Source organism: Canis aureus, chromosome 4, assembly GCF_053574225.1.
Source record: "Canis aureus isolate CA01 chromosome 4, VMU_Caureus_v.1.0, whole genome shotgun sequence".
NCBI lineage: Eukaryota > Metazoa > Chordata > Mammalia > Carnivora > Canidae > Canis > Canis aureus.
The window spans coordinates 69,345,139-69,556,050 of NC_135614.1; the positions used below are offsets into that span (position 1 = coordinate 69,345,139).

General features: G+C 36.2%; 2 protein-coding genes, 3 long non-coding RNA genes and 1 pseudogene across 7 annotated transcripts; 3 read left to right on the top strand and 3 right to left on the bottom strand.

Annotated features, from left to right (window-relative positions):
- The first annotated feature begins 9,142 nt into the window (after positions 1–9,142).
- On the top strand, positions 9,143–101,878 carry LOC144312931 (uncharacterized). Its single transcript, XR_013378587.1, has 2 exons — positions 9,143–9,217; positions 101,677–101,878. It is a non-coding gene; the product is annotated as an uncharacterized LOC144312931 (long non-coding RNA).
- LOC144312930 (uncharacterized) lies at positions 20,771–121,602 on the bottom strand. Its single transcript, XR_013378586.1, has 3 exons — positions 119,956–121,602; positions 116,618–116,666; positions 20,771–21,806 (listed from the first exon to the last, which is right to left on the bottom strand). It is a non-coding gene; the product is annotated as an uncharacterized LOC144312930 (long non-coding RNA).
- Positions 121,603–124,335: 2,733 nt separating this feature from the next.
- On the bottom strand, positions 124,336–168,423 carry FBXO4 (F-box protein 4). 3 transcript variants are annotated; one of them, XM_077896092.1, is made up of 7 exons: positions 168,189–168,419; positions 166,619–166,854; positions 163,823–164,043; positions 160,080–160,155; positions 159,793–159,968; positions 155,798–155,990; positions 154,435–154,805 (listed from the first exon to the last, which is right to left on the bottom strand). In XM_077896092.1, exons 1-7 carry the CDS (start codon positions 168,375–168,377, stop codon positions 154,778–154,780), a joined length of 1,119 nt encoding a protein of 372 aa, XP_077752218.1. In that variant the 5' UTR covers positions 168,378–168,419; the 3' UTR covers positions 154,435–154,777. The 3 variants fall into 3 exon arrangements, with proteins under 3 accessions (XP_077752219.1, XP_077752218.1, XP_077752217.1); XM_077896091.1 differs by having other exon boundaries at positions 155,815–155,990; positions 168,189–168,416; XM_077896093.1 differs by lacking the exons at positions 154,435–154,805; positions 155,798–155,990 and adding an exon at positions 124,336–124,486 and having other exon boundaries at positions 168,189–168,423.
- LOC144311932 (thymosin beta-4, Y-chromosomal-like) lies at positions 125,282–125,416 on the top strand (annotated as a pseudogene).
- Positions 168,424–172,731: 4,308 nt separating the features above from the next.
- Positions 172,732–192,561, bottom strand: RIMOC1 (RAB7A interacting MON1-CCZ1 complex subunit 1). Its single transcript, XM_077896095.1, has 6 exons — positions 192,287–192,561; positions 188,524–188,630; positions 186,091–186,234; positions 183,183–183,314; positions 182,206–182,320; positions 172,732–177,383 (listed from the first exon to the last, which is right to left on the bottom strand). Exons 1-6 carry the CDS (start codon positions 192,384–192,386, stop codon positions 177,097–177,099), a joined length of 885 nt encoding a protein of 294 aa, XP_077752221.1. The 5' UTR covers positions 192,387–192,561; the 3' UTR covers positions 172,732–177,096.
- Positions 192,562–194,815: 2,254 nt separating this feature from the next.
- LOC144312933 (uncharacterized) lies at positions 194,816–205,448 on the top strand. Its single transcript, XR_013378588.1, has 3 exons — positions 194,816–196,328; positions 204,584–204,650; positions 205,398–205,448. It is a non-coding gene; the product is annotated as an uncharacterized LOC144312933 (long non-coding RNA).
- The last annotated feature ends 5,464 nt before the right edge of the window (positions 205,449–210,912 follow it).

The window sequence follows — 210,912 nt, forward strand, 5'->3', positions numbered from 1 at the left end:
ATCTATGAAGTATTACTGAGAGATTTAATAAAGATCTAAATAGATATACCTGGTTCATGGATTGCAACACTTAATATCATTAGGATATATACATTTTCCCCAAACTGGTTTATAGATTCAAAACAATTCAAATAAAAGTTTCAGAGACTTTTAAAATAGAAATTGACATGCTGATCCCAAAATGTATATGAAAATGCAAAGGGCCTTGAGATGCTAAAACAATTTTGAAAAAAAAAAAAGAAAAATAAGTTGAAAGGTTTATACAACTTGATTTTAACACTTAACATAAAGCTATAAAACCAAGTAGCTTAGTATTGAAGATAAGATCAAAGGAACAGGACAGAAATTCCAGTCTGAATTGTAATTGTTGAATTGTGAAGTCTCAGTATGGACAACTCTGAGAGTTAAAAAATCCAGGAAGACTCAGTCGTAAGTAGGCAGCCGCAATTTTGTGAGATTTACCTCCAGGAGTTTGACCAGGTTCTCCTAGTAAATATCAAAGAAAAATCCCCTCAAGCTTTCAGCAGAGGAAAGAGAAAAAGAACCATTTGGAAATATGCCAGAGCACACTGTTCCTAACAAGATCTGCCCTCAGGAGAAAAGTAGTTAATCGGAGCCTAAGTGACCTAGAGGATGGGAAATGACCCAACTCCAGCCCATTTTAGCCACCCCATCTAAGGGGGTGGGGAGAAAAAAACAGGAACAACTTGTGAAGCTCATAGTTTTGAGCAATTTCACTTCTAGGAATTTTTTCCTGAGGATACGTTTCTACATATAAGAGGAAAGCGGATGTTATTCAATATTAAATTGTTAGCGTTAGCAAAATGAAAAATAATCAAAATGCCCATTTGTGGAAAAGAATAGAAAAAGCTGTGATATATCTATACAATGGATTTCTATGGAGCCATAAATAAGAATGAGGAATCTGTCCACAAACTAACACGGAATGATTTCCAGGATGTATTTTTAAGTGAAAAATTGTCGTGTGTGTATAGTTGACTTGTGAACAACATGGGGGTTAGGGATGCTAACCCCTGCACATCCAAAAATCCAAGTATAACTTTTGACTCCCCAAAACTTAATTATTAACAACCTGCAGTTAACCAGAAGCCTTACCAATGACGCAAAATAGTCAATTAACACATATTTTGCATGATATATATATATATATGCCATGTTATTACAATGAAATAGGCTAGGAAATGTTAAGAATGTTAAGAAAATCATAAGAAAAGAGAATACAGTTATACTACTATAGTGTATTTATTGAAAAAAATGCATATGTAAGTGGACCTGTGCAGGAATAATTCAAGAGTCCACTGTGATATTCCAGAGAGATAGGAATGGGGGAGGAGTGGTTAGTCTTTTGAGAAATATTCCAGTTAATAGATAAGATTAACCATTTTTTGCCATCTCCGGTATAATTGCTTATCTAAATACTTATCATCAAAGAATGCTAAAATTGGGATGTGGGATTGTGAGAATAAGATACTCACACAGTTGCAAAGTATCACTCAGAGATCACTTACTAGATATAATTTTTAAATTCAAGTATATTTAATACATAGTATTATGTTAGCTTCAGGTGTACGATAGAACGATTCAACAATTCTATACATTACTCAGTGCTTATTAGATATGATTTTAAATAAAAAGAGCTAATGCTTATCACCTTAGCCAAGTAATTAATTCAGCATTAATAGTAGTAAATTCAATCTGGCATCATATGTCCTCTGATGCTATGCATTAAGTACACAATATCTCCTATAAATTAATCTTGTCAAGATGTTCAGTCTGAATCTAAATATGAGAAAGCAAGTAGGCAATTCCAAAATACTGAACATTCTACAACTGACCTGCACTTTTGTTTTAAGTCAATATCATAAAAAACAGAACCAAAAAGGAGGGGGATTATTCTAAATTAAAGTTAAAAAGGCAAAAACAGCTAATCTGTAATCTTTGCACCTGGGTTGAATTTTTTAGAAAAAAATTAGATGTGATAATGGAATTATGGTTCTTTTTAAAAATGCTCTTAACCTTAATGAGACCATGTTAATATTTTAGGGATGAAAATTTATTCTGTGTGCAATTTATTATTCAGTACTTTGGGAGAGAATGAAAGGAAAAGAGAAAGAGAGAGGAAAGGTGTTAGAAAGAGAGTGCAAATGTAGCAAATTGGTGAATGGAGGCAGAGTGTATTTGAATGTTCATTGTACTAGTCCTCCAACATTTCTGTAAGCTTGAGCATTTTCCAAATAAAAAGTTGGAGAAAAGTAAGGTAAGCAACTTGCCTTGAAACTGTAGCCCTTATTGTTTGATTAAATTGCTGTTGTCTGTGGAATAATGAAAACCAAAAGTGCTGATAGTTATAAATTTAACTTTGTTTTATGCATTATTTGGGATATGTATAGCATCCTTGCTGATTTACTGACATGCACTGCCCTCAGAAACAACCAACTCACATTTGGGGGCCAGTTCAGGCTGTGTATAGCATTCCTATAGCCATGCTGTCATGTCTTTGTGGAATATATGGATGCCTCTGTCTCAGCAATCTGTTCTTTTCTAGTGCTGATTTTGGCTTTTACTCCAAAAAAAAATCAAGAAGACTATCAATTATTCAACATATGAAGGTGGTAGGAAGAGCAGATGCAGTGAAGAGTTTGCTTCCAACACCAGAATTCCAGAGCCTTAGGCTGTTGAGAGTGCTTTGAGGCATTTTAGGGAAATGGCCCTAATACAGGAGGGACAATCCAATTCATGATTTTCCAGAAGTTTTTGAATATTGGTAGATTCAAAACCATACTCTTTCTTAGTGCTTTAATAAGCTATTAAATGTTTCCCTTTCATCTCAAAAAATGGACTAAATCAAAATTGTAGGTTTGCATTTTGCATGTGTGTTGGGGAGAATTTGTGAGTTCCCTAATAATGACAGGTATTTCTAAATGGTGAGGCTAAGATTAATGTTGTGAGACAGAAGGGCCTAGAATTGATGCCAGGAAGGCAGAGAAAGTCTTCCTTTTGTTGGTGATGTATATTTGTTCTCATAAAGACCCCTCACTAGGTTCTTTCTGTGTACAGAGTCCTTATTATCTAAGAATTGCTTCTTGAAAAAGTCACGTAAAGTGGAATTCATTTTGAGAGAGGTGGATGCAGGTTGGGCTAAATGGGTGTTGGGAATTAAGGAGGGTATTTGTGATGAGCAAATATATATATAATATATATATTATATATTATATATATAATATATAATAATATATATAAGTGATGAATCACTAAATTCTACTTCTGAAACCAATATTACTGTGTATGCTAACTAAATAGAATTTAAGTAAAAGCTTGAAACAAAAAAATAAATGAATCAATAAAGAAGGTGTGTGTGTGTGTGTGAGTGTGAGAGAGAAAGAGAGAGAGGAGAGAGAGAGAGAGAGAGAGACATAATGGAATATTTTTCAACCATAAAAAAATAATGAAATCTTGCCATGTCCAATAATGTGAATGGAGCTGGAGAGCATTATGCTAAGGGAAATAAGTAATCAGAGAAAGACAAATACCATATGATTTCCCTTGTATGTGGAATTTAAGAAATAAAACAAATGAGCAAAGGGAAAAAAGAGAACAAGGAAGAGAGACAAACCAAGAAACACTCTTATTTTATTTCTTATTTTTAGAGGGGGGAGGGGCAGAAGGAGAGGGAGAGAATCTCAAGCAGACTCCCCACTGAGCAGGGCTTGATCCCACAACCCTGAGGTCATGACCTGAGTCAAAACCAAGAGTCAGACACTCAACTGACTGAGCTATCCAGGCACCTTCCCTTTTTTTTTCAGACTCTTAATTACAGAGAATAGACTGATGGTCATTGGAGGGGAGGTGGGTCGTGGGATGGATTAAATAGGTAATGGGGATTAAGGACTGCATTTGTGATGAGCACCAGGTGATGTTTGGAATTGTTGAATCACTATATTGTATACCCAAAACTAATATAACAATGTAAAAATAAATAAGTAAATAATCAAATAAATAAGTGAATTCACTTTCAAAAGGGGGACCAGGGTTATTTGTTAAATTATGGGAAAAAAAATTGATAGAACTTTATCTTGAAATAAGGCTATTTAACAAAATTTAAGAATAAATTGTTGATTTCAGAGGTTTTTTCCTAAAACCAGCACAATGGAATACCTTTCTACTGTATATTTGATTTTTAGATATAACATCAAGCACACACACAAAAAATGGTCATGAAGTGTACTTCACTGAAACTAATAACTTTGGCTCTTTAAAAACAATATTAAGAAAATAAAAATAAAAACAGCCATCAACTGGGAGGAAATATTTGCAAAACACATATGTGATAAAGAATTTGTGGAAAAAAAAAGAATCTGTGTCTTGGAGACATATATATACATATGTATATACATACATATATATAACATGTATCCAAGAATTGGTTATACATACATATATGTATATGTGTATGTGTGTGTATATAGGTATATGTATATATACACACACATATACATATATACACATACATATACATACGTATACCTATATACACACACATACACATATACATATATGTATGTATAACCAATTCTTGGATACATGTTATATCATGTATCAACAAGGAAACAATGTCTTTGAATGACACGCTGGACCAGATGGACACAACAGATATATATGGAACATTTCATTCCAAAACAAGAGAAAACACATTCTTTTCAAGTGCACATGGAACATTCTCCAGAATAAATCACATACTAGGCCACAAAACAAACCTCAGTAAATTTAATAGGTTGAATCATATCATATATCTTTTCTGATCAAAACAGTTTTTTCACAAGAAAAAAAAACAGGAAAAAATGCAAACACATGGGGACTAAATGACATGATACTAAACAAGTAAGGGGCCAATGCAGGCAATCAAATAAAAACTTTTAAAAATCTATGAAGACAAATTAAAATGAAAACATAGCAGTCCATAATCCTTGGGACACAGCAAAAGCAGTTCTAAGAGAAAAATACAAAGCAATACAAGCCTACCATAACAAGAAACAAGAAAAAGCTCAAATAAACAATCTAGCCTTATACCTAAAGAAAGTAGAAAAAGAAGAACAAAGCCCAAGATGGATAGAAGAAAGGAGAGAATAAAGAACAGAGCAGAAATAAATGACAGAAACAAAAAAAAAGAAGAAAGAAAGAAAGAAAGAAAGAAAGAAAGAAAGAAAGAAAGAAAGAAATCAGTGTAACCAAGAACTTGTTCTTAAAAAAGATAAACAAACTTAAATGCTTAGCCAGATTCATCAAGGAAAAAAGAGAAAAGACCCAAATAGGGCAGCCTCGCGGGGGGCTCAGCGGTTTAGCACCACCCTCAGCCCAGGGTGTGGTCCTGGAGATGAGGATGAGGATGGAGTCCCACATCGGGCTTCCTGCATGGAGCCTGCTTCTCCCTCTGCCTGTGCCTGTGCCTCTGTGTGGTGTGTGTGTGTGTCTCTCATGAATAAATAAATTAAATCTTTAAAAAAAAAAAAGATCCAAATAAATAAAATCAGAAATGAGAGAGAAGTAACAACTGACACCACAGGAATACAAAGAATTATAAGAGAATACTATGGAAAATTATATACCAACAAATTGGACAAACTAGAAGAAATGGATAAATTTCTAGAAACATACAATCTTCCAAAACAGAACCAGAAAGAAATACAAAATCTAAACAAACCAATTATAAGTAACAAAATTGAATCAGTAATCAGACAACTATCAAAAAATGAAAGTCCAGGACCACAGGATTCATAAATGAATTCTACCAAACATTTAAAGAAGAGTTAATACCTATTCTTCTCAAACTATTCCAAAAAATAGAAGAGAACAGAAAGTTTCCAAATACATTCTATAAGGTCAGTATTACTCTGATAGCAAAACTGGATAGACACCACAAAAAAAAAAAAAAAAAAGAAAAGAAAAGAAAAGAAAAACAAAGACACCACATAAACAAAAAACAAAGAGAAAATTACAGGCCAAGATGCCTGATGAACATAAATGCAAAAATCCTCAACAAAATATTAGCAAATCACATTCAACTATGTATTTAAAAGGTCATTCATTACAATCAAATAGAATTTATTCCAGGGATGTAAGGATGGTTCAGTATTTGCAAATCAGTGTGATATACCACACAAACAAAATATGAAAATCATATGATCATTTCAACAGATGCAAAAGATTATTTGACAAAGTACAACACCCATTCATAATAAAAATTTTTAACAAAGTGGGGTTAGGGGGAACATACCTCAACATAATGAAGGCTATATGTGAAAAACCCACAGTTAACACCATAGTCAATAATGAAAAACTGAGAGCTTTTCCTTTAAGATCGGGAACAAGAAAAGGATTCCGCTATGGACAATTTTATTCGGCATAGTACTGGAAGTTCTAGCTACACCAATCAGACCAGAAAAAAAAGTAAGAAGTATCCATATTGGTAAAGAATAAGTTAAATTGTCACAGACATGATCTGATGCTATATATAGAAAATCCTAATGACTCCATTAAAAAAATAATAGAAGTAATAAATGAATTCAGTAAAGTTGCATGATACAAAGTTAATACCCCCAAATTGGTAGTGTTTCTATATACTAATGATTAAATGGCTGAAAGAGAAATTGAGAAAACAACACCATTTACAATTGCACCAAAATAATAAAATACCTAGGAATAAACTTAATCAAAGATGTGAAAAGACCTGCACTCTGAAAAATATAAAACACTGATGAAAGAAATTGAAGATGACATAAATGGTAAGATATTCCATGCTCATGGATAGGGAGAATATTGTTAAAATGTCCACATTACCCAAGGCAATTTACATATTTGATCCATATCAAAATACCAACAGCATTTTTCAGAAAACCAGAACAAATAATACTAAAATTTGTATGGAATCACAAAAGATCCCAAATAGCCAAAGCAATCCTGAGAAAGAAGAATGAAGCTCAACATATCACAATTCCAGATTTTAAGATGAACTACAAAACTGTAGTAATCAAAAGAGAATGGTACTGGCACAAAATAGACACATAGATCAATAGAACAGAATAGACAGCCTAGAAATAAACTCATGCTTATGTGGTCAATAAATCTATGACAAAGGAGGCTAGAATATACATTAGAGAAAAGGCTTTTCAATAAATGGTGCTGGGAAAACTGGACAGCTACGTGGAAAAGACTAAAACCGTACCATTTTTTAAATACCGTACAGAAAAATAAACTCAGAATGGATTAAAGACCTAAATGTGAAACTTGAAACCATAAAAATCCTAGAAGAGAACACAGGTAGTAATGTCTCTGACACTAGCTATAGCAACATTTTTCTAGATATGTCTTCAAGGCAGGGGAACCAAAAGCAAAATATTGGGACTACACCAAAATAAAAAGCTTTTGCACAGCAAAGAAAACCATCAAGAGAACAAAGAGATAATCTACTTATTGGGCAAAGATATTTGCAAATAATATATTTGATAAGGGGTTAGTATCCAAAATCTTAAAAAAGAAAACTCCTATAATTCAACAACAAAAAAATTAAAAATGGGCAGAGGACCTAAATTTACATTTTTCCAAATATATATATACATGGCCAATAGATGTATGAAAAGATGCTCAACATTACTAATTATTAGGGAAATGCAAATCTGAACCATGATGAGATATAACCTTAAACCTGTTAGAATAGCTAAAATCGAAAAGACAAGAAATAACAAGCATTGGTGTGGATGTGGAGCAAAAGGAATCTTCATACACTTTTGGGGGCGGGGGGGAGTGTAGATTGGTACAGCCACTAGGAAAACAGGATCAGGATGGAGGTTCCTCAAAAATTAAAAATTGAAATACCATATGATACAATAATTCCCCTATTGGGCACTTACCAAGGGAAACAAAACAGTAATTCAAAAAGATACACGCACTCCTATATTTATTGCAACATTATTTACAATAGTCAACATATGGAGGCAACCTAAACATCCATCAATAGATGAATAGATAAAGAAGATGTGGTACACATACACTCCTCTAAACACAATGGAATATTATTCAGACATAAATGGATGCTATTGTGCCTTTTGAGACCTAGAGGATACTACGCTAAGTCAGTAAGTCAGACTGAGGAAGACAAATACCATATAATTCCACTCATAAGTGGAATCTAAAAAAAAAGAAAAAAGAAGAAAAACCGAAAAGCATAATCAAACCTATAAAAACAGGGAACAAACTGATGGTTGCTAGAGGGGAGGTGTGCAGGGGTTGAGCAAAACAAGTAAAGGGGAGTGGGAGATATAAATTTCCAGTTATGGAATGAATAAGTCATGGGAAGAAAAGGTACCACATAAGGAATATAGTCAATAGCAATGTATCAGGACAGATGGGAGCTACAGTTGTGAACATAGCACAATGTATAAATCTGTCAAGTCACTAAGTTGTACACCTGAAACTAATGTAACATTGTGCATCAACTATATTCATATAAAAAAGAACTAAATAATAAAAAAAACTCCATTTTTTAAATGGGCCAAATATAGCACATACTCATTGTCAAATATCTGGATATCAAAGATACATGAAGTAAAAAGCAGAATTTACCTATAATCTTATGACTTAGAGATAATTACTGCTACATATCTTAAAATGGCATGTCCTTCCAAGTGTTTTGAATAAATATGTCACGTATATTCTACTTTTATACTATTTTATGATCTGCTTTTTTAAACTCTACATTATATATATAATATTGAGCATGTTTCTGTATCCTCTAATATCTGCAAACATGATTTTCAACAACTACAATGGAGAGGTTATAATTTATTCATCCAATTTTGTATAGCTGGACATGTATATCATGTTCAATATTACAGGATTATTGCACAATTTACACTATTGTGATATACATTGCTGTACAAAAGTCTTTGGCCATATTTGAGCTTAATTTTTTTTCTACATTGTTATGATTCCACAAATATGATGTTGGATTCTACCAAAAACTATCTACATTTTGTTCTTATATATAGGAAACATATCTTAAGTCACTAAACTCATTGCTCTCTTTTTTTTTTTTTCTCGTTTTGTATTTCTACAACTGAAACCCAACAGATGGAGTTGTTGGTGCAGATTTCCAAGGATGAAGTTGTCTGAGTGCAGCCAAAGCTTTCAGTCAAGAAACAAGGTGGGATGTGAATTTGTAAAAATGACAGCTTAACCAAGATTTAGGTGCTAAGTTTGTGGAAAGAATTCTGGAAAAGCAAGAAAAACATTTCTATTCAAATTCCCATGTCTATTGGGGGAATGGAGGCATTGAGCATTGTATTTTCCATCTCTATCAGCACAGCTCAGAACACCTACACTTTACTGTTGTTTTTTTGTTCTCTGAAACATCTTAATGAGAGGCCAGCAGTGAGTTCAAGTATTTCAATGCCAAGTTGAGAGCGCCACACCTTCTCACATACCACTTCCCCTGGAAATTCATAACAATCCAAGTTTTTCAAAACCCTAAACTATCTTTTTTATTCTTTGAAAATCCATGCTTTATCATAGTGCACGTCTCGTTAGGTTTTTAATAAAATATTTGTTTTTTAATCAAGAAGGTCCTATTCTTTTCACATCAAAGAATCACTTAGGAGACAACAACATACAATAATTAGATTGAATATAATTGATTTGAATGTTAAAGAAACAGTGCCTCCAATATGTTTTATTTCACTTAAATTTTGATGACACTTAAGCAGTTGTCTTGCTTTCCCCAACCTGCCACTCCTTTTCTCCCCACCATCACGTTTGACACTATTCCTGTGCTATCAACATTATTTGTCTGAACACCATTTAATCAGCTGTGGGTAAAGTTGGAGAGGAGCTCTCCGCTCTTCCAGCTCTATCACCTCCCATGTTAGTTGCCAAGGGAACCATCTCACTGAGTCAACAATAAAAGACTCATCAAATTTGGATGCTTTTTTCTTTTGCCTTGATGAGAGCCACTGAAATGCTCTCTTGCATCAGACCACATGTGCCAATCTTTTCTTCCATTTCTTCTCATATGATCTGAAAGCAATCTTTATTTGTAGTAAGGGATGAAAGAGGGAAGTTTGACAAGCTAATGTTGTGAAAGTTAGCTGGGGTCAATGCCATGGAAACAATATGCCTTTGTTCTCTGAAAGGAAAATTTTACATTTTACATTTATATATTTGGACAGAATTTTCAGCTGTATGTCCTATTTGATTGAAGTGGGGTGGATAAGTTTATATTTTATTCTGACTAGTGTTTTGAAACATCAGTAAGGCAAATGATGAGCCTACCCTTTAAGGCAGGGTAGGATCTAAACTTCCTTTGTTTGCTTCTATATAGTACTCTTGTCCACTGGCACAAATATAACTCTCAACAGATGTAGAAAATTTCACATCAATGGCTGCTGTCAACCTACAGAAGTTCTTTTGCACTGTTTTAAAATATTGAGTCAAGTTACTGTCTAGAAAAATCTAGAGGCTCATGAGCAAGTGTCTCTGTAGTCTTTCTACTCAATACACACTGCCCTTACTCCTTTTGTGTTATAAGCAATAAAGCTCCATGAACACCAGAGAAAGAAGTCCCTTTGAAGAGAAAGAATGGTTCCACAGTCCCTTGTAAGAATTTGAGGTGAGAGAAAAATTGCCCTGCCTATCTACCCCCATAATCAATCTTTTACACAGAAAATATGAAGTTAAGGGATCCCTGGGTGGCGCAGCGGTTTGGCGCCTGCCTTTGGCCCAGGGCGCGATCCTGGAGACCCGGGATCGAATCCCACATCGGGCTCCCGGTGCATGGAACCTGCTTCTCCTTCTGCCTATGTCTCTGCCCCTCTCTCTCTCTCTCTGTGACTATCATAAATAAATAAAAATTAAAAAAAAAAAAAAGAAAATATGAAGTTAAAATGGGCACCATGGGGAATTTTCCTTAGGGGAAAATGAAAACAATGCCTTAGAATGGCCAAGCTGAACAGAAGAAGAGACAGAGTAGGGTCTAGAATGGGAAGAGCCAGCCCCTCTCTTTTTACCTAGGTTTCTATGTGGTAGAGAGAAGTGATCTGCTTATTTTACTATATTTTTGTACCAGTTTAGCCACCTTTTTCTGAGTCACTGCCCAGCTTCTCAATTGTGACTGTCTCTCAAATTGTGATCATTTAGTACCTGCATCAGCATCACCAGAAGCTCATAAAATAATTGCAGTGTCCTAGGCTGGACCCCAGACCTGCTAAATCTATATCTGAGGATGGAAGCCAGACATCAGTATGCTTAACAATTACCCCCAGTGATTCTTATTTACATAATACATAAAGACTAATGCAAAGGGAAGTCTGTGATAGTGGTAAAGACTCCCCTAAAGGGAGGGAGCACAGGGCAATCTCCTCAAAGAAGCCTAAATATTGACGAGCCCATAACATACCTAAAGTTGTTTGAGGATTTTTGTGTGTAGGCATGCCTACAAACACCTTTCAGGTGAAAGGCTTTAGATCCTTAATCAGATCCCCTAAGGAGTCCATGACTCTCCCCAAAATGTTAAGGGCCACTTGTTTGTGTAATGTTTGAGTTGATGTTAGGAATAGCGGCAAGTATTTCCAAAATAAAATATCTGAATAATCTCATCCACTCTCACTCCTTCCCTTTCCTTCCCTGCAACACTTGGCTCCAGCTTGGATATTGAAATTGTCCAGAATCTCAATTACCAAGTCTATTGGTTGGTGAGCAAAGAAAATGGTACAGTGAATATTTTAATGGATTTCATTTTTAGATTAAATGATAGCCTCAAACCAGAAAACAAAAGGTTAACTTTGTCCTCTGCCCACATTACAAAAACAAAATCAGTGTTGATGCAGTCACTCCACTTCTCCAAAAACCAAAGTGGTTTCTGAGAAATCCCTCACCACTTTGAAGAGTGAACGATTAGAACACTCATGATTAGAGAAATCAGATTAATTGGACCAGAGTGTAATGTGAGAGTGTGTTCTTTAATGACAATGGCTGTGCAAAGTGGATGCACACAGCGCTCATCCAGAATGGTTCAGAGAACTAAGGCCATGTTTCTCAAAGTGTGTTTAGAAAATTGCATGACCACAGTTATCTTGGGAAGCTTGTTAAAGATGTCAATCCCCTGTACCCATCTAGACCTTAAGAATCAGAATCATTTGTGATGGGTCCAGAAAATGGTCAGTTAGAATAAGTATTGAGGAGATTGGTAACTATGAAATACTCAAAAATTTGAGAGTTTGCTGGGTAACATCTCTCCTGAGTCATCTTTATATAAGGATAAAAGTTATGGAACAGAGAAGCCAGTGCTGTTGAGCCCAGAACCTGAAGCACATCATCAATAAATAACAAAATGGCACTCAGTCACTCCCCACAGGGAATTATAATCCTTTCCAGATGTTTATTTTGGAAAGCTGAGAATTGGAAAATGATTGCATAATCATAAAAGTTCTGCCCTGAACACAATTAAGAAGTTTATTACACCATTGTGTTTAGTAGATATCTTTAAACCTTATTATTGTACTTTTGAAAAATCCCAATGAGTATCTCCTCCACTCAACCAAAAGTGCTCACTCTATGTATGAAATGATAAATTTCAAAATTATGGGACAATTCATATCCCATCTCTAAAACTCTCTGACTGCTAAAGGATGTTCAGAACTGAGCCTGTCCATCCTATGGTTTAGTCAGGCTTGGGGAAGGATGAGGACTTCACATATTGTGGTTTACTGTTTTCAGAAAGGTGTGTCTGTGAGACCAAGGAATCCATTCCCAATTTTGTCAGTCCCAAGAGAAACAAACATTTTTGTTTATTCTTTTCCTTTTATTAGTCTCTGAAATTGTCACTGCTTTAGAGCTCAGGCTGACATGATTCTTCGATGTTCGTTGTTTCTACACCATAGCATTTCTAAGAAGCTGGGAATAGATCTATAGACATAAATAACAACTCATTTGTCATCAGATAATTAGTAACAATGTTTGCTAGGTTTTCTTCTCTACTTTCGCTCTCTGCCTCCTGGAAATAAAGTTAGTTGTATTTTAATATTTCCTTCTTTTTTAAAAAAGAAGGACAAAGCTAAAGCGAGGCCCTAAATTTACTAGGAGGAATAAGGGGATCAGTAGATACAAAGTGATCTCAGAGAGCTATGTCTACCCCTGCTGGCTCCCATAAACTTCTGTGGAAAGAATTTCACAGTAGGGTTTGCTGAAAGACCTTTTCACTAGTCTTTCCAACTAAGTTAATGAGGTCATTTAAACAGCTCCCATGAAATTCTGAGCTATTAGAGCTGATATGGGGAGCAACTCCTGGCTTGTTATTTATTGTGGACAGAATAGTGCCCATCCCCCCAGATGCCCGCATCCTAATCCACAGAGTCTATGAATATGTTACTTTATATAGCAGGGAAATTAATGTTGCAGGCAGAATTAAGGTTGCTAATCAGCTGATGTTAAAAAGGGAGATAATCCTAGATTGTTCAGATGAGCCCAGTGGAATCAGAAGGGTCCTTAAGAGTGGAAGAGGGAGGTAGAAGAGTGTGAGAACACTCAGTGTGAGGACTTGCACGCTATTCATTGCTGGCTTTGGAGATGGAGAGGGGCTATAAGCCAAAGGATGTGGGCAGTCCCTAGAAGATAGAAAAGATAAGGAAACTAATTCTTTCCTAGAGGTTCCACAATGTCACACAGCCCTCCCTGCACCTTGACTTTAGTTAGTGAGACCCACTTCAGACTTCTGACCCTTATAACTATGAGACAGGAAATTTGTGTTGTGGTAAGCCACCAAGATTGTGGGAATGTGTTACAGCAGCATCAATAAAACTAATAATTCATCTAAATATTTATGTCTTTTAACTTTTCCCTTTCAGAACAAAGTGGATTTTGACAAATGCAAAACATGTCATGTACCCACTATCTATATTACAGTATCATACAGAAGAGTTTCACTGCCCTAAAAATGCCACCTATTCATCCCTCTCTCCCTCCCCCTGAACCTCCGGCAACCGCTGATCTTCTCTCTTTTTCTATTGTTCTGCCTTTTGCATCATGTCCTATAGTTGGAAACATACAGTTTGTATCTTTTTCAGACTGACTTCTTTCACTTAGCAATATGCACCTAAGGTTCCTGCACGTCTTTTCATAGCTTAAGAGCTCATTTCTTTTTATCACTTAATAATTCTCCATTGTTTGGGTATCCTAGTTTGTTTATTCATTCATTTATTGAAGAATTTCTTGGTTGCTTCCAATTATTGGCAATTATAAATGAGGCTACTATAAACATTCATGTGCAGGTTTTTGTGTCAGTATAAATTTTTAATTCATTTGGGTAAATGCCAAGAATCATGACTGATGGATCATGTGATAAGCTTATGTTCAACTTTGGAAGAAACTGACACACCACTGTTTACCAAAGTAACTGTACCATTTCTGCATTCCCACCAAAAATGAATGTTACTGTTGCTCCACATCCTTACCAGCATTTGGTGTTGTGAGTGGTTGAGTTTTTTGCCATTCTTTTTTTTTTTTAAGATTTTATTTATTTATTCATGAGGGACACAGAGAGAGAGAGAGAGAGAGAGAGGCAGAAACACAGGCAGAGGGAGAAGCAGGCTCCATGCAGGGAGCCTGATGTGGGACTCAATCCTGTGTCTCCAGGATCATGCCCTGGGCTGAAGGCAGGCACCAAACTACTGAGCCACCCAGGCGTCCCAGCCATTCTAATAGGTGTGTAGTTGTATCTCATTGTTGTTTTCATTTGCAATTCCCTACTGACATATGATTTTGAGCACTTTCAAATTCCTGTTTGCCATCTGTATATCTTCTTTGATTAGGGATCTGTTCAGATTTCTTCCCTATTTTATAATTGGATTGTTTTCTTATTGTTGAGTTTAAGAGTTCTTTGTATATTCTGGTTGCCAGTCCTTTAACAAATACGTAGTTTGCAAATATTATCTCCCGGTCTGTAGCTTATCTTTACCTTATCTTCACAGTGTCTTTCACAGAGCACAAGTTTTTATTTTAGTGAAGTCCAACTTGTCAGTCTTTTTTCTCATGGGTCAAGCTCTTAGTGTTATATCTAAAAAGCCATTACCAAAATCAAGATCACCTAGATTTCCCCCCTATTTTTCTTCTAAGACTTTTATTGTTTTGTATTTTAAATTTAGGACTATGATACATTCTGAGTTAACTTTGTGAGAGGTGTAAAGCCTATGTCTAGATTCATTTTTCACACATGGGTGACCATTTGTTGAAAAGACTATCTTTGCTACATTGTATTGCCTTTGCTCCTTTAGTCAAAGAACAGTTAACTGTATTTGTGTGGGTTTTTTTCTGGGTTCTCTATTCAACTCCTTTAACCTATTTTTCTATTCTTTCAGCAATAATACATTGCCTTAACTAGAATCTTAGAATAATATGAAAGAATGCCATAATAATGTCCTTTGTAGCTGATATTTTATTTCTTTGCAAATTTATTATTCTTCCCCTATGACATTTGAAGTATGGCAGAAGGCAACTGGTTCTGCTTAGTGTTGGTCCCTAGTAGGACTTCTGGGTATTTCTTCCATCTTTTTCCTTCTATATCCAGATGAAATCCACGGCAATTAGTTTGGATTAAAGACAAGTAGCCACAGATGAAGAGAGTTACAGATGAAGTTAAAAATAGAGAATTAAAAAGCGTGAGGTCTCATTTGAACTCCCTTTTCCACTAATCCTGAGATACTTTCTTATCTCACACTCCTCTGAGACAGTCAAGGTCATTCTCATTTTGGATGCATATCTCCATACCACCCATACATTCGGATAAATTCTCTTAATCTTTTGGACTCATCGTAGTTCTTTAAGACCTCCCAAGAGTGGTAACATCAGTGACTTTGTTTAGAGGTTAAATAGGTTAAGCAGGATTCTTTGTCACTTCATTTAAATAAATTGAGGCCAGCCAACATTAGATAAAACATTTCTCCACAAAAAATAGGAGAGTTCTCCAGAGCTCTCTGTTGGCATTTGGAACCAAGGTCTCTGCTAGCAACAAAGTGTAACATTTTTCTTGCTTTGTTTTCTGGGTGATGACCTTGACATAAGGTTGAAAGCATAATTCAGCAATTTCTGGGATTCCTGGGCCAATTTCATAATATCTTCAAAATTGCATACCAAGTCTAATTGCTAATGTGATCATAGCTTTGTACTTTGATGCAATTTAAGCATAAAATGTAAACTCTGTCAGTTTGGTCCATATTAGATTCTCCATAAACTAAAATGAAGTTCAGATTAGTTTTGCTAGTTTGGATAAATAGCCAAATTGATAAATTATATTTACAGTGGCTTTTCACCATTTAAAAGGATAAGGTGTAATTTTGGCTTTAAAACACATGGTAATCAAGGTTCTTCATGTGGGCCTGCTGATTTTAGTATACCCCTACTACATCAGCTGCTATGTGAACAATTTCTCTGACCTTACAGGGCCATCTAATAAGTGTTTGGCTCCCTTTTCTTGTGAAAAAAGAAAAAAGGAAATATTTCAGGTTATATATTGATTCTCTTTTGCTTCATTCATTCATCAAACATTTCCTGAATATTTATTTTACATCAAGAATTTTACTAAATGATGAGAGAACACAAATACGTGAGAGGCAGTCCCTTTCCCAAAATAATTTATAGCCTATAGAAAAGATTACCTTCTAGTATGATGTCAAGGAAGGTCACTTTCTGTGTCTTCAATACATTAAACATGTGGATCTTAATCATCAAACATAATCCATTTTATTTTCAACTGAGAAGTTTAATCAAACATACCTAACATGGTTTGTAGTCTCCTCTTGTTTTAAAAAATAAACCTTCAAAATGAATCTTTCAAAAACAGAAACTAGTTCTTTATTCACATATCTATTTACATGGCCAAGTATGAAGTCTCAGGGTTTTTCTGAGATTGGTGGTTGGTTATTGAAGGGCCATGGCTCCTAAGTCAAATGGATTTGGGGTTTGGTAGAAGAGTTTGGGGAAAGTTGTAACTTCCCTGGGTATAGAAAGAGTCATAAGTTCTGAAGAAAGAAGGAAGAAATCATGAATATGATGGGATTAACAAGGTCAGTAAGTGTATGCCTCACTTGATTACCTTCTAAACTCTTGCAAACTTAGTGATGGCTTTTCTCCAATTAACACCAGCTGAGAGGACTATCCTTTAATCTACAATTTAAATAGCTAAAAATAAAAAAGGTCTCTATATCTTCAATGCATTGATAATTCACAAAATGCAAGACCATACTGAAACCAAAGCAAAGGAAGTATTCCCTGCAGACATGTATTATCTAATGAAAAAAGTTGGAGGGAAAAAATTAAAACAAATCCCTTCAAGAGTACTGTGTTGTTGCTAAGAAGAAGACAAATTAAAAAGAATACTCAGTATAATATCCAAGAGCTTCATATTATACATTGAAACCAAAAAGTAAAATTAGGATCTACATCTGCTGCATGCTTTAAAGAACTCTTTATTCACCTTTGTCCAAAAATGTGCGAATGAGTTCAACTAAACCTAAATCCAAGAGAAAGAGGACATAAAATCATTTGTGTAGAAGAGCCAAAAAACAAGTGTAGACAGTGAGAAGAGCCAAGGAAAAAGTACTGACAATGATTTAAAAATAGGAACAAACAGCAATAAGTGGAAGAAACATCCCTCAAGGGATGAACTATGAGGACACCCAACACTCCTGTGCAGCTGCTCTGGTCTCTTTTCAAAACGTGAGCCAAAATAACTCAGGGAGCTATTCTTGACTTTAAATGAGGGAATACAACCCTGGCAAATTATGAGGATGCTCAGTGCTAATACTGCTGGGGAATTTCAAATAGGCTAGAGCCTGCCTGAAAATTCCAGATGGTAAAATTTGCAAACATGTTTTCATACCAGAAGTACGCTCTACATAAAATACAAACATTATGATTTGTTTTTATGTTCATCTTTAAAATTCATAATTTTACATTTTAAGACCCTTGCACAACTACTGAATTATTTTGTCTTGAGAGGTATATGGGCAATTTATCATTCTCCATTTTTTATTTTCATTTTTTGTTTAAAATATGAGTCTAGTTTATAAGAGATTGCATTTATTGAACACTTAGTATTGGCAGACCCTGTAATACACAGAGAAGCCAAAGAGGAATATAGGCTTTCTGGGCCCTTAACGGGTTTTAGAAAGTGATAATATTGTAATATAATGGGCTCAGAGCTGATGCTTTAGTCTTGTTTGCTCCTTTTTCTCATTAAGAATAATCTCCCTTCTCCCTAAGGTATAAAAATAACAAGAAAAAGAGCTCCATGAGTGAAATGAATAAAACAGGGAGTATATGTTTGCTTTGTGAAGGTTACCAAGTTGAAATAAACATCATAAATATCACATAGGTTCTATTGCCCCAAATGTGGATATTGCAAAACGTCTCAAAAGTCAGCAGGACAACACTAAAGTTATAACTTCATTCAGAAAACCTTCCTTCAAAATAGCAGTTTTTCTCTAACAGATAAGTATTCTTAATTTCCTTTTTTGCTTACTAAAAAGAACAAGGGCTTTGGTGAAGTTTTCTTGGGTTCAAATTCTGGTTTCACTATTTACTAGCTATTTAAATTGCTTAATGTTGACTTATTTTCATCTGTCAAATAAGGATAATAATACTGCCTGGCTGTGCTGTTGTAAATCTTAAACACGATATATGCATTTAGCACAATGTTTAGCACATAGCTGGCACTCAATAAATCTGGTTTTCCTTCCTACTGTTACAACTATTGGTCTCATCAACAGTTTATCATTTCCCCAAATCTTTCAAATAATTTTTAAAATTTCAACCATCATCCTTTTTATAAAACCAAAGAATTTTTGAACTAAAAATAATCTTAGAGATCTACTCTAACCTTCAATGGTTTCATAATCCTCAATGGGGTCTAAGTAGAGGTAAGGAAACAGACCCAGAGGGGTGAAGTAACCTGTTCAAGGTCACAGAGGTGGTAAGAGGTAGAATTTCAGGGCCAGATCATAAATCTCAAGATGATGTTTATTCCTATATTCCTCAGGGCTTCCCTACAGATGGTTTTCTAATTCAGAAAAGCTCAAAAACAATTGAGTCTTATAATGCTCTTATTGAGATCTTCCTCTTTGCCTTAAAGAAATGGAAAATTGGACCTTGAGAACTTGGGTTTGAGATGTTTGCAATATATTTTTGTTCGTTTATTTGTATTGGAGATTATGTGACGCTGGTTCAGGAACCATTTTCAGACTCCCAAGGTAGCACTGCTGACTCAGAATAAAAATGTTTGTTTCTCGCAGCAGTAGAATTCTGGTATGCCAAATATTCCCTCTTCCCTTTGATACCTGCTTGTTTGGTTTGGTTTTGATCTCAAAGAAGTCATTTCATGAGGAGAATTCTGACTCAAAAGCTAACAACGACGTCAAACTTCTTAAACTGTGACAGAGTAGAAGACACCCTAGAATCAACTGGTTATTTGAATCCTTTAAACAGGCAATTCTTTAAACAAATATGGGTGGGTAAGACAACTCCTTAGTAACCAGAAATTGTGTATTCAGACAGCCACTGCATTCACATAACAGGAATAAAGGAACATATTCTCAAACAATGTTCTTTTTTTTTAATTTATTTTTTATTGGTGTTCAATTTACTAACATACAGAATAACCCCCAGTGCCTGTCACCCATTCACTCCCACCCCCAGCCCTTCTCCCCTTCCACCACCCCTAGTTCGTTTCCCAGAGTTAGCAGTCTTTACGTTCTGTCTCCCTTTCTGATATTTCCCACACATTTCTTCTCCCTTCCCTTATATTCCCTTTCACTATTATTTATATTCCCCAAATGAATGAGAACATACAATGTTTGTCCTTCACCGACTGACTTACTTCACTCAGCATAATACCCTCCAGTTCCATCCACGTTGAAGCAAATGGTGGGTATTTGTCATTTCTAATAGCTGAGTAATATTCCATTGTATACATAAACCACATCTTCTTTATCCATTCATCTTTCGTTGGACACCGAGGCTCCTTCCACAGTTTGGCTATCGTGGCCATTGCTGCTATAAACATCGGGGTGCAGGTGTCCCGGCGTTTCATTGCATTTGTATCTTTGGGGTAAATCCCCAACAGTGCAATTGCTGGGTCGTAGGGCAGGTCTATTTTTAACTGTTTGAGGAACCTCCACACAGTTTTCCAGAGTGGCTGCACCAGTTCACATTCCCACCAACAGTGCAAGAGGGTTCCCTTTTCTCCGCATCCTCTCCAACATTTGTGGTTTCCTGCCTTGTTAATTTTCCCCATTCTCACTGGTGTGAGGTGGTATCTCATTGTGGTTTTGATTTGTATTTCCCTGATGGCAAGTGATGCAGAGCATTTTCTCATATGCATGTTGGCCATGTCTATGTCTTCCTCTGTGAGATTTCTGTTCATGTCTTTTGCCCATTTCATGATTGGATTGTTTGTTTCTTTGGTGTTGAGTTTAATAAGTTCTTTATAGATCTTGGAAACTAGCCCTTTATCTGATATGTCATTTGCAAATATCTTCTCCCATTCTGTAGGTTGTCTTTGAGTTTTGTTGACTGTATCCTTTGCTGTGCAAAAGCTTCTTATCTTGATGAAGTCCCAATAGTTCATTTTTGCTTTTGTTTCTTTTGCCTTCGTGGATGTATCTTGCAAGAAGTTACTATGGCCGAGTTCAAAAAGGGTGTTGCCTGTGTTCTTCTCTAGGATTTTGATGGAATCTTGTCTCACATTTAGATCTTTCATCCATTTTGAGTTTATCTTTGTGTATGGTGAAAGAGAGTGGTCTAGTTTCATTCTTCTGCATGTGGATGTCCAATTTTCCCAGCACCATTTATTGAAGAGACTGTCTTTCTTCCAATGGATAGTCTTTCCTCCTTTATCGAATATTAGTTGACCATAAAGTTCAGGGTCCACTGCTGGATTCTCTATTCTGTTCCACTGATCTATGCGTCTGTTTTTGTGCCAGTACCACACTGTCTTGATGACCACAGCTTTGTAGTACAACCTGAAATCTGGCATTGTGATGCCCCCAGTATGGTTTTCTTTTTTAAAATTCCCCTGGCTATTCGGGGTCTTTTCTGATTCCACACAAATCTTAAAATAATTTGTTCTAACTCTCTGAAGAAAGTCCATGGTATTTTGATAGGGATTGCATTAAACGTGTATATTGCCCTGGGTAACATTGACATTTTCACAATATTAATTCTGCCAATCCATGAGCATGGAATACTTTTCCATCTCTTTGTGTCTTCCTCAATTTCTTTCAGAAGTGTTCTATAGTTTTGAGGGTATAGATCCTTTACATCTTTGGTGAGGTTTATTCCTAGGTATCTTAGGCTTTTGGGTGCAATTGTAAATGGGATTGACTCCTTAATTTCTCTTTCTTCAGTCTCATTGTTAGTGTATAGAAATGCCATTGATTTCTGGGCATTGATTTTGTATCCTGCCATGCTACCAAATTGCTGTATGAGTTCTAGCAATCTTGGGGTGGAGACTTTTGGGTTTTCTATGTAGAGTATCATGTCATCGGCGAAGAGGGAGAGTTTGACTTCTTCTTTGCCAATTTGAATGCCTTTAATGTCTTTTTGTTGTCTGATCAAACAATGTTCTAATGTTGTGGACAACAGAAGATTCCAGTTTGGCTTGGATTCAAGAGAGTTTATTTGTTGACATGCCAGAAGTATCTTATCAGTAGCTAGATTGAGCTAGTAAGCTTTTTCATAGTGTGAATCCCCTAAGGAGAAAAAAAGCAAGAACAACAACAACAACAAAAAAGTATGATGAAGTTCTACAGTAAAACTTTGAGTGAAAGTAAGACAATGAAATCCTTTAGGATTTCTCTGCCCCTAAAACTTAGCTGTGCTTGTTACCATTACCAGACATTCTATCTAGATGGGTGAACACTAAAGGATAACCTGGGTTTTAGGACATCCCAGACTTCCTTATCAGTCATACATTAAATAAAACTTTATTGAGGATCTACTATATTCCAAAAGCTGCCTGGGTGGCTCAGTGGTTTAGCGCCTACCTTCGGCCCAGGGTGTGATCCTGGAGACCCAGGATGGAGTCCCACGTCAGGCTCCCTGCATGGAGCCCGCTTCTCCCTCTGCCTGTGTCTCTGCCTCTCTCTCTCTCTCTCTGTGTCTCTCATGAACAAATAAATAAAATCTTTAAAAAAAAATCTGGGTATGAAGCATCCAGGTGGCTCAGTTGAGCATTTAACTCTTGATTTAGGCTCCAGTCATGATCTGGGGCATCGAGCCCCATGCTGTGCTCTGTGCTCAGTAAGGAGTCTTCTTGAGATTCTCTCTCCCTTACCCTCCATCCCTCTCTGCTGCTTACACTCTCTCTAAATTTTAATTAATTAATTAATTAATTAATTAATTAAGATCTTTTTAGAAAAAGTCTGAGTAGGACATAGTCTTACACATGCCCCTCTCTTCCCAATGCACATGTGCACCCACATACTCCAGGGGTCTCTGCTCATTTAGTCACTTAAAGACTTAGGATTATAAAGGTTCCATCATCTCATAGACTCACCAACTGGAACATGTAGTGTTCCAAATTACTGTAGCAGGAAAAGATGGATTAGAAATTGTGCTTCTCATTTGGCTAGAGATAGTCATATAGCCCAGCTTAACTGAAAGGAGAAAAAAATGTGAAAGCTGTGATTGGTGTCTCAGGCCCATTACTGGGTTGGTGAACTCATCTCCCAGCTACTGTGTTTGTTGCTAAGACCTTAGAGTTGCACCTTTTCTCCTTAGAATTATCCCCAGCTAAGCGGGAGCCATCTTGCCTGGGAAGTTTTCCCATTTCCCAAGGGATAGCACACAAAGACTGGTACATTGATATACAAAGTCAGGCCCTGTGCCTCAAAGTGACCACCTCTATGATAGAGGAAAATCAGGCTCCAGAGCTTCCTCAGATCAGGCTGAAGACAGATTCCTATTGAGACCTATACCTTGATTAGCCTTTTTCCCCTAACTCTTTCTAATTTCCCTCATTCCAACTTCTCAGAGTACTACCCCAATAATTCACTTGCAGACAACTCTTCACCTCAGACTGCTTCTAAAGAATGCAACCTAGCAGACTTTGTACTGATAGATCCTAGGAAGCTTGCTTGAACGATAGGATTCTGAGGTAAGACCATTCAAAGCTGTATAGCAATTAACAGACAGCATTAGTGGCAAGTGGAGTATTACTAGGTCCTGGCATGTTGTAGCTGTCCAATCACTAAGAGTTTCATCTGTAGTGATCTAGAGTGGAACAGAGGTGGAGTGGGATACACGGACAGATGTGTGCCTTTGGTTTTGAGAGGTACAAAGGAAATAGTAGCTATAAGGACTTCGGAATTGCTTGAATTATGCTAAGTGCCACTAATGCATTGAAGAGAGAAAATGGAAGGCTCAGATCTATTAGTTATCAATATAAAGCAAAATGTGAGAATTAGAGGCCTCTTTGGTAGTATTTAAAGGTACTTTCATCTTTTTTGACTGAGAGTAGACGGAGCTAAATAGTAAAACACAATACTTATTGTAAGAGAGGCAGAACATAAAAAAAAAAAAAGAATTATCTGCCTGGCAGGCCTATTTATTTGCAAAAGCATTATTTTCCATATCCACCAGAATGGGGGATCCAAAGCAGATTCTATTTATAGCTAGTGGTGGAGAGAAAAACCTGAGCTTGGTTCACAGGTGGATTGGCTTGGTATATAGATTCAAGCTGAAAATGTGCTTCTACTGAACCATACTCCACTCAAGGATGGCCCTGAAAGACAATGATGAGTGTCCTACTTCAAGCAGTGCATCTGTTCATCCACTTTGAGAATCACAAAGAAGTGGTCTATGATAAGGACAAAAATTGACTGCATGATAAATGGCTTATCTGGTGAATTAGAAGCCTGGAAGTAAGATTAGATTAGAGGCATGGAAGAAGCATTTGGATGGAGCTGGGGAATGAGTACAACATATAACAATATTTGCATCATAAATCAAGGCTCACAAGACAGTGTCCATCATGGAAGGAGAACTAGATAACAAAGTTGACAGGGTGAATTCACCAATAGATGGCAACTAGCATCTGTTGTTGGTTGACTCAGTGCTCATGCAATGAGCTCTAGAACAGAGAAGAAATGGTGACAGAGATGAAGCCATGTGAGGGCCCGAACAGCATGGGTTCCCTCTCACAAAGGATGATCAGTTGCTACCATGAATGAGTGTACAATATGCCAGCAACACAAAACACTGACAATACAGTATCATCCTTTAAAGAGACAAATCAGCAATTTGGCGGCAAGTTGATTATATCAAACCTCTTGTGCATTACAGAGGCAATATTTCATCTGGATAGTCAAACAACTTTCAGTCTCTGCCCATAGCACTCAGCTGGCAGCACTCCAAAGTGTCTGATCTAAGCCTCCAAATCCCACTTAGCATTTCCAGGGACCAAGAGACAAGCTTTATGGCAAAAGATGTGCAGTGGTGGAACATAGCCATGGTATCTATTTATTGATCCCACCATATTCTGGATCATTCAGAAGCTGCTGACTTAATAGTGGTGGAAAGTCCTCCTAAGGGCTGTTGAAGTTCCCTCTTGTCGAAGACATTTTATAAGGATGGAGAGTTCTTCAGGATGCAGTATATACCTTAAAACAATGGACATTAATAGTGCTGTGTCACCAGTAATTAGAATGCAAGGTCTGGGGGCAGCCTGGGTGGCTCAGCGGTTTAGCACCATCTTTGGCCCAGGGCGTGAGCCTGGAGACCCGGGATCGAGTCCCATGTCGGGCTTCCTGCATGGGGCCTGCTTCTTCCTCTGCCTGTGTCTCTGCCTCTCTCTCTCTCTCTGTGTGTCTCTCATTAATAAATACATAAAAATCTTAAAAAAAAAAAAAAAAGAATGCAAGGTCTGGGAATGAAGGAATAAAAGCAAGAATGGGCCCATTCATCATCACTCCCGGTCACCACTCCCAGTCACCCACTCAGGGAATTTGTGTTTCCCCACTTCTGTTATTTTAGGCTCTGTGGTTCTGGTTCCTGGAGGGGGGATGCTTCCACCAGCAGACACAGGAAGAGTCCCAATAAACTTAAAGCTATAACTAATTCCTGGCTACTTTCAGCTCCTCAAGCCAGTAGACCATCAAACAAACAAACAAAACAAACAAACAAACAAACAAAACAAAAAGCAAACAAACAAACAAAACCCAAAAAACAAAACAAAACAAAAAACCAGTTACCATATCAGCAGGGGTAACTGATCCTATTCATCATGAGGATGAGAGCCTCATGCTAGCCAATGCAAGAGGGGTGATTTGTTGGGTTATCTCTTTGTATTTCCATGATCACTTTTACTATAACAAACAATTCTAATAACCACAGGCTGATAAAAGCATGGTAACTGCATCAGATGCCATAAGGCAAGCCAACTAGTTCAGCAGAGTTATTAGCCAAGGAAGAGGCATTACTGAATAGCTGGTAGTGGAGAAAAGATAAAAAGTATCTCCCGGTCAATTGCACCATAAGAGCTATAGTTTATCTAAACAAACTTCTTGTCAGTCTTCCCAGAACACTGACCATTCAGGACCCTGGAAGAGCTGTGACTAGATGGAGTCAACTTAATTCGAGAAGCAAGTGTATCTGAGCACTGCTAGGCAGGCACTATAGCAGGCTTCATGGTTGCTTTGTCCAGATCCACTTTACTGGGCTGGAATGCCCATCCCCCAGTTCTCATGCCTCAGCAATCTTTAGTGGCTCACAGCTATTTCCCTCCTCCTAATGGAAGCCATTATAATAACTGCAGGGGGCAGCAACCCCTGGTGACACTGGATAAGCTGGTGAAATTTATGCTCCATAGCTTTCAGTGGAACCAACCTGGTTCCAGCTGGTCTCCAGCTGAGACCACATCCTTGCTTAGCTCCTTCCTCAGTTCTATCTTGCTTTCACTATCCCCCCAGCCCCCATCCTCTTCTGAAATCACTTCCTCAATAAATCATTATAGAAGAATCCCAGTCCCTGGCTCTGCTTCTAGGAAACCCCATCTAAAACAGGGAACAAATGGATCATTTGGCAGACAGTCATTTCTCAGCCACAGATGCCTTTAAAAGGAAAATATTCTTCCAGATTCTTATTGTTGACCAAAATCACTTTTGTTTTAATATTAATACGATCAGAGGTAAAGGTACTGTGGTTAGCTCTAACAAAACTATAAAAGCAGAGTAAACTTGCCAATTAGATTAACCAAAGCAAAAATAAAATGTAAATTTACAACATTAATGTAATGTGACAATGTTTTTTCTGAGGCTAAATTGTCAAAGTTTTTAAAAGCAGAAAGATGTAACTCCAGACTTGGTTCTGCATTTAGTCTGTTCCTGTATTTTAACTTCAACAATACAAATTCAGAGCATGGCATTGTTTTATTGTGTATGTTCTACAAAATATCATTAATAACTTCCAGGGTTCTTTGCTAATTCAGATCAGCTCTCATTCTAAACTAAATGCCAGCCAGCAACAATCCTTTAGCGGCAATTGTAATGAATTCTCACTTAATAACTTGTTAAAGTGTTCATTCTTCCTCTAGGTAATAGTTTATAATAAAATGGTTCAGGCTCTTTTCTGTGTGCCTCATGAAGATTCAATGCATCTACTACTTTTATCAGTTTGATCTACTATGCTACATTCATTCATGGGGTGTTCCCTAACACTGATTGAGATTTCTTTGATGGGAGTAACACCAGAAAATAAAGGCAAAAATGATCACTGAACTTAGGAAGCTATATAGAAGGCCCTCTCTTAATTCCTAATGTGCATATGTTACATTAGAGATCATCAACAAATTGAAAATAAAGAGTTGAAAATTTCTTTTAAAGAATTCATGTCCCCCTGCTAATACACTACACACACCACTCCCTCTGCTTGTATGCTTTATTTTGGGAAGCAGTGCTCTCAAAGAACTGTGAAATCCTTTCTATACTAAAATTATATATAATTGGCAATCACAAAGGCTGCCATAACCTGTAATGGTTCATCTCAAAATAAAAACAAAAACAAAACAAAACAAAAAATGGTAGCCATGAGAATATGCTGCCTTTGCATTCCCACTGATTAAATGAAAGACTTAGTTTAGGCTCAGGTCATGATCTCAGGGTCCTGGGATGGCTCAGCAAAGAGTCTGCTTGGGATTCTCTCTCCCTCTCCATCTGTCCCTGCTCCACTCATGCACACGCACACTCTCTTTCTCTAACACATAAGTAAATAAATCTTTTAAACAAATAAATAAAATGGTAAAACAACATTTCTTTGTTTAAGGGGAAAATGCCAACTCTGAACTAATTAAATTTCAGTCGCACTAATTAATATTAATTAGCAAGAAAATAAAAGAATAAAAATATCCTCTCCATCTCAAGTGGCTCTGGGAATGGTTGACTCAGATATAACTGCATTAACTATATCTAACCTCTCATTTTTCATCTCAGAGACAGAACATTTATTTTAAAAAAAAAAAAGCAAAACTGTTTTTAGCTGTCTATTAAAAGTTTGTGACATTTTGAAATTACATTAGGCATTTAAAGTCAATTTTCTTCTCAGAGCTGATTTAAAATTAGCATTACAAGAAGTGATTTAAAGAAAGAAAAAGATCAGTCACTAGTATATTAGGTGCCACCCTTTAGGTCTGGCTAAATTGGATTATTGTGATGTGACCCAAGAGATCCTTACAAAATTATTTCAGTTATCTGGTATCTTAGAAAAATAGAGGTTCTGAATTAGAGAATTTTTAAGACAGAGAAACTCAACTTATCTGTTGTGGATAAAAACATAGAAAATGTGCAGTCCTGCAGATCTAGGTTTATATGTTATCTTCTTTGCCTTGGGATATCCGTGTAATTTTGTTACCATTATGTACAAAGCAAAAGTAAAATACTGAGCTTTCCTAGGATGACAAAGAGTATAAACAGCTTGGAATTGCTGCTTGGCACACAAAGAGTCAAAAAATTTATATCCACTATGCACTTTTCACTTCCACATTTCGAGGTAATTTTTAAATTCACTGCATCTGGTTTTCCTCAAGCCCCTTTTTATGTACTTTTCCACCCTTACCCCATTCTTATCCTGACTCCTCCCTGGAATCATTATTTTCAAAAGTTAGTACTAAATACAATTCATTCTTTTTTTTTTTTTTTTAATACAATTCATTCTTTTCAGGCCTTTCCTTACTTGACTTTTTTGCAGCACTGATGCTAGTGACCATTTATTTCCTTAGAAAATTCTGTCTTGGTTTCCACCACATAATGATCTCTTGGATTTCTTCTAACTCTTAAGGCTTCTCCACAGCCCTCTCTGCTCATCACTTAACTAGGGTGTTGCCAGCACCAACAACCGATTCTCCAATTCTCCAAATACCAACGGAGTGTCCAACAATCGAATAAATTCTGACATTTACTACCTGAGGAAGCATCAGACTCCACAGGTTTGAGGGCTCAGTCGGACCAAAAATCAATCAAATCAAATCAAATCAAATCAAAACATATACATATAGCTGCCCAATTGTAAGTCCCTGGGCAACCTGTACTTCTGACTTATTTTTTCCCTTGAAAAAAGAGGTAAGCAGAAATTGAATAGATAGCCAAAGAGCTAAAAACTGCCAGCAGTTAAAGCAAAAAAAGACATAATATACTCCTCTGAGGAGAGCACCTGTAGCAGAAAAAAAGAAATGACCCTAAAGGTCCAAATACAGAGCAATACAGGCACAGAGGATTTTGACACAAGTAAGCAAAAGGACTTGAGCTTATCCATTTGAAGGCAAATTGAGAAGAAAATTTGTATTCACAGTGATAAGAATAGTGAGGAAAGGTAAAAATTATACATTTGTATTTATTTAAATATTTCTCTATATGATATATCCAATTTAAATGTATTGGTTAATCAGTATGCATGATTAGCTCATAAAAAATACTTTGGAGTGACTACTACAGGGAAAATTGTGAAAAAGACCAAGAGGATTATTGACTTTCCTGTCTAGCATTTACTTCATTGTGATCTCAACCTAATGCTCAGTCTTTGAGCTATTTTACAACTAAGTTGTAGAAATCTGAGAGTAATGCGAAGGATTCTGGTTCATAGGAATGCAGATTGTGCCTCATTAAATGTAATCCATTATCTTCCTGTGGATATTAGCTAGTGTCTTCAGTTTTGCATCTATTTGTAAATTCTTCTCAGGTCCTTCCTGATACTTACATATTTGCCTCCTCTTTGGAGTCCACTTCAGATCACCTATTGATTCTCTTGTTATTTAAAAATAAAATTATTTTTTATAACATGTGTCAGGGAGTGTTATAGTTTTGGGGATCAAGCCCTAAAGAAGATAGAGTTCTTTCCATCATGAAGCTTACTCTTTTATCATAGTTGTTGTTTAAATAAAGACTTCTATGATTTTGGAAAGTCTAAGTGAAAAAAAAAGTTATCTCTCTAATTAGGTGGTTTAATTTATGGTGGCCTGTCATGTGATGAGACATCTAATAAGGAAATCAATGCAACTTCCAGTTCATTTAATAACTGAACTTTAAGATACGTTTGTTAGATTACTCCTTTCTGCCCCTGGATGCCGCTGGGTAAGCATCGGTAAAGTCTCCCCTCCCACAGCCATCAGGTTTAAGTCAGAGTCTCCCAAAAGAGCCTGAGCAGCTGCAGAAGCTCTTCATCAAAGGTTTGAGCTTTGAAACAACTGATGAGAGTCTGAGGAGCCATTTTGAGCAAGGGGGAATGCTTACAGACTGTGTGGTAATGAGAGATCCAAACACCAAGCGCTCCAGAGGCTTTGGGTTGGTCAGTATGCCACCGTGGAGGAGGTGGATGCAGCCATGAATGCAAGGACACACAAGGCGGATAAAGAGTTGTGGAACCAAAGAGGGCTGTCTCATGAGAAGATTCTCAAAGACCTGGTGCCCATTTAACAGTGAAAAAGATCTTTGTTGGTGGCATTAAAGAAGACACTGAAGAACATCATCTAAGTGATTATTTTGAACAGTATGGGAAAATTGAAGTGATTGAGATCATGACTGACCCAGGCAGTGGCAAAAAGAGAGGTTTTGCTTTTGTGACATTTGGTGGCCATGACTCTGTAGACAAGATTGTCATTCAAAAATACCACACTGTGAATGGCCACAACCATGTGGTAAGGAAAACCCTATTGAAGCAAGAGATGGCTAGTGCTTTGTCCAGCCAAAGAGACCAAAGTGGTTCTGGAAACTTTGGTGGTGGTTGTGGAGGTGGTGTTGGTGGGAATGACAACTTTGGGCGTGGAGGGAACTTCAGTGGTCAAGGTGGCTTCGGTGGCAGTAGAGGTGGTGGTGGATACGGTGGCAGTGGGGATGGCTATAATAGATTTGGTAATGATGGAAGCAACTTTGGAGGTGGTGAAAGCTATAATGATTTTGGCAATTACAACAATCAATCCTCAAATTTTGGACCCATGAAAGGAGGAAATTTTGGAGGCAGAAGCTCTGGCCCCTATGGTGGTGGAGGCCAATACTTTGCCAAACGACAAAACCAAGGTGGCTGTGGCAGTTCCAGCAGCAGCAGCTATGGCAGTGGCAGAAGGTTTTAATTACTGCCAGGAAACAAAGCTTAGCAGGAGAGGAGAACCAGAGAAATGACAGGGAAGCTACAGGTTACAACAGACTTGTGAACTCAGCCAAGCACAGTGGTGGCAGGGTCTAGTCGCTGCAAAGAAGACATATTTTACACAATACTCTTATGAATGGGCCAAACACTTGAGGACTGTATTTGTGACTAATTGTACAACAGGTTATTTTAGTTTCTGTTCTGTGGAAAGTGTAAAGCATTCCAACAAAGGGTTTTAACGTAGATTTTTTTTTTGTAACCATGCTGTTGATTGCTAAATGTAATAGTCTGATCATGACGCTGAATAAATGTGTATTTTTTTAAATGTGCTGTGTAAAGTTAGTCTACTCTGAAGCCATCTTGGTAAGCTACCCCAACAGTGTGAAGTTAAAATTCCTCCAGGGTGATGCCAGGTTCCATTCGAAATTTATTTGCAACCTGCTTGGACATAGAAGCCATTGTCTCCACAAACTTTGGTGTGGTTGAACTGACAGTTAATGTGTTGTGACCGGGAGTTCACCGTTAAAAGGGTCACCTGAGCAAAGTCCTGGAGTTTATTTGGTTATTATGATTGTTGGAACATCCTGTGCAATATATCTAAATTGAATTATTGTATCAGATAAAATTATAGATGTGATTAAACCTTGTGTATCGTCCATTATCATGTGTAATCAATAAACGACTTAATATTCTCTTGAAAAAAATAATAATTGAAGTTTATGAATCTTTCATAATTGGACCCAAAAAAATCAAATTCCCAGATAGTTCTCAGAAAGTGTAACTTTAATTTTGTTCTGGGCAATATAATCTCAAAAAGTTGGTTTTAATAAATATTATCTGTAAAAGATTTGCAGAGTTGAGTTCATTTATATCTCTTGGTACCCTAAATTTGGGGCTGAGACTGGAGTTACATCAAGCCATCATATTTTCCTTCTTACACATGAAATTGCTTCACTGAATTATACTTTGGTTTTAGGGCTTTGCCTACATCAACATATAAGAAATTCAAAGTTTACTTTTGTATTTATTGGGAAGATGTTGAAGACATTGTTTACAATGTCACAATGCCCACAAAATGAAGAAAGCCACTGAATTGGTCAAAAGAAGCGTAGTCTTGCCCTGAAGCATTGTTTTATTTTTATTTAAGGGCATGACAAAATTTAATTTAACTTTGTTTTCCTCTGTGTATTAATTGCTAGGAAGCTTGAAGCAGTATTTCTGGCTTACACAAAGAAATGCACAGGACATTTTGTCGCAAATATTATGCACTAATCTTATTATCAACATCATCTTATTTTTTATCCTCTAATTCCCTGTCCCCTCAATTTCTTCACATACTTATTAGTCTGTGTGAATAACTACTATTTAATGAATATTTATAGTTGCCTCAAATCTATTTTTGGAACCATATATCACATATGTGCTGTCATTGCTAATATTTTATTTATTTATTTATTTATTTATTTATTTATTTATTTATTATTTATGATAGTCACAGAGAGAGAGAGAGAGAGAGGCAGAGACATAGGTAGAGGAAGAAGCAGGCTCCATGCACCGGGAGCCCGACGTGGGATTCGATCCTGGATCTCCAGGATCGCGCCCTGGGCCAAAGGCAGGCGCTAAACCCGCTGCGCCACCCAGGGTTCCCTGTCATTGCTAATATTTATTGAAACTACTATGTGCTAAAAAATATGCTAAGCACTTTATAAACATCTCATTTAATTCTTACTACAGTCTTTCAAGTATTCTATTTACTCCTATTTTGTAGATTAAAAAACAGAGACTCAAGAGATTTTCCAAGGTCATACAGCTGGGTAGACCCAACAACTAGTAAACAGCTGAGCTGGGGGATATAAATCTCATCTACCTGACTCAGAACCTGTGTTAACAACTATGTCATTACGTACCTTTATATATATGTACATATATATATATGTATATATACATACACACACACCCCTTTATATATATGAGTGTGTGTATGTGTGTGTAAAAGCAAGTAATTTTCTACTTAATTCAAACCTCTATAGAAACAAGTTGTTCAGTTCATGGCTCTTTAAGCCAAGAACTATCGTTGAAATCATATCAGTTTGCTTTAATCACAGGGAAGGTTCATTGTGGAAATGAATGCAATAACATGCAAAATACCTAGGAGAATATCAGTTATATAATGGGCTCCCTATTTAAATACAAAAATTCATGCCCCCTTTATTTTTTTCTTTTTTTTTCTTTTTTCTTTTTATTTTTTTTAATTTATTTTTTATTGGTGTTCAATTTACTAACATACAGAATAACCCCCAGTGCCCGTCACCCATTCACTCCCACCCCCCGCCCTTCTCCCCTTCCACCACCCCTAGTTCGTTTCCCAGAGTTAGCAGTCTTTACGTTCTGTCTCCCTTTCTGATATTTCCCACACATTTCTTCTCCCTTCCCTTATATTCCCTTTCACTATTATTTATATTCCCCAAATGAATGAGAACATACAATGTTTGTCCTTCTCCGACTGACTTACTTCACTCAGCATAATACCCTCCAGTTCCATTCACGTTGAAGCAAATGGTGGGTATTTGTCATTTCTAATGTCTGAGGAATATTCCATTGTATACATAAACCACATCTTCTTTATCCATTCATCTTTCGTTGGACACCGAGGCTCCTTCCACAGTTTGGCTATCGTGGCCATTGCTGCTATAAACATCGGGGTGCAGGTGTCCCGGCGTTTCATTGCATTTGTATCTTTGGGGTAAATCCCCAACAGTGCAATTGCTGGGTCGTAGGGCAGGTCTATTTTTAACTGTTTGAGGAACCTCCACACAGTTTTCCAGAGGGGCTGCACCAGTTCACATTCCCACCAACAGTGTAAGAGGGTTCCCTTTTCTCCGCATCCTCTCCAACATTTGTTGTTTCCTGCCTTGTTAATTTTCCCCATTCTCACTGGTGTGAGGTGGTATCTCATTGTGGTTTTGATTTGTATTTCCCTGATGGCAAGTGATGCAGAGCATTTTCTCATATGCATGTTGGCCATGTCTATGTCTTCCTCTGTGAGATTTCTGTTCATGTCTTTTGCCCATTTCATGATTGGATTGTTTGTTTCTTTGGTGTTGAGTTTAATAAGTTCTTTATAGATCTTGGAAACTAGCCCTTTATCTGATATGTCATTTGCAAATATCTTCTCCCATTCTGTAGGTTGTCTTTGAGTTTTGTTGACTGTATCCTTTGCTGTGCAAAAGCTTCTTATCTTGATGAAGTCCCAATAGTTCATTTTTGCTTTTGTTTCTTTTGCCTTTGTGGATGTATCTTGCAAGAAGTTACTGTGGCCGAGTTCAAAAAGGGTGTTGCCTGTGTTCTTCTCTAGGATTTTGATGGAATCTTGTCTCACATTTAGATCTTTCATCCATTTTGAGTTTATCTTTGTGTATGGTGAAAGAGAGTGGTCTAGTTTCGTTCTTCTGCATGTGGATGTCCAATTTTCCCAGCACCATTTATTGAAGAGACTGCCTTTCTTCCAATGGATAGTCTTTCCTCCTTTATCGAATATTAGTTGACCATAAAGTTCAGGGTCCACTGCTGGATTCTCTATTCTGTTCCACTGATCTATGCGTCTGTTTTCGTGCCAGTACCACACTGTCTTGATGACCACAGCTTTGTAGTACAACCTGAAATCTGGCATTGTGATACCCCCAGTATGGTTTTCTTTTTTAAAATTCCCCTGGCTATTCGGGGTCTTTTCTGATTCCACACAAATCTTAAAATAATTTGTTCTAACTCTCTGAAGAAAGTCCATGGTATTTTGATAGGGATTGCATTAAACGTGTATATTGCCCTGGGTAACATTGACATTTTCACAATATTAATTCTGCCAATCCATGAGCATGGAATACTTTTCCATCTCTTTGTGTCTTCCTCAATTTCTTTCAGAAGTGTTCTATAGTTTTGAGGGTATAGATCCTTTACATCTTTGGTTAGGTTTATTCCTAGGTATCTTAGGCTTTTGGGTGCAATTGTAAATGGGATTGACTCCTTAATTTCTCTTTCTTCAGTCTCATTGTTAGTGTATAGAAATGCCACTGATTTCTGGGCATTGATTTTGTATCCTGCCACGCTACCGAATTGCTGTATGAGTTCTAGCAATCTTGGGGTGGAGACTTTTGGGTTTTCTATGTAGAATATCATGTCATCGGCGAAGAGGGAGAGTTTGACTTCTTCTTTGCCAATTCGAATGCCTTTAATGTCTTTTTGTTGTCTGATTGCTGAGGCTAGGACTTCCAGTACTATGTTGAACAGCAGTGGTGAGAGTGGACATCCCTGTCTTGTTCCTGATCTTAGGGGAAAGGCTCCCAGTGCTTCCCCATTGAGAATGATATTTGCTGTGGGCTTTTCATAGATGGCTTTTAAGATGTCGAGGAATGTTCCCTCTATCCCTACACTCTGAAGAGTTTTGATCAGGAATGGATGCTGTATTTTGTCAAATGCTTTCTCTGCATCTAATGAGAGGATCATATGGTTCTTGGTTTTTCTCTTGCTGATATGATGAATCACATTGATTGTTTTACGGGTGTTGAACCAGCCTTGTGTCCCAGGGATAAATCCTACTTGGTCATGGTGAATAATTTTCTTAATGTACTGTTGGATCCTATTGGCCAGTATCTTGTTGAGAATTTTTGCATCCATGTTCATCAGGGATATTGGTCTGTAATTCTCCTTTTTGGTGGGGTCTTTGTCTGGTTTTGGAATTAAGGTGATGCTGGCCTCATAGAACGAATTTGGAAGTACTCCATCTCTTTCTATCTTTCCAAACAGCTTTAGGAGAATAGGTATGGTTTCTTCTTTAAACGTTTGATAAAATTCCCCAGGGAAGCCATCTGGCCCTGGACTCTTGTGTCTTGGGAGGTTTTTGATGACTGCTTCAATTTCCTCCCTGGTTATTGTTCATGCCCCCTTTAAAAAAAAATTATTCGTAGAAGACTTAGTAGCCAATGTTGCCAAATATCAGTCCTTATCTGGAATTGAAGGCTCCCTGTTCTTTCCCATGGGGAAGCACTAGTTAAGCCACCTCTCCTTGTCTCCGTGGCTAATGACATCAGCCCTCATCAAGTGTAAAGCAAGTCATTTAATCTATCAGCCTTACAATTCCACATGTAAAATGAAGGAATAATGTTCTGGCTTTTATGGGGATCAAAAAGAACAATTACATGAAAGAACATTTCATAAACCATTATTCATTAATATTATTTTGCTTCGGTGTAGAAATTATACGATTATCTTTAAGAAGAAATGGCTTTAGATACATGGTGAGTATATGGAGGATTTCCTGATTGAGAGGGGTTATGATATTTGCGTCAGTTGTGGAAATATAACAAGAGTGTCATTCTCTAATAGTGTTTTCAGTATCACTCATCCCAAAGGTAGGGGTTAAATGATGACTTAGCGATCCTTGGAACTTACAAACTGGTGATCTGGATATTTTTCCCATTTTCCAGCTCACTATCTTTATCTACTTTTCAAGAGATTGAATACACATTGAACATGCAATTTCCATGTATGCATGTGCCAAAATATTTTAATTGGTAAGTAAGGACATTTTGATGATTGCCACCATAGGTAAGGAGATATTTCCCCTACAAAAGAAAAGTATAGTGCTAATAACTAACATTGATTTATTTTCAATTGTGTAATGTATCTTATTATGTTTTATATTATTTTTTTTACATATCTGATGCCCTTGATTACCACAGAATACCAGTTTTTCAGATTTTGGTCCAGTTACTTCACTATCCTTAATATGCTTCCTCATTTGTGAAATGACGAAGTTGAATAAAAAAAATACTAAAATTTCCTTCAAGCCTTGATATTCTATTTGTTCAATAAACTTAATTGGAACAATGTATTAGTTTTTCTGAGTTTAAAAAAAAAAGTCTTCCTATTCTTCTTCAGTATACTTAAAGCATGGTTTCATCTTTTCACCAGGCTCCATTAGGGGAAATTCTATTATGTAATGGGAGATGCTCTTTTCCAGCAAAACCTGACAAAATGCCAGAGAAAGAAAACTAAGAAGGCCTGCTCTGCCATGTGTTTTATATTTAGACAAAATTCAAGTTTCAAGTTCCTGAGAACATTAGATATAGCAGTGGAACAGATCATTTATTTTTTTCTGTTCTCAGAGGCTCTTTTTCATACCTTTGGCCTCCCTATTTAGAACATCTTTTCCAGATTGTGAAATAGATGTCTTTTTTTGCAAGGACTGTGTCCCAAGGGCCACATTTTTGAGCCACATCTACCTGAAGAGCATGTCATTCTCTCCACCACACCAAGCCCCCCAGTTCTAAAATCTATTATCAGCTTCAGAACCTGAAAGGAAAATGATTAGTTTTTAAATGGCTGTCCTATTCACACTTCATAAGCTTCTGACATCTATTTCTCTTAAATGGTTCCAAGTCAACAGCAGGAGAAAATGAATTTCAAGCTAATGTATTCAATCCTTAGACGTATAAATCTCTTTTTTATATTTCAGAGTTACAAGTCCTATTAATGTGTGAAATTTGGAGAGTGCTTTAACTCTTTCGTCACATAAGTAAAATTCTTCTTAAAAAGGTAGATTGGCTACCACTCACTGTCACCCTCACTGTCATTCATCCTAACCCAAGGGATAGTCATTACATTTCCCCAAATGCACCATCTCAGTTTCACTCTTACTTCAGGAATACTTATTAAGCATTATACAGCAAACTCCATCGTCTTAATATTGTCTTTTTAGGGTTAACTACATATATATGCTTTGCTCTGGCTAGAGACCTTGGTTGTGCTTCATCAGTTGTTCATTCAGAAACCTGCTGTAATTATTTCGTCTGCAAGGGTCAGGGGCTAATGCTCCCCCTAATTCTTTGCTCATCCAACAATATCTTTCTTTTATCATGACAGGGAATTGAAATTTTGGGTGACTTCAGGATTGCACATCCCAATCACTTCCTCTTTGTTATGCATATATGGTATTTCACCATTTATTTATTTTTTTAAGATTTATTTATTTATTTATTTATTTATGATAGACATAGAGAGAGAAAGAGAGAGAGAGGCAGAGACACAGGAGGAGGGAGAAACAGGCTCCATGCCGGGAGCCTGACATAGGACTCAATCCCGGGACTCCAGGATCGTGCCCTGGGCCAACGGCAGGCGCTAAACCGCTAAGCCACCCAGGGATCCCCTATTTCACTATTTAAACTAGCTTTCAGCTATTTTGACTTTTCATGTTTATAATATTTTTAAATAAAAGCTTGTGATATTTTCTTTTTAAATTGAGAAATATAATAATTTGCTAGATATATGTGTAGGTGTATGTCCTTTTTCTTGATCTTATTTGGGATTGTGGGAGCTTCATTGATCTGCCAAATAAAGTCTATATATCAAAGATATTTTTTTCTCTTGCCCAGAACTTCAGATATTCATAATAAATTCAAAATTAATCAAGAATATGTTACACTTTAAATATCCCTCCATTCATTTTATGTAAAACAATGAAGAGACTCTGTAGAAATGCTAACAGATATAAAAATTCAAAATGGATTAGGCCTTATTATCTACTGATTTCATAAAGAACACATCAAATAAAATTTCCCTAGTATAAACAAGTTACAAAATATTCTAAAGCTACATGATGATTCTAAAATTAATAATTTGACCTGCATAGCAATGGTAATAAATAATAAATATACTAAATTCCATGCAAAGGCTATCATGAGCCATAATAAAACTTTTGAATCATAAATAATTGTTTTAAAAGGAAAATAAATGATAAAAAGAAAGGCCTAGTATAATACAGATGAAAAGGAAAACTGATTAACATGATAATATTCTTCAGAAAGAGTGTTTGTGAATAACTTAATTAGATATGCGCTGCTTTGGAAACTGACCTTCATTAAGAACCAAATGACTTAAATGAGAGAAGTTTACTGGACCCTATGGTTTCATTCCTCTGTCAGCCCATGCCTTATATCCGCATCTCCTAACCTTACATTAAAAGTTCTTGGCATTTGTCATTCTGTCAAAGATTCCCCAAAATGTTGCAAGGACAGAAGGGAAAATTTTGTCTATCCCAATCAATGGCAGAATTGAGAAATAAGCAAAATCTACTTTGATTTCTCCTATCTATTCATCTATGCATTAGTTACCTTACCCTTTCTCCGCAGGCACCTTGGCCTCTTATGTTTTGTCTTCCACAGCAGAGAAATATCTGCTCCCAGGAAATAATGTGATATCATGGATTTACAGGCGGCTCTGATTTTAAGGTCAAGAACTTTTCAGATATCAACAGGTATAAGAGAGGGAACATATTTAAAAAGAAAAATTTTGCCTGCATAACACATAGAAATAACACCAAAGTGGGCCACTTCTGATTGCATGGGACTGTGATCCATTGCCCTCCATGTAAGATGAATAAATAGGCTTATTATTAGATAGGAATTCTGCATTCATTCATTTACTCTTCAAAAATTTTTAAATTAGTATGAGTCAAGCTCTGTGCTAGTCACTTAGGCTATAACTGAACTGGTATTTGTTCCACACACAATCTATCCATAGAATTGACACATTTCATTTACTTGGATATTTTTGCCTTATCTCATCACTGAAAGAACTAAATGCTCTCAGAATGGATATAAGCCCTAAGAGTATAGAATAAACAGAAGGCACAGGGCATAAAAACCCAGGGAGAGAGTTGTTAGATTATTGGGGCACCAGGTCAGTGGTGTAGGAATGGCAGTACAAATCTCAGATGATCCAAAAGAGATGGCAGTCCCAGTCAGAGCTAGATGTTAAAGGCTAATCAAGTGGTGTGAGAGAGTCTATAGGAGTAGCATTTTGTCTGAAGCTGTGGGTGACAGTGGGAAGTCACAGAGTTGTTGACATCACATAGGCAGAGCCTAAGATATAGAGAGAGGATTGTAAATTTGCAAGGATCCAACTGGACAGTAGACCTGTCTGATGTAGAGAAATAAAACTCACACTGAACAAGCCTAGAGTAATCCTCCGATACACTGATGCTGGAGGAAACAACCAACACATTTTGAAGAGATAGAATTTGTTAGGTACGTGGTATGTAGTGGAATATGGGTACTGCATGCCCTAGTATCTAATTCCAGGTAACAAAGAGATGCATTGCATCAATTCTACCATAGGTACAGTAGGTCACAGTACTTACAATCTAAAGACCAGAGCATATTTTAAGGTAGTGATTAGAATGAGAGACTGTAGTTTCAACGATTATTGCAAGGATGAGCCACCCACAGTAATTAGAAGGCTTTATAAGCTCATCTAATTGCACCACAATTAATTTTCACCCATTTGGTAACTTCCTGAGCTGGTCGTCATGCTAGATACTGACTGCAGATTCATACATGAACAAGATGATATTTTCATCCTTGTTATCTTCTTTCAAAGCAGTATGGCATTAAGGTATGTGGACTTAAGATTAGCCAGATTCCAAATTTGAGTTTCATCCCTTCTGAGTTACCATGGGGAGGTTGCTTAACTGATTCCTAGTTTCCTCATGTGTCAAATAAAGATAATAATGTCCAGATCACAGGGCTGTTAAAGGTCAAATACAGCAAAGCAGGGAGTGCCCTAATACTTAGCAAATTCTCAAGTGTTAGCTGCTATTATCCTTTAACATGTTGTAAACAAGAACACACAGTTGTTGAGAACTCTAGTATGAGACTCACATATGAGACTTGCTGGACATTAATTTATACATGATGGCAAATGAGACTTTCTTCTGTCACTTTTCTAAGAAATACTACCATAGGGGCATTAGTGAATTATGAATATGACTCAGGAACCTGAGTTCCTAACTGGTGAATCTGGCATCTTAGTTAAAGATGATAAATGTAAAAACTAATGAAACAAATATGTGAAGGATAGAATTGTTCACATGGTGAATGCCTTTTAAAGATCCAGAAATAAGGCACAAGACCCAGAAGTGTGAAACTACAAGGTATAGAGCCACAGTAGGGAACCAGAAAGAAGCAGAGGAAAGTCCAGATGGAAGATATATCCGGTAAACTCCGTCACATGACAAGAGTCCTGGAGTGAGGGACAAGGCTGCCAGTGAGGGCACCACTGGGCTCAAGTAAGACCAAGAAGGAAATGACGGTGGTGGCAAATCTGGGCTAGACATACAAAGTGTGATATTGACTGGTGAGCAAAACTGGTAGTTTTGATGAATTATCAGATAGAGTGGCTCACCAGTCAGACTGAGGTAAATTGGCTGTGGTTGTCAAATACATAGGTTCTTTCTTAAGGTCTAAGTCTTCAAGTAGGATTTCCCCACAAAGGAGAATGTCAAGTTCAAAACAGTACTGTTTAAGAAATTCCCTGAGCACAATCTAGAAGTCACTGATATTTAAAAAAAAGAAAGAAGGAAGGAAGGAAGGAAGGAAGGAAGGAAGGAAGGAAGGAAGGAAGGAAGGAAGGAAGGAATTAGATCAGTTTAGCCTCAGCTAAAACAGTGAGGGCTTAAGGTGAGAGGATGCTAATCAGTTCTATATTTAGGTTGATGAGAAAAAAGTGTCTTAGTCATACTTAATTAAAATCTCATCATTTTTTAAATCTCATAATTTAGAAAGTAATCCCTAATTATGCTCTATACATTTTCTTGGAGTTTGAAAAGTTGATAATAGGGGATAGTAGTAGATTTCATCCGTCATGACAACTCTGAAATCAAAATGCCTTGCCCTTATATATTTATTTTATTCACGAGAGACACAGAGGGAGAAGCAGGCTCCAGGCAGGGAGTCTGACATGAGACTCGATCCTGGGTCTCCAGAATCACGCCCTGGGCTGAAGGCTGCACTAAACCGCTGAGCCACCTGGGCTGCCCTTGCCCTTATATATTATACATTGTTACAAATCTAAAAGATTTGTCCAAAAAAAGTTGCCTTTTGATGTCTGAAGTTAATCTGTGTAGCAATGCAAAGGAACAAAATTTAGTAATAAATACCCAGGACAAATGCATAGCATTTCATCTCATGGAAATGAAAGATTTAAATATGTGCATGGTACATACAAGCAAAATCTTATGTATATAGCTGATTATTACTTTAAAATGAAACATATTCATATGAGTTCATATCATTCCAATAACATAGGAAAGCAATTAGAATTGGAAATAATCCCAGTAAAGTTAATCCTACCATATCAAAAGAAACCTCTCAAAGCACTCAACAAATGAAATTTTGGGCTTTGAGAGGCTCTTGAAGAGAGGAAAAACAGAATTAACTGACATAGGAAAAGTGGTCAGGTAAATATGGACAGCATGAGGTATTTCTAAATCTTGCTTCTTTAGGAACTTTGTAAAAAGTTCCATTAGTCAGCTGAAAGGGTTTAGCACAGTTTTAGAACCCTGCTTGTGGGTCAACTTTTGCCCAACAAAACAAGAATGACTTTGACATGAAAGCTCAGATACCATAAAAGAAAAGGTCTTCAAAATTTGCACCATGTTCCAATAAATTTGCTTTATATCAGAGAAAACAACCCTTAATCTCTGAGTAAAAATGTTTCACACTGTTGACTCAGTTTGCTTAAACAAATATAATCTATTATAAAGTACCAGCAGTTGTGAGGATCTGGGGGAAAAGGGGAAGGACCTGGACACTTTTTATGTTATTACTGTTGATGGAGTCACAAAGAGGGCTTGCTTTCCATCCTTTCTTATGTCTGATAATGACCAAATGGATGTGCAAATATCTAGAGTCCAGGATAACAGAGGTCAAACAAGTGGAGACCCTGTGAAAGAAGGACAATTACGGAAATGAGTTTATTCAGATTACTGCAATAGGAATAATGGTCGTTAGTAAGAAACATCTAAGGAAAGGTGGAGGGAGGGCCTGTAGTTTTATAGAGGCAGGTATGAAGGAGGATGGAAATGGGTCCTACCTGAGTCACCGAGAAATGGTGGAAATAAGTCTTATGTGAGAGCAGAGTGGTCTTTGAAGGTAGCCACATCTTAGAACACAAAAAGGTAGGAGCACAGAGCTTAGATAAAATGCAATGATGTCACCCCTTTCTATTTTTTTAAAATTCAATTGTTAGTTTAAATAAAAGAGCTACTATTTTTTACATAATACCACATTATTCTTATTCACAAACTAAATTGAAATAGTAAATATTAGTACAAGTAGTACAAATAATAAATTTAGAAACAACTGTGATGGAAATGCTTTCAAATTTATAGTTAAAAATAACTCAAATAATAAGAAAAAGAAGCAAAGTTTAAAAAAAAACATATTTGAATTCTACAGTGGTTGTGTTTTTCAGATCTCTAAAACCAAAGAAATGGAGAAACAAAACTAATATATATATATTTTTTTCTGTGAATGAAGACTATATAATCTTTGCATCCATTTCTTGCACAGAGGTACTTTGATTATTATTTATTTTGGCAGCTTTTAGCCATACACCAAGTCAACACAATAGCATAATGAGTACCCATGTACCACAACCTGGCTTCAGAGATTGTCACTATTCTACTTTTCTTGTTTCTTTATTCCCTTGGAGGTTTTTACTCAAGGATTTTAAATAAAAAACTAAACATCATATTATTTAAACAAAAATACTTTAATAAGAATATTTAACTGGAAATCTTTTTAAACAAAGTGAAAATATAATTATCAGAACCTTGAAAAGATTAACAATAAGTCCTTAATATTTTGTAGTGTTCAGTCTCTGCAATTTTCCTCTATTGTCTCAGAGGTTTATTGGTTTACTCAAATCAGGATCCAAATGAGGAGTCTATGTTCATTTGGATAAAATATGTCTTTAAGTCTTTTTAAATCTCTAATATCTCACCTTTCCCTTTTTTATGCCATATATTTGTTTAATAATTGGAATCTTCTTTTGTCACAGAATTACTACATTCTAAATTCGACTAATAGTATCGTTAAAGTTTCTTTTAATATGATTTAGAATCTTTTTTTAAGATTTTACTTATTTATTCATGAGAGACACAGAGACAGAGAGGCAGAGACATAGGCAGAGGGAGAAGCAGGCTCCAAGCAGGAAGCCTGATGTGGAACTCGATCCCCGGACTCCGGGATCATGCCCTGAGCCAAAGGCAGATGCTCAACCGCTGAGCCACCCAGGCGTCCCTGATTTAGAATCTTGATTAAATTTAGATTCAAGTTTTATGGCAGGAACATCTATCAACTTTTTGTTCACATTAAATCCTATTAGGGTTGTGGATATATTAAATACATTCTTAAGATGGATCCAAGTTCCTGAACACAAAGTGGACTTCTTGGAGCTCCACCTTTTTGGTCTCTCTATTTCTCAGCATCCAAAATGATCGCGAATTAACAAACTCAAATTCTAGATCTGTCCATGGAAAAAAGTCTGAAAACCCAAAGGACTATATTTCTAAAACATAGTCCTTATTTTGACATAAAGGGGCTAAACGGAAAGAGAAGCTCAAAGCCTAACTTCAAGGAGTTCACATCTCTTCTAGAGTGCTGTCTTGGGGTAAAAGCAGACCTTTTTCCTCCAAGACCAATTTTTAGCCCTCACTCTCATTTCAATTACTGATGTGTAAATCATTAGATATTCACTATTTCCCATGCACAAATTTACTCTTTTCAAATGTAGGATCTTTTAGGTTTATTCTTGCACCTTGGACCCCAAAATCACTTCCAACTTCCAGACATTATCAGGTTCTAAATTTTTTTTCTTTTATTTATGATAGTCACACAGAGAGAGAGAGAGGCAGAGACACAGGCTGTGGGAGAAGCAGGCTCCATGCACCAGGAGCCCAACGTGGGACTCAATCCCAGGTCTCCGGGATCGCGCCCTGGGCCAAAGGCAGGTGCTAAACCACTGCGCCACCCAGGGATCCCCACGTTATCAGGTTCTAAAGGAATAAATATACATCTTGATGAAGGTGAAGCTATACTGCTGTTGTGGTAAGAGCATATCAGGGGATCTTCAGGACAGGCCTCCTCTTGAAATAAGGGGAGGGTTGCAACAGAGGCAAAAATGAGAAGGAAAGAGGAAAGCAAACAAAAATTAAAAGTCCTTCGTAGTTTAATCAAGGAATGGCCATGTCTATGTATTGAATTAATTTGTCCAAACCCTTACAGAAAAATCACTCTGTTTCTGTCAGAGATATTTTAAGGTCTGTGAGACAAGAACATCAAATAAGTACACTGTCCTTTTTCTGAGATTCACAAATTATATTTGAGAAAGATAGGAACATAGATCCCTTTTAATTTATCATCTACTCGCATCTCTTCTCTCAGCATCAGCACTTTATTTTCTGAATAATTTTTATTCCTTTTCTATGCTTGTATATATCCATTTAGATAATAGCAGCATGACTTTACATACTAGCAAGCTCATTACTAGTTCCTGGTCATTTTTGTTTGTTTTTTGTATTTTATCCATATCCCACAGAAAGACTAAAACATTTAAATCATTCATTAGTTTTGGTAGCAAACTAAATCTTTTCTTGATATGTAATTTTTCTGGGTTGTTTAGATTCTGACTGACTTTATTAATTAAGATGAATTGAGCCATGGTAGGGAAGGCTTCTTGCTAATAGTTAACAAAGCTAAATTTTATATGTGCAAAAAGATCTCAGGGACAGGGTAGATCTTATGGTTGAAAACATTATTTGTTCTGGGTTTTAAAGAGGGAACATTGCTGGTTAACTTAGTAGTAAACAGGACAAATATCTGGTCAACATCACCCTGATTTTGGACACTTAATGGTTTGTACATCTTGTTTGTTGAACTGAACTGGTTCACTTAACTCTAATGGCTGTTTTCAAGGTTAAATTCATTTTTAAGCCTTCAGCCATGGAAATACAGGAAGTAAATGCTCACAGAATGGTAGGCTTCTAATATGAACATGGTGAAAAATAAGGTGCCCATTTGTCTAAATACACAAAGGAATCATAATACTAAAGCCAGTCTGAAGATGTGACTTACTGGACAACAAGTATGGAGATTTTTTGGCCACTATTTGACCAAACATACATTAGCAGTAGATTGCAATATAAATAGGTTCCAATAATCTTATTATATTGGACTAGCTTGTTTAACAATCAATTCAATAATAATCAGCATTCTGGTTATGGTGTTAAAAAAACACTTGACTTTCAGAATTATTTTTACTCATTGAGAGAGTGAAAATGGCAGCATTCAAACATAAGAAACACATTTATTGTGCTAGACGGAACATTTTAGTATAATGTTTGAAATAAAGCTAAGGTATTCTTATCTTTAAAAGGAAGGCAAAATGCATAAGGAAGTTTTTTCTTTGCTTGTTTGCTTGTTTGTTTGTTTGTATAAGGAAGTTTTAAAGGGAGTCAAAGTCTTGAGATGCACTCTAATATAGAAACATTGTGCTATTTGATAATTCATGTTTTTAACAATAGCATTGAGATATAATTCATTTAAATGTATGATTCAATATATTTTAGTATATACACAGCATTGTACAAATATCAACATAATTCAAATTTAGCACATTTTGTTCCTCCCAAAACAAACTCTATGCTCATTAGCAGTAACCACATTCCCTCCTCCTCTCAGCCTCCAGTAATCAGTAATCTTTCTGCCTCTATAGATTTGACTATTCTGGATAATTCATATAAATTATATTACATAATATGTGGTCTTTTATGACTAGCTTTTTTCATTTAGCATGGTGTTTTCAAAATCAATTCACATTTTAGCATGAATCAATACTTCATTACTTTTTATTGCCAAATAATATTCCACTGTAAAGATCTAACATATTCTGTTCATCTCTTCATTAGTTGGTAAGAATTTGTGTTATTATCACTTTTGGGCCAGTAAAGGTAAAACTGTTATGAATAGCTATGAAAAACTGTGTGTACAGGTTTTTTGTTTTGTTTTGTTTTCCAGCTTTATCAGGTATAATTGATAAACAAAAATCATATATATTTAAGATATACACTGTGATTTGCTATATAAATATATTGTGAAATAATTGCCACAATCAAGCTAATTGATGCCTCCATCACCTCTCATAGTTACCATTGTGTGTATAAATAGGGTGAGAACACTTAAAGATCTACTCTCTTAGTAAATCCCAAGTACACAAGACAGTATTATTAACTACACTCACCACACTATTCATCAATCTCCAGAATTCGTTCATCTTGCAGCTGAAAATTCATTTCATGACTTGGCTTAAATCATTCTGTGAAGTCTATTTTCTCCACTGTGCCCAGCCTCTGTTGTCCCTATTCATATATCTTCCCATTGTTTTATCTCTTATCTTGGGTCCCAGAAATCTTCCTTAGGTTGTGGATTGTGTTCAAGCTCCTTTAGCTAGTTAGATTTTTACTCTAGGCCACTGAATGTGTTGCTGCTTGGAGGCAGTCGTCATAGCTCAGGGAGTTTACCTGGTTTGCCAGTTTTCATCAGGGACCAAGATCTCTGATGATTCCTCTCTGTTATTTTCTGAGAAAGAACTGCACACAGTTTTCCAGACTGCCAGAGATAAGTGTGATTTTAATTTTAAGCTTGGCTTCTTAGGAGTTGTCCTTGCATCAGAACTTATTGTTTCATAAGCAAGCTCTGCTTGCCCCTGAGCTGATGAAGCCTGGGCATGCACATTATCTTTCTAAACCTTAAGGTTGGCAGTTGTCATGGACTGAGTGTTTGGGAGACTATGCTCCCCCCATCCAATTCATATGTTGAAGGCTTCCCCAAGTACCTTAGAATGTGACTGTATTTAGAGACAGAACCTTTAAAGAGCTACGATTAAATGAGGGTGTCAGGGTGGACCCTAATCCACTATGACTGATGTCCTCTTGGAAAAGAAATTTATACACAGACATTGGTATGACCATGTGAGAATCCAGTGAGAAAGTGGCCCTCTGTAAGCTAAGAAAAAAGACCTTAGAAGAAACCAAACCTACCAACACCTTGATCTTGGACTTCCAGCCTCCAGAACGGTGAGAAAATAAATTTCTGTTATTTAAGCCAAACAATTTGTAGTCTTTTGTAGCCCTAGCAAACTAATACAGCAGTGATCCCAGGGGGCTCTTTCTCTGATTCTATTAAATTGTTGTGCCACTTTGCTCATATCTTGGAACTATCATCCTCCTCTTTCTGTTTTAAGATTTTACTTATTTGAGAGAGAGAGAGAGAGAGAGAGAGAGGAGGGGAGGAGCAGAGGGAGAGAGACAGACTCCACTCTGAGCATGGAACTGGATACAGGACTTGATTCCATGACCCTGAGATCATGACCTGAACTGAAATGAAGAGTCAGGTGCTTAACCGACTGAGTCACTCTGGCACCCCAATCCTCCTCTTACTTACTTTTCACTAGTATCTTCTTTTCTTTTCTCATTCCCCTAGGATTTTGATTCTACCTGCTAACATGCTCATACTTGTTTCTCTAAAAATACTGGCTCTAAACTCACCGATTACTTTTTTGGTTTAATTTCCCATATTTATCTCATCAACCTGTGTGCAGCATTTGATTCTGTTAACCTTTCCTCTCCTCTTTCCTTGTATTCCCTGAAACTACACTCTTCTAGTTTTCTTCCTATTTGTAGCTATCCTCAATATTGTTCAAAAATTCATGTTCCTTGTCATGTTCCTTGTCCAGGATTAACTCTTCGTGTGTCTCAGTCTTTTGCTAGGTTCTCTTCTCTTGGTCTATACTTCTCCCTGGGGAAGTTCACCCATACCCAAACTTCATTTGCCAACTAAATGTTGATGACACAATTTATACCTCCAACTGAGACTCCTTTTCTAAATTCCAGATGCATACACATAACTTTATCCCAGCATCACCATATGGATGTCTGCAGCTAATTCAAGCTCAACATGTTCACAACTGGTCTAACAGCCTGCCCTCATGTCTAGTTCTCCTCCTGTGTTTTTCTTAACCTTCTCTTCTCATGCTTCATCCAAACTGATCAATCCAATCTCTTTACCAACTCTCCATCCCATCCACTTCTCTCTATTTTTATCTACTTACTATCTTAGTTCAGGTCACCAACATTTCTAATAGAAATGTCTGCTATCATCTCTGAGTAGCTGTTTTTGTGGCCTCTGGTCTAAAAGTTTTCCATTCCAAACTTATTTTCTCTACTATAGTTAGAGAAATATTTCTAAGGTACAAACTTAATTATACTATGCTCCTCTTAAAAACTTATATGGCTCCCCAATGCTCTCAGAATAAAATCCACACAAAGCATTAGCGATACAGAATCATTGCCTGTTATATAATCTCCAATATCCATCTCTCTTCTCTTCCCATCGTGTTCCACTTACACTAAAATTACAATTTTCTGAGTGTGAAATACTTATTTTTACCTAGATAATTTTGAATCATCAAAATCATATGGCTTTTGGCTCCCCAAATTTTCATCAATGGGCTACTTCTTACTTATATTTTAGGTTATAACTTAACTGTCACTTTCTTTAGGAAGCTTACTGTGACATATGCCCTATGTATAACTAGCTTAGATATCCTCATTGCCTTGTATTTTCTCTATCAAATTCTAATGCTGTTTTGTAATGCTGTTTTTACCAGTTTACTTGTCCTCCTTCCTCTTTTTTTTCAAAATTTTATTTAAATTCTAGTTATTTAACATACAGTGCAATATTGGTTTCAAGAATAGAATTCAGTGGTTCATCAGTTACATATAATACCCAGCAAGTGCCCTCCTTAATTCCCATCACCCATCTAGCCCATTCCCACCCACCTCCCTCCATCAACCCTCAGTTTGTTCTCTATCATTAAGAGTCTCTTATGATTTGTTTCTCCCTCTCTCTTTCCCCCCTCCCATATGTTCATCTGTTTTGTTGCTTAAATTTCACATATGGTATTTGTCTTTCTCTGACTTATTTTGCTTAGCATAATAAACTAGTTCCATCCATATCATTGCAAACAGCAAGATTTCATGCCTTCTTCATTAATTGATGTTTTTTTAGAGAATGTGACCTGTTCGCATACAGTATTGCCTTATAGAACAATGACTTATACAAAGTTTTTTCTTAATTCATATTTGAGAATGAATGAATGACTCTACCATCCTAATATATAGAAATACTAAATAAATAGTTATTACACTTCAAATAAAGTATAATCTGTGTGTACATTTTTGGCTGTATTACTTAACCATCAGTGAATATGTAAGATTTAGAATAAAGAATTTAATAAAAACCAGCAGTGTATGTCCTCTATCTTCTTTCCACTGTTGAGATAAGGAAACTGAAACTTATAATGGAATTATCAATGATGTTCTTTTCTGAAACCAGGATATTAACAGAGTGACTTTTGTTGTCATCCCATGGCACTGGTAACGAATTTACTTTTTAGCAATACATGATAAAATAAAACAAAACAATAGACTCCTGGTCTCCATCTGCCCTGAAATCAATTTTTAAAAATTTGAATTAAGTCACAAACCTGTTATTTTTGCCTTTATAATGTTAAATGATTTATTTAGTTGCTTTCCACTTTTAACTGACTATACAAATACCACAATGTCAGAGTCTTTCATGAACTATCCCTTGGGAATTTTACCATTTATAAGAGATAAAGTGGAGAAGTCAGAATAACTAGAGATTCTTTATTTGCTTTAGAAGGATTAATTAGCATTTGTATTTGAACAGTATTCTCCCTTTCTTATTCTGAATGTTACTTAACTTTGATTCATATGAAACATTTATGGTATATATCTATTATGCAAAACAAGACACAAATATTTTTTAAAAGATTGGTTAGTTGATTGATCGATTGGCTGATTTGAGAGAGGAGAGAGAGTATGAGCAGGAGGCGCAGAGGGAGAGGGAACCTGAACCAGATTCTGCATTGAGTGTGGAGCCCAATACAGGGTTTGATCTCATGACCCTGACTGAGATCACAACCTGAGCCCAAACCAAGAGTCTGACGCTTAACCAATTATACCACCAGGTGTCCCCAAACAAGACACAATTATTAAAATTTTTCTTGGTAACTGTCTACCAAGTTTTACATTTTCAAATTTATATGGACACTGACCTCTAAGTTACTGAATGCAATAAGGCTGGCAATATGATTCTCTTAAAATACCACTTGGTGAACAGAATCTGATTCTACTGGTTAGAGTTCTGTCAACCTCTGAAGCAAGGGGAACTTTGTTACTAATTTAAGATGGAATTACTTATCATGGCTTGGTATCCTGCTCTCATGACCTAATATTGCCAAGGAAATCAATGAATAAAGTGTTAAAATTAAAATGGGGGGAAAAGTTTGAATGAGGAAAGTTTGTTTAAAAGTGCCATTCAAGTTCTTAGCTGAGCTTGGAAAATAGCTTCTTTATGAAACTCTGAAGCTTTTCAGTTTTACTTACAGATTGATTTATATCCTCTATTTCTTTGCCAGGGTCTGGTATACACCCAGTGCTGTGTGGTTTTCAATGTGAAAATGCACATTAAATTAAAGACGAGAAATGCAATCCTAAAGAAATGTTGTTTCATTTAAAGTTATGAAATATAGGAATACTACTACTACCATTTTCTTTAGATGTAGGAGTTCACATTCTGTTTTAATCAGAAAATAATTAGCTTTAGTATCTTCATTAAACAAAGTTTTTCCCTACATTTGACTTAAAGAAAAAAGATTTACCAGAAGAAACTGATAAATCAATAACCCTTGCTTTGTTAAAAATGTTTTAGTTTTTATACTGTTTAAATGTTTAATTTTGTACTGTTTAAGTAAAAATAATGTTTATTAGTTTAGTTGCTATATATCTAGTATCTCATATCTCTGCCCCTACATGATTATCCAATTAAAATAATCCTGAAGCCATAAACATTCAGGTCAGCAAAAGAAAAAACTATTTTTATTATTTTTAAAAATTGTGTTTATGTATTCATGAGAGACACAGAGACAGAGGCAGAGACAGAGGCAGAGGAAGAAGCAGACTCCCTGTGGGGAGCCTGATGCGGGACTCAATCCCAGGATCCCCAGATCATGACCTGAGCCAAAGGCAGATGCTCAACCACTGAGCCACCCAGGTGCCCCAGGAAAACTACTTTTAAAAATTATTTTCTTTACTGAGACTATAAAGTGAAGCAATATATTTTGGAAGAACTTATAACAAATGTTAAGCATGAAGTCTTATCACATTTACTTTTTATAAGGCATAGGTCCTACTTACAACATTCATCAGCAAGTCTATTTATAGTTTCTATCCTCAAAATAAATCCTGAGTGTGACCACTTCTTACCACCTCCATAACCTCCACACAAACCAGGGCTGAGACAGGTCGGATGCACATCTACAATTGTACTAGTCATTAAAATGATTGAAGCAATTCTAGCCAGCTGGTGTACATCCTCTTAGCCATTGCACTGAGCCTGCCAGGTGCCCCGTCAGCCACTCTGAGCTTTCCCCTGAGATACTCTATGACTGCCCTTGATACAGAAACTAAAGGGTTAACATCTGACACAGCAGGAATCCCACCACATTCATATCCTTGTGTCTGATCAGTATCTAAGACTGTGGAACCTAGATCTGCCCTAGACACTGCAGCCCTCTCTCTCGCAGTGGCCTCCCTGCTATCATTCTTACCCCCATGCTGTCTGTGCTACAGGAAGGCAACGTGATTTTTTACTATTAACCAGTGCAAATCAGATCATATTGCTTTCCTTGACTTCTTTCTTTAGGATAAACCTCAGTTTTAGGTCATGGGACAAAGGGAGTCTTCATAAATTTGCACTTCATGGTGAGTTAACTTTGGCTTATGGGAAGGGAGCTGTGACAATTCCCCTCAGGACACATTGCTGCTTGCTTAGGAAAACTTAAATATAGTTTATAAACTTGAAGGAAAATAAGGTAGAACAACTCCCTCAAGAGATTCTTTCCAGATGTTTTTCGAGTAAAGCTAAATCTTTATAATCATTCAATGTTCACTAGTCTCCTTGCTCAAGAGTTCATCCAACTATACAAGTCATATTTCTTCTCTAATAAAAACACTTTTAAGCCAATGAAAGTATTTACTGGCATTGGTTCACCACTATGAGAAGTGAATATTTTAATATTTTTTAAACAGATGATCTAACAGCGAAGCTAAATTATTTGTAATTCTCATAAATCCTTTTATCATCAAACAATTATTTTTGGAATTACAATATTTTAGTGCTAGAGTTCCTTAGAGTGCAGATAACAATAACTAACACCTAACAGAATATGCCAGGTATTGTTTTAAGTGCTTTCTATGCAATAATTTATTTAATCTTGACAATAATTCTCTGAAACAGGTGTTATTAATATTATCATCTTTATTTTAAAGAAGGAAAAACTGAAACACAGAGAAGTTAAGTAACTTATCCAATGTCACAAAGCTAGGAAACAGCCAAGCTGGAATTTGATCCCAGCCACGTCTTGTTTGGATTTGTATGGCAAACATATCCCTGTTCTAACTCTATTCTCCCTTATCTTCTATTAGTATGCAGTTTTGAGGTAAAATATTTGACTTTTTAGTTTCCCTTACATGTAGAGGTAGACATGTGACCCTTCTCTGGCCAGTAAGAGTAGACATGAGTTCTTGGGAAAGATTTCCCTTCCGCAATAAAAATGAAAACTTCATAAAGGAAAATATTTGGCCATCTGCCTTATTTACATTGTTGCTTTCATATCCTAGTTTTGGGATACTTATTATTTATTTTTTAACGGGAGTTATTCTTTCTTGGTTAGTCAATACGTGAAAAATAGTGTTAGGAAGGAAGGGAGCATGAGATAGGGTACAAGCAGCTTAAATTCAGGTATATTGCCTCAGGACACTCTCCTCAGCAATGTCGGATGCTTTGCCCTGGAACATGTCACCACTCCATGGCCACACCAATGAGGACATCAGTTGTGCCCTCAGCAATCAATGTGGTATAAACGTATGCACACTCTCTACTTCAGGGTGAGCAGAGTGTTTTACTGTGGAGAACTATATGTCACAGAATTTTGTTTTTACTTCTTTGAAGGAGGGTAGTTATGGGATTTAAGTTATTTACTTCAACTATCTGTGGTCAATTTGATTGCTACCACTATCTTTCCTCTTTGTTAACCCATTGGCATCCTGCTTCTTTTAAAGTTGAGTTGTTTGATGAGTTTCTCTCGTTCTGTCATTTGTGTTATTCTACAATATGGAAATTGGCCCAAGGTTTCTCATGCAGCCTATGCACAGCCTCAGACTCTGCCATTCTAAGTAGGGAATTCATGATCAGGCTCTTCAGAGCCAAATAACCCATTTCCCCTTGTATGTGCTGAAAAATCTGAAAAATAAATTATCTGCGATCACTGTCCTCTCTCCTGGGTTTTGGCACACTTTCTTCAAACATTTAAACCAAGCAGTTATCTTAGTTACTGGTTTAATTGACAATGAAGAATTCTTCCTCCTCATTTGTCCTCTATTTTACTACATTTAAGGGAGATAGAGGTGTTTACAACACTCTCCTTCCCCATAATCTTTAGAAGACTTTTTTTCTTTTAGGGAAAAGAGTCACATAAGTAACATACTCAGGGCCTCGATGTGTATCATTACTTTTTGACTGAGTCTTTTCCTGGTTTATTTTGATTAGCTTCTAGAAAGTCCCAGTTTGTACTTCAATAGTAAACCTCTTCCTTACCAGCCAGATCTGTTCAGAGCCCAGGATGCCAGTGATATCATAACCACAAATACCACCTAGGGCACTGCAATTGCTTCACAGTTCCCAGATACCTTACACCTGATGCTAAGATTCTGAGACCGAGAATTGACAGCAAGAGGTTTATCAGAGAAGGCTAATAGGAACCAGACCTGTGGACTTTAGCAGGGTTTTCTCAACTTCACCACTATTGATATTTGGACAAAATTATTTGATGTGGGGAATGTCCTGTGGATTGAAAGAGTTTAACCATATGCCTGGCCTTTACCTACAAGACGCTAGTAGCAAACCTTTCCCACATCTGTAAACATTCAAAAATATCTCTAGACTTTGTCAAATGTCCACTGGGGGCAGTGGGGTGGTGGTGATGGTGGTGGTGGTGTGTGTGTGTGTATGTGCAAAATCACTGTCAGCTGAGAAGCACTGGTTTAAGAAAGAAGTGGAACTGTGATGCAGTTAGAATAAAGGTCTCATTGGATTGTGTGGAAAGCTGTGAAGCTGGGATGGCTTTTCAGAATTGCCCCAGATCTGCTTCAATGGATACTGGATTCATGCTGTTCCCAGGAAAGGCCTGTAAATTGGGCAAGACAGCTCACTTTATCAAGCCTGGGAGGGACTCAGCAAGTGCTAAATCTGCAGCCCCTGGCCCCAGCAGCTGGGGAAATGACTGCCTCAGTCCTGAAAGGTGACCTGGTGGAATGATAGTATCCTCTACATTGGTCAAGCAGGATTCCCTCATCAAATACTTTTGAACATAAAATATCAAGTAAAATGTTAACCTGAGACTTGACCCCCATAAGTGAAGTAAGGGTTAAATAAAACAGTGCATGGAAAGTTTCTGGCATAGGTGATGTGCTAATTAAGTTCTAGTCATAATTGTTTTGTTCACATATGTAATTTTCAAGCCATAATTAAAATAAAACAAAGTCAAGCAGATTTACACCACACTCTTAAGGTTACCTAACCACTCTCTTGGTTGCTTAGCAATGAAGGACAAAAGGACAAAGCTACCAGTGTGACCAAATACCGAATTTACATGATTGGAATTTTAGCCCCAAGAAGTCTCTCAATAGCAGACATTGTCTTAATGTGAAAATGACAATAAACACTCCATAGCTGACCTTGTACTCATACTGAAATATGTTCCCAGATATAAAAGCTATACTTCTCCTTTGCAATGATAATTTACAACTGGGGACATTATTCATTGAGTAAGAGTTTTTGCTTACTATTTAATAAATTTAGACTCTGATTTACCATGATGAATCAACAAATGCAACAGAATATGTTATCTTAAATATCTTAGGTTAGTGGGGGGAAAAAACAGAGGCAACCTTCATGTGTTAATGATATTTAACAAATGAAATGACAAATGTGAACATGATGTTTTCAGACTATTTCATATAGAGATAAGTAGACTTCAGTGAAGGAGAATTGAGTGATGAGAAGACACATGGTAACATAAGAAAGCTCTACTCAGAAGAAGTAGAGCATTTTGATTTTGATAATCAATTCATATTTATATAGAGAGAGTGTTTAGATATACTTCACTCATTCTGTCTCCCAACTTGTGAACCATCATCAGCAAGAAGTATAGTATACTGTAAGAATATGAAGAATATTTTGTTAACAGATTGTTAAATCTTTTTCAATATTATAATTTTGAGCACAACCACTGAAATGATTGATTTCATTTGAAAAAAAAACAGCTTACTGTTTAAAAGAAAAAATATCAATAGCATTAATGACAATGACTTAGAAGATGGTCTATCATAAGCAAAATTTAAGGAATCAAGTTAACCGTAAATATAAATAGAGACTATCCAAGAACATTTTCATATCATTAAGCTCAACATTAGCAGTTAATTAAAACAGTCTTTGTCATACATATCTAATTAATTTGAATGTTATTTGTTTTAGAGTTTTTGAAAATTTGTGTATTTTGGTAAACACTTTTGGTAAAAATAATTTTAAACTTAACCAGAATATGAAACATAATTATTTCCTAAATCTTAATGAACTCACAACCCCCTGAATTTGTCTAGAATTTTTTTAAACTTTTAAAAAGCATGATATACGATAAATTTATTTTGATTTTAAAGTAGTAAAAGCCTATAAGTAGCTTATTCTAAATTGTTAATATAAAAGTAATGCAAGTCAAAACTAGAGGTTCTTAATATTTTTCTTGAGAAGTAGTCTGTATATCTTACTCAATTTTGAGAATTTGAGAATTTTGAGAAGATGAATTGTGTTGTATTGTCACTGTTGATGCATGTATCAAACTTAATCCTCGTTTATGCTTGTTTTCTTAAGACTGCTTACAACTTCAAGATTTAGTTAAAAAAAAACATCAATTCTGTGAAGTTTTTCCTTAATTCCACACCATTACAGTTACCAATAGAGTTAATCACTTCCTCTGCAAGTAGCCTTTAGAGTTTTATCACATTTGCTGTCCTTTTATCATATTCTGATTTTCCTTCCAGAAAGTGAGGTCTTTTAGCACACAGTCTGTAATTTATTCATCAGTGATATCACAGTTCCTGGTTTAGCCCCTGGCATATGCAAAACATTCAATAAATGTCTAGTGAACAAATAAACAAAATAATTATTTAATTAATTGGTAGAAAGCCAGAAGCAATTACTCCCATCAGTAACAAGACTAAAAAATTTGCAGCGTGTGATCCTTTGAAACACATCAATGATACAGCTAGAGAATAATGTTTGTAAACCAGTCTGGCTATGTCAAACTGGAGAAAAGTAAGGACGCTCATTGAGGGAATTTAGAGAATGTGAATCAGTCTACCAGCAGGTATTTCCCAAACTGTCATCTCAGTCTCTCATCGTGGGGGAAGATTTCTTAGGGCAAGTAAGAGGAGGGTATCAGAGAGCTGGCTGAAGAAAGAACCAGTTCAAGAAAGTCATTGAGCTTTGTATAAAGTTGGTTGCTGGTGACACATCTGTTTAGGAATCAGAAGAAAAGTAACAAAAGAAACATGGATTCCTTCATGAGTTGTCTGTTAGTTAACCATGTTTGAAACTTTTATCAGCTGGAAATATAAGCCAAGTTCCTACCTAATTTTCCTTCTCACTCTTCGCATTACTCAGCAGAGATGGTTATGCTTTGGTACCAAAGAACCACCAAAGTCCCAGGAGCCTAGAACAACAAACGTTTCTTTCTTTCTCACATGAACATACACCAGATAGTGGTTTTGCTTTGCACCATCCTTGCTGAAGACCTAGGCTAATGAAGCATCCCGTCTGGAACATCCTGATCACCTTTGCAGACAGTGAGGAGCTCTTGAGGGTCAGGCAGCAGCAACTAAATGTTCCAGCTCAAAAGCAACATGGGTCATTTCTGCACATGATACATATTTTCCAAAAATAGTCAGTGGCCCCACCCAACCACAAGGTGGCAAGCAGGGCCATCCTACTTTGTGATTAGAAGCTGAGGAGCCAGCACAAACTACCACCCCCAAGACTAGCTCCTTTGGAATGTATACCTTGACAGATCACCAGGATCTTGTCAAGGGGATTATCTTCTTTTCAGTGAGGAAAAAACAAAAGCTAAACCAAGCTAAGCCAAAAAAAAATCTCTTGTGTTAATTTATTAGCCTCAAGTCTGCCTTTAAAGACATGAACTATGCTCTGAGTACAGCCATTATGTGGGACAAAAAAAAAAAGACACAAAGATGACATACTACATGATAACATAAAGTTCAGGAATGGGGCACGTGGGGAGCTCAGTGGTTGAGCATCTGCCTTTGGCTCAGGTTGTGATCCTGGGGTCATGGGATGGAGTCCCACATCCTCTGCCTATGTCTCTGCCTCTTTCTCTGTGTCTCTCATGAATACCTTCAAGGGACTAGAAAGGTTCTTTCTCTGCACATACATACATAAAATTTGTTTGAACTGTACCCTTAAGATTGGGTTGTTAAATGTGTGTTATACCTAAAAAAACAAAACAAAACAAAAAACTCATATGTAGAATATAGGCATTAATGGAAGCTGGGGAGAAATGAAAGATTTGTGTAAGTCCATCTCTTATCTAGCACATTTTTTTAACTGTATCTCTAATCCAAATAAGAAAATCGAGAATTTATGAGAAAGTAAAAACTGAAACACTTGGGACGTTTCCATAAATTCCATAAGCTAGCCTTTTCTTAAGTGATTTCAAATCATCCTCAGCTTCAATAATAGGTATATGCAGCTGATACATTTAGTCAACTCTAAAGATACTCTAATGTAGTAGAAAAGGAGATGCTTCCTGGAACAGGCTAATGCAAAAAGCCAGCTTGTCAGGAACCCCTGTCAATAGACATGAAGTTTTAAACAAAAATATTGATCCATAGGCAGAACTAAAAAAACAAACAAACAAAACAAAACAAAAACACATGCCCAGGGGGACATAAAGTATGGTTCTGGTTTTTACTAGTGAGTGAAAATAATGTGTAATAATTCTCCAGCATTATAAGACTATTCTACATACTATTTAATGAGGTCTTTGAAAATCCAGAATTTCATCTTGAGTGGCCTTTGTAATTCTATAAGAAAATAAGGGTTACATTTGGAAATTAAGTAATTTTATAAGGAAATGTGTATCATTTTATACTAAATGTATTATGCATATAGACAAAACTCTAATCATTTTGATATCCTGAGCTGATTTCTTCACATTGTTTAATAATTTACAAACAATGATCCTTCTTAATGGTTCTCAAATTTTTTCAGATGGCTAGAGACATCATGGAGACCTTTTCAGAATACCATAATCTTTATACTACACTTTGAAATTTGATACTTAATTCCTTTATACAAACAAGAAATTACTTTCTTAGCCCAAAACAAGGCAAAAAAAAAAAAACCCAAAAAACAAAAACCTCCATATACACGTACATACATAAAAGTCACAATCATAAGCACACAATTTTTGAAAAGAAAAATAAATTATTATTTTTTGTCACCCTCTCTAACAAAGCATGAGAGACTCCTAACTCTGGGAAACAAACAAGGGGTAGTGGAAGGGGAGGCAGGCGGGGGAAGGGGTGACTTGATCACGGGCACTGAGGGGACACTTGACAGGATGAGCACTGGGTGTCATACCATATGTTGGCAAATCAAACTTCAATTAAAAAAAATATAAAAAAATAAACGATTAAATCAAGTACAATAAACTGTTTTCAAGTTTTTCTATATTCATTCGCTACTTTTAATTCAATAATAAATAATATATAAGTAATAAATAATATAATTAGTATGTGCTATAATACATAATAAAAAGTATTTATATATCATCGTATACTATAATAAATAATACTGAGTTCAATAACACAATAGCTAAAGATCACTAATACATCAAAGCCTTTAGTAAAATTTTAAGAAGGAAAAAATTAAAAATAGAAAAAGTCTATTTTTTAAAAAAACAGGAAAATAAATATTACTCAATATTAGCCTCAGAACATTTTGTTTCAACTTAAAGAATGCCGGAGTTTCAAGAGCACATAGCTTATTTGACTTCGTTGTCAAATAAGAAATGGAAATCCTTTCTGGTTTTATTATTACTGCTAGAGCTTCCTTGGGATCTGATTTTATTTCACTTCCTTTACTGCAGTGTAAGCAGGGGAGAATTGGAAAGTGTCTACAAATAAGGTCTGTACCAATAAATATCTTAGGACAATGACCTCCAATTTTTTTTTACTCCTATACTACTAGAAAGAATTTTGGCAAACTGTGTGCCTATTCGCACATTTTTAACTTAACTATAATTTTTTTATCATAAGGTATACTGCAAACAATATAACTTCTGGTCTACTTAAACAATGGTGTGTAAATAAAACTGTTATATCTTAAATCCAAAAGGAACAAAAACTACTGTCCATTTTAATTAAATATTGAATTAGCTCTTCTTTACAAATCGGAAATTTCATATTGCTTCCTATTCTGCTCAAAACTCTACTTCCTGTACAGAATTTTACTTTGATACAACCTATTTTTTAAATCAGCCTATCTTAACTTTTCTGGCACAAAAAAATATATATATAAATGAAAATGTTTTTAAAATTTATGAGACCATAAAATAGTCTCTAAAATATTTCTTTTAGACTTAATCATTTTAATTATTAGCAAACAATCAGTATGATATAAATAGTATAAATATTGATAATTACCTGATATAGAAAAGTAAAATTTTATTAGAAATATAACTCAGTGGGTATTGTTTTTTGCAATTGGTTCGCTATGGCTAAATATTACATATTTCTGGGATGAGACAGGTTTAATAAACATTTCATTACCACTATTCATTTTTATAGACACAATTGCTGAGAAATTATGTAGATGAAAATGGAAGAAATTTTGTATACCAATGTCACTCAATTGTTTGAACCCCTTCCCAGTTATATGGTAAAAATCACATGCTAATTGTATTAGTAAACTGTCACACTGATCCATTATGAAAAATTATTTTCAGTGATCTATCATCTGACACTCAATATGTACTGCTTCAGTATTTTTATAAGAGGAGAACTAGCCTGAACTGCAAAGGAATTTGTTATAGTCATAAGAGCAATGTACTTCTTCAAATTCTACAAAGTATACCCAAATGGACTTATCAAGACTATAAAATGACTATTCATTATATCTTTTATTTCTACCTCTAGGTAATTTATTCAAACTGATACACTAAAAAAGAATTGGAAAAAATTCAAAATATTGCTAACTTCAAAACCTTACCACAAATAATTTTTTAGTTATTTGTTTTTATTTTATCATGTGTTTTACATATATTTTTGTTAAAACTTTGGCACTATAGATTTAACCCTTTCAAGTTATGGAAAATTTCTGTCATATAACCCAATTATTAGCACAGTCACCCTATTGCCTCTTTTCTTGACTGTTCAAAGTTCTTATAATTTGGGTTTTCTATCAAGATATGTTCTCTTTGTTGAACAAGTATAGGTATAGCATATGGGGAGAAAAAAGGTTTATTGAATTAGATGCAAGCCATTCTGCTAAGAGATCCAAGCTGTTCCTTAGATACCATCTCATTCTCTTCCTAGTTCACTAATGTCCCCAGCCTGAAAGACCTCCTCACATGCTTTGAATATGCCAAGTGGAAGCCCCCTACTTCTTGGAATGATTGATTCCTCACTTCATGAAGATACCTGCTCAAATATACCTTATCAAACATAGTACCCCACCACTGGCAGTCTCCTTACTCTGCTTCACTTATTTCTATAACTATATCCACTCAATATGTTATATATAAATTGGCTTATAATTTGACTCCTTGTCAGCATTTAAGATCCATGAGAACAAACATTTTTGTTATTCCCTGCTATGTTACTAGCACCTAGACCAGTGCTTGATACATAGTAATATCTCAAAAGTTTTTCAGTGTATAAGCAGATGAATAAATGGGCATCTCTCTGAACTCAATTAATAGTAAAATATTAAAAGAAAAAGTGTTGAACAGCATAGGTTTAATAGTAGTCTATATTGCCAAGTATGGACACTTTAAAAATTGTTATCCAATAAAGACTCGTTTCCTAAAACAAAAGAAGTTCAACACCAAAACACAGTAAGAATCCACTACTTCAGAAACAAATGAGTATGTTAAACTGTTCTAGAAATTCACTGTAGTTTTCTTATTTTCTTACTTCATACTAGTGAAAACTTCAGCAGGGAAATCACTGCTATAAATACTTTGGCTGTCAACACTTACCTGGGCCATGCCAGGATGCTATCTTATTTTCACTTAATCTTAAGAAACAATTTGATAATCTGCCTCAGCTAAGGTATTGGTAGTTGACAACCGGATAAAAACACTAAAATACATTTGAAAGTAAAAGAAAAAGAACAACAACAAGAAGAAAGGAGGAGGAGGAGGATTAACTTTAGACGAAAATGAAAAATGTCTAATGTCTTTCTAGTTAGAATGTCTAACCTTAAGTAAAGAGGGAGTATATGCTCTTGTGGAATTTTGGGTTTTGGAAACTAATGAAAGAAACTAATTTTTTTCTCACTAATCATGAGAAAGAAATTTTCTCAGAGCATCCTTCAAATTACTTTCATAAAGAGTGAGAGCCCACAGATAAATTTAAAGGAATTTGTAACATTACACCTGACCCTTTCTGAGATTTGAGGCAAGCCTGAAGTGGAATTTGCTAATTACTAACTCTTCTACATCCTACCTCATTTTACCTCCCGGCCACTTTTCATTTGTGTTTTAGTCTTGTGTTCTATGGCTCATTTATTCTTTGATATCTTTTAGGTCTAGTAACTTGGAAGAGGTACAAGCTGTTTTACCTGTAAGTCTTACAGTGCTTGCTTCGGCAGCACATATACTTGTAAGTCTTACGATCCATCCATTAGTCTCTAATTATCAGTGTCAAGAATAAAACATCCGTTATTTGCTTTTTCAATGACAGAACAAGATAATTTATATATCTGTATCTCCTTAATACTCCTCTCTTTAGTGTTGTTTTGCTTTCTGTTTATAATCTGTAATGTTTTAATTATAATCTGGGATGATTTTTAAGTATATCATCAATTTCAAAAATTATATTTGTTTCATTTTGTAAGCACACAACAGTTGTTTACACTTTGTTTATTTAAATGGCTTCAGTGCTCAACATCAATCCTTTCCTATCATGACATGAATAACAAGTTTTTATTTAATGTAATCTCTTGTTAGAGTTCATCTCCAAGTGATGCTTCTTATAGGGGCTCCTCGCTCATCACTGTCATTAACTCTAACCTCTGCAAATAAGGAGGTCTTAAAGGAGTAGGCCAGCATTTCCTCATTCCTCATAGAATGCAACAGCTCACTATCTTCTTAAGAAGTTTAGGAATCTTTGGTGGTTCCTTTAATCGGTCTCATCTGTGTTCTATCTATTAGAAATCCACAGCATTACATTCCTATCATATCATTACTGCTGTTCTCTACTATTATTATTCATTTATCATTTCAATGGGTTTTGGGGAAAGAGCAGATCTGAAAGGAAGATTTGATTACATCACTACTTTGCTTCAGATATCCTAGCTAAATCCTCACCTATAGAGTAGCATTCACACTCCATAGAAGAAAGATTCTTTATTCTCTGGCCCAACCAACCTAAATCTTATACCAGAGCAAGTGTCTCAGTCACCTCCTCCAGATCTGGCCCTGCTTCAATGTGTAGATAGGAAGATTTTTTCGTCCTTCAGGTGGTTTAGACAGAATCCAAAATTAAATCCATCCCTATTTTACTTATTTTATTTTGCTTTTGATATTTTATTAAGTACTAAAAATATGAAAGAAAAATCAAAGCAAAGTAAGTAAACACATCAATAGCAGCTGAACACAGAAACATGAAATATAAATAAATATAGGACAATTATCTATGAAATAGCTGTCTTTGTATTTTGACAAATATCAAGGGAACTAGCGTTCTAAGTAAAGCCATCTATAGTGCAAGCCAACAAACACCTTGGAAAAAATTTACCAGGACTTTCGGCTATGAATTTTACTTCTCAAATATTAATAATAACATGAAGAACTATCCTAGTCAACCAAGACTATCATTCACCAGCATCATCAGGGATCTCTCAGCAACTCTTCAGTCATTCACAACTGTTCAACTATGTTGACTGCCAGGTCAAATATTTTTCTAGTTTGAAAATCAAATGAAGAACATCTTTCTTATAGTTCATTCTTAATTCTCCTCTAGATATTGCTTATTACAAACAATCTTATGAGTTCCCATGACATTTATACATAGAATAACTGTTAAACCTAAGTTAAATTTCTCAAAACAGATTACTGTATCTAAGGAAGTCAGCTTCTCTGATCTGTTAAGCTTTCTTCCAAACCAACTTTAAATTATACTCAACCTCCTAGGCACATTAGATCATGAATTGTTTCATAGCAAACGGTAGATATGTTTATTTGGTCTAATTAACTAGGATTAAAGGATCAGCTTGAAGTACCTTTAAATATTTTCTGTAGATTTCTAAAAATATGCATAGAAATTGTTTTATACAAAAAGGTTTAATGAGGCAGCCCCGGTGGTTCAACGGTTTAGCGCCGCCTACAGCCCAGGGCGTGATCCTGGAGACCCGGGATCGAGTCCCACGTCAGGCTCCCTGCGTGGAGCCTGCCTCTGCCTCTGTCTCTGTCTCTGTCTCTCTCTCTCTTGATTAAACAAATGAAACCAAAAAAATAAATAAATAAATAAATTAAAAATAAATAAATAAATAAATAAATAAATAAATAAATAAATAAATGAAACCTTAAAAAAAATGGTTTAGTGGAAGCTATCTGTGGGCTTTCTAAAGTTTGGGCAAACAAATCAGGAAAAACAGATATTTTCTCTTTTGGACAATGATAAATCAAAATAATTTCCATTATCTAGTTCACGCTAATCATTTGAAATAGCTCTTATTAGCAGTGAATCAAATGCTTCTATCTGTAATTAATCTAATAAGCTTTTGATATTTAGCACAATAAAATGACTGGTTGGCATTTATACACACCTCAGTTTTTTTCCACTTAAAAGGTATATAAATACAAATTATTAGCCACTTTTACCAACAGATGAAATTAAGTCACTACTAATTTTATGTGCACATTTCTATCAAGCATCAAAGAAGTGGTCAGCCTCCATTTCTAGCTAATTTAATGTACTCATTGGATGGCAAATGCCTTTTTTCATGGGAATCTGGGAATTAAAAAAAATTAGTTGCCAGATATAAATCTCTGATGATCATATCCCTAGCATTATAATTTTAAAAGTTTCAAAATTTCTAAGTGTGTTTAAAACATGTCTTCTTTTTATTTTTTTTTAAGATTTTATTTATTTATTCATGATAGTCACAGAGAAAGAGAGAGAGGCAGAGACACAGGCAGAGGGAGAAGCAGGCTCCATGCACCGGGAGCCCGATGTGGGATTCGATCCCAGGTCTCCAGGATCGCGCCCTGGGCCAAAGGCAGGCGCCAAACCGCTGCACCACCCAGGGATCCCTGTCTTCTTTTTAAAACATGTTTATTTTTTATAGTAAGGTTTTGTTTTTGTTTAAAACATGTTTATTTTTTATAGTAAGGTTTTTGTTTTTGTTTTTGTTTTTGGCAGAGGGGATGAAGACCCATAGTTTCTACTGCCTCTTATAGGGAAATAGATGGCTTTTATTAGAGCAAATATTGTTTGAGACATCAACATTAGCCAATATTGGCTATGGGGAAAAAGAAAGTAATTGTGTCTTTCTTCCTTCTTCAGTGGAGCTCTCCTCAATCTCCTTTGTGTTCCAAGGTCTCTCCAACCTCTTAATTTTGAAGTATCTAAAGACATTCTCAGTCTCCTTCTGTAGCTACATTCATTTGGCAATTTCATTCAGGCTTGAGGTTTAATCCATCTTCTCTTAATTCTAATGTTCCCAACTTCTTACCTCAAGTCCAGACCTTGTTCCCAAACTATAGACTCGTATATACAACAGTTGCCTCAACATTTCTACTTGGATGTTAAACAGCATGTCCAAAACTCAACTATTCTTTCTCTACAGAGACTTTTGATCTAGCTGTTCCCTTTGCTGGAAGACTCCCCACCTCCTCACACACACACACACACACACACACACACACACACACGTGCGTATGCATGCACACACACAGATATACAAAGCAGATTGCTGCTTGGCTAAACTCCTAATCTCCTTACCTCCTACATCTTTGCTCAGATACTGCTATCTTAATGAGTCCTGTCCTGGCTGTCTTATTTAATACTGCAACTTGACCCTCTCTCTAACCCTAGACACCTGATCCTCCTTACCCTGTTCAACCTGTTTTGCTCATAACACTTAACCTACTACTTGATTTTCTTATTTATTTTGTATCCTCCTGATGAGATACAAGGCCACTGAGGGTACTATCTTATTGTTTAGTTCATGGTATATCTCAAACACATAGAACACTACCGAGCACAGAGTAGATTGCTCAGTAATTATTTATTAAACAAATAGATGGCAATAAACAGACACCTCCCTGAATTGAATTTATATTAAAAATCTGTCCCATTGCCCCTCCACACTGCGCATCTTTTCCTATCTGCATACCTCATTCATTTATTCAGCTACTTCTCTTCCCTTCTTCCTTTCCTTTCCTTGTCAAGTGCCCAGTGCTCTCTTGCTGCCCTTTGGCTTTCTACTTAGAAAACTGTTATGGGGATCCCTGGGTGGCGCAGCGGTTTGGTGCCTGCCTTTGGCCCGGGGCGCGATCCTGGAGACCCGGGATCGAATCCCACGTCGGGCTCCCGGTGCATGGAGCCTGCTTCTCCCTCTGCCTGTGTCTCTGCCTCTCTCTCTCTCTCTCTGTGACTATCATAAATAAATAAAAATTAAAAAAAAAATTTAAGAAAACTGTTATGAAAAGCAGAATAAGAGATGAGGAGCCTTACTTGAATCTTTGTTCCTCAAATTACTATATCTGTTTTTTTTCTTATTACTATTGTGCAGGAAATTCAGACAACATCATCTAGATGTTAACTAAGATCAATAAAAATACGCCCCCCCCAGCTTGCCCAGACTTAATTATATTTTTGAGCAAACACATAAAAAAGCTTGAAAATGAGGGTCACAGTGTGTGTGTGTGTGTGTGTGCACGTGTGTATATGTATTATAACACATACTATTATCATATAAGAATAGTGGATTATTCACTGGAAAGTCGGGTTTTTTAAGATTTTATTTATTTATTCATGAGAGACACAGAGAGAGGCAGAGACACAGGCAGAGGGAGAAGCAGGCTCCATGCAGAGAGCCCGATGTGAGACTCGATCCTGGGACTCCAGGATCACACCCTGAGCTAAAGGCAGATAGATGCTCAACCGCTGAGCCACGCAGGCATCCCTGGAAAGCGTATCTTAACAAGTTCTTAGAGTTAGAGAAAATTCAGTCATTTAGATTTTATAATCAAGGATGCTAAGATTTTTCAATTCAGAATTTGACAGGTATACACCCTGTGAGTTAAAGCATAGCAGAATTGACCAATTTGTCAGATAAGAACATCAAATAATACGCTAGATCTAAGGCACCTTTTAACATAAATGAAACTTCAGCTTGGGTCCCCTTTCTTGCTAGCATGTTTATGATCATTTCTGGGTTGCTATCTCAAACTCTCCTCAGCCAGGACTAGGAAGATCACAAGTGCAAACATTCTTGATCTACATTGACCTAAGTGTTTATTAGATAAAATTATTTCTGAGTAGACAAAGCTTTCCTTTTTTGTGTATTTTTTATTGGAGTCCAATTTGACAACATATAGTATAATATCCAGTGTTCATCCCGTCAAGTGGCCCCTCAGTGCCCCATCTCCCTATACTTCCTACCATGTTAGATCCACACATCACATATCTTAAATACCTCTGATTAGTTACTGATATCCTCACACACGAAATCCATTCTCATCTTGTTTTTCAGACATGCCTCTTAGGATATCTAAGGGGAAATTTTATTTCTTCATGTATTAAAATTGCTACAAGCAGTGGATTCCTGGGTGGCTCAGTGGTTTAGCACCTGCCTTTGGCCCAGGGTGTGATACTAGAGTCCCTGGATCGAGTCCCACGTCAGGTTCCCTGCATGGAGCCTGCTTCTCCTTCTGCCTGTGTCTCTGCCTCTCTCTCTCTCTCTGTGTCTCTCATAAATAAATAAATAAAATCTTTAAAAAAATTCTACAAGCATAAGCAATTAATTTTATGCATGAAATTATTCAACTGATATTGGATGACATAGAAGTTAGTGGTTGTTTACAGTTTAAAGTCTTTGTAAAGCAATATATATTGGATGGCATTTCTCAATATTCATCAGAAAATAACTATAAAATTTCTATCATTACCCTCCAGGTCCACCAACACACATACACACACACATACACACACACACACAAACATATACACAATACATACCACACAGGCCTGTCACAGGCCTTTCTTTTCCAAATCATTGGTTTCCTGAAACAAATGGAATATCTTTCCTGTTCTCATTAGATTTAGCATTTGCAAACTAAAAGTTTGATGGTAATAAAAGCTGGTTTCAATATGCTTTGTGTCAAGCATATACTGAGCTCTGTGTATTTGTTCATGTAAACCTGACAACAATCCTGTGATGTAGGTGCTATTGTTATCCCCCTTCACAGGTTAGGAAATTAAAGTACCTTTACCATGGTAAGTAAAGCTAAGTAAAAACTTGTACTCTTTACCCCATCCTCTGATGTCCTTAACTCATTGTATAAGAACTTGTCCATTGGATCCCTGGGTGGCGCAGCGGTTTGGCGCCTACCTTTGGCCCAGGGCGCGATCCTGGAGACCTGGGATCGAATCCCACATCGGGCTCCCGGTGCATGGAGCCTGCTTCTCCCTCTGCCTGTGTCTCTGCCTCTCTCTCTCTCTGTGACTATCATAAATAAATAAAAATTAAAAAAAAAGAACTTGTCCACTGATTGCAACAATTATATTACCACTATCAACATTTAACCTTATATAATGTAACAACTTACAGATTTAAGAAATACATTTCACACACACACAGTTAAAATAAAGCTTTCACAAATTAGTAATCAACCTTACTATTTTACTACATGCAAGGCACTCCAATAGCTTCAATATTTATTCTAGTCTAGTCTAGTATATTTTTTAAGGTATTATCAACTCACTAAATTGATTTTATACCTGACTGAGTTATAAATATTATTTAAAAACTAAATAATATTTAGCTTTTAATTTTCTGTTACTTCATAAAAACTTTCTAATCATTTATCAAATTTGATGCAAAAATAATTTTTAAAATTTCCTGATAATTCTGTTTTAAAAAAACAATAAAACATTCAGATTGCATCTACACAAGAGAAACAAAATACTTCAACAGATCTGACAAGGTTTTTTTTTTTTTTTAAGATTTTATTTATTTAATCATGAGAGACACAGAGAGAGAGAGGCAGAGACACAGGCAGAGGGAGAAACAGACTCCATGCAGGGAGTCCGATGTGGGACTCGATCCCAGGACTCGATCCCGGGACTCCAGGATCACGCCCTGGGCTGAAGGTGGCGCTAACCCGCTGAGTCACCCCGACTGCCCTCTGACAAGGTTTTTAAGTACTTTCTTAAGTAGCAAAAGTTACATGAAAATTATATTTGTGGGACACCTGGGTGGCTCAGCAGTGGAGCATCTGCCTGAGGCTCAGGGTGTGATCCTGGAGTCCCAGGATCCAGTCCCACATCAGGCTCCATGCATGGAGCTTGCTTCTGCCTCTGCCTATGTCTCTGCCTCTCTCTCTCTCTCTCTCTCTCTCTCTCTGTCTCTCATGAATAAATAAAAAAAAAAATCTTTAAAATAAAAGAAAACTATATTTGTGATCATGATAAAACCAAGCACACAATAGTCTCTCCATACACATTAAAATAGAAATAATTATGTAGTAATAAGTAATAAAATGGAAGTAAACCTTTTAAAATGTGTTTATCGGTATATGTGTTTATCAACAAATGTATTTTTATAGTTACTTGAAAGAAGTAATTAGTTTCTTTTACATTTTTTCTTAGGAAATCTAAGACTGCCCTCTATACACAAAAGTTTTTAATTATAATTTTTTAAATGATATTATCTTGGTAATTAAATCCCTTAAGCATAACTTATCTATTTACAATGTACAGTGGAGTTATTCTTCTCATAAGTGAGTATGTCACCATTTTCATATTTGGAATGACTTGAAAGGATGTCATTTGTCTTTATATAAGAGAATAAGGAAAAAATAAATACTAATTGGAGAAACTACATTTTTCCAAACTAAGTTTAGCATTGGACATAAGATGAAATGTAAACTTTTGAAGATAAGTCAGGCCAATGCTCACTCCAACTTGTAGTCAGCCAGTCTTTGTTTATTTGGGAAGAACAAGGGTTAGGCTCATATTCAGAGACTGTGTCAAAAGCTAGTCACGTAAAATTCCAAGCCATGAGTCCATGTCCAGAAATAAATAGCTGGTCCACCTTTGGTGCAAGTTGACAATAAATGCCTAAAAAGAAAGGCAAGGGTGGATGGAAGGCTTACAAGTAATCAATTTATTTCCAGGAAAGTTAGAGGTGGAGTTTCATATTTGTGAAATGCTTTTGTGCAGCTATAATGAATTACACATAGCCCATTTCTAATGTATATTTTGTGTGAACTAACAGATATCAGAAGTGCAATAGTAGCCTAAAGGAGAAATAAAGAGAGGTAGACTTCACCATGTAATGACACTTATGTTATCTATAAATGTCATAGTTCACTTCCATTAATGGCTTCTTCCAATTTTGAACTTTCTCAAAACTGAGAAAACATACTTCACTCAAATGCTATTTTATTCAAGTGCTAACCTAACTGCATTTTTTTGTCGTTGGACTTGACTGGTTAGTTTAAAAAAACTTAAACTTGTCCAATTTAGACACTGCCCACAAGATGCTCAGGTCCCTAACCCTCCCATCTGGTTCCTCCACTGGAAGGACTTGAGAACATAAGGAAATAGCATGATGAAATGTTACAATATTATTTTTCAAACTTATGCTTTCACATAGAAACAAAATCCTCTTGGTCCTGGCAACTTGATTCCTAAAAACCTGCCTGACATCTCCAACTTGCTTGCAATTTTTTCAATATTGCAGATCACAAAAAATGTAAAATACCACAGAGATTTAGCAAGTCTCTCTGACCCCACCTCTGAGAAGGGAAGGAGAGGACTGCTTACCAGTTTGCTTCTTTGCCTTCCTCAAATTCAAAGGCAGGTCCCAGTTAGATCTAGTGGTTCAACCTAACAGTTTGTGTTCATAGCTTTGTGTCTCAGTACAAGCCTTGTTCTAGGTTGAGGAACCAAATGAGAATACTCTTTACTGAAGTGGCCTTAGTCAGATTGGCAACTACAGTGTTCACTCATGATTAGGAGCAAACAAAGCTCCAGGTAAGAGGGTTCAGATTCATTCTGCAGGCCTCAGAAGTCATATCTCAATCTATAAACTCTAGATATTTCTAGGTCAATGATCATTTGTGTGTGTATGTATTGTGTGTGGATGTGTATGAGTGTATAGTAAAGATATGTTTTGTTCATTCTGGGAAAAGCATTAAAAATTGAAACTTTAGAGTTTATTCACTCTGGTTCTTTTTCTTCTTAATTATTATTATATAATAATTATTCTATGCCATAGATGGTAATAATATGACAATCTCATCCTTATTCCCTGTCTTTTGGGAAGCAAGATTGTTTATGAACCTTTTTTCTTCTTTGTGAAGCTGCCATATTTTTCTCCTTTGATGAGAGATAGGTTCCCCTTTAAAATAGATATTGAAGAGATAACAGTTCTCAAAAAGAATTATGGAAAGAAAAAATGCAACTTACAATAGAAGAGAAGTAGCTGACCAGCCTGTATCTTATGCTTTCTTGCTCACACCTATCCTCTCATTAAGCCTTCTAATCCCTTTTTTGTGTTCTCTAGTCTAGTATCTCACTTGTGTCCTATAGACACTCCAACTTTCCCTACCAGAAAAGGTCTTTTGATTCCCACCCCCAGATTCCTTTTGCTGTATGATAACTTGAGTGCCTTATGTCAGGGCTACATGCAAACAGAGGCTCCTCAAAAGCTGTTGGTGAATATTTAAATTTTAATTCATTTCCCCACAATTAGTTGTGGCTGGTTTTCTCCATATTTTATTTTATTATATTTATTTATTTTTAAGGATTCTTTATTTATTCATGAGAGAGGGAGAAAGAGAGAGAGAGAGAGAGGCAGAGACACAGGCAGTGAGAGAAGCAGGCTCCATGCAGGGAGCCCGACGTGGGACCTGATCCCGGGTCTCCAGGATCACACCCTGGGCTGAAGGCAGGTGCTAAACCACTGAGCCACCCAGGGATTCCCAGGTTTTCTCCATATTTTAGTTATGAAGTAAGCATATTTATCTAAAACATGAGGCAGCAAATCACTTTTCTTTAAAGGTTTACATAGGGGATCCCTGGGTGGCGCAGTGGTTTGGCGCCTGCCTTTGGCCCAGGGCGCGATCCTGGAGACCCGGGATCAAATCCCACATCGGGCTCCCGGTGCATGGAGCCTGCTTCTCCCTCTGCCTGTGTCTCTGCCTCTCTCTCTCTCTGTAACTATCATAAATAAATAAAAATTAAAAAAAAATTTAAAGGTTTACATAGTAAACATTTTGTCTTTGTAGGCTATGTTGTCTTTGTACTGTGTTCTAATAAAAATTGTATCTATTAGAACAGGTGACAGGCAAGCATAGTTTACTGACCCTTCATCAGACCATTACTTTTTTTAGTAACATCGACTAATCTCATATTCTAATATGCAATCTCTCCTGTAGACATAACTTTGCTCTTATCTTCTGTGTTGGATGGAACAGGTCCATAAGAGAATGTGGGGGTAAGGCACACAATGCTAACAAGGTCTGAACCAGTCTACTGCTGATAGTACATCACTTTAATTTTGCTTATATTTTGAGAGGGTATGATGATGTATTATCAGTTGAGACTGGTTCAGACCATAGCATTGTGTGACTTACCCCCACATTCTCTTGTGGACCTGTTCCATCCAACACACTTATAACAGAAGTCCACCCAAAGGGGCATCACAAAAGTAGCATCAGAGGATGCAAACAGCTTTAACAGGGGGGCAGCACCACCTCAAAGTGACTCCTGCCTTAGGGAAACAGGAAGAAACCACACAATCCAATTTGACTGACCCCAGCAGTAGACTGTGGGCAGCCATCTGATCTGACCATATGCATTGCACACCAATGAAAGCTTCTCAGGGAAACAACACAGGGAGAGCACCCTGCAGTTCAGTGCTACTGCAACACTGGCAAACATCTGGTCCGACTCAACTCAAGGCATCCTCTAACTAGCCCAGTAACAACACAAGGACCAAACTGCACCCAAAACAGGCAAAAAGAAATACTGCAGATATTATACTGAAGGCAAATGCTGCTCAGCCACAACAATAAAGTATACACAACACACATAGGAGACATCCCTGCAGCACCAAGTTCTGGTGAAGGGGACAGTGTGCTGCAGGCCACTACAGAACCTCTTCTTCACATAACTACTACCTTTAAGAGCAGGAGATGCAGCTGACTCTCCTAACACAGAGAGATAGACCAAGAGAGACAAAATGAAAAGACCGAGAAATATGTCACAAATGAAAGAATGGGGCAAAATCACAGCAAGAAAGCTAAATGAAATGGAAGTAAGTAATAAGTCTGATAGAGAATTTAAAGCAATGGTCTTAAAGATGCTTGTTGAACTTAAGAAAATATTGAAGGACCTCAGGAGATCCTCAACAAAGAGATAAAAACATTAAAAAGAACCAATTAGAAATGAAGAAAACAACACATGAAATAAAAAATACACTAGAGGGAATAAATTGTAGACTAGAAGAACAAGAATAAATGGTCAACCTAGAGGATAGAGTAATGGAAAGCAATCAAGCTGAACAGGAGAAAGAAAAAAGAAAAAAATGAAAATAGATTAAGAGAACTCAGGAATAGTACCATCAAGCATAATAACATTTGCATTATAAAGACCCCAGAAGGAGAAGAGAGAGAAGAAGGAGCAGAAAATTTATTGGAAAAAAAGTATCTGTAAACTTTCCAAATCTGGAGAAGGAAACAAATCCAGATCCAGAGACACAGACAGCTCCCAACAAAATCAACCCAAAGCGGTCTACACCAAGAGATACAGTAATTAAAATGGCAAAAAGAGTGATAAAGAGAGGATTTTAAAAGTAGCAAGAGAAAAAAAAAAGTGTTATATACAAAGGAAACCCCATATGGCTCAAAACTGATTTCTCAGCAGAAACTTTGCAGGCCAGAAGAATGGCATGATATATTTAAAGTGCTGAGTGGAAAAAACTGTGGCCAAGAATACTCTCTCCAGCAAGGCTATCATTCAGAATGGAAAAAGAGCTAAAGAGTTCCCCAGACAAACAAAAGTTAAAGGATTTCATCACTGCCAAACCAGCCTTACAAGAAATGTTAAGGAGGATTCTTTGAGTTGAAAGGAAAGACCATTAAAAAAAATGTGCCAAAAGGTAGGAAGCACAAAAGCAATAAAGTGAAGTGAATCTATAAAAACTAGTCAAGGGATTCACAAAATAAAATTATGTCAAGTATGATACCATACACCTAAAATGTGGGCAGAAAAGGAGCAAAAACTTAGTTCTTTTTAGAATAGGTTCGAATTTAAGTGGCCATCAACTTAATATAGACTGTGCATAAGATGTTATGTATAAATCTAATGGTAACCACAAATCAAAAATTAGTAATAGATATGCAAAATATAAAAAGAAAGGAATTACTAACAAATGCCAGCAAACCATGAGAGAAGAGAGTAAGAGAAGAAAACAGAAAAGGACCACAAAACACCCACAAAACAAGTAACAAAATGTTAATAAGTATATACCTATCAATAATTACTTGGAATATTAGAAAATTAGTCACTTTGAATTTAAATGGACTAATTATGCTAATCAAATGACACAGCATAATGCAATAGATTAAAAAAACAAACAAACAAGATCTATCAATATGCTACCAGCAAAAGACTCATTTCAGACCTAAAAACACTGTAGATTGAAAGTGAAGGAATGGAAAAGCATTTCTCATGCAAAAGAAGTGAAAAGAAAGCCGGGGTAGCAATACTGATATCAGACAAAATAAACTTTAATACAAAGACTGTAATAAGAGATAAAGAAAGAACACAACATAATCATAAAGGGAACAATTCAACAAGATGCAACAATTGTAAATATTTATGCATCCAACATGGGAGCACCCAAATTCATAAAGCATCTAATAACAAATATAAAGGAAGTAATCAGTAGTAATACAATAATAGTAGAGGACTTTAACACCCCACATACAATTAGACAGATCACCCAAACAAAATCAATGAGGAAACAGAGGCTTTGAGTGACACATTGGACCAGATGGATCTGGATATATTCAGAACATTCCATCCCAAAAGAGCATAATACACATTCTTTTCAAGTGCCCATGGAACATTCTCCAGAATAGATCACATATTAGGCCATAAAACAAGTCTCAACACATTCAAAGAGATTAAAGTAATATCTTGCATATTCTTTGCCCATAACACTATGAAAACAGAAATCAACCACAAGTAAAAATCTGGAAAGAACACGAATACATGGAGGATAAATACCATGCTACTAAATAATGAACGAGTCAGCCAAGAAACCAAAGAGGAAATAAAAAAATATATGGAGATGAATGAAAATGAAAACACAATGGTCCAAAATCTTTGGGATACAGCAAAAGCTGTTCTAAGAGGGAAGTTTATAGCAATACAGGCCTACCTCAAGAAGCAAGAAAATCTCAAACAACCTAGTCCTACACCTAAAAGAGTACAAAAAGAAGAACAAACAAAACATAATGCAAGTAGAAGGAAGGAAATAATGAAGATAAGCACAGAAATAAATGAAATAAAAATTAATAATAATAATAATAATACCAATAATAATAATTACAGAACAAATCAACAAAACCAGGAGATTGTTCTTTAAAAATTTCAACAGAATTTATAAATTGTAGCCAGACTCATCGAAAGAGAGAGGGAAGTCAAACAAAATCACAAATGAAAGAGGACAAATAACAACCAACACAACAGAAATACAAAGGATTTTAAGAGACTATTAGGAAAAAACATATGCCAATAAATTGGGAAAAGGGGAAAAAGTGGACAAATTCCTAGAAACATATAACCTCCCAAAACTGAAGCAGGAAGAAATATACAACGTGAACAGACTGATTACCTGCAATGAAATGAAATCGATGATCAAAAAAATGCCAACAGAAGTCTGGGACCTAATGGCTTCACAGGTGAATCCTACCAAGCATTTAGAGTTAAAACCTATTCTTCTCAAACTATATCAAAAAAATAGAAAGAGAAATAAAGAAAATGAAAGAAATTCATTCTATGAGGCTAGCATTACCCCGATACTAAAACCAGATAAAGACACCACCAAAAAAGAGAACCACAGGCCAAAATGCCTGATGAACACAGATGCAAAAATCCTCAACAAAATATGAGCAAATCATATCCAACAGTACACTAAAAAATCATTCACTATGATCAAGTGGGATTTATTCTTTGGATGTAAGAGTGATTCAATATTTGCAAATCAATCAGTGTGATATATCACATCAAAATATGATCATTTCAATAGATGAAGAAAATGTATTTAACAAAATATAACATCCATTCATGATAAAAACTATCAACAAATTAGGTTTAGAGAAAACATACATTAATAAAATAAAGCATTGTTATTAATGCTTTATTAATACATAACATAATAAACCCATAGCTAACATCATATTCAATGGAGAAAAACAGAGCTTATTGCTCAAGATCAGGAACAATACAAGGATGTCCACTCTCATCACTTTTATTCAACATAGTATTGGAAGTCAGTAAAGGAAAAGAAATAAAAGCCACCCAAATTGGAAAGGAAGTAGAATGGAAAGGAAGTAAAACTCACTATTTGCAGATAACATGATATTATATATAGAAAACCCTATAGACTCGACCAAAAAACTACTAGAACTGTTAATTCAGTGAGGTTGCAGGATACAAAATCAATATACAGAAATCTATTGTATTTGTATACACTAATAATGAAGTAGCAGAAAGAAAAATGAAGAAAACAGTCCCATTTACAAATACACCAAAAATAATAAAATATCTAGGAATAAACTTAACCAACAAGGCGAAAGGTCTGTACTCTGAAAACTACAAACACTGATGAAAGGAAATGAAGATAATGCAAATAAATGGAAAGATATTCTATGCTCAAGGATTGGGAGAAAAAAATATCATGAAAATGTCTATACTACCCAAATCAATCCACAAACTCACTGTAATCCCTATCAAAATTCCAATAGCATTTTTCATAGACCTAGAATAAACAATCCTAAAATTTGTAAGGAACCACAAAATACCCTGAATAGCTAAAGCAATCTTGAGAAAGAACAAAGCTGGAGGCCTCACAATTCCAGATTTCAAAGCTGTAGTAATCAAAACAGTATGGTACTGGCACAAAAATAGACACATTGATCAATGGACTAGAATAGAGAGTCCAGAAATAAACACACAATTGTATGGTCAATTAATCTTTGATGAAGGAGGCAATAATGTGCAAGGGAAAGACAGTCTCTTCAACAAATCATCTTGTGAACTGGACAGCCACATGAAAAGAATGAAACCAGACCACTTTCTCACACCATACACAACAAAAAACTCAAAATGGATTAAAGACCTAAATATGAGACCTATAGCCATAAACATTCTAGAAGAGAGGGTTTGGCCCTAGCAACATTTTTCTAGATATGTCTCCTAAGACAAGGAAAACAAAAGCAAAAATAAACTTTTGAGACTAAATCAAAATTAAAAGTTTCTGCACAGCACAAAAAACCATCAATAAAACTAAAAGACAACCTACTGAATGGGAGAATATATTTGCAAATGACGTATCTGATAAAGAGTTAGTATCCAAAATATATAAGAACCTATACAACTCAACACACAGACACACACACACACACACACATCCAATTAAAATGGGCAGAAGACAGGAATAGATATTTCTCCAAAGACGACATCCAGAGGACCAAAAGACACATGAAAGATGCTCAACATCATTAATCAGGGAAATGCAAAACAAAACCACAATGAGATATCACAGCTGTCTGATGGCTAAAACAAAAAACACAAGGAACAGCATGTGTTGGTGAGGCTGTGGAGAAAAAGGGACCCTGGTTCATTGTTGGTGGAACCAACTGGTGCAGCCACTGTGGAAAACAGTATGGAAGTTCCCCAAAAACTTAAAAGTAGAATTACCATATTATCTAGCAATTCCACTACTAGATATTTAACCAAAGAATATGAAAACACTAATTCAAAAAGATATATGCACCCCTATGTTTATTACAGCATTTTTACAATAGCTAAATTATAGAAGCAACCCAAATGTCCACCAAAAGATGAATGGACAAAAGTGTAAGAGAATGGAATATTACTCAGCCATAAGAATGAAGTCTTGCCATTTGCAACAACGTGGATGGATATAGAGGGTAAAATTCTAAGAAAAAATAATTTAGAGAAAGACAAATACAATATGATTTCACTCATATGTAGAACTTGAGAAACAAAACAAACCAAAAAAGGAAAAAGAGAAAATTAAAGGATAGATAGACTCTTAACTATAGAAAACAAACTGATGGCTACCAACGGTAAAGAGGGGAGGTGGTGGGGGATGGGTGAAATAGGTAAGGGGTTTAAGAGCACACTTATCAAGATGAGCACTGAGCTATATATAGAATTGTTGAATCACTATATTGCACACCTGTCAACTCTGCTGGAATGAAAATTTTTACAAATTCCTCTAAAAAATTAAGCACTATCATTATATCAAAAAGGACTTGATTATTTCATAGATCTGCCTCTCATCCCAAAGCCTCCATTTATATTGTTTTGTGGTATTGTTTCCAGTTCATTCTGCCACATAGACAACAAATATTTATCAAGTTTTTATGATGTGACTATCATTATACTGACCTTTGAGAAAGATAGAGAAGTATAGTATATATCTTCTTTCCTCAGTCAGTTAGTAAATGAATTGAGACACACACACACATAAATTAAATTACAATACAAAACTGTAATTAAGACGTATGATAAAACAATATTGGATTAGATGTCCACTTAGTGGCACAAAAAAACAGATGCAGAGTTCAGAGGAAGACTATTTACACTGTCAGGGAAGACTGAGGGAGAAAGGACTTTAACTGGGACACAAACAATTAATACAATTTGATAAATAGATTATGCAGTTTTCCAATAAATTTAAGGAATCTGTAAGGTCACAACCTAAGCCAAAATTCAGAGAAAAAAATTCATGTACATGTTCAGAAAATCCAGTTGAAAGCAGAAGTTGTATGTGTAGCACAGCAGCATTTTTTAAAAATAATTCCTTTTATTGCAAGGGACACATGCCTAACTACAATGGGGGAATGAGGAATTCTTTTAACTTACTCAGTGGTGGAACTTGCTTCAGACAGATTTAGGACTATTCTTATTTTAATCATTATTATTTTAGGGCTGTCTATCGTTCTCCATCTCTCTCTTTGTTCCTCTTTGTGGTCTGATTTCAATCTGTAAATTGGCCGTCTGTGTAGGGTGGGAAAAATGGCCACATATTACCATATTCATACAGATTTCCCTTAGAAAGTTTTTTTTGGGGAAAAAGAACTTTTTCACAGCACCTGAATGTCAATTCAGGGAAGAAGAATGATTGGCTTGGTGGAGATCATGTATCAAATGGGCTAACTGCAGGAACCAGAGAAAACAGGAAGGTATTATAATTTTTTCAGCCTTCGTCATGTGTCCACCACCCTGTTGATCATTGTAGGGAAGAGGTGCACTGAAATTGAAAGAAGGATCTCTGTTACCTCCCCAAAGGTAACAGAGATCCTAATCAGGCAAAAAAACAACAGATTCCCCTATAATAATTGATATCAACCTTTTCCTTGGTTTTTTAGTTCAAAACATTTGAGGGGTATACTATAGCAATACACTACAAACAGTACCTATGAACAATTTCTAGGGTGATACATGAAGTCTGAAAAATTCCTTTAGTGATCCCCCTCCATGGTCCTAGAAGGTAGGTACACTCCCTCCTCTCACCATAATCACTATTATAGGAGGATAAAGCTGGGGAGATGATTCAAATCCAGACAATGGAGTACATTAAATGTACAGATAAGAAGACTGAATTTTATTGTATTTGTACTTAATACTGGCAGCTACTTGGATATCATCCTAGAAATTAATGTTTATACTCCCTTTTTAAAAATCCAGTATTTGTTAATTACTACTTGCAAAATTATGAGTCTTTCTCTCTTGCTTATGGTCGTCTCATGGAGAAACCTAAAACTAGAATATCCAATTAATGTGAGCTTCTCTCTCCTCCCTCATCCACACATTCCCATACCTCTCACATTTTCGCTATCCTATAGCTATGACCCAAAACATTCTGGAGAGTGTCAGAAGACTGTGTGGTTTTATTCTCCAAAGTTCCCCCATGTTCTTCCTTGTGTAGGTAAACAGCAATCTAACTTCACTGAGAAATGCTGAAGCATGTGACTAATCACATGTAAGACACACTGTCAGGGACAACAGGATGTAAGAATAAGTCCGATAAAACATTATGGTAAAAACAATGTCAGAGTAAACTTGATTAAGAGTTATGAAATACAGGATATCAAAGTAAGTTCAATATAGCTATTGATGGAAATTGAATATTTATTATTACTGAAAGTAGGATGATGTAGAACAATGACAGCTTTACTTCCATATAATAGAGCTGAAAATACTCTCCAGTTTTGTAATCACGTGCTTGCTACCTGCATGCATTTGGGGTATTTGCTTTGTTCAATAATAAAATCAGCTAATTCCATATTTATGAATTGCCATGTTCTCTCAGATCTCCATTTTCTTTCCCACTGACCCCCACCCAAAGCCTGCATCTACTTACTTAGAAGTTTCAGTGGGTTCAGGGCAGCCCCGGAGGCGCAGCGGTTTAGCGCCGCCTGCAGCCCAGGTAGTGATCCTGGAGACCCTGGATCGAGTCCCACGTCAGGCTCTTTGTATGGTGCCTGCTTCTTCCTCTGCCTGTGTCTCTGACTCTCCCTCTCTCTGTCTCTATGAATAAATAAATAAATAATCTTTAAAAAATTTAAAAAAAAAAGAAGTTTCAGTGGGTTCAGGAGTCACTTTAAGAAAGTAAAGGAAGGGCATGTCAGAACAGTGAGTTGAGATAGTCTGAAGAACAGAGTAGACTCTGAGCCCCAAGGAAATCATTAATCACTTTGTGTCTGAGATAATCTAAAAACTAAACCAAAATTATTTGCTCAAAAAGATGTAGGCAAAGTGTTTCCAAAATTAATCCAGACCCCAAAAGAAACCAAATTGTTAATTGCAGAGTACTGAAACGCTAAAATACCCATGAATTTTTTTTTAGCTTTTGTTAAACCAAATATTCTAGTCTGTCCTTATGAAATAACTCTCATCATGAATAATTAGATCAATATTTTAAAAGTGTAAAATGGATATACCAAAGTTACATTTTAATCTCTTGTCTCCTGTTTTATTCTTTTACTACTTATTTACATTGTTTCTTTTGTTTTATATATATATATATATATATATATATATATATATATAAAACACATGATATTAAAATACACACATATAACACATGATATTAAAATACACACTCTCTGGAGAAAAATAACTTTTAACTAATTCTGCTTTTAATTTTCTGGTGGCTATCACCACAATTCTAAATGATATGCTTAATTCATGGTTTGGAAAACTGTCTTTATATGGATGAATCCAAATTTTTTAACTCTAATCATTACTTCTTGACTGAGCTCTGGTCTCACAGAACCAGCTGCCCCCTTGCATGCATAGTAAGCCCTACCAACTCTTTACCCTTCTAAAACAGAATTCTAGATTCCACTCTATTTCCTGCCCCAAACTAAGTTACATCATAGTCTTTCCCATTTCTGTAAATGGCACCATGATCAACTTGAGTGCTCATATTAAAAACCTAGGAGTTAGCCCTGATTTTTCTTTTTCTTCCTTCCTCTCTATTTAATTAATCAGCAAGTCATAAAATGCTGATTAAAATACATCTAGAATCTTTCCACTTGTATACCAAATTTCTGCTCCTTTTACTCCAAGCCACCATTGCTTCCTAACTGAACTAGTTAACTAGTTAACTAGTTTCCTTGTTTCAACCCTTGCCCCACTTCAATCCAATTCCTAAACAGTTCACCCTTGAACAATGCAGGCATTAGAGGTGCCACCCCCCACCTCCCCGGTTCAAAATCCACATGTAACTTTTTTTTTCTGCATATAGCTTTGGACTCCCCCAAAACTTACTAATAGACCACTGTTGACTGGAAGCCTTACCAATAACAAATAATAATAACACATATTTTGTATGTTATATATTTTTACGTACTATATTCTTAAAATGAAGTAATCTAGAGAAAAAAATGTTAAGAAAAATCACAAGGAAGAGAAAATTCATTTACCATACTTTACCTATTAAAAAAATCTACATGTAAATGGACTCACAGTTCAAACCCATGTTATTCAAGGATAAATTGTATAGCAGCAAAATAAGTCTTTAAATTGTGAAGTCAGATCCTATTACTCTTCCTTTTAAAACCCTTCTACTATACTTAGAATAAAAAAAAATGCCTAATTGTGATCTACAGGTTCCTGCATGATCTGATTATTGCTAACTTCATATCTTACCATTCCTGTTTGCATCCCATGCTTCATTTGCATTGGTCTCTGTTCTTTCAGGCACCAAGAGGGACTTTATTGGAATGCTATCCTCCTGGTTTTTGTGTGACTTCCTTCTCATCCTTAAGCTCTTAGTTAGCAATCCTAAGGGCACCTGGTGGCTCAGTGGTTGAGTGTCTGCCTTTGGCTCAGGTAGTGATCGTACGGTCCTGGGATCAAGTCCTGAATCAGGCACCCTTCTCCCTCTGCCTGATTCTCTGTCTCTCTGTCTCTCTCTCTCTGTGTGTGTGTGTGTGTGTGTGTGTGTGTGTGTCTCATGAATAAATAAACAAAATCTTAAAAAAAAAAACAAAAATTAAAAAATAAAGAAGCAGGGATCCCTGGGTGGCGCAGAGGTTTGGCACCTGCCTTTGGCCCAGGGCGCGATCCTGGAGACACAGGATCGAATCCCACATCGGGCTCCCGGTGCATGGAGCCTGCTTCTCCCTCTGCCTGTGTCTCTGCCTCTCTCTCTCTCTCTCTGTGACTATCATAAATAAATAAAAATTTAAAAAAAATTTTTTTAAATAAAGAAGCAATCCTTGCTTAATCCATCTGACTGCCTTTCCTCTTGCTTTCTCCTATAGGTGTTAGAAAGATAAAGACTTCATTTCTCAGCTGCCTTGTAGCTAGGAAAGGCCATACCACACAGTTTTGGCTGAGACATAAGCTTAAACCAGACTGTGGTCTCTTCTATTTCATCCTCCTTCTCTGGAATGCAGACAAAAAGCTAGCTGTGCAGCAAATTCCTGCTAAGAATGGCAGAACAGGGAGAAAGAAAGAAACTTTTTCCTTAATGGCATCAGATCCTGGCACCATATCAGTCATGAACTGAAAGCCCACACTTCATATTCCATGAGAAAAATAGCTTCTTTATTGTTTAAGCCACTGTTAATTAAGTTTTCTGGTCATCACAGATAAACATAATCCTTAATGATACAACAGCCACACTGGTTGATTTCTAACATGTCACCCTCTTTATTTACTTTCTAACACTTATACTTTATAACACTCATCTGGATCAGAATTACTTTGTTTACTAATTTTATTAGTTTATTATATATTTATCCCAGCCAAAAAAAAAATGCTGAGTGAATGTTAAATAAATCTCAGTAATTGTTACTTTATTGACATAATAATATCCTTGCTATGAAGGGTGAAAATTTAGCTTACCAACCCTCAAATAATTTTATTGTGTAATTACAGTTAGTTCCTTGAGGTAAACTTTTGGACTTAAACAGTTTTTAAGTCGCAACTTTTTCGGTACTATCTATTGACTTTCCATTATCTGACATGAAGAAATCAGCAATGCTGCATTCTCCCATTATCTCCAAATTCCATGACCTTTATTTACATTGGCAGGACTTAACATATTATAATCTTTTCTATACCTAAAATTAAGTCATCTGTACTTTGCCTATGGGTTGGTTCTACAAATCAGCAGTTTTGAAAGTTATTTTTATAGCTAATTTTATTCTAGAACAGAATTACATGGATCGACATGTAGAAATACTGTCCTTTGTTACTATTTTTAAATTAGAATACATGCCTTTTTGAAAAATGCAAAGAATATAGAAGACTGTAGAAAATAGTGAAAATGTACATACTCTTTTATAGGGTTTTCATTATTTATTAGAAGTGAGATTTCAGGGATCCCTGGGTGGCGCAGTGGTTTAGCGCCTGCCTTTGGCCCAGGGCGCGATCCTTGAGACCCGGGATCGAATCCCATGTCAGGCTCCCGGTGCATGGAGCCTGCTTCTCCCTCTGCCTATGTCTCTGCCTCTCTCTCTCTCTCACTGTGTGCCTATCATAAATAAATTTAGAAAAAAAAAAAAAGAAGAAGTGAGATTTCATTATATATATATTGTTCCATTATCTTTTTTTTTTTTTTTTGCAGTATTATGGCCATCTTTTCATCTCTCTGGGTATCTATGTGTTGTATTTTCTTTAATCGATGATTAGCATTCCATATGTATGTTTGAAACAAGTTTTTTACCCGTATTGGAAAACTATTGAAATTGTTTCCTATCATTTACTGGCATATTAGTAAAATGAACACCCTTTATGTTATATTTGTAAAGGCATATGAGTAAGTTTCTGTAGGATACGTTTATTTAGTCAAAAGATAGGTGCATTATACACTTTTAAAAATATAGTAGAAACCTTCCCAGAGAAACTTTTGAATCAGTGCTATACAATAAAATATAATGCAATACAAATATAGAACTTTAAATTTTCTAGTAGCCACAAAAAGAAAAAGATAAAATTAATTTTCAGCATATAATTTATTTAATCCATTATGCCCAAAATATAATTTCAGCATGTAACCAAGATAAAAAATTATTAATGAGATATTTTAGATTCGTTTTACCATACTAAGCCTTCAAAATCTAATACATATTTTACTCTTGCAGTACATCTCAGTTAGATGCTAATTTTTTGTTAGAAATATTCAATTTATATTTAAATTTCACAAATATATAGTTATAAAGGTAGACTTACATATCCAAATTGTTCTAAATATACTTAAAAGTTTTTCAATGATTGAATTATTAGTTTTTAAATTTAACTTTAAATTATATTAAGTTAAGTAAGAAATTAAGTTCTGTTATACTCTTCTCAAGTTTGTTATACCCATCTCATTTTGAGCATTTAATAGCCAAGTTAGCTAATGGCTATGGTATTAGATAGCACAGAGAGAAATTAACCAGATTAACCAAAGTTTTCTATTCTCTCTGATATGACTAACAAAAAGCTGAATACTTGTAGCTAGGAAGCTACCCTTTGATAGCACTAACAACAGCATTATTTCCTACCAGCTAAGATTTATATTTACAAAACTGAAGTTGCATTGTTATGAAATACGGTTGATTTCTTTGTTTTCATTATTATAATTGTGCAATTTGGTCAACATTATAAAACACTAATGAAAAATAAATTCGTTGCTTTGAAAAAACTTAATAAAGGAACATTCACTTAATTAAAAAACCTATTGATTTAGAAGTTGGAAAGATGGCTGTAAATGTTGGGAAAACACTGTAAAAATATAGAAGAATTCTGTACTCCTTTTGCTTGGTAAATTTGTTTAGGACAAAAACTGGAAATAACAGACAATTTGGAAGCTATCCATTGAAATAATCACAGAATTCTCCTCCTTTTAAACTGTTTAAGTAAGTAATTGCATCTAGAGTTTTACTAATATTTTATTTTTATGGTTTCATGTTATTCTCATAATACACTGAATTTAACTTGTTAATATTTTATCACTACTTTTGTACTTATTTTTATTTTTCTATGCCTGATTTCTAGTATCCAATGCATGCCGTGATGCCATTTGCATAGTTCTAAGAATTGCATAATGGGAGGCTCCATGTCAGATAGAAGATACGATGACAAACTGTGTTCTTCTCAGGCAATTGTTTCAATTTCCCTCAGACATACATGGCATAGCTATTCTTAGTCTCTAGTGGACATAAATAAATCAGAATAAACTGGTTCTTTTGTAAAAAAAAAATATATATATATATATTTTATTTTATTCATTCATGAGAGACACACAAAGAGAGGCAGAGAATCAGGCAGAGGGACAAGTAGGCTCCCTGCAGGGAGCCTGACGCAGGACTCCATCCCAGGACCCAAGATCAAGACCTGAGCCAAAGGCAGACCCTCAACCACTGAGTCACCCAGGTGCCCCTAAACTGGTTCTTTATTTGGTGAATGGGAAGATCCTAAATCACTTTCTTCCTTTCTCCCAGTGTGAACTGGAAAAAAAGGCACATTTTCTTTTGTTCTTTCTATTGCCTAAAGTGTAGAGAAAATGAGTAGTATCATTTGAAATACTGTCTTAATAATGTTGATTAATCAATTTTCTGCTTTAATTTTATATCACTCTTTTTAGCAGCTTCATGTTTTTGGCTATAAATAACATATTTCCAGGCTACCACTAAAAAAAAATGTAAAGAACTTTATTTCAATAAAGAGGATTAAGTAAAAAAAAGAAAAAGCTTGCACTATTGGCAGATAGAATTGAAAAATGAGTGTCATGATTTAGTAACCAGAGTAAAGCATACATTTCTTCCCGTTATCTTTTTTCAAATGGCTTTTTTCAAATAGCTTTTTTCAAACAGCCATTACAACAAAAATATTAAAATAATCTGACTTAACAATCAGACCATTAATATTTTGTATCATAAAATGTTTTAAAAAGAATTTTTTTAGAAGTTGCATGTTCAAGTGTTATTTCTTAAAATATGATGCATTAATAACATCTTAATATATTGGTAAGAACACAATGTTTCTGTATCACTAATAAAAGAAAATAAAAATATTATTTATCTAAGATTATAAAAAAAAGAAGTCCCTATACAGGTGATGGCAAGGCTGGTTTATGGTTTGATTATGCCAAAAAGGATCCAGGCTTTTTTTTTTTTATGAGTCATAGAGAGAGAGAGAGAGAGAGGCAGAGACATAGGCAGAGGGAGAAGCAGGCTCCATGCACCGGGAGCCTGACGTGGGATTCAATCCCGGGTCTCCAGGATCGCGCCCTGGGCCAAAGGCAGGCGCTAAACCGCCGCGCCACCCAGGGATCCCTGGATCCAGGCTTTTTTAGTGTTCTACTCTGTTGCCCTTGTGCTGCAGCTCTGGCTCTTCTCACTGTACAGCATGGCTGTTAAAGTTCCAAGCATCATGCCGTTTTGTAACAGCATCCTTGGAAGAAAAGATAAAGATGAAAGGAGATAGAGCCTTCTTCCTAGATCTCTCTCTCTCTCTTTTATCAGAAGGGATTATGTTCTGCAAAATTCCCAATAGATTTCTCTTTGTATTTCATTGCTCAGAATGGCATTATATGCTACCTCTGGTGGCAAGAGACTTTAAGAAAATGATTACCTCCGTAAAAAAAAAAAAAAAAAAGAAAATGATTACCTCTTTTTCAGGCTCTAACTGCAGGTGGGCATAAAAAAGGGGTGTGGGGGCAAGGAATCAATTGGGAATGGCTAATAGTTAAACACTATGCCTTGCTCACTGCTCCATTTTTCTTTTAATTAATTAATATGCTTATGGGTTTTTTTCCTGTTTTTCCTTTGTGCTTATCCAATTTCATATCAATTCTCATTCACAGGACTTAGTATAACCATCCAAACACACTTTTAATGTTTTTCCTGATTTACTGAGTGTATCCCTGCCGGTCCCTTTTAACTTGCTTGGCTTTCTTTTGTGCCATCACTTTGAGGGCAAGTCTCAGCCTTTGTTTCTTTCTTTCTTTTTAAATCTTTATTTATTAGCCTCTATTTCTAATATAAACACCAGGTGGTCACCACATTCCAAATAGTTTATCACACTTGAGATGTTTTCAGTCACTTGCTTCAAAACACAATCTCATGAGATCAGACTCTCCATTCCCCCTGTTATTTCCAAAAACACACTTTATTACTCATGTTTCCATGGCATACTACTTCCCCTGGCAATATCAGATTAATCAAATTCCCTCTAACCATTACCCTGCCAGAGAGAAAGGTTCCAGGTCTGAATATTCTTTTCAGCCTCTGACTGTAGTAGAATTGACATTAGGAAACTACCATTTTAGCACAATTCATGTTTAGATGAAAGAGATTCATATGGAACCTAAGTTTGGATATAGATAAATATGGGTGTATCTTTAAATTGTATCACCACTCTGAAAGCATGGGTACAGAGAAAGTACAGAGAAAAAGGCAAAGGCTACTCCATTACAAAATCACTCAAAATGAACAACTGTAACATCACCTGTATGTGCCAAGAGCCAACTGTTCTCAGGATTAACTTCTGTATAGAATACAATTTTTTAAAGGAAAAGTGATAAAAAAAAATGCCAGTTTGAACTCCCCCCCCCCCCCCGCCCATTAATCTCAAAAATATTTTCAACAATTACTTAGAATTTAGGCCAACAAAAGACTTTTTCAGAGGGACACCTGGGTGGCTCAGTGGTTGGGAGTCTGCCTTTGGCTCAGGTCATGATCCCGGGGTCCTGGGATGGAGCTCTGCATCAGGCTCCCTGCAGGGAGCCTGCTTCTCCCTCTGCCTGTGTCTCTGCCTTTCTCTGTGTATCTCTTGAATGAATAAATAAAATCTTTAAAATTTTTTTAAATAGTTTTCCAGAAAGGAATATTTCTTACTGACTTTATGACCTTGTTTAGTGTTGCTGAGCATGGTGACAATAAAAATAAGCAACTTTTAGTTAGTCATTCCTATTTCTAAATTCTCTACAGATAATTCTCCCTTCCATTGCCTGTACTTGGAGCTGATCATGACTTCTACCCCATCCTTGGTATGCTACTAGGGGAAATGAAGACATTTTGTATGTTCACATTGTGCCAAGAATTGTCTCAGTGTTTTACATAAAATATATCAGAGGTAGATATTCTGATTATGGATGAAAAAAAACTAAAACCAAGTAAAGTTAAATAAAGTTTGTGAAATAATTGGAAAAATCCAGAATAAGACAGATCCATCAGGTTCCAAAGCCCATGCTCCCTAATGAATACCAACTAGCTAAAAGGAGTCATGGGACTTGGAGTCTCATCCAAAACCTCCTATTCCTGATCTGAAAAAGAGCAGGCATGGGTGAACTGATTCTTATGATCTCTTTTAGCTAAAAAAAATTGAACTTTCTTTTTTGGGTGCTCCCTGTGGGTCGGTCATGGAGGTAAGCATGTTACATATGTTATTTATTTAAAAACAAAAGCTAACAAAATTAGTCAAGTAGGGGAAGAAATTGAAATGCAGAGAGGTTAAATAACATGTTGAAGGACTGAAACCACACTTGTGTGAGCCAAGTCAAATTTTTATCCTTCCAAAGACATTGACAGTCTTGATATTTCTGTCTTGCTTGTACTTCCATCTGGTTATCCTATAATATGGTTAGACTACAGCAGTAAAAAGATAGTTACATATCCTATCTTCATGGAGCAAATTATCTTACATGTAGAAAAGGTTATAGACTAAACTTAGATTCTTACCTTCTTTCTATAGCTGAATGGGATGTCATTAGCAAGTACTGAATTAATAGAGAATTTCCTTACTGATGTGCAGTCCTGGCCAGAAGCCAAGTCAGCTTTTTTCATCTCTGGGCATAGGCTGGCAAATGCAAGGTGCCAAAGCTAAACTTTACCTACTTCAAGTTTTGCCAGGGAACAGCCCTGTTTGCTCCCAGCTCAACACAAGCTCATAAAATCTATTCCTGTCCTGTGGCACTTGAGTATATGCAGCTCATTGGGAATTTGTCTGGACTAGTTGGACAAATAAAGGTGAGAACAGAGATGAAAGGATAGACTCAAGGATCATTATGAAGAAAAAACTGAGAGTGTTTGGTGAATGACTGGATGTGGACACCAAGGGAAAAAGAAAGAATTTGACACAAGATGATCCGCTTTTAGCCTGGGTGGTTTGAGAATAGTTATCATCTGATAGAAATATCAGCTAACAAGACAATTTGGGACATGCTTTAGATAAACTGATAAGGACACCTACAAGGAAACATGGAAAGAAACATGTTCAATATCACCAAATTAGGGTAAAAAATGACATTCATGCTCCTTATAATATTTGAATAAAAGTATATATAGTCCTCTCTCCCACAAAATCTTGAATCCCATAATAAAGCACTCAGTCTCATATGTGATTCTAGATACTAATAGAGGAAAAAGTAGAAAATTTAGTCAACTCCCTATAGGGTTTCTGTTTTTTGTATCTCCTATCTAGCATTACTGAGAACTGTTATATAAAGGCACCATTATGAGTCTTTCACATGTATTTGTTTCTTTAATCTTCACAACAAACCAATGAGAAGGAGCTATCATCACACCCATATTGCTTACAAAGACACTGAAATACAAAACCAGGAGTTATGCACAACATATTTAGATTTAGAGATCTGTCTTTCCTTATCTCTTGTACTCTGCTGCCTCTATCCTCATGGACAGCTCTGGCACCTGGTGATGCTGCTGGGAACAAGCAGTAGAACAACTTGTCACAATGCTTTTTCCCTGCTGAGAGTTCGCTGGTGATCTAAGGCCTGCCTGATCCCTAGTACAGCATAGTAGAAACCCAATACAGTCCTGGTTTGCTGCCCAAATTCGTAATGACTAGGGCATTTATTGCCACCAAAATCTAAGATCCCAGAGCCTATGTGAGTCCCAATGCAATGAAGATAAAAGATTCTCTTCTCTGCTCTTACTGGAAAAACACATTTCTCAGAATATGTCCCTGCATCTAGCCTGGGTATCCAATGTAACAGTTTTTCAGAAACTGATTATTTTTGGTATGTGCACACACACACACACACACACGCCTACTCTCAAGAAGTATATATAGAATAGATCCAGGGTTTCCAGCCTTCTCCCAGGAAAACGGAGGCCCTGGAGTTATGTCCCAGACATCTGGGGAAACTTGGTGTCTAATTCTTGGCATTAAAACCATGGGTTCTAATAATGTTGAACTTCAAGGAAAAAGCAATCTAATATCTCCATATCTTTGCTCCCAGGGTCCTCTTTACTCCTATGTAAATTTATTCACCTTCCTGATTTCTTTCATCTTATTTTAAGCATATTAAGTAATTTCAGAAAGGATGATATGTGTTCCAAGAACAAAAAGTAGCTAATTGTTTCACATTCACATATATAAAATAATCAAGTTATCATTCCAAAACAAAGGTCCACCCACAAGTAAAAGAAACCATTGACATATTTGATATGATCATTTCTTCACTTAACAAATAATTCTTAAAACCTTCCCTTGTTGCATATACATCCTACTTAGGAATGGAACTTAATTAAGAGGTGAGAGTGTGCCAGCACATCTTATCAGGAAATTCTTTCTTAGAATTAACCGAAATCCATGAATAACATAGTTCACTAAAATGAATATAACTAGAATCATCTAGAATAGTTCAATAAATATTTGTTAGATATCTATGAATCAAGTACATGTGCCAGATGATGGTAGTATGAAGATGCAGATATCATTCTAGTCATTAAGAATCATTTTGTCACAGCCATTAGAATGGCTATTAATACAAAAACTAAGAAGAAAGAAGAAGAAAGTAATAGCCATTAGAATGGCTATTATTACAAAAACTAAGAAGAAACTAAGAAAGTAATGGCTGGCAAGAATATGATAAAACTGGAACACTTCTGGAGGGGATGGGGCAATATGGTGGAAGAGTAGGGTCCCCAATTCACCTGGCCCCACTAACTTATCTAAGTTACAACTTAGATAACTTTCAAGTCATCCTGAAAATCTATGAGTTCGACCTGAGATTTAAAGAGAGACACCTGGAACACTAAAGAGAGAAGGGTTTTCACTTCCAACAAGAATTATCTAGGGTGAGATTTACTTAGGTTGTGGTTGATATTCTTGACACAGTGCACTCATACAGCCACTCTGCACTGAACAAAATGACTAGAAAGAAGAACTCACCACAAAAGAAAGCATCAGAAACAGTACTCTCTACTACAGAGTTACAGAATTTGGATTACAAGTCTATGTCAGAAAGCCAATATAGAAGCACAATTATAAAGCAACTGGTGGCTCTGGAAAAAAGCATAAAGGAATTAAGAGACTTCATGACTGCAGAATTTTGATCTAATCAGGCTGAAATTAAAAATCAATTAAATGAGATGCAATCCAAACTGGAGGTACTAATGATGAGGGTTAATGAGGTAGGACAAAGAGTGAGTGACATAGAAGACAAGTTGATGGCAAGGAAGGAAGCTGAGGAAAAAAGAGAAAAACAATTAAAAGACCATGAGGAAAGGTTAAGGGAAATAAATGACAGCCTCAGAAGGAAAAATCTACGTTTAATTGGGGTTCCAGAGGGCACCGAGATGGCCAGAGGGCCAGAGAGCATATTTGAACAAATCATAGCTGAGAACTTCCCTAATTTGAGGAGGGAAACAGGCATTCAGATCCAGGAGATAAAGAGGTCCCCCCCTTCCAAAATCAGTAAAAACTGTTCAATACCTTGACATTTTATAGTGAAACTTCTAATTCCAAAGCTGAAGAGATAATCCTTAAAGCAGCAAGAGACAAGAGACCCCTAACTCATATGGAGAGAAATATTAGATTAACAGCAGACCTCTCTACAGAGACCTGGCAGGCCAGAAAGGGCTGGCAGGATATATTCAGGGTCCTGAATGAGAAGAACATGCAGCCAAGAATACTTTATCCAGCAAGGCTCTCATTCAGAATACAAGGAGATATAAAGATCTTCCAAGATAGAAACTGAAAGAATATGTGACCACCCAACCAGCTCTACAAGAAATATTTTTTTTTCTACAAGAAATATTAAGGGGGACTCTGTAAAAGAAAGAGGATGCCCAAAGAAATAATCCACAATAACAGGTACTGAATAGGTATTATGATGACCGTAAATTCATATCTTCCAATAGTAACTCTGAATGTGAATGGCCTTAATGATCCCATCAAAAGACACAGGGTTTCAGACTGGATAAAAAAGCAAGACCCATTTATTTGCTGTCTACAAGAGACTCATTTTAGACCTAAGGACACTTACAGCGCAAAAATGAAAGGTTGGAGAACAATTTACCATTCAAATGGTCCTCAAAAGAAAGCAGGGGTAGCAATCCTATAACAGATAAATTAAAGTTATCCCAAAGACTGTAGTAGGAGATGAAGAGGGACACTATATCATACTTAAAGGATCTATCCAACAAGAGCACCTAAAAATCATGAATATTTATGCCCCTAGTGTGGGAGCTGCTAAGTATATCAATCAATAACCAAAATAAAGACATACTTAGATAATAATACACTAATACTGGGAGACTTCAACACAGCGCTTTCTGTAAATGACAGATCCTCTAAGCACAACACCTCCAAAGAAACAAGAGCTTTAAATGATACACTGGACCAAATGGATTTCACAGATATTTACAGAACTTTATATCCAAACACAACTGAATACACATTCTTCTCAAGTGCACATGGAACTTTCTCCGGAATATGCCACATCCTGGGTCACAAATCAGGTCTCAACTGATACCAAAAGATTGGGACTGTCCCCTACATAATTTCAGACCATAAGGATTTGAAACTTGAACTCAATCACAAGAAGAAATTTGGAAGAAACTCAAACACGTGGAGGTTAAGGAGCATCCTGCCAAAAGATGAAAGAGTCAACCAGGAAATTAGAGAAGAATTAAAAATATTCATGGAAACTAATGAGAATGAAGATACATCCGTTCAAAATCTTTGGGATACAGCAAGAGCAGCCCTAAGAGGGAAATACATCACAATACAAGCATCCCTCAAAGAATTGGAAAAAACTCAAATACACAAGCTAACCTTGCACCTAAAGGAATTAGAGAAAGAACAGCAAATAAAACCTATACCAAGCAGAAGAAGAAAGTTAATAAAGATTCAAGCAGAACTCAATGAAATAAAGACCAGAAGAACTGTAGAACAGATCAACAAAACCAGGAGTTGGTTCTTTGAAAGAATTAATAAGATAGACAAGCCATTAGCCAGCCTTCTTAAAAACAAAAGAGAAAAGACTCAAATTAATAAAATCACGAATGAGGACAGCCTGGTGGCTCAGCGGTTTACTGCCACCTTCAGCCCAGGGCCTGATCCTGGAGACCCGGGATCAAGTCCCATGTCGGGCTCCCTGAGTGGAGCCTGCTTCTCCCTCTGCCTGTGTCTCTGCCTCTCTCTCTCTCTCTCTCTCTCTCTGCGTGTGTGTGTCTCATGAATAAATAAATAAAATCTTTGAAAAAATAAAATAAAAATTAAAAAAATAAGATCATGAATGAAAAAGGAGAGATCACAACCAATACCAAGGAAATTCAAACGATTTTAAAAACATATTATGAGCAGCTATATGCCAATAAATTAGGCAATCTAGAAGAAATGGACACATTTCTGGAAAACCTCAAACTACCAAAACTGCAACAGGAAGAAATAGAAAACCTGAACAGGCCAATAACCTGGGAGGAAATTGAAGCAGTCATCAAAAACCTCCCAACACACAAAAGTCCAGGGCCAGATGGCTTCCCAGGGGAATTCTATCAAACATTTAAAGAGGAAACATACCTATTCTACTAAAGCTGTTCCAAAAGATAGAAAGAGATAGAATATTTCCAAACTCATTTTATGAAGCCAGCATCATTTTAATTCCAAAACCAGACAAAGACCCCATCAAAAAGGAGAATTATAGACCAATATCCCTATGAACACAGACGCAAAAATTCTCAACAATATGCTAGCCAATAGGATCCAACAGTACATTAAAAAGATTATTCACCATGACCAAGTGGGATTTATCCCTGGGATGCAAGGTTGGTTCAACACTCATAAAGCAAACAACGTGATAGATCATACCAACAAAAGAAAAAAAAAAAAAAAGAACTATATGATCCTCTCAATAGAAGCAGAGAAAGCTTTTGACAAAATACAGCATCTATTCCTGATCAAAACTCTTCATAATGTAGGGATAGAGGGAACATTCTTCAGCATCTTAAAAGCCATCTATGAAAAGCCCACAGCAAATATCATTCTCAATGGGTAAACACTGGCAGCCTTTCCCCTAAGATCAGGAACACGACAGGGATGTCCACTCTCACCACTGCTATTCAACATAGTACTAGAAGTCCAAGCCTCAGCAATCAGGCAACAAAAAGAAATAAAAGGCATTCAAATTAGCAAAGAAGTCAAACTCTCCCTCTTTGCAGATGACATGATACTGTACATAGAAAATCCAAAAGACTCCACCCCAAGTTGCTAGAACTCATACAGCAACTCGGCAGTGTGGCAGGATACAAAATCAATGGCCAGAAATCAGTGGCATTTCTATACACTAACAATGAAACTGAAGAAAGAGAAATTAAGGAGTCAATCCCATTTATAATTGCACCAAAAGCATAAGATACCTATGAATAAACCTAACCGAAGAGGTAAAGGATTTATACCCTGAAAACTACAGAACACTTCTGAAAGAAATGGAGGAAGATGGAAAAATATTCCATGCTCATGGATTGGAAGAATGAATATTGTGAAAATGGAAATGCTACCCCGGGCAATTTACACATTCAATGCAATCCCTATCAAAATACCATGGACTTTCTTCAGAGAGTTGGAACAAATCATCTTAAGATTTGTGTGGAATCAGAAAAGACTCCGACTAGCCAGGAGAATATTGAAAAAGAAAACCATATCTGGGGGCATCACAATGCCAGATTTCAGGTTGTACTACAACGCTGTGATCATCAAGACAGTGTGGCACTGGCACAAAAACAGACACATAGATCAATGGAACAGAACAGAGGACCCAGAAATGGGCCCTCAACTCTATGGTCAACTAATATTCGACAAAGAAGGGAAGACTATCCACTGGATAAAGGACAGTCTCTTCAATAAATGGTGCTGGGAAAATTGGACAGCCACATGCAGAAGAATCAAATTAGACCATTCTATTACACCATACACAAAGATAAACTCAAAATGGATGAAAGATCTAAACGTGAGACAGGAATCCATCAAAATCCTAGAGGATTTTTCCACAGGCAACACCCTTTTGAACTTGGCCACAGCAACTTCTTGCAAGATACATCCATAAAGGCAAAGGAAACAAAAGCAAAAATGAACCATTGGGACTTCATCAAGATAAAAAGCTTCTGCACAGCAAAAGATACAGTCAACAAAACTAAAAGACAACCTACAGAATGGGAGAAGATATTTGCAAATGACCTATCAGATAAACGGCTAGTATCCAAGATCTATAAAGAACTTATTACACTCAACAGCAAAGAAACAAACAATCCAACCATGGAATGGGCAGAAGACATGTACAGAAATTTCACCAAAGACATAGACATGGCCAACACGCACTTAAGAAAATGCTCCACATCACTGGCCATCAGGGTAATACAAATCAAAACCACAATGAGATAACACCTCACACCAGTGAGAATGGGGAAAATTAACAAGACAGAAAACAACAAATGTTGGAGAGGATGTGGAGAAAGGGGAACCCTCTTGCACTGTTGGTGGGAATGTGAACTGGTGCAGCCACTCTGGAAAACTGTGTGGAGGTTCCTCAAAGAGTCAAAAATAGAACTACCCTATGACCTAGCATTTGCAGTGCTGGGGATTTACCCCAAAGATACAGATGCAGTGAAACGGCAGGACACCTGCACCCCAATGTTTATAGCAACAATGTCCACAATAGCCAAACTGAGGAAGGAGCCTCGGTGTCCATCGAAAGATGAATGGATAAAGAAGCTGAAGTGTATGTATACAATGGAATATTACTCAGCCATTAGAAATGACAAATACCCACCATTTGCTTCAACATGGATGGAACTGGAGGGTATTATGCTGAGTGAAATAAGTCAATCGGAGAAGGACAAACATTATATGTTCTCATTCATTTGGGGAATATAAATAATAGTGAAAAGGAATAGAAGGGAAGGGAGAAGAAATGGGTGGTAAATATCAGAGAGGGAGACAGAACATAAAAATTCCTAACTCTGGGAAATGAACTAGGGGTGGTAGAAGGGGAGGAGGGCGGGGGGTGGGGGTGAATGGGTGACGGGCACTGAGGGGGGCACTTGACGGGATGAGCACTGGGTGTTATTCTGTATGTTGGCAAATTGAACACCAATAAAAAAATAAATTTATTATTAAAAAAAATTCATGAAAGGGAATAAAGGGGAAAGGAGAGAAAATGAGTGGGAAATATCAGTGAGGTTGACAGACCATGAGAGACAAGTATCTCTGGGAAACGAGCAAGGGGTAGTGGAAGGGGAGGTGGGAAGGAGGATGGGGTGACTGGGTGACAGGCACTGAGGGGGGCACCTGACGGGACAAGCAGTATATGTTGGCAAATTGAACTTCAAAAATATATATATGTGTATATATATATATATATATATATATATATATATATATAACCCTAAAAAACAAACAAACTGGAACCCTTCTGTATTGCTGCAGAGATATATAATGGTACAACCACTGTGGAAAATAGTGGCCAGTTCCTCAAATAATTAAAAATGACTTACCATATAGTGCAGCAACTCCACTTCTGGATATATACCCAAGTGAATTGAAACAGGGACTTGAACAGATATTTACACACTTATGTTCATAGCAGTATTATTCACAATAGCCAAAGGTAGAAGCAACCCAGATGTCCATCAACAGATGAAAGGATAAACAAAATGTGGTATACACATACAATGGAATAATAATCAGTCTTAAAAAGGAAGAAAAGTTGACATACAACAAAATGGATGAACCTTAAAGACTATGCTAAATGAAACAAACCACACACAAAAGGACAACTATTGCATGACCCCACTTACATAAAGTACCTAAGAGTAGTCAAATTCATAGACATAGAAAGATTGGTGGTTGCCAGGGGATGGGAAGAGGAGGAGTCGAGAGTGGGGAATTATTGTTTAATGGATCTGGGGCTTCAGTTTGGGAAGATGAAGAGTTCTATGGAGGGTGGTAGTACTCATGGCTCTACAATGTGAATATTATGTATATTTTACCACAATTTTTAAGTTTCAAAATTCAATAAAAACACCACATTTAGTCTGGTGTGGGAGAAAGATTGACAAACAAGCAATTGCATAGTAGTCGGTGATTGGTAAGGCAGTGATATGCGGCATCCATGCTGCATCCTAAATTCAGAGTGTGCATGCTAAACACTTTCCACAAGTAGCCCTTTTATTTAAAGTCAAAAGTAAGGACCAAGGTGTTACCATTTTGAAGTGTTAACTATTGAGCTCCATTCAGTCCACTATGATTCAGGACTCCTAGACCTGGCAGTTCAAAATCAGATAACAAAGGTTAACAAATTCTGGGCTCTCAAGTTCCAAAGCCAAAAGAGGGGCAGAAAATATTTAGAAGATTCAAGTCCCCTCCTCAACACACACACACACACACACACACACACACACACACAGATTCCCAAACTAGGTAAAGATTCCACAGGGTGGAGGATAGAGGGGAGAGAAATGATCAGAATACTGGGAATTGGAGTTTAGATACTGAACAATTTGCCTGGACAATTGTTTGTGGCATAGAGTATCACAGGGACTAGTGAGAAACAGCATCTGGGAGGAGAGCCAGTGCCTGTCTCATGTTTTCAGTGCTCAGACACATTTTAGTCTACATCTACTGGGAACTAAATGCACAACACCTGCTCTGAAGAGCTACCTTAGTTGCCCTTCTCACTGATAATAGACAGCAGGGTAGTCCAGCAGGAATGATGCCTATGTGCATTCAAAACTTGCTCAATCCCCATCTTATCTACCCTATTTAGATTAATCTCCCCCTATGAGCTTAGGACTCTTGTATCTCCCTGAAAGAAAGGGTAGAGCTCTGAGTAACTAACAGTGATAAGGGAAGGGGAAAGAAAGAAAATTTGACCTAGGACATGATGGGTGGAATAAACTCAAGATCTCCTATCCATCTGTATCAGTGTTGGAACAGAGATCAGCTTAGTTCTGTAACGGTTATAACATAATTAGAAAGCTTAAAGTGTTAAAAGCAAAAAGTCTGAGTACCACACATTAGAAATTTAAGGAGATATTCTGTGGAGGACTCCTTAGAAAAAATATAACAATACTAATGTTTAAATACTGAAATCCATGCTAGGGCTCTTTTGGATGGGAGAACTAAAAGAGACCCCTCTACAACAAAGCAATGTCACCAGGACCATGTTCTTGATTCCTAGAAAACTCTTAGTTGGTTAGATACATTTATAGATACAAATTACAAAGTCACAGGGCATAACATTGTAGGGAGTCACAGTCAGGAGCATTAAGGGGGTTGGAAGAAATCAGGACAAATTATTGGGGCCCAGAGGTTTGGAAAGGGATCCAGCACTGACCACACTGCATTATCAAAACAAATCCCCTGAAAAAACTTTCAAACCATCTGCCCAAATTTACTCTTGCAGCTCTAGTTACAGACTTGACTCCTCTGAGATCAAGAGGGAAAACAGAAAGAAATCAAGCTGGTATGTCTAGTCCCTAAAATCTCTGAACAAGGGTCAGTCATGCATCTTTGATAGGCCTATATCAATACTTTGCTCTTCATTAAAAGAGGTCAGCTGAATGCAAGATAATGGAACTCCCATGACCTATTGACTTTGTTTCATCATTAACTGAAAATATCCCTAAGCCAAATGTGACCAATTTCTTTCTTATTATTCACACAGTACTCAGTAGACTCCAGCTTCTTGGAATTCTAAATCTCTTAGCAATAATTTAACAGTAATACCACAATGTCTCATTGTTCTCTAGTGAGAATCATCTCCATGTGATTCTTCACAAGTCCATTATTCATTCTTTTCCTTTCCTTCTGGCTGTTCTTTCTCTTCCCCATGGCAACTCCAAATTATTAAGTTTCTCATGGTACCAAATAAAAGCAAATGGCTAGAAATGGGAAACTGTCTTGTGTGGATCTTGTTTCCTGTGTAAATACTCACCAGAGAGTAGACTCCTTTAGCAGCCCAATTTTAGAAATATTTGAATTAGTATATTGTGTGTTGATTCCATTGAACCAGTGGACTTGCTATTTAAGTGTAAAAAGATAAAATACTATATAGTTTATAGTATTTTATTTATTTATAAAATACTATATAGTTTATAGTATTTTATTTATTTGAAATAAAGTTTAAGTATTAATGTCTAATGAGTTAGATCACCTAAGAATCATGTTCATTAGCTTCAGGTGAATGTTGCATTAAAACTATTTGCATTGCCCACCTATGAAACCTTGATAGATAAAACAAGTGACTAGGGACATACTTAATCTATGAGTGTTTGCAATACAAAAATTTTCTCTTGGATGTAACACTTATCCATGGATTATATTCAGTTAGTAAATAGTGATTGAATACTACATCTAAGGAATAGAAAAAATAATACAGGTTTTTACCCCAGGGAGTTTGCAAATTCATAATCATAGATGGTAGATAATACTTTTAAGTAATTTTAATACAAATCAGTTGCAGCTCTTTATAGGTCACAAGATGTTAGAATCTAAAGTCAATTTCTAGGTAGCAAAAAAATGTAGCCAAAATATACCTTGAAAATCTCTTAAATTATCCATAAGGTACAATATATACCCAGTATAACATAGTATTTTAAATATGTAATGTACATTTTAATATGAAATATAATAAAGAGCAAACATGCAAAAGTTGTTTAGGTTGTAGTATGTTACATATGTTATTTCATATAAAGTAACCGCTATTTGGTTTAAGTGTTTACACCCTAATATAGTTTCTTCCTTATATATAGGCATTTATATTATAGCGACATTATAGAAAATTGCTTGGGGAGTTTTGGCATGATATAAAACACATAACAATTGTTCTTCTCTAATATAATGGGAAATATATTTTCTGATTAGCATTTTCATTCAGAGCTTCTGAGTTTTAGAGATTGTTTCCAGACATTAAGTACAGATGCCAGTATTTCTCAATGGAAAAATGATAGAAAGGTAGCGATTGAACTGTAATCTCATAAACTTGATTTCATGAAAACTCATAGTAGTGCTTCAGGCTAAAGTAAAAGACATTGAAGTGAATAAATACAAAAGTGCCAAACATCTGGAACATAGTTATATGATAGGACTTGATACGCATAGAGAAGTAGAGAAGCAGGGCTTCATCAGGAAATTTTAGATCACAAAGTGTTTTGGATTCCAGGTTAAGAGGTTGAGAATATAATAGGTAACAGAGAGTCTCATTTATATAGTTTTTATATATTGATTATTTTTATGGGGAATCCAAAAATTACCTTGGGTGAGAGGAGGGTTAACACTAGAAACAATCTAGTCAATAGAGCTTTTTTGGAACAAAATGATTTAGTCTTGGTTTAAACCCACAGGTGCCCCCTACTGATGAGGAAAAGATGACAGCACAGAGGAACTATATGATCAATTCATCTGGAGCTGGAATAACCATGGATGAAATAATTTTCCTCAGAATGAAATAATAAAAAATATCCTCAAGCAAAGTTCTCCAATACCTGAGAACATTATTCTCTGAAAAATAGAGGATATTCAATAAAAGTTCAGATGGAGGGCTAAGACCAAGAGGAGAGATTTCTTCTCTAATTGTTAGAGGACATTAGTTCAGTGATTCAGAGACTTGTGGAGAAAGTAAAAGTATAAATCTTTATTTTAAACACCTTTAAAAATCTGAAAATAGTTTGGAAAAGTATTTATAACTTTTAAGAAAGCCAAGTTGGAAGCATTCCAGTCTCATATGACTGCAGCTCAAAATATTCCTAGGTGCTGTCTAGCACCATCATAAAGTATACTTATGAGGCAAATAAAGCATATAATTTAAATCTTAAACAGGAGAAACAAGGCAAGACTCTGTTCTCATTCTTTGGAAAAGAGCTTTATTATTATACCACATCAGAAGATGAGCCCTCTATAGCACACTTCATGTTCTCCTGCTGTGTCTTTTCTCCTTACAATTCCTTCCTCTTCATGTTTGATCCCTTTCCTCTAGAAATGATAAGGGACATAAATGGTTCAATATTTGCGGAAGAAGAAGTGAGAAAGTATTTCCTTCTCCCCCTTTGCACTAAGTTCTCATCAATTACTTTTGGCAATTTGGTAGCCAGTTTTGAAAATAACCAGCTGTATGCTCACTTAGATAAATTAATGCTTCTGTGCCTCACTTTCCTTATGTATAAAATGAAGAGGATGGAATATGGTCTTTAACATCCTTTCCAACTGTAAATTCAAAAGTACTACTTAGGGGTATCTGGGTGGCTCAGTGGTTGAACATCTGCCTTTAATTCAGGTTGCGATCCTGGAATCAAGTTCAGCATCGAGCTCCCCACAGGGAGCCTGCTTCTCTCTCTGCTTATGTCTCTGCCTCTGTGTGTGTGTCTCTCATGAATAAATAAATAAAATCTTTAAAAAAAACACTACTTGGAATTGTAGAACTCAAGATGAGCCAACTCCTAAAAATATTGTTTTTCTTCAAGAGAAAAAAACTGAACTGGAATCGACTTTTGACGGGTTATAATTATTTCTATTCCATTTTAATTTCTCCTTATTTGAAGTCTGAAAAAAAACAGCCTACATTTCAGAGATAGATGGAGCTTTAAATTTTTTTAAATATTTTTATTATTATTATTTATTCATGAGAAAGAGAGAGAGAGAAAGAGAGAGAGAGAGGCAGAGACACAGGCAGGGGGAGAAGGAGGCTCCATGCAGGGAGCCCGATGTGGGACTTGATCCGGGGTCTCCAGGATCACGCCCCAGGGCCGAAGGTGGCACCAAACCACTGAGCCACCGAGGCTGCCCTGGAGCTTTAAATTTACACAAGTGACAATTTTCCAAAATAAAGTAATTTTTTTCTGGTCCTAATAATATTTAAACATGAATGTGTGACTTTTATGGTCCTATATATTCAAGAATTTTTGCTATTTGATTCAATATTACACATATTAGTTTCAAATTTTCAGCTTTTAAACAAATTTTTATCTCTCTTAAAAAGATTTGGAATTCTCTTTATTTCTCAAAGATCCCTGTCTTTGTATTTCTACTCTATTCACTTCTAAAAGTATTACCCATTTGTTCTCATACATTTTTTGTTTGTTTTCTTTTGTCTCTTACATAAAAGCAGTAAGTTTACTGATTGTGAAATTAAATTTGCCAAATTTAATACTAAAACCCTTTAAAAACCCTTTAATTCAGCAAGCGTGACTGCTCGAAATCTTTAAGAATGTTTTGTATGGTCTGGTTATAGTCTCATAGGGGCATTAAAGGAAAGGAATAGGTGATAAGACAACCTGGAACTGACCATTTCATAAGCAGGTATTTATGAAAATATAGAAATATAAAAAGTCAAGTCATAAGCAATTGTAGTAAAGGCTACATAGATGGCAAAATGCTCATCTATTGTTTTTGCCAACTCAGCATCTAATTCCTCTTTTGAAAACTACCACGTTTTCACTTGAAGAATCCTCCCTCCTTCACTCTCAGCCTAGTAGTTCAAGGGCTCTAGGGAGAGCCTGTGTACCAAATCTGGACAATTACAGCACTGCCTCCTTCAGGCCACAGAGGTTAGTACCAGGATGGGCAAGTAACTCAAGACAAAATGAAATGTTAATCTGTGTTCTTGTCTCAACTCCAAAATTTTCTAACTCTACTGTTATTTAAGTTCCTTGAAGTTGTGGTTATTTTTTTTCTTCTTTGAAAGAACAACTATATTACCTATCAACTTATCTCATAAAATTCTTCTAAGGAGGAAATGAATTAATATACAACTTATCAAAGTGTTTCTAAGCACGATGTATAATAAAAGCATATGAAATTATGACATGCATAGTTGAAATTAAAAAATACATACCTTACATATATAATGCTATTATATTAAAAATAATATGTAAATGTGCTTTAAAAAGCAAAATGCAATATATAAACACAAGGTCATGGTTGATATGATGCTATAATAGCATCATAGCAGGTTTGCTATTAAGAACCAGGGCATGGGTTTACTGAAGTTGGGGATAAATTCATATTATCTGAGCCCATTAATTCATTTATTTTTCAAGGATTTATTGAACACACTATGTGCCAGGTACATTCACTGGGGTCACACAAAGGCTATACTGGATATGCATATTGTATTATACATACATACACGTATGTATCAAGAAAAATGTTTATTTAACATATATATGTATGTATACATATATATTACACATATATACACACATATGTATCAAGAAAAAATGTTATTTAACATACGTTCTCCCATGACACATACACAAAAGTAAATAATATATAAAGAACTATAGCTGTTTCTGCCTTCTACTTTTTTTCAAAGATTTTATTTATTTATTCATGAGAGAGAGAGAGAAAGAGAGAGAGAGGCAGAGACACAGGCAGAGGGAGAAGCAGGCTCCACGTAGGGAGCCTGACGTGGGACTCGATCCCAGGACTCCAGGATCATGCCCTGGGCGGAAGGCAGGCACTAAACTGCTGACCCACCCAGGGATCCCTGTGTCTTTGCCTTCTAAAGGAATTAACCATATGGGGGGGGGGGAGTCCTTGAATAAATATCTGAGTTTGGCAATCATTAAGGAAAATGTCTTCATTTGAAGTTTCCATATGTTTTCTACTGTTAAATGATAGAGTTCTCAAGGGAGAGCCCTTTGCTTATCAGAAACTTTAATGAGTTTGGAGATATGACAAGTAGGGCCACAGTTTAGATTTGGATCATTATAGTAAAAGTCACACTTATATGTGGCAAACAATGCCCAAGTCATGTACTACAATAACTCAGTGAATGTACATCACAGCACAATTGAAGAGTTACTCCTATCATCCTCACTAGAGAGTAACCAGAGTTATTCCTATCATCCTCACTAGAGAGTAACCAGAGTAACCGTAATATCATTATACAGCTTGAAAGTGACAAAGCTGGGGTTTGAACCTGAGCTCTCAAACCTTTGCCCTTAAATAGTACATGGGATTGCCTCCTTAGGTGCTTTATCAAGTCAGAGGGTAATATTATGAGAGACATTAGAAAGAAAGTGTAAAAATAGAAACCCACTAACATGGCCAGACTATTGAGATCCATATGAAAAGATATCCAGCTAAAATTCTTTAGCAGCAGGTATGACTGATGAGCTTTATAAAAGACTTTTATTGAAATTTAATGAATATACCAGTCAGTTCATCCATTTAAAGTGTGCTATTTACAAAAAGACAAGAAATAACAAGTATTGGCAAGGATATAAAGAAAAAGGAACCCTGGCAGTGGATATGTAAACTGATAACAGCCACTGAAAGTATGGAGGGTCCTCAAAAATTTAAAAATAGAAATACCATGTAATCCAATAATTCTATTGGGTACTTATGCAAGGAAAACAAAAACACTAATTTGAAAAGATATATGCACCTCTATATTTATTGCAGTATTATTCACAATAGCCAAGATATAGAAGCAACATAAGTGTCCATTAATAGATGAATGGATAAGGAAGATGTGATATGTGTGTATGTACACACACACACACACACACACACATACATACAATGGAATATATGCAGACATAAAAAAGGATGAGATCATGTCATTTGAGACAACATGGATGGATCTAGAGGATATTATGCTAAATGAAATAAAAGACTGAGAATGGCAAATGCTATGTGATTCCAATCATATGTGAAGTCTAAAAAAAAAAAAAGAAAAAAGAAAAAAGAAAAATCCCCAAATGAATAAAAAAATAAAAAGCAGAATCAGACCTCTAAATATAGAGAACAAACCGATGGTTGCTAGATGGGAGGGAGGGTGGAGAATGGGCAAAATGGGTAAAGGATAGTGGGAAATATAAGCTTCCAGTCATGAAATGAGTAAGTCATGGGAATAAAAGGCGCAGCATAAATGATATGGTCAATGATACTATAATAGTGATGTATGGTGACAGATGGCAGCTATGCTTGTGAACATGGCATAATGTATAACTTGTCAAATCACTATGCTGTACTCCTAAAACTAGTATAACATTGTGTGTCAACTATACTCAAATTTATTATTATTTTTAAAGATTTTATTTATTTAACCACGAGAGACAGAGAGAGAGAGAGAGAGATGCACAGGCAGAGGGAGAAGCAGGCTCCATGCAGGGAGCCCGACACGGGACTCAATCCTGGGTCCCCAGGATCATGCCCTGGGCTAAGGGGGGTGCTAAACTGCTGAGCCACCAGGGCTGCCATATACTCAAATTTAAAAAACAAAATAAAGTGTAAGATTTAGTGGTTTTTCTTACATTCACAAAGCTGCATAACGATCACCACAATCAATTTTGGAACATTTTCATACCCCAAAAAGAAACCTCATTCTGAGATGGAGTGACATACACTACAAACCAAGAATCCCCTCTCCATCATGCATAGGTCATAGAAAATCACAGTAAATCAGCCTCCATATGAAGAACAGCAACATCTTATACCCATAATTTTCATCATACCTTAAAATATGTGTCTACATGTATAACTTCATTTGGTACTCCTGATGTAACCCTATGTTGTCATCAGTGGAATACTGTCAATTCTTTATAAATGAGAAAACTAAAACTCAGAAATATTATGTGATGTCATTAGTTCCTTGCAGAGGGGAACCTAAATACAAGTGTCTTGATTCTAAATTATATAAATCCTGTTCCTTTTTGATTGTACAATGTTTTATGAATTGTAGATAAGCTAAACATACCCATCTCTGAAATCCAGTAACTTTAAAAACTCTCCCATGGATCAAAAAGTAGTCAAAATTACAATTTTTTGTCTGAATACATATGTTATTTCTTTTTCTATCATTACAGTATTTCTTTTTCTATCAGTGCTAGCCATCGAAATGTCACTCTGCAAATGAGGAAGTTATTCATCCCTTTTGCCACTTATTGTCATTTAAAAAGTCTGGAGTTTGTGAGATTATGATTGTTATCATAGTAATGAACAGCAACATCAAACTCTATTCATAAATCATACTATATAAGTAAAGCAAACAAAAAAATGAGACCAGATAAACACTGAGAGTTTCGTTTACTTAAAACAGAACCCACATTTAATGATAATAAAAATGTGTACAAAAATTAAATTCAACATTTACTGCATGACCACTATAAACCAGGTTTTGTACCAGTTTTTGGCAATAAAGAAAGAAATTACATCAGTTTAGAGCCATTGGCACAGATCACTTTTTCTGCAGTTTGCTCTTTCAACTAAGGCTATGGTTGGGTTTGCCACTATTTTGTTTTGATGTGTAAGCTAATAAACTAAAAATATAGGATTTAACCATTCATCCTTAAAAATAATGCTATTAGGGCAGCCTGGGTGGCTCAGCGGTTTAGAACCACCTTCGTCCCAGGGCATGATCCTGGAGACCCTGGACTGTGAGTCCCTTGACGGGCTCCCTGGCAGAGTCTGCTTCTCCTTCTGCCTGCATCTCTGCCAATCTCTCTCTGTGTGTCTCTCATGAATAAATAAAATCTTTAAAAAAATAATGCTATTAAAAAAAACTTAAAAGGGGGATCTGGGTGGCTCAGTCAGTTAATCATCTGCCTCTGGCTCAGGTCATGATCCCAGAGTCCCAGGATAGAGCCCTGAGTTGGGCTCTGTGCTCAGGAGGGAGTTTGCTTGAGATTCTCTCTCCCTCTGCCCCTCCCCCTGCTGGTGCTCTCTCTCTTCCTAATTTTCTCCTCTCTCAAATCAATAAATAAAATAAAATAATACTTAAATCCATTAAAATTTTTCATGTGTTTTTACATTAAAAACAGATTATAAAATAGTGTTTATAGTGTGATTATGATTTTCTTCTCTCAATTTTATTGTGTTTTCTTAAGACATAATTCAGAGTTGAAGACTGCATTTGCTTTTTGAAAATCAACATACTAAAAATTTAGTAGCTGGTAGAATGATATACCTGGAAGTCTTCAAATCTGGCAGTAGAAAGAATAGGAAACCCTGCTTGCTGAAAAGATCTCACCTTAAGCAATTTTCCATTCTAGAAACCACTTATTTGATGAAGTCTCTTCAAGAGTCCCAGTCAATTAAAAATAGAGAAAAAATAAAGTAAAAACAATCCCAAAACATTTTCAGTTCAAATCTGAAAACATATCCCCAATAAATCAACCTGGCACTGTAATGAATTTCTTCATATAAGCTTTTTGATTGGCTATCTTACCCATAAAAGAGTTTTTCCAGAGACCAAGCCTGGCTCCAAATAGACCTAATAATGCTTCCCTTTCATAGTAATAGGATTGAGAAATGTTTGCTTCAGGATCACAGGATTGAATAGGAGACATTCCTCTGCCTCTTACATTCTCTTCAAGTTTCCTTTTAACAATGAAAAGTAAAAATAAAAGACTGGGTTCATCAAAAGTCCTAATAGAGAAAGCAGAACCTTGACTTCAGTCCCTAGGTTCTCAGATCCACTAAGAGTTTATAAACCATCATTTCTCATTAACCCCACATAAACAAAGACTATTTATACTTTCGTTTCACAGACAAGGATAGGATTATTGCTAAACCTAGTATTAGTTTAAATAAACTGTGTACTATGTTGCAACAGTACATAAAGAACTAGAGAAAAATCTAAATAAAACTGTTTTTATTTATTATGTGAGAGGAGGGATATTTCTTCCTATGAGAAAATGGAAAATAAAGGTAGTACACTTTTTTTTTAATTGAGGAAGATCAAACAATGCATATTCTTTCAAACTATAAACTAGGAGATAAAGTCACCTGCTAAGAATGTGAAGGTAGTGTTGAAATTAAGGAATTCAGGAGAGAGCAAAAAGATTTAAAATAGCTAGAAATATACCAGAATGAAAGGGGATGAATACAGGAATTGTCAAGTAGCAAGGAAAATCCATTTGAGTTTGAAAAGCAGAAATCAGGAGAAGACCAGTCAGCATGGTTTAATGATTTTTCAACCAGTGTTGAGGAGCCCAGAAGGGCAAGTAAAAATGTATTTGGAGTAAGTTATCAGACCTAAACTTTTGCAAGGAGAGCCCGGAAGACTGTCAAGTAGGGAAAAGACTGAAAGTCTGCAGGGATATCATCAACTTAATCCTAGGCTAACAGTAGACTCAAGCTTTAACAGAAGATAATCAGGTAATTAGGAAAACATAAAGGGATAGTAACAAAACTTAGCCACTTCTGTAGAAGTAAGGGAGTTGGTGGACAGTAAAGTAGATTGCGGTCAGAGTTACTAAGTCTATAGTTGACAATACTGGAGAAGAGTTATAATAAGGCTAAGGGAGGCTTATGTAGAGCTAAGAGTCAGTGGTTTAGTAGAGGCCGAGGAACTGTAAGGGTCAGATATCAGAAGGGTCAATAACATGAATATTGACTCAACCAGGATGGTGATGAAACAGAGAGCTACATCTAAGCAAACTGTTTAATCTAGAATTTGGATTTTGTGCTGGAGATGTAGTGGGATAGAGTTCATGCTGAAGAAGATGAGAAAAGGCAATATGAATGTAGACTTCAAAAAGGAAGGATATTCATTGGGGATAGAAAATATGTTCCTTAGTAGTGAGGAGCAGAGACATGCTGATCCCTACTACTTTCATAAAAGGTTAAAGAAGTTGCCTGGTGTAATATTAAAATCAATGAGTCCAAAAGCCAAGAAAATGAAGAATAACCATTTACTCATTTTCTTTATTTTTCCCTGTGCGGCTCTTTCCATGGTCCAATGAAAATACTATTAAAATGATGTTACCTCTCAACTCAGAATAATCATTAAAAAAACTATCTACAGTATCTTTTCAAAATAATGATAACTAAAACTGTAATCATAATAGTTTTAAGAAACTGGTACTATTACTGGAGAATTAGTCAGATATTGGAGAGGTTCCCTGATTAGCTCCTACTTTTCAGCTCTCAGCTCAAACATTGTTTTCTCAGAGAAACTCCACCACCAAAACTTCTTCATTGTAGTCATCATTGTTACTCTTTCACATTTGTCTGACTTTGATATATACCATCCCCTGCACTACACTGTAAGTTTCATAAAGCAATGAGTAATTTTAAACTATTTATTCTATATATACCCACCATCTGTCCGATTGCCCACCACACTGAAATATTTTTTGAGTGATTTAATGAGTGATATCTGTCTAAATTCCCTTACAACCTTAAACTAGGCAGTTTAGGTTTAGGTTTAGGCAGTTTAGGTTTTATTCCAATGTTTAAACAATCAGATTTGGTATATAGGACATACAGAATCTAAAAAATGCAATTATAGAAAAAGTGGTAAGATCAAGGGAGGGTCATTGAAATCAGCCACTTAACTGTGTAATATTTAAAACTACTTAGTAATATCTTAAAATTATCAGTGCATTTTATGATAATAGTATTTTTGCACTAAGTAAAGAAAAGAAACAAGATGCTGACTCACATTTAAATCCCACTTTATTTTTTTAATAAACATTAACCACTTTTTATTTGTACTTCCTTGATTACTAGTAAAGTTTGACATGTTATTCTGTATTTGTTTAGCTCCTTGTATTTCTTTTTTTTGTATATTTTTATTGGAGTTTGATTTGCCAACATATAGCATAACATCCAGCGCTCATCCCGTCAAGTGCCCCCCTCAGTGCCCATCACCCAGTCACCCCATCCTCCAACCCACCTCCCCTTCCACTACCCCTTGTTCGTTTCCCAGAGTTAGGTGTCTCTCATGTTCTGTCACCCTCACTGATATTTCCCACTTTAGACATAACTACTATAACCTACTAGGTCCTTCTGGAGCCAGTATGCACATGACAGGCAGACACATTTTATATCTGCCATGTTCCCTTTTTCCTTTTGGAGAAATTGATGCTAAAGCCTAGATTGGTAAGACCAAGGAAGGAGTCACATAGCTAATACACATGGTTCCTGGGTATGAACATTTTAATAGTACTCTTTGGTCTGAATTAAAGGTGGAATGTTTAAGCTAAAATGAATGAAAAGCAAGTGCTGACACAGGAAGCAGTGGGGAGATATTTTGGAGAGATGTTGGCATCTCTAACTAGAGCAATTTGACAAATACAATAAAGAAATAACACAATGCACATAGAGTATGTGACCTCTGCTGTTGTTTTAATTGGGCGTGCACTGTGATCTTTAAATGGTTTAATTGGATCAGGTTGCAATAAGACCCCAAGGTAAATATATTTTAATACATGAAAAGAGAGCTTTAAAGAAGATTATCAAAATTACAGTGATCATTTAGCAACCCAATATCTTTCCATTTGTGTCTACAGCAAGTTGCTAAGGTCTTGAGGGAATTTAGATGACTAAGTTCTGAATTAATAGGTATTTTGACTTTAAAATACCACTCCAAATTTAATTACATTAATCATATCTAGTGTGTTTATTTATACATAAATCAATCAGCCTCTTGAGCTATTTCTTGACTGCTGACATCTGAATCTACTTTTTCATCAGCATTTCTTATTAAGGATAGCCAATGATAATAACTAATTAAGTTAGAAGGAGCCCTTATAATGCAAACTGAAAATTCTTTAGCATGAAAGAGGTTCGTTATGTTCACTGGCATGATGCTTAATGTTAGCATCATGATAGCTTCAATTTTTTTCTTAAATCATTTAACTTAATTCCATGGTTAGTTAATAGTCAGAGAACACACTGAAAAGATTTTAATCCTTTGAAATTTGTTCAGTTTGCTTTATGATTCATCATATGGTCAAGTTTGCTAAACATCTGTGTGCATTAAAAGGAAGTTATAGTCTGTCATTGTTGGTTCAGTGTTCTACATGCTCAGTTAAGTCATTAATTTTGTTGTTCAGGTTTTCTGTTTTGTTTTTCGTTTGTTGGATAAATAAATTTTAAAACCAGAGCCAGGTGATTTCTAAGAAATCAGTAGTAGGGGTGAGATAAAGAGAGTATTCAAGGTTTTCTCCAAGATTTTTGATCTGAGCAATGAGAAAGATTAGTGGTAATTACATGAGATGGAGAAGAAAGGAGAAAGTGTTACTTCACATAACCTACATCCTCTACACATCTGCTGTCTTGTCTCTTCCTCCAACCTCCCCCACCGGCTCCCTAAGCCCTGAAAGACTTAATGCAAATGAACATGCAAAGATAATACTCTAGAGCTCTACTATAGGATTAGCTAACACAAAAGAAGTTCTCTAATTTCCTTCCCTTCTCCCCTTCTCACAGTATTTTCTCATGACATGGCCTATGAAAGAAGCTGGTCTTCTATTAGGCCCAAGAGAAGTGAAAGGGAGCTACACAGGGTTTCATGAAAAACCTTCTGAGAGGAATGTGATTCATTTTATTATATGGAGACGGTAAAATTGCACATAAGTAAATATTTCATTAATTTATTAGAACGTTGCATATCCTTAGCATATACCATAGCTTTGAATCCATAGATGCTGCAAAAACATAATGAAATGACACTCAAGCTTGTACAGAGGTCAGAAAGGTTTAAGGTCATTTTTCTACAGTATTATCCCTCACAAGCTCATTCTTATCCCTGTATAGTTTTTTTATTTCTATAGGATTTCAATGCCTAACTGAACTCAGAAATTTGAGGACCCTCCAACAAAAACAATATATGTGAGCATGCATAGACAGCTATTTGATAAAATCCTTTGGAATAATTATTCAACTCTCCAGATCAGGCCAGGCCAGGACAAATTGGTAATTCAAAGAATTTGTGATGTGTTATGAACAGAGAAATAAGGTTGAAAGCAGTGATGGCTGCTTTGCTTAAGCAGTGATGGAGCTGATATTTATGATTTCCATTTTATTTTTTAAAGGCTTTCTGAACTAACATGATGTTCTAATCTCTAATAAAAACAGCCTAATTGCCCCCCCGCCATTTAGACTGCAATCATAAAGGTCTAGCTTTTTTTTTTTTATAAAAACACTGTTCATTCTTAGATTACAGTGTATTCATAAACAAACCCCTATGTGTTGTTGTTGTTGTTGTTGTTGTTGTTTTGAGGTAGAGAATGCAGCATTTAGTTGCATGAAGTTGAACTCAGGGATTAAACCAAAATGGATTTAAACTGGAGAACATTCATTATGTTCTCCATGAAAAGCAGGAAGATAGTAGCATTCATACTAAGTCAAAAAGCAATGAAAATAGGAAATAAATCAAAATTTACATAAATATTAGAATTGTATTATTTTTTCTACTCAAAGCTATATTATTTTCTTGTATGAGAAAATCAACAACAGAAGTATTTAAGAACTCACAAACCTTCACTTTGTACTTAGAACATGTTTGCATTTTTGTAGTGTTATGCCTTCTGAGAGCTAATAATAACATAATTTCGGGTCTGTGGACTATCTTGCCTAGAGTTAATACTTGAGGAAATGACTAAAGTTCAAAAGATTCATAGAAATATCTCAAACACAATTCTGAAAAAGGGATCATTCCATTGCAGCATCTCATGAATTTAATACATGAATACAAATAGTAATATCACATTTTGTTCCCTGGACCTAAGCTCATCAAAGTTCAATTTTGTTTCAGCAGGGAAGAAAGTTAATAGGAGGCTACATCTGTCTTTAAATAACTCAAGTAAATTCTCTGAAAATGATTCAGTCTTTTCTTGTTTTTGTATCTTCCTTCTCCCTCTCCCATCCCACACACATCCCCCAAAATGAAAGCAATCTTATAGTCGATAACTTTTTTTTTTTCCTCTGAGTCAAAAGTGTAGTAAATTTTGTTTTGGGTGGTTATGCCAAACAGTGGAGCCAAGAGGTAAGAGAAATAAACATAGGACAAGACATAGGACAAGAAAATCATCTCAAATTAAATGAGGGCTTTTCAAAAACCTTAATATGCTCTAAAATCCTCTCTAAACTGTATTAAGGATTAGGGACTGCTCTCATCCCACCTTATACAATATTTTCTGAATTTACAAAAAAAGAGTTCAGTTCAGTTTCAAAAATTATAACTACCATAACTGATTGCTGAGTTGGAAGTGTATGTTGTGAATCAAATGTGCAGCATTTACTGTTAAAGAAAAAAACACAGAGTCAGAAATTTTAAATAGAATGTTTGAAATAATAAATGTGAGATATAGGGCACAAAACAGTTCCACTTTTTGAACTAAGAATCAGGTAGAAATATATTTATTTTTCTTTTAAAAATATTTTTTTGTGGGGATCCCTGGGTGGCTCTGTGGTTTAGCGCCTGCATTTGGCCCAGGGCATGATCCTGGAGTCCTGGGTTCAAGTCCCTCGTCGGGCTCCCACCATGGAGCCAGCTTCTCCCTCTGCCTGTGTCTCTACCTCTCTCTCTCTATGTCTATCATGAATAAGTAAATAAAATCTTTTAAAAATATTTTTTGTTTGTTTTGTTTTGTTTTTGTTTTTATTGAAGTTCGATTTGCCAACATATAGTACAAGTGCTCATCCCATCCAAGTGCCCTCCTCAGTGCCCATCACCCAGTTACCCCATCCCCCTGCCCACCTCCCCTTCTGAAACCTTTTGTTCATTTTCCAGAGTTGGGATTCTCTCATGGTTTGTCTCCCTCTCTAATTCTTCCCACTCATTTATTTATTTTTAGAGAGAGAGGGGAGAGAGGAGTGGCAGAAGGAGAGGGAGAGAATCTCAAGCAGACTCTCTGCTGAGCTTGGAGCTGATGTGGGGCTCAATTTCACAGACCGAGATCATGACCTGAGCTAAAATCAAGAATCAGACGCTTAACCAACTGAGCCACCCAGGCGCCCTACTTTTCTTATTTATAGTTTAACAGTTGGATTTTTCCTATAAACTAGGGAGCAGCTGATGGCTTATGTCATCTAACTCTTTTACACCATGTTAGCAAAAGGCTCTGCTTTCTCTTTCAGACAGATAAGGTTAATAAATAGTTAAAAAAAACAATAATAACTAAGTTTTATTGAAAACTTACTATTTGAACTCTTACTTGAATCAATTAAGTTCCCTCAATGAGCTTATGAAGAATACACTAGTATTATCCATTTAACCAAAAAAAGCCAAGTCTCAAAGGAGTAAAATAGTAAGCAGAAAAGAATTATAATCCAGGCTGACTTCCTCATAAACACTCTTAACCTCTCACTTGCATAGCCCATAACATTAAGTCTATGTTTTTCCTTTGCACTACTCATCAAACCTGGAATTTTTCTCTTGTGACTCTTTAAATTTTATTTTATTTTTTAAAAAGATTTTACCCATTTATTTGAGAGAGAGAGAATGAGAGAAAGGGCACCATTAGGGAAGGGGCAGAGAGAAAGGAGGGAGAAGCAGACTCCCCTCCAAGAAGGGACCCCAATATGGGGCTTAATCTCAGGATCAGAAGATCATGAATCAAGCCGAAGGCAAAAATCCAACCAAGTGAGCCACCCAGGTGACCCTAAATTTTATTTTAAATATGTTTCATCCCTTAGTAATTGTAAAAATTCTAGTAAATAAATTTAGGAATAGTTTCTGATGTTGTTGCTTTTCTATTACTAGTTTTGCTTACATTTCCCTCCCTATACTATTTCTTTCAATGTTACACTAATCATCGTCATTAGCAACATCCATAAAGATTTACTTCTACTGTCTGAAAACATTTAGCAAATATAATATCCTAGGCCCTACTGAATAAGTTAATAGATAGATAGATAGATAGATAGATAGATAGATAGATAGATAGATTAGTACTATATTTTGAAGGGAAATACATATCTTGCTAAACTGTCTCCTTGAAGGCAATGGGAGACATTTAGATTATGCAGTACAGTAGTGTCATATTCAGTGATTTGCTGATTAAAAAAATCACAAGGGTGGAAGTTTGAAAAAGAGTGAAATTAGATGCAGGGAAATCAGTTAAGGAGATTTTGCCATTTAATTTAGGCAAAAAATTATGTTAACAGGAATTGAAAGTTAGGGTAGATAGAAAATCTTTTAAAGAGATAATCAGACTGAAGCCACATTCTAATAGTAAAGAGGAAAGATGCAAAGTACTAATTTTACCTACCATGAATAAAGATTTAAAGATCAGAAGATAAAAATGAGTAAGTGCCACTTGTCATCCTCCTACCTGCACTTCAGTAGAGCAATATGGGTTTTTCACTTATCTTCATACTCCTCTGGTCAAAAGAGGTGGAAACCTCTGCTCTTATAGCAGAGCAAAAACAGAGGAAGAAAACATGGGGCTATTTTTTTTCTCCCATGAAGGGAGCTTCCATGAAATCTCTCTTAGAAAATATGATCCAAAGGCCAAGAGTAAGTGAGCCTTAGGAGAGTGAGTACTAATGTCCTTGTAATGCAAGATCAAACACCTGTCCAGCCACCACAAATGACCACAACCTTACCTGAGAGCTACTCCCCAAAGTCTTGCCACATTTAATATTCCTCTTTGACCTATTTGAAAGATAATTTAAAGTGAAGATGATTTATTTAGCCTGCAAAAAGTTAATTTAAAAGATTCTTCTTTGTGTCTGGATAACATTATCAGATTTTATATTTTCAAATTGTTCCTTCCATTTACCAAGTAAAATACTTATAAAAACACAAAGATATAATATCATGACAACACTGCAGATAAAATTGATGGGACAACTCATTGTTAGAATCTATTACAAACCCCATAGACAAAACTGAGAATCACAACGGTTGGCAATCTCCATATTTTCTAATTGTTTATTGTTTATTGTCTCCCCTGGCAGGCTATATTACGAAAATAATATATTATATTAACAATGATAGAGAGAAGGGAAAGACAGTTACATTGGGATTTAAGTCATGGGGACTCCAATAATGATATTTAATTATTGATTTAGACAAACTATTTTTTAAAGATTTTATTTATTTATTCATGAGAGAGAGAAAGAGGCAAAGGCATAGGCAGAGAGGGAAGCAGGCTCTCAACAGGGAGCGTGATGGGGGGACCTGATCCCATCACAAATACTGGAAAACATATGGCATACTTAAAAAGGCATAAAAAAGAGAAATGTCAAAGAATTAACAAAAGAATCAGAAAATACAATAGACAGACATATCTATTGCAACAGTATATCTAAATAGCTTAAATTCAGCACCATAAAATTAGTTTAGCTAAAGAAAATTAGACAAAATGACACAAGTAAGCTAAAAAGAAAAATGATGGGTGAAGATATATAGAAAAAGGCAATACAGAGAAAGACAGGTGGTAACAATAAAATTAGATAAAGGAAAAATCAGGTAAAAATTATATAAGGGGGATCCCTGGGTGGCGCAGCGGTTTAGCGCCTGTCTTTGGCCCAGGGCGCGATCCTGGAGACCCGGGATCGAATCCCACGTCGGACTCCCGGAGCATGGAGCCTGCTTCTCCCTCTGCCTGTGTCTTTGCCTCTCTCTCTCTGTGTGTGACTATCATAAATAAAAAAATAAAATAAAATAAAATAAAAATTATATAAGGATCATTTTATATTGATAAATATTTCAATTCATAATAAAATGATGTGTATAATTAAGAATGCCTCTGTAATGGGTAATGTTTTCTTGTAATAACAAATATGAAAACTAGAATAGATTTTAAAAATTGACACAGATGGTAGTACTAGAAGTCTATATGTCCCCCTTTGAATTTCAGCAAATTTAGTAGGCAAAAACCAAGCTACTGAGAATATTAATCATATGTTAAGTTATTTCATGTTATATAGACAACACAAGAGTATGTTTTATATTGCAAGGATTATGCTTTTTAAATAAAATGCATAATTGTAAAATCAATAAATCTGACTACATGAAAAACAAAGTTAATAGGAAAATTAGAATGTTTAGCATAAATAATATGGAAAAGGATTATTTTTTGTCAAAAATATAAATTATTATGAAAAACACTAGCAATCTAACAGATAAATGAGCAAAACACTGATTACTCACATAAGTAGTATAATTTTATTAAATATAAAGAAATTTTTAAGTTTGCTATTCATCAAAAACATATAAATTAAATCAGCAGTGAAACTGGGGGATGCTTACTGAATAAATCCAATTTTTAATTACTAAGCCAAGTGAGAATGTCATAGGCTGAGCAGTCTCATATATTGCTAATGATAAAGCTTTCTGGGAAATAAGTGAAAAACTTGAGACTTAATAATGTTCAACATATCTTTTTTATTCAGTAAAGGGTACCCTTGTGGAAATTATACAAAGTACACACAAAAAACATGTAAGCACAAAAAAAATGTAAGCACAGAAATCCTCTTTGCAATATTATATATGAAAACAAACAATATCTAAAATAAATCCATAATCCCTTAATTGAAACCATTAGGAATTTTTTTTTTTGCAATTCATCATTTTTTTTTGGTCTCCACAATGCAAAGACTAAGCCCTTGCATATTTAGGGCAACAGCTCATAATCTATTAATAATTCTGCTGGGAAATACCTTTAAATGGGATAAACATAGATAGTCAATAGCCTCACATCAGTTTAGGTAAGTCTTGTCACTAAATTGGATCAGGCCAGCCCAGGTGCCCTCAGATGAGTTACAAAAACTCTTCTTTTCACAGCTGTTTGGATTTTGAAATTAGAAATAAAGATACAAAATTTTGAAATTATAGAAAAGGGAACAATACTGATGGAATATTTGAAGCACTATTAAATTATGAAGCATCCATATGATACAATATGACTTAGCAAATAAAATTAGAGTCAAAATGGTATAGTCTATAGTACAAGGAAAGTCTTTTTTATAATACCTGGTGGAAATATTAGTATTTGAAATTATATATATATACACATATATTTCCAAGTTTAAAAATATGTGCATAGAATGTAGACAAAATATTATGAATGTTAATAGTAGTTCTTTCTCAGTGTTGGGGTAATGGTTGATTTTTTTTGCTTTATTTTTAAGTCTTATCTATATTTTCCAACTTTTAAAATAATGAGTATGTATTCCTTTTATCGCAGAAAAAAATACAGGGTTTTGAGGGTTTACGGTGTTATTATTAAGATAAATCTAAGCAAGTATTCTTTAACTCACAGAAAGATAAAAGCATATATTTAGTAACAAAATCTGAAACTCTTGACTCTAAAGGTGATTAACAGCAATAGTAGTTCACTAAGGAATTCTTTGGAAACACTATCCCTAAAGAAATCTAAATGATTTACAACTCCTGCCTATATTCTTTTATTTATTCTAAAGATGTGTTTTATGTTCCAATTTCTCATTTAAAAAAAAAAAACAGCTATTTATTTTTAGTAATCTCTACACACAGTGTGGGACTCAAACTCACAACCAAAAGATCAAGAGTCACATGCTCTTCTTACTGAACTAGCCAGGCACCCCCCAATTTTTCCTTTATTTTTTTTTTAATTTTTTTTTAATTTTTTTTTAACAATTTTTCCTTTAAAATGTTGATAAAACAGTTGTTTGCCACAGGGAAATTAAAAGAAAGGGAGTAAAGAAAAATAAATTAGCTTCAAGATTTGTTCAATCCCCTTTTTACTGCTTTCATCCTGGAATATGCAGAAATGATAATGTAAGAAAGTATTAACCTATGTGTTTGCTCAGTAAAGTTCACACTTACCAAAATATTATCCTGAATATATACCATAGTCTCTTTAGACCTTCCTGGTCTCTTAGCATTTGAGTTCTCAGTCAAACATAATTTTTCTAGTCAACACATACCCCATATACCACCCAAATCTTTAACTTACATTTCCTTGAGTGGCTCAGGCTCTCTGTTCTATAAAGAGACATTGGAGTTGAAATACTTTTTTAAAGTTTATTTTAACTAATCTCTATACCCAATATACGGCTCAAACTCATGACCCCAAAATCAAGAGTCACATGCCCCTGGGACTGAGCCAGGCATGCGCCCCAGAATTGAAATACTCTTAAGACTGTTTCACAACAGACTTTCCCAGAAGGTTCCAAATGTTCAGTATTTGTTCCATTTCCCCAATCCTGTTGTAAATAACAACTTAGGATCTCATCTCGTTAGGTCATAGTCATCACTTGACTCATACAGGGAGTTAGTAGCTGATTATGAGTGAGCATCAAGGCATCTATTTTTAGATCTTTAAAACACAGACCTTCTGGCTAACCTATATCAATCTAATGAATGAATCATATTCTTTTGGTAAGAAAAGATGTAAAAGCTTGTCTTTAACCCTCCCAGTTCCTTTCACTCCTATTAAGTCTGTTCTAAGCCCCAGAGTTAGGGCAGCTGACTCCTGGCTAGTTGTCACAAACAACTTTTAGTTGCATAATGGCTTGATGCATCTCCTTGTTTTGTTTTGTATTTAGGTTGATTGTGGTATAGTTGATACAAATTGGTACACAGGGCCTCTAGTTGTATTTTTGAAAGTAAAAAGAAATCCTATGAAGGGGATATGATCATTTTTTTTAAAAAAATTATTTATTTATGATAATCACACAGAGAGAGAGAGAGAGAGGCAGAGACACAGGCAGAGGGAGAAGCAGGCTCCATGCACCGGGAGCCCGATGTGGGGATTCAACCCCGGGTCTCCAGGATCACGCCCCGGGCCAAAGGCAGGCTCTAAACCGCTGCACCACCCAGGGATCCCGGATATGATAATTTTTAATGAACTGAAGTTTTTAGCAAAAAGCAAATATAAATTTGCAAAAGAATGAAACATTGTAGTTCCAGATTCCTTGGATATTAGAAAGCTTGAGAATTAAAGTTGCAGGTCCTAGAAAAAGAAATAGCAACCAAGAACCAAGGATGTGTCTTAACAGCAGAGGACCTAACTGGATAAGTAGTATATACTGGAGGAGGCTTGTACTGGATCAACGCAATGATTGTTCTCTTTTTTTTATCTCCACATTCTAGTGATGTCACAGTTTTAGCTTGAAATTGGCAATGGGTGTAGTGGCTAACCACAGAAATCATCAAACACTACAAATCAGAACTTCTCTCTCTCTCTCTTTCTCTTTTGTCCTTCAGGCAAGCTGTTAAGCATTTGCTAGACATAGACTAAGGTATATAGTTTTCAGAATTTTTAATAATGTAGCTAGTGGTAGGTGTGATTGTATATTCCTTCAAAGTCAGTGCAGGACACCTAGGTGGCTCCGCGGTTGAGCCTCTGCCTTTGGCTCAGAGCGTGATCCTGGGTCTGGGGATCGAGTCCACATTGGGTTCCTGCAGGGAGCCTTCTTCTTCCTCTGCCTGTGTCTCTGCCTCTCTCTCTGTCTCTCATGAATAAATAAATAAAGTCTTTTTAAAAAAAATTCAGTGCTATATGATGAAAAACAAACTCTACACATAAAGCAGGATATTATTTGAAGTCAGTCTCTGATTAATTGAAGATATACATTGTAAACTCTAGGGCAACTACTAAATAAATTCTTTTGATATAAATAATAAGGCAATAGTGAAGGTAAATGAAATCATAAGAAAAATGCTCAATTAACCAAAGATACAGAAGTGAAAGAAGATAAAAGAAATAAGGAACAGATAAAACAAATAGTAAGATTGTAGATTTTAATCTAACCAGATTAAAAATAACAACTTGTGAATGACCTAACCATACTAATTAAAAACAGAGATTATCAAACTGGATTTTTAAAAGTATACATTATTTATAAGAAGCCCTGTTAATATAAAAGCATAGATAGATTACAAGTAAAATGATGACAAAAGTTATATCATGCTAAAACCAACAAAAGAAAGCTAGAGTGGCTATTTGGTCATACAAAGTTACTTCAGAACAAGGAATATTACCAATGTTTAAATTAGATAAATTAGATAATAATAAATGGGTCAATTCTCCAAGAAGATCTAACAGTTCTAAATGTGTACATTCCTACCAACACAACCTCAAAATACATAAATCAAAAACTGATAGTGCTGAAAGGAAAAATAGATAAATCCACAACTATAGTTCTACACTTCAATACTTCTCTCTCAGGAATTGCTAAAACAGACAGGAAATCAGTTAAGATATAGGAGACATGAGCAACACTATCAACCAATTTGTCAATATAATGTCATATTATTGGCATTTATAGGACACTCCATCCAACAGCTGAGTAAGCATTTCTTTCAAGTGCATGTGGAATATTCAACAAGATAGACCACACTGGGGGCCTTAAAACAAATTTTACCAAATTTAAAAGAATAGAAATCATACAAAATATGTTTTTTGACCATAACAGAATTAAACTAGAAATAAGAGGTATATCTGAAAATATCTGATATTTGGACATTAAAGCAGCAGTGAATATATCACATATCATCATTTCAACTGAGTTTGATTAGTTTTTTAAGTATGTGATTTAAAAATAAGATGACCCCCCCCCCCCATAGAACAATGAATTACTGTTGGTATATGCAGTCTTGTGTCTTATAGGACTAAATACATCACTTCTCAAAATGATGCCTGGCAGAGTGACTTCAATTTGAAACTGACCTTCAAGAACTAGTCTAACACCATCTCCACATACCTATGTTCATATGACGACCTCCTAGTAATCCTTTTGGACAAATTCAAACATCCCTGAGAAGCCTTCCTTGACAACTGTCATGCCCACTCCTCCTCATCCCCAGAAATTAGACTTTGCTTCTTTCATGTTCCCATAGCACTCTGCACATACCTCTTGTAACACATGTGGTGTCCTCTGTCTGGTTAACTTCAGTTGTCCTTCACACTTCTGTCCAGGTTCAATGCTGATATTCCATGACTCATCTCCCCTACTTACCTTTACTGGTTTGGACACCCCTCTTATATTAGCCCCAACACAATGATTAGTGTAAGGTTTCTCAATAGTAGCACTATTGAAATTTCTGACCTAATACCTCTTTATTGTGAAGGGCTGTCCTGTGCATTGTAGGATGTTTAGCAATATCCTTGACCTTTATCTGGTAAATACTAGTGGCACACAGACCTCAGTCGAAACAATCAAAAAATGTCCAGCTCTCACTCTCTCCAATAAAATAAATAAATCTTAAAAAAAAAAAATACCTCCAGGCATGGCCAAATGTCCTTTAAGGGGGCAAAATATTCCCCTTTTGAGAACCACTGAATCACTGCTACTAATCATATTGATTGTGATTAGTCTGTTTTTCTGTTTATTAACCTATTTTGGACCATTGATAACTCACAGAAAAAAGTGCATTTTCTTTCTGAAGCCCAGTAGCTAACACAGAGACTAAGTAAATGCTTATAAATATTTGCTGAAGAAAATGAATGAAATTATGTTGGTTTGATCTTTACCACCTTTCTTCTTCCTTTTCCTTCTGGGATTAGAACATCTTTGAGGACAAAGAGCCTTACTCAGTCACTTTTATAATCCCTGATTCATGCATCAAAATAGTCTGATCCTTGTATTTATTTATTTATTTTTTGATTCTTGTATTTATTATTAAATCATTCAACAAAAGAATTTCTCATGTAAATAAATATGTAAAGAACTGACAGATTATAACTCAGACTTTCAAGAGATAGTAGAAGGGATTCATGTTTAAAATATATATATATGTATATATATATATAATGATTATAATATATATATAATGAAGTAAATGGTACCATAAAAGACTACTATTATAGATAATCATCTGCATAAACTCTTCATAATTTATTTTAATCAATTTATTTCTGCTTTAATAAACTAAATATAACAGGAATGAAAATGATGGAACCAAAACTATAAATGTTCGAAGAACAGAGTAAGACATGTTTTACCTATTTGAAGATCCATATTAAAATGCACATAATCAAGGAGGAAGAAGAGGACACTAGATGATTTATGTCCTTATGGAGTGGTCTTTTTAATAATAATCAAGGCAATCACTACTTTCAAGAAGATTATCTAGCATATAAGATGCTAGTCATGTATACAATTATTATTAGGCAGAAATTTGTCTTTTATATCTTAATTTTTACCAGGAAATACACTTCATTTAAAATCCATCAGTTAAAAAACTAATCATTAGATTGAATAACTTTTTATTATCTACTTTGTATCTTTTAAAAATTATTATTATAAAAGCAGCATATGTACATTGTAGAAAATTAGAAAAACATAATTAAATCAATCTTTCACCACCAGAGACCACCACTACTAATTACCTTAATTAGGAATTGGCTCACATGGTTATGGAGACTAAGAAGTCCTAAATCTGCCACCAAGAACCAGGAATCTGCTGAAGACCCAGGAAAGCCAATGGTATAGTTCTAGTCCAAGTCCAAGTCTGCAGGCAAGCAAATACCAATGTTCCAGCTAGAAGATAGGCAGAGAAAGAAAATGCTCCTTTACTTGGCCTTTTGCCCTATTGAGACCAGCAGTTAATTAGATGAGGCTGACCCATATTGTAGAGGGCAGTCTGTTTAATTCACCATGATCAAATGTTAATCTCATCACAGATACATAGAGAGTAATATTTCACCAAATACCTGGGTACTTACCTCTAGTCAAGTTGACACATAAAATTAACCATCATACATGCCCTTTGTGGATTCTGACTGCTCCCTTCAAAACTTTAAGACTTAACAATTCTACTTAGAATACGATTCAAGACTTCCTCTACAACACTCATCCCCAATACACACAGAGTTTTCTTGAACATATAGTACTGCATTTGGATATTAATACAAATTTTTCATATAAAACATTAGCTGACAAGTGTATTACAAAGATACCTATATTCTAAAGTTTAAATATCAAAATCCAAGAGGTGTTTCACCAGGGAAATATTAAAGTATACCAGTAGCTACTCTAAAAATATGTAAACATACGCACCAGCATAGGTGTGTAAGAATATTTGCAGCAGCTTTACAGTAACCAAAAACTACAAACAACCTGAATGTCCACTTACGGTTGCATAAATGAGTTGTGAAGTATTCACACAACTAAGAAAATGATATAGCCAAATGCTGTAGTATGGGTGACATCACAAATACAATATTGAACAAAAGAAAGAAGGATAAAAACCGTTCCAACAGGACACTTGGAAGTGGCCATGGTGTAGATCAGAGTCTGCTTTCTGGAGTGCCTCATTCTGCTTCCTCTGCAACCATGTCTGACAAACCCCATATGACTGAGATTGAGAAATTTGATAAGTTTAAATTAAAGAAGGCAAAAAAGTAAGAGAAAAATCCACTGTCTTTAAAAGAAACGACTGAACAGGAGAAGCAAGCAGGCAAATCGTAACAAAGTGTGGGCCACCAATATGTACTATACATTCTACAAGCACTGCCTTCTTATTTATTTTACTTCTATTAGCTGTTTAACTTTGTAAGATGCAAACAAATTGGATCAAGTTTAAATGACTGCTGCCCTTTTTCCTCATCAAAGAATCAGAACTACTGACAATGAATGCTGAGCCTGCCTCCCCCAATTGCTTGTCTGGCTGGCAGGGAAGGAAAAGAACTTGCATGTTGGTGAATAAAGCCGGGGGATGGGGGAGTGGAGGACAGTGAGAAATCTAGAATAAAAACCAAGTTGGTCTAAGGTATCCTGCAGACTGTAAAATGCAGTTTAATCAGAGCGCCATTTTTTTGTTCAAATGACTTTAATTATGGGAATGCATAATTTTTAATAAGCAAACTAAAAGTTTAAAATATGAAAAAAATCCAGCAGTATCATTCCATTCATATTAAGTTCAAAAAAGGTGAAACCAGACCATTGTTTAAGGATTTATATATATAGGTTGTAAAAGCATAAAGAGAAAGGAAGGTATGATTATCACAAAGTCAGAATAGTGAGTATCTTCAGGGTGAAGGGCTAAGATTATAATTAGGGAGGAGACCAAAAGCTGAGTGTGCTTAGAAGCTGCCAAAGTTCTATTTTTTGACTTGGGTTACACTAGTGTTTGTTTCATTTTGTTATTGTAAATTAAACAGAAAAAATATATTCTTATAAACTCTTTTATAATAAAAAAGGAAAAGAAATAAATGGAAAAAGTTAGGTTAGGCATTAATGTAGAAGATATGATTACAGGATGTTGGTGCAGGGTACCAACCTCTTCTTGCTGTATCTGAGCATCTGTCAACACATATATAATTGAATTACAGGAGAGAAAAAGAAGGACAACTAAAATAAGTCAGGAGAAAAAGCATTTGCAAAGGAGCTTATAGTTACAAAATGCTCAAAAATAATACATTTGTTGGACTAGAAATTCATAGATGAAAAATCTTCCATATGAATTAAAAGCTTAAAAAACAATTTAGAAGAAGATAAAAACTGAATGCCTTAATGGGGACATAATAGGCATTCATAAAATAATAAAATGTAAAAATGCTGTGGACATGGTTGTATGCAATAAATCCTGCAATTTTCACAACATAAGGATGCCAATGAACTTCAAAAGAAGTCATTTTCAGCAGTTAGGAGAAATTGTATCTTACACAGACAGCAGTAAATTTGCAGTAAGTCACTGTTATTACATGTCCTTAAATTTTGGTATGTGACAGGGGAAAAAATTTCAAATAAACACTGAGTCAGAATATTCAGCCTCAACAAAAACTGTTCCATAATTTCATAACTTTAAAATTCAATAAATATTTTTCAACACTTTAACCAAGTTCTGGCACTTGAGGCAAAAATTCAGAAGCATTTCCCTAGCGATTTCTGATTTCCCATAGAGTGCTGCCCTCTGCCGGAAGCTGTAGCCACATCTGATCCCATAAATGAGTTCTTCCCGATGGTACTTTCATTTTTGCAAAAATTTCCACTTTTGTCTTCAGAATGAAATGCATCTATCTTCTCGTTAAAACACTTCATTTAAAATTAGTTGTAAACAAACTAAAGATGTGTTTTCAAGTAAACTAAAAAAAACATTAACCAACTTTCGTATTTAGAAAGAAACCATAAAATGGTAAGCTATATATTATCAATTGGATTGCATTATTCAAAGTACAGGAACTAAAGTTTGAATTATTTTAAAGTAACTTTAAAAACAAGTTCAGGGCTAGATACATGAGAAATAAAAATTAATTTTAAAATTACATGTTCCTCAATACTTAGTTTAAATTACTATTCTATAATTAAGCGGCCATCACTACAGTGTTCTTAATGTTATCACTCCAAACCAGTTTTGAACTGCTTGTATAACATTGCCTTCAAAGTTGTTTAAAAGACATAAGAAAGTCAGTCTAATTATTTTATAATTACAATGTTTTTACTAAAAACATTACTAAATTTCATTGTTAGCATTATTTGCAAACTTAAATATGAATGCCATTTTTATTTTAGAGCAGATATGATTTTTAGAACTAAAGAAAATAATCATGTATATATAAATGCCAGATGTCAGCTTCTGCTTAGAATGTAGAAAGTTACAAGACAATGCCATTCCTACCCTAACAATAACAAGCCAGATAACCAATAAAATCACAGTTTATTAAAAATTCATCAGAGTCAAAAATGGAGGATAATATCTAATGAATTAAAATCCAGAAAGTTACAAACCTCTCTCTAGAGTGAAGAGATCCAACAGTTTCTTTCATCCTTGGTGAAGCAGTGGAAGAGAAAGCTGTCAAGAGAAATAGGTAAGAAGAAAACAGCTGGACTTCTTTAAAAAAATTTGTAGACCAAGTGTAGGCTGTCATGAAAGTTGAGAATCCTTAGGACATAGAGTATGCCCACCTACCAACATTTTCTCATGGGACTTCATAGGGGGTCATGAGAAATACTGGGACTAGGGTAAGAATGCTAAGAGAAACTTTCACACACTAGGGTTTTACAATGATGCAGCAGGCAGCTAACTTCAGTGGAAGAGGGACGGGAATGCTGAGAGACATCTGCTCCTCCAAGGTACGGTGTACAAGACCTCATGAGCTCTGAGGGCAGGAAAGGAGAACTGAGGCAAGTTCTGTAAGATCTTGGGGCCCAATACTGAGTAAGAGGCAGTGATAATCTCCAAGTGGGAGAAGGGCAGGAAAGCTGAAAGAGACTCTCCTCTGAGGTATAAGCATAGGGGGTTTACTGCAATGTGGAAGCAGCAGAAGAGAAACTACGTGACCTCCTTAGGGACTTGAGGTCTTCAGTGAGTACTAAGCAATGACTGATTTGGGCTATGGTAGAGGCAAGAATGCTGAGAGACATCCCTCTGAGATGCAGATAACCAGGATCTGTGGAAGGCTGAAGGCAAAGCAGAAAAATTGAAACAAATCCTCCAGATACTCAGGACTCAAGTCTGGTTAAAAGAAAATTCTGACCACTTGCACAAATTATTTGAAGCCTATGGCAAAATAAACACAACTAAAGAAACAGCTAAGCCTAAATCCAACTCAAATATAGATGAGATTGACTCATCTTCTTATTTTTATCTCTTTTTAGGGGCCTGATCAAAGGAATGTGCCCTTTTCTGGGTGTAAATATTATTTGCCTCGGCTTCTATTGCACTATTATCAATATCAAACCATCGATCACAGGAAAAAAAAGTGACTTGTTCTCAAAAGAGACAAGAGTCAATTAAAACCTGATCGGGGGGGGGGGGGGGGCGGGGCAAGCTGGCAGAGGAGTGGGTTCCCCAGGTCACCTGTCCCCACCAACTTACCTACGTAACTTTCAAATCATCCTGAAAACCTACAAATTCAACCTGAGATTTAAAGAGAGAACACCTGGAATGCTACAGAGAGAAGAGTTTGTGCTTCTCACGAGGTGGGAAGGCGGAAAATAAATAAATAAATAAATAAGAATCAAGTAGGGGAGAGACCCCCACGAGGAGCCAGGCTAAGGGGGGTTGTGAGAGCTTCCAGGAGAGGAGAAGCAGGAACTTTTAAAAATCCGCAATGGATTCTTTCCGGACAGAAAGGCACTCGCAGGGAACTCGGGCAGGATCCCAGGAGGGGCAGTGGGGCCCCCAGGTTCCCGGGGTCCTAACAAACGAAGTGCGCCCCGGGGAGAGCGCCGCACACCGCAAGGGCCCAGCGCTCCTGGCGGGGCCTACGGAGCAGCTCAGGCGGCATCTCCACGCAGAAGGGTCTGCGCCCCTGGGGAGCGCGATTCCAGCAGCGCAGGTCCCGGAGGTTAGGGTGCCGGGGGACACAGCCCAGGATCCTGTGCTCCCCCCGGACAGGCGGAGACGGGAATGGCCCAGGACAGCGAGGACGCTCCCGCCACCGGGTGCCCCCGAGCTGTGCAGATCAGCGCTTTCCGCCCCTGGAGCATCCAGGCTGTGCAGACTGGGAACTGCGGTAGTTACTGCGGGAGCTGACGCCGGGGCTGGAGAGCTGCCCATCGCCACTGTTGTTCCTCCTGGTGTCACCCTGTGCCTTGGAGGGTCAGGGTTGCCAGGGAACAGGGGCCTCCCAGGATAAACAGCTCCACTGAGCCGTGCACCGGCAGGGGGCGGGGAAGCTCCCCCAGGTGCACACACCTGAGAATCCGCACAGCAGGCCCCTCCCCCAGAAAACCAGCTGGAAGGACAGGGGAAGGGCAAGTACTTGACCAAGTAGTGCTGGAAAGCTCCAGGGGAAGTCGAGGAATTACAGTATATAGAACCAGAGGATACCCCGCCTTGTTTTTTTTTCTTCTTCTTCTTCTTCCTTTTTCTAGTACAACTCGCTTTTAGCCTCTCTGCACTGAACAAAATGACTAGAAAGAAGAACTCACCACAAAAGAAAGCATCAGAAACAGTACTCTCTCCCAGAGTTACAGAATTTAGATTACAAGTCTATGTCAGAAAGCCAATATAGAAGCACAATTATAAAGCTACTGGTAGCTCTGGAAAAAAGCATAAAGGACTCAAGAGACTTCATGACTGAAGAATTTTGATCTAATCAGGCTGAAGTTAAAAATCAATTAGATGAGATGCAATCCAAACTGGAGGTCCTAATGATGAGAGTTAATGAGGTAGGACAAGAGTGAGTGACATAGAAGACAAGTTGATGGCAAAGAAGGAAACTGAGGAAAAAAGAGAAAAACAATTAACAGACCATGAGGAAAGGTTAAGGGAAATAAATGACAGCCTCAGAAGGGAAAATCTACATTTAATTGGGGTTCCAGAGGGCGCCAAGAGGGACAGAGGCCCAGAAAGCATATGAGCAAATCATAGCTGAGAACTTCCCTAATTTGAGGAGGGAAACAGGCATTCAGATCCAGGAAATAAAGAGACCCCCCCAAAAAAAATCAATAAAAACCGTTCAACACCTTAACATTTAATAGTGAAACTTGCAAATTCGAAAATAAAGAGAAAATCCTTAAAGCAGCAAGAGGCAAGAGATCCCTAACTTATATGGAGAGAAATATTAGATTAACAGCAGACCTCTCTACAGAGACCTGGCAGGCCAAAAGGGCTGGCAGGATATATTCAGGGTCCTAAAAGAAAAGAACATGCAGCCAAGAATACTTTATCCAGCTAGGCTCTCATTCAGAATACAAGGAGAGATAAACAGCTTCCAAGATAGGCAGAAACTGAAAGAATATGTGACCACCCAACCAGCTCTACAAGAAATATTAAGGGGGGGGGGGATCCCTGGGTGTCTCAGTGGTTTAGTGCCTGCCTTCGCCCCAGGTGTGATCCTGGACACCCGGGATCGAGTCCCATGTCGGGGTCCCTGCATGGAGCCTGCTTCTCTCTCTGCCTGTGTCTCTGCTCTCTCTCTCTCTCTCTCTCTCTCTCTCTCTCTGTCTCTCATGAATAAATAAATAAAATCTTTAAAAAAAAGAAATATTAAGAAAGAGGATGCCCAAAGAAATAATCCACAAAAACAGGTACTGAATAGGTATGATGACCGTAAATTCATATCTTTCAATAGTAACTCTGAATGTGAATGGCCTTAATGATCCCATCAAAAGACACAGGGTTTCAGACTGGATAAAAAAGCAGGACCCATCTATTTGCTGTCTACAAGAGACTCATTTTAGACCTAAGGACACCTACAGCCCAAAAATGAAAGGTTGGAGAACCATTTACCATTCAAATGGTCCTCAAAATAAAGCAGAGGTAGCTATCCTCATATCAGATAAATTAAAGTTATCCCAAAGACTGTAGTAGGAGATAAAGAGGGACACTATACCATACTTAAAGGATCTATCCAACAAGAGGATCTAACAATCACGAATATTTATGCCCCTAGTGTGGGAGCTGCCAAGTATATCAATCAATTAAAAACCAAAGTAAAGACATACTTAGATAATAATACACTAATACTGTGAGATTTCAACACAGCGCTTTCTGTAAATGACAGATATTCTAAGCATAACACCTCCAAAGAAACAAGAGCTTTAAATGATACACTGGACCAAATGGATTTCACAGATATTTACAGAACTTTATATCCAAACGCAACTGAATACACATTCTTCTCAAGTGCACATGGAACTTTCTCCGGAATACACCACATACTGGGTCACAAATCAGGTCTCAACTGACACCAAAAGATTAGGATTGCCCCCTGCATATTTTCAGACCATAATGCTTTGAAACTTGAACTCAATCACAAGAAGAAATTTGGAAGAAACTCAAACACGTGGAGGTTAAAGAGCATCCTGCTAAAATATGAAAGAGTCAACCAGGAAATTAGAGAAGAATTAAAAAGATTCAAGGAAACTAAACACAATTTTTCTAATTAAAAAAAAATTTTAAAAGATCATGGAAACTAATAAGAATGAAGATACAACCATTCAAAATCTTTGGGATACAGCAAAAGCAGTCGTAAAGGGGAAACCATGCAATACAAGCATCCCTCAAGAATATAAAAAATAGTGAAAGGGAATAAAGGGGAAAGGAGAAAAAATGAGTGGCAAATATCAGAAAGGGAGACAGAACATGAGAGACTCCTAACTCTGGGAAACGAACTAGGGGTGGTAGAAAGGGAGGTGGGCGGGGGGGGGGGTGACTGTGTGACAGGCACTGAGGGGGGCACTTGATGGGATGAGCACTGGGTGTTATTCTATATGTTGGCAAATTGAATACCAATAAAAATGAATTTATTTTTTAAAAAAGCATCCCTCAAAACATTGAAAAAAAATTCAAATACACAAGCTAACCTTGCACCTAAGGAACTGGAGAAAGAACAGCAAATAAATCCTACACCAGGCAGAAGAGAGTTAATAAAGATTCGAGCAGAACTCAATAAAATAGAGACCAGAATAACTGTAGAACAGATCAACAAAACCAGGAGTTGGTTCTTTGAAAGAGTTAATAAGATAGATAAACCATTAGCTAGCCTTCTTAAAAACAAAAGAGAAAACACTCAAATTAATAAAATCATGAATGAAAAAGGAGGGATCACAACAAATACCAAGGAAATTCAATTCATATGATTTTAAAAACATAATATGAGCAGCTATATGCCAATATATTAGGCAATCTAGAAGAAATGGGCGCATTTCTGGAAAACCACGAACTACCAAAACTGCAACAGGAAGAAATAGAAAACCCAAACAGGCCAATAACCAGGGAGGAAATTGAAGCAGTCATCATAAACCTCCCAAGACACAAAAGTCCAGGGCCAGGTGGCTTCTCAGGTAAATTCTATCAAAAGTTTAAAGAAGAAACATACTTATTCTACTAAAGCTGTTCCAAAAGATAGAAAGGGATGGAATACTTCCAAACTCGTTTTATGAAGCCAGCATCATCTTAATTCCAAAACCAAACAAAGGAGAATAATAGACCAATATCCCTGATGAACACAGACGTGAAAATTCTCAACAAGATGCTAGCCAATAGGATTCAACAGCACATTAAGAAGATTATTCCCATGACCAAGTGGGATTTATCCCCAGGATGCAAGGCTGATTCAATACTCGTAAAGCAAACAATGTGATAGATCATACCAACAAGAGAAAAAACAAGAACCATATGATCCTCTCAATAGATGTAGAGAAAGCATTTGACAAAATACAGCATCCATTCCTGAACAAAACTCTTCAGAATGTAGAGATAGAGGGAACATTCCTCAGCATCTTAAAAGCCATTATGAAAAGCCCACAGCAAATATCATGGTGAAACACTGGCAGCCTTTCCACTAAGATCAGGAACACAATAAGGATGTCCACTCTCACCATGGCTATTCAACATAGTACTAAAAGTTCCAGCCTCAGCAATCAGGCAACAAAAAGAAATAAAAAGCATTCCAATTGGCAAAGAAGAAGTCATACTCTCCCTCTTCGCAGATGACATGATACTGTACATAGAAAACCCCAAAGACTCCACCCCAAGATTGCTAGAACTCATACAACAACTCGGCGGTGTGGCAGGGTACAAAATCAATGGCCAGAAATCAGTGGCATTTCTATACACTAACAATGAAACTGAAGAAAGAGAAATTAAGGAGTCAATCCCATTTATAATTGCACCAAAAGCATAAGATACCTATGAATAAACCTAACTGAAGAGGTAAAGGACCTATACCCTGAAAACTACAGAACACTTCTGAAAGAAATGGAGGAAGATGGAAAAATATCCCATGCTCATGGATTGGAAGAATGAATATTGTGAAAATGGCAATGCTACCCAGGGCAATTTACACATTCAATGCAATCCCTATCAAAATACCATGGACTTTCTTCAGAGAGTTGGAACAAATCATCTTAAGATTTGTGTGGAATCAGAAAAGACTCCGACTAGCCAGGAGAATATTGAAAAAGAAAACCATATCTGGGGGCATCACAATGCCAGATTTCAGGTTGTACTACAATGCTGTGATCATCAAGACAGTGTGGTACTGGCACAAAAACAGACACATAGATCAATGGAACAGAACAGAGGACCCAGAAATGGGCCCTCAACTCTATGGTCAACTAATATTCGACAAAGAAGGGAAGACTATCCACTGGAAAAAGGACAGTCTCTTCAATAAATGGTGCTGGGAAAATTGGACAGCCACATGCAGAAGAATCAAACTAGACCACTCTCTTACACCATACACAAAGATAAACTCAAAATGGATGAAAGATCTAAACGTGAGACAGGAATCCATCAAAATCCTAGAGGATTTTTCCACAGGCAACACCCTTTTGAACTTGGCCACAGCAACTTCTTGCAAGATACATCCATGAAGGCAAGGGAAACAAAAGCAAAAATGAACTATTGGGACTTCATTAAGATAAAAAGCTTCTGCACAGCAAAAGAAACAGTCAACAAAACTAAAAGACAACATACAGAATGGGAGAAGATATTTGCAAATGACCTATCAAATAAAGGGCTAGTATCCAAGATCTATAAAGAACTTATTACACTCAACAGCAAAGAAACAAACAATCCAACCATGAAATGGGCAGGAGACATGTACAGAAATTTCACCAAAGACATAGACATGGCCAACACGCACTTAAGAAAATGCTCCACATCACTGGCCATCAGGGTAATACAAATCAAAACCACAATGAGATACCACCTCACACCAGTGAGAATGGTGAAAATTAACAAGACAGGAAACAACAAATGTTTGAGAGGATGTGGAGAAGGGGGAACCCTCTTGCACTGTTGGTGGGAATGTGAACTGGTGCAGCCACTCTGGAAAACTGTGTGGAGGGTCCTCAAAAAGTTAAAAATAGAACTGCCCTACGACCCAGCAATTGCAGTGCTGGGGATTTACCCCAAAGAACAGATGCAGTGAAACGGCAGGACACCTGCACCCCAATGTTTATAGCAGCAATGTCCACAATAGCCAAACTGTGGAAGGAGCCTTGGTGTCCATCGAAAGATGAATGGATAAAGAAGATGTGGTCTATATATACGATGGAATATTACTCAGCCATTAGAAATGAATACCTACCATTTGCTCCAACATGGATGGAAGTGGAAGTTATTATGCTGAGTGAAGCAAGTCAATTGGAGAAGGACAAACATTATATGGTCTCATTTATTTGGGGAATATAAAAAATCGGAAAGGGAATAAACAGGGGAGGAGAGAAAATGAGTAAAAATATCAGTGAGGGTGACAGACCTTGAGAGGCTTTTAACTCTGGGAAATGAACAAGGGGTTGTGGAAGGGAGGTAGGCGGGGGGAATGGGGTGACTGGGTGATGGGCACTGAGGGGGGCACTTGACGGGATAAGCACTGGTGTTATGGTATATGTTGGCAAATCGAACTCCAATAAAAAAAATATACAAAAAACAACAAAAAAAAAATACCTGATCCAAAGATGGTCCAAGTGCTAGAATGATCAAAGAGGGACTTTAAAATAACAATAATAAATATATTCATGAATTTCTTTGAAAAAGGTAGACAGCATGTATGAACAAATGGAGAATTATAGTATAATGGTAAAAACTACCAAAAAGAGCCAGATAGTAACCTAAAAGTGAAAAATAAAATATAGGATGAAGAATTATTTTAATGGACTCATTAGCATACTGAACACATCATATGAATCAGTGAATTTGGTTGAAAATTGAAATTGAAATTACCCAAATTAAAACACAAAGAGAAAACATTTTTAAAAGAGGGGTGATAAGAACATCCAATAATTGTGAAACAGTATCAAATAGGTTCACATTTGTATATCTGGAGTCCCACAACAGAAACAACAACAAAATTAGAGAAGAAATATCAGCAGAGGTAAGGAGTGACAATTTTCCAAAATTGATGGAAGATGTCAACCTGAGGACCTGAGAAGTTCAGAGAAACCCAAGAAAAGTAAATACAAAAAAAAAACATGTAGGCATATCATAATCATACTGCTATCATCTAAAAGATAAAGATAAAATCCTGAAATCAGAGGAAGAAACACTGCATACAATGAACAATGATGAGAGTAATGGCTGACCTCTTATCAGAAAAAAAAAAGAGCAATGTAATGGCATCTTAAAGTTCTTAGAAAAAAAAGAAGAAAGAAAAACTGTTAATCTATAATTCTATATCCAATAAAAATGTCCTTTAAAAATGAAGTCAAAATAAACACACTTGGGAGCAGGCAAAAACTGCAAGGATTCATGCACAGACTTGCATTGTAAGAAATATTAAACGCTAGTGCTCTACGGGGCTTTTTCAGTAATTTTTCTCTCTGTGTTTCAATTGTATATTTTCAAATGCTGTGTCTTCAAGTTCAGTAATCACTTCTGCAATGTCTAATCTATCACAAATTCCATTTTAAGATTGTATTTCTTCATTTGTGAGAGACAGAGAGAGAGAGCACGCACAAGCGGTGTCCGGGGGTAGGAACAGAGAGAAGCAGTCTGGCTCCCGACCGAGCAGGAATCCAGACTGGGACTAGATCCCAGGGCCCTGGGGGTCACAACCTGAGTTGAAGGCAGACATTTAAGCGATGGAGCACCCAGGCGCCCACCCCTCAAATCCCACTTACTACATTTTCATTTCACACACCGTAGTTTTAATCCCTGGAAGTTCAATTTATGTCTTTTTAACATTTTCTGTCTTTACTTAACATGCACAATATTTACTCCAGCTTCTTGAAATTGGGGGTGTAGTTATAGTAATTGTTTACTGTCCTGGTTTATTAATGCTGTCTTCTGTGCCAAATCTGGATCAGTTTATAGATTATTTTTCATCTCTATAAGGATAATACCTGGCTTCTTTGCATGATAATTTTTTATTGGATGCTAGACATTTTGAATTTTATATTGCTGGATGCTGTATATTTTTGCATTTCTGTAAATATTCTTGAGCTTTATTCTGGAGTGCTACTAAGTTGCTTAGAAACAGTGTGATCCATTTAGCTCTTGCTTATGAGTGTTGTTAGGAGAGACCAGAGCAGCATTTAGCTTGGAGTTGATTTTGCTGTTACTGAGGCAAAAAAATCTCTGAGAACTCTACCTTGATTCCAGAATTATGAGGTTTCCCACATTGGCTGACGTCTTCTTTAAGTCCTGGGTATTGTTCTCTCTAATCCTTTCTGGTGGTTCTTTCTCCAGCCTCAAGTAGATTCTTCACCCTCATGCACTGATCAGTATTGAACTGAAAACATACACAGAACTCTGCAGATCTCCATATTTTTCTCCCTCTCTCTCCATAACACACTCATCTGTGATTCTCCGGTTTTGTTGGCCTCCCCAAATTCCCTGCTTTATCTTCTCAACTCAGGGAGACCACCATGCTTTATCTGGGTTCTCTCTCTCTTATGGCCTGGGAAATCTGTAGCCAATAAGCTTGGGAAACTATAGATCTCATCTCATTTATTTATATAGTGAAGGGAATAACTACTTTTCATTGTCTAATGTTCAAGGTCTTGAAAACTGTTCTTTCATATGTTTTATTCAGTTTTTGGTTACTTAAGGAAGTAAATCTTGTCTCCAAATTTACCCTCCATCTTGGCTAGAAACAGAAATCTTTGCATTATGCTTTTTAAAATATTCTAAATCCATGTGTTCTGTGTATTATGACTGAAATGCTTTTCCTTTGAGACCCAGTCAAGTAAAAAGCCTTTTCATTCTTATATGACATCAAGTTTAGAATACAATATGAATTGTGGAGGCAGTGAAAGTCATGACTTTAAATAGGGGTGTACACACAAAAAGAAACGCATATGAAAAGACATTGACCCTATGATACTCACCTGTTTACCTACTTCCTTCTTCATTTTCAAATTCTTCTCTGACCTGACTTACCTTTAGGACCAGATGTTCCTGCAAAGAACGTGATTACTTTCCACTCTGGGAGTTGCATAAAATATCTAAAAACTCATATACCAAATTTGTTTCAAATTTGCTATCTCTCTTTCATCTAGGTAAGGTATCCTTACCTACCTTTTCTAGAATTTCTCTACAACTGAAGAAATACAAACATAAGCAACACACACACACACACACACCTATCAATTCCATACTAAGTTAGTGTCTACATTTTAGTTTTCAGCTGGAAAGGTACTTTAAAAATTTAATTACCTAAAATTAATCTCTGACGTCTCTCTTTTGGACAGCTCTCCTTCACTTCTGACAAACATATTTATCACAATCAATGATTATGAAGTGATTAAAATATAAAGTAACATCCTATCTTTCTAAGGACAGTGAAAAAAGGCAACATGAGTAGGTTATAAATCTTTCTATTACTTGCAGTATGAAGAATAGGCCACCAGCTGGTATTTAAATAACTAAATTGTTTTACTGAAAATTCAGAATAGAGGGATTGGCTAGATGTGGATGATGCATTATGATTATATGATTCAGTGCTATGTTCAGGGGTCATTGTTTTGAGGAGCATGGTTATAAAGCTTCAATGAATAACCATCTTAATTTGACACTGATATTACATGTTGCACACGAATGAAACAGAAGGAAAAGGGAATATCATGACATTTATTGTAGAATATTTTTCTATTGCTTCCATTTCTCATAATAAAAATACATTATTCATGAAGTGTTTACTCTTCAAAATATTTTTAAATTTCCCAGTTTTGAAAAATAATAGCACATTTTAAATATTCCTTTAAATACGTTTTTAAAGTCAAGCAGTCTAATTTTGTCTCTCTCAATGATGAGTCTAGTAAAGCAAAATCAAGTTTAAAAATGAGATTATTTGGATAAATTCAGGTAACTCTTTCCTTTGTATCATTTGAAGACAAAAAACTTGTAGGAACTGAGTAATCTTTCCTTTCTGTATTAATTAACTGGATTGAATGCTGCAACTGAAATTCATCACATCATTCCCTGTTTTAGCCATATTCTCTCATTGACCTCTGTATTTGGGAGGACAGTCTGGCCTGCTGGTAGTGTCAGATTAGGATTTAGAAGCCTTTGATTTGGAATGCTAATTTTCTAGTTCAGAGGTTTTCAACTTTTGTTCAGCTTTGACACATGAAGGAGGATGCTCCCATGCATAACATGAGACATTTTCTTCTTTTTCCTTCTCTTAAGGAAATACTAGGAGGCAAGTGAAATTAAATTACTTTATTATGGAATTGAACTCAATTGTGGCTCAACAAGTATAAAACCAGAAGTCTAAGAAGTATTTGAGGACTGAGGCTAACAATTACATTATACTTTCTCAACATGCTGTATTCCAATGACTATAGAATATATGAGTGTTAGTACTGGCCCTGTCACTTACTACTTGGGTGTCTATGGACAAATCACTTCATCTTGATGAATCTTGAATTGGGTGTATAGTTTCTCGAAAGACTTAATGAGATAAAATGAGAAATGTGGTGGATACATTAGAAAAGCATGCACAAATATAAGGTATTTTTAAGGTATTTTTTTATATTACTACCTTCATTTGTGAAGTTAGCAGTAGTGATATTTATTGATATTTAGTAGTGATTTTGCTCCCATGGCCCCAAACGCATAGGTTAGTAGGGTTTTTTTTGTTTTTGTTTTTGTTTTTGTTTTTTTTTGCTTATACTTTATCCTCTAATCTTAAGTTTATATTTCTTTCTATACTCAAATATTTAGGTTTATTTCTTTGTTCTTTATTTTTTTATTTTTATTTTTTTTATTTATGATAGTCAGAGAGAGAGAGAGAGGCACAGAGACATAGACAGAGGGAGAAGCATGCTCCATGCACCGGGAGCCCGACGTGGGATTCGAGCCCGGGTCTCCAGGATCGCGCCCTGGGCCAAAGGCAGGCGCCAAACCGCTCCACCACCCAGGGATCCCCTATTTCTTTGTTCTTTAATAAAAATATGAGAACACATGGAAGTGAAGGTGGTAAAGTCATGTAAGGAAACACATCATTTACCTTCATTAAGTCCCGTTTTTGGATTTCACCAATAGCTACCACCAAAGTTGCTAAGAAAATTCTTACCACACCTGTGCTTACTCTATCTTCTTAACTTTACTGCCTCACTCTATTTGAACCTCTAAGAATACTGTGCTCTGTATTGACAATTTTTAGCAACCCCAGGATTTACTTGCATCATTGCATAAAAAGGCATAACCCTGTCAGTACCACATACATGAGAACAAGCAAAGCAGAACTCTCTTAATTCATTAGCATTCACTTTGAAGCACTGAACTCCTAATTAAGATTCATAAGTATTCATATTCATTCAGGCTATTCTACATTTTATTTGCTACATTTGGTTAGAAACATTTAGACACATTAACTGTTCTTCCAGTCAGAACAAATACTTCCTGTGTTTGTGGATAAGCCAATTGATAATTGTCCTTTATCAAAAGCAAAACATAAAAACATGCTTTGTTTCCATTTTCAATTTTCCTTTATTTCTTCACATAAGTCATTGTATTTGGACAGAGAAAAATAATTATTTTAAGAATAAACTTTTGAATTGGTATTGTTAGCTTTTTCCAATGGCCATAATGTCCTCAGAAGTTATGCTGATAAATATATTATAGAAAACAATGAACCTGAGAAGTTTGCACCTTTGATAAAAAAATGATCAGATGAGGGAAGGGTAACTTGAAGCTCCATCACCTAAGTAATGGTTGAAGGGCTGATGGTTGATTATTTCACAGGAAAGATTTTATGGGCTGAGGAACAGCTTTTGTTAGAACATAAGAGAGGCATTTTATTTACTCTATGTTATCTCAAAAGATACAACCAGGATTGATATGTAGAAATTATAAGGAAAGAAAGTGTAGCTCAAAAAAGTAAGACCTCATTTACAATTATATTTGTTCAAAAATAATATAATCTGATTGGAGAATACCACAGGATAATAGGGCCACCAAAATTAGAATCTCCATATATCTTTTTATTACTATACAGATCAGAGACAATGAATAAGACAACCAAAACTCATGCCCTTTTCATGATTAAAACTGAATAATACTTCAATTTACATGTGACTAAGAAAACATTCTGAGGCCACAAGAACCACCTCTGGGGTACCCTGCAGAGCAGCAAGTGAGCACTTGAGGTGTGGAATACAAATATAATCACCTTCCGAAAGATAGAGTCCCACTATCTCTTGATAGAGAATAAATCCGTTATCTGGATGTTCAGAGTTCTGGTTATGGGGAATTGAGAGGGTGAGCCTTGAAAATGGATGCAATCATATTGGGAGTTGAATCCCATCTCCGGAAGAGTGGAAAGACTTGGAAGGAGGAATGGCTTTGGATTCTCATGGATTTGGGGGATAAGGAGGAAGAAGGAAATAAGTAGTAGGAAGTATTATACAAAAACAAAAGAAAATAGAAACATCAGAAGATGTCATTATCCTCTCTCCTCTGCGCACAAAAGAATATAGACGTTAATTAAAGAATCTGCACTTCATCATACCAACAGAAGAGGAGACTCACGCTAAGAAATCTAAAAAGCCACCAATTGTTATTGCTGGCATAGGAAAATGTAAGATACTCCAAAATTAACAGAAAAAGGAAGACACCATCCATACTAAAGGTATTGTAATAGAAAACCAAAAAATGAAAAGCAAAATATTTCAGATGATGAAAATTATCCCCAAAAAACAACCACAAAACAGAGAAAATGTATAACAAAATATGCCAATCTAAATTAAATATCCTTAAGCAAATATTTGCTGACATGAAAAAAACCTCAAAGAACATTTAAAAGTCCAAAATAAAAATAACATAAGAAGATGGAAAATGTGAGTTGACTAAGATCAGGAACAAAGTTGAAAATAAAGAAAAAATTGGAAAACATCTGAGGAATAACAGATTATGAGTAAAAATTAAGACAATAAGTTAATTAGAATGAAATAAAGAGAAGTAAAAAGGATCAGCAAGAAAATGATAGACAAATGAGAAAAAATGTAAATAAAGAAATGGTCATTAATGAAGGGATTAGCACAAAGATAACCATAAGAACAAAAACAAACAGAACATGTAAAATACATAATATTTTATATATAACATATAATATTAAAAGTACTAAGGAACATAAAATATATATAGACAACATAGAAAAAGAAATGCAGGGACTCCTGGGTGGCTCAGTGATTGAGCGTCTGCCTTTTTGGTTCAGGATGTGATCCCAGAATCCCGGGATCAAGTTCCACATCGGGCTCCCTGCTTCTCCCTCTGCCTATGTCTCTGCCTCTCTCTCTCTGTGTCTCTCATGAATAAATAAATAAAATATTTTTTAAAAAATAAAAAGAAATGTAACAAATATATAACACACAGTAAATATTATTTAAACATATATCAATAAATAAAAATGAACTTAACTCACCTATTAAATAAAAAACATTTTCAGATTGGCTCATGTAGCAAAACTCAACTATTAAATAAACAGACCAACTTAAACTGATTCAGAAAAGCTAAACAGGTAAAAGCAGGTACATTCCATGGCTTAAAAATATTAAATTAGACAAAAAATTTACTTCATAATGCTAAAGAATCCAATTCACAGTGAAGAAGTAATGGCAATGAACACATATTCACCATACAATGCAGCAACTTTCTTAACAAAGTACAAATTACAGAAAACACAAGAAGAAACAGACAGAGCTATAGTAATAACAGGGGAGCTTAATACTTCTCTCTCACTCAAAAAAAAGAATAAAAAAGAACAAAAACATTAAGATATATATATAGCCTTCATAATGTAATGAATAAGGTAGATCTTATTGACACATATTAAAAAACATACTTTCTTTTCAAGTAAACCTGAAGCATTCAGTAAATCTGACCATCTATGAGATCGCCAAAAACTGTTTTAAGTTTCATAAAGTAAAACTAATGCCACATTCTTGGACTATAAAATAACAATTAGAAATTAATTAAAAACAAAACAAAGATCCTCCAATGAAAGACCGTTCAATAAAAAAAAAAATTTAACTTTGTATTAAACAATTCTTTGCAAATGAAGAAATAAAAATAAAAATTTCTCAATTTCTAAAGAATTGTGATAAAAAATAAAAATTAAAGAATCTATGGAATACAACAAAAGTGATCAGAAGAAAATGTATAACCTTAAACACATATCAATAAAATGAAAGTTTAAGAATAATCAAATTCCCAACAGTTATAAAAAGTACAGTAAGGTAAACCTGAAGTATAATAAAGAAGAGTAATAACAGCAGATATTAATGAGGCATAAGAAAGGAGAACAGGGATCCCTGGGTGGCGCAGCGGTTTGGCGCCTGCCTTTGGCCCAGGGCGCGATCCTGGAGATCCGGGATCGAATCCCACATCGGGCTCCCGGTGCATGGAGCCTGCTTCTCCCTCTGCCTGTGTCTCTGCGCCTCTCTCTCTCTCTCTGTGACTATCATAAATAAATAAAAATTAAAAAAAAAAAAAGAAAGGAGAACAATATGCTAAATAAAACACTAGTTCTTAAAAAGTAAGTAATACAAAGTACTAACCAGCTTAACCAGTCAAGAGGGAAAAAAGGAGAAAGCATACAAAGTAAGACATGATAAAGAGAAATTTATCTTGAAACAAGATTTATTTTAAAATCATAAGACAGTAAATTTATAAATATCTATGCAAATAAACTAGAAAAACCTAGATGATATAAATAATTTCCTAGGAAAAAAATGAATCCTATATAGATAGGCAGATTAAACAGACCAATTTCCATAGAATAAGTAGAGAAAGTTATCAAAATGCTGAAGCAAAAAATAATCCTAATCAAATATTAGCAAAAGATATCAATAGTATATGAAAATAATATAATATAAGGCAAGAAAGATTTATTCCAAAATTGTAAGAATGGCTTAATATTCATTTAGTATCTTTCACTCTATTAATAATTGAAGAATTGTATTATCACCATAGAAGCTAAAAAGGGCCTTAACAAAATTTGACACTTATCCTTCATTTTAAAAAACACTTCATAAAATAGTATTTAATGCTTACGTTCTTATCATGATTACTAAACATCACTCCTAAAGCCAACATCTTTCATAATGGGAAAACTTCTAACAAGAGGCATTCCCACCAGGATGAGGAACAAGACAAAGAAGGAGATCCATTGTCTAAGTATTCTTTAATATTAGATTGGCAGTATTAGCAAAGCAAAATTAAACAGTAGATTAAGCATTGTAAAAGAAGAAAGTAAAACTCCCTATTTGCAGATCATATGACTATAAATCTGGAAAATCCAAGGGATTATTAATAAGAAACTAAGTCAAATAAAGTAGAAGGATATAAATATAATACACAAAATCAATAACTTTCATATATACAAATAATTATCCAGAAGATATAAGGAAAGACTCCATTTATAATAGCAAAGATAAAGTTCTTAAAAATAAACTTAACAAGAAATGTGTAAAATATATATAAGGAAAACTTGAAAACACACTTGTCTTGAAAAAATGGAAACATATCCTTTTTTCTTGGGAAGGACTCAATATCCTATGTAATTTCTCTTCAAGATATTACATATATATGCAATATATGTATGTATATGCATATATGTCTATACATATAGCACTCCCAACAAAAAAACTTTTTTAACAAAGCTGATATTTTTAAAGGTCATACTGAACAATAAGTATTTTAAGAATATTTTGGAAAACCTTTCAAAAGAGGGATGAAGCCACTCTATCAGATATCACAACACATTAAAGCCCCTTTATAGGTTTAATAGTATGGCATTGAGCATATAGAGAAATAAGCCTAAGAAAATAGAAAGGCCAGACTTAATTACTTAGAGAATTTCAGTGTTTAAGGAATATGGTATCTCAAAACATGGGAGGAAGTATGAACATTTTAATAAATTATAATAAAACAATTATATCAATTTGGAAAAAAAGATAAAACTGGATTCACACTTCACAATGTTAACTCCAAATATCTGGAGTGAATAAATTTCAAATACATCTACGATCTATATGCAAAATATGAAATCATACAAGTAAAAGAAAAAATATGGGTATACCCTTTATAACCTGTGTTTGGGTAAGGCATTTTTAACTATGATGTAGCATATACATACACAAAACAAAATGTTAATTAGACATTTAAAAAAGTTTTGCATGGCAAATATAAAAGTAAAGTCAGAAGACAAATGATAAACTGGGAAAAAAAAAAACAAAAAACATTTGCAACATAGAGGACTAGTCTCCCTGATACCTGAAGAGTCCTTTAAAATTTGAGGGAGTTTCTGCCCCTGGATGCCACCGAGTAAGCACCATTAAAGTCTCCCTTCCCACCGTCATCAGGTCTAAGTCAGAGTCTCCCAAAGAGCTTGAGCAGCCGCAGAAGCTCTTCATCAAAGGTTTGAGCTTTGAAACAACTGATGAGATCCTGAGGAGCCGTTTGAGCAAGGGGGAACGCTTATGGACTGTGTGGTAATGAGAGACCCCAACACCAAGCACCAGAGGCTTTGGGTTTGGCCCATACACCACCATGGAGGAGGTGGATGCAGCCATGAACCCAAGGCCACACAAGGTGGATGGAGGAGTTGTGGAACCAAAGAGGGCTGTCTCATGAGAAGATTCTCAAAGATCTGGTGCCCATTTAACTGTGAAAAAGATTTTTGTTGGTGGCATTAAAGACGACACTGAAGAACATCATCTAAGAAATTATTTTGAACAGTATGGGAAAATTGAAGTGATTGAGATCATGACTGACCCAGGCAGTGGCAAAAAGAGAGGTTTTGCTTTTGTGACATTTGGTGACCATGACTCTGTAGACAAGATTGTCATTCAAAAATACCACACTGTGAATGGCCACAACCGTGTGGTAAGGAAAACCCTATCGAAGCAAGAGATGGCTAGTGCTTCGTCCAGCCAAAGAGGCCGAAGTGGTTCTGGAAACTTTAGTGGTCGTGGAAGTGGTGTTGGTGGGAATGACAACTTTGGGCGTGGAGGGAACTTCAGTGGTCAAGGTGGCTTCAGTGGCAGTAGAGGTGGTGGTGGATACGGTGGCAGTGGGGATGGCTATAACGGATTTGGTAATGATGGAAGCAACTTTGGAGGTGGTGAAAGCTATAATGATTTTGGCAATTACAACAACCAATCCTCAAATTTTGGACCCATGAAAGGAGGAAATTCTGGAGGCAGAAGCTCTGGCCCCTATGGTGGTGGAGGCCAATACTTTGCCAAACGACAAAACCAAGGTGGCTGTGGCAGTTCCAGCAGCAGCAGCTATGGCAGTGGCAGAAGGTTTTAATTACTGCCAGGAAACAAAGCTTAGCAGGAGAGGAGAACCAGAGAAATGACAGGGAAGCTACAGGTTACAACAGACTTGTGAACTCAGCCAAGCACAGTGGTGGCAGGGCCTAGTTGCTGCAAAGAAGACATATTTTACACAATACTCATATGAATGGGCCAAACACTTGAGGACTGTATTTGTGACTAATTGTACAACAGGTTATTTTAGTTTCTGTTCTGTGGAAAGTGTAAAGCATTCCAACAAAGGGTTTTAATGTCGATTTTTTTTTTTTTTGGCACCCATGCTGTTGATTGCTAAGTGTAATAGTCTGATCATGAGGCTGAATAAATGTGTCTTTAAAAAAAAATGTGAAGGGGGAAAAATCCAACAGAAAATGGGCAAAAGGTATGATCACAAAGTTCACAGAAAAAAAAATACTTATATGGTCTTGAATATAATAATATTCATAATAACCTAGAAAAATCAAGCTGAAGTAATACTGGTTTACACAGTACAATGAATCAAACAATTTATTGCTAGCTATCATACTTTCTATTTCATTTAGCAAATTATTCTCCTGGATTTTTTTTTTTTACTTAATAATCGACTGTCTTCACATGAAAGAAGAAAGCACACGTGATCCAGAACTGGCTACTGAAACTAAGCGATATATAGTGTAAACTATTCAAGAAAAAATCCAAGTGTCTACATAGATGTTTAAAATAAATTTTATTGCCATCCACCCCCATGCTTCCATCACCCTGTCCTTCACCAATAATTTACTTTGTGTCGATTCTGAATGTTTCATATATATGGACTCTTGTAATATGTGGTCCTTTGTGAGTGGCTTCTTTCACTGAATGTTTTCATCCATATTATAGTATGTGTCAGCATTTCTTATTGCTGAATAATATTTCACTGTATGGATATACAGAATTTTATTTATCCATCAGTTGATAGACCTTTGGATCATTTTCTCTTTTTGGCTACTATGAATAATGTTGCTATGAACATATACATACAAGTTTCTGTATGCACATTTAAATTTCTCTTAGGTATATACCTAGGGCGGGAATTACTGGGTCGCATGGTAAGACAATTTTTAACATTTTGAGAAACTGCCAAATCACTTTCCAAAATAATTACATTCTGACCATTCTATTTTTAAACATCCTCCTTAAAACTTATTCTCTTTTTTATTGTAGTCATCCAAGTAGGTGTGAAATCATATCTCATTGTGATTTTGATTTGTACTTCTTTGATGGTTAATGATGTTGAGTATTTTTTCACACACTTATTGGTCATTTGTGTATTGTTTTTAGAGAAACATCTTTAGATTCTTTGCTGATTTTTTATTATCTGAAGTATAATTGACATATTAGTTTCAGATGTACAACATAGTGATTCAACAATTACATACATTACAGAATGCTAAGAAAAGTGTAGTTACCATGTGTCCCCATACAAAGTCATTACAATATTATTGACTATATCCCTATACTGTACTTTTCACCCCCATGACTTACATAACTTGGAATCTTATACCTCTTAAACCCCTTTGCTTATTTTGCTTATTCTCTATCCCTCTCCCCTTTGGCAACAGTTTGTTCTCTATATTTATGCATGATCCTCTTTCTTGTTCTTGTTTGTTTATTGGCTTTTTTTTAGATTCCACATTTAAGTAAAATCATATGGCATACATCTTTCTCTAACTCATTTCACTTAGCATAATACCCTCTAAGTCCATCCATGTTGCTGTGAATGACAAGATTTCATTCCTTCTCATTGCTAATATTTCATTGTGTAGTATATATATACTACATCTTCATTATACATTCATCTATTTATGAACAATCCCTTGACTTTTATTCATCTTCCATTATTGATGTGTAATAGTTCTTTATATATTCTAAATATAACTCCCTCATCACATATGCCATTTGTAAAAAATTTTCTTCCATTCTGTGGATTATCCTAACATTTTAAAATCATATTTTATTGAGTTTCAATTCCTTTAAAGCCATTTTCTCTAATTTTGTTCTACAAAATCTAATCTGTATCTATCCTTAGGTATATTCTGTGAAAAAAAACAAAATAAAAATGCCTCACAGTAAATGATCTTTGATTCACATTAAAGTTCTGAGAAGTCCTGTGTAACATGCTTAACTTTATTTAATCCACTAAGAACTAACGCTATGCTCAGTTATCAAGGAAATTACTATACTCAGAACACACTTTGGAAAATATTACTGAAAATCCAATCTGATCAAAATTATAAGAGTTAAGTTGAAATATCTTTTTTTTAGTAACAAATTCTTTCTGTATGTAGCAATAGTACCACCTTCTGGAAATCTAGAGATAGCACTGTCATATTTTTCAGAATTTAAGAACAGTCTTCTGTTAGTTATAGTATCAATTTGACAAACAAGCTAAGACTTTGTACTTTACCTGGTAGAAAACAGAAAATGATCATCAATGTATTCTGGTGTAAAACTTATAGTGCTATTATGGCAAAAAAAATTAAATATTACTTTGCCAAATTTTTAGCTAAAATTTCTATATTTCTGTAGAAAAAAAATCAGAGCTCTATTATCCCCCAGATTTCACTAGATCTATCTACTGACAGGTTTTTATATGCTTTCTTAAGTAAATGGAGCTTTTTACATTAGGTTTTTCATATGAGATTAAAAAATAACTTTTTGATAATGGTGTTGTTCTGTACATCAAACTTTATTAAACAATTTTAGAGCACTTTTTTGTACAACACGCTGTCCTTAGTGTTTTAAAATATTAACTTATTTAAGCATTTTAAGAACTCTATAAGGTATTTTTTTATCTTCATTTTACAATTAGAGAAACTCAGTCACACAGAAGATAAGAAACTTGGCTAAGACCACACAGTAATGAAGTTAAGATGTGAACTCAGACCAATTTGGTTTTAGGATCCTTAATAACTTAGTTATGCTGCTTCTAACATTCTTTTTTTTTTTTCTAAGATTTTATTTATTTATTCATGAGAGAGAGAGGCAGAGACACAGACAGAGGGAGAAGCAGGCTCCATGCAGGGAGCCAGACACAGGACTCCATCCAGGTCTCCAGGATCCCACCCCAGACTGGAGGCGGCGCTAAACCGCTGAGCCACTGGGGCTGCCCTGCTTCTAACAACATTCTTATGCAAATGTGTAGGAAGAATAAACAACTGGAAAATTTTAAATATTGGATATTTAATTTGTTGAGGCTGTAGCAAGGGTCAGACCTCAAATGTTATGAAAAGTTGCTTAGGACTTCTTCCAAGGGTCAAAGAATATGAAGGCAAACATAATTCAATTGGGAAGGGAAAAAAAAAAACAGTAAAAAGTCATCTCACTATATAGTAAAAATGAAATAATATTGAAAATCAAGGAGAAAATGAAACATGAGAACTTTTCACAGTGTACAGTAATGATCAATATAGTTCAGCTACTGTGTGTAGACCTAATGCTAGAAATTTTTTGACAAATGAACACTATCCGGGAAATAATAAGGTGTTTAAAAAGACAGTGTAAAAACCGCTAAGAATTTTTGCTTTCTTTCAGATAGAATTTAGGTCACAAGAGATTGTTACTGTAACAAGAAAATAGAAAAACAATGAAAATTATACTTTACTTTGGGCCATCAAGAGCAGTAGGTAGAAACGTCTAAATAAATTCTAAGAATAAACAGGCTCTTCTTGGTGATCAAAGAGCTTTTGCTTTTATGAGACCAACTGCTTAATTTGGTATCTGTGGGTGGGATATCACTCCGACGTAGGAAGAGAGATTTTGCTGGCATAAGAAAAAGACCACTGAAGCTTTTAATGAAAATATGATTGATATACTAGATTGCAAATGGAAGAACTCCAAATGTGAGAATAAGTTGTTGATCCCCCAACAGGAATTCTGGCAAAAGACAGAGAGCAGATCTAAAAAACAGAAAAATGTCTCATTTTGGTTGAGGGCAACCATAGCCACTAAAGAGGAAAAAATGAGTCTCAGAAAAGAAAAAGCCAGGAAGGGAATCACTAAATTCTCGGTCTATATCTTTGGCTAAATTTTGTGTGAGAAACCAACTCAAGTTGTTCACTTAAATAAAAAAGATAAACTGCATGTAGAACTGTTACTCAAGGAACAGAGTTTGCAATGTATATCCAACCATGTTATTTGTTTAAACAAAAGAAACACCACTCACTGGAGAAAAATAGCAGAAGCCAGAGTCTCCACAACTTAACATTTATATTTTTCAGAATACAATACAAAACTCTGCAAGATACAAAAATGAAAATGACACTCATTACTTTAATAAAAGAAAACCAATGGAAACTAACGCTTCCATTTGGAATTTTCAGACAAGGATTTTATTTTTTTTAAAGATTTTATTTATTTATTTATTCATAGAGACACACAGAGAGAGAAAGAGGCAGAGACACAGGCAGAGGGAGAAGCAGGCTCTATGCAGGGAGCCTGACATGGGACTCGATCCAGGGTCTCCAGGATCATGCCCTGGGCTGCAGGCGGCGCTAAACCGCTGCACTAAACCGCTGCACCACCAGGGCTGCCCTCAGACAAGGATTTTAAAACAGCTATTACATTCTCAGTGATGTACAGGAATGTATACCCTCAATGGGGGGAAAAATGGAAATCTGAGATACAAAATAGAATTAATAAAAAAAGAACCAAAAGGAAATTATAGAACCAATACATTATAAAAATTCACAAGATTGATTGATTTAACAAAATATAGAGTATGAAAATCTTACGGTTAATCAAATAAAATTATGCAAACTGAAGAACAGAAAGAAAAAAACTTTGAAAAAAATTAGCAATGCCTCAGAGAAGTTTAAATAATAACAAATGGTGTTACATGTGTTGTTACACAACATAGACTCAAAGAGGAAGAAAGAAAAGAATAGAGAAGAAAAATATATTTGAGGGATCCCTGGGTGGCGCAGTGGTTTGGCGCCTGCCTTTGGCCCAGGGCGCGATCCTGGAGACCCGGGATCGAATCCCACGTCGGGCTCCCGGTGCATGGAGCCTGCTTCTCCCTCCGCCTGTGTCTCTGCCTCATTCTCTCTCTCTCTCTCTCTCTGTGACTATCACAAATAAATAAAAATTAAAAAAAAAAAAGAAAAAAAAAAGAAAAATATATTTGAAGAAATAATGAGCCAAAATTTCACAAACTTGGTAAATGACATGAATTTCAATATTCAATATGCTAGTAACTCCCAACCTAGATAATTATAAACAGGGTCTTCCTAGGCACTCTGTAGTTAAACTGTTGAAGACCAAGATAAAAAGTAAACTTGAAAGCAGAAAAAAAAGGCAAATTATATACAAAAGAATAGAGATGTAATTAGTAATTTCTTACCAGAAACTATAGAAGCTAGAGGAAAACAAAGGAACACTTGAAAGGGCTGAAAGAATAAAATTGCCAACCCAGCAAAAACTATAACACTGTCCTCCTGAGATTTATAACATACAGGGATATACTATATTTAATAGCTATAGCAAAAAAATGGTATGAATAATAAAACCCACAGTTACAACATTTGTAAATATTACAAAACTGGTACAGTGTTAACTATAAGAAAACTTTCAAAAGCTAAGGAAATATACTGCAATCACTAGAGAAACCTCTAAAAAATGCAGACATGCTAAAAAACTAACAGAAAAACTTAAATCAATTTCTAAAAAATATGAAATATCCAAAATAGAAAGAATAGAGAAACAACAATAGTGAAGAGGGGATAAACAAATAATAAAATGGTAGATCTGAAGCCAATCATATCAATAATCACATTAAATGTAAATGATCTATACATTTCTAAAATGCAGGTATTGCCAGAATGGAAAAAGAAAAAGCAAAATTTGCCATATCCTATCTACAAGAAATACACTTAAAACATAAAGACAGATTTAGGTTGAATGGATTTATCATGAGATCAGTATTTTTTTTAATGTTGAAGAGGTTATATTAATACTAGAGAATGTATTTCACAATAATGAATATTATCAGTAAAAAGGACATCATTAATAATGATAAAAGGGTTGATTCATTAGAAAAATAAGTCATATACATATGTGCACCTAAAAATGTCATCAAAACACACTAAACAAAAATTAATAGTTCAAAGGAAAAATAGACAATTCCCTAATCATAAAGATTCTAATGTCTATTGGTAACTGATAAAAACAACTATATAAAAATCAATATGAGGTGCCTGGCTGGCTCATTCAGAATGAGTGACTCTTGATCTTGGATTTGTGGGTTCAACCCCCACATTGGGTGTAGAGATTACTTAAAAATAAAATCTTTTTAAAAATCAATATAACCAATATAGAACATCTAAACATTATCAATCACTTTAACTTAATAAGTAGCTATAAAACATTCCACCTAACAACTACAGAATATAAACTCTTCAAGTGCATGTGGCATATTCACCAGAATAAACCATAAGCTGGGCCATAAAGCAAGGTTCAACAAATTTAAAAAGACTAAAATTTTAGAGTATTCTCTGATAAAAAGAGACATTGAATTGGGTATCAATAACAATAAAATATATAGGTAACAGATTAAACAACACTAAAACAATGACACTAAATAATCCATGGATTAAAAAGTGAAGGTATTAGAAAATATTTTAACTGCATAATAATAAATATACAATATTCCAAAATGTGTCCATGAAGCTAAAGAGAGTTTAGGGGAAACCCATAGCTTTAAATGCTTATTTATAAAAATATAGGGGTTCTTGGGTGAGTCAGTCAGTTAACCATCTGACTCTTGATCTCAGCTCACATCTTGATTTTAGAGTTGTGGGTTCAAGCTTTATGTTGGGCTCCATACTAAGCAATTTAAAAAATTAATTAATTAATTTTAAAAAGAACAGAATTAATGATCTAAATATCTACCTTAAAGAACTAGAAAAAAGGGCAGCCCGGGTGGCTCAGCCGTTTAGCGCTGCATTCAGCCCAGGGCGTGATCCTGGAGACCCGGGTCATGGAGCCTGCTTCTCCCTCTGCCTGTGCCTCTGCCTCTATCTCTCTCTCTCTCTCTTTCTCTCTCTCTCTCTCTTTCTCTCTCTGTGTCTCTCATGAATAAACAAAATAATTTTTTAAAAAAAGAACCAGAAAAAAATGAAATAAAAAAGATTTTAAAGCAGAAAAAGACAGAGCATAAGTCAATGAAAGATAGAAAAATCAGTAAAACCAAAAGGTGGGTTTTTTTAGAATAATAATAAAATCAGTAAAACTTTAGCTAGATTGGTCAAGAAGAAAAACGATATAACATCAATATCAGGAATGAATTAGGTGATGTACTACAAATATAACAAGGAAAATAGGGAGATCTAATTTTGGCATAATAGCATGAGGGTTCTGTGGAATAGCTCCCTAGAAAAACTGGAGGAAATTATTTTTTTTAAAAAACAACCATTTAAAGTCTCTATATATGGTCCCAAAGCCTACAGAAAATAAAGAAATATTTTCCAAGAAAAAAAAAAATCTACTAAAACTCAGTAAGAACAGCAAGTGTCTGGGATTTGAGCCAAAACTTATTCCAACTCCCTCCCTCCTCCAACTCAGCAAGATGGAAACTCCAATCTAGACTGGGGCAGCCAAGGAAGCCAAACCACAATGTCTCTCTAAGTTAGAGAAATATCTTCACAGGAGTAGGATGTCAGCATTTCCCATCCTGCCTCAACTACATGCTGCTGAAGCCAACTCCTGAAGGAGTGTACCCATACGTAGGAGCTCCCTTTTTTGGAGCAGCACTCTCTTGTGGGTTGTAGGCTATATCTTGGGCACAGCATCATAATAACACTGTTTTTTTTTTTTTTAACCCTAACCCTAACCCAAATACTGTGCTCATTTTATTATAATGTTAAAATTCCTCAGTTCCAATGAGATAAGAAAGCTGTAACATTTCCTCTGCAATTTGTAAGAAGGTCTTATGATCATGTCTTATGGGATATCTTCTCTATGAGTATGGAATAGAATTTGGCCTTAGAATTTTATGAACTTTCAAAGTTATGTGAAATAGCAAGTACTTCCAGGAAAGTTTTCACTGAATCAGTACTAAATATGATATAAAATTAATTTGTTTCAGAAAAAAAAAAAACCCAAAAGGTATATGGTCATAATAATAAGTGCAATTCTAATGAATATCCCAGTCTTTAAACAGTATATTTATTAAAAATTAAAATTTCTTTTTGAGAACCAGTTAAGGATTCTTGAAAGGAACCTACAGAAAGCTTAGCAAATTTGCTATTCTCCACCAGGGCAACCTCTGAACTGAAATTAGAAATCACAAGGAATGACAGAAGTACAAATTTGTTTTTTTCAGAATTTAATATTTTAAAAAAAGAAAATATAAAAGTTATCAAAAAGTCTTAAAAGGCTCATTTGGGGGCTAAATGCTGAAACATTGTTCTTGTAATTGATTTAAGGTAAAAAGTAAAAATTATATAAAAAACACAGCAGCTACAGCTGTCCCAATATAAAGCCACCTGCAAAAAGGCAGGACAAAATTAGCTGACTCAGCAAAATATTCACATCATGACCTTAGTAACAAGTTTCAAGGGGTTTCAATTTCCAAGGTCTAAAAGGAGGATCATCTTGTATGCTTAGATTCTACTTCTTCAAGAATCCACTGAATGCCATTCAAAAAACCAGTTAGAGTTTCAGCCTCTGTATCCTGGACCTATGAGCAGATAAGAGAGATCACTGTAAGAAACTGACTCCAAAATCTTATGAATAAAAGAAACATTTTTCTAGATACTAAAAAAAAAAAAAAAAAAATAGGATTTTAAAAATCCCAGTAAACTTTAGGTGACTCATTCAAATTTGTCCTAGAGAACTTAGATAAAAAATATGATCTGTTTATAATTATTACCAAACTGAGGCTTATTTATCTTGGAACTCAGCTTTGGGAAAGGGAAGAACCATTTCCATGACTTGTTTGTATTAGAAAAAAAAATTCCTCCAAAGGATCCACTTTGAAAACTAAAACATTTTTTAATGATTCCAGCTAGTCAGCTGGTAAAAGTGGTATCAAACTGCAAAAATGTATTAAGACTGCCATTCTTCCTAATGGTAATGCCACTCTTCCTAATGGTACCACTCAGAAAGGTACACCTTTATGCGTAGCTTTCAAACTGTGTTCCAAAAGAGTCTTTAGAAGACTCCACAGAAGGTATGCAAGGAGGAAGGAAGAAAATCCTCTTATTAAGCATAAGCACTTCCAATTTTAATTTTTCTTTATTTTACATAGGAGCTTTCATGTAAGGCTTCACTTGAAGAAAGGATTCCATGATTAAAATAAAATTTGGAAAGCAAGGAACAGTAAGATGAAATCTGTATTTCTGATGACCCTTAAAGCATAATATTTAAATGTTGGGGAAAAAAAAAAAAACAAAAAAAAAAAACAAAACATGATACTGGTATCTAAAACAAAACAAAACAAAATTAAAAAAAAAAAACCCACCAATCTCCAGTTGTTATTTCACTGTGTCTCTGATAGGAGAGGCAAGGAGAGACCAAATGATCAGGTAAAACTTACTGATACCAATCAAATATCTCCCGCTGATCAAGCTATTAAAACTAACTTTAGAATGCTATTTCGTTAAAGAGAATGAGTAGGAAAGAATAAAATCAAATAGAGAACAGTGAAAAATAAAACAAGATTTTTCTCACCAGAGATAGGACCTTACCATCCATGGGTGGTTTAGATGATTTAGACGCAGCTCATGAGCCAAATAAAAACAGGGCATTCTTTTTACATTTGCTTGAGAAATGCAAGATAAAACCAGCATAGGTCTTCCTGAAGATCCAAAAGCTGGATCTGTCATTGCCATAATACGAGAAAATTCATCTTGCCATTCATGTCCTAGAGAATGTAGTCAAAACCCTTAATTTGCATTTTATAAGGATTTTTAAAATAATAAAACAAACTTCAAAACAAGGAAACAAAAAAATTACCAGGATCCAAACATAACAAACTGCCTCTATTGCTGTTCATTTACTGATTTGTCATAAAACTACTATTAGATAGCCTTCAAGGATAGGAATTTCAATGAAATTAGAGGGGAAAAAAGGTCACAATACCATTCAGATGTCTCCAGAGTTTAAATGCAAAAATACTTTGATATAGGTATTTTCCTCTCACAAATTTTGTAGCTAACACTACCCTTTCTTTCAAAGACCTTAGTTTAAACAATTTAAAAATATACTTGGGTCTTGCTCTTTTATTTAAACCAACAATCTCTGCCTTTCATTAGACTGTGTAAATTGCTGATATTGTGAGGTAGTCAAAATCCTAAAAGGACACCCAATGATTCACACACACCCTTGTATAATCTCTTCCCCTTTGAGTGTGGAAGAAACTTAGAATCAGTGATTGGGTATCACTGCCATAAGTAGGCTACATCATAATACACAACTGACCTCAAGAATGAGCCATTATACTAAGTGAGGCTGACCTAATCAGGCAGGCCCTTAAAAGAGTTGAGGTTTTCTTAGAAAGATTCTCCATTGCTAGATTTGAAGACAAGAAGAAGTCACAAGGCAAGAAATGAAGATACCTTCTAAAAGATGACATAAGCTCTCAGCTGACAGTTGGCAAGGAAACAAAAACCTCTGTCCTACAATAGTAAGGAACTGAATTCAGCCAATAACTTCAGTGAGTTAGCAGATTTTTCCCCAGAGCCACCAGAAAGTACTGCATCAAACCATCCAACTCTGATTTCAGCCTGTGAGACCTTAAGCTGGAAACTCAGCCATGCTGTGCTGACTTCTGACACAGAGAATTATGAGCTAATAAATAGGTGTTATTTTAAGTCACTAGGTTGGAGGAAATTTGTTATATATGAAAAGAAAATGAATCAATATTTAATGTCATTATCAACAAGGTGTACTTATTATTATTATTTTTAAAAATTTTATTTTATTCAGGAGAGATACAGAGAGAGAGAGGCAGAGACATAGGCAGAGGAAGAAGCAGGCTCCCTGTGGGGAGCCCGATGTGGGACTTGATCCCTGACCCTGGGATCACGCCCTGAGCCAAAGGCAGAGGCTCAACTGCTGGACCACTCAGGCATCCCAACGGTGCATAGAAATCTAATCATATACTTTTTAGATTTTGACTTGTCCTATCTGTTCTTTGTTCTTTATCCACCCCCCCTTCTTTGGACTGAGTTTGTAATTACTGCATTTTACCTTCATTACTGGCTTATTTAATTGTACCTCTCTCACTTTTTTTTTTTTTTTCCTCTCTCACTTTTTAAGTGGCTACCCAAGGATTTACCACGCACATTTTTGTAAGTTTACCTTTGGATAGTATTATGCAACTTCACACATAGGAAAACCTTATACCAATGTATTCCCATTTGATCCCTTCCATTTGCTTGTATTGTTATTATGTATCTTACTTAAAAGAATCATATACCCATAATACATTATTACAATTTTTTCCTGTACATAATTATAAAAAAATAAAAATTAGGAGAAAAAAATCTTATATATAGCTACATTGTTTCCATCCTAGGGTTCTTCATTTTCTTTTGTTTTTTTTTAGATTTTCATTTTCATTTAAGATCCAATTTTCCATCTGGTATATTCTTCTGGTTGAAGAGCTTTCTCTAATATCTCTTGTAATGCAAATCAGCTGATAATGAACTTTCTCAGGTTTTGTCCAAAAGTTTTGATTTTGCTTTCATTTTTGAAAGATATCTTTGGATATAAGGTTTTCTCCACTTTGCAATACCATAAAGATTTCCCTTCACTGCCTTCAGCAATTCTTTCAGGAAATCTTTGTCCTTATCTTTGGCCCTCCATATGTATGCTTTCTTTTGCTTTGGCTATCTTCAAGATAATCTCCTTATCTTTGGCTTTCATCAGTTTAGCCATAATGTATCTAGATATATTTTTAATTTATTTGGAGTTCTCTGAGCATCTTGGATCTGTGGTCTGTTGTCTTTCAGTAATTTTGAAATAATTTTGGCCATTATCTGTTCAAAATTTTATTTTTCCTTATTCTCTTTCTTCATGTTTTGGGACTCCAATTACACATGAGTTATACCAGGTATTGGCATACTACATTCTATGGATCTATTTTTATAATTTTTTTTTTAAAACAGCCATGCCCATTCGTTTATAAATCGTCCATGGCTACTTTTGCACTCTAACAGCAGAGTTGAGTGTGAGAGATCATATGGCTTATATGCTGAAAATATTTACTATTTTCTGGCCCCTTGAGAAAAAGTCCACTGACCCTAGAGCTGTTTCCCTTGATGGGTTCCTCCAGCTTGGTTTTTCCTATTTTACTTTGGATAATTCCAATTTATCTTCAGTTTTACCAAAGGTTTCTTTTGCTGATAAATCCATTAAGGAAACTGTTCACCTGCTATATTTTCATGTTTAGCATTCCCATTTTATTCTTTCTTCTTTCTCTCTGCTGAAATCCCTATTGATGCATATTTTCCATTTTTCCACTAGATCCTTTTACATATTAATCATAGTTATTTCAATATCCATTTCTGAGAGTGACAACATCTGGTTTTATCTTTAGGTATGGTTCCATTGATTGCTTCATCTCTTGTTAATGGGTCATTTCATTTTGATTTTTTTGTATCTTTTATAATGTTTAATTTAATGCTAAATGTTTTTTTGTGGAAGAACAGTAAAGAAAAGATTGAGGCAAAGAAAATATATTCCCAGAAATGGGTATGCTTCTTCTTCGGCTAGAACACTAATGCAGTGGATTGATTCCAACTAGTCAGTAGTTGAGCTGAACTTAACTTTTTAGCTCTGGTTAACTTCAGTGCACCATAAGCTTTAAATTCTTTCAGTAACGCTGTTGCCTTGTTCTGAGCGAGAACAATATATTATATATTCATGCATTAACTTATTCAAAAAAGATTGTGGAGAAAAATTACAATACTGGTTTGTGCCCCAATAATATTCTGATTTGATGCCTAAATAGCATTGTGAAGGGCAATTATTCAGTATATGTGGAAAGTATTCTTAACTAATCCCACACATCTCTCTACTATCTTAAAGGTAAAATTTTCCAGTTATCAGTATAAATTATTTGAATAGAGCTAGCAGCAGACAAAACATCAGTAAGTGCAGAAGCATACAACAAGAAATAGTATGTAGTTCTAGTATCAAACTTTAATATGCATCAGAATTCTGTGGGTACTTATTAAAAAAAAAACGAAGAAATAATCCAAATCTATGAATTATAATCCACTAGAGTAGGAATCAGGTAGCTGTTTTTAACAAGCTCTTCAGATGATTCTAATGCACATCAAGGTTTGAGAACCCACTACTAACATTAATGGTCACAGAATCACATTTATTAAATTAACCACCATGTTCTTAAGAAGTCACAGTAAATCCCAAAAAATCAATTGTATTTGCTTTGCAAAAAAAGGTTCTCTGGGATCCCTGGGTGGCGCAGCGGTTTGGTGCCTGCCTTTGGCCCAGGGCGCGATCCTGGAGACCCGGGATCGAATCCCACATCGGGCTCCCGGTGCATGGAGCCTGCTTCTCCCTCTGCCTGTGTCTCTGCGCCTCTCTCTCTCTCTGTGACTATCATAAATAAATAAAAATAAAAAAATAAAAAAATAAAAATAAAAATAAAAATAAAAAAAAAGGTTCTCTTAAAAAGAAAATATGATAATGCTTACTTTTATGAGCTTCAGCATTTGCAACATAGATGAATCCATCAACAACTTCACACACCTTCTGAATTTGTGGAATTACACTATATCGGCTTCCTTGTTGATCATCTCCTTCATTCTGTAGACTGAACATCTTGTTAACTGCACTTGTATGCTCTTCTCTTGCTCTATCTCTTTCCTTTCTATAAGAAAAATGTAAATATAAAACATAAACAAATACTAAGCAGACTCCACCCCCCCTAAAGTATTCAAGTCCTGATGCCTCAGGTAGGCCACCAAGTAGGCAGCCTTACCTGGTAGTTGAATATAATATCAAGATGTTGAATTTATGTTGGTTGCTCAACTGAAAACTGACTCCTGATCCAATACCTAAAGGAAAAAATTACAGTTATCAAAGCAAGTCATTAAGAAATTCAAAAAAAGATCACATTGAAAAAATTACTCAGTGCAAGCAAAAAGAGCAACCAAAAAGTCCATGACAAGTTATACATAGCTTTGGAATAAAGGGAAATGTTTGTATTAAGGCATAGGTGCTGTATGCAGTTTTCATTTACATTATAATAAAAATATGGATAAAGAACAGAGAACTGATAGGCTTATAGCATTCCTTTCTGTATCATCATATTAGTAGCAGAGGCATCATTAACAGCTAGTAATCTAGTAATATCTATCTTCTAGACTAAGACTCCTTTCCCAACTTTTTTGTTTCTTGTTTGTCATACACTCCATATATATATTCAGTGAAATGGCTTTTTTGCCCTCTGAAAATGTTTTTAAATTGATGGGAAGTCACCAATGGCACTGTAGAAAATTGAGGAAATATACAGATACTGAAATGTGAAATTAAACTTGGGCTATACTCTTGAATTTGGCACACTGTCATTTTTTGTGAGCCTTAGTTTTGACATCAAAATACAGCAAGAATATAGAGTGCCTGTGGCTCATTCAGCTAAGTGTCCAACTCTTGATTTCGGCTCAGGTCCTGATCTCAGGGTTGTGAGATAGAGCCTCACATCAGGCTCTGCACTCAGTGGGAAGTCCGCTAGAGAATTCTAATTCTCTTCCCTGCTCCTCTTCCTTTGCCCCTCCCACTGCACTCTCTAATAATAAATAAATTTTTAAAAAATATATAAAATAATACATACTTCTTAGAGATACTATAACATTAAATGAGATTATACATGTAAAACTCCTAATAGAGTGACTGGTAAATAACACATACTAAATATTAGCTTCTTACTGAAGCTGATTATTTAACCGAATTATTCAACACTCTTATTTGTCCTTTCTTAATCTCTTCCCTTCTTTGGCTGTGTTAACACTCAGGGGCTAACACTCTTACCTCATGAAAAGATCCTTCTTTCTTCCATGGCTCTATTTTTTTTTTTTTCATATAAATGCCCTTTTAGATCTGCCTACTTCTCTCCATCCTCAATTCCTCTTTTAGTCTAAAATCATAACCTCACCTGGACTTTCGCAATCACTCTAACCAGTCTCCTACATCCATTTTTTACCCTACTGTCCACTCTTCTTCTGGCTTAAAAATGCCTACCTAATTATTTTTCTTTCCTTCAAAGCCATTGCTCTTCAAAAACAACTTAATATAATCTTATTCCACTTTTTATACCCTTACTACCTGCATCATAACCAATCTAGTTGTTTAAATAAACCTGTCATGCCATCTTATGTCACCATTCCAGGCAACATATATGCAGAAATCTTGGTAGGTGGAACTGCAAGCATGACTCTGATCTCCTGGCCACCAGGTCTGTTGCACAAACTCCTCAAACAGATCACAGAGACAAATTCAACTATATCTCTTTGTTTTCATCAGTTTAACTTCCAGAGATTATCCTCTCAACACATCTAACCTCCAATCAATATGATCTTCACACTGTTCTGTACCACCTTGCCAGCCCCCATCCCCTCATTCTTCCCTGATCTTGCAGGGTTTGAGGCATAATTAAAATGACATTTATGAACAATCACTTCTGTTGTCTGTAGAATAAAATTTGCACTTCATGATCAGCAAATTTTCCCATATCCCAAACCTCTCTTCTTTAGGTGTTCTACTTCATGGCCTTACCTGAACTGGCCTACCCTTAGGTGCTGCTTCTCTTGCAGTACTCTCAAGTAACAAAACTGCTTATTCTTCCACATTTTAGGATGCAAATGTAGGGTCGATGCTCTCTTTACTCCTCAGAGCTATGTCCTGTTACTCACCAGCCCTCCCAAAACTTCATCTCTTTGAGATACACCATTCAGCTGCAGTACCATCTCCCCTTCTTCAACCTCATTATTTATGAGTCTCCTTTCAATAACCTCTTCCTTCAAACATTCACTGAAGATTTCAGCACCTGGTTCACAGTATTTCTTTTCATCCTCAGAAACTCCAAGTCCACGTGGACACCATGATTCCCAAATCTTGATTTCTAACCCAGATCTTGCTCTTGAGATCTGGATGCATAGAGTAATCCACAAAGTCATTTGCTCTTTTATTTACCAAATCTATAGAGTGCCTACTATATGCCTGACACCAAACACACAGCTAAGAATAAAGCTGGTAAGACTCTTGTGCTAATGGAGTTTCCATTCAAGTGGACTGCTTATAGCAGACATCTCTACTTATATCTCCCAGAGTTATCAAAGTCAGCATATTCCAAAGAGTAGCTGTCATTCTCCCTATAAAGATCCCTCAAAAAGTTTCTCTTCCTCCTTATCCTAGTGAATGACACTATCATCCAATAGGAAAACCACATCAGAAATACTGCTAATACATATTTAGGCCAATACTGCATGCTTCATATTTTTTCATGATATTATGGTCAAATAGCCTCTTGTAATAAATTTTCCACTCAGGAGCCAGATCTTCCTCAAATGAAATCTTGATCATCTTACATCTCTTTAAAATCTTTCAACAGCTTCCAAATGCTTAAGCATGGCATATACATGTCTTTTCATCTAGCCCCACTCTAGACACATAGAACTACTTCAAATGTGTCATATGTATCCACATCTTTGTGCTTTTAGAAATGTAGCTCTCACTGCTCACAATACTTCTCCCCCTCCCCCTTTTAGTGGCCTACTTTAACTCATCCTAATGACTCAAATAGGGCATCATGTTCAACGTAGAGCCTTCTTTGACCCTTTCTACCCAGGAACTAATTATACCATATCTAATTACCTATATATTTATCTTTGTCCTTATCTAGACCAAGTATCTTCAGGGCAGACAAAATTCTTGATATTTGTTTTAAATCTCTGTACCTCTCGCATCTAATAGGTGCTTTCAGTAAATGAATAAGCAAAGTATAAGCTAGATTACACTACTACCTTTTATTTATTACATCTCCTGCTTGCCAACTAACTACATGATTACTGTTTTCATAGAAAGAAGAGGAAGGTGTTAATTTAGCTCTTTTTAAAAATTCCAATATATATCAAAGTACTTTGCCCACAGTAGACACTGAATGGTTTTTGCTGTTAATATTCTTTTAAAGGGATCCCTGGGTGGCGCAGTGGTTTAGCGCCTGCCTTTGGCCCAGGGCGTGATCCTGGAGACCGGGGATCAAATCCCACGTTGGGCTCCTGGTGCATGGGGCCTGCTTCTCCCTCTGCATATGTCTCTGCCTCTCTCTCTCTCTCTCTCTCTCTCTCTCTGTGTGACTATCATAAATAAATAAATTAAAGAAATCTTTAAAAAAAATAATAATATTCTTTTAAAATATGTAAGTACTGTACAAACGTCTTGATAACATATAATTTACCTTCATATAATCTTTTTTTTTTCTTTTTTGTCCTTTTTTTTCATATAATCTTATATTACACAAATTTGAATAAATAAGAGGAAGTTCACCTCTCGTAAAAAGTAAATCAATTCTTTTAGCCCACTGGGATCTGGGGAGGAGGAGCTCCTATTTACCAAATTACTATATTTCATTACATCAAAAAGTTAATTAAAAATTAATCTATTAACATTTATGTCAAGCTCAAAGTATTTTGGTTATTATGTACTATAGATTAACATGAAAATTACCATCAATCTGTCTCTGAGGCAAACCAGCTGTTGGGCAAAGTTCCTCAGAGGACATCAAGCTCAACACCAAAGACGTATTCAGTTCTTCCAAACCTGGTCCAAACATAGCAAATCGTGGTTCATTCTGGATGATCAATGAGTGTAAAAATGATGTGACAGCTCCATACATAGGACGGCTAGATTTCAAGGATCTTCTTGTATATGGACAGCACATCTTATAGCTGTATAAAATTGTCAAATTAGAAAATTAACACAGAAAAAAACATAGCCAGTTATTCATTTAACAATATATAGTTTATTGAGAACATGCTAGACACAGGAGATACAATAATACAGTTCCAATCCTCATGGAGGAAAGTAGAGGACATACACATTATAACATGTATACCGGATGTCATAAAAAGAAAAAGCAAAGGCACTCTGAGAATAGAAGTGGTCCAAATGTTGAGGAAGTCTTCCCCAGGAAGTGGTTATTTACTTTCTAATCTTTCATTTTCTCATGGAACATTTTCTCTCGTGGTCTAACATTTGTTTCAGTCATAAAAATTCACTACATAGAGTAGTGATTCTCATCATTTTGGGGAGATTTTGCCTCCCCACCCCAAGGGAGCATTTATTTGGCAATGTCTGCAGACATTTTTGTCATTATGACTGGGGGGTCAGTGGGTGGTGCTGCTGGCATATCTAATGGACAGAGGTCAAGGATATTGCTAAACATCCTACAGTGCACAGGAGAGTTGGTCTAAATACTTGGGTCTAAAATGTCAATAGTGCCAAGATTGAGAAACCCTATAGTAAACTATATAGAGAATTAGCATAAATGTCTCTAGAGGTGAAAAAGAAAGAAAAGATAGAAATTACTAAAGCCACCAATATAACCAAATTTCTTAAGTACTCCTATTAACAGTCTCAAATGTAATGGTTTAATAAGTGTTAAATATACAGGGAGGCTTAAATGTTCCTTAAAGATAATCTAGCAAACTAAGAACCATGTGAAAAAGATCATGCAATTTCTTTCAATAGCTATATATTACTAAATTACCAATTCTACATGTTATCAAAAATTAAAACACAGTACTCAAAATAAAACCTAAAGCCCTTTAACTAAGTCAAGCTGGTTAAGATAATTACTAGCCTAACAATACAATGATCTTTATATAGGAACCTTGTAATTCAAGAAGGAAAAAAAAAAAAATCAACTTTGAGGCTAGGTAGATCTGGCTAAGCAGTTTTTTCATCTGCATTATTTAAGCAATAACAATTAACCCAGGGTTATAAGGATCAGAAATTTATGATTTAAGAAACAAAACAGTGAACAAAGGAAAAAAGAGAAAAACTTTTAAATACAGAGAACAAACGGGTGGTTAGCAGAGGTGAGATTGGTAGGGGTGTGAGTGATAATAAAACAGGATTAAGAGTACACTTATCGTGATGAGCATGAGAAATGCAAAGAATTGTTGAATCATTATATTATATATCTGAAACTAATATAAGACTGTATGTTAATTATATTTCAATAAAAATACTTTATATGATCATGAATAGTTACTATGATTATTAACTATTCCTGGAGGAAAGTTGGCTCTACAGCATGATATATTTGATGCTATGGTCGGCTATGTAAGATAATGCAAAAGTAACAACCAGCAAGTAAGAGTACAACAGCACTTACTGAAATTGTTTATAACATATTACACACATTTTAATCAAGTAGTCTCACAAGACTAAGTATTTAGATTAGAATAAGGAAAGATGTGAATTACTCAAATAAAATATGAAAAAAAAAAATCCTGAATCTAGGTACTAAATCTAGCAGAGCAAAACCATTCTTACCTAAAACATAAATATTCTTTTAATTTATTTACAATGCCTTAAATTTGGGGCCCTCAATGAAGTAGGTTACATACAGATCCAATGACATTATATGTTTTTAAGGTGGCAAGATAAGATTCCAATCTGAACAGTGCCTTATAAGCTACATGACTTTAAGCAAATCCATAACCATTTTGAACCTCAATTCCCTATCTGTAACAGAGATAATCCCTTATTGGGAGATGACTAAATAAGTAAACAAACATAAAGCATCCCTCATGGAATCTAATATACTATAGTTGCTCAACAACACTATTCACTCAGCTACATGATATTTAAAAGTGTCAATGCTTTTGGGTGATAATAAAATCTTATTTCCCAGAACCTTGAGAATGATTTTCTTCCCTGCCAAAGAACTGGTCTCCAATCACTGATCATTCCTTTTTTGGATACAGAAAAGTAGTCACTATTTAGGAAAATGACAAATATGGGGACCTGGGTGGCTCAGTGGTTGAGTATCTGCGTTTGGCTTAGGTCATGATCCTGGGGTCCTGGTACTGAGTGTCACATCAGGGTCCCCAGAGGGAGCCTGCTTCTCCTTCTGCCTATGCCTCTGCCTCTCTCTCTTTCTCATGAATTAAAAAAAAAAAAAAAAAAAAAAAAAAAGAAAAGAAAAGAAAAAGAAAATGACAAATGTTCTAAAGATGATGAAACTTTTAAGAACAATTTTATTTCTTGGCATATGAACTATCTACAATTATTCAAATACTCTAGAGTCAGGAACCACAGGCAAATAAAATGTGAAAACTGAAAGAGTCCTATGAAGGAGGTCATTTAACTTAATCCCCAAATTTTATAAAAGAACACTTACAACCAAATTATATGAAATAAATTAGTGGCAGAGTCAAGACTAATTTAAACCAATGACTTGTAATACAGTCAAATTTGGAATCTTCTTTTTAATTCATAAACCTAGATACTTACATTGCCATGTAGTCAAAAAATGCACCATCAGTGACCTCAGATATAGGCTTTTTTAAGATTTCTAGGTCTGGAAGAGACTTCCAGTCAACAGAAGGCCAAGAAGGAAGATCTCTGAGCAGAAAATATCGCCACAGAATTGGATCTCGTACAGTTTCATTCCAATAATGGCTTGTACTTCCCAACTGACACAGATCATAAGGTGAAAGAAATGACAAAATATATAACTGCACATCAATCTGAAATAGAAACAGCAAATCCGTAAGAGGGATGAAAAATTTATCTTGAAAATTGTTTTCTGATAATAAGTTATAATTATTCTATTAAAGCAGGGATCCAAAGGTCAACTGAGCAGTTTGCCTTTTTACTAATTATACCATAATGAATTTCAAAAATAATAAAGAATCACACTAGATAATAAAGATCAACTTAACAGTATTTTCATAATTAAATCTATCATTCCGAAGTTATTTTCCTGTCATCAAAAGAGGAACATAGTGAACATTTAATTGCTGACACACTGAAATACTCATTAAAGACCAATCATTGCTCTGGTATTTCTCAAGCACAAGAACCAAGTCCTTCAATTTCCCCTCCTGGGTATTTTGCCACACCATTTATTTGAACAAATCACTGAAGGAAATAATCTAGTCTTCAAAATAATACCTTTATCAAGCTGACAAACTTCTGATTTTGTCATTAGTTCTAATCAAAGAGTAAATCCGCCATCTGAGTTCCCCTATAAAACCCGTATTTCAAAGAACAGCAGTTTCCAATCTGATAGACATGAGAAGAATGTGTCAAGTCCAGTTGACATAGAGAATTTGAATAATTTCTAAGAATTTCTCCTCTGTCCATTTTCCCCTCTGCCTGAAAAAAAGTTTAACAAAGAGTGATGCGGTTTGTTTTAGCTTGAGGCACTTTTAACTCAGTCATTGTCAATTAAATGTGAGGGTTGTTTTTTTTTTTAAGATTTTATTTATTTATTCATGAGAGACACAGAGGCAGAGACGCAGGCAGAGGGAGAAGCAGGCCCCACGCAGGGAGCCCGACCTGTGACCCGGGTCACGCCCTGGGCCGAAGGCGGCGCTGAGCCGCGGAGCCCCCCGGCTGCCCCTAAGCCGAGTGGGGTTACCTGAAACACGCGCGAAGGCAACAGCCGCCCTATCCTCGCACTGCGGGGTTCGGTACGTCGAACTGAGATAAAGAGGCTGAGCGCGGTCGCCGAAGGCTTTCCCAGGCCGCCCAGGAAGTCCGCAGGGGTCTATTTCCCTAGCCTGACGTTCGGGGCGGGGGCCTTCTAGAGCCAAAACTTGTTTTGGGGGTAGAAGAGCCGAGGGTGACCTGACCGCGGCCGCCGACCCGGCGGCGGAGCGTCAGAGGTCAACGCCTCGGCGTTTCTGGCCAACTGTTGCCGCCAGGTGACAACCCCGCCGGACCGGCTGCAGGACGGGGACCGACGCGGACCCGGGCACGGCGACCCGCCCCCCCGCCCCGAGGCCGCCCGTGCGGGGCGCCCCCTCCCGGCCCGGCCCGGCCCCTCGGTCCTCCGCGGCCGGCGGCCGCCACTCACCGGCAGCCTCGTCAGGGCGCTGGCCTCCTCACCCGCCTCCTCCTGGGAGGCCCTGGGCGCCGCCCTCTCCTTGCCCACCGACTGCCAGAAGTTCCTCCAGCCGCTGAGGATGGCTGCCTCCAGGCGGCTCCAGTCGCTGTGGTGCGGCGGCGGGGACCTGCCTCCGCAGCGCGGCTCGCTTCCCGCCATGGCCGCCGGCGCCGCCCGGGACGCGCCGCGGGTGACGCGCGCTCCCCGCTCCCGCTCCCGCTCCGGCTCCCGCTCCCGCTCCCGCCTCGCGCCTCCCTCCCTCCCTCCACGTCTCCCGGCGGGGCCGCGGTCGGACGGGAAGGGAAGCGGGAGGGGCCCGACCTGGAAGCTCGCTCACGAGCTGCGCGTTCACGTCGGGCCTCAAGCCCCGAACCTCACCCGGAGCCGTGAAGCCTCCGGCCCGTCTGTAACGTCCGTGCTTCTCCCAAGGCGGCCTGTCGGTCTGGGCCCAGGCGAGCCCGACTTACTCGCCGGCTGCCGCTGCCTTCTGGGCTCCTTGGCCAGTGGCTGCTTCTCCCCACCGCCGTGCTCAGTGCGCAGTTGTTTGTTATCAGTCTCTGATTTACTGTTTGTTTTCCTTGCGGGAGCAGCAAAACCAGGACCAGAGAGGTGGCCAGGGGCCCAGTCACGAATGACCGTATGCCAAGGCGAGGGCTCTGTATTCTCTCTAGAAAAGTCCAGACCCGGTTAAAAACTCCTGAAGGGAGGCATCTCCTAAAAGGGTAGCGAAATCGGGCTAGAATAAGAGAAACCAGATATGCTTCTGTTGAAATCCTGCTGCTGTTTTTTTTTTATACCTGTCAGAACAGTTATCCATTTTACTTACACTGTCCAGGCTTTACCATAATAAGCCCACATTAAAAGGTATTAAAAAACGAAACCTCAACGGAGTAGTATAAAAGATCAAATTGGCTTTATTGAACAATTCATGAAACTGCAAGCATCCCATCAAGCAGATGGAAAGGAGCTCCACTGAGCTGCAGGACAAGAAAGGATTTTCAAGGTAATAAACAAATAATAATAAAAAAATAAAAATTAAAATAAAATAAATAAAATAAATAAAATAAATAAAATAAAAAATGAAATAAAATAAAATAAAAAATAAAATAAAATAAAATAATAAAAAATAAATAAAATAAATAAAAAATAAAATAAAATAAATAAAATAAATAAATAAAATAATTTAAAAAATAAATTAAAAAATAAAATAAAATATAAAATAAAATAAATAAAATAAAAAATAAAAAATAAAAAAATAAAAAATAAAATAAAATAATAAAATAAAATAAAATAAAATAAAATAAAATAAAATAAAATAAAATAAAATAGTAGAGGGGCACCTAGGTAGCACAGTTGCTTAAGGGGCAGATTCTTGGTTTGGGCCAAGGTTGTGATCTCGGCGTCCTGATCTCAGGCTGAATGTGGAGTCAGCTTGGGTTTCTTTCTCCCTCTCCCTCTCATCCTCTAAAATAAGTATTTTTTAATATTTAAAAAAGCATGGGATCCCTGGGTGGCGCAGCGGTTTGGCGCCTGCCTTTGGCCCAGGGCCTGATCCTGGAGACCCGGGATCGAATCCCACATCAGGCTCCCGGTGCATGGAGCCTGCTTCTCCCTCTGCCTATGTCTCTGCCTCTCTCTCTCTCTTTCTCTGTGACTATCATAAATAAATAAAAAATAAATAAAAATTAAAAAAAAATAAAAATAAAAAATAAATAAAAAATAAATAAAAAATAAAAAAGCAGAGGAGGAGCGCAGGCTGGCTCGGTCTGTGAAGCATGTGACTTTTTGATCTCGGGTTTGGAAGTTCCAGCCCCACCTTGAGGCGTGGAGATTATTTTTTAAAAATTAAATCTTTAGGGATCCCTGGGTGGCGCAGCGGTTTGGCGCCTGCCTTTGGCCCAGGGCGCGATCCTGGAGACCCGGAATCGAGTCCCACATCGGGCTCCCGGTGCATGGAGCCTGCTTCTCCCTCTGCCTGTCTCTGCCTCTCTCTCTCTCTCTGTGACTATCATAAATAAATAAAAATTAAAAAAAAAATTAAATCTTTAAAGGCAGAAAGAAATGGAAAAAAAAAATTAGCAAAAAGTACACTGTTGTACACAAGGTCATCCTCCTAAGGGGAATGGGAGAGGTGTATCAGTAAATTTCCTAGTGCTAACCAGGAATTCCATGTTAAAAAGGTTACTTTCTTGGAGCACCTGGGTAGCTCAGTTGGCAAAGTGTGGTATGGTAGTCTCAATTTCAGCTCAGATCTTGATCTCAGGGTTGTGGGATTCCATGCCCAGCATGGAACCTACTTAAAAAACAAAACAAAAACAACTGTTACTCTCCTGAGGAGGCTGAAACTGCAGTTAGGTTAGGTATGAAGTCCTGGTTTGCTGAAGTGGGGACCTTAAAATAATTCCTTTTGGGGCCTGTGGATTTCTTTTCCACAAAGGTGAATTATATTGAACTGGGTATGATCTCTATTGTTAAGAAGAACACAAATACTTATTTAGTACTATTTGTCATCCATTTTCAAGTAGATTACCTTGATCTAATCCAAAGAATACTCAAAAGCCAGATCATCTCTGTTCCTTAAAGGATTATTTCAATCTGTTATAAAACTAAGTTTCTAAGATTATTCAATAAAAAGCAAGACAGCATCATCTGTTATACCATGCAAAAAGAAAAATACATTCAAAATAATCCAGTGGATTTAAAAATTCTATTCTTGAGTGGCATCTGGGTAACTCAGTCAGGTTGGGTGTGTCTACCTTTGGCTCAGGTCATGATCCTTGAGTCCTGAGATCAAGCCCCACATTAGGCTCCCTGCTCAGCAGGGAAGTCCACTTCTCCCCTAGTGCCTTCACCCCACTTGTGCGCTCTCTCTCTCAAATAAATAAATGTTCATAAAATACAATTCCATTCTTGAGAATGAACGTAATAGATAGATCACTACATAATTTGGTTTAAACTCCTTGTCAACCACTAGTTGCATACAATATCCAGGACCTGCAATTATCCATTCTTTTTGTGAGGGTATCAAATACGGAAATTCTAAATTTCACAATCAATGCATCCGTCCACCATTGTTTTAATAACTCAAATGTCAAAATAGTCTGTCATATATAACCCAAATCAACTTTGAAAAATTAATCCTTTTTTAGTCTTCAAAATAGAAGATCAGCAACTTCATAAAACAAGTCTATAGGCTATAGGAACATATATGTAAGTTATATGTATATATACAAATATTTAAATATATAATTATATTTAACATTATACTATTTGCACACATTGTCCCTTCATATATATTAAGCAGAGTGCTTAATACTTAATAATGAACACAATAGGAATCCCTGGGTGGCACAGCGGTTTGGCGCCTGCCTTTGGCCCAGGGCGCGATCCTGGAGACCCGGGATCGAATCCCACGTCGGGCTCCCGGTGCATGGAGCCTGCTTCTCCCTCTGCCTATGTCTCTGCCTCTCTCTCTCTCTCTCTCTCTCTCTCTCTCTCTGTGACTATCATAAATAAAAAAATAAAAAAATAAAATAATGAACACAATATTTACTGGCCTGAATTTACACTTCTAAAGGAACTATCTGGGGATCTCAATGTCAAGTAACAGAAATCCAATAAAGCCAGATAACTGAGGTTCTCTGAGATCTGAATTTAAAGTTTCATTATTTTTCTTGCATGCTGTTGCTCTTGGGCAATAACTAATCCAATTAATTGCAAGCTTGTTTCTATGAGGTTGTCCAGACAAGAATGAACTATGAATAGATTAACCATATGGTATTTCGTCTCCCTTTTCTAGGAGCAAGAAAGAACTAGCACAAGAAAAAAAAAATGTGTTTCAATTCAAGTATGAAGTACTGAAATGGTTCTCAGCTTTTACAAAGAAATGTGAACATTTATAAATGTATGGGTTATAATTTTTTTATTATGAAAAATTTTAACATGTATAGGAGAGTTAATAATGTAATGGAATCCCATGTATCCAGTAGCTGATTCAAGTTACCAATTTATCAATCTTGCTTCATTACCACTCCACCTAATATATACATCTCCATTGTCACTCAATTATTCTGACTGATGAGTATTATATTTTCCAGCATGATGAACTGATACCCAGAATTAGACTTAAGGAAAATAATAACTCTTTTGAGCTCTTCGGATGTGCTAAGCATCCTAGGAATTAACCCAACTGAATTAAGCAATTTGAACATTAACTCATTTAATCTTCAATAACCTGTGAGTAGGTACTATTATTCCTTTGTTAAATAATAGGATATTAAGGTACAGAAAGGGTAAGTAATTTATGTGGAGTCACATACCTAGGTAATGACAAGGCTAGTCTTCAGCCTCAGATATCTGGCTCCAGAATCCATATTCCTAACCACTATACACCCTCTATCTGAAAGTTATTAGGACTGTAAGAAATAATATTCAAATGTCAATAGTAAACTGACAAAGTTTTCATTCTGACACAACACTCAGATATAAAAGAAAACAAATAACAGGATACAAATATGGGGATATGGTTTTATTAAAAAAATTTTATATGCTCCAAAACATTTTACTTGGAAATCTTCACTAGAAGTAGGAAAACCAGAAACTTTAGAACACCAGCATGAATACATAACAAATACTTTAATTGTGGATACATTAAATGTATTTTAATATAATACTTCCAATAACATGTTATATCATGTTAAAAATAATATAAGGAAATAACACTAGAGAACTACAGAATCCTGGATTCTGTTGCAGATAAGGTATCCTTATTAGAGCCAGAAATGAAACCCTGGAAAGTGCCAAGAGAAAAGTGACTATCAATCCAAAACTCGGATGTCATCCAGTTGTGGGTTTTTAAAAATGCCATTAAAATGAATCTGAGAATACCTTTAAACACAGTTCCCACATTAATGAACATCCTAGAATCCACAGTGGGAGTGTAAATGTAGAAGTAGGAATGTAATTTTATTGTGGGATTTTAGCCATAACTCTCATCTCACTCTACTGTAAGCAAAGGAATGAGAGAAAGTCTTGTCATGATTTGCACCTTAATCAGCATCAAACAATTCACAGTAGCCAGAAACCCTATAAATGCCACAAGGCAGATAGGCCTTTAAGTTTCAAAGCCTACTTAACATAAAAAAAAAAATTCATACTGGGAAAGAACCACACAAATTTAAGGATTATGAAAAAATCCCTTAACAGAGTTTACATTTTCGTAACCATCAGAGAACTCAAAATGGAGAGAAACCCCCGCAGTGTAATAAACACAATGAGGCCTTTAGGTGATCACTCATTAGTAAAGCCCACACTGGAGAAAACATCTTAAATGTAATCAAAGTAAAAAGGTCTTAAGTAATGAATCATACCTTAATCTGTATCAGAACTTCCATAAGAAAGAAACCTTATGAATGTATTGAATGTGCAAGGCATTTAACCAAAGGGATAGAATTTGAAAACACTAATCCTAAAGTACATAGGTGCCTTCTTAACCACGATAAATAAAATAGCACTACTTTCCAGTCACACAAGCCCTTTACCCTGCTTTATTCTTCATAGCACTAACCACTTAATACACTATAAATTTATTTCTTAAAATGGGTTAACTTCCCCAATAGAATATAAACTCCAAAAGATGGTGTTTTACACAGCTATATCATCAATGCCTAAGATGAAACCTGGCATCTAGAGGCACATAATAATTGTTGATGAAGGAATTACAGTGCTTTCCTTATGTAGAGTATTTGTTATCTTGAAGATACTTCATTCTAAATGAAAAGAATTTACTTAGGCTTTAACACATGCGTAAAAAAAATCTGTTGTTCCTTGTTTTGTAATACACCAGAGTAAAAAGCATTTTAACTGTTATGGTCTACAAATTATTCTCCAATCATGTGAGGGATGGAAAAGTTGTACAAAAAGCACCCGGTAGCACCCTCAGAACTACACCAACCAGTGAGGGACCCAAATGGTTCACAAGGGTCAAGAAGGCAAAACGAAGTTCCCATTTCTGAAGAGAAAGTTACGGTTTTCTCAAGTTCCAAATCTATGTAATACTTTACTCCTCTAAGGAGTAATTCCTTATTTGCCTTGTCAACTACTGGTATAGAGGGTGTGGCAGTTTGGAATCCAAAAGCAGCAACCCTTTTGTGCAGAGTTCGGCACTTAAGAACCAGGTCTCTTGTTAATTAAAAAAGAAAAAAATCACTAAGGGCCTACTCATCATTAAGCACAAAGTATAAATTTTTTTAAGTAAGGAGTTTACCAACTCATTAAGAAAAGAACTATAAAGCAGTGTTACCTGTTTGTTAACATGTGAGGGAAGATTAAGGGAACAGAAACAAATGAACATCAAACTGTTGAGTGGAATGAGCTGAAAAAAGCCTTATAGATAGTTTCACTGGAACTGAGTCCTAAAGGATAAATGGGTGTTCACTTGGCCACAACGAAGGGCAAAGCATTCCAGGCAGAAGTAATGAATGCAAAGAGTACTGAGGGGAAAAACACACAGCACGTTAGAAAAGAAACCAAAGTGCTTGCAACTGATCACCATGCTCCAAAAGGGGAAGGTTAGAAGGGTAAGGTGAGGGAGGGTGATCTGTATTCTAAGACCATACTAAAAATGATTTAAATCTTTATACTTAGAAAGCACAAAGGTATTTTATAGTAAAATTGTTAAAAAGCTATGTTAAATAAAAATCTTAGTTGTGTATGGAGAAGCAAGGAGACAGAGATAGGGAGAGATTTTCCTTGTACCAAGAGGCTCTATCAGAATGTTAATCAAATAGGGGCCTGGGTTTTAAGTGTTTGAGGAACACTAGACTAAAACATGATTACACAGGATGCATTACAGGGATAAACATGGGAAGGTAGACAGTAACCAGGTCATGGCATTCTCTGTTGCCCTGCACTGTGAAAGATTAAAACAACCAAAACATAAACCAAAATGGATTTTAGATTAAAGATGAGGCTTAGTTGTTTGGACATACTGAATTTAAAATTACTAAAATTATCTAAGTGAATATATTTAATAGGCAGTTATAGGAAGAAGGCTCAGAGAGCAGAAGCTGGGATTCAAGCTCCAAGTCTAGAAGTCAGTTGAACATTATAGGTGTCAGAAAAAGCCATGGCAAGGAATAACATCACCTAAGAGTAAGTAAAAAAAGAGAGAAAGGAAAAGGTAGAGAGGATAAAGAGAAAAAGGACAGATATCTAGGGAAGAACAATACCTAAACCAGGCAGGAAAACAACAACAAAAAAAGAAGCCCAAGGGAAATAAGGAAAGGTGGAGATTGACTTTCAACAGGAAGCAGGCTACATCTTTTCTTCTAAAAATGGAGGAAATGAGTAGGGCAAAGACAGGAAATACAAGTTGAACTCCTTATAGTTTTAATCTTCTTTAAGACAGGACCAAGAGCCATAAGCTAAGGGAGGGGGCAGAGGACATGAGGAAAGTTAGAGGTTTAGATTGGCCACCATGGGAAAAGGAGAGAAGTCACACCAGAAAAAAGCAAAAGGCTTATATTGAGGATTCTCCTAAAGTTAAAGCTGAGATACTTATAGGGACTGCACTTTGATGGGCTGCATGTACTTCATAGGGATGCAACATTCCAAAAAAAGATGGGTGACAGGAATAATTCAATGCTGAGACTTGCAGAATGATTAGACTGAAGGACAAAGGGACAATGGACCTGAAGGGATTGTGGTGTCCCCTATAAGGATGAGGCTGGATCAGGAAGGAGAAAATCTGAAAGAAGCTGATGGTTTAGGACAAAGAGGAATAGTCCAAAGAAAGGGGCTATGAAGAAGCTGAAGAGATGCACAGAAATAAAGGAGAAAAAAGTAAAAAAAAAAATAAGTACAAAGCTAGAAGGATGTGAATTGTCATCAGTTACTGAAATTTAAGATTTCAGAAAGAGCAACTCAGGATGGTGATATTCATTCAAAGTGTAGCCATGGGAGTAAGTTCTGGAATGTGATGAAGTCACGGGAGCAGAAGTCAAGGATATCAGCAAGGTATTAGGATCATCCCAAGATGACATAGGAGTTGAGGTAGACAGAAATACTGAGAGCAAGAGAGCAAGTTAGGTTCTCTGGCCTTTATCATTCATCTCTACTATTAAAGACAAAAATATTAAAATGTCAATATATGTGAAAAGGTACATTCTAAACACATATGAGTTAATGATGGACTAACCTAACTTGGTTTCATCTTCATTACTCATTTGATAAACCCATCCGTTTTCTTTTAAACAAAATAGGAAAATTGCTTGAAAATTTTTATATGATGCCAATAGCATAAAAACTGTAAATGCCATTAGTAATGGTATAAAAAAAAATGAAACATTTGTTTTGCGGCATCTTTCTATTTATCTTATTCTGGAAATGGAGTCTGAATACTAGTTGTAATTTTTTATTTTGCCAATTTTTATATCCACAGCATATATCTAAAGCAATGAGGTGACTTGATTTTAATCTTTGAAGCATAGCAAACTTCAAAATAGATTTTAAAATAATCTGAAAATCTATAAAATGGTCAATTTTATGTCACAATAAAAAAAAAAAAAACCTAACTAGTAATAAAAAAATTTGTAAAGCTACACTGAATTCCTACTTAGTATTAGCTATAGAATATCTGCAGTTCAGGCTGAGTTAGAATAACATACGTATCATCTTAAAAATTAAAGAATCGTTCCTTCATAGATTTAAAAATATATACTGAAAGATGCTTATGGCATTTAAAAACAGGAAACCACGTTGGATATCTTTATGTAGTGTAACATTCTTAAACTCAGTGTCAATATATCTTCTTTTCTGGAACATTTCCATTTCATGGGTTTTTTTTTTTGTTTTCCTGTTTGAAAAGGAATAGATGGACTTACTGGTTAGTGTGATGCTGAAAGAAGTTTAAAATTTGTTTTGCATTTGTTGTATTCCATTCTTGTTCTTTCAGGGGTCCTTCACACACAGATACATACTTTTTCAAAATTTTTTCTCCTACTTCTCGGAAATCCAATGGTTCTTTTTGTGTCATATAGCTTGCTCCAGAAACACCAGAATCCACTTCGTGATTTTCTGGCTGTTGATCTGCACAATGCTTTAATCCCCAGTAACACATTTCTCCACTGTACATCATAGCCAGCAAATGAATGTCACTAAATATTCCTGGGAAAATCATTTAAGTTGAGAAATTAGAATTTAAATGTTTAAAAAGAAACCCTGGTTATTCAAATTCTAATAAATTTCTTTTACATCATTAAGCATTTTTCTTCTCATTTAACAGTTATACTAGAAAAGCCAAATTATCACTAATACATTTCTCATGTAACTGGCATTTCTCTATTATATGAGGTCCATTACCCCACCCCCTAAAAAAAAAAAAAACAGGAAAAAAATAATTATTTAGGTCACTGTGTTCTTAACCTTTTTGGGATTCTCTTTAGGACCTCTTTGAGAAACTAATATCATCAATGGAACCTTTCCCAGAATATACACCCAAAATTTTCCATATATTTCAGAACACTTAGAAATCCTGAATCTCATCCATGAACACAACTTTTATTTTGGGGTATATTCTAGGATCAGTGATACAGTTCCAGTCAAGTAATCTACACCTCTTGTATTTCTAGAAGAGTCTACAGAAATTTAACAGACATAAACATGACCCTAAGAGGCCATATAATTCTAAATTAACGAAGATGCTAAATTACATATCTGAGATGCTTTATGTTCTCAGATAAAAGGAATATAATGGAGGATTGTCAAGAGTTAAAAGCATTCTTATTATGAAATAAAGTAATTATATAATTAAATATTTATGGCACAGAGTATATTAATTTGGTAGACAGACAAACAGAACCAGAATCAAAAGATCTGGGTATAAATTATTGACTGTGATTTTGGGCAACTTTGAGCCTAAGTTTGCAAATCTGAAAAATGAGATTCTGCACACTCTCCTATTTCATGGAGTTGTAAGAAATACATAAATAAAAATATATATAAGTTTTAGAAACCACAGAATGCTATTAAAATACATGATTACCTAACTTCTTAAAGCTGCTAGAATACAAAATAATGATTTATTCTTATGAATGATTAGAAAAATTTACCTCAAATCAATGAGTACCATAATCTTAGTTGCTCATCTAATATGGCTCATCAGAAATGACTATAATGGTACTAGAGATACAAAATAAGAAGAACAATCCAACTTTCAAAACTAGCATAGTGTCTATGTCTTGAATCTACTGCAAGGATTGTATAATCTCAGAATTTGTTCCTACAGCTTAGCCCTTTTCTTTATCTCAAATTCAGGTTCTAAGCAGTACCAAGAGAAAGAACAGGCTTAGCAGGAGAGATGACTCATTAAACCAACAATAAAGAAACAGTCATTTAAGAGCAGAATCTGAGGCTTGCATTCATGAAAATGATAGGCTACACTAATTATGCTTTCTGTGAATGCATAATTCACAGTGTTATGTACTATAGAAGTATAAACATTATTGTTATAAAAATAATCTATAAACATTAATAAATATAATCATTTCTCTTCACTATTCCTTTAGTTAAAAGATCATAAGCCTCAGAAGGTTACATTAGATGTCATTCAGAATTACATTTTGTATTAGATATGGCATTTTGTTGAATGCATATCCTTTTTATTTGTGGGATCCTATACGCTGTCTAGTTATTCCTCAAAAGAATGGCTGAGGGTAATAAAAAGATAGAAACTAAAATGGAGGGAAGGATGAACTTTTAAGCAGGCTAGAGCTTTGGGAAGAAGAGTAAAAGTATTTTCCACAAAGTGAGGCCACTTGGGAAGGGTGAGAGGAGTGTTTGCCTTGGGGATATCTAGGATCCAATCTCTGCCCAAGTCTAAGTTAACCTCAGTCTTTATATTAACCAGGAGTGACTGCTGAACAGGGGCACAGATATCCTATGGAAAAATGTTACTAGAGAGAGTGAATGGCTATATGCTAAAGAGTTGTTCTCAAACTTGAGCCTACATTAGGATTACCTGGACAGGCTAACATGTTGGTTGCTGAACCCCCAAACTCTAGAGATTCAGATTTGGATATGGGATTGAGTCTATGAATCTGCATTTTTAACAAAGTCCTAGCACTTAGAGTAACGCTGCTGATCCAGAGACTATGCTAAAGTAATGTAGGTAAGTATCAACAGAAGAGATGAACAATGTAAATTAGGCACTCTCTCCCTTTCAACTTCCCCAAGGATTTCACTACTTTCTATAGTCTTTTTGCTGCTATGAACTTTCCTTGATATTTTTTCTCTTAATGCTCTGCATGGTTTCCAATAAAATATTCACTTCATACTATGCAAGTCAGTGCACTTGGTGAAATGCATGTGATTATTGGGGGGGGGTGGGGGTGCAGGGAAGGAGGAGGAGGATAACCCAAGAAGTGAGAATGAGGGCAGAAAGAGGACTTCCATGGGGGGGGGGGGGGGGGAGAAGGTGGCCAGATTGATTTTCCCTAGGAATAGTGGTATCTAAAATCTGGCTGCATTGTACTATGGGAGCTTATTAAAAATGGATTCCTGGGGATGCCTGGGTGGCTTAGCGGTTGAGGTCTGCCTTTGGCTCAGGGTGTAATCTTCAGGTCTGGGGATAGAATCCCTGCTTCTCCCTCTGCCTATGTCTCTGCCTCTCTCTCTGTATCTCTCATGAATAAATGAATAAAATCTTAAAAATAAATAAAATAAAAAATAAATAAAAACGGATTCCCAGACTCCATATATTGAACTGACCCTGCGTGTGTTACACAGAAATCTGTTCATTTTTAACAAGCTACCTAGGCAATTAGTAAGATGGTAGTTCTGAGGTATTCCTTTCAGGGATCTAAAATCCAGTTCTGGGTTACACTATGAGCCAGAATGCTGCTGAGAAGGCAGCAGGGGAGGTCCTTAATGGTATAAAAAAAAGTCATAAGCTAAGGGTGTGCAAAGCTCTATCGTACTTTGATTTAATCCATTTGACTCCAGGGTTATTCTGACAAAGCTATTTTAATAAGGGTCCACAGAAGAAAGACACTCAGAAATGACATAAAGAGGCTTATTGAATATATTATTTGGTTATTTTTAAAAGCTGAAAATTTAATGGCATGCAAGTAATGTTCAGAAGACAAAATGATTATCTCACCTTGGAAAAAGAAATAAAAATCACACTAACTATACACTGCTTTGAGTTTTACCTGAATTTGGGTAAATTATCATTAAGATCTGGCCACAAAAATACTTTGGCAATTATTGAACTTTTAAAAATTAATATTAAGGATTATTCAGAATTATGCTTCCTCCTCCCTGATGGAGTCTCAGGAGTAATTTGGCCTCTGAAAGATATGCTTTTTGGCTTCTCATCTTGAAAGAAATGGAGTAGGGAGGAGCAACTGCTTTAGATGAGAGCAAGAAGCCAACACCAGAAGAGGGACCTGGCCCTGGCAAAACTGCTAGGCAGCAGATACTGTTTTCTTTTTTCTGGAAAGGAGGCCTATCCCTTTTGATTCTCCTCTTGAAGAAGTGGAAGCTAGGGACTAGTGCAATCAAATTATGATTTAAGAGAGGACATAAGTACATAAAACATCCTGAAGAGAACATTCCAGGCCATAAAAATATCTTAGTCTATAACTGGAAATGGGAGAATAAGGGAAATTGGTGACTCTTGCTACTTTCTTTGGTTCTAAATAGGCTTTGGTGCCCATCCCTGCTTTTCCTTTTATATCAACCCATGTGGATGGGTGAGAAGACTTTAGAAAGGCAATTGTCAGTGCAGCTAATCACTTTACTAGTTGTCTGAAAGAAATACTTCCTACAAATAAATCATCATACCCCATGTTTGTCAAAACATCATGATCACTGGAGTAGCATTTGGTATGCACAATTTTTAGGATAAGCTACTTGCCTGAACTAACTGAAAGTAATACCTTTCAGGAGCCAGTCATATGTTAATGATACTTAAATCATGCTGTTTTTTCTAGGCAATGTTTTCAAATAAAATGGAAAAGCCTACAGAAACTAATAAAGAAAAATAATCAATATATACTTAAAAAGATGGTAAAAATAAGTGGTTCTTCCCTCCTATACCTCAGTCTAAAACTCAGTGATACTCTATATCCAGTTCCTAACATTTTTAAGTGCATAGATATTTATGACAGGAACTAACAGTTGACACCCAATACTCATTCCTCCCTCCTGTCTCAGTTAAGAGACAATTTTATTTGGGATGGCAATGTATTAGGTAAAGGGCTATCCTGTACATCCAGGTTCCCTTGTACATGTATGAAGCCATGTGATTAAATTTTTGCCAGTGAAATGTAGGTGGAAGTTGAAGTGTCAGAAACTAAGATGGTTGCTCCAAAGGAGAAGATTTAGCTGAAAGAAACATTCTTTTGCCATCCCTAGAGAGTGAAACATAGGTGAGATGAAAGAAGCTCCAGGAGCATCCTGAGACACTGGGGATGCATAGACACTGAGGATGCATTATCCTCAACAGGGATTCATGTTGCACAGCTCTGGGAAGAACTGTTTACATGGTAGTCTATATAAAGTGCCTCCCGGAGGCTGTAAGGCTACCATTCTGAAGATGATGGAGAAAAAAGGTAGAACATGATAATGCCTTGTGCCACCATAACCAGCTCTGAACTGTTTTTATGTGAAAAAGCAGTAAATTTCTACTTGTTTAAAAGTTACTTCCAATCTGTTTCAAGTAGCTGAATCTAGTGCTTGAATGGGGGCTATGTGGGGATACAAAATAAAAGCAACATGATATATAATTCTCCCAGAATTTCTAAAGAGAAATTAGCAGTATTTTTCTGTATTACATTAAAAGATATTTAGATTTTTTTAAAGCCCTTTTATTATTTTTTGGTAGATAATGTAACTCCAAATTCATTTAAATCAGAGGTAAGTCTAATAAACTTAAAACTTTTTAAAAACCTTTAAAACAGAAAACTTCAAAAAGAAATCACATTACCTTCACTCAGTAATTTAGCTGTGTCTAAGTCTTGGAAAGAAACTCCTTCATTTAACTGGATAGGACACCGATAATTTAGCATCTGTAGCAAGTAACTGATTCCATCAATAAGGTACTAAATAAAAGTCAAAACCAAAAATTGCAAGTATTATATGCAGAGCTGTAGAAACTTTAAGTGTCAATTTTTTCCCCATTCCTTACTTAAGAGAAAATTGGCTAATATGCAGACATACCTTATGGTTATTATACTACCATGGTAGAAGGACCCACTACCCCCAAAACTTTTATAAATGTAACCTTCCCAAATACGCCAAGTAGCAAAATAGTATGGGGGAAAATAAATCAACCAAGAACACATGATTCAGTAATATACCTGTCGAAAACATTATCAGAGGAAGAAAAGGATAAAGATAATAAAGATGCGTTCAATAAGTATTTATTAAAATATATATACGCACTTATTATAATTTAGAAGTATTATGATCAAACTTTGTGTGACCTCTCACTTCCAGGCGTACATAAAGCATGCATATAATCAACTCAAGTTAGACTCCTTAGTGATACTTAACGCTAAGATTTACTGATTTGGTCACAAGAGTCAAGATGAATCCAAGGGGTACACTGTTCTAGCAGCAGGGTCATGGGGTTCTTTATGAGTGATCTGCTGACAGAGAGAGGCTCATCAGGTCTGTTTCTTTAGGCCTAATAAAATTAATAGACTGTCTAGCTTGTATTTTAAAAGGTAAAAATCCAAAACTTAAAAAAAAAACAAAAAAACACATAGAACTTCCCAGTTTACATAGGTTTTCACATGTTATCTTATTTAAATCTTCTCAATAATTCCAATTTGTTTAAGAATACATAGCTAGTAAGTAAAAGATCTGGAATATAAACCCAGCATTCTTACTACATCAAAGACAGCTTTTTGAAACCTATAAATGTCAATGATCAAAAATGTATAAGGAATGCCCTTTTACCTTTTTAAGCAAACTGGACTTTCTTGTGAGCCACTCTCTCCTTTTGGTCAGAGAATGACAATACATATAGAGTAGGGCTCCCCGTCTCCAAGAGAGACATTCCAGGAGTTCATCCCCAAGCAAATCGCACGGCTGAAATACAACAAAAACATAGCTAAAAAAAAACGAAAAACAAAAAACCTCACATCTATAAAAATCAAAACTTCAAAATATGGAGCAATTCAAAACGCTTTCATTTCATAAAATCTCCTCTTTACTTAGGTGCTTACACATGAATGCCTTACTTGGAATCAGAAGTATAGAAATCTATTGCTACATGAAATTTAAAGTACTCCTATTTGCAATATTTTAGAAAATAATGTTTCAGTATTTTAGTAGTTAATTCTAATAAAACTAAAATAGAAGTTTTCTAAAATCTGATTAAAAAGATAATTTTTCATTCAGTGAGTGTATGGGAAAACTGGACAGTTACATGCAAAAGAATGAAAATAGACTTTCTTACACCATAAACAAAAATAAACTCAAAATGGATCAAAGATCTAAATGTAAGTCCTGAAACCATAAAATTCCTAAAAGAAAACATCGGTAGTAATTTCTTTAATATTGGCCTTAGTAGCATTTTTCTAGGTATGTCTCCAGAGGCAAGGGAAACAAAGCAAAAATAAACTACTGAGACTACACCAAAATAAAAAGCTTCTCCAAGCAAAAGAAGTCATCAGCAAAATGAAAATGCAACCTACTGAATGGGAGAAGATATATGCAAATGATGTATTTGAGAAAGGGTTAATATCCAAAACACATAAAAAATCTATGAGTTAACACCAAAAACCTCCAAATAACCTGATCAAAAAGTGAACAGAGGACCTGAATAGACATTTTCAAATGAAGACATGCAGAGATGGCTAAAAGACACATGAAGAGATGCTCACAATCACTAATCATCAGGGAAATGCAAATCAAAACAGTAAGATATCACCTTGTACCTGTCAGAATGGCTAGAATCAAAAAGAAGAAATAACAAGTGTTGGTAAGGATATGGAGAAAAAGGAACCATCATACACTGTGAATGGGAATGTAAACTGGTACAGCCACTGTAGAAAAGAGTATGAAGGTTTCTCAAAAAATTAAAAATAGAATTATCATATGATCCACTAGTGGGTATTTACCCAAAACAAAGACTAATTTGAAAAAATACATGCACCCCTACCTTTATTGAGCACTACTTACAATAGCCAAGATATGGAAGCAACCAAATGTCCATCAATAGATAAATGTGGTAAAGATGTAGTGTATATATACAAAGGATTATTATTCAGCCATAAAAAAGGAGATCTTGCCATTTGTGACTACACAGATAGACCTAGACAGTATCATACTAAGTGAAATAAGTCAGAGAAAAACAAATACCATATGATTTAACTTATATATGAAATCTAAAAAGTAAATGAATAAAAAACAAACACAAAGCAGAATCAGACTCGTGAATACAGAGAAAAAAACTCATGGTTGCCAGAAGGATGGGTGAAATGGTGAAGGTGAGTATAGGCTTCCAGTTATGAAATGAGTAAATCACAGGAGAAAAAAGGTACAATGATATCGTAATAGCCTTGTAAGATGTAGCTACACTTATGAGCGTAGCATGGCATACAGAGTAGTTGAATTTACTATCTTGTATACCTGAAACCAATGTGACATTGTATGCCAACAATACTTCAATAAAAAATAAATTTTAAAAAAGGATAACTTTTCAGAAATATGTTACTTGAAACAAGATCACACTTATTTGTACTACTGCTAGAATAAAATAATGAAAAAATATATACAAAAACAGTTTTAATAAATCAAACTTTTAGGGGAGCCTGGGTGGTTCAGTCCATTAAGCATCTGCCTTCAGCTCAGGACATGGTCCCAGGGTCCTGGGGTCGAGGCTTGTGTTGGGCTCTCTAATGGCCAGGGAGCCTGCTTCTCCCTCTCCCTCTGCCGCACCCGCCCCCCCACTCCTGCTTGTGCTTGCTCAAGCTCCCTTTCTCTCTCTCTCTCAAATAAAATCTTAAAAAAAATACTGCTTCCTGAGTCAAACTTCTTAAAATGAGGCCTTTGTGATTTCACTCTCTATCACTATAAAAAAATATATGATGATCAAATTTTTACTGTGTTGTATCATTTAAAACTTGGGATTACGTGTTCCTACAGTCAGCATCCCCTCAGTATCCCCTGATAAACACATAAAGAAAAAAAAAAATCTAAGTAAAGAGAGCCAAAAGGCAGTTAAAGAGTTATTTGCGTAAAAGAGTACCTAAGGCTAGACACAAAAATCTTGGAATCATCTAAACAGAGAGGAAAGTAAAAAGCATGTGAACAAGTTATGAAGACAGAACAGAGACGATCAAAGGATTAAGAAGATCACTGGTGAAGGCCTATCTTTCCAGGATGGGAGAGGAGGAGATGACTGGGGAAGAGCAAGAGCAATGCTCTGAGACAAGAAGAGAAAGGAGCATGCAGGACCTCAGCGGGATGGGGCAATCAATGAGAAAGAAGACAGCAAATATCCAGGGGGAAGAAGACTGTAAAAAGGACAAGAGATGTGGTTAATTAGATCACTAGGGACCTTTAAGAAAACAGCACCAGCAAAAGTAAAGGGAACAGAAACAGCAAATATCTGTGTTTAGAAAATGATCGGCCACCATTAATTCCAAAACAATTCCATCATGCAAATATTCTGAAACATATATGTTATACTTTAGTTAAGATGTTGGTCTGAAGCATTAAAACTCTCATATATTCCTCCTTCAATCTTAATTTAAGACAGAGACAAAGATACATTCCAGAAGAAAAAATTAGACTCCAAAGAGCAATACAGCAAGAATTAGCACCATTCCACTATAATTCACAAGCATGCAAAACTTACTTTTGGATGCATATTATTTTCTTTAACTAAAATTTCTGGTTCTGAAAGAAAATTGATCAGCTCTTTAACTTTCTGTGAAGAGTCTTCAGGAAAATCTTCATCTACTAGTTTGTTCTCCTCAAAATATGTCATGTCCAAAATAGCCTGAAGCAAAAAAAAAAAAAAAAGTATCCATAAATGATTTAAACATGAATAATTCTTACAGTTTAACCTTACATATACAGATGCTTTATAAGACAGTTAAATCTTCTGGCACAATATTTAAATTTGAAAAGTAGGAAAAATGTCTACAGTAAATATAATCTGAGATGGACTTTATAAGAAACTTCATAGTTATTTTACTAAAATGCTGAATTAATGATCTTGCTTCTCTCAAAAAAATTAAATAAAATGGAAACTTAAACTAATCATGTATAATTAGGAAAATTAACTTATGTTCTTTTCAATTTACACATACCTACTTCTTGAACGTTGTCTAAATGCTTGCTATATCAATTTAAGGTCAACACCTCTAGTTTTATATATTGAATCTTCAAAGGATTTGTTTCCTCAAATGCAGAACCAGCATTTGGGGGATATGTATCCTGCCACCCAATAAAGGCAACATATCACCAACATTATGCAATTTAAACACTAAATCCCCAGCATTTCTAAATACCAGATCTTCTGTTCAAGTGCCTTAAAACTACCCAATTCTGTCTCTTTTTTTAGTTTACTGAACTAAGACTAGGAAACTGAATTATACCACTAATCACCTAATCAAGGATAAGTCCATTTTCTTTTATTGGTAAAATGAAGAAACTGCTTTTCAAAGTTCTTTGCTTTGAGGATAAAATGACTTAACATATGTAAAGCACGTAGAACATAAACTAGCATACAGGGCTACTTAAGCGCTAACTGTTCTTATGCAGAAGGCCTAAGCCAAGAAGGGCAAGATCATTATCCAATGGAGAATTACCTGTTGATTCAAAACCATAATTAGGGTCCAAGGAGGCCTGAGGAATTTAAATCTGTATCTCCAGGTCCTTCCTCTTATCTTTAGAAATAAATTAGAATGTTTAGGGGCACCTGGCTGGCTTAGTCAGTAGAGCATGGGATTCTTGATCTCAGGGTCCTGAGTTTAAGCCCCATGTTGGGCATGGAGCCTAGTTAAAACAAAAATACATAACAAATAAATAAATAAAATGTTTAGAACTCTCCCATATGAAAGAAATGCAATAAGCAGGGAGTCCTCCAAAGGAAAAGAAGGTCAGGCAAAGCTCTGCCAAATAACAGCAGGCCTTTTAGGGTTTGTGAGTAGTTGTTACAGGTTCATTCAACCATGATACCTGAAGGCAGAAACCAGCTTTATGTACCACTTAAAAGAAAGCAGAGTGCCAGGCATCTAAGTGGTATTCATGTGTACTCTGGAAGCTTATCTCAGTTAATTTCTATAACCACTTCATTTTTATGATCCCTTCCCCATTCAAGTAAGAGCGTATGAAGCACTGTGTCAACTATAAAGCTCTACAGGAATGTTAGTTATGTAATGAAATTACGTTACCTTTTTAAAAAAAGATTTTATTTATTTATTCATGAGATACACAGAGAGAGGCAGAGACCTAGGCCGAGGGAGAAGCAGGCTTCCTGTGTGGAGCCTGATGCAGGACTGGATCCTAAGACACAAGGATCAGGACCTGAGCCAAAGGCAGATGCTCAACCACTGAGCCACCCAGGTGCCCCTATGCTTCTTAATGTCAATTTGCCTCATCAATGTTTGAGAAAGCCAAGAAAATAGGTCTTGTCCGCACAGAGACCTGGATTTGAAAGGAAAGTAAAAAATGGGAGAGGGGTCTCAGAAGAATCTTATAGACCTACATGACAATAGCAGAGGTGTCCTGTTGAGAATCTCAAGAAAAGATCAATTTCAGGTGAAAAAAATAATCAGGGACCTCACAGAGACCTTCATTCCCTCTTAGTAACCTTTAAGAAGTTGGAAATTGCATGTATTAGTGTTTTGTTTATTTATACATAAAGGGAAGCAATTCTGTTATCCACAAGATTTTTTTCCTTAACACGTAAGATAATAAATCTTCCTTTTTTGCATACTGCCTCAAAGTTTGAAGTCCATGTGGTTTATACATACAGGGGGCTTTTTTGACAAAAATTAAACACTTTATTTTTATCTTAAAGTTTAAAAAAAATTAATTAATTAATTAAAAATAAATAAAGTTTTTATTTTTAAGTAATCTCCACACTCAACATGGTGCTTTAACTTACAACCCCAAGATGAAGAACTGCATGTTCTGTTGACTGAGCCAGCCAGGTGCCCCCAAAATCAAACACTTTAAATAGAGAATAAACTGGTTTCACTACACCTAAACCTTGGAGTCAGACATCTTATATAAGCAGTCTACCCCTATGACATGTCAGAAACCACATCTGTTTCTGTACCTGTGTGTAAAGTTCTAGAAGATTTGATGGATTTGAACATTCTTTGTCTTCTCCACACAGAAGTTTCAATTTTTCTAGAGCTGCAGAGGCTCGAATTAAAAAGTGATCTGTAAGAGAATAAAAACATGAAGATTATATCATGTAGTTTCAAAGCATTAAACAAAAAGAGGTGTATCTGCAATGATGCTATGTTACAACATTGAAGAAGCAGCACGGTATTAATATCTTGTGTAAAACATGAAGTATATCATAATGCCTAACCCTCCTTAACAAATTTATCATATTTATTTTGAAAAACTAGACTGAACTTCCTAGGTTAATTTGTCATTTCTTAAATCCAATTTGTATTTTCATTTTCGTAACGCTGCTTTTATGATGTTCACATACTCAAAGTGTTTAAGTAATAAATTTAAAATTTTTATTGAAATATGCAATATATATTATTGCAATATATAATATATGCAATATACATAAATCTACAGAAAAGCCTTCCACTGAAAACTTAAAATTTCATAAATGTATAACTTTATCCTGTGTTTATATATTTATGTATGTAAATAGCTGTTACAATGAATTAAAATTACATAATCCATCTGGATATTTTAAAATTCCTTTAAAAACCTAGAAATGTAACAAATTACCTACTTCCTTCAAAGAAAGAACTAAGTAACCTAATATGTCCTCTAAAAACAATTTACCCTCCCTCTCCTCTACATTGTCTAATTTCTCCCCTTTCTCTAATGTCATATTCCCTTTGCTTCTACAGGTTCACTTTTTCTTATGCATTTTTCCTCCCTAACCTACAAAGTGTCCATACCAAGGGGCTATCGATCTACCCTTTTGCACCACCTCATGTCAAATTTAGATATGCCCACCATCAAGACATCAAAATCCTTGAGTTTGCCTCTCTGTGCTTCCCTTCTGAATTATATACCCTTTCTGACTCTAGCCAATGGACAGAAAACGTAATACTTGGTGCAGGCCTATCTGATCCAGCTTTAGCATTTATACAAATAGATAAGCTGTTCACTGTTTCAGTAAAGGCACCACCATCTTAAGTTATGTCTGCTGGTAATCATATGATGACTTCAAGTTTTCCCAGGTGAAGCCTAATCTGTATCTAAACCAGATTCTGCTTGCTTTTAAAGTCCTGAATTCACCTGAATTGAACGCTACTTCTTCTTTTTTTAAAAAAAGATTTTATTCGTGAGGAAGCACAGAGGGAGAGTGAGAAGGAGAAGGGTACTCCCTGCTGACTGCAGAACTTGATGTGGGGCTTGATCCCAGGACCCTGAGATTATGACCTGAGCCAAAGGCAGAGGCTTACCTTACTGAGTTACCCAGGTGCCCCAAAAGTTACTTCTTTAGCACTGTGCTCTCACTTTCTCACCAGAAGTAGTATCTACACAACCCAGAAAAAAAGATTCTACTGTGAAGTGAAATTGTATGGAACATGGCACTCCTAATGTGCTTCTTTAGAAACTGAGCCGATATTTTCTTCTTAAATTGCAAGACTATTTTAAATGTAAACATTTGCACTGAATTCACCAAACCACTGCTAAAGGAGTAGCTCATATAAACTCCTCTAAGTACAGGAGAAGGGGATAATGGCTCACATTTTAGCAAACTTTTATAAAATGCAGTACTTTTACTGGAACCATTCCATAAAAGAAATGATTGGCAAGGCAAAGACAAGTGATTTTTACGTAATCCCTGAAAAAAGTCCTTCTCATGGAATACTTTCATATAGTAAACATACTGTGTTTGTACAATGAGAAAGAACTAAAATTGATTAGTAATGAAAAGTGCGTTCTTAGATGGAATGTCTGGCTGCATATTATCTAATTTGAGGTAGAAAATATAACCTAATATAAACATATAGTTGATACATTAAAGGGCACATTTTGAGTGAACATTATTTTTGTTGTGTGGAAAATAATGCCAAATTCAATTCAAACACGCAACCATGTTTTAATTAAACTTCATAAAATAAGAAAATCTTGCTACTAATACTGATTAATAGCTCATACCACGGATCACTAACATTTTAACTTCTCGCAACTTTAAAGTCTCCCAACAAGGAGCACCTGGCTGGCTCAGAGTAGAGCATGTGACTCTTGATCTTGCAGTTGTAGACTGGAGCCCCTTGTGTGTAGAGATTATTTAAAATCTCTCACCCCTCATTCAGACTAGGATTAAAGAACTCTTCCACGGGAAAATGAGAATGGCTTTTGGGTCCAGTGATAAGTGAATAAAAAATAAGTGAATAAAAAGTGAATAAAAAATTACTCTTCGATCTCTTTAGACTGGTTTAAATGGAGTTAGGGTGGGGTGGAGATCATTGCATAGCTTAGTTATAAATAACTTGGACATGCTTCCAGGTAATAACCACTACAGTCCATAAACACTGTATGTGAATCCTGGGATTCACTTACCACACACCCAACAAGAAGTCAGCTTCAGGGTGATCTATGGGTTTTGAAGAACATACTCCTAAGAAAACCTAATCCAGCAAATAATCTTCACTGGAACTTGAGCCATTTCACTGTGGCCCTATCCTATTCAATAAATTCACCAACCATCAATCATCGGACAAAATGTTCCACTACTACTTTCCTGTGGTCCACAAGAATTTAAAAACCTATCTGTAGTAGAGGCTCAAAACTCAAAAAGAAAATAATGTAGGGGGATCCCTGAGTGGCTCAGCGGTTCGGCGCCTGCCTTCGGCCGGGGGTGTGATCCTAGAGTCCCGGGATCGAGTCCCACATGGGGCTTCCTACATGGAGCCTGTCTATCTGCCTCTCTCTCTCTGTGTGTCTCCTGTGAATAAATAGCTAAAATCTGAAAGAAAAGAAAAGAAAAAGAATGTAGAACCTATAGGTTCTACCTATCTCAATACAATAAAAGAGAGTTAGACTTGTAAGTCGAGATAAATGCGGATCCCTGTGTGGCGCAGCGGTTGCGCGCCTGCCTTTGGCCCAGGGCATGATCCTGGGGTCCCTGGATCGAGTCCCACGTCGGGCTCCCTGCATGGAGCCTGCTTCTCCCTCGGCCTGTGTCTTTGTCTCTCATGAATAAATAAATAAATCTTAAAAAAAAAAGTCGAGGTAAAGATATAAAAAAAAAAAGTCAAGGAAATGCTCTAAGCCAGCCTGTGCTAAGGAAACCACTTAAAGACATTTCCAAACTAGTGTTCTGATACTAACAGAGCTCTTGTGAGAATTGAAGTAATGCATATGATGGGATCCCCCAAACTATACCAACGTAAAGCTTTTTTGTAGAATACTCTTTACAGTTGGGTGTAGAATCCAAAACGGAAGACGGAAATTCATAACAACAGTGAAAAACTGCTGTTAGCCGTGCCTCGCTATCTTTGCTGCACCCAAACCACCAGGACTTGTGTACTATCGGCTTTAACCACTCCTTTAAACTTGTGTACTTTCATCCAGATTCTAACCCTTTCCCAATCGCTATCAAGAGCAAGAGGTGCAGCCCTCATCTGAGATTTAGAAGAGGTTTTCAGGGGTCATGCAAAATGCGGATTCGACGCAAACGCCTTGGCAGAGGGCACCGCGGAGTTCCCGGAGGCGGACAACCGAGCCCTGCAGGGAGCCTCACGAGCGCCGGCCCCCGGGCAGCTCCGGTCCCGGGGCTCTGCGGACCACAGGCCGCAGCCTCCAGCGCCCTCCGCCGGCCGGCGCCAGCCCCGAACTACCGCCCGCCCGCCCGCCCCGCTCTCCTCCGCTCCCCTCCGCTCCCTCACCGTCTTCGCCGGCGGCTTCGCTAAGCTGCTGTATGTGGGCCTGAGCCAGGTCCCCGAGCTCCTCCACCCGCCTCGCCACACTGGGACTTGCGGCCGCCATGGCCACAACGGGCGGGCACGCCCCAGCCACGTGACGGCGCCTGCCCGCGGTCACCTGACCCCGGCGCCGGCGGGGCGCGGGGGCGGGGCTCGCGCGCTGGGTGGGCGGGAACCCCAGCTCCCCGAGGGGGCCTGTCCCGGCCGGCTGCGGCGGCTACGGTTTATTTTCTTGCTCCCGGACTTCCCCTCATCCGGAGCGACTGGCGTGCGTTAGGGGCGGGCATGACGTCAGGGCACGCCTGTCTCCCACCCCCTCCTCTAAGCCAATCGGGAGCTGCCCACGCCCTCAATTCACCCAATGGGAAGCCGGCTTTCTCCGCGGGGGCGCGCGCGGAGGAGCCGGAGGACGCGACTTGGCTGTTGGTGGTTGGCGTTAGGGGCCCGCGCTGCGGATGCCCGTAGGGCGGGCCGGAGGGCCTGGAAATAGGTCTGTCGCGTTTTGGCCTTGTAGCGAGGGCGCTGCCTAAAATAAAATGATTATAACATCCTAGTCAGAAATGGAAAGTCTGACAGCCCCCTTGCAGCACCTCTAAGTCTTGGAGAGGTTATTGCGTGTCTGGGGGGGTAGGAGGAGAGGGAGCCCCAAACACTAGTGGGCGTTCCTACTCTACGAGAAGGAGAGTCGCTTTTCTAAATCTTATTTTTAGCACCTGGGTTTTTATTTCTGAGCTGCAATGACTAACTCACATAAATGTACTTGAACCGTCTCGGGTCCAGCAGTACCAAAATTTTGCATTTACAAAAGTGCCCTATTGCCACACATTTCAGCCTCTCAATGTGCTCATTATGTGTGAAACTCAAGAGTTGCAAAGCACTTAGTCAACGAGTCTAATTTCTACTTTTCATTCTCTATATTCTTGCTTGTCAAACGAACCCTTTTTTAAAAATTCTATTTATTAATGAGAGATACAGAGAGAGAGGCAGAGGGAGAAGCAGGGTCCACGCAGGGAGCCCGACGTGGGACTCGAACCCGGGTCTCCAGGATCAGGCCCCAGGCCGAAGGCGGCGCTACACCGCTGAGCCACCCCAGCTGCCCCTGTCAAACGAATCTTAACTCGAGTTTTGTTTCTCGATTCGACAAAGTACATCTTGACAAATCTCCATTCTTTCTTTTTATAAAAGATAGTTTTTCATTTAATAGGAAAAACTAAAAATAGGGAAATGCTGTGTTGTAATTTATAAGTGATTGATCACAATGGCTTCCTAGCTGACCTTTGTAAAATAGGGTCTTCTCTTTCAGTTCATAGGGGACACATCAGAATCTTGTATTAATTTTGTTTCCTTGGTGCCTTCTACAGCGCTTAGCACATAATGAGCATTCAGAACATGTCTATTAGTTAAAAATTCCATGTTACCTTGACAGTATTCTACTTTCCAATCAGAAATGTAAAGACCAGGAAGGTTGCATTATATGAGCAATGTGGCTAAGGAATCAAAACTCTAATAAGCATTTGATACCTCAGTGTATATTTTAAGTAAATTTACAATTCCAATAATTCAACAACCATGGACTTTCAATAGGAAGCATACTTGACACTGGGAATTATTGCTCAACTGATTAATTCAAGTGTGCGTGCGTACCTTCAGAGAGTTGAAAAGGATACCGGAGCATGTAATACAGCCCTTCAACTCCACATGAAGAAACTGGACAGAACTAGACTATGAACTGCTCCTAACCCTACAGTACAGGATTCTGTGATTTGTTCAAGATTTGTCCAAAGTAGGCACCTGAGGAAGAGTGCCTCACCATAGATATAAATGGATAACAGCCAGCCCTCACCAAGAAAAGCATTAAAGAAAATACTTGAGGCCAGAGAAACCCTGTTCTAAAAAAGAAAATATGAGTAATTTTCTCCAATTTTATAAGTTACTGTTACTTTAAAAAGCCTGTGTTATAAAAATAGAATGCTGGGTTTTAAAAACTTCTCAGAGAAATTAATAACCATTACGAATCTACCAAAATATCTTCTAAAATAAATAACTGATCTATTTGTACCATTGTCCTCATCACTGATATACAATTGGATAAAATCCAGTTCGATAAGAAACTAATTAAATTAAATCAAATTTAGAACCAGAAGGCCTCTTCTCTTGCAATGTCTCTCTAGGTCCCTCTGCTGACAATGCTTAACATTGTCTCAGCTTACAAAAAAAAAATATCTAAAGGGCCCATACATTTTTTTCATAAAAGAGGCAAAAAGGGGTAAATTTAGAGCTAATAGGCAATAAATCTATAAGCAGAACAGTAATACCATATGCAATGACTCTGAGTTTGGAAATTGCTTGGCAGTTTGGAGGAACGGAAGGAGGCCAAGGGCTCCTAGTGTAAGGGGGAAAGTGGAACAAGGTGAAGCTTAAGAGCACAGGTGGAGGCTATCTCTTGAAATGGATGCCTCACTCACAATCATAGAAATAAACTCCAAACCCTGAAGTGAGCTCCCATTGGCCATGGCTACATTAAGTGATCCTGTTTTCTGGCCATGGCCAATTCATTTACTCAATTAGGTGGTTATTAATTCAATGTTTAATGAGCACCTACTGGATGCCAGGCACAGATGTATGGTAATGAACAAGACACAGCAGCCTTCGTGGAGATAGATCCAATGGTAGATAATAGATCCAGGGGTAAAAATTTGACAGAAGCCAAGACAGTCAGATTTCTTTCTCCTGGTAATTTTAAACAAGAAGAGAAGCACAGAGCAAGACTAATCACATTAATGTCCGTGTTCCAGAGAGAAACTCACCTGCTGCTGCAGAGGTTCCTTGGGGAGGACTTGGCTTCTTTGCCTCCCTACGTCTTGATTGCTCAACCTTTCCTTGATAGTTTTCTGTATCTTTATCCTGAAACTAATTAGAGTCAGTTTCTGTTGCTTGCAATAAAAAAAATACAGAATGGGTATAGGTTAGTAGGGGCAAATCAGGCAGGGCTTCTGATGCCATGTTAAAGATTGGGGGGAGGGGAGAGAAAGAGAGAAAGAGAGAGAAAGAGAGAGGCCTAGTTGGGGGAAGGGGACAGCAGGAGAGGGAGAGAGAGAATCTTAAGTAGGCTCCACACTCAGCACAGAGCCAGATGTGGGGCTCATTCTCACAACCCTGAGATCATGACCTGAGTCACAATTAAGTCATCTGCTTAACTGACTGAGCCACCCAGGTGCTCTTTAGACTTTCTTTATCTTAGGTGGGACAAGAAGCAAGGAAGTGATATGATCAGATTGTATTTTAATGACCTTCCGTTAGCTGCTGTGAGGAGAATGGAAAGGCAGAATGTAAAAGAGAAGTGGGTAGTTCAGCTAGGAGACCATTTAGTTCTCTGGATGACAAAGTAATTCGTACTAGAATGTGGACAGTGGAAATGGAGAGAAGTGATTCAGATGGATATGCTATAGAAGTAGAATTAGTAAGATTTGGGGAAAGGATTGAATGTGAGAGGGGTGGGGTAAAGGTATCAAGGATATGCCCAGGTTTCTGCCAAAAGCTTCTTGACCAAGGGCAGTGACATTTACAGATTCAATGAATCTGGATGTAGAGCAGATCAGTGAAGGAGAGCAAGAATTCAGTCTTATTGATTTCTAGAGATCTTTATAAATAATAGATATAAATTTCCAATTTATAAATTCAAGCTGAATAAAATGTTTATCTAATGTAAATTTGTATATTCAACTAAAAAAGCAACTGGCAATTCAATTGTGAATATTACATCTGCAGAGAGAGAAAGAGAAAAAAAAGAGAAAATTCCTCTATTGGCATAATATTAACTAAGCTTTTCTGTGTGAAATAACTTAGGCCATGATAGAAGCATCTTGAGTAATAAGAACTTTATACAGTTTAACCTCTAGCATGAATTCATTCTGAAACAGGAAAGAATATTGTCATTAAATGTGTCATTTGAGTTTCTTGGGTCTCATTTTGTCTTAGAAGAAACTATCCTCCTCCATTCCCCAAGGTAATTAATCATTTTCCTTATTTTGTAGACAGCCCTATTGTATTATTTCCTTTATAATTTTTAATGATATTCATATTACTTGCAAGATGTATCTGCCAGATAATCATATTCTAATAAGTATGCACTATTGCTGCGATATCAGATAATCCCCAAGTTCTATGCTTTATCAGGGACTTGACATTTAAAGATAGAGTATATTATTAGAAGTTCACTAGAATCTTAAGATTCTTAATACTCCTAAAACAAATTAACGGAACACATTGAAAACTTACAAATAATTGCAATTTAACTTGAAAATATTTTAATAAAAGCTACCCTTTGATTTACATTACTAGTTTTTTCATCCCTAAAAAATAAACATTTTTAAACCATATCTACTCAAAACACGGATTTCAACTGACAAATCAGCCACATGTATCCTAACATCCTGAAATATTTATTCTAGGGAAAGCATTGTATTAGGTAGAATAATTTTTTTAAAGATTTATTTATTCATTTTAGAGAGACAGAGAAAGAGCTTGAGTCGGTGGAGGGGCAAAGGGAGAGACAGAAAGAGAATCCCAAGCTGACTCCCCACTGAGCACAGAGCCAGAAGCAGGGCTCAATCTCAAGACCCATGAGGTCATGACCTGAACCAGAATCACAAGTGGGATTCTTAACCAACTGAGCCACCCAGGAACACTAGTAGAATAATTGTGATTGCAGGTCTCAGAAAAATCAACTACAACCTAAATAATGAGGAAATATATGAATTGGAAAATGAATCCCAGAAGTAGGACAAGCTTCAGTGCTGACTTAAACCAGCAGCCCTAGCTCCATTTCTTTGCAAGTCTCTTGGCTCTGCCTTTTTTGTATGTTGGCTTGACCCTCAGCTTGATTGTGAAAATGCTGCGGCCATTACAGGCTTCATATCTAAGGAAACTACTGCCAGAGGAAGAGACAGGCAGTTACTACTGGAAGCTCTCACAGAATCATAAGGAAGAACCTTCTCAGAATTTCAGATCAAACATTTCTTCACATTTCATTGGTTCAATCTGGTCACATGCCTGGTCCAGAACCAGATACTGACACAGGGTTAAAATTACTCTTACATTGACCAGGTCTGTATCAGTCAGAGTTCTCCAGAGAAATAAAACCAATGGGGGGAAGGGGGAGTGGGTAGTGATATCTCCATCTACATATCACAAAGATAATCTCTTTAAAGTCAACTTATTATTTGTTAATCACATCTACAAAATACTTCACAGCAACACCTAGGTTAATCTTTGATTAGATACCTGAATACTCTAGCTTACCTAGGTTGACACATAAAATTATCACATGCAGAAGAATGCAACTGGACCATTTCTTCACACCATACACAAAAATAGACTCAAAATGGATGAAAGACCTAAATATGAGACAGGAATCCATCCAAATCCTAGAGGAGAACATAGGCAGCAACTCCTCTGACCTTGTCCACAGCAACTTCTTATTAGACAGGTCTCCAAAGGCAAGGGAAACAAAGGCACAAGTGAACTATTGGGACTTCATCAAGATTAAAAGCTTTTGAACAGCAAAGGAAACAGTCAACAAAACTAAAAGACAACCAACAGAATGGGAAAAGATATTTGCAAATGGCATATCAGATAAATGGCTACTATCCATTTATAAATTTATAAATCTATAAAGAACTTATCAAATTCAACACCCAAAGAAAAAATAATCCAATCAAGAAATGGGAGAAGACATGAACAGACATTTCTCCAAGGAAGACCTACAAATGGCCAAGAGACACATGAAAAAATGCTGAACATCACTTGGAAACAGGGAAATACAAATCAAAACCACAATGCGATACCACCTCATACTGGTCAGAATGGCTAAAATTAACAAGTCAGGAAATGACAGATGTTGGCAAGGATGTGGAAAAGGGGAACCCTTGTACAATGTTGGTAGGAATGCAAGCTGGTGCAGCCACTCCAGAAAGCAGTATAGAGGTTCTTCAAACTGTTGAAAATACAGCTACCCTATGATCCAGCAATTTTACTACTGGCTATTTACCCCAAAGATACAAATGTAGTGACCCAAAGGGGCAACTGCACCCCAATGTTTATAGCAGTAATGTCCACAACAGCCAAACTATGGAAAGAGCCCAGATATCCATCAACAGGTGAATGGATAAAGAAGATGTGGTATATATATATATATACAATGGATTACTATTTAGCCATCAAAAATGGAATCTTGCCATTTGCAGCGACAGATGGAACTAGAGGATACTATGCTAAGTAAAATAAGTCAAACAGGGAAAGACAATCATCATATGATCTCACTCATATGTGGAATTTAAGAAACAAAATAGAGGTGATAAGAGAAGAGAGGAAAAAACAAAACAAGATGAAATCAGAGAGGGAGACAAACCATAAGAGACTCTGTTTTTTGTTAAAGATTTTATTTATTTAATCATGAGAGACACAGAGAGGCAGAGACATAGGCAGAGGGAGATGCGGGCTTCCTGCAGGGAGAGCCTGAATGGGATTCGATCCCAGGACTACAGGATCACGACCTGAGCCAAAGGCAGATGCTCAACCACTGAGTCACTCAGGCATCCCAGAGACTCTTCACCTTAGGAAACAAAACTGGGGGTCCTGGAGGAGATAGGGGTAGGGGGATGGGGTAGCTGGGTGATGGGCATTAAATTAAAGAAAGTATAATGAACACTGCATATTATGTAAGACTGATGAATCACTCACCTCTACCTCTGAAGATAATACATTATATGTTAATTAATTGAATTTAAATAAAATAAACATAAAAAACAAAAAAACTATCACAAGTTCTATTGCTGAATTTGTGAGGAGAGTGTTAAAAAAGGGTAGAAATGAAAACTTGTACAAAATTGGGGTTCTACTAGGAGGAAAAGAACTGGATGCCAATTCGGCAAGCAAAAACATCCACTATTGACACGGATCATAATTAAGTCTCACTATCTCTATGATCTCTGCTGGTAACACCCAAATTGATAACTTTCTCATGCTGAAATTGTGACCATATTAGAGAGTTGAGTTTGGTAAGTGAATTGATAGCCAGTGTAATGTTTGGAGAGGCAGACACACATTACAAAGTGCTTTTTTCAATTAGACATTGTCTCAGTGAATTAGGATTAATTATGAGTTATAGACAAAACCACAGAGGCTTAAGATAGATGCTCATTTCTCTCTCAGATTCAAGAAGTCTAGACGTTTCCATTCTCGAGGTGTATAAGCACTCCATGGTGTCAGGGTGCCAGATTTCTTCCATCTCGTTGCTTTGCCACAAGTGTTTCCTTCCTAAGGAAGGTAATTAGCTCTTGATTTCAGGTGGTTTGTGGAATTCTAGCCACTATATTCATATTCTAGCCAATAGAAAGGAAGAAAGGCAGATCATGTTCCTTCCTTTTAAGGAAACTTCCTGGAAGCTGCATTGACCATTTTCACTTAAATCCTATTAGGCAGAACTTAATCACATGGTCATACCAGGGTATAAGAAGCTAGAAAATGTAGGCTTTATTCCCAGCAGCCCATGTGCCTCCCATGTGGTGACTATCCTAGTTTATCTGGAATTTAGGGCTTCCAATGAGACACAGGATTTTTAGTGCTAAATGTTGGTCACCATAGTTCCATTACTCTGGAAAGAAAGGAGAATGGATATTTTCCAACAGTGCCACAACCAACTGGAGGTTTTTTCATTGTAATTGATAAGAAATTAGACTTAAAATGGCATAAGCTAAAAACAACTACAAAAAACAATTTGTTGAAAGATGTAACTGAAAAAACAGAGGGCCAGATAAAGTCATTATAACCAGGTCTCTTCCAAACTGCCTATTTCCCTTGCCTCTCTGTTGGCTCCATTCTCAAACAGGTGGTACCAATGGTGGCATAAGGCTGCCAGCAGCATGGGGCTCCCAACTTTAAATTAGAAACCAGTCAAAAAGAAGAGCCTTATCTTCTAACAACCAGAACAAAATATAAGACCCTGGTCCTCATGTGCCTGAATTTGATCAAATGCTCCTCCCCTGAGCTCATTACTATCCCTAAGGTATCACTGTCCCTTGGAGCAGGTGGGTCCATCCCTCCTGCTAATCTATTAGACCAGAAAGCAATGAAGGGAAGTTTAATTTTAAAAACTGTAGATACTGGGATGCCCGGTGGCTCAGCAGTTGAGTGTCTGCCTTCAGCTCAGGGCGTGATCCTGGAGTCCCAGGATCAAGTCCTACATTGGGCTCCCTGTGTGGAGCCTGCTTCTCTCTCTGCCTCTGTGTGTGTGTGTGTGTCTCTCTCATGAATAGATAAAATATTAAAAATAAAATAAAAATTGTAGATACTGAGAAAAGGGCGGTTGGAGGCTGCTGAGTTTCGAAAACACTAATGTTCACTACAGATGGTACTGTATCATCCCTAATCCCTTTGCCATGTCTATACTATCAGAAAAGCAGAGACACTCAGATGAAAAAAAAAAAATCTTGCTCTTTCACAGGTAACACGTGTGCAGGATAACATTTTGTTTTTTATTAGAGAGAGAGAGAATGCACAAGCTGGGGGAGAGGGAGAAGCAGACTCCCTACTGAGCAGGGAGCCCAGCACAAGGCTGGATCCCAGGACACCGGGACCATGATCTGAGCCCAAGGTAGACACTTAACTGACTGAGCCACCCAGGTGCCCCAGGATAGCATAGTCTTAAAACACCTTTTCTGTCTGCCTCTTCCTTCCTCATTCCTGTCCCATCCCGTCTTCATGGTCTTTATTCATCCTTTATTCTTATTCCCAAAGAGCTTTAACCAGTTTTCCTAAGTAGATACAGAAGATTCTTCAAGTCCCTGACAAAAATTATCCAAAGGGCCAATACACCCTTGTTCAGTTAATCTGGCCAAACCTGGAATTATCATTTCCTACCTCATCTGTGATCCCCCAGTTCCCATCTTGGAATCATCCTTGAATCCTATTACTCACTCAGCTCCATTCTAGTTCCATCCAATCAGATACAAAGTTCTGAATATTTTACCTCCTCTCCTTTCCCAGTAGAGGTGAGCAACTATCCAACCAAAGTTTTGATTAACATGTTCAGTTTTAAAGAGGATGATTGAGGACAGCCCCAGTGGTGCAGAGGTTTAACGCCGCCTGCAGCCCAGGATGTGATCCTGGAGAACCGGGATCGAGTCCCGCTTCGGGCTCCCTGCATGGAGCCTGCTTCTCCCTCTGCCTGTGTCTCTGCCTCTCTCTCTCTCTGTGTCTCTATGAATAAATAAATAAATAAATAAATAAATAAATACATACATACATACATACATACTTAAAAAAAATAAAGAGGATGATTGAGATAGGGTAATGGCCCCACAAACACATCCATGCTCTAATTTCTAGAACCTGGGAATGTTACAGTACATGGTAAAGGAAAATTAAAGTTGCAGATGGAATTGTGATTGCTAATCAGCTGAATTTAAAATAGGGAAATTACCCTGGATTATCCGGATGAGCCTACTGTAATCACAAGGGTCAAAAATGGAAAAGGGAGGCGGAAGTCAGAGTAATGCTATATAAGAAGAACTTGACTCACCTTTGCCAACTTTGGAGATGGAGAAAGGGGGTTATGAGCCAAGGAATGTAACCTCTAGAAGCTGGAAAAGGCAGGGAAACCGATTCTCCCCTAAAGCCTCCATTAGGTTTAAATTAGTTTGTCATAGATTGCCACAAAATCAATGTCTTAAAACAACACGCATTTATTCTCTTCTGGAAAATAAAATGGAGGTCAGAATTCCAAAATCAGTTTCAACAGGTGTCAACAGGGCCATACTCCCTCTAGAAGTTCTAGGGAAGAATCCATTTCCTGTTTCTCTCCAGCTTCTAGAGCTGTATTTTTTACATTCCCTTACTCATGGCCCTTTCATCTGTCTTCAGAGCTAGCAGTGTGGTAGATTGAAATCTTTTCATGCTTTTATCACATTACCTTCTTTTTGAAGTCAAATCTCCTGACATCCCAGATTCCTGTATGAATCCAACTTCTAATTCTTTGCTGCCAACCCTTAAGACTTGTTAGAAATTATGCCTAAAGGACAACCGGCTTTTCCATTATTGGACCACTACTGTCCAATGGAACTTTTTGTGATAATGGATATGGTCTATACTCGTGCTATATTGCATATAAAATGAATCATATACAGTCTTTTTTGACTTGCTTCTTTTGCTCACAACATCTCCAAGGTTCACCCATTTTTGCAGCATGTATCAGTACTTCATCCCTTTTTCTTACCAATTAAGATTCTACTGTTTGGATTTACCGCATTTTGTTTGTCTATTGATCAGTCGATGGGAATTGTGGTTGTTTTCACCTTTGGCAATTAAGATTGCTATAAACATTTCTGTGCAAGTTTTAGTGTGACCATATGTTTTCACTTTTTTAGGGTAAGAAATGAACTGCTGTGTCATATGGTAACTCTATGTTTGTTTTGACAAACTGCCAAGATTGTTTTCCATATAAGGGTTCTATTTTCTTCACATTTTCATCAATATTCGTTATTTCTCTTTTTGATTCTAGCCATCCTACCAGGTGTACGTGGTATTGTGTTTTCCCTAAAGAAATGGTGTTGAGTATCTTTTTCATGCACTTCTTGGCCATTTCTTTGGAGAAAACAGCTATCCAGATCCTTTGTACATTTTTCAATGGGCTATTAAATTTTTTATTATATATATATAGCATATTTAAGTCTTTAATATATAAAAAGCTCTTTATATATTCCAAATAGAAATTGTTTAGGAGATGTATGGTTTGCAAATATTTTCTCTTATTCCATGGGTCATTTTTCACTTTCTTAATGGTGTCCTTCTTTTGCTCCTCATACTTTCCATGTCCTATCTAGGAGCCCACCACCAAATCTGAGGCCATGAAATGCCTGTGTCTTCTAAGGGTTTTATAGTTTAGCACATTTTACATTTGGATCTTTGATCCATTTTGCATTAAGTTTTGCTTATAGTGTGAGGAATAGGTCCAACTTTATTCTTCGGCATATGGATATCCAATTGTTGGAAAGAATATTTCTTGCCCATTGAATGAATAGTCCTGGCACCCTTGTTGAAAATCAGTTAAGTTTGTTGATCTTTTTACCTAGTTATACTATCCATTATTGAAAGTTGACTATTGGAGTCTCTATTATTGTTGAATTGTCTATTTCTCCGTTTGTTTCTGTGTTTTTGCTCCATAATTTTGGGACTCTGATGCTAGCTGCATATATATTTATAATTGTAGTATTTTCTTGATGAATTTTCCTTTTATCACGTTTTATGGGTACACTTATGAATGATCTGGCTATGGAGAATAACTGTGTTCCTCTTCCTGCCTCCCCCTGCCCCCCTGCAGCTAAAAGGATGTAAAAATAAGCCATGAAGAGAGTCTAGTTTTATTATTACTAGGATCAACTTTCAATTGATAATTCAATTATTATTGCATAGCTATTCAATTACTGTCAAAAAGGAGGGCCATAGATTATTTATTCTAAAACACAAAGGACATTATTTTTTAATCTACTCATTTCATCATGACGAGAATGTTTCCCTCTTGTTTCCAAATCATTAGTTTCTAGCTCCTCTTTTCCAGGCAATGTCAAAAAATATTTCTTCCAGAAACTAGACTCAGTCAATTAAACATCTGACTTAGGCACAGGTCCTCTGTTCAAGCCCCATTGTAGTTGGGCTTCCTGCTTAGCATGCTCAGTAGGGAGTCTGCTTCTCCCTCTCCCTCTGCTCCTTCTCTTTCTCTCTCACTCATTCTATCTCTCTTAAATAAATAAGATCTTTAGAAAAAAAAAAAAAAACATTAGACTTCTAATCCCTTGAAAGAAGGGAATCTATCTCATTCCTTTTCATACTTCTGCTGTGTAGAAGAGAGCCTGCCCTAGAACAAATGTTTGATGACTTGAAATTTTATAACTGTTTTTATCATCTCCTCAGGAACAGTGTCTATAGATATTTTAAAAAGAAAGTGGAGGTGATGTACCTTTTTATCCCAATGAGATAAAAGATATAAAAGAATATTAATTATAGGAACAGAAGGAATAAAGTCAGAGTCACCTGAAATAGAAGTGATTACTATCGAAATTTCTATAAATATTCTTCTAGGCATCCAAGAATAAACAAAAGCAAATTTTTTCATAGAATCATACTGTCATAGGGCTTTAACCTGATTTTTCTGACTTGCCAATGTCTTGGAGATATTGAAATGTGTCACTCTTTTTAATATTTCAGGGTCTACACAATTAAGAGCTTAAGCAATTACTGGAGTTGGTTCTTACCTTTAAAAATTACACAAATGGTATGTAATTATACATAGTAAAAATTAAAACAAGGCAGTGCATATACATGGAAAATTATACATTCACCTTCACTTTGGACTCCTACTCTCTCTAACCTTCTTGAATAACCACTGTTAACAGGTTAGTTTCCTTTCAGATATCTATGAATTTCCATACAAATATCATAAATATATAACTGTGGTTTATTCCTTTTTACATAAATGGAATCACATTATACACCTTATTCTGCAATTTGATTTAACAATATATCCTGGTGAAGTTCTCCTGTTCAGTACATGCAGACCCCTCTCATTCTTTTTAACTGCTGTGTAGTATCTCCTGGTAAAGATCTAGCATGCTGAAGGGATGGATATTTAAAATGTCATATTTTGCCTTCTAAAATGTAAGAGAATCTGTTTCTTCTGTATCCTGGACAACACTGAGTATAACTAATCTTATTCACAACAGAACCCCTAGCACAACATCACATGGAAGGAACACAATGTCATTAGTCCATAGATTAATGATGTGGCGTACTTTTATAAACCACATTTAACTATATTTTTGTAATAAAAATTGGTGTATTTAATTCATTTAAAAACACATACACGTGTATATATATATCCATATAGTATACAACTTCAAAATTTATTCATATGGATCACACAAAGTTTATAGACCATTACTCTAGAACATGCAGAGAAAAAGACAGTGAAAAATCATAATTATTAGAAGATATTTATATAAAACCCATTTTTCTTCCAAAGTTCTTAAACAAAATGCAAGTGAAGCCTACCTGTTGAAATCTACTTTCCATTCTTTCTACATGTCACTATGCTATCTATGAATCTGTCAGTTTTCCTTTCCTTTCAGTACTTTCCTAACTGCATTCTAGTGAATAGCACTTCAATGCTTTTAGACTGGTTATGTTTTAGGACTAGTCAGTATATTTGTCCATTCTACCCTTTTATCATTCAGAAGGGTTTGCTTAGACATCAATAAATGAAACTGCAGGGTACTCTGAGGTAGGCAGAAAACCCACAGTGTAGATTGCCTGGAGGGTAGCAATGTTTCAAGTAACAGTTTGAGACTAGGGGGAACTGGCTAGTGTCCATTAAGGATAGAGCTGGTGGCTCAGCGGTTTAGTGCCGCCTTCAGCCCAGGGCCTGATCCTGGAGACCCAGGATTGAGTCCCACATCAGGTTCCCTGCATGGGGCCTGCTGCTCCCTCTGCCTATGTCTCTCTCTCTCTCTCTCTCTCTCATGAATAATAAGATCTTTAAAAAAAATTATCCTAAACATTTCCACACATGCTTAAAATTTTTACTTTTTAGTGAAGGCATAATAGTCTTTCAAAAAGATGTACTACAATGTAATGAATTAGTTCCCTATGGCTGGATAAGTGACCCTGACTTGTGTTCTATTGAGCAGCTAAAATAATAAACATGGAACATGATACATTAATAAATCAACGGTGTCACAATCTCTTGGTAGCATGTGTTTTGAAATATATTATTGTAGGCATTAGTTTTCTTAGAGTACAACTAGTAGGATTGTGCTGCAAAATCAATCAATCACCCAATTAACAGGTACATCTAGTTTTGCTTACATGGCTTAAATGATTTTGTTTGCTTAGGGAATTTACAAGTTTGGTCTCCCCTTTGCATTTTATTTTAATAATTGAAAAGAAGGCGTAAGCAAAGACTCTATGTCAGAAGGTCCGTGGTATATATGGGGAGAAGGTGGGCTGAGTTAGCTAAAGCCATAGTTTCCAAACATAATTAGTAAATGTTTGCTTTCAAATAAAATTGGTATTTTTAACCAAATAACATAAAATGGATAAAAGTGGTGTTTAGTTTTATTTTTTAAGTGGTGTTTATAATTTAAATGTGATTTTTTCATTTTAATTGTGAATTTTTTTAATAAACTTTTTTATAAATGAAGTCAACGAAGATAAATCTTTTGAATGAATGGAAAATTTGCAATCATGGGAATATGCCTGATGATTTTCTTGTTTTTGTTTTTCTATTTGTGTACACAATACTAAGAAAATTCTGATTTATATTGCAGTTTGCCCTAAAATCCCTAAAATCTGTTTCAATTAAAGTATATTGGAAGCTTGAAAAAAAAAGTAGCAGGAACTGTTTGCTTCAATAGTCAATCACTAATAATTTGGTTACTTCTTGTTTCCATATACAACATTTGTATATGAAGTAACCAAAATTGAAAACAACTCTTAATGCTATCTATGGTACGACATTATCATAAAGTGTTTCAGGTGCTTTTGTTCAGCTACTATGCTGTAATGAGAATTCTAGGCGGTAGATCTGTCTGAGCAGTGCATCCAAGTATTATACACCTATACAAAACTATGTGAGTCAATACGCAGAAGTGAAAATGATAAAAATTAAGTATAGAGCTCAGCCTTCTTTATCACTGACATATTTTTTAAGTTCAAAATAAGCTTTGTGAGAATAGAAAAACTTCATTCTAAGGTCTGCCTACCAACTGCACAACCTGGTAACCTTCAGTATGTTGAAATCAGAGCTAGATCACAATTGCGTGTACATGCTACTGCTTTGTTAGAACTGATAGAGTAGCTCGAATAAAATTTAAGATTTGATTTTAAAATATGTGGAACCTCTGAAATGCTTCTGTAAAGCTGTTAAGGTTGTACCATTTGCTGAGCCTGGATCAGAGAGATCCTGGCTATAAATGACATTGAACTTTATTTGTAGCCTATGAGGACTCTTGAAAAGTTTAGGAGAGTGTGTGAGAAGACCAGAGCTGTATTGGAAATGATCATTTAAGAGGTGGTTAACACTGAGAGAGAAAGGAAGTTCAGCTAGGAAGTGACTGCAATTAAACAGATGAAAGAAAGAAACTGAAACTGAAGTTGGGCACTTGGGCAGAATGAGGGAAACGTGGGTGTTAGAGTCAGCTTCAAAGACATCTCATAAAAGAAGTGTAAAGATAAAAGCAGTCTTTAATACCGTATAGTCCAGGGTTTGAATCCTGCCTGATGTTTTCCAGTTTCTGAAAATACAGAAAGCATCTGAGAAATAGGTAGGTTCACAACGTATGATCTTCTAGCACCTGAATACTGCAGACACTGGTCTGGACATGACATTACATCTTGCATTCTGTGGCTCATTTTAAATTCTTAACCACAGGGGCCCCCATAGTTAGAGAATAGCAGAGCAGATATCTGAACTCAGGCAGCCTAGCTACACACAGAATCCATGTTCTTTACCATTTACTATCAACATTTGATTCTGAGATTGTGTGAATTCAACCTATGGAAGTCAAGAGGCAAATGCTCAATAGCTTGAAATATACAGGTAACATGCAGGGGGAAGGAAAACCAGAAGAGATGATTCCCTCTTGTACCAGGGTAAGAAGCTTGAATTTGGATCTTAAAGGCAGTGGGGGAAAACCATTGAGAGGTTTTAGGCAGAAGTAACACAATCAGACATGAATGCATACAAAATCGCTCTGGTGTGTTCTGCTCCTTTATGTTTCTTTAGAGCCTTAATGTAATTTTCATTTTCATTCCTGGAGTTCAACATTCTCCAACCATCTTATGTATTTATTTTACTTTATCTCCCCCTACACTGTAGGATTTAATTCATTTTTTATCCATTGAACAATTAAATGCATGTTAATTAATACTAAGTAATGCTTCAAAGAGCCTATGAAAATAACACATAGAAGAAGTAAATTAGGAGATGATGATTCGCATTATAAAACATTTACAGATTTATGTAAAATTTCAAATTTATGTCTTTCAAATTTATGTCTTTCATATCCACTGGGGGAAAATTGTTTGTTTTACATATATTAACAAACCATTGTATATAAATGAAGTATACATACTTTTTTTTTTTAATGATTCAGATGACCTAGTTAAAGACTCCTATTAGTTAAACCAGTCAAACAACCTTTGAAAAACAAGTCTTCAGACTCCCCTGTTTATCAGCTTGGAGGAGTAAGTACTCCATCAAATGTGAGGGCAGGATGTCTTAACTTTCAGTAATGAGAGACGATGCTAATAAATAGTATTTTAAGATAATTTAAACAAAAAACCCTTAAGTAGAGAATGACAATTTACAATCTAACTTTGACAAATCGTTTGCATTCATTTGATAGAAAGGGGATATATATGTATATATATATATATACACAGATAAGTGTATATATGTACATAAATAGCACATGATATGCATATATATACACACATGCATAAAATGACATAATACAAAATAAACTTCTCAGTTGCCTCTTTGGAATCTGACCTTTTGTTTAAAAGCTTTGAATTCTTCCAATTTTTATGAATGTGTAAGTTAAGCTGTACAAGATTACACAAAGAAAAGTTTCCAGAATACATTTGCCACAAACTGTCCTTCAAAGCAAGGGGGAATTATTCTTATGAGTTCAGAAAAATTCATATATTCAAAAAAATAGGTTTTTACACAGACTAAAATTGAAATGGTTTTGTGGAACCAGGAGGGAAATGTGTGCAGAAGAATTTTTCTGTAATTTGTTCAAGACACTCCTATTATATCTAAAAAGTATAAAACACAGCATAGATCTGTCAAAAAAATAATATAGTGTCTTGACCACAGAGTTGTGAGACTGATTTTTTTTTCCCACAAGAATTAGTCATACAGAGTACAAGACTTGAAAGGTGTGTCTTTAATTTAGCCAGAAGCAAGAGTGAGACCAGCCAAGAAAAGTGAATCATATGACCACAGTTAGACAAAGTTGCCAAAGTTGTTTTCCATTTCACATGCCCTCTGGAAGGGCAAAAGTGGAAAAGCAGACCCAATTATGAATGCTGACTTTTTCACGTTCTGTGAGCTATAGTACAAGTAGCTGCTGTATGCTGTATTAGGACTACTAATGGAACTCAAGCTCTCATACCCGAGTCTTGCCTGTATCCAACTTAAGATGTGTTGAAAATATAGAGCATTACTAAGTTAATTTCTCCTAATGTAATTGGATAGTCTAACTTGGTATCCTATTCCCTCATTGGTTTTGATTAAAATAATAATATTCATGAGGGAAAAAGTTAATACAATAAATGGGCAAATGCATTTATGGACAGCCCAGAAACTGGATGGTGATTGTTCATTGCGTTAAAGTGTACTTGCTGGGGATCCCCGGGTGGCTCAGCGGTTTGGCACCTGCCTTTGGCCCAGGGCATGATCCTGGAGTCCCGGGATCGAGTCCCACATTGGGCTCCCTGCATGGAGCCTGCTTCTCCCTCTGCCTGTGTCTCTGCCTCTCTCTCTCTCACTGTGTGCCTATCATGAATAAAAATTAAAAAAAAAAAAAAAAGATTATCTTTAAAAAAATAAAAAATAAAAATAAAATAAATAAAGTGTACTTGCTAAGGAAGCCAAGGTCTCATTTAACAGATTTTTTTTTTTTCATTTAATTTCCTTGTGTGCTTTGCTTTGGTTCAATACTAACAGCCATATTCCCAGGGCCTGGTCCACACTTAGATAAGACCTTTACTGAGTTTCCACTTGGTCCATCCAGTCGGCTGAGTGCAGAGGTGGTTCTGAAGAAACTAGACTTGGCTCATGTCCTCAAGGGGTTGGTCAAAAGATAAGTCTTTGAGAGAACGTCTGTGCCATACCAATTCACAACTGCAACTTGAATAATGCCTGACGTTTATTTATTGTTTATAATGGAGCCAGAAGCTTCCCATGAATGATCTCATGTGAAACTTAGGGCAGTTTTGAGAGTCAAGATTTTCAGATAAGGAGAGGATCCGGAAGGTTAGGAAAGCTCTTACAATTAATTTACCCAGGGACAATGAAAGGGATATACACACTTGCATGCTTACATCTGCGGAGTAATCTTTGGAATTTCTGGGACTCAGGTGCCAGAAAGATCTTGAGAAACAGAGATTTGGATGATGGGGAAGAAGTGAAAGAAGGTCGGAGAGGCCCAGTCCCAACCTCATCTCTCTTGTCCAGATGCGATCTTGACCAGGCCTCCCGGCCACACCTAATGGCAGACGGCTTGTGGCAGGTTTTTAGGGCGAACTTACTTTTTAACACGACTCAGCGCCCGATGCGGAGAAACGGAAGAAACGGGCACGCTGTGCGGCTGGGGTGCGGGAAGCAGGGGACCACGAGGGGGCACCCCTTTGCAACCCACACGGGAGCCAGCACGGTCTTGGAAGAGTAAGAGGCTTGAGCGCGACCCTGCGCCGCCCGAGCGCCAGCGCCAGCGCCAGCCCCAGCGCCAGCCCCAGCGCACTCCCGCGCC

What these genes read in the sequence shown, in the direction of transcription:
- RIMOC1 (XM_077896095.1), bottom strand. Translation starts at nt 192,386, where the DNA reads ATGGCGGCCGCAAGTCCCAGTGTGGCGAGGCGGGTGGAGGAGCTCGGG. An exon ending in CGAAGCCGCCGGCGAAGACG is followed by an intron (nt 188,631 to 192,286) that starts GTGAGGGAGCGG and finishes ATTCTCTTACAG; the next exon opens with ATCACTTTTTAATTCGAGCC. An exon ending in AGCTAAATTACTGAGTGAAG is followed by an intron (nt 177,384 to 182,205) that starts GTAATGTGATTT and finishes TGATTTTCCCAG; the next exon opens with GAATATTTAGTGACATTCAT.
- FBXO4 (XM_077896091.1), bottom strand. Translation starts at nt 168,377, where the DNA reads ATGGCGGGAAGCGAGCCGCGCTGCGGAGGCAGGTCCCCGCCGCCGCAC. An exon ending in GCGCCCTGACGAGGCTGCCG is followed by an intron (nt 166,855 to 168,188) that starts GTGAGTGGCGGC and finishes TTTCTATTTCAG; the next exon opens with ATTGATGTGCAGTTATATAT. An exon ending in ATATTATATTCAACTACCAG is followed by an intron (nt 159,969 to 160,079) that starts GTAAGGCTGCCT and finishes TTTTTCTTATAG; the next exon opens with AAAGGAAAGAGATAGAGCAA.